General features: G+C 46.4%; 2 protein-coding genes and 1 non-coding gene across 3 annotated transcripts; 1 reads left to right on the top strand and 2 right to left on the bottom strand.

Annotated features, from left to right (window-relative positions):
* Positions 1–24,747: 24,747 nt before the first annotated feature.
* LOC138499021 (U6 spliceosomal RNA) lies at positions 24,748–24,854 on the bottom strand. The gene has a single exon (XR_011279077.1). It is a non-coding gene; the product is annotated as a U6 spliceosomal RNA (small nuclear RNA).
* Positions 24,855–25,239: 385 nt separating this feature from the next.
* PYCR3 (pyrroline-5-carboxylate reductase 3) lies at positions 25,240–208,856 on the top strand. The gene is made up of 6 exons (XM_069621766.1): positions 25,240–25,563; positions 66,661–66,725; positions 99,531–99,710; positions 120,364–120,576; positions 164,376–164,468; positions 207,182–208,856. The coding sequence occupies exons 1-6, from the start codon at positions 25,476–25,478 to the stop codon at positions 207,362–207,364; spliced, it is 822 nt and encodes a 273-aa protein (XP_069477867.1). The 5' UTR covers positions 25,240–25,475; the 3' UTR covers positions 207,365–208,856.
* A 20,224-nt stretch (positions 208,857–229,080) lies between these two features.
* Positions 229,081–232,720, bottom strand: TIGD5 (tigger transposable element derived 5). The gene has a single exon (XM_069621765.1). It carries the CDS (start codon positions 230,893–230,895, stop codon positions 229,207–229,209), a length of 1,689 nt encoding a protein of 562 aa, XP_069477866.1. The 5' UTR covers positions 230,896–232,720; the 3' UTR covers positions 229,081–229,206.
* Positions 232,721–247,776: the final 15,056 nt, after the last annotated feature.

The following is a 247,776-nucleotide window of genomic DNA, read 5'->3' as shown; positions in this document are numbered from 1 at the left end:
AGAAGAACCCCACACCATGCTACTTCTATATGTGAGGACAAGCATATGTTTTCACACGGACAGACCTTTTGGTTTGGACTTACAGACACAGACTTTCCTTAGTTTTCTTTAGGCAGGAGAAATCCCTACCTTAGTTATAGGGCAAGCTAGTCCTTACACCATCCTGACGTTTGAATAAAGTATTTGTTGAAACTTAAGTTTGTTGTCTGTGTCATCTCTCTTGATACCATGCCCGTCTCACATCCCCTGTGATCCATTCCCTGGCTGATCCACAGGGCTTTTTTTATCAATTTTCATGAAGAATAGATTACATTTTTCTGTTATCATTGTCCGCTTCTGGAAACGCATCTTGTGCCCATCTGGTAGACAAACTTAGCCATGAGCTGCCTGTGTAGGCCATGTCATCGTAACGTATGGTCAGGAAGGGAGGGCTTAGAGCAAACTGTTCTCACCTCATCCCGTCTGTAATGTTCTGAATAAATTGGGAAAGGCTGTTCAGTTCGGGTTGGTAGGACTGGGAAGAGTGTTCTCGCTTACAATCTGGACCTTGGTATGTCTGTGCATCTCTCTGTAGTGTGTGTCTCTTAATTATTTCTGACCTTGCAGAGCTAGACAGCCTGGGAAGAACCCAAACAGAACCTTTCTGGTTTCCGCACTAGTCATTCCCTTTCTTTTCAGGCCCATGCCTCCATGACAGGAACCTTCCTTCCCCACTAAAGTGTTCCACTATTCCTTCCTGGAGTTATAATACCTTCCTTCACCCACAATCCACTATTAACCATTTAATACCGTGGATCATGGGCCCTACCATCCCCCACTGGAAGAGAGAGGCAGGTTGCAAGTACTGTGACGAGGAAGAGAAGGATTAGGAATAATGAAGATTATAATGGGTATTACTGGTAAGTAATCTAGGAATTACTGATATGTCCCTTTTCTATGTCCCAGTACTTACTTTTGAGGAACACCAAAGACAGCGATTATAGGGCCTATGAAACACCACACAACACCAATGTAACACACCCAATCACCAACTTTGTTCACAGACAATAACCCATAAGTGTTTGTTTGTCCACCTTGAAGACCGTAAGCACCTTCTTCTCCAAAGAATCGCCAAACAATTTAGCACCTTCAAAAGGCAGCTTCAAGGGTGTCATCGTTTGAGACGCATCCGAGTGGCAATCTCCAAGATGCAAATGAAGCCTGCCAAAAAATACTGCTCCTGTAGCCGTAGCCCCAGCATGCTCCCCATCAAACGCCAAGTCTTAACTTGAACATGCATGTCCTCCAGTATCGGGGCATCCAAAATGGCCTTGGCTGCTCAAAACCGCTACCCAACACCTGAAAACAATCTGAGCAGTATAGGAGGCATATGCACTCGTTTTCAAAGCCAGATGCGCCACCGCATAAGACTTTTTAATGATGCATTCACCTTATGATCCACCGGGTCACACACAGCAGCTTCCTCACCAGTCATGGGCGAACACACCACCAAATTTGCCAATCTCACCACACCTAGAAGAGAAGTCTCCCCTTCCCTCAGAGGATATTGTTTGGCATTACACTTCACATATATTGGAGCGCTTGGGGATAGTGGAGGTTGTCCCCGTGCCTGTGGGCCTGCCCCTTTAGAATTCCCCCCAAGGATGGGCAGACCCTTGCTGCTTCCCTGGTGGGGAAAAATTGGGTTCTGGCCCCATTTTGCCACCGCTGTGAAGCGGCAAGGATACTAGGTCACCAGGGATATGATCTTGGGGGTGAGCCCCCTCAAGCCAATCCGCCCCCCACCCTCACCCACAGAAAATACCAACAAGATGGAAAAATGTTGTTTTGCCTTCTTTGGGGGCAAAATACTGCTATTTTGCACCCATTTGCCCCCAAGGAAGGCAGAACAGCATAGGGCAATTTTGCCAGAGGCTAAATTGGGGCCATCAGGGGGCTGGCCCTATGCCTATATGGCCAGCCCCCTCAGGAATAGACCCATGGAGGGGCAGATCGTTTCAGCTTCCCTAGGGTGTAGGCAGAATTGAGGGCCTGGTCCCATTTTGCCAACCCTGGGAAGCACGAAGGAGCACTAAACCACCAGGGAAAAGAGTTTGGGGTTGGGGGAGAGGGGTGTTTCACCCATTGCCCGTCGCAGTACGCCTCCTGGCCATTCTGGATCTCTAGCCCAGCCACGTTACAGCGTTTTCCTTCGGGGAGGGATGGGAACCCTGCTGGGGCTCCCTGGGACCACCGCTGGGCTTGGGGACTGTCGACCTACATGGGAGACAAGCACCCAGGCTGGGGGCAGTACTCCCGGCCGTCTTGGAGCTCTGGCCGTGCCGCGTTAAAGATATTTCCTCCAGGGATTGACAAGGACCCCAGCTGGGCTGGGGGGCGATCAATCCACGTGCAAGGCAGATGCCCCTTTACTGAGGCCAGCACCCGCAGCCGTCCTAGAGCTCTGGCTGGGCTACGTTGCAGCTTTTCCCTGCAGGGAAGGATGGGGACACTGCCAGGGCTCCATTAGAACGCCGATGGGCTTTGGGACGGTCAACCCACATGGGAGACAGGCGCCAAAGCCCGGTGGCAGTACCCCCAGCCATCCTGAAGCTCTGGCCATGCTGCATTACATTTTTTCCCACCAGGGAGGGATGGGAACCCTGCCGGGATGTTCCATGACGACCACTGGGATGGGGGCAGTCTATCCATGTGCGAGGCAGACGCTTAAGTCCGGGGGCAGCACTCCTGGCTGTCCAAGAGCTATGGCTGGGCTGCGTTACAGCTTTTCCTTCCGGGGAGGGATGTGGACCCTGCCGGGGCTCCCCGTGACCGCCGCTGTGCTGGGGAGGCGGTCAGCCCGTGTGCGAGACAGACACCCAAGGCCAGGGGCAGCACCCCCAGTCATCCTAGAGCTCTGGCTGGGCTGAATTACAGTTTTTCCCTCCAGAGAGGGGTGGGGACCCTGCCGGGGCTCCCTGAGACCACCACTGGGCCAGGGGACGTGCAACCCACATGGGAGACAGGTGCCCAAGTCTGGGGGCAGTACCCTCGGCTGTCCTGGAGTTCTGGCCATGCTGTGTTACAGCTTTTCCCTCTGGGAGGGACGGGGACCCTTCTGGGTCATCCGATGAGCACCGCTCGGCTGGGGGCAGTCTACCCATGTGCAAGGAAGATGCCTAAGGCTGGGGGCAGCACCCACTGCCGTCCTAGAGCTCTGGCTGGGCTGCATTACAGCTTTTCCCTCCAGGGAAGGATGGAGACCTTGCCAGTGCTCCTCAGAACCGCTGCTGGGCTTGGGGACAGTCGACTCATGTGAGAGGCAGACGCCGAAGGCTGGGGGCAGCACCGCTGGCCGTCCTGGCCATGCTGTGTTACAGCTTTTCACTCAGGGGAGGGATGGGTACCCTGCCGGGACATCCCATAACCGCCGCTGGGCTGGGGGTGGTCGATCCATGTGCGAGGCAGACGCCCAAAGTCAGGGGCATTTTGGACTTTGGACTTTGCTGGACCTCGTGGGTAAAACATTCTACTGCGATTCACTCAAGTCAGATCTCTTTGGATCCCCACAGGTGTCTTCTTTTCAGAAATGCATGGGGTTCCCTGATTTCCTTGGTGGCTGCGGCATTCCAGGCCAAAATCTGTGGGTTGTCCACAAGACCAAATACAGTAAAAATGTGGTCTTCCCAGCGCCTTTGGTGTACCAGTGGTTTAGCCTTTTTCCTTTGCACCCAGGTCACTGCACCCACACATGTGAAGTACCGTTTTCGTCAGGACACCTGTGTGAAAGTGAGAACATAGGGCATGTGCTGTTGGCAGTGTGGTTTGGTGGTTTCCCTGGTGGCAAATGTCTCATAATTGTGTTTTTATTCCCTACATTTTGGATTTGCCGGGCCTTGTGGGTAGTAAATTGTCACGCGATTCACACAAGTGAGACCTCGTTGGATTTCCACAGGTGTCTTCTTTTCAGAAATGCATGGGGTTCCCTGTTTTACTTGGTGGCTGCAAAACCCCAGTCCCAAACCTGTGGGTTGTCCACAAGGCCAAATACAGTAAAAATGTGGTTTTACTAGCGCAGGCTTGTCCAACCTTTTTGAATGTGGGGCCGAAGCATTAGCATTTTGTCACCCAGTGGGCCTGCGAGCCCAAAAATCAACAAACTCACCCAAGGCAGTATATTAAAAAGCGATATTGTGTGACCTTTGACACACTAGCATCACAGGCAGTGATGCGCCATGCAGTCCAAAAGATAGCTTTTGGTGTCAGGGGCAGTGAGTATTTAAGGAAGCCCCTCCATCAAATGATCCGAGGTCAGTTGCTTGTGATTTCTTTCAGTGTGTATGTGTTAATAGGAGCTATAAGGATCTAGGGAGGGTTTGGGGGAGGGTTCTATCGACAAGAATACTTTTTTCAAATATGGGGTCGAAATGGTGCATTTTACAGCAGAAAAGGGAACCAAAAAGCCATAAATTTACAATCAGTTCTAAAGGGGAACATCGAAATTCCATGTCACCAACAGCAGACAAGAACATTTTACAACACATTTTAAAGATTTATGTGTCCACAGTGTAAGACAACGCTGTCACTGATGTAACACATTGTCATGCTGGTTGTGCCCAAAATATGCCTCTGTAGCAACATGTCTATCCTGGCTGTTCCCAATTTAGGCCAGCATTGTCCTGTACAAAGCATGATTGGTGCTGCCTAAACATGTGCAGTGTGCCCAATACATATGCCAGCTTATCTCTGCAATACACATTCATTACTTATGTGTTAATGATTGATGCAGCCTGTGCAGTGCTGTGCCAATACATATGCCAGCCTATCTCTGTAATACACATGCATTACTTCTGTGTTAATGAGTGATGCTGCCTGTGCAGTGTGCCCAATACACATGCCAGCTTATCTCTGTAATACACATTCATTACTTCTGTGTTAATGTGTGATGCTGCCTGTGCAGTGTGCCCAATACACATGGCAGCTTATCTCTGTAATACACATTCATTACTTCTGTGTTAATGATTGATTCTGCCTGTGCAGTGTACCCAATACATATGCCATCTTATCCTTATCTCTGTAATACACATTAATTCCTTCTGTTTTAATGATTGATGCTGCTTGTGCAGTGTGCCTAATACATATGCCATCTTATCTCTGTAATACACATTCATTACTTCTGTTTTAATGATTGATGCTGCCTGTGCAGTGTGCCTAATACATATGACAGCTTATCTCTATAATACACATTCATTACTTCTGTGTTAATGATTGATTCTGCCTGTGCAGTGTGCCCAATACATATGCCATCTTATCTCTGTAATAAACATTAATTCCTTCTGTTTTAATGATTGATGCTGCTTGTGCAGTGTGCCTAATACATATGCCATCTTATCTCTGTAATACACATTAATTCCTTCTGTTTTAATGATTGATGCTGCCTGTGCAGTGTGCCCAATACATATGACAGCTTATCTCTGTAATACACATTCATTACTTCTGTGTTAATGATTGATGCTGCCTGTGCAGTGTTGTGCCCTATACATGTGGCAGCTGATCTCTGTAATACACATTAATTACTTCTGTGGTAAGGATTGATGCTGCCTGTGCAGTGCTGTGCCCAATAAATATGGCAGCTTATCTCTGTAATACACATCAATTACTTCTATAGTAATGATTGATGTTGCCTGTGCAGTGTTGTTCCCTATACATATGGCAGCTGATCCCTGTAATACACATTCATTACTTCTGTGTTTATGATTAATGCTGCCTGTGGTGTGTGCCTAATACATATGGCAGCTTATCTACTGTAATACACATTCATTACTTCTGTGTTAATGAAAGAACCATAATCCAATTCACCAGATAAAATGTAGAAACACGATCACCCAAAGGTACACCTAATTGAAGAAACGCAATGTGAGCACAATCTTAAAGTATGAAGAACCAGACATGGCCGGGTGCCCTCCTCTCCCATCGCCCAGGGGCGGCCGGTGCGCCGGTACCCGGATCACTCCAGCCGAGCTGAGGGCCATGTTGTAGGAACCGGGGAGGGAATTGACCTCCTGGTGTCTGCAATAAAGCCCACAGTGTCTTGGATCTGGTGGGCTACGGTGTTATGCGCTCTGAAAATTAACTTCCGCAGCTGGCCTTCCTCCGACAGGGGCACGGACACCTCCCAAGGGCTGTTTTGCCTCCTCCAGATTAGCACTTGTCAGTTGCCAAAGCAAAATCTGGATAGAGCCCCAGGCATTTTACACGCTGTGCTGCTTTTCCAGGTATGGATGGCGTGCTTGTGTTGCCTAGCCATTTTGGCAAGGAATTAATTCCCACATGCAGTAAAATCATGTGGAAATTCATTCCTTTTGTGATGCAATTTGAACAGTAAACAAGGTCGAGGTTTTTGTCAAAACGTGATGCAAATTGTGCCCTCCCTCCCCAGGCAGGATGTTCAAACATTAAGGCAGCCTGTACTGCTTTTGAGCCTCCGAGATACTGCTGGCCAGATACTTGTTTTTCGGTGTACTTGGCCAGCAGTATCTCGGAGGCTCAAAAGCACTGCATGCCGCAAACATACGTCAGAAAATATAGCAGGCAGTACTTCCCACTGCTGGAGGCAAGAAGAACGAGGCCTTGGTGTGCACCACACGTGGCACTGTGAACCTGGGCTGGGCTGAGCTGCTGGCTCACGCAGGCTCTGCCCTGGGCTTGGCAACGCATATGTGTGAAGGTGGCGCTGTGTGCCCGTCACTCCAACCACACACATTACGTGATTATGATTTCCATTGGCTGAGAAACAGCCAATGGAAATAGTGTTACAATGCAAGGCATTTATTTATTGTATTTATTCCCACTACTACAACGTGCCTTGCATGGTAACAGTATTTCCATTGGCTGTCTCTCAGCCAATGGAAATCGTAATGTGTGTGGACTACGATTCCTATCCTGAAACTGCAGCCACAACACTCACTGCGTATAAAATAAAAAGAAAACGTACAAAAGTAACCCTAATGCTTTGTCTGTGCTCTTGGACTTCAAGGGCCACATAAAATGGCTTGGAGGGCCACATATTGGACAACCCTGTGCCAGCGCATTTGGTGTACCAGTGGTTTAGCCTTTTCCATTTGCACGTATGTCGAAGTTACCCACTTATGTGAGCTATCGTTTTCATCAGGGCACCTGTAGGAACGTGGGAAGGTAAGACACGTGTTATCGCCCGGGTGTTTCGGTGGTTTACTGGTGGCAAATGTCTCAAAATTGTGTTTTTCCCCTACATTTTGTACTTTGCTGGGCCTTGTGGGTAATACATTTTAGAGCGATTCACGTAAATCAGACCTCTTTGGACTCCCACAGGTGTCTTCTTTTCAGAAATGCATGGGGTACCCTGTTTGTCTTGGTGGCTGCGACGTCCTAGGCCCAAATCTATGGGTGGTCCACAAGAACAAATACAGTAGAAATGTTGTCTTCCAAGGGCCTTTGGTGTACCCGTGGTTAGCCTTTTCTCTTTGCGCCCAGGTAGGTACACCCACACATGTGAATTACCGTTTTTGTCGGAACATCTGTGGGAATGTGGGAAGGTAGACCACATTATAAGTTCGATACCACACGATCTCGGAATTGAAGCTGTAGAATGGCTGTTACTCCAATCACCAGATGTGCGTGCCCAAAAAGAATTCATTTTGACACTGTTACAGTTTATTTCTGAAAACTCTTATTTCCAATATTGCAACCAGTTTTTCTTACAAACTTCAGGTACCTTCATGGGTGCCACCATGGCACCTACATATGCCAATTGTTTTATGTTTAAATTCGAGATGGATCATATATTGACCAAAGAAGAATGGAAAAAGGACATCCACATGTGGACTCGATACATAGATGATATTTTTGGTATTTGGACAGGCACAGAGCAACGATTTGATGATTTGTTCGAGTATATCAACAGCATTGACCCACGAGTGCAGTTTACCAGAGAGTCATCACGTGACAATATTACTTTTCTTGATGTACAAATAGGAATGGAAGACAATAGTTACAGTACCACCCTGTTCCGGAAACCTACTGATCGCAACAACTTGTTGCACCGCTTGAGCTTCCATCAACCGAGTTTACTCAGGAATCTTCCGTTTAGTCAACTTCTACGAGTCAAGAGGATCGTTAGTGATCCTGAAGACTGCATTGCAAAACAGCTTGTAATGAAAGAAAAATTCCTTCAACGAGGCTACCACCAAGACAAATTGGACTCGGCTGTTCAAAGAGTCAACAGCCTTGATCGGGAAACTTTACTATCCGTGTCAAAGTAACCAGTCAGGGAGTTGAAATCTCCTGTGTACGTGTCGATATTTTCCATTCAAAGCAATACAATCAAGAAGACCATCAGAAATGACACGAGAGTACAAGATCTGTTCAACGAACCACCTGTGTTTGCTTTCCAGAGAAGTAAGAATCTAAGGGATGAACTAGTACAGACGAGATTACCCTCCAAAAAATTGACCACACACCGTACTGGCACATTCCCCTGCTTGCACTGCATTAATTGCATTAATTGCAACTCTGTAGTAAAAGGGAATGTTATTTTCCACCCACGAACAGGCAAGAAGATTTTTCTTAAGACATTTGGCACCTGCGACAGCATTAACATCATTTATGGTATTAAATGCCCTTGTGGAAAATATTATTTGGGCCAATCCACCAGAGCTGCCAAGATTCGGTGGAATGAACATCGGTCCTGCATCCGGAATTCCAACCCGAACTCAGCCGTGGCCCGTCATTGGGCCTTAAATAACCACAACCTCTCACAGATGAAGTTTCTGGTTCTGGAGGTCTTAACCAGAAATAACCCTCACGAAGATTTAGGCTTGCGCCTAAACCGAAGGGAAACATTTTGGCTCGATAAGCTTTGCAGTCTGGTCCCGAATGGTTTGAATGAGGAGATTAATTACCACTGCTACATATGAATCCTGTTTGAAACATCACGTCATCTGTATTCATCCCATTACAATGTGGTTTGTTGTTGACTCTGTTCTGTTTCCATGTTAATTGACCAACGTGTTTTCCATATATTGTAACATCTTGGATCCTGTGTTACCCCAATCACAACCTCACTGCAAGTCCCGGACCTTGGTCTGGGACCCAAGGTGCCGCCTGTAATGGGCGACACCGCCCGCAACGAGGTTTTATAGTATTTTCAACCATTGCTGATTTTATGTGATTCCATGCACTATCTTCCTTTCTGATGCAAATTAACGTACCAGCTTAAGTTTATTTATCCCTCAATAGGAGTGCCACAAACGAGCCTCACGTTAATGTACGTGTTTTATTTACTCATTGTTTGTTTTTTATGTAACTTGATGTGTCAAGTTGTTTTCTTTCTATTCACAACGTACCCCATTATGGTCCCTTTAGCACTTGAGTATTTTTTCTATTTCCATGTGTTATCTCTAGTGATTTCCTTAATTTTGGGCTAGGTACATTTCATGCACAGAACATTATACTAGTATGCCCTTAAATTTGATACTTCTCTTTACTGTGCAGGTTTATACCTGCCTGACACTACATGGCTACGTGACTGCCGGCCGCCCAATGGCGCGAGTCGGTCACGTGCAGTATAAATTAGCCATAGCCCTGGCAACCGCCTAACACGGCATTCTGAGATTCAGCCCGACAACTGCACGCAGGCGCTTTCTCCCGCCCCGTGTGCTCAGAGGTATGAGACACAACTACAATATTTGCAAACCACCATTTACATTCCGGTTCGGTACGTTGTCTCACTCACACTGAACCTTTTCCTCTATTAGATTCCATTTGTGAACACGATTGTGCTTAACAATATAGCCGCTGCAACCACGGCTTATCGTTGCGACCCATGCTGCTGTGGGCATTGACAACGAACGTTCTCACCAATGCAACACTATTAAGGTAACCACAGTTTTCTTACACGTCTGTCTGTTTCTTGTTTTTGTTTTCTACCATACAATTTACTTATTATTTCTATCTGTTTTTTCTCGTTTAATCCTTCTGAAAACTCCACTGACCGGTATGTTGACATTGCTATTATTTTCACAAACATATGTAATTATTATGTTGACATTGGTGCATTATGTTGTTTATGTGCAATTGACTAGACTTGCCCTGAAGAAGGAATTATTTCCGAAATGCATTGGCTTTAGTCTGTATTACATATGAGTTGCGGCAACTGCTCCCTCACTAAGAAGATATTAGCGACAGCTTTGTTTTTTCTTCGGATAAATCACTATTTGAAAACCAACAGACTTCATTTTTATTATTTTGTATCTTTACTTTTGATACTTGAAAAAGAATTACATTTTTGAACTTTGAAAGAATATTAGCCCGTGTCTGGGCCCCATTGAGAGCGGCTGTGTGACCTGGTATTTTTACTCGGTCTCTAGCTTTTAATGTGGGAAGGTAGGACATTTGTTGTTTTTTCTTGGTTGTGATAACGTTTTTATACATTTCCTACTGCAGTTTGTTACACAACCCTTTCATTTCCCAAATGTGACCTACATTTAGTCGCTGCTTTGGGCACTGTACATTTTTGTAACCTGCGCAAGTCACCTATCCTTAAAAAGGTCTGCCTGTGCTCTTTCAACAAATGTATTCTTGTCATTCTTTACCACATTTGTTTTCGTTATTTTCAAATTCTAAGTAAGTCTGTTTAGGCTGTGAGCATAAAAATCATGTGTATCATGGCTCAGGTTTTGGCTCGTGGTAATGCTTGCGAAACATTATGAAAAATGTGTGATTTTGTAACTAGAAGAGTCGGGGGAATGTAGCGGTGCATTGCTTTTCTCAATATTCACAGACTCCATTACCTCACAAGTGCATACATATCCAGCACATTTTCTATTCTGTCACTGTTCCAATTTTTTTTCCCAAACTATGGGAAATGTACGTACATAGTTCTTGCCTGACCTGTGCTTGGACTTGGAATGTTGTCTACTTTTCAAAAATGTATACCTTTCTGTGTTCCCGTTGAGCTTTCCAACCCTCCTCTTCCATTGCGTGCAAGCATGTCCTATTTAAAAAAAAAAGGGAAATTCGCCTATTTCTCACAAAACTGATGGTAAAGTTATGAAAAACATTTCGTTTTGTTTCCATCATTTTATTGGCATTTTCTGAAAAAACACATTTTGTCACTCTTTTCTCACTCCCGCGTACAGCAAACCACGAATCCTTAGTGGCGTTATGACCCCCTACACGTGGGAAGAAAAGGTTGTAAATTTGGCTGGGATATCATTTGTAACAGAAAGGTTACAAGGGATTGAATGCTGACATACCCAAATGTCCAAAAAAGGGCTCAGCACTGGGAAGCAAGACCCTCAGCGATTAAGGGGTTAAAAGTCCCTTGTAGCCCACTCCCTTTTCACATGCAGTATTCAAATCAGTCTCGCGGGTGATGTTTGCCGTATGTGCTGCTTCCTTGCAGTTGCAATGAGGGGCGCACCATCTGTTTTGCTGAATTTTCACAGACGTTGGTCATTCCAAGTCAGAGTCTGTGCCGGCAGATTTCTTACACAGTGCGCTGGGATTTCTTGGTGCTGCGCTGCGTGCTGAGTCTTGTGGTCCTGAAACAAAGCAAACAGAACTCTGACCAGCATCACGGGGGTACACAGTGGACTATTAACAGTGGTTTTGGACTATTGACAGTGGTACCAAGCTCAACAGTCAGAGGTTCAAGTACTGGTGTACTCCCAACTCCCTCACCTGACCTCTGAGATAGGGCTGTCTCCTAGGAAGGCCACTTACCCTATGGTTGGTGAAGCCACTGACTATGTCACACAGCCCTCCTTATGGTTTTGTGTGTATGCTCTCTGGCCTCCTTCAATGCCTTCAGCACAATCCTCGATCCCTCTTTTCTGACACAGAGATCCTTCTATACTTAATATGCTTTCTCGTTGAAGGGGTCGGCCTTAAGAGACAGACTCAGAAGAGGTCTGCTCAACATGCTTTTGCTTGTTGGTCCACTTCATTCTGAACCATCCACTACAGAACAAAAAGCCCAGCCAAGAAACAAAACTCTACACAGCAGCATAGCAGAGGCATCCCCACTATGGCTGCCTCTCCCCCAGTATCCCAGGCATGGATGCATTGTTCACCATTCCACTTGCAATAACCACAGAAACAATTGTATATTTTTGGAAACAAAACATGACATTTATTGGAGCAAACAAATTGGGGTGTTCCCATCCACATAAGCAAATCAATGTCATTAACAACTTCTAATGTAGCCCAATGATTTCCCGGGCTTGCAACAAGATTATTGTCCACGGGTGACACGTGTCACTTCCGGTTTGCAATTTGCAAAGTAGCGGACGTCCGCCTCTGGTAATGAACTGCCAGGCAGTAAAAATGTGGGACCACTGTACTCAGTTGATGAGGAGTCTCGACTGTCCCTAAGGGGGGGATCAGTGCCAGTCGTCCGAGTTTGGCTCGAGTGCGGCCATCGGGATCCGCTTGCGGCTGAAACCACAGCGTCAAAGCTCCTCCCCGGCTAGGATCGCCCCATAACTGTGCCTGTAACAGAAAAATAAAAGTTAGCAACAAAATTACTAAATAAAATGAACATCATCAATAGCTAGGACCGCCCCTTTTACCCCACCATGCTTTCGGGGTGGCTTCCCCGCTGCCCCCAATGCCTCCACAACAGTAAGTCATACTCACCAATGAACCTATATGCACCCTCCCCTTCTCACCACCACCTGAATAGCTGTGAGGAAGACGCCTGTCCCTTTGTCGGATAAGTGCACCCCATCGGCCTCAAAATGGGACATGAGCGAATTCAAACAGAAATGCCTAATAAATCCCAGCGCCTCCGCTTTAGCAAATTTTTCAATGCTCCTGTTCAATCTCCTTCTGAATTTCTCCAACCCTGCGAGGGAGGAGGCTCCCTGCCACTGCTGCCTGGGTGCTATCTCGAACCAGAATATATCCATGCCTGATAATTTTTGTGCCAAGATCTGCAGTGCCACCTGTGTCTGAGCCAACAAGCAACCTCCCTCCAATGTAGCGAGATAATTCCCTCCTAAGTGTATGACCATAAATCGGGGGGGTGGCCCCCCACTGCAGCTGCCTCCGCACTGCGGCCAACAAGGAGTGCCACCTCATACCAGACGTGCCCAGCCAAACCACCTATGTATTGTGAAATCCCAAGTTGGGACCTATGCTCCATTGCTGTGCTTTCTTGTCAGCCCAAACTATAAATGAATGCCCCAAAATCCATACCGCGTTGTCTGCTGATACAAGAAAATTGTGTCACACATTTATAAAACAAGGAATATAAACCGCACATCAATTCCTCGTGTGGTGAAGCGCAGTTCGCGGAAAATTATTATTTACAATATGTGCTCATCGTCCCTCTATTCCGCTTTACAAGGGTGGACCAGATTGCCCTATAGCCTCACATATATTCGGTAGCGGTCAGACAAAATGCCAGTGCAAAGGCCACCCTAAACAACGATATCTAATAGGCAATGTAGCATATGTTTGTCAATGCTTTAAGCAGTTTCTGTAATAACTTAAAGTCAATAGGTTTTCGCACATCCTGCTTGGGCCCTTCTACTCAGCTCCAACCGTTCAATGCTGTGCGCACCAGAAAACCTCTTGTAGGGTCACCTTTCCCCAGTAACTTACTGTAGAAGGATATTGCCGCCAGGTGCCCTGCCGCCCATCTCCTAGTCTTCCCTTCCCTTTGGGCCCACACTACAAATGTGCGCACCTGCTCTTCTAGGGCACACTGTGCTTTGCAACGCATGTGACACACACAAAATCTTACCGTAGCTCTGCTGGTACCTGGACCTAATGCATGGTGTCCCCCATGTCCCAGAGCACTTTGTCGAAGACACCAGCTGCCACCACTCGCTCATGAACTGTGCCCCTTCTCCCTGGCTGCAGGATGCTTCTTCCGGAACTTGGTCAACTGAAAACGAGTGTTACTCACCACTCCGAAGTAGGCCCAAGACGTGGATGAGTGACCTTGGAGATGATGGTTGTACAGGAACCAATATTCAGCCTTCCATCCCAGCTCCCCTGAGTACAAGACTCAGGCTTCCTCAAAGAGGGGCTCTTTTCTACAATGTACCTCTCCGCTGTTTCGATTGGGACAGACAGAGGTGTCAATTGAATAAAAGAGCGGGGAGAACACACACCGCCAATACCAATGCTGCAAAGGAATACAAAGATATTATACAGTGTTGAGAATAAACCAAGCAATCAGAACAGCAGTATAGTACAGGAAAATACTAGGCAAGTATTGGAGTGGAGCTTCCCCGGGGTGAATCTACAAAATATGAATAAGCACAGTGAGTGGAAATAATTCTAAAGAGACTTCCTAAAGTATTGAACCAATGACAACCAACCTGAAATATGGGTATTTTGAGGATGGATAATAGTCCAGGAAACAGAAGACAATGATAGGAGAAAACAACAAACAGGTATGTTAGTATAGGGAAATAAACCCGAGCGGCACGAGGGTCGCACTAGTGCCGGGTTGGTGCAGAATCAGCAAAGCGTTTATATGCACTTGAAAACAAGTTCACAAGACAGTCACTCAATGTCCCAAAATCCAACACAAGGAAAAATCCAATCAAGGCCGTGGAGAAATGATTACAAATAGCAGAGATGGAGTTGCCAACTACAAATATGTACCTGAGCACACACGCATCCAGATAAAGCATAGAAGAGTTCCGGATGGTTGATAGCAAGTCACCTGCGAGGAGGGCAAAGTCGTACCGTGTCTGGCAGCAGCTAGCTGGGATGAGGTACCGCAAGAGACAGCAGGAAGCAGGAAGAATAATCCAATAACTTTCCGGGTCAAAAGCCAGGCGAGCACGACAGGAATAAAGGAGGAGGCAAGCCAATCCAGAAGCCAGGCAAGGGTCAGAACCAGGTAAGCAGATTAGGAAATCGTGTGGAGGAAACACGAAGGTGTAAATGGACGTAACCGCTGTAGCTTGTAACGCTAATTAGCAGCAACGAGCCCCTTGAAAGACGGAGGTTTTAAAGCCGTATGGGGGCGTGTTTTGCTGTACGTCTTCCACGTACAGGACGTGTCAGCTGACACGGACTCCGTCGTAGTTTGTAAAGGCGCCATGGCAACCTGTATCTGCTCCACAGAGGAGCTTGTAGAAGAGTCGTATTCTGCCAGGAAGCCCGCAAGGAACTCCCGAAGTGTAACAACGAGAAAGAGCGTCAGCAGCAATATTAGCCACACCCTGTACATGGCGAGCACTAAACACAATATTCCTATACAAGCATAACTCTACCAATTTCCTCTAGATGCTCAGCACTGCCGGACAAGATGCTGATTGTAAGTTTATGGCCTGAATTACTGCCTAATTGTCAGACCAAAAACACACCCTCCTGTTCCCCAATTCCTCTGGCCATAACATGAGGGATACCACGATAGGGAAGAGCTCCAATGCCATGATATTCTTGGTCCTACCCTTCTTGTGCCACTGGGTCGGCCATTTTTTCACACACCATTCCTGCCCCAGCATGACCCCAAAACCTTCATTCCTTGATGCATCTGAATACAGCTGTATCTCCCCACGGGGTTCTCCATAACTGCACCCCATTACACCCTAGCAGGAATGACATACACATTCTCAAGTCATCTTTCAAGCCTGATCCAAGCCGGATATGGCAGTGTTTCTGAGTAACACCTGCAGTCGCCCTCTGCATGAAAACACCTTGGCTGCGGGTGTCATGATGCCTACCCCCGGGGAACCAGACCAGGTCCAGCAACTCCGTAAGCAGGCATCAAGTTATTTTGAGCAAGCCCAAAAACCCCTGCTAGGGGCTGTTTGGGTGCGGTCCTGGCGCCTATGGCACCAGGCTCATATGGAGAGTCAGTAGAACTTACCTGATGCAGACCATGCTGCAGAGCTCCAAGCCAAATGAGGCTTGGAAGGGACTATTTTACCTAGGGACTATTTTTTACTCGGGTGGGGCTGGGGAGGAATACTTACCTGGGACTACTTTGGAGGCTATTTAAACCACGCCCGAAGAGCAGCACACGCTTCACGTTATTCTGCATCCAGGAGCGTAACGCTCACCGTGTCTGCAAGCCTGCATCTAGTCTTCTGCCACGCCCGCCTCGAGTCTGCAGCCCCTAGAAAAGAAAAAGGGAGGAACAGAAGGAGAAGAGGTTAGAATAAGAGCAAAACCTGCGATCCTTACCTGAATTCCGGATCCACCGTGCCTTCGAGCTGGAAGAAAGGAGCATTTTTCGCGCGCTGCCTCGCCTGCTACAGCGCCGCGCTGAACTCACCGGCCTTCGCAGCATCCTCACGATCCACAGCATCCTTCTACACATTTCCGCCGCACTCTGGCACCTAAGGGGAACACAAGAACAGCAAAGGTGAGCCAAGGGAATAAACAGAGGCAATAGTAACTACCCCCATAGACTTACCTCATTACCGCCGGGGGTACTATTCCTGTTCACGGGTCGGCGCAGTCTCCATTGCATCCTCGCCGTACCCCGGCCCCTAAGGGGAACAAAAGGACAACAAGGTGAGACGAAGGGACAAACAAGGGGAACTCTTCTCACCACAATAGACTTACCTAATTTTACCGCCGGAGGCATTATTCCCCGAATTCATATTTTCTCTCCACACCTCAATAAGGGATCAAGCCACAGGTTACATTCTGGCCTTATTTTATTGAACTGTGTAGGATAAGCCAAATCCTTACCTGAACTTTGTCAGCTACCACAAGGAACTCTTCGCTGGGGTCAAGCTGCAAACTGCAAGGAATCGGACAAGAGTGAAAGTCAGACATGTGAACTCTTACGAACTAAATACTTTTCGGCGTCAATATTGTTCTGGACCTCACCAATTCCTTCGAGCCATTGAAGCAACTGGTTATCAACGCGCCCCTGCGCTCAATGCAGGATGGAGAGTTCCTATTTTCAAACCATCAGGTGAGACTATAAGAGGGGACATCAAAGGTGATCTGTGGGGAGAACAGCGGGGGTGGGAGGATTTACGCTCAACCCCACGGGTGGTTAATTCCCTTTCTCCATTTACAGAAGAATATTCCCACGGGCCAAGCAAACAAAGCTAGGCATCTCGGCCCTACGCGTCACATTGGTGGAGACCGCAGCTGTCCAGTTCAGATCGACGCCTCTGTGGGAGCCAGGTGAGCGTAACAGCGGGGAGGACTTTGGAAGCAAAATTCAATTTGCCCAACAGCTGCTGGCCCTTGGATAGGTTGCTCTTTATCTCAGAAATCATTCTCTGTACCTTATACTCAGGCAATCTGCAAGTGCCCTTGCTCGTATCCATTTCTGTGCCCATAAATGTTAACTCCTGGGGGCTTGTGTTTTTTCGGGTGCCAGCGGGATGTCCATCCTGGCCATCAAGCTCTGGAAGGAAGACAGCGCACGGGCACAGTCATCCAAGCCTTCCCTGACCATGAAAAGTAAATTGTCCAGGTACTGGATGATGCTTCCCCGCCGTTCTCCCTGTGCGCCACCCATTCTATAAAAGTGCTGAATTCTTCAAATGGTGCACAGGATACCGAGCATCCCATTGGCATACATTTGTCCATGTAAAACATGCCCTCCCACTGAAGTCCTAGCAGGTGAAAGCTGTCTGGGTGCACCGGTAGTAGGCGAAATGCAGATTATATGTCTACTTTGACCAGGAGTGCTCTCCTGCCCATGCTGGCCGCCAAAACCATGGCACTCCTAAGGAGACATAGTGCAATGAGCATTGCTCAGGGTCGAGCCAATCATTGACAGAATGCCCTTTCGGATAAGACAACTGGTGGATCAGACAAAATTGGCCCTGTTCCTTCTTGGGCACAATGCTCAGTCGTGAAACTATGAAATTCTGAAGGGGGTGGGAGAAAAATGTGCCTGCCACCCTGCCAAGTTTAGCTCCTTTTTAATATTTTTGGTTACCACTCTGAGTTGTTGAAGCACAGAGGGGAGGTTTTTGGAAACACGGACCGTCAGCGGACCTCGATATGCAATCTGGAACCCATCACTGAAACCCTCAAATAATAAATCGTGCTCTTTCTTTTTTGGATTCTCATTTAAATATTCCTGCAGCACCAGGGTGTCAACTGGTGAGGGTCCTTTTTCCCAAGTGGAACTATTGGCATTCTTTGTGTTGCCCTCTCCTCCCACCTCAGATTTGTTACATCTCACGGCTGGGTGTCCACCACTACATTTCACGCATTTGTGTGTATATCGGCACTTCGGTCCCCAACTTCACTACCCCTTGTTAAATGATCTGCATGGGTATCTGTGATGAGGTCTTACCTGCCAACTCTTAGAATAGATATGTGAATAGGGAAAAGATTGCCTACGTAGCATAACAGGTGGGCATTTATAGATATGGGAGTGCAGACATCACATTCATGACACGGGTCGAGCTGGAGGAGGCAGAGAGTGACAGTATCCCAATGCTTTTTCCCCCTCTGAGGCTCTTTCCCGCTGCCCTGGCCCGGAATTCTTGTGTGCCTGCTTATTTCCCCTCTGTGCTGAGGGGCCTTGTTGAAAGGACTGCCAGTTTGTTCTGTGGTTCTGCTCGTACTTCCCGTACCATGGCTTACGTGTACCCTTCACCACCTCTCCGGTAGACTAACAGGTCCTGTCCTTACCACCCATGAAAGAAACCCAACCATCCATGTCCTTCTGATCCCAAGTCATATCAGGAACAATCTACATCTTGGATCTAAAATCCTGGTCATAATCTATCCACCCAGTAGAGCCATACTGTCTTTGCTCATTGACTATAGCATCCCTATATTTCCATAAGGCGGGCCCCTGATCTGGATATTTTTCCATCAATACTGACACCAACAAAAAGAAAGTCTTGTTCCAATTAAATATGTCCTCCACAGCCTTACTTCTTTTCTGCCTCTTCTTATCTTCCTCTTTGCTAACAGTAATGTCTGGAGTCTGGACCCACTGTTTCTACTGATAGTAATGAAAATATGTTGAAATATTCCCTTGCCCAAATTCGCTATTTCACCTGCATGGGAATATGCCATGCTAAAGTAGACATGCCCGACAGTAAGGGTGCAATGGTCACTAAAGGGGTGCCCACCACACGGGTCCCCCCTCCCTAATCACTGTGGGTCCCTGTAGCCCTGCTAATGCATCTGGCTGGTGTGGCGTGGGTACCCCTAAGGACAAAATGGAGGCTGCTACCACTTTCTCCACTCGTCCCCCCGCCATACAATTCCCCCATCCCTCTGGACCCTTGCTGCTGTACTTGTGCCGCCACCTCAATTGTGACTGCCACCCCACCTGCACCAAGAGTGGGCTGAGCCCACAAAGCCCCCACGATTGCAGCAGGTTCTGAGGGCCCTTCCCAAACTCCCCTTGCAACTTCGATGGTGGCCCCTTCCCAAGGTAACTGCCTCACAACCCGCAGCAACCTAAGCATCTCTTCCAATGCCTTACCAATTCCCACATTGTCCCAGCCATTACCCGTAGGCAGCTCCAGGGCCACACTGGATGGGCCACTGCCCAACTGGCGAACACCTGAACGGCCACTGCCCAGTCCTAATTACTAGTGCAGCAAATGGTGAATATGCAGGTGTGGCAACATCACCTCTGCTGTGGCAGCAGGCGTGCAATAACAGCATGGCGACACAGCTGCGCAGTGCCTCAGATTTAACAGGCACAGCGTCTTTCCGAGCCGAACAGAGGTGTAAGTGGATGGGTCTCGAACGGCCTCCAGCTTGAGCACCCAGATCTCTCAACTCTCACGTTTTGGCAGGTTTTACCCAGCATGGAATCAGTCCACTCACCCACCAAATCCCTAATCCACCCATACATTTCAATGGACTCTCACCCGCAAAAGATCAAATTGTCTGGGGTTACCCCCTTTGATAACAAAAAACGTTGAGCGACATGAGCTCCATAACTTGGAGGAATGTGAAGCACAATATCACAGGTAAGGGAGATGATCCCGCTTCCTACTACACTCCTTAGTTAGGCACGCAGGACGACTTCCTGTCCAGGGAGTGAAGCTCTCGACGCTGCACCGCATGCAGTTGCCTCCAACAGCACAGGCGGCAGGATGCCGCCTGGAAACCCTCAACCAAGCCCCCTTGTCCAAGCAAGGGGCTTGGGAGTCTTGCAAGGGATGGCACTACTAGGAGTCCCCCAACGTTACCCTTGAAAGTCAAGCAGCAAGAGGATCACTGCAGACAGGAAGATTTAAACTGAGGCATAATGGGTAAAGGGTTATTAAACCTCCAGGAAAAAGGTGGAACACGGAATCGTACCAAAATGTCGCTCTCACAATTATGACGGCCGAAAATGCAGACTATTTTTTTGGACCCCCCTTACACCACATGTATACATAGTTCCCAACCTTTTTTGTCACCAAGGCAGGTGAAAACACCCGATTTTCTTTTTAGCGGGTGAGAGGCCCATAGAAGTGAATGGGCGTATGAGGGACTTGGCAGGTGGGTGATTCGTCTGCTTTCAAGGCGGGTGACAGCCGCCAAAAGCGGGTGAGTTCAGAGCTATGTATATATGTGGGGGGTTGTTAGGATAGTTAGGCTTTGAAGGAAGGGAGGTTTTAAGGGTGACTCTTTGTCCTCTTGGAGTGTGTATGATGAGTGCCTGAGTAGTGATGTCATGAATGGAGTGTTTGGGTATGATTGGTTGGAATGCTGTGTGGTGAGTGTTCCACCCAGGGACAGTTGAGATGATGTAGCCTGGGTGGTGGGAGCCAGTGGGCTCCAATCTGATCCTGTAACTACTAAAGAATCTCCTGATGACACCTGATTAAAGTAACAATAAGTACTTCTGGCCTCCAACGTGTCCTTTACCCAGCTGACCCCGCCTAGGGTCATAACATATATTGGCGACGAGGCATGGTCTTGATCAAGGCGGACCCTGAGAAGAAGCTGGATAAGACAGGTACCTGCATGAATGGGGCCAGACATTGGGAGAAAAGGATGAGAGAGAGGAGAAAGGACTGCTGCGGGGGGTGCAGCACAGGATCACAGAGACTGGAAAAAAGGAGGGGGCCCACTGCCCCCCATGATGAGTCCCACCACCCAGGGGAAAAGAGGGTGTCTCCAGTGGCTTTCAAAAATGGTAACAGATAATGGCACCCGGTAACATGAGAGATGGTGTTTTAGTTTCCACGCAATGTAACCCAAGAGACTGTTCCTGTTGGCACTACAGGGTTAAAATGTTTGTGCCAGAAGTCGCTCTTGTTGTACCAGGGAGAGGCGCCAGAGACACATCTGTCACCGCTGGTGTAGAGCTGAGGTGGAGCTAGGAAGTGCAGGCTCTAAGAAGTGAAGAGTGTGTCTTGCCTGGAGAGCCGTTAAATCAATAGTATGCTGAGACTGACGATGTTATGTGAGTGAGGAGCCGTGGTACTGGGCATGACCCATGTATTGGGATTCCATACCTTAGTTTCAGCCGTCCCGTAACGCGCATGGTGACAGTTGGAGCCCTGGAGCTCCTTGCGGCCTCATCTCCCATCCTGTAGTGATGATGTCATCAACCCAGAAGGGGGACTCAGCGATTGTGTGGAATGCTGGATCATAAAGATTCTGTACTGTCAGAGAATGCTCGGTGCTCTGAAGTTCGTGGCAATCCAGTGAGCTGCGTCAGGGTTTCGAATAATGGACCTTGCAATGTCATTCAGCGTGGCCAGGAAATGAAGTTTCCTTTCCGTGTACTGGGTTTCCTGTATTAGCTGCGTCGTAGTGGAGACTGACATGAATTGTCTATCATTGCCTTTCAAAGGGATCGAAGGAGTGCTGCTTGAAATTATGGGGCAGTGTTGCGAGCCTGCCTCTCCCAGGTTGGCATTAAACTGAACTTGGTCTCGAAGCAAGCAAGGGTCTCATCGTAATTCAGCTGAGCCTCGTTATTACCGTTACTGTTTTTTTCCATGTCCCAAGCATAGTCAGTCATTGCAAAGTATTTTATGGACGAGATACTGATTTGACGGAATGTTCCACAGTGAAGAAAATGCAATGTTGGATTTTGTGAGGTTGTACATTATTGTTGGAAATACCAAAGAGGGATTGTGTTTCATTGTTGTGAAAGGAGTGTGTGGACTGTTTTGCTTGTTGCAGATTTTAAAAGATTCGACCAGAGTGATTCTGTGCGGTGAGTGCAGCAATATAGCGAGCCATTAATAGCGGTTCACTGCATATCAGAATAACAGTTTGAGGATTTGCAGGATGTTATGTTTTATCATGGAACCATGCAACGTGGACTTTAAAATGCGGCAAGGTGTTGTCTTTGCACTCCTTAGAATTTACGTTTGCATGGAGGTGGAATGGGTAGGTTAGCTTGTGTCAGTCTAACATCTATTTGAGGAATTGCAGGTTGGTTACGTTGCATTTTCAGGCAACATGGACTTTTAGTGTTCCTTTTACTAAAAAGCAAATGTTTAAAAGTGTAGACTTAGGAAATGTTAAAGTGAGCAAAGCTGTAGGAAATGTCAAGATAGTTACCTACTTCCTGAGAAATCATCTGTAGGTATGATGTGCATCCTGTTGCATATCATTAGCATGGGTCTGTGCGGCCCACTGATGAGTGTGTTGAGCATGGGTGTGTGTTGTCCATTCATGTGTGTTATGAGTATGGGTGTGTGTGGCCCATTGAAGTGTATTACAAGCATGGGTGTGTATGGCCCTTTGGAGTGTGTTTCTAGCATGAGTGTGTGTCGCACACTGGAGTTTGTTGTGAGCACGTGTGTGCGTTACTCATTAAAGTGTATTATGAGTATGGGTGCGTGTAGCCCTTTGAAGTGTATTTTAAGTATGGGTGTTTATGGCCCATTGATGTGAGTTTGTTGTGAGCACGTGTGTGCGTTACTCATTAAAGTGTATTAGGAGTATGGGTGCGTGCAGCCCTTTGAAGTGTATTTTAAGTATGGGTGTTTATGGCCCATTGATGTGAGTTACACTTGGTGTTCTCAGAGGTAACTGGTTTTAGGAATAGTTGTTTGGCAGGACGCTGCCTGCATACTGTTTGTGGCGCGAGAGTGAGGGGACGCCTTCACGACTCGCGTCTGATGGTGAGTTAAAGGGTGTGTGCGTTTCACCCTTTTGTCCAAGTTGTGAGTTGGCTTGGGTTAGTTTTCTTGTTTCTTAAATTGAGTTGCAGAGAGTGTCATTTGTCGGTGGCACTTCCCTGTAATTTAGGCTAATTCGACTTTTCCATCTAGTTGCCGGAGGTTTTCATTGTTGTTAGATGTGTTGGGTTGAGACCTGACTGCTGATGGCTCAGATTGGAACGGCCGCCAATTCTGGGATCGGTGTTTGGGTACTGGTTGTGGAATTCCTCTGGTGGGAGTGGCCTTAGTGTGTATGAGCGGTGTGTGTGAATTGCTGGCTGTCTGGTATCGGGTGTGTGTCTGAGCTGTGTGTGTGAGTTGCTGGCTGTCTGGTATCGGGCGTGTGACATATGGTATCTGGTGCCTTCCTAATATCGCCCTGTGGTCACTGTTTCATAGTGAGTTATTGGTTGCTTTGTCAGAGCAAGACCTGGTTATCCCGAGCTAGGGAGTTTGCGCGTGGGTGTGGCAGCCCCACGATTTTGCCCGTGGCAGGGGTCAAATAAAAGGAGTCATGAGTTCTTTGAGGGTCTGTGGATTTGCTTTGGTGTGTATGCCCACGGTGGGGCCGGTTTGCGCTCGTAGGTGGCAGCTGCGAGGTTCCCTGGTGGCGGTGGGGAATGGAAGGTGATCAGTGTCTTCTGATGGGTTGTGAGAGTAGTTGAGGCGGCTGGGTCTTGTTCTCGTTTGTTTTGTCATGTTGGAAACATTCCCCAGGTGCCTGGTACTGGCTTTGGTGTGCTAGTGTGTGTGGTTGGTGCTCTTCCCTGTGAGTGTTGTGCACTTTAAGGAGGTGATGTGTTGGTGTTGGCTGAAGGAAGGGAGGTGTTAGGATAGTTAGGCTTTGAAGGAAGGGAGGTTTTAAGGGTGACTCTTTGTCCTCTTGGAGTGTGTATGATGAGTGCCTGAGTAGTGATGTCATGAATGGAGTGTTTGGGTATGATTGGTTGGAATGCTGTGTGGTGAGTGTTCCACCCAGGGACAGTTGAGATGATGTAGCCTGGGTGGTGGGAGCCAGTGGGCTCCAATCTGATCCTGTAACTACTAAAGAATCTCCTGATGACACCTGATTAAAGTAACAATAAGTACTTCTGGCCTCCAACGTGTCCTTTACCCAGCTGACCCCGCCTAGGGTCATAACAGGGGTATAGAATATAATATTAATATGGGGGAGGGTGCGGGGGTCTCCCCTACATATATATGTGGTAAAGGGGTTTGTAAAAAAAAAAAGTAAGCATTTTCAGCTGTCGCAATAATCACATAGATCCGTGAATCACTACTTGGCAAGGCAGGATCCTTTCTGGAGGCGAGGGCCTCAGAAGTATGTAAGGGGACGAGGAAGTGGGAGCAATGGCGTCGCCAGGAATCAAATTTAGGAGGGGCACAGAAGGGGCCAAAGACAAAAGTATGGGGGGCACAGACAAAAGTAAGGGGAGAACATGGTCACTGCTCGTTTTAGGTAGGGAGGGCTCAAGGGGGGGGCACTGGGTTTCACACAACCCCCCTGAGTGGGAGGTGGAGGGACTAAGTACAAATCAGATTTCTTGTACATTGAAAAAACGAAAATAGTACAGGTTGGAAGAAAAAGACAGCGTTGCGCAGACTTTTAAAAAGGACACATGAAGAGTGAAATATGAGCAAGAAAGACATCCGTTTTCAAACCAGCAAAGAAATACAATCATATTGAATCAGGGCGCAAAATATGGAACGCTTCACGAATTTGCGTGTCATCCTTGCGCAGGGGCCATGCTAATCTTCTCTGTATCGTTCCAATTTTAGTATATGTGCTGCCGAAGCGAGCACAATCTAATAATGAAACGCAAGGTTATATAAAGCCCAATTTTGAAGTATCTTCAAACTAAGAGTGACATAGGTTGAAGTACAACACGAATACCACACAATTATCATTGTAGTGTTCCTACTAACAAGGCAAGCACATCATTTTAGACAAAAAAAACCCCACTTTTACAAAAGAAAATCGCGTTATCCCCACGCCACTGCACAAGGCATTATGGGTATGTAAAAATTCATGACGTGGCAAAAAGGGCCTCCCGCATTAACATCTCTGTCTATCTTCTGAATCTCTTTTCTATCGTATCTGCATCTCTTTTCTAGGTGACTGTTTGCCTGTTGTAAATTGCACTTGATCCCACAGAAATATTACAGCAAACAGCGGACACCGATGAGAACATTAAACCGCGCAATCGGGCGAGGGTAGAAGTCCGGAAAAAATGCTTCCCGGAAACCACTGCCAACGCTGCTAGACATTGAAGAAAGACTATGCAGTGACAGCACGCTGTAACCATGCCGAGAAGAAAGACTCAAGTGCGTGTGTTACCGAGACGTCACTGCCCCGGCTGCTGTTGAGCACCTGCTGAAGGGAGCCGTTCCTTGCTGCCGGGTGACGGCTGGGGGAGCGGAGAGATGGCGGAAGACGGCAGCACGTACAATGTTGGCTTCATCGGAGCAGGGAAGATGGCCTATGGAATCCTGAAGGGAATGCTTCTGGCAGGTGAACGCTGGCATTGTGTGTCTGACGGTGGTGGGCGATGCAACAGCTACGGGCTTCATGGTTTGTTGCATGTAGGCTACCTCTTTAGTAGGAGGGCTCCTCAAGGCAACCTAATCATCTCTCTTTATTATTTTATTTTCTAATCGCCACCCAATTCTGCTCTCCTATCAATACAGGTTATTGAGCACGTGGTAACCCCCATTGTTGTGAATCCCCTCCACCCCCTTTTTATTGCTGTCAAAGTTGCCATATGCTGTTAGTGGGTATCTAGTCAATTCATCTAAACCCGTTCCATCTAATACCTCCCAAAATGCCCATCTAATGCATGTTTTGGAGGGGTAAAGCGTTAATGTTTGTTCTGGTGTATTTTAAAGGGTAAAAAACGGGGGATTGGGGAGGGGACCCCCCATTTCCCCAAAAAGAAAAAAAAATGCATTAGATGGACTTTAAAAATTTCGTTCGAATGGCATTAGATGCAATGGTTTTAGATGGAATGACCATAAACCGCTGTAGTGTGCACACCTGTCTTTATTGTCTCTTCTGGCAGGGCTGCCATGCCACACGTATGAGTTGTGGTACTGTGTAGGCTAGTGCCCTTCCACCCCACTACCTGGATCCTCTGGTCGGTGCAGAACTCTCAAGTTTTCCCGTAGTCATCAGGCTTGACAATGCATTCCGATCCTGATTTCTCCCCCATTGTATTCTAACACTTGTACTTCCTCTCCGTTTGAAATTGAGGGAAACTTCAAGTCCCAGAATGCATAGTAAAAACAGGGCTGGTTGGTTTTCGTGTGCAGCCATGGAAAACTTGAGAGCTCTTTGGCTGGTTGACGTACGAGAGGTTTCTGGGTATGAATTCGTTATTTTTTAAAGTTATAATCGTGTCTATTCAGTGAATGAAGAACCAGGGGAAGTCGTGCCACGTGTCCGAGGCCCCCATCATACATAACATTATCTTCAACCTTGTCCCAGACTCCATGTCACCAGGCGGGAGGGGTGATTATTGCAGAGTACAAAGTCGAGATTTCATTAGGCATTTTCTTATTTACCCATAATGGATTTCCGCTTTGTCAGGACATTTGTGTATTGCCCAGAGACACGCAACAGTAATGAAATGCAATATTCATATGAAACAATGTACTGTTATGTGTCACCCCTGCTGGAAACATGGTAGCTCTCAGGACTCCTGTAATGGTCACATGTTGCCAACCATGTGACCAACTTAATAAAAACAGTTATCAGTCAAACTAAGAACGGACTCTGGTGTGATTCATTGTAGCACACTGCTGGTGCCACGCTGTATGTAGCAGTCCCACTGGCGGGGCCCTGCATCAGGACGGTGCCCCTGACGGGCAAGACCGTCCCCATGGAATGATTGGGCTGTGTGACCACGACTGTCAGTGCAACCCCGGCCTGGGTGCCCCCAGAGCCGGGTCGCCCCAGCCCACATGTCCTGCTCCGGTGATCCGAGGCCTGCAGGGTGACCCCTGCCGTGTCTGAGCTGCGTGGACGCAGCTCTATTGTCCATGTCGGGTGATCCCGATATCAGCGGTGGCCCGCTCCAGTGATCCGGGAGCGGGCCACACCAGGTACCAATGATATATACAATTTACTGACGGAAGACCTTGTAGATATCTATTAAATGTATAGAAGAGAGTTCACCAAGAAGTCATCCCTATCCCATTATCCTCAGCATGGTGATGAATGTTTTGACCCCCGTCACTCCCTTGATTGCGGCAAACCAGTAACGGGAGGGAGGCGACCTAGACCCCCCTGTGGAAGTGGAGAACTGGCCTACACGGGGATCTGCAAATTACTCTTTTCTTGCCCTCTTAACGGAAATTAGGGACCTTTTTGAAAGAAATAACTGATCTTGAACTAGCTGCCAGCTTTACTGAGGAAGGAGCTTGGCAACTCGTTTCAGTGTCACATCCTAACACAGCCGATATGCTCATTATAGATACCCTGAAGCAACCAAAATCCATCCACTGGGGGAGGAATATTGAGACAGAAAAAACCCTCTTGTCTTCAAGGAACTTGCAGTGTATGACCTACAGAAGGTTTGATCATCTCCAATGAAACTTCCATCCATTTGAATAAATCTGCTTCAGTGGCTTGGGCAGGGGCTTGTAATGAGAATGTCGAAAGGTTGCGGTCAAGAGTTATATAGGGGGTTGCTACACAGACCGAGCCAGAAGTAACTAAGCAATTTGATGGATATGGACTAACGTGCAAGAGTCTGTCTGGGGGGGTGTGAGACTTGAAAGGTATTACTAAATAAAGACTTGACAGCTCTGTATGACCAGCCAGAGCTGGTTTCTACTGCAGTTTGGACGAACGCAAACACTTTGGCAATATCGAGTGAGAAAATGTCTTTTGTGAGAAAATGTCTTTTGTGGTGGGTTTCTTATGTATTGTAATCAATTGTTGAAGCCCGAACAAGCTAAACTGGAACCACAATTTGTCTGTGAGGGGATGGACCTCTCGTGGGATGGGGTTGGGTTCAGGAAGGGGAAATCCTAGCAAACGGGGGTGTTGCTTACAACCCCTTTCTGAGGCTACTTGCAGTTTCTTTGAGGAGGTCCGAGTGGAGGTACATGGGACGTGGGTGGAAGATCGATTCCCCCGTAGTTCCTGGAATTCGCCTTATGCTAGAGGAACTGATGGCAGAGGGGGAGGGTGATATTGTGTGCCTGGACGCTCCAATCTTTATCCCAGGTGGTTGAAGGAAAAAGAAGGGTAAACAAACTGAGCCCGAGTCACGAAAGCCAAACTTGAAAAAGTAACAAAATAGGAAGGAGATGCGGAAGAGTACGGGCAGAGGTTCTAGAAAGATTTTGAGTACCTTAACAATTCCCCGGTCGTTCTACCCATCCCATCCTACTAATGTGGGTCAAAACAAGTCTTCACGAAAGAAAGAGGCTGACGGGAATTGTGATGAACATCTAAGTGTCTCGGATAGGACAACAAAGGACACTCGGTTCAATCGTATTGGGGATAGAGTGACTCCTGTTGCTGACCCTAACAAAGCTGGGAACCACAGCCAAACTTGAAAAAATAAAAAAAAATAGGAAAGGGATGCACAAGAATACAGACAGAGGTTCTAGAAAGTTTTTGCGTATCTTAACAATTCCCCAATCGTTCTACCCGGGTGGAGGGGGAAGACCTGGTGGTCTTTACTGGGTTGCACCATGACAATCCCACAGCAAATGCTAACCTGCCTTTCCCTTTGCCTTCTGAAAGACCTACAGCCAGCTTGAGAGAGACTGAAGACGCCTGGATGGCTCCCGTTCGGTTTGGGAATGATCGGCAGTCCTCGGAAGCTGGGTCCACTGCTAGAAACCTAGGGACCATGGGTTTGCCATTTATAACGATGGAGGAAAGGAGAAAACAGATTATGCAGAGAGATGTGGATGATTGTTTCTAGGACCGAGACCCCAGATCTTGTCCTAGAATGGTCCTTGGTGAATTGTGTGAACATCATACTAAATAGATCCTGTGTTATCATTGTCAAATATTACCTCGGCTGACCTTGTCCAGGTTACATTTTGGAATAACATAAAGCTGGACAAGATGATCTTACGTTTTGGCTCACACGTGGTTATGGATCGGGTTCTTTTGGCGGCAGCTCAACTGAATGCATTGGGTTTCTCGGTAAAACCCTGTGAAAAGAAATTGAAAAGGTCATGCTCCAGTCTGCCGATCCTCAATTTTCTTTAAATGACCAAGAGCTTGTCAACAACCCTCTCTACTTACAATAATACGTTCAACGGATGGACTGGAGGGTAGACACATTGTTGACCATTTAGTAGATAGCGTGCACTTCAAAAATGGCACATTTTGGAGTTGGGTGGCGGCCTCATTAAATGCTTGTAAACATTAGCTGCCAACACCTTTGATTGGGCTAACATCTGGCGCACTTACTTTAACCTCATGGAACTCTAGGGGATCTACAAACTTCTGATTTTGTGATAAATATTTTTTTTTTCTGGTAGCGGATATATTATGTATTCAGTAATCATGGTTTTTAGAAACCCCGATCATAGACGGATGAGTGTTTGCTCCTACAGGCCTATATGGGGGAAGGGGCAGGTCTGCACCAGGGTTGCTTTTTGCTTTTCAGAGTAACATTGCCATCGCAGTAGCAACCTTTGCACAGCCTCATTCTTTTGTACAGGCAGTGGAGTTATCAGCGGAGAGAAGGGTATATCCAGAGATGAAGTTTATTGTGAATCTTTATTGGAACTCGAGGGTAATCGCACAAGTGTCATGCTTTCAGACTCACCCAGACACGACCAGGTGATATGCAGGCGGCGGAGAGAAAACTGGATCCCTCCCGCGATCACCTCTGCTCGATCGTTAGTAAGACGCTGCACTCTGAGGCATTCCTGGCGTCGATTTCCACGCCTGCAGTGGGGATTGCCTTGGAGACTGCAGGCGTGGAGGCGATCACCACTCCATACTGCGGTCCTCCACTCGACGCGGATTGTCACGAAGAAGGGGTCATGTGACATGGTTTCCAGGAAACAGGCACCAAATGAACCAGTGGATCACGTGACCAAGTGAAAGATCACGTGACCAGGAAATAGTCCCCGATTGGACAACGAATCAGGAAACTGCAATAAAAGGGGCTTGGCCTTTGCACACATTGCTTCTCAGCTGATTTCTCGGCGTTTAGCGATTTCCTGCGTTTTGAACTTCATGTTTATCGAATTTCTTGGATTTTGGACTTCGTTTTTCTTCTGGATTACCCTCAAATTTTGACGCTTGGAATTTTCTGACCTGTACAACTGGATTATCTGAACTTTCAACTGTTTTCTTGGATTGTTTATGGACTGACCTTTGGATTTGGCGCTTGATAAACCTTCAGCTACCTTTCGTATGAACTCTTGGAACTCTGTCAAGAACTGTGCACCTACAATCAAACCCTCTCCTCTCTGCACTACTCATCTGACCCTTGGGGTAAATACACTTAGGTTCAAGTCACTCATCATTCACCTCCAGGGTAGGTCTTTCTTATTAGTTGTTGATGCTTGTTGTGAATACCGTGTAGCCATTAGCTAACCTGGTATTTTCTTTGCAGCCACCCGGGACCTGGAGTTTCCTGTTTACCCCCCACCTGTGGCTCCAATAACCGGTCAGCGAGTACTTTGCCCCTCTCTGACTGGTGCTTGGGGACGGAGGTATACTAATCCACGTGGCCCTCAGGATTTGACACAAGTGGCTTTTTTCTTTTTTTTTTTGATCGAGGAAATAATGTATGCACGGCAAATTAAGAGAAACAGCAACTACATCATTATTTTTGGAGATTTTAACTTGATCTGTCTCCCACAAATTGGGCAGTTGACCTCTGGCAAAAACAACATAGCCCTTAAGGTGCGTGATATTGCGTGGATGGAATTGATTGGCATGCAGGGTGCATCCTGTTAATGGCAGGGTCCCTGGATATACTCCAGCTAATTGCACGTGACACAGAGGAGAGTATTATTGACTATTATTTTGTGTCGGGATATGGTCTACAAGATGTATCCTCTGTCGGTAGCAACGATAACGCGAAGTGACTGCAACGTGCTCTTGCCAAAATGGTGCGTTAAAAAATCGGGAACCGATTGTGTACCTTATCCAGCAGAATAAGAGGTAAACTGTGGGAAGAACAGGCTAGCCTGGAATGGTGCATTTGTAACGTTCTATCGTGTTCTGAAAGAACTAAATCTGCCAGGGGAACTTGAAGCTATCCTGACTGAGGTACCCTATCCATTGTTTTTGGACCAAATCTATGATCTTATGCCCTGTCGACATCAAGAAACCGGCTTGTGCATAGACCATGACCCTGAGGTCCAACAAAAAAGAGGGAGTTTAGGAGACAGTTGTGCCCAAGTAGTGGCCTGAAGGGTGAGGGTGGGTAGGGGAGGAAGGTTGGTAAAATGCGCTTATTGGCAATGGTTATGGAATCATCAACATGTTATGTTGATGAAAGATGCTTGTAAAATGCTATCACTAATCGCATCACAGAACTCTGGTCTTTTCTGGCAGTTGATTAATAATACCGCTAATCCATCCTCCCATGCCCAAATTAACCCCACTGGTGAACAGGAGTGGATTGGCCACTTCAGTGCGGTTTACAAAAATGTGGCTGGGGGGCGGTGGGTTTGTGGTTTGTGCAAGGACGCAAGGAAGTACCATCAGAGCCTGGTACCTGAACTTCTCGGAGAAAGAGAACTCCGAAAGAATTGTTCAGTCAAAACTCATGATCACCCGGCCCTGGTGGTCTCTCAAACGTGGTACTGAAGCTGGATCCAACTTTATGGGCCTCGGTTTTGGGGACTATCTTTAGCAGAGTTTTAGCTCCTTTCCAAAATCCAGGTCCAAATCAATTCCGATTCCCATCCACAAGAACTTTATTGGATATCCCCTCCAAGATTTTTTCTTCCCTGATTTTGCAGGATTTGTCCTTGTGGGTGAAGAGCGCGGGTATACTGGGCCCATTTCAAATAGATTTCCGGAAGGGGACTAGCATCATGCCAGTGCCTTTTTGCTTGGTCTCCTGAAGAGGGAAGCCATGGTGAGGTCAACCTGTCTATATAGCATTTATTGACTTCAGCATGACTTTCGACAGCATAGGCGAACAACTTCTGTGGAACAAGCTACTTGCATGGGACTGCCCAGATCATCTTCTTGGGTTAATTATGACTCTGCACTCTAATAAATCAGTGAAAGTCTGTCTAAATGGCCAGGGTAACTGATCTACTATCATCGTCGTCAGCCGCGGCCTTAAGCAAAGCTGCGCTTTGGCTCCCCTACTTTTCAGTTTATCTCCGATATTAATGAAGTGTTTATTTTTTTTTTTATTTTTTTTTTTTTATTTGATTGGCTGAAGGAATTCAACCTTACAAAAAGAAACTGTTACAACATAATTTAGATAATGACAAAAGGAAAATAACATATTGTTTACAGATTTACATCAATTGCATAGAAGCATACAAAAATTCAAAAACCCCACTATTATTATTATTATTATTATTATTATCATTAAAAAACACAAAAAAGAAAAACAGAAGAAATAAAAAGATTGTTTAAAACTAAAATTTCAATTTGAACCGATGTGTGTAAATTTCATAAAAAAGATTAACAAAGCACTTTGCATTTAGTAAAATACCTATTAAAAGGAGCCTAAACCGAAATCTTGTGACAAGAAATCATGTGGCAGAATTGTTTTTATAAATTGCGTTAATGCAATGTGAATCGCAGTTAGATTGCTCATGATTAAAATCGTCCATATTTCAAAAGACGATCGATCGCAAAATAGTTGTAATAAATTGCGAAAGTAATGTTCTCGGAGCCTAGAGAGTGCAAAACATTCAACTACTAAATGAGATAGTGTTTCCACTTGTTTGCAGTTTTTACAAAATCAGCAGAAATGATGATTTTTTTGGAATTAATCCACGCCTAGCTAAAATCTGGTTTGTTGGATGAAGATTCAACCGTAATCTTAGCATTTCTGCACGGACATAATGTGGTGGACACTTTATAAGGTAATGGGCCATTTGTTTGAACTTTTTAGGGGGAAATAGGTTTAAATCAAAATCTACATAACTTGTACACAGTTGATGCGTCAAAACCCAATCATGCCAATAGATTTTTTTCTACACAATGACTGACCGTGAGCGAAGAAGTCCTAAGGACGAAAATAAGGGTCGCAAAGGGGATGTTGCTGAGCATGAACACAATGACCAAAGAGTCGAGAGAGCCAGGAGATCGCCGATATTTTCACCGGTAACACAAAACTTACATCTTGAGAAGAACGAAACGGTCTCTAAAAATATCCAAGCCGGAGCCCAATCGCACGAACTGAGAGTTGGAACTCAGAATTTTCCCTTGTTAAAGGGAAAAATCGAAATTACAATAAGTAACGAGAATCTAAATGAGATCATAAGTTTAGAACGCTCCACCAAGCAACGACAGTCACCTGCAGAAGAAGATTGGACCTGGATGGCGAATGTCCTGAACAGGAAAGAAACTAGTTAATGTTTAAAGAATGAGTTGCAACAAGACCTCACGTTTAGTTCTTGGAACACACGTGGTTTTAGTCATTTGTTGACCATTAACTGGGCCACCAATTTACATTTGATTTGCCTACAAGAGACCTGGATGAGTGAATCACCTTTAGTGGCAAATTTTGAATGCATATTAAATCCCGCTATTAAACCCGATAAAGGTCGGCCAATAGCCGGCCTATTGACGATGATAAATCGATCTTCTGGATACCGGGTAGTAAGATCAGTCAACTACTCGCCTTATATTCAAGCCACTGAGATAAGTAAATCCGCAGCTGATAACAATAAGAATGATGAGATACTTATCATTAATTTGTATTGGAACCACCAGCGAACCGGATCCTATGAATTCATCGACCAAGTTACGAAAATACTTGACAATGTATTAGAATCCGGCCATGGAACTGAGATAATAGTCTGTGGGGACTTAAACATCGACCTTTTTAATCCACAGACCGTCCTAAAAACCAAGCTAGCCCAAGCATGGAACGACGAAATGGAAGTAAGAGGCTTGTTGAGGTTAAATGGCTGCACACAAGGAGATATACCTGCCAAACCAACGTGGCGACGTGATGATCAAAGTTCCACCATTGATTATATTTTTGTGTCCAACAACATACATAAGAAAACAAAATCGATGACAATTTGTCCAATGAGCAACAGTGACCACGAAAGACTTGAATTTACATTCCAAGATTGGAATTACAATCCGAGAGAAAAATGGCAATCACGAGTTGAAGTGGCACCCAATAGGCTGCGGCTAAAACTAGTCGATAAAGAGGTCCTAGAGATTCAGAAACAGTTCATAGCATCTGAGAATGCCATCGACTATGTCCCATTTCTGTGGCAATTCAAAACAAAAGATATTGGAATGAAAAATAAATCATTTCAAAATAAGCACAATTTCGACTTACTTACAAGACAACGAAAACGTGAAATGAGAGCCGAAATTCGCAGAAATAAACAAGGTCCAGTTGGAGATATAGTGGCGAAAAACAAATCTGCAAGACAATCCTACAAAAACTGGATGAAAGGTCATCGAGCCATACTGATGCAAAACGATGCAGAAAGCATGATGAAGTCGCTCGCAAACAAAAACAGCAGAGACTTCTGGCTCATACTTAATGCCCTTGAAGCTCCGCAAGCTGCTTTGCAGATATGCCCAGTTCCTGAAAAAGAATGGGTGACTTATTTCTCAGCTCTGTACCAGAATGACTTGCCACCTCTTCAATCAGCGGCTAACACAACTGCTTGGGACTTAAATTTCGCAGAAGATGAAATATACGACACAATAATGAGAGCAAAAAATTCGCGGGCGCCTGGCCCAGATGGTCTGTCAAATGTGACGCTTAAACAGTGCCCAGACTTATGGACAACGTTATGCGCAGAGTTATTTAGACGGATCAATGAACAAAAACAAATCCCTGCATCATGGAAAACAGGAATTATAATACCTATATTCAAGAAAGGCAACCGGTTAGATCCTGCAAATTACCGGCCGGTAGCCTTACTAGATGTATTGGGAAAAATTTTTGCTGCTCTGCTCCAAAAAAAATTGACTTTTTGGGCAAACTCTGTAAACAGAGTCGACGTAAGACAGGCAGGCTTTGTAAAATCTGTTGGTTGCTCGCTGAATCTTTTGATCCTAAATTTGTTGAAAATGGACGCCCTGAGAACGAAATCGAGAGTGTTCTTAGCGTTTATAGATTTCTCCATGGCTTTTGACAGAATTGATCGTGATCTATCGTGGCAGAAGTTGGTTTCGTGGGGATGTCCCGCGGGCCTACTAGCGGCAGTAAAAGAACTACACAATGACACGTCTATTTCTGTCCGGTTGGATCAATCGGGACTGCTTACAAGACAAATAAAAACATTCAAAGGCGTTAAACAGGGATGCCCCTTGGCAGCAGCAATCTTTAGCCTCTTTATTTCTGACATTGGAGACTCTATTCAGTCGGTTAGAGCTTTCCCGCCGACACTCAACGCATCAAAGATAAGTTGGTTACTCTATGCCGATGATTTGGTGATTATAGATCTAACGCCAATCGGTCTTCAGCGTAAATTAGACGCCGTCCAAAAATATGTGGACCAGAATAACCTAAAGATAAACACTAAGAAGTCGGAAATACTTATTTTTGAAAATCTAAAAACGAAACGAATACATAATAGCCCAAGACAGGTGTGGCTGCTGAACCACGAAAAATTGAAAATTTCTAAAAGCACTAAATATCTTGGCATGCTGTTAAATTCGAGCTTATGTGACGAACCATGGGTGGCAGACTCAAAACGAAAATGTGCCCAATTAGCATGCCAAGGGCTGAAGATACATAGGAAATTTGGGAACTTTTCTGTTCAGCCTTTACGAAATTTTTATGAACAAAAAGTGGTTCCGATTCTGTCCTACAATGCAGAAAATGCCTTTGGATGCTCGTCATCACACTGGTCGTCACTGGAACATATGTTTTGGTCAAAGACCTTAAGCTTGCCTCCAGGCATTGCAACAGTATGCATAAGATACGAACTGGCCCTGATCTCTTTACATGCAAGGATAATCTGGAATCAAATCAGCTTGTATCGGAAATCAAGGCCAGAAGTTGGAATACTTCAATTTGAACTCTTACACAACGCCTCATCCAAAGGTTCAACGTTGCTCGCACAATGGGTAAAACGATGTGAAAACCTGTTAAAGAACTATAATATCACGATGGAAACTCTCCTGACAAATCCTTCAGCTGCCAAGGTTGCAATATGGCGCCTTGATTGGATACACACATGTGACGAGCGCAAGGAAGCCCACGCAATGAATCATTCACCGGGAGAAGCAAGAAGCTACGGAACCCTTCAACCTTACCTCAGGCGTTTTCCATCCACGAAATCAAGAAGAGCTTTTATGTTGTTCCGCCTCAATGCAATGAAAACAAAAGATAGAACCAGTCATTGGGCGAAAAATGTGGATAAATCGACGATGTGCCGGTTGTGTGGCAAGGACCCAGAATCTATAAAACACCTGGTGCTTTTCTGCACAACATTGAAAGACTCACGATCAATCCACTTAGGTGGTTGGTACAGTGCCCACCAGTCGGTGTGTGCTGATGAATGGTGGAAGCATATGTGGAATGGTTCAGATATGAAACTGATTCTACCTCTGACCTCCTTCCTTGCCGCTATTGAAGAAAGATTAGAAGCAAAACAGGACATGCCTTGGAACGGGAAGGAAGGAGGTAATTGATGAAAGAAGTAGTAGTCAATGTAATGATGTAATGAAGGGTTTCGTGTTACCTCAGGCAAACATTTTAAAGGTTTAATGTAAACCAATAAAAAATAAAAAAAAAATAAAAAAATAGATTTTTTTCTTAGCTTTGTCGGGATTAGTAATTAACAAATCAATTGAAATATCAGCATCAACTAATGAACTCAAGATGACTTTTAACCACTGTTTAGGAAATGCATTGTGAGATGAACAGAGATACATAGCTAGTGATCGCAAAATGTTCGTGTTATTAATTCCTAGAAAACGTTTGCGGTAAAAGTTACACATCTTCCACAAGACCAATGCAGAGAGTGAGATCAAACCCAATTCGTACCTTAATAAACAAATCGGAGTACACAACGGTAAGCAGAACACTGCTTTCCAAAATTCACCTTGCAGGTGATCACAAAAAGTTCTGGGCTGTGGTATAAAGGTCTCAGCTCCGTATGAAAGAATAGGGACAACTTTTTGGTTATAAAAGGTGACATGAGTAGATGTGAATTTTCCATATTTATGCAGTATTATCCTTGCTTGCGATGTTAAAGTCATAGTTTTCGACCTTAATGTATCTGCATAAATTTGATTTTTTTACAGACCCTGAAAAGGGAAGACCTAAATATTTGTAATTAGTTACAATTTTTAGAGGTAATTTCTGCAAGGACCATTGAAAATTAGACATTGTTGTGTTCTTTCTTTTTTGACGGATAACTATCTGCGTTTTACTCACGTTGATGGTCTGATTGTTATTACCAACATACTCATCTAATTTGTTTAATAGTTCTTGCAGTCCTTTTGGGGTTTGCGAAATGAAGACGAAATCATCGGCATACAGAAGCCATGTGATTTTTTTTTTTTTTTGTTTTTTTTTTTTTTTTGGGACCCTAACTTGGGTGCATCAGAGTGCTTCCTCAAAGGAAATTCCTATATCTAATAGGAAAAGATTAAATAATGTTGACGCTAAAATGCACCCTTGTTTTAGGCCTCTCAATTTTCGCAGATAATAAACCCTCAAGAGATAATCTGACTTGCATAGTTGTGTTTGAATGAAGCTTTTTGATTATGGTTAGTACTGATGATGGGCAGCCATCATTTTGCAATTTCTGAAAAAGCAACATTCTATCCACCGAATCAAAAGCTAAACGAAAGTCTACAAATGCCATATATAGTGGTTTATTAATCTTGGCATATTTCGACTTTAACGTGTTTAGCGTGATTAAGTTTATCGAGGTCCCTAAGCCCGCCACAAAACCAGATTGAAACGGGTCTCGTTTAAGATCAGCTAAAGTCCATCTGTTCAGTTCTTGTAATATGATGCAGCAATATAATTTTCCAGGGGCATCTAATAAGGCGTTGGGTCTGTAGTTCTCAGGTAGACTCCGGTCACCTTTTTTGTGGATAGGGACAATTAGGGAGTGTTTCCACGAGACAGGAATCTCTTGCGTGTCATTTATATGCTCAAAAATTTGATACAAAATCGATGTCCACAACTCAGGATGCTGTTTGAAAATTTTGTTGGATGGGCCATCAGGACCCAGAGCTCTGGAATGACTTATTTTGTTAATAAAATATAATATATCGGACTTGGAGATGTCAATATGAAATGGTTTATAAGGAAGTGTCCTAGAATATTGCACAGTTAGGTGGAAGAGCATAAATTTCGGAAAAGTGAATTTGACACTCTGAATTTGGGACATCGCCTGCACCGGAGATATAGCATCCGTTAAAACTTTCCAGATTTGAGCCGAGTTCCTATCTTGAGTGATTTTTAACATCAACTCGCCATCACGCTGGAAAAGTTTACTACGGTGGTGTCGCCGCCAATTTCTGTATGCAGTTTTAACTTTGTTTAGGATTTCATATCTAATGCTCAATGGGAGCTTTAACGCATTCCTTTTTTGAAGTCGAAATTCTGTTTTTTTATTTTGCGCTTCTATGTCAAACCGATGAGTCCGCCTAGGGGCCAGTGTTTTATGAGCCCTGTTGTCTGGAAAATATTGCATAAGATCATAGTAGGGAGTATCTATGGATGATGGAGCATTCCGCGAATGGCAAAAGGCAACTCGCAAAGAGTTGTCGAAGTTACTAAGACTGGTTTCATTCCAATGTAGGCGATTCAACTGGTTTGAAACGGACATTTGACTGGAGATCGCCATAGAGTTACACTTGGTATGGGAAGCAGTAGACAACCATTTGATAGAGAGAATGCAATGGTCGCTGTTTGCATTTGAGTCAATGTTAAAGGCTTGGAATTTAAAGAATAACCTATCATCTGTGTAAATATAATCAATTGTGGCTTTTCAGGAGCTCTGTTGCCACGTATGATCAAGCACACCAATGTCTAGTATGCTCACATTCAGCATCAAAACCCTCTATTTGACATACTTTTTTCCCCACATTCTTTGTCTCGAATTTTCCAACACATACTTTTCTTGTAGGCAGTGCAGATTGAGATCACCGGCAACAATAGTATGCTGAATATTCGGAACTAGTACAATAAAGTCCAGCATAGTGGACAAATCAATCAAAAACCTCCGATTTTCAATGCCTTTGGGATTCCAGTATATGTTTACTATCGCGTACAAGATTTTCTCAATTGCTATGACCGTTAATTGGGCAAAAGAATTTGGAGAATATGTAAATATTATGCTGGTGTTAGAGGTCAATTTGGAACCCGTCAAGAGGCCAGACATCGGCCGACCTTTCTCTCCCTTCATTGCTGGCAAGAAATGTATGCTGTGATTTTCCCAGGAGGGAACAGACATAAGCCAGGTTTCTTGTAAAAGAATCACATCATAGTTAATGAAGGGATCTTGCGTGTTATTGAGTAGATGGCGAACCCCCCCCCCGCGTATTCCATGAGGCAAGACTGACGGACCGTTCATTTTTAACCTTGTACGGAAGTTAACTTCTGGAGTCACAATTACAATGGCATTTGGAGGGAACATTAGTCACTGTTTTAGCTTCTCTGACACTCATAGGGTTCATGATCTCCTTCAAGGCAGATTCAATCCAGGCATCTGCACTATGGGGTCCCTCAGATAGGTTTATAGGGCCCAATAAAAGAATGAAACCTAGCGCTAGTAGTTGATCTTTGGCTTCCCATATTAGATTCCTATTAACTCGGGATGTCAGCCATATACACGCTGTGCTCACTAGGTTATCATTAAAGAACTCCACCTGAGCTATGTCTGCTGACCCAATGTCTTGTAAGAGTGGTATATCAGGAAACACCTCTAAAATGCTATGACGATTTAATACATATTGAGGATGCGGCGCTGGCCGACAACCTAGCACTAAGGCAATATGATTCTCTTTGCTCGCTTTTGTTTTTCAAGATGGACTTTGTAGCAGGATTCTTAGGAGGAACTAAGACCAAAGAGGACTCGGAATTAAGTGGCACTGGGCGTATCGATTTTAACAAGGTGGCAATTTCTGCATTGTGATTTGGCGATGAAGGTGAAGAAACTACTGGTTTCTTGTCATGGCTACTCTTAAAAGTAACCGAGCGTCTAGGCACAAGAGACTGGATTGTAGACGTTTTACACTTGACTAAATCAAGTGTTGGGGCTTTGAGTGTCGGTTGGGATACAAAGGCACTCATATAAGCATCAACTTCCTTTCTGATTTCTGATCTTCGGATCGCCAGCATATCTTGCTCATAATCATCAGATGTATTGGATTGGGAAGTTGATGCTAGACTCATTTTGGAGGTCTTGGAAGTTCGATTAACAGTTTCTCTCAGGGCAATCTTCTGCGGTTTAATACTGACCACCCGCCCGGATAGCTGAGTCTCTGAACGAGCTTTCTGCGTTCCAATATTTTTATAATCTTGGGCTGCTTGAACTAAAAGGTCTAAAGGAGCATAGAGAGTAGCTGCTGTAAGATTTTTGTTAGCGCAGTTAAGCTTCAGTTTCCGCATTTGGTTCAACTGAATGTACTTTTCTTGTGATGGCACTGGAAGTTAACTGGCTGTGTTTTTTAGGGAGGGTGAGCATGTCAAAAAAGGGTTTGGAGCTTGCCGGAGCAATTATTTCCCATTTCTTAACATTTTTGGATTTTTTTACAAGCAACCACAGAATTTTTTGTTTTGTTTGGAGTTCCCACCAGAGTCAGATTTGGTTTCTACCAAAGCGGGATTTTTACAGAATATTGTATAGGGCACTTGAGTAGGAGCATTGTTGGTCGTACCAACTGGACACTGGTTATTATCTGGCATAATTTCTCTAATAATTTGACCAATATACGGAAGGGAGCACAAAATGCCTGAGTTATCTCCAGTAATTGCTGACATTTGACTCTCAGCATGTTGGTGCAAGATTGAATTTTCGACCGCTATTGGCAGTACATTAGCAAGAGCAGGATTCGGAGCCAAAGTTAAGTCGACCACAGGTGCAAGTTTGATAGGTGATACGCACTGATCGACGGTCGTCTTTGAAGGTATAGGTATTTGATTTGTAAGAGACGTAAACTTTGCCCAGAGTATTTCTTGCTTCGCCTGCCAGGCTAAAACAGATAATAATTGGGCACTTTGAACGTCCAGTTTAGTATTCAACGTATTAAACAAAGTAGTAATTGTTTGCATAGTTAAGTTCATTGCTCCCAACGTTAATTCAACTACCTTAGAAACATTTTGTGGCAGCTGCGGTTTCTCTACCGGAGAGCATTTACGCAGAGTCGGATGTAAAAAGGAAGATGTTAAATTAGATTTTGTGCAACCTCCATTTGAGTACAACTTTGGCGAAAAGGACAGATTGCCAAGAGTTTGTTGCAACATAAAATCAGAATCCGAAGAAGGCAAATCAATCACCGCTACATCTTCAGGAATTCTCACTGACGATGAGCTGTGTTTGTTTTCAGAGTTTGGAGCCATTGAGTCCCCTCTTAACACTGTGCTGTCAGATAATGATACATGCACCGTCGTACAACACTCTTGATTATTTATAGCTATAGGCAGAGCAACCTGAGAACTGTCTTTAGGAATCTGCACCGTTGGATTTTGTGTCACACAATCTGGGTAAAAAAAAAACTGGGTAAAAAAACGTGTATCCTGTGTACTTACAGATTGTTTCTTAAGGTCAGTAGCGTGAGATGTGATACGCTTTTTTAATTTCAGGGTAGGCTGAGCTTTAGCTCCTAAGCCTACCGCACGAGGAGTCGATACACAGGGAACTGCCTTCACTTGCATGTTGCTTGAGTTCAAATTCATATTCGTGGTGAACAAAGAAGGCATTCCAGTGCGCAAAGTGTATAAATTTCATTTCATGATGCCTCAAAGGAGCGAAAGTCGCAGACACTTGACCAGTGAAGGTCAAATCCTGGAGACTTTGTCACGACTACCACTGCGAAGCACCAGGATCTCAAGGTTTCTAACCAAATGAATGGGTAAACAAGAAAGAACCCCTAGCGGTTTTTCCCAGAAACTCGCTTTGCTCGCGCCGCCGCGGCAAAGCGGGACTTCACGGGATTTCGCCGGTGTGCGCGCGCGCAAGTCCTCTTAAATAGGCACGCCCACAGAGGGAAGTACAAAGCCTACAAGTAAGTAAACACAGTAAATATATATGTATATATAATAAATATTGTCTCTTAAATGCTGGGTGTTGAATCTTCAAAGTGCTTCACCTTGTGGATGTTTGAGTCCGTAATAGTCCGTAGTAAAATCGGAGATCAGATGCAAACGTCAGTTGCAAAAAGCAGCACAGAGCAGTGGGCAAAGCGGGACTTCACGGGACTTCGCCGGTGAAGTGTTTGACAAGGTCTGTTGTTTTTTTTTCCCCCCAGTTTAGTTGCCTCCCAATTAATTTCCTCCTGTATGCAAACGATCAAGCGCTGTTCGACTTTAAACCAGTTGGACTGCAGCGCAAACTGGAGGCTTTAGATGTGTATGCACTTAAGAACAGTTAGACAGTAAATATCCAAAAATCAAAGTTTTTTTTTTGTTTTTTTGGTGAGTATGGGGATGAAGCGGAAATATAAGAGCTTCATTTGGTCAGTGGGATGAGACATTTTTGAGCCTGTGCCAAACATTTTGTATCTGGGGATTCGATTATTTGAACTTGGAAGCAAAATCGAGATGCAGAGTCATTATTACTCTAAAATGGTAGCACAAACTGCACCGGCAGTGGTTTTGGACCACAGATTTGGTCTGTACTCTTTGATACCAATGTTACCTTTTTCTAAAATCTAGGTGCTATCCTCAATAACTTACAGGCTGAGTATCTGGGGTTCCCAATTCAATTAAATTGTGATGCGTTTGGGGGTGTTCTGGCGAAAGGTATTGAAACTGCCTAATGGAGTACCAGCAGCGGTTATCCATTATGAGTTGGGCCTATCCTCGATGAGATTCTACATGGTATGGAAACATCTTTCGCTATTAAATAGGATATCGTGTGCCGAGGAGGTTTCGATTTGGTGGGAAATGAAATGTCTAATGGAGAGGAAATATTGGGCTTCTTTGAATGAATAAGTTAAATAATGTGAGAAAATGTGTGGGACCTAAACATATCTAAAGATCTGGTTCTGCAATTTTATTTATTTTAATTTTTATAACGCGCTGCTCACCCATAGGACTCAGGGCTCACATAAAAGACAAACTGGAGGAAGGAACAGAGGATCAATTATATTATGCCACTGAATTCCCTCCAAAAGCATAGACGAAACTGAGAGAAATGGATTGGGTTCAAACAATTGAAAGGGCAAGAGCTTACCATTTGTATGTAGGATGGCTAATCGATGTTAGACCCGTAGGAGCCTCCCCCGCATATCTAAATAAGTCCCAGAGTTAAACATGGCGTACGCAGGTTATGCAGCGGAGGTTGAATTTATTACCAACTGAGAAAATCATGGGTGCCAGAAACGAGACGCATGGAGAACAAAGAACTTGTAGATTCATGACTGGGTCTGGCCTTTTGGAATCGCTGTGTCCTATCTTGTTACACTGCCAGGCTCTGAACGACTGGTGTTATTACTTTGGTGACTTCATCACTACAAACTGTTGTCAATTGAAGTGGTGTGGCAGCTTAGTATGTTATCATACGGACATAATCAATGGTTAATGGCAGAAGTGCATTTTTTTGAAGGAGGTGTTAACCATGTAAAAGTTACTCTTGGAATTGATGAATTGAAGATTTATTTTTGTAAACCTGATTTGTAATGTGATGTATGAATATGGCTGTTAAGATGCTATGGTATATTTTAACTTCATAATTTTGTAATTGATTGATATTCTTTCTATGTCTGTATTTGTTAAAGGTTATTGTTAACCATGTAACAATAAATAATAAATGTCATGAGACTGTGTAGTGATTGTTTAGTTGAAACTTCATACTGCTTCGTGAGGTCATTCGTACTGGGCATTCTATGTCTGGTCGAGGAGACTGTGGGGTTCTGTACCGTCCCAGTTTCCACCCTCTGGGCTTGTCTGCGGCCTCATTGCTACTCTGGTGACAAGAGGGCAGCACTCCACGGCGAACTAAGGCCTGCGGACCACGCTGGGACCACCTAGGCCGGCTCCTTGTTGCCATAAAAAGGAGAAAACGCAAGACCTCCGGGTTCACATCCAAGGATTTACAGACAAAAGAGATACAGCGTTGTACAGAGGCAAATCTGCCCAGTGATGTAGAACCGGCCTTGAGAGTGGATTTCGGTGGAGTGTGTGCGCACATCGTGCGCAACCACTGGTAAGAAGTACTTCTCAACCACTGGTAAGAAGTACCTATCCTTGGCCTCAAGCCCAGTGGCCGCATCTCTGGTGCTGAAATCTCTCCACTGGCTCCCTGTGGCTGCAAAGATCAAGTTCAAGTCCCTCTGCATAGTACACAAGGCTTTCTGGGGTTGGGGCACGCACTACCTACAACGCTCTCTCCCTAAATACTCCCCATCTAGAGCCCTCCGTTCAGACTCTTCCAACTCTCTGGCCGTTGAGCCGTTTCACCAAACAGAGATTTGGGGGTAGAACCTTATCCTCTGCAGGTACCTCCCTCTGGAACAGCCTCCTTGCCTCTCTCCGTCTTGAGCCAGATGTCCTCAAGTTCTGGAAACTTCTCAAGACCTTCCTCTTCTCAATACCTTCCTCTTCTCTTTCTCTCTTCCCCTGCTAACCCCCTTTATCCTCTCTCCTGCTTTCCTCCCAACTCTGCTCAGTTTGGATGACTGGTCATCTGGTGCACCTCCAGAGCCACACGGGTCGCAGGCTCCCCCGCCAGTGCAACACTTGTCTCTGGGTCTCTGCACTCTGTCTTGCACTTTTGCACTCGGAACACGCTCCATGTGAGAGGCATCCTCTTCTGCACTTAACCCAGACCCCCGATGGACAAGGTGCACTTGTTCCCCCTCCCCTCCCTTGCACTTCCTGTCTGCACACTTGTATGACCTTGAATGCACTAGGTCGTTTTTGTCGGTCCTCCCTTTGTTCTTCCTTTCCTAGCTTGGCTGAGCCGGAAACACTTGTGCTTAGACGCATTATTGATGATGACCTATTCTCATTCAATATGAAGGTTGCCAGGCCTAGCAATGTAGTTTATTGTTATGTATGTACTCTTTCCCCCCTCCCCCTTTCCCCGCTACACTCCTTGTCATGCACTTACTACCTGGCAAGTCATTAGGCCTAGCACGACAGCTTATTGATTGTTTGCTCTTCCTCTCTCCCCCTACCTTCCTTCCTGTCATGCACTTGCACTAGTAGAAATGCTTCTGGCCTAGTACACTATTAATATTTGTTAGATCATTCAGTAACATCAAGGCCTAAGAATGACTACTGTTGTCCCTGTTCCCTTCCCGCCTTGAAACACTTTGAAGCACTTCACCAGTGTGTAAGCACTTTACAAATAAACAATTACAATTACGTGATGCATGGACCGATGGAGTGCGAATCCTGATACCACTTAGAGGAAAGCACCTAGTGACCTGCTGTTAAATGCACAGGGCAGTGGCAGGGTGAGCGTCGGTGTGGCTTAGCAGCATGATGGACTGCGTATACTAGAGCAAGGTGTACATGTGTGGCCACGATCACGTATGGATGATTGAAATAAAATGAATACAACGGATAACTCGTAAAATACAAATCGGCAGTCCTTAAGAAAAATTTTTAATGTTCATATTTTACGAAAGTCCGTAAATCGCAGTGATGGGGCTGAGGGAGTAAATCTGAGATCATTATTTTTTTTTTTTTGTTTGCCACTTCAACAAGCAAACATAAGGAAGGCTTCCTAGGTGTGACGGAACCAGTGCAGGCTCACTGCAATGATGCATCATTAGGGGTTTAAACTCTCTCTTTAATCTTTATGAACTCCGGCGTGATTCTTTAGGCATACCATTGTCTCTTACTAAAACTTGTAATACCATCCCCAATCATAGTGACAATATCATTGGCACCAATCTGACTGTATCCTCGGACCTAGAACGTATTGCGGTTGATACTTCATCTCTAGCTGCGATGATGATTCGTTCAATGAGTCTTATTCTTCACATGCAAACCCTGTGTGTCTGGACTCTAAGTTGGACTCTCTTGCCGCCACACTTTAATCAGTGTTTGGTCTCTGCTCTGCCCTAATGAAGGAGCATAGAGACTGTAATCTGGAATTGTAGGTATCATTTTGGATAATAGATTCATAAGTAATGCCACTGATCCAACACCCACCCCTGTTCAAATGGGCGAATGTGACAGTGATTTACAGAACAATGACTCACCGGAGGAACATGGAATTTATTCACCTACTGTGATTAGTAACACCTTTCAGTCACTAATTCTGACCCCTTTGGATAATGCTAACACTTCTGATCCTTTCGGAAGACACAAGAGAGCGCACATAAAGAGAAATAATCTGGAAAGGTGCAGGAAAACGGACCCAAATAAGACCTATTCCGAGGGCACTAAACAGAAATCAATTAAAAAGAATGGGGGTGCCCTAGCAGATACTACCGTGAAGACATATGTATTGGCACAGGAACAAAATAGGTTCTGCATGCGCTACCTATTAGTCTAAGGTACCTGTTAATCCTTTACATGACCTGCTATTAAGAGGATCCTTAGATCAATGGCTCAATAATAACCTAAATGCACCACCGTTGAGCCAGAGTGGCGAAGTGGCTACCCATGAATTTTTAAACAATGCTACCTTTTTAAAAGTTCATCCCCAAGCACTGAGAAGGAACCTAGCTCTATGGGAGCAATTGATTATGCATGCACTGACCCCGAGCTTAAAACCCGGGAGCCATTATGCCAAGTACCAAATTGGGCTACAAAGAAAGATCTGCAGCTGCGAAAGTCAATAGAAATTATGGAAATATTCCCAACTTGGATAGCCCTACCCTTAACCGCCTAGGGTGTATCCCTTAATTGTGGTACAGAGCGTAATAAGTCTCTCAGCTCATCAGACATATCATCTATAGAATTACTGGACCTGTATAGCAAGGACAATTGGTTAATCGTAGAATTTATTTCCTCTATTATTACCAAACTGGTGATTATTACCAAACGGGTGGTTTTGTCAGTAGCACCTTTGTTAAAACATGGCTTCGACATCATATGCAAAACAAAATGTGTACGAAAGAGGTAATTGTGATATGAAAGCTGAGAAAGATGGGTCCATTAATCCTAGCTAGATCACTGAAAAACGTAGCCTACTGTATGCATACAATGATACTGACAAACCAAACATTATTAATAGGCATACAGAGGTTCGGTGCACAGAAAACAGGCACTATCAAGATGAATGATGTACAGAACAGCTTTAACGTATAACACTGATTTACTGGAACTCTAAAGGTTATCGCTCCTTGCTCAGCTTAGAGGGGAGCTCTGTTATCTGACAGTGACATTTTTGCTTTACAGGAAACTTGCTTGTGTAGTAACCTTGTTTTAGAGGGTTGTAACGTTATTCAGCGATTTTGTTAGATCCACTAGGGTTGGACGCCCATCGGGAGGATTATGTATTGGAGTAAAGTCCAATCTTTCTGCCTGTGAATATAATCGATGTAATAAGTGTGGCATCTCTCCACACATCTTAGGTGCTCATAGCAAGGGCTTAGCCCACATGGGTAATATACTGGTCATGAACAAATATGATCCCCAAGGATGGACTAATGACATCATGAATTATGTCTGAAGAACGATTGAATGCTGGACTGATTATTTCCCCAAAGAGGGTATTGTTATAGACTTCAATTCCTACTGCTACCTAGCGGCTAAAGATATGGAAGGAAGGCAATGCGAAGATGATCGCTGGGAAATCACACCTCCTGAATGCAAATAATAAGACACTCCAATGTGGTATCCTCGAAAGAAAAAATTGAAGCAATTGGTTGGAGTGTTTGAGTGGTCTAGTTTAATTATTTGAACTCTCAACTCCCTGAAGCTGATGATTATTGCAGGGGGGTGTGTGTGTGTGTATATATATTTATTTCACCAGTATTAAAGCAAGGAAATATACAAATAAATTAACTCAGATTCCAACAAATCTTGGCGATCATAAGCTCTTGAAATTAAGCATAAGCGACGGAAGCCATCTACTTATGCTAGGAGCAACACAACCTTCAGGTCTGCCTGGCGGGTGGAGGGGGTAGGATCAAGTGGACAGATCGATGTATGGATAGTTTTAATCATTTACTTGGTACTTGCTCTCTGACTTTATCCGATCTATGACTGGGTTATTCAAGAAAGGAAGGAAATCTATAGAGGGGAAGTACGCTGAGTAAAAAGATCAGCCTCCCTACTCAGTTTAGAAAAACGGGAGATTCTCTCGAAACTTGGAACAAAGCATACAAATTGCCACCGCTTATATAGGCATGACGAAGGGAATGCTAATTGGAGGATGTTTAGTATGCTCTGGGAGGGAGGGGCGGGGGGTAACGACAACAAGAAGTTTTGGCCTCTTTACTGACAATACCTGTCTGAGCATGAACCAAGAGATGCCAACCTTATTGATGTAATGAGATGGGAGAAATGTGTTTGTGCAACCTTCTATGAGGAGGCTCTAGACACCCCAATGAGCAAGAGAGTAGCATGGGGCCACAGAAGTAAATTCCCATTTAATCTGGAAGATCTCACTAAAATCATCAGAAAATTAAAACCCTCCTGTGCGCGTGGGCACGACGGGATACCTAACACTGTCATCAAAGGTAATACCGTTGGGCCCTGATTCTGCTAAGCTTAGGGACACATTCTTGATAATGGCGCAAATCGATACTGGTCCCTGTCTTTAAAAGGGGATAGAACAGAGCCAGCATGCTAGCTATGATCGATTCCTGCTTGAAGATCTTTTTCGACTATGGGTAGGCAAAATGACAGGAAAAAAATCTACTTTGCCAACAAACCGGATTTAGACCCGGTTTTAGTTGAATCTAACGCCAGGACCTTCGTGGGGTGAAAATGATCTCTCTGTTAAATAGAATACTCTATGCCACATTTGATAATGTAGACCAGGCCAGGCTCTGGGGCAAAGTACAGAACTCGGGATTGTGCCCCTGTCTGTTGAATTTTATAAAAGCCATGCTTGCTGACACCGCAGTAGTGGTACATATAAACTCTGAGGGCTTGTTGATGGGACTCATCCAGACTAATGGAGGCTTAAGGCAGGGCTGCATTATGGCCCCGGTATTATTCAATCTTTACCTGGCCGACTTGGACTATGCCCTAAAGGGTGCTCCCAGCTTCCTGCCGAAGATTGGGAAGGCTGATATGTGTTGGCTTACCTACGCTGACGACATGATTGTCTTAGCCCAAACGCCCATTGGTTTGCATGCTCTTTAGGCGCCTTATTCACCTATGCCACTGAGCAAAACATGACCATCAATTAAAAAAAATAAAAAACAAGGTGATGATCATTGGAGCATCTGCAAAAATTACCCCAAAGTTCCGCTGGAAAATTAACGAGGTTCCCTTTGTGTTAGTCCCTTTTTACTCTTGGGATGCCTATTTACACAAACCCTACCCTTTTATCCTATGAAAAAGTATTGCCTAGCAAGGCTACAAGTAACTGGAATGTTATCACAACATTCTTGGCAAAGTGGGGTGACTATTCTGTAGAAGATTCTTTGCAAATTTACTGGATGAGAATAATTCCGAGCATATTGTATGGGCTTGAAGCGATACCAGAAAAATAACTACAAAGGCTGGGAAAACTTGGGAGACCAGTCCTAAAAAGTCTGTGCTCTGTCGCCATTCAAGCTATTGGATGTGAGCTGGGTCTCACATCATTTAATGCTCTACTGAAAACTCAGAAATGCAAATTATAAGTTAAATTAAAGCGCACAGAAACATCTGGTGATTTGTTGATGAATCTTATTGCTACGAATTTGCAAATAAATATGTGGAATTTTGCACTGAATAACATTTTCTCCCCTTCAGAAGTTCTCTTGCAGAGATTATGTCTGACCACTCCATTTGAACCACAAGAATTAATGACTCATTTCTTTAAAAAACTAAAAATCAAAGCTAGAGATTTGGACAGAGCAAGGAATCTGGAACACTTGGGTACAAAAAAAACCGATACAAGCAATGTTACCTAGGGATTCATCCCGGGCACCCCTTCTGCAGCAGTGATCCCAAACGCTTTATAACACACTTGAGGTTTAACATTCTACCTTGCAAAGAATACATGGGTGCTTGGGTTGGTACTCCCATAGAGGAAAGAAAAAGCCGCCATTGTGTGACCTCTAGACATCTGACGGGCTGCCCTGTCCTGTGTTATTAACTTGGTAAGTGATATTATACAGATCTCCCATGATCAATTGTGGGCTGTGCTATTCTCGGCGAGATCTTTAGTCATCACAGGGGCTCTGCCTATTACGTTTGGAAGAGAGTAACGGAATCTTAAGTAGGGGACGACTACAACCTGTTTAGTAACTACTATTTTACATCAAACAAACACTTACTAGTGTTACTTGTTTGATGTCAAATAATAGTAGTTGAATTTTTTTTATAGCAGAGGGAAATGGCAATTATTGGATCAAATTTGCTGTTTTTTAGATTGTAATTTTAGGGAACACTACCATTAATTTGTTATTGCTGCATGGTTTTATTATATGCTTTATGTATGATGTATTATGGTTATTCTATTTATATTCTACTATGTAAAGGTTTAAAGAAATGTGCAAAAGGTTTTAAAATATTTTAACCAAAAGCAGATGACAAAATAAGCACCACAAGAATCAAATCTGCAACAAACGCACAAAAAAATCCAAAACCCTACATCCTGCATCAAAGGTGTCCTCCCATCACAATCACTGTTACCACATCACCAACTACTTAAGAACAAAAATAGAAACAATCCATCAGACCATTGAAGCAAGCCACACAACAGTAAACACAAGTACAATTACGGTACTACCAACAACCAGTGTGCCATCAACTGCAGCAACACTCGACCGATTTGAACCTATAGATGAAGACGTTGTCTCCTCACTAATAAATGAAACCAACATCGCCGGATTCCCCTGTGACCCATGCCCCTCACCAGGCAAAGAAATCCACAACCAGAGCACCCCAGCATCTTGCTTCTGGCTACTGATGAAACTATCCCTAAACACAGGAATAGTACCAAATCTTTCAAATCAGCTTACATCAAGCCACTCCTAAATAAACCCCTTAACTGCCATGGGTTTTCCCTCCCAGTGCCAAGGCCTTTTTTGGTTATTTTGGTATGTCGCCATTCAATCCCTTGTAACATTTTTGTTATTTGAGATCTCTCAGGTAAATTTGGCCCCTTTTTTGTCCCCCACATGTAGGCGGTCGTAACACCATCGAGGAATCCTAGTTTGCTGTAGGGGGTGAGGGAAAATAACCAAAAAGGGAGAATATTTTGGGGTTTTTCAGCAAATGGCAATAAAATGATGCACAAAGAAGCCTGTGGTTTTTCCCTTGTAATAGCTAGGAACAAAAGGTTTGCTGTGCTGAATTCACCATTTTCCAGGCTTTCAAGAACAGGTTGAGTGGAAACCAAAAAAAACATATTTTGATATGCTAACCACCCGTTTTGTGAGAGGTAGGCTGCTATTATTATTTTTTTTGACCTTTTTGTCCAATAGGACATGCGTGGACGGAATGGAAGAGAAGGGTAGGAAAACTGAATTGATATTTTATTTCTATCGCGCTCGTACATAAGTGTTGCAGAGCGCGACAAGGCACGGGAGGGGGAACAGGGGAGAACAAAACAACGATCTTACTAGGCCCAGTAACATTGAGAACGCGCAAGTGCATGGGAGAGGGGGAGAGGAAAAGTGCATGGAAAGGGGGAGAAGTGGAAAGTGCGAAGCAGAGGAGAAACAGATAAATAACAATAAATAAATAATAAAGGCAACAAACGGTGGTAGTGCAGCCAGCAATTTGCAAGTTCTAGGTTAAAGGCAGCAGACAGGGTAGGCCTGATGAGTGCAGGAAGAAAGGGGGGGGGGGCTGTATGGGTACAGATACAGACCCTAGTGCAAGGGGTGGCCCGGAGGCAGTGCGGGTTATGGGAAGACAAAGGCATACATTGCTGAAAAGTAGACAAAATTCCAAGTTTAGAAAGGGGTGATTTGCCACAGCCTCCCAAGGCCAGGGACATCACCCACGACCATCCTGGAGTGCTGGCTGTGCTGCGTTACAGAATTTCCCTTGGGGCGGAGGGAAGGAGACCCTGCTGGGGCTCCCTGGAACTGCCGCTGTGCTTGGGGACGGCACACCCTCATGGTAAACGGATGTCCAAGGCCGGGGCATCTCCTCCAACCGTCCTGGAGTTCTGGCTGGGATGCGTTACAGCTTTTCCCCTCGGGGAGGTATTGGCACGCTGCCGGGACCCCCTGGTGGGAAACAAACTGTAACACAGGCCATCAAGAACTCGAGGACAGTTGGCGGTGATGTCCCCGACCATGGGCAGCTGTCTCCCATGTGGGTGTACTGTGCCCAAGCACAGCGGCAGAGCCAGGAATCCCCTGGCAGGGCTGGCTTCCCTCCCCAGGGGGAAATTCTGTAACACAGGCCAGCCAGAGCTCCAGGAAAGGTGGGGGTAATGTCCCTGGCCTTGGGCAGCTGTCTCCCATGTGGTTTGACCATCCCCAAGCACAGCATCGGTTCCAGGGAGCCCCGGCAGGGTCCCTGTCCTTTCCCAGAGGGAGAAGCTGTAACGCAACCCAGCCACAGCTCCACGGTGGTAGGGGGGTCATATCCCTGGCCTTGGGCTGCTGACTCCCATGTGGGTTCGAACGTCCCTAAGCCCAGCGGTGGGTCCCGGGAGGCCCGGGACATTCCCCGTCATTTCCCAGAGGGTGAAGCTGTAACGCAGGCCAGCCAGAGGTGCAACCTGGGCTTGCGGACGGTCAACCCACATGGGAGACAGCCGCTACCAGGGAAACAACAATGTTTTACTGGCATGGGGGGCAATTGATGGCCTGACCCTGCAATTGTGTCCCAGCCCACAAAATATCTCCCCAGACGTCCCACTCCTGCCCACAGTCCCACCCACCCCACTGACAATGGGGCCTAACCATAGAATAATAAAAAAACGTACTTGCATAACGTTGCAGCTGCTCGCATAGAAAAAGCTGTAAACAAAACAAAAAACATTTGTTACCTATGGTCACCCCAGAAAAACAAATCGTAACTACTACTCTCCAATCACGACCCCCCCCCCCCCTTTCAATCCATACCTGTTGGTCTACTGACCCTCAACCCCCCTCCCCCCACTAAAAACACATTTGCCCCTTTCCTAGGGGCAGAAATCTGCCCCCAGGGAGGGCTACATGAGGTGTCCCCCATCTACTTGGGAGGGGGGTGGAGAGAGGGCCACTCCCCTTTCATTGTACCCCAACCCCACCCGAAACTGGTTTTCTTTATTTTTGGCCCAAACCTGCAGTCCCATGCTTTGGGGGCCCGGGGAGGAGAGGGCCGCTTACATAGTAAGCAGCTCCCTCTTCTCTCCCCCCCCCCCAAACCCCACGTCACAAAGAGATCCCTGGTGGTCTAGTGGAATTGCTGGGAGCGGATCGAGCTCTCTGAGCCCGATCCGCCCCAAGCAATGCTTCAAAAAAGGTGTTGTTGGAAAAGGGAGAGTCTCCCCTTTCCAACGACACCTCCTGCGAACCAGGTATACAAAATCCTACTAAACAATGTAGAAACAAATGGAATACTCGACCACTCGCAAGTCGGCTTTAGACCAATGAGGGAAACGGAATCAGCACTTCTATCCATATGGGACGAACTAAAAATAAATGCGAGAACAGTACACGATCTGCCCTCCTACTACTGGACATATCGGCCGCATTCGACAGAACGGAGACACAACACTAATTGAGAGACTGGAGGAATGCAGCGTAAAAGACTGCTTTACAATGGCTAAAATCTTTCTCCGCAAACCGAACAGAAAGAACCTACCTACTGCCTTTTACCTTACATCTCCTGCGGTGCACCACAATGCTGTAGCCTCTCCCCACTCCTTTTCAACATCTACATGTTCCCCTTAATGAAAATTATTCAAAACCACGGACTGACCATCTACAACTGCACAGATGATACCCAACTCATCGTCAAGATGGCCACAACCCAAGACACAAACATCACCCTCAACAATTGCCTCACCGACATATACCGCTGGATGACGACCAGCAACCTCAAGCTAAACCCAACCAAAACAGTGATAATGATCTCATCCCCAGAGAATACGCAACAGACGCACAGCTGAACTGGCTATCTGGCATGGGTACCCAACCGGAAGCATCAGCTGTGATAAATCTGAGCCTACTCATGAACAAACTCTCACTAGAACCACAAGTCAACCCTATAGCAAAGAAATGCTTTTACCTCCTGCAACTACTTACATGGATCCTCCCCTACCTCTCCTTCCTACACAGAACCCTCACAATCATTTCCCTAGTACTAACAAGAATAGACTACGCGAACAGCCTCTACCTTGTAATGCCAGAACGGCTCACTAAAAAACTCCCAACGCATCCAAAACACTGCAGCAAGGATACTCCTGAGATTAAACGGAAGAGACCACATCACACCAGCCCTGAGAAGCCTACACTGGTTGCCAGTAAATAAATGCATCAACTTCAAAGCCATCTGCATCGCCCACAAATCACTACACTGGACAAGGAGCTGAATTCCTCCAAACAAAGATCAACCGCTACCATCCAGGAAGTAATCTAAGATCAAGCGACTACCTCAATCGAAAATAAAACCATACGAAAAAAGAAAATGTGGAGGAACCGCATTCTCACGTGTAATTGCCAATCTAAGGGACTCGATCCCAAAGGAGATGAGAACGACAGTCAGGAGTCAGAAAACGACTGAAGACCTGGCTACTCAACTCAGTGGCTAGCACAAAATGGGCGCTGTCAGCAATATCACTGTGGACCCGAGATAATGCAATGACAGAAGGAATTCTGGAAACAACTATAAAACAAATGTACCGTACCAACCACTAACCTCTGCACCTTGCTCCTCTCCAGCATTACCCACACATACCTCACCTCACACAATCCAACGGATCATTCTCGCCTCACAAACGCACTACCCACACATCCACCATAAAAACAAACTGCTGTTCACAAACACCCCAGTCACTGGATGTTGCCCTTCCGGACACAATAACCAAAGTGCGCACAATCCAAACACACCTAAAAAGCCAACTCGCACCGACTCCAGTTTCTCCTGGTTCTACACACACCAACAGAAAAGCACAACCTCTATCCTACTATCTCTCTTCCCTCACTGACCTACCCAACCCTCTTTCTTACATAATCACTTGAGCGCCTGGAGACCATGCCAATGGTAACGGTGCACGGTATAACTCAACTTAACATAACATTAAAAAAGAGGGGTACATTGATTTCATGTCCCATCTCCACAAAAAAGTCTATACAGGGAAACGGTGGATGAAAACTGGAAGTCAAGTGACTCTAAGACTGTATAGTGTATATTTTGATGCAAAATGCAGACCAATATCTTGAAGTAGGAAGAATAGCAAGATGACTCAGAAAATATGTATTGTTTCTTATTATGAAGGAGACAGAGTGGGCTTAAAAGGACTGGCAAGAGCATTTTAGTTACTGCATCTTATGAAATGATGAGAATAATAAAACAATCTGAGAACTCGTGCAATCATTTTGGAACAGATTAAAATAACAATCAGAAATATAAGTAATGAACATTCCAGAAGCAACATTTAAAAGGTATGAAATTCTGGACAAGATCTTAGCTGAATTTGCTACAGAAATAAAAAGAACAAAGAAAATGTAAAAAAGGAAAGAACAAGATTATAAAGAAGGAATTTTTACTTTTAAAAAAAGACATGATTTAAGATATGAAAGTGGAAATAATGAATTCAAAAGCCACGTCTACAGTTACTAAAATAGTAGCATCAGATTTAGCATCAACCAGTGAAAGTGAGATACATACACCAATAGCACATAATAAGCTTGCAACAACTAATACTGTAGAAATTTACTGTCCTTTTTTTTTAATAGAAGAACTGAGAAGGTATAGAAAAAGCTTCAAAAAACAAATCTGTCGACAAATAAAACAAAACCTTCATAAAAACAAAAACAGGTTAAAGAAACTACCCAACAAGAGGCAAAAGAGGAGGAAAGAAGAAAAAACAACAAATACAAGCAACAGGAATCATGGCAAGATCCATAAGGAATGCTCAGTTCAAGAAAAACTGATCCTGTACTTTATCAGATATTAGGGTGCCTTTGAAATTAGAAACCACGCTCAGCCAAAGGCCTTACATTTTGTCCAAGCAACCTTAATGACTATATGTAAATGCAAATTGATCTCAAAATATTTTGTAGAAACTTGAAACAAAACTTTTGTTTTTAAGACTCAACCATAATTGAAAACCAAGTCTATAACAAAACCAAAATTATCAGATATGTCAATCAAATTTATGGAGTATACCATTACTTCACTGATTTAGATGAACAAGACCAATAATATATTATTACCAGCTATACTGAAGAGTAAAACGCGTTACTAAAGATTAGCCGCGATAAACGGATAACGGTATCGATGGCGCACAGACAGTAATCAAATAGCTGCCTTTACCACATAGCGCAAGAGCGAGAGAGATTTCTGATTCAATAAGGTAAAAACCTATAATTCTTAAAGACAGTATATACATAATGAAATGATACTTGGAATGATGGCCTATAGTAAAAAGATTTTCCTCCTTTATTCTTTCCTACTCTTCAAAAAGGAAATAAAATTGTAACGTAAGGAAAGGATATCCAAGCAATGATGATCATAACTAAGATTAAGTAATTTCTCAAGTACAATGAAAAAGGCATCATATTCTGTATTACTCTTTAACTTTATAATTTTGATATATCAAAATCATAAGAGCCATGTTAACATACTTTTTAAAATTAATCTAGGCATGCAGTACATATAAAAAATATGCATTCATCTCCTCCTGATGACCTATGTTTATAGTGAAAGACGTGTTGAGGACTAACTGGATACATTGTGGCAATATATTTAAAATGTGATTTCTGTAAAATGGTGCATGTGACTACAAACCCACTTTGTTTGGCACACTGCTACCCAGAGGCCAGCCATATACAGTAAAACCTTTATTTGACATTTACTGCAAATAAAGTATATACGTTTCAAACGTCTCTTGCAAATGCTACTCGCCCTTCATAAAATCTACTTGACTATGTGAGTGGGCGAAAACACTTTGCGACCCATAAGGGAGTGTCTGTAAAATGTTAGCTGTATGAATGGACCCAAATAAATAGGTATGATAAAAACACTCTGAAAACAGTTTGGGCAGCTGTCTCCTGCAGGTGGTAATGTATAACATAATCATAAAGAAAAGCGAGCTCTGGAGGCTAACTACAGTATTTGGTATTACAGTAGATCTGTAGATGTACAGACTGGATGGAACTATTGATCACTACTTTGCATAAGCATTAGTTTGCTTTGTGTACTCGTTATGTAAGGGGAAAGATATAGACTAAGCAGAGTGGATTGCGTAGCAGGCAGAGAACTGGGCACAACCAGTTGGACTATTATAGTTTGTGGTCCTCTCACTTTCAGGGTACCCGGTATAAAGCAACAGGGTGATCCTATGGAATGTCGAGGAATATGGGTTTGCTCATGGTTTGAGCACCAGTTGCAAGATAAGCCAGTCCGATAGCACAGCGAATATAGCTTTCGCTTTGACATCCGTGCAGAGCCTGCTGACGCAGTTTCGGATCCCGGCAGGGCCAAACCCAGCCTTTCATCCTTCCGAGGTCGATAAATGAGCACCACACACTGTGAGTAATAATAATCAGCGCTCAGATACCTGAGGATTCGTAGCGCTATATATGTTAAATTATTATTATGTATGAAACCTGCAGGTTACAGAACTAGGTTTGCCATCAAAAGCATTTGATCATGTACATTTACACTCGCCATTATGATGCATCTTCCCCAACAAAATGAAATATAGCTGACACTATGAACTGTAGATACACTACCCTAAACTTTACAGCACAGAGATGATGCAGTGTTTTACAGTATCAATACTGTAATTATGCAAACAACTTACATTTTAGGAATGGAATTGCATGAATGTCTTTTAAAAAAAAAAAAATATATAAAGTTGACACATACTGGTCGTTGCCAGACAGGATATAGAATGATTAATACAAGTATCATTCCAATTACTTGTGGTCTGCAATTATTTGGAAAAGAAAACAAAATATGACTAGCACTCCCACACATGCCATTGGCACTTAAGAGTGGAGGAGATGGGGGGCGTGGCTTGGAGCGCCATCGATGTGGCTGCTCCCCTGAGGCCCGCCGTGCGAAGCCCGCCGCTTCTGGGCCCCTAATGCGGCTCCACACCTCGATACCGGAGCCCAGCTGATCCCAAGGACGTCGGAGGACCTGGGGCCCATGCAGGCTGAAGCGGGGACCGTGACGCCCGACGGGGACGAAGTTATCCGCTCCGGCTCCCCGAGCCTTCCTCAGCGACGACTCCCCAAGATGGCGGCCGTGCTCGTCTCTCGGCCCAGGAGGGCGGGGAGAGCTTCCTGAAGCCGCATCCAGACGCGGCTCAGCTCCACGAGCGCCCGGGGCGCGGCGGAGCGACACCAGACCCCCGGACTTCTCCTCAGGTGGTCTCCCCGAAGCGACCCTGGCGCTGCTGCGCCGCCCGCGGGGGGCCCCCGCTTCCCGCACTACCAGTCCAAACCTGCACGCGACTGCCTGACGAAGGACGGCACGGACGGTGCCCATCAGGTAGGGGCTGCTGGGGGTGAGGACCCGGGTGGGGGGCTGGCCTCCCACCCCTTCGAGGCCACACGGGAGAAGCCCTCCGGACCTGCCACAGCGTCTGGGGTGGGGGCCGCGCCATCACCACCCCCCCCTCCTCCGCCCTCCGGCGGGCTCCTGCCTCCGCCCCTCGCTGCCCAGGACCCGGAGATCCGGACCCCATACGCCGCACTCCTGGGGCGCCCCGGCCCATACCATCATCTGGGGCCACCGCTCAGGCCCGGGACCTGGAGGTCCCCTCCCACTACCATCCCAACCAGGGGATCCAAGCCTGGGTCCACGGAGGAGGAGCGGTCTAAGCCGGGCCACGTTGAGTGACCCACAGCTGCAAGCCCGGAGAAGAGCCTGATCAACGCTGCCCGCCTGGAGCCCCGGCCCGGGGCCCTCTCTGACACCCCCCAAAGCGCCTAGGCTAACCTGGCCGCATTTCCATCCCGGGCTACCCCTGACTCCGGAGGGATAGCCCCCTTTGGCCTCAGAAGCGACCCGACTGCGTATCTCCTGGGGCGCCCCGGCCCACTGCATCACCCGCTCTGCTCTCTCTGGTCTAGTCCCAAGTGGGCGCATATCAATCTATCTGCCCACCGGAACCTACGCCCCACACATTTGCCCACCACCAAGATTTGGAGAGCTCACCCCCTTATCTGAGGCCACTGTGCACCGGCCAAGCTTGGAACCAGCATTCCCTTTCCTCAATCAAGAGCCTTGACGCTCATCCACAGGGTGGGCCTTCCAAACCACCTCCCCACCCACGATTCGCCAACATGTCGAGACAGTCGAAAGCTATTAAAAACGTGGACATTGCTACCATGCTCACCGCTCCTGACAGGGGAAAGAAACCGGACTCAGTTACTCCCACCCCAATGATCTCCCAGGAGGAGGGTGACACCCCAGCTACCAGAGGTGATCTACTGGCGTTTATGGCAGACATCAAAGCCGAGTTTCGGTCCTGCATGTCGGAACTCACCTCCAAATTGGAACAAACGGACCACAGGGTGACCGAAGTGGAGCAAAGACTGAGTGAGATCGAGGACCGCTCCCAAGACCAAACAGCTGCCATGGGAGATATTCAGCAAACAGTAAGAGCCCTCCAAGACAGGTGCGAAATCCTCGAATACAAACAAGAGGACCTGGAAAACAGAGCTCGTCGGAATAACCTCCGAATCCGGGGAGTTCCCTCCTCAGTCCCCGACCAAAATCTTGCAGGCTACATAGGAGACCTCTTCCAAATCCTCCTCCCACAACTAGATAAATCCCAACTGCTGCTGGATCGGACTCACAGACTGCGTCCGCGTCGGGGAGTAGACTCCGACCAGTCCCCGGATGTCATAACGAGAGTTCACTATTTCTCCACAAAAGAAGCTATCTCCGCTATCAGTCGGTCCGGAGATGATCTCTCCTTTCAAGGTCACCCTCTTCAAATTTATCAGGATCTCTCCCTCTCAACCCTTCAGAAAAGAAGGGCTCTCCGACCTTTAACCCTCTTCCTCCAAGAGCGTAAAGTCAAATACAGATGGCTCTTCCCCACAGCACTGCAATTTTCTTATAATGGCTCCCTCCGGAGAATATCCCATTTAGAAGATGCCGCTAAAATCATGCAGACGTCCTCCTCCCCGGAGGGAACTACCGCCCCAGACTTGTAAGCCTCGGGGAGCCCTACGTCAGCCCTCCCTCCCCAACCCAGGCGTCCTCCATGGTCCAAGGCCTCCCGAAACAGGAGAAGATAACCCGAGTTCGAGCGGCCCTAGATGTCCTCCGCTCCTCCGGCGTCCCAACGCCCTTTCAGCTAAATTCAGAAACAGTAACTCCGGCCCAACACAGTCCTACGTTCGCCCGGCGCGGCGGGCTTCCTTCACGGCCTATGCCCCCCTCCAAGGTCCGCTTCATCTTAGAGTCCTTGGATGCAAACGTTACTTTGCCAGACACAATTGGCCCTGTTGGCCTGGGGTGGGGTTACACCCACAATGTTTCCCACCCCGCTAGTTAAAAAGTTGGCCTCCCGTTGGGGGCCTCTGTTAAAACTGCAAGTGCGGTACAGATCACCTCTACACCCTCTTCACGATGGCAGCTAATGGACAACCTGGAGTCCCCCCTCCATCCCCCAAGCAAGGAACCTCTGGCTCCCCGATCCCGGAACACCAGACGCTGAGATGCCTTTCCTGGAATGTTAACGGACTCAACTCTCCCCCCAAGCGCAAATCGATTCTCCAGAAGCTACAAGATGAGGAGGCCGGTGTGGTGTTCCTTCAAGAGACTTATCTCCTCCCGGCAGACTTTGGCCGGCTCCGATCTAGCATGTATCCACGCCAGTTCTTCGCCTCAGGGAACTCCAAAAAGGGGGGCACAGCAATTATGTTTCGGAAAGACCTGCGCCCCCAGATCTTGGACTCCATGATGTGCCCGGAGGGCCGCTTCGTGGCCATCAAGTGCCTCCTGCTGGGGGACCTCTACACCTTGGTATCGGCATATGCACCCAACTCGGGACAGGCAACTTTCTATGATTCCCTGGGCTCCTCCCTCTCAAGCTTTGCGGAAGGCCAGACAATAATCGGAGGGGACTTCAATGGGGTTCCGGACCCCACTAAGGACAAATCCAACCCCCCTGCTCTTGGCGAGTTCGGTCAGGCCCTCAGTCTGCTGCGGCTCTTCAGAACCCTGGAGGTGGTGGATACATGGCGGGTGCTTCACCCCACCGAGAAAGACTACTCTTTCTTCTCGGGCGTTCACCGAACTTATTCCAGAATCGACCTCCTTCTATCTTCCCCCCAAACTCTCGCCCTCGCTAATGAGGTGTCGATAGGCCAGCGAATTCTATCGGACCATGCTCCGATAATAATGGAACTAAGCATTCAGAACACCCACGCCAAGGCGACACGCAGATGGGCGCTCTATGACCCAATCCTCAATGATATGTCAATCAGAGACAATATAACCACCACCATCAAGAACTTCTTTGAGGAGAACCCAGCCGCAGACACCTCCCTAGCCAATAACTGGGATACAATGAAAGCTGTAGTTAGGGGATCCTTGATAGCCCAAGGCGTAGCTTACCATCGAAACCGGAAACAAGTCTGTCTATCCCTGGAGGAGGACTTGCGAGCAGCTGAGGAAGCCCAGAAAAAGAGTGGCTGGTCTCCCAAGACACAGAGAGCGCTTCGCTCGGCCAGGAAGAAACTGGAGGCCCACTATGCAGAACACACTGCGCAACTTTTGGCGAAGACCAAACAATTTTACTATGCCAAAAGCAACAAGGCCAACAAGTTGCTGGTGGCCAAGCTAGCTAAAACGAGACGGACCAACACAATTATAGGGCTCCGGGACCCACAGGGGGTGATACATCACTCCGAACAGACGAAACTACAACTAGCTTCGGACCACTTAACCCAGGTCATGACAGCACCCCCCCGAGATCGGTCAAAGCAGGAGGCATACCTGCGGAACGCAGCCCTGACGCGTCTCCCGGACTCCACACGAGAGCAGTTGGAAGCCCCAATAACAGATGAAGAAGTTGACGGAGCCATCAAGGCCCTCAAATCGCGGGCCCCGGGCCCAGACGGATTCTCCCCGAGGTTCTATAAGATATTTAAGCTCCAGCTTATCCCCCACATGGTGGCCCTTTTCAACTCTTTCCAGGTCTCGGGATCTGTAACCCCACAATGCAAGAGTCGGTGACGGTCCTCCTTCCTAAGCCGGGGAAAGACCCGAGAGATCCGGCGTCATACAGACCCATCGCCTTACTGAATATCGACGCCAACTTGTACTCGAAGATTTTGGCCAACCGCCTGGCACTTATCCTCCCGGAAATAATCCACCCCGACCAAACAGGCTTCATTCTTCACCGAGCAGCAGGGGACAACATCCGGCGGACTCTGAACCTAGTGAACATCGCCCACCGCGACTCCCAAGGCCTTGCCTTAATGGCCCTGGACGCAACCAAAGCCTTTGACAGAGTCGATTGGTCCTATCTGGAATGCACCCTGGAAGCATTTGGGTTCGGCCCCACAGCCCGAGCCATGATCCTGGCGAACTACAAGCAGCCTAAAACCATCCTCAGGATCAATGGCGCCCACTCAGCCCCGATACCTCTGTCTTGTGGGACAAGGCAGGGCTGCCCGCTGTCACCCCTACTCTTCGCCCTCACAATGGAGCCCTTCGCCCAGAAGATCAGGCGGAATGAATCCATTAAGGGACTTCAGGTGGGCCCGTCCCACCACAAAATCGCTCTTTACGTGGACGATGTACTATTGACACTCACGGAAGCCAGTACCTCAGCGAAACACGCCCTGGCCGAAATAAAGGAATTGGGGGAGGTCACCGGCTTTACTGTCAACTTCGCCAAATCAGTGGCCCTAGGAATCGGCCTCCGCCCAGAGGAAAAAGAGGCGTTAACGGGTCTGTGCCCGATTGAATGGCGGGACCACTCGATCCCCTACCTAGGAGTTCTCATCCCAGCAAACCCAAAGGAGACCTATCAGGCGAACTTTCCCAAACTGATCAAGGAGCTGGAGGGAGACCTGAAGCGCTGGACCACGCAAGAGATCTCACTAATGGGCCGGTTCACAGCTGTCAAAATGAACCTGCTCCCTAGGTTCCTCTATGCCTGCTCATCTCTATCGGTGCCCTTCCCGACCCAGACCCTCCACGACTTACAGAGGAAGATATCGAAATTCATATGGAAAGGCAAAAAGGCCAGGATCCCCCACAAGACTCTGATTGGTAACGCCAGGCTGGGAGGCCTAGGGGTCCCGGACCTGCAGGCCTATAGGGCAGCGGCGCAACTGTCACACCTACACGCCTGGCAGTCGAGCACAGCCCGCCCCAGATGGGTGGAACTAGAGCAAGCCCAGCTCCCGCTCCCCCTCCGGTTCCTCCCTCACATCCAACCCTCTCTCAGGGCGCGCTGGAAGGACATCCTACTGACAACGAAGCAGACCCTAAGCTCCTGGGACTGGGCTCTAAAGCAGAAAGGAATCCCGAGGGGCCGAGGCCCCCTTTCGCCGATCTTTCACAATCCCGACTTCTCCCCGGGATCTCTCCCCCGCAACTTCCAGAATTGGATAGACGGGGGCCTTGAAACCCTGGGGCAGATGTACTCCGAAAACAGACCCCGGACCTTCGAACAGTGCAAGGAGACTTTTCGGCTTCGAGAGAGGGACAGGTTCACATACTGCCAGCTCCGCCACTGGTGTTCACACCCCCAGACCCTCCAGGCGGCAACTCGCCCCCCGACTCCACTGGAGCTAACCCTCGCGGATCTGCCGGCTAGAGGAAGAACTTCAGCCATATATAGATGCTTCTCGGGGGACTTTCTGGCGGCAAAAACTCGATCCATGGCTCAGTGGGAGGCGGACCTAGGCCATCCGTTCGATGACCAAACTTGGGTAGACATATGGTCCCGCACCCACTCCTCCTGCGTCACCAACAAAGAATGTGCATACAAACTCACCCTGCGCTGGTATTACCCCCCTCTCAGACTCCACCACATGAATCCACAAGTGGACCCCGCCTGCTGGAGAGGCTGCAGTCAACCAGGCTCTTACTTTCACATGTGGTGGACATGCCCCAAGATCCAGCAATTCTGGACCAGGTGTCTCTCAACCATTGAACAAGTCACCGGCTCCGCCCTCCCACTGGACCCTGAGACAATTCTACTGGGGATCCCGGTCCCCGGAATCTACCCCCGCTCCGGCAACAGGGCTAAGCTCCTCACACAATGCCTCTTGGCGGGCAAGACAGTTCTGGCCCGTTTCTGGAAGTCGCAAGACGGCCCCTGCCTAGCCCACTGGTGGGGAAAATTGTGGGACATTTTAATAGCGGAAAAGGTCACCGCTGCGAGAGCGGGGACTCTGCACCGCTTCCAGAATGTATGGGCTCCAGTGCTGGACTATGATCAGCGATTTCCTGCAATGACGTTCAAGCCAATCAACGCCCGTTGGGCCCTGGGGGACCTGGAGAGTACGCACCAGGCGGGGGTGATAGACTGAATCTTTGGCCCGGGAAAACCGGAATGATGGGGGGGGAAAGGGACACAAAGCCAGAATCTTTTCTTTGCAATGTTATACTGCCACCCGATACTGTTTGTAACCTATACTGCCTTGCTATAAATAAACATATTTAAAAAAAAAAAAAAAAGAGTGGAGGAGATGATTACTGCTGCATCTTTTCTCCATTAGCACTTGTAGCTAAGAGAGCACAGAGAGCAAGAGGAATGCAGGGCGAGCTGTGCTTTCATTGAAGAGGGCAACTTAAATAGCTAACTTTGCTACAGTGTCCATTTGATTAGCAAACCTACAGAATTGCGCAGCAAATTGCTATGCGACACTACTTATTTTATGCATTGCCCTCATAGCAATAGGGGAAAGATAGGCATTTGTCTTCTAATTTAATCAATAAGCAGTGCAGGTGTGAACGCTATGTCCGTGTCCTCCTTCTGGCCTGCTGCAATAGTCAAATGTTCTCCTGAAGAATGTCCTGGCATTATTATTAGAACCTGGGATGGAAAGATGTTGAGTTACCTGTGCTTACCAATGGGAAATGTGCTTTTAAGCAGCAGTGTAAATGAATGCATATTGATTATTAGCAGACAAAAGTTCATGTGAATATAAGGTTCAGTAGATATTCTGCACTGTGAAGGTACTTGCATAATCTTGGGGAGCGGGGTGGGGCCAGGGGTCAACCGATCACGGACTGAGAGATCCGCATTGCTGGCTGGGGAAGTAGCCCACTTTCAGCCCTCTTTGCCAGATTGTAGATCACCAGAGTGTGCATTGTGAGCAATAAGGATGCCGTACCTAATAGAAATTACCTGCATAGGCTACAAAAAGCACATCTGAGGCATTCCATGGGTAGGGTGCCAGTACAATATAGGATGCTTTTAATTTTTCACTCCTGTTTCAGTCCCTACATCTTGTTTTATTTGTGGTGTGAGACAGGGAGAGCCGCATGGCATGAGAAAGCAATGTCAGCATCTAGTCCCCCTCTCCCCCCCCCCCCAATCTCTAACATCCCAGGTTCATTCTGAAATACAGGTGCACCCCGACTACCTCTGCAAGTTTGCACGTCTCGCACGTAGGTGTACGCTTAACTATGTGTATCTGACATTCTTAAAAAGATCTTGTTCTCTTCAGTGCTGGGTTGGGGTGCCAGGGTTGTAAAGGCTTCTGCGGCCCCGGAGATTGACTCTCTGTTTTACTCTGGTTCTACTTTACTTTGTAAGCATTCAAACGCTCTTGACTTGCACCAGTACTCCTGACTTATCATATCGTTCATTACAGCTACTCGCTCATGTGTGGAATGAATGTATGGGATTTATAAAGCTTGACCCTAGATGGGAAGCAATGGAGAGGTGTGCATGGCGGGCACACTTACTTGGGAATGGTTCGGGATACTTGGGAATACTCAACTGCTCATTGGATCAACATTTTGTATATCCTCCAGGGAGATCCTAGAATAAAAACTTGGAAAGTAGATTTTCTAAGGCCAGCACTCTTTATTAAAGATTTTTGTCATGATTTGATTCAAATGGTTTCTCTCCTGTTCCCATTTGTTTTAAGGTCAAATCCCAGCAGAAAATGTTTTGGTGAGCGCACCCTCTGATAGGAACCTGGGAAAATTTAAGGTGAGGGTGCTGACATGCTTTCTTTTTTTTCATGCTGCTTCACATGCTTTATCTCTTTTGTGGGCCAACCTCCTGGTCATCTGCTGTGCTTTATTGCTTGAACCCGACTTAGTGGTGTCATCTCCTAAACTGCAGGGCTCTTCAGCCCTTGTCTTTACAGATATGTGGTACTGCAACTCCCATCAGCCCTTGCCAGCAAAGACAATGGTGAGGCATCCTGGGAGTCGTAGGCCAAAATATCTAGATACCCTCTGGTTGCAGATCCCCTGTTCTATTGGTTTTACTTTCTGTTGCCCGGTGCGGTTGCATCTCCCTTTTTCTTGACACTTGTCATTCTCATCCTGCGGCAATGTGCTGTTGAGCCTCTTTCTGACGCTCTGTGTCAAGGGCAGATCACAATTCGCACTCTGGCGCAACACAGAGTTCATAAAATGCTTGTGCAAGTGCCTGTCTATTGAAATGGAAGAAGCACTCGCCCAGGGTTTCAGTGATCGAGGAAATTAGTTGTGTCTGAGAAGGAGACATGGCGGCATACCAGGTGCTGTAAAGGCAAGACACAATCCATAGCATAGCATAGCATGGTAGGGTTGGAAATTAAGAACCGATGAGCAGGAGCCAAGACCAGCTCCTGGGTTGTTAGGCATCACCCAGTAGGCAGGAGCTACCACTGGAGAACCGTAACTTCCACATGAGATGCACACTTTAATTTATTTGTCCATTATGTATGATTACCTGTGTACTAGATGTATCCTAATTCTTTTCTCCTTTATTAGGATTCCAAAATACGCAGTTAATGTCACGCATGCGTGTTTGAAAGGCACCAGTTGCCTGGAGAGCCAAAAGTAGCTTTTCATAGCTGTTGCTTTCAAGCTGACGAGGCTCTTGTAGGCTAGAAGCAGGAGCTAAACATTAGCTCACAGCTCCCCTCAATTTTGAACCCTGCATTGAGTGTTCCAACACTTGCTTAGCTGCAAAATTCTCCAGCATTGGTTTCCCCCCCCTCACCAACAGCCTTGGCAGACGGTCAACTGGTCGTCAAGAACTGTTTAACACATTACTTCTAGTCATGTTAATCTGGTCGACAAGCTGGCTCCTCGTTGGTGTGTGGATGGTTGCCCGCTCATCTCTGCTGTAGATGGTCAAAGGCTGCACACTTCTGCGGCAGGACACAGTGGCGCACGTGCTGCAGGCTGCCAGGGCACACATGAGGACGCTCGGCACAATTCGATTAGGTTTCCGCACTAGGGAACAGGTAGAAGCAGGGCAGCAGGGGCAAGAGCCTCCTGGTACAACATGGAGCCAAGCGGTTTGATGCGGTTGAGGGCTGTGTATATGTGTAGAGGGGTGTAGAGGGGGCTTGTGAGGCCAGGTAGAACATGAAGAAAGAAACAGTGGAAACACCTGCCAATTAGGATGTGGGATGGGGCATTGATCAAGGAGGAGGTGAGGGTGGTGGCAGAAGGTGCAAGTGCTTGGGGGGGGGGGGGGGGGATAGTACAGTGTAGGTGGTTTGTGGAGGAACTGGGTAGCAGTTCCTGTCGACAAGTATGTGTGGGGTGGGAAAATCTAGTGGGAAATTGGCATGCATCCAGTTCTCCCTTAGGACAAGGAGTTCTGCCCCTCTGCAGTATTCTCCAGGGCTAAATAACTAGGAGAACTGCTGAGATAGAAACGGCTCAATCAGGGATGCTACAGAACAGGATGTTCTTTCATCCAAATGGCAAAAAATACAAATGTTTTCTGAATGTAATATCTAGCCTAAATGCAAATGTCTGGGCGGTCCATACACGACAAGAGATCTGTTGTAAAGCGGAAACGCCTGGCTCTGCTTCCTCCTTAAATAGTGGCGAGCAGCAGATTGTAATTTGCTTTGATGTGGTCCAGCCTAGGAGAAATTAGCTGCTGGCCCTAGTTGGCTCTGTCCTGCAGTCAGAAGGGAGCAGTGTCTGCACCCGGCAGACGCTCCAGGGGTGAATTCTACACCGCTGTATTAGCCGCATAGTGGTATTGCACTAGTGTCCACTGATACTTTTGGGTTGAGAAATTTACCCAAGGAGGTTAGTGCATCTTTTGTGGTCTCTACCCATAATTGTGAGCTACCTTGTCGTAACAGACCTGCAGAAAGGCAGTTCTGGAGAGTGGGCTGCTATGGTCCTTGCAGATTTCCCCCTAAAATGTTGACCGTGTTTTGCCCCATTTGCTTGCGTCCCAGCCGGCTTGCTTGTGCTCTGCCTCTTTGCAGTTGATGTGCTTGCTCCACCGCCCAACCCTCCACCTAATTCTTTACTACCCCAAAATGCTTGCTTTCTTTTCTGAAAGCTTTGTCATCTCAGAAAGGGATTTCTGCAGGCAATATTTAATTTTCGGGCACAGCCTCTCAATATATCTCGTCTGAGAAACTGATCTACCCACCCATTCCGCTCTGGATCAATCATTGTAGTTGCCCTTCCTGTTCAGCAGTGTGGCCTGGCATATCCCATGTCTGATCACCTACTCCCCGACACTAGGTTTTCGCCTGTTTTTATTACTCCACGTTCATGCAATGTGCGCGTTACCTAAAATGAAAATAAACTGTGTACTGAAGATAAATGTGTAGCAAGAAAAGAGCAAGCAACCAACCCAGCTACTGATTAACTAAGGAACATGTTTTTTTTTTTTTTTTTTTAACCCGAAAATTATTTTGTATTAATATACAAAACTCCAATCCAGCATTGTCATCTTTCTAGATATGGTCCCCTTCATATCACCGGCTCTTCCCCTCCGATCCTCATACCGCCATGAACTAACCCAGCCCTTTTACCAATTAGGTTTGTCTTCTAGTACCAGCTATACGTATTCCCACCCCTCTGTTGGTGTTCATAGCAGAGTCGCACTGCTTACTACGTTCCTACTGTTGTGCCAGCGCCTCCGCCATGTTTAATGCCCGCCCTTCAGTTCAGAGCCGCCATTATTCCCTGCGCTGGTTCTATCCTTCAGGTAGTGCCTTAGTGGGGCCCAGATGTCTTTTGGCCTACTCCTAGCTGCGCTGCATATTGTGTTTCCCTTACTTCCGAGTATGCCATAGCATTCAGCCAGTGCTGTAGTGTGGGTGGCGGCCCTTTGAACCAGGATCCAGCTATCAATGATCTCGCTATTACTGACGCCATGCCCAGGAGTCTTCTCACGGTTTTCCTATCGCCTGGAAAGACGCCATGAGGCCAATTCAGGTGGCTTCGGGAAACTGGTCTCCTATCATTTCCTTGATGGTCCGTACCACCTGCTGCCAGAAGCTTAATACCCCATTACATTGCCATACCCGATGTATAAAGTCAGCGTTCTGATCTTGACATCTGGTACATTCAGTCAACCTTTCCGGTTAATAGGTGTGGAGTTGGAGGGGTGTGTAGTACACCTGGTGTAGGTATTTATAATGCGTGAGCCTGTGTTAATTAGTGTGAGCTATTTTCCTAGTTTGCATGCATGCTGTTTTCATTGGTGTTGGGTAATATTCCTAGTGACGGTTCCCTCCCCACTTTTTCTGCGCCCTGTTTTGTGTGTCTACCCTCTGTTCTTTGATCACCCTATATATGATTGACACCATTTTATAGTATCTGGGTGGCTCTAAGTGTGATGAACCTGATGGTGTCCGCACTGACTTCCTGGCAGAGACCTCCTCCCATGTGGCCAGGGGCCGGCAGCCGGTACATGATCCTGGGGGCGCCTATATGAGGGAGGATCACATGGAGGGGGGAGGACAATCTCCGGGGAGATGTCATGGCTTCATCGGTTGCTGCAAAGGCACGCCACACGAACGCTAGCAGCCAGCAAGCGACTCCTGGTCGTTCAAAGGTGATGCAAGCAGCCCTTTTCCTATTGGCGTCTGGACCAGAGCCGGCGTGGAGAAGACAAGCCGTGAGAGTGGAAAACCCCAGAAGGAAGCGGTCGGGAGAGAAAAGCCAATGGAGACATTTCACCGGTTGACTGCAGAGCCGCACAACCATGCCAATGAATACTGGTGATTCTGCCCAGAGGCACTGGGGACCCCAGGGCTTATCGGCGGCAATGCTGAACGAAAGTGAATGAAGCCAAAGAAACCAAAACGGAAAAAGCCTAAATAAACTGAATATAAGAAGGGACTTTAAATTGCAAACAAAACCCTTAGAGCTAGACAAATATATTTTGTGCAAATGCGAGGAACTCAAAACGGATAGTGCAGCCGAAGGACATGGTGAAAGACAAAGTGTATATGCAACTTTGGGAAAGGGGCAGCAAACCTGTATAACTACAAGTGTGGCGAAAAAGTATACAGAAGTCGCAAGTGTGTGAGAATCAGAAGCCCTGGCAGGAGAGTATACCAGGCAATCGCAAGAGTATATATTCAAGAAGAGACATATTGGAAAATCCGACAAGTTTGTGCATTTACATTGTTGTGGGTTACATTGTTGTGGGTCACAAGAGGCCTAAAGACATGTTATATGTGAAACATTAGAGGGCAAGGCAGAATCCAGGGGCAGGGAGCCACCCTCTTGAGCATAGACTTCTTATCAAAGACTTTCTGTTTTGGAACCATTTATTCTTATTTTATGAACTTATTTTCAAAACCTCCCAGAGGTTAAAGACATTTACTGTTTCACCTCAGAGTTTAGTTTTAGTGTGAGGGTCATGATTGAACTTTGCACACATGACAGTATTGTTTTGGACATTCTGACACAGAGAGCCCCTTAGTTTGAGTTTAGGCAGGGAAATCCTCTTGGGGCTAGGTCCGAGAGGCATTTTCCCACCCCCTTTTCATTTAAATAAGTCGTTAACCAAGACATGGCAAATTTGTGTCTGTTTCATTCCTGACTCCTCACGTATGTATTGAGCAATCGTCGAGGGAGGAGGTTCCTCTGGGATGCCTGGAAGTTGAGAATGTATTGCCTGCTTAAACCTGTAGTACATGAAGACCATTATACCACCCCAGTTCCCTAGCTTTTTAAGTTGTTCCACTGAGGTCCTCTTCCCTTCTACAAAGATGTCCTGCAATGTGAATATGTTCAGGCTCTGAAAGTGTATTTTGAACACCTTCTCCGTGGTTACTTCAATTCCACATATATCATAGAGTGAGAATTTTTGGGAGTATAGACTATCGTCCCTACTTCCTTGGCTATTCCATCCCAGACCAGACACATTGTGGCCACGGGTTGCACTTCCTTCCTGTTTCGATGTTGCCTACCCCATAGTACAGACTGTACATTACTGGGGTGCAATGTTACCGTTTCGATCCCAATGTGGAATATTCAGTCGGTGCTCTCGATCACCATGCAGCATATTGTACCTGTGCTGCTAAATAATATGCATATGGATCGGGATAGTCTAGCTCCCCCGCCCCCTTACATTTGATTTGATTAGTAAGTCATAAGCTATTTGGGGATATTGCATGCCCACACCAGCCACATCCATCAGGCTCTTAACTCCTCACCATTAACTCACAGGGCGTACTATCAGTACATTGTTAGACGTATAATAATTTCGGTTTCACCACCATCTTTGCCAGGGAGTTCCTTGCCGCCTGAAAAACTGGCAGGTGAATCTAAGCATCCACCGTAGCTTCCAGAGTGTTGATGTTCTCTGCATAAAGGACTGTCACGTCCTCCGCTACCACAATACCCAGGTACATAAGTCCTTCAGGGCACTACCTGATTATCAGTACGTCCTCCCTCGTGACTCCGGAGTTATTGGTAGCACCTCCGACTTATCCCAGTTGATTGTTATCCCTGACAGAACCCCATATCGCTCCACAACCGCCATTATAGCTGTGAGGTTTCTCTGTGGTTCTTTAATATAAAGCAGTATATCGTCTGCATATAATGATATGATGCTGATTCTTGAGTACAGTTTGATACCCCTTTTGACTATGAAAATCCCTCACATAGCACGCTAATGGTTCTATGGCTAGTGTGAACAACAATGTGCATCCATGTCTTGTTCAGTGCGTAGAGGTGATGACTTTGGATTGGATTCTATTTGTTAACATCATTGCTTTAGGGGAGACATGCAGTAATTGTACCAGTTTAATAAATTGATTGAGATCCTGCAGGAACAGTCATTCGACTGAGTCGAAAGCTTTTTCCGCATTAAGGGATGTGATCCCTGCTGGTACCTTACAGTGTATATTGTGTAATGGAGCAAACGATCTTTGCAAGTTACTCTGGGTTTACCGTCCTACTACAAAACCTGCCTGGTCCGATAGCACTGAGGTCTGTATATGTGGCAGCAAGCGGTTGGCTATTATCCTGTCCAGTATTTTGTTATCAGTATTTATTAGGGCTAGAGTCCAATAGTATGCACATTTCCAGAGGTCCTTGTTGTGGTTTCAGAAGGAATGTTATTGGGGCTGTCCGGTTGGTCTCCGGAAGAGTGCCTGTTTGAATCGTTTACATTCGCAGAAGATGTGGTGCTACTTCCTCCACATCCTGCTTATAAAACTCTGCCAATGTCAGGTGCTTTGTTATTGGGTAGGGTTTTTATCGCCTTTTTGATCTCTTCAACCGTTATGGGGTTTTCAAAATGTATTGCCTGTTCCGGTCTAGCCAGCCCAGTGTGACTTGATCCAGAAAGGACAATCGCCGCAATATCCACATTAGTTTGTGCCATGTACAAAGTATGGTAAAACCATAGGATGGCCTCATTAATGCCCTCATTATCTCTCACACTATTCCCTGTCTGTTTCAAATTCCAGGATGTATGTGAGCTCTTTTTCTTTCCGGATGGCCCAGGCAAGCGTTCTGCCTGGGCGGTCCCCCTCCCTGTATGCCCTAGCTTCAGCAGGCCCTGCCAGAAGCTTGATTTCGGCTGCTGCTATGTTCATCCCTGGTCTCCCGCAGCCACTGTGAGTGCATTGCTGCACCAGTTGCACCAGTCGTCTGTTTGATTTCCAAAATGTTTATTTCCCTCCTTCAAGGCCTTCAGTCGTGCCCCACCCACCCTGGTTAGGCAGCTACCCCTAATACAAACTTTAAAGGTTTCGCGTTACGTGCTTGCATTAACGCTGCCGGTATTATGCAAGATGGATTGCTCTATATCCTGCACAACTCCTTCTGTTTCCTGGATCTTCCTCCACTCTATTTTTAACCCTCCACCTAGATAGTATGGGCCTTGGCCAAGTTTAATGAACTGTGAAAGTTACTGCGTGATCAGAGAATGTTCTGGGGAGGATCTTGCATCCTGTCATGCGGGTCAGTATATCTAGTGTCGCCATTATGTAGTCTATGCAGAAGGCTTTACCCTGCACACTACCGGTGCCTAGATGTGTCAAGTTTATATTACCTTGCGATCTACTAGCTAAAAATCAACATCTGGATATCTTATTGACTAAGAAAATTAAGGAAAATATCACCAGCAAGCGTATTGTGTGTCATGACCTACAATACGCATCATAATGATATTAAGAAAATTGTTTCTAAACATTGGCACTTGCTGCAATTTAATAATCCTGATTTGGAACGCCCCATCTTTGCTTTTAAAAAAGGCAAACATCTGAAGAACTGGCTCTCGCGAGCAGATGACTATGACTAAAAGGCAGCCAACAGTTTCGGCTCTTTGGAGTCTTAAGCCCATATCTGGACATTTTCCATGTGGCTCTTGTAGCCAATGTAAATCTACGACTGCTTGCACTTCAGTTATGATGAACGGCAGGTCTTGGTATTTGAAACATCATGCCACTTGCAACACTCTTAATGTCATTTATGTTCTCATTGGTCCTTGACAAAAAACATACATTGGGAAAACATCAAGACCCGTGAAAACAAGGATAATGGAACATAAGTCAAATTCTGACCACATCGCCACTTAGCCCATTTCATGGAAAACAATCACAGCTGTGGAACGGGTAGTTGCCATAGACTCGCATAGCACAGCAGTGAGATTGGCCCAGCGTGAGCAATGGTGAATGTACAATACCTTGATTTACCAGACGGGCCTTAACCATCAAGAAGAATGGCTCCATTGTGTACTGTAGCTACATCCTCCCGTTACCACCTCACGTTACCACCTCTGTCTCCAGGCTTTCAATAGTCACCATTTCTTCAGAGGTGGCTTTATTTTCACGTGGCTTGTTTATAGTATGCCACCATTTTATGTCCTTTCTCTCATGTCTGAGACTGGGGATTTATCAATGTACAATTTTCATACTATTCTTGATATATTCTCTGGTCTCACTTCGTTACATTACGATTAGTGAGCTGGCTAAAGGAGCTGCTAGATATTTTTGCAGTCCACTTTTCATGATTATTGCCATTATTATACAAGACATTGCATGGTAGCTTTAATTCAGGCTTATTCCGTTAGCCTTAATTGAATTCTTTCATTTACAATTTGCCAGGTTCCTGGCTCGTGGGCGAATGTGAGGTCATTTATCCATGCGTGGCAGATGACCCGTTTGTCCTTTTTTCATGTTCACATCCTTTTCTTTCGGATTGTTGAACTTCGACAGTTCACTGTGAATTTGTAGTCTTGTGTTTCTGGCCATGCTGTCTTTTACTTCCGAACTCCGCCTAACGGAAGTGTATCGCCGTTATTTATATCTCTCACATGTGAGCCGTGTGAAGTCTCCCAGTCCTGTTGCAGCCACGTACTGTTTGCCGTCGGTTTACTTGAAGGTAAGCGGCTCGTTCGCTCGTAGAAACCTCACGCTTGCTCTTTCGTTTGCATTTTAGCAGTTTGTTTGTTCTGCTGCAAGCGATCTCGGCATGCTCATAAAGCCAGGTCTTGTGGTTTTGAGATTTGCTTTTAGCCTTTGTACACTGAGTGTTTTCGATTTTCGAATCGCTGGAGTTTACTTTGCCAGGTGATTTTTCTGGCTAATATGGCCATTGTTGCATTGGCGTAATAATAAGTTTAACTACATTTATATGTTCAATATATCTGCATCTATGCACGATGAGGGTGCATTTATCTGTGTAGTACGCATTTCCACTCACCATTGAGGCTCATAGGCGGACACACTTGCTGTCAAAGAACATGCCATGTTCGGGTTTATTATATATGCTATGGAGGCCCTATGGCTTCACGTGTTTTGTATTTTTGACTTTGCCAATTTAGATCGGTCAGGAGCAGGCGAGCTGTCGAGTTATATTTTGTCCTCCCCTCCTTCTCTTTCCATTATTCGTTTCACCATGGCCTTTGCTCTTAATGGTTGACCGTTCTCCTTTCTACAAAACCACTTGGTAGCTGAACTACATGAGTACATATACGAAGATAAGATGTTTCTCCCAACATACTCGTGGAGGTATGTAAAGTCTGTCATTGGTCATTCACATAGTTCTTTTGGGTGTTTAGCCATGTTGGTAGAACTAGGGATAGTTTTAATCCCAGTTCTTTTGGTGTGTCTCCACAAATATTTTCTTCATTATCTGTTCTAGTGCCGTGGTGGTTGTATCCAGCATTTATTATTCACACCCCCACTGGACGTAACAAGGTCATTACATTGTGGATCTATTGTCATTTTAAGACTAGCTGTATATATAAAAAATAATTTTTCAAACTATTCTGTGTTATCGGGCTGTTAGGCTCGGTCAGTTTTTACATGTGTTGAGGTGGACTGAAAGATGATTCGAGAGGAAGGCCACATGATTATTTAGATATGAGCAATCTTGGTTATGAATAAAATATTGTATATGTTCTTGCACATTGATTATTGAACACTAGCTTGCCGTGTTTGTGCCCTGGTGAAGACGAACATCAGTTCTCTCCTCCTTCGTTTTGTCAGATTAGTCTGAACTAGATATAAGTATTCGTCGAAACTACATAACAATTAGAGACCTTGAGATATGTACAAACAAGCATTTGTAAGGTATTTGTAGTCACATGTAAGGTATTTGTAGCCGACCTTTAGCACTTCTCCTTGTGAGCTTTCATGGATTGTTATAGCACTTTACGATAGTTTACAATTTTTATTTTGTTGGTGCCTTTATTCCTGTCCTTTGAGGCATTACGAAATGTAAATATTTAGCTCTCTTTTGCGAGGTTTCATGCATTGTTATAGTATTTTTTGCCATCATTTATGTTCATTGAGGCAATATGAAATTTTCAATTTGAGAGAAATATAGCTACTAGCCCTGATTAAAACAGGGTTAACATGGATTGGTGGCTAGCTATTACAGAGGTTATTCAGAATTGATTTCATCACAGATAGATTAGACATTTCCATCTAATGAAGTATCAAATTGAAATGCTTTTTTTTAGAATTTCTTGAATTTTTTTATAAAATATGATTAATAATTTGTCTATTTTTATACAATTGTGTGTACTTTAATAATATATGAATATAAAATTTACTAACCGAGTTTATCCCCTTTTTCACATATTTGAGTCGATTCAATTTGCTAATTTCCTAAACATTTGTTTGTACGTGTGACCACCCTCCCTGTTTTTTATATGCTCCCCAGGTCCACGATGAAGGGGATACCCATCCTTTTGCTTTAACCTTGCTATCTACTGCCATCTGGTTGCTGACCGAGGGACATGTCTTTCCGTGGTGGCAAACCTTTCGAGATCCACCGTGAGGGCCATGTTGAATTCCCCCCCCCCCCCCCCCCCCCCCAATATTAATTCATACCCTTCAAACTTATGGATATAAATAGCACAATTCTGGAACAAATCAGGGGTGTTTACATTCGGGGCATAGAAATTAAACACTACACTTGCCTGCCCAGCATCATCTCACCCGCTAGCATGAGATAACGGTCCTTCCCATCCTGTATTTGTTCATGAAGCTTATATCTCAACGATGGATGGATATGCACAGCGACTCCTATGGCATTCAAGGTATACGGGGCCCCTTCCTTGCACTGCTGGTAGTCTATCACCTCGTCCCAGGTGCGTTTCTTGCTGTTATAACACCCGTAGCTGATGCTCAGCTGCACGTCAACAGCGGACCTTTTTTTGCTAATCTTCAACCTTTGTATGTTCCAGAACATCACAATGATGCTATCCTGCATACCCGAATTTACCATAGCCAATAACTGGTCAACCGCTGCCCTCTCCACAATCCCCCCGCGGTGCTCCCCTGCTGCATTTATGCACCCTTCCTCACATTGTGGCTCATAAGTGCTTGACTCTGTTCTGGAAAATGTTTACTGTGTTTAAACATATATCTCTCCCCCATCTGCCCCTTTCCCCCCCTCTTTCCCCTTCCCTCTACTTCTCCCCCTCCCTCTACTTCTCCCCCTCCCTCTACCCCTCTACTTCTCCTTCGTCTTCTCCTTCTCCCTCGTCCTCTTCTTCTCTCTCTTCCTCAACCAAAATGTACTGGCTAGAACACCCCCCCTCCATCCCTTTACAGCCTTGAACAGTTTGAATATGCTGTTAATGCACTGGGCGACCGGATGCTGTCACTTAACTGCTGCTGAACCTATACTTGCGTGCCTCCCGGGCCAGCGATCAGTGCCGAAGCTCTTTTATTTCTTTTATTTTTTTGAGTTTTTAGAATGCGCCTATACACAATGTGTTTGAAGGCACAACGAGACGGGGGGGGGGGTGACAAAACAAACAAACTGTCCTACTAGACCTTGTGGCATTCAGGTCGTGCAAGTGCAGTAATGGATGTGCGGGGTAGAGGGAAAGGGAGATGGAGGGGGAGAGGGAGGAGGAGGCGGCCCAGGGAGAAGAGAGTGCAGGGGCAGAAAGGTCCACGTGCTAAGTGCAAGAAATGGACTGGAAGGGCCAAAGGGGTGCAGCCTAGCAAAGCTAGTGCAGAGGGAGGGAGCCCAGAAGGGCAAGTGCAGGTTGGGGGTGGGGGTGGGGGAGGGAGTGTTCAAAGGAGACCAAGTGCAGGGGTAGACTAGTAGGGGATGGCCTGATGCCCTGTAAGAATCTGAAGGAACCAGGCAGCGGAGGGAAAAGTAGCAGGGGAGAGGAAGTGGGAGATTGAGAGGGAAAGAGGGAGAGTAAAGGAGGCTCTTGAGAAGCTTCCGGCACTTAAGGAGATGCTGCTCAAGTCTGAGAGTTGCAGGGAGGCCATTCCAGAGGGAGGCACCTGCGGGCGAGCGTCTGATCTGCAGAGAGTTGGAGCTAGAAGGGCTCTAACAGGGAGGTATTTAGGGAGAGGGAGTCGAATGTAGCAGGGTCCCAGGCCACAGAAACCCTTGCCGATGATGCAGGGTTTTGTACTTGATACTAGCAGCCACTGGAGAGATTTTGCAGTGCCATGTTATAGCCATTTGTGTGGGTTTGTCTTCATAGGTTGTGTGTGTGTGTGAATGTACATATGTTCAAACCTTCAACAGTTTTGAGGCTACAACACCAAATTATGAATGTCTAACCACAGTGGTACATTTTAAGTGGATAAAGATACGGGACACTTTATTATGGGATCTCAAGATAAGACTAAAAAGGGGTTTAGACGAGGAAAAAGAATATGAACAGTACAAAGGAATAGTGCTTAACAGGATGTCCAATGTGCACCACCCAGAGTTTAACAATGTATGGTACAGTTATATGAACTCAGTGGGGAAACGGAGGTAAAAAGGGAGTTGTAATGGCTGTTCCCTCATCCCACATGCTTGGGGAGCACCCAAAATGTTAGTATCCCAGGAGACCATGCCCTTGGAGCCTGTGTTTGGTGCACTTGGTGCTGTGTAGGGTTTGAAGTCTGTTCCAGGGGGACCAAAGTACAAGATATACTAATGGACAAAGATGAAGAGAAATGTGCAAAAGACAACAGTGCTCCTAATACAAGCCCGAGCCTATGTTGAAATTGGATGGAGTATTGTTTATATCGAACTAGTGGGGTACGTTTAGCCATTTTGTAGCTGTGTGGGTTCCTCTAGTGTATGCTCTTGTGAAGACTAGTTGCTAGGGTCCCTATGTGTGATTGCATATCCTGAGCTTGTCCTCTGCCCTTATCTCATACCATTTAACATGTGGGCCAATTCCCACAACACAACCAAACTTGGGCCCAACTGTAGGCCTGCATTGAACTGTAAACAGTAAAATTGTGTGGGCCAACCAGCCAACCTGTGCCCAATACTTGGCCGAAAGGGCCATACATGGGGAAAGGGGTTGCGGATGCAAGCTCGAGGTTTGCCTCCCTTTCCCATATATGTCTTGGTAGTGCCAGGGGGTGGTAGATGCTCAGTTTAGCAAAGGTCGCTTTGCAATGCGTCTTTCTTGTCTTCTTCCCTTTAGTTGTGCAGAGATGTACCTTTCGGGGTCTGCGATAATTGGATGCAGGATGTTGTTTGGTTGCTTTCGTTGTCTGCGATAATTGGATGCAGGATGTTGTTTGGTTGCTTTCGTTATTGTTATGGGTGGCTAGTGATTCTGCTCCCGGTGTCTTCAAGCTGGGTTGTCGGGGTCTTCCGGTGCGCTTCCACCGATCTGGTGTTCCGCTCACCTGGCTCCCACAGGGGCGTCTATCGGACCAGGACAGCTGTGGTCTCCACCAACGTGATGCATAGTGCAGAGATGACACACTGGACTGGCCCGCCTAATCTCGTCTGCTTGACCCGTAGAAGTATTCTCCTGCAAGTGGAGAAAGGGATTTAGCCACCTGTGGATTTAGTGATGGCACCCCACTGCTCTCCCCACTAGTCACCTCCGATATCCCCTTACAATATTCTCACCTTATGTTTTTAAATGATGAGCTCTCCATCCTGCGTGGAATGCAGGGGTGCGTAGATACCAGTTACTTCACTGGTTTGAAGGTGTTGGAAGAGTTCCGGATGAATATTGGCTCCGAGGTTCTTGGCGAGGACCCGTAAGTATAAAGTTCAAAGAGTTCAATATGTCCGATGTTCCCTCTTGTTCCATTCCCTTTTGAATTGCAGGGGTCCAGGGGAATATTTCCTTGAGGCAACTGATGGCGTTCAGGTAAGAGTCTGTATTACCCAACACTGTCCGGTAAAAGTTGCACGTTTTTTAACTTGTTGTTTTCTCTCTTTACAGGTGCGGCATAAGAAGATGTGGAGTGTTTAAGGATAATGCCTCCGGTGGTAATCGGGTAAGTCTATGGTGGTAAAAGAGATTGCATTTGTTGGCTCTCTCGGCTCACCTTGTTATTTCTTCTGTTCCCCATGTGCTAGAGTTCGGCGAAGAAAATGGAGGCAGCGCCATATCGAAAGATGCTGTGAGGACTAGTGAGTATGGCGCGGTGCTGCCGCTGGCGATGCGACGCGTGCAGAAATAATGTCCTTTCCAGGCTCGGAGACGTGCTGGATCCTGAATCAGGTAAGGAATCAAAATCATATCCGTGATCTAACCTTTCCTCCTTCTTTCCCCTTTTTCTAGGAGCTCCGGATTCGAGGCGGGCGTGGCAGAAGACTGGATGCTGACTTGCAGGCATGGTGAGCGTTACGCTGCTGAGTGCAGAATAACGTGAAGCGTGTGCTGCTGTTCGGCCGTGGTTTAAATAGCCTCCAAAGTAGTTCCAGGTAAGAAGTTCCCCAGAACCACACCCGAGTAAAAAATAGTTCCTGTAGTAAAATAGTCCCATCCAGGCCTCACGTTGGCTTGGATTCATTTGCAGCATGGTCTGCATGAGGTAAGTAATGTCTATGAGGACTGATTTCTATTATGAGCCCGGTGCCTAAGGCGCCCGGACTGAACCCAGCTGGCCCCCAGCCTGGGCTGCTAGGGTTTTAATGTCTGGATGCCTGCTCCCGGGGCTGATGGGCTTGATCCGGATGCCCGGGGGTAGGCATCATGACATCTGGGTCCCATGCTCAAGGGCCTCTACTCGCCCTCTGCCATTTTCCTTCTGCCCTTGAGCGTTCTTGTTGGGACAAGGGGTGAAAGTCTGATCTTGTTGTTCCTGCTGTTGTTTTCTCCCAGTCAATCGTCACTAGGTTGTGTTGTTGTAGGCATCGGCATGCCGATTCCGGGTCGTCGAATGAGTGCCATTGCTTGTTCATTTTGATGCACCATGCCGCCGGAAATATTAGGTAATGTCTATATTCTGTCGTTTTGAGTACGTCAAAAATGGGGTTGAAACTTTTCTGCCGTCTCGAGACTTCGATTGAGTAATCATTGAAAATTCTTATTTCTGCTCTGCCTAGCCATACTGGGGATGCCATTCTATACACTTTCAAGATGGCCACTTTCTGTTGGAAGTTTAGTAACCTCATGGTTATGACCATTGGACGTTCGTTTGGCGCCGGATGGGGCATTGGCGCCAGGTGTATTCTTTCTATAACTAGGTCTCTGGGGTTTGTCAGGTGTAAGGTGTTCTGCAGGAGGTCGTACATGTAGTTCTCTAGGTCCGATTCCAATGATCCTGAGGTTATTTCTGCTGGATCTATTTTCTTGATCCTCCATCTTGTCTCCTAGCCTTTGTACTTCGCATATAACCCCATCCAGATCCGTTTCCTTAGTTGCTTGCTTGTCTTCTATTGCGCTGCTGCGCTTTTCATTATCTGTTCTCTCCGCTTGGGCTGTCAGGCGGCTTTGCACCTCTGGCCTGTAGTTGCGACTGGTTGTCCGTTTCGACAGTAGGACTTGGAGCCATCTTAGCACAGACGAGCGGAGCCAACGCACACCCCAGGCCCATCGTTGCCTATGCAAGCCTAGCACTATCAATCACAGAATCTGTGTATTTGCAAGCCGAATAAGAAAGCCTAGCAGCTCTATGTGCTTGTGAACACTTCCATAATTTCATCATTGGAAAGAAGTTCACATTGATCACAGACCATCAGGCACTCCTATCACTCTTTGGCAATCCTCGCACAAAAATGCCACCCAGGATGGAGATGGGGCATCAGACTGCAGGAGTAAGATCGTCCACAGGCCGGGAGGTGATCAAAATGCAGCAGACTACCTCCCCCGCCACCCGGTTGGGGCACCCAAAACCCACAGGGGTGATGCAGAATACATTAACTATGTGGCTGCCACCTGCAATCTCGCTCGAAGCTGTTGCTGCCGCATCTGCGGCCTAACCGTCCATGGCTCTGGCCATCAGCCTGACCACTAACAACAAATGTAAAGAATAACAACGCGCAATCCTAAACCACCCAAGGGTGTGCAAAGGAGTAGTAGATAGACTAGCAAGAGTACACACTGAACTGGCAGTCAAGGACCACTCCATCTTATAAAGAGGCTGCCGAATAATCATCCCTGCAACACGCCGAGCCGAGGTCATCGGGACGTCGCATGAAGGACACTGCAGTGCTGACCAAACAGTTGCAATGTCATGTTTGGTTTCCCTTCTTGGAGTCACTGGTAGACAGCTGGGTCAAGAACTGCCTGCCATGTCAATGCACAGCACGGGCAGAAGCCCCGTCCCATTACAGCCGACCCACATACCGGACCAGCCATGGGACAGAGTAGCCGTCGATTTCTACGGTCCATTGGAATTGGGCGAATACCTGCTGCTATTCATTGATGAGTACTCGGGATTCCCTATCGTCAAGAAGGTTACGACGACCGCATACCTACAAGTGGCTGTGACATTTGATGAAGTACTCGGTGAGTGGGGCATCCTGCGGTCCAACAAATTGGACAACGGTCCCCCTTCCAACAGCCATGAATTTGCGACGTTCACCAAACACATGGGTTTCACACACCAGAGGATCACCCCCAGATGGCCACAGGCCAACGGAATGGCTGAACGCTTCATGGCCTCCATTAAAAAGGCAGTCCCACGAGCAGGCATAGAAGCCACCAACCCACACTAAGCACTGTGTAGACTACTGCAAATTATCTAAACGCACCCCATGAAGCCACCAATAAGACACCCGCTAAATTGATGTTGCGATACCATGTTCGCACCCGCATCTTGACGAACTCCAGCGCACCAGAGGAAACGGGACACAGACGTAATAAGAAGGGACATCAAGCGGGAAGAACAAACAAAAATGGAATCGGACATGAGAAGAGGATCAGTGCACAAGGACTTCGAAGTTGAAGACGAGGTTCTCGTCCAACAAACAATGACAAATACAACTGATGCGAGATACTCTGAGAAACCACTGAACGTGGTCGCCGTCAAGGGGACCATGGTAACCACCCAAAACTCGAGCGGAAGTCACGAGAAACTGCTTGTAATGGGAAGGACAGGAACTACCGCCACCGTAACTGGACCCGGAACCGAGAGAGCGGCAGAATGACTTGTGGAGCCCCCATGAGCATGACCGACACCTGCTGCAGGACACACTTGGGACACCCGAACCATCGGAACCAGGTGGGATGAGTGCACGCCCCCTGCGTACGATCAGAAGACCTACACGACTGGTGGAAGAATGTGAAGTCTGTTGTTAGGACATTCATCCGGGGGTGATGTCACGGGTCTCTGCACCTTTAAGGATGAGATGCTACGGCGGGAAGCGTGAGCGAGGGAAGGAAGGGCAGGAGCCTAGGAGTTCCTCTGTGAAAGGTATTCAAGAAAGACGTGAATGATAACCCTCCGGTGTCGCGTCCTTTTTTGGTGTGCTCGACTCAGGGATAAGAGATTCAACGCGGGTGCGCCCGCTTGCCCAGAGCTCGATGGGCAGTGGCTGTGCAGCGCTGGGCAGATGGCAGCCAGCAGTCCACTGACTTCCTGTCTGGGTGCTGAGTCTTCTGTGTCAGCAGCGTCCGGCTGCTGGTCACCCATGCTCCCACAGCCCTCACCCGCTGGGTGGGTTCTGCTCACTGCTCTCCTGTGCAGCGATTTTCCGTTTCTGAGAATCTTGGAGGCGATTCGGTCACCGTTCAGCAGATCCCAGCACAGAAGATCCCCCGCACAGATGCAGCTTCTCACATCAACCTGGGGTGAGGATATTCTAAACAGGATATCAACTCGGTAGCTCCAGCTCTTTTAAGATGTTGCCGTCTTGCTATGCATGCTGCAGCGCCCCCTGTTTATGTTAAGTTACACCTGTTTTATGTTTAGCCTACATGTGGTGCAAATTATGCCTGAAAAGCAAGATTCCCTGAACTACTGAGCGATTCCAGAAAATCGGGTGTAGGTTTTGCAAAGAAGCAAGCACCCATGCACCTCTGAATTGCTTGTGGATGATCTGCTAACATATTCACAAGCGCAAGGTATATTTTAACATGCAAAGTGCCAAAGCTCTTTTTCTTGCACGCATCTACTTGCACCATCCAACCCAATCGGTTACATGCACTCGCTTCCACTTTCGCACTTCTCAAGCCACACTTGCATTATTAACTGCTAGGTGTAAGTTAAGCAACAGGAGATGGCATTTATGTTAGTGTATAGCCTGTAGCTTAAGCATTTTTAACGTTCCACAAAGCAAGGACACACCCTTTCATGTGCCCATCTTGGGTGAGTTACACCATGTTTACATTGGAGTAGGATCTGCTGTGTTCTGTGACTACAGAATATCTGCCAACAAGTACAATATGGCATGCCTGTTTCTTATTGTGAATTAGTTGTACACCTGTGCCTAAATTGGTGTAAGCATGGCTAATGTAAGTTACACCTGTATGCAGAAGTAAGTTCTACTAATGCCTGGAAAAATCTTTGCTGTCCTGCGTCTCCTGCCACCATTGTGCTGGTGGCATGAAATATCCAACGTCCACTAGACAGATGGTTGAATCCCTCTTGACCAACCCAGGAAATTCTAGCTGGCGGAATCTCCTCTGACTTTGCACCCAGGTGGTTTGGTGCTGCACAGGAATTCTTAATGACTTCACCAAGGCCAAAACATCAGGGAAATGGTGACACGCTCGTGGACAATTAGGCGGGTTGTGATGTTTCCACAGTACCCTAATATACCTTTTAGCTCAATCCCCAGAGAAACATCAGTGGGCAAGAGTTGGAGGCCTATAAAGTAGTGGTTCAATCGAAATACATAACGGCCTGCTTGCAATTTCCAGTCTGGGGTACCCTGCACCAGGGGTAAATAAATGCTTAAAACAAACCATACTGTGAAATCAAAGGACTGCTGTCTTGTTAGAATACTGCCATGTTTCATAATCCATAATGCGCATCAAGCAGCACTATGGCGAATTGGATTCTGCTCCCCAGGAGTTCAAGGATGAGCAGGAGTAAAGTGGCCCACTCATTCCTCACACTTCTACAAACCAAAACCCAATGCAATGATAAAGGTAAAACGGGGAGAGGCAGGGGATATACCTAATTCGCCTTTTGTGGTAGCGTGGGCCGGGTGAAGGCTACACTCTTAAGAGGGATGCAAATGCGTTCCAGTAGTGACTTAAACATAGTAACACCGTCCAAAATAAAGGGAATGTTCAATCAAGATTCTATACAAATCTGCATGCTGTAACTAAACGCACATATGCAACAGGATGAAATAGAAAACACTATACAGAAACCCACCCCTGTGAAGGACAGATGAAGCAACAGCCGGAAGAAAGTAGCACCCTGAGCGTGAGTGCAGGGTTGATAGTCAAGTACCAACCACAGAAAAGATATGGCTTGGTGAAAGAAGGTGCTGAGATGACCTAACCAGTTTCTAGGGGCCAGTGCACTGAGGGGGCAGTTTATGGTCAACAGTACCTGGTTTCGGTTCTTTGATGCTCATGATGTCGAGCTCGGTGTTAATGCGAGTGGATCAACCTCATTACAGACACATTGGATAATGTGGGCCCAAACAGCAAGCGAAAGTTGAGTAGGGGCGAATGTGGTCACTCTGTTGTCGAAGGGGGGGCTCTCTGCGATGCATGTTGGGGCTGTCCCAGGATCTCTTCATAGTTGGGCCAGGCCGAGTTGGGTTTAGCTGCTGGGAGGAGTCGGCGGTCGACGGTCATCGAAATGGTGAACTATGTGTGCCGATGAGCATCTCAGTGAGTCCCCGTTAGAGGGCTAGCTGGATTGATCTGTGGTAACCCATGGCCAGAGTTGGAATGTGACTCTCCACTTGCGCATTTTAAATGCCATATCATATCAGCAGTTTGGATTGGATTCCAGCATCGAGCAGTGGATCCGGGCCTAGCAAGTGACAGGCACAGCTAAGGTACCATGCAGTGTCTTGCTGGTTCAAGTACAAGCAATAGTTCGGATTGGTGGAGGAGTGCAAAATCCAGGTGCGGTGAACCCGCTGTGACTGATTTCGGTGTGGCAGAATGGAGAGCTTCAACTGGTCTGGTCCGCCGGACACTGTGAGGCATAATCGAAGAAGCTTGAGGACAGGATGGGTCCGTTCAGGGTCTGCTGTCCAAGCTAAGAGATTCTGGTGCAGAGTGGCAGGTCCTGGTCTACAGCAAAAGTTCACTCCCAATGTACCCTGGAAGGGGGTTGGGGCAGATCGGTCTTCTGCATTGGACGGCTCCTCCTTCACCTCAGATTGAGAGCTTTGGAAAGTACTCCTTTCCCAAAGGAGGCCGAGTGAGCACTTCTCAGGTGTAGTTCCAAAGCAAATCTGCTTAAGTGGTGTGAGACCCCTTCTTCTAAAGGTATGTCCCCTAGCCTGCCATTAGTAGTCCACTCCCTGTCTTTCGAAGAATGGGACTTTGCCCTGCTGACACCCAAGATGCTTTGCTCCAGAGGAAGTGGATGGGACGGGAAGGAGAGAGAAACCGAGATAAACAAAATGGTGAAAGTCTCCTTCCCATGAAAATAGCCGCACTCCTGCCTACTCTACTCCAGCCCCTTCCCACTGGGAACAAAGGTCTTTAGAGATGCAGAACCCTGGAGTGAGCATTCTCCTTTTTAAATGGGTGAGATCCTTTGAAGCCTGGGCAAAGGATAGTGACCTGCTTTGCGGCTGTCTCTGGCGGAAGGTGTTACCTGCCCTTGTAGAGATCAAGGAGGAGGCATGGCTATTCAGGTTCCTGCCCTGCCATTTGGCAATCTCAGCCTGTCTGGCCAGAAAATACATCACCTTAAACAGAAGAGCTGGCACACAGGAGACGACACATGCATGATATCAATTTGGATGTGGAGTCATGATCGTAAGTATCACCATGCACTATGCATATCTTTGATTCAGAGTTCATCCTGCCACCATCATGGGTTACTTATAATCCTCGTACGTTTGGTCCAGGGGAGGCATGTCTTAAATGCTGCCCTTGTGCTGTAGAGACTTGGCTGTTGCTGCAGCTGTTGAGGGGACACCTGTGCCCTCTGAACCTGCTCTGTGCCACTGGTAGAGCAGGCGCTGTGGATCAGGCTACTGATCAAGCAGACCACAAGCATGCCATGCTTTTGGTGTTAGGCAGAAAGCTGTGCAGTTCCCTTAGGGACCACTGCAAAAGATTTAAGACTACAGGTGTTTGGCAGTAAACCCACTTGGTAGCAGTCTGTACCACACAGATTCACTTGGTAGCTGTGGCTGAGCAGTCAGACTTCCTTCAAGAAGAGTTAGGCAGTATGCAGAGTATACACAATAGGTACAGAGACACAGTAGTACAAACAAACACTGACCAGAGCTTTGGTGTAAAAGTATATAATTATTTATTTAAAAACACACTTGTAAAAGTATATAATTATTTATTTAAAAACACACTTGTAGTTTACACTAGCAAAAACGAGGTAAGTAGGTTCAACTCACAGTCACTATCATATATGTATATACAACCCTATTCACTGATTAGACAAGTCTTAGTGAGAAACACCACTTATTTTCAGACAGAGGTGAGCGCTTAACATAAGATGACACTCTAATAAGTTGTAAAGAAAGGGAGGGAAAAAGGCAGAGTTAAAGAAGCACACAAGTTTCAATACTTTCTCAAAGAACCACAGTAAGGCAGGATAGGCAGAGTTCTACTGGAGAGCAAGGAAGTCAATTGCCAGGCCCACTCTTGGAGAGAGCAAGCAGCAAGGGGTCCAGGTTCACACAGTGGGGTTATGCCCAAAGAGTCTTGTAGATCGCACAAAAAGGATGAAATTCAAGTCAGGAAAAGTTAGCTAGGTTGTCCCAGGTTAGCCCAGGTTAGAAAGTCGAGGCTTTACTGTCACCCCGAACTATCTGTCGCAAGGGAAGCTAGGCGGGACACAGTACCTTAAGTGGGAAGGGAGCTCCAGCGGGGGCAGTTGTTCCTGGCAGCAGGTGCAAGTCGGTGTTTCGTCCAGAGGAAGAAGAGGTCTCACCGTGGAGGGAAGAAACCAGCCGCGGAGTCCTCTGGTTAAAGGGTACTACCCTTCTCTTTGCGGTAGTGGTAAACCGTGATATTCCGGTTGCCGGGGTGCTTGGCACGGGCAAGGCGGCCACGAGATGCTCCAGGAAGGTGAAAAGAAGGCAAAACTGGTTATCCCCACCAGTCAAAGGAAGAAGACTCTCCGGACTGGAGATCTCCTCTGTCGTCGGGAAAAGTGGTGAGACGGTTCAGCAGGGCTCCACCAGTGGTGTCGTTGCAGGTCGGCTCAGCTTCTCCCTCCTCGGATTCTTAGTTCCTGTGGCGATTTCTGAAGTTCCAGTCCCCAAAGCCCTGCTTTTATGCAGCACACCCCCATTCACTCAGCCTAGCTGTCAATCAAACATGCTAAGTGGCGAGCCGGCCGGCTCAACACTTGGGACAATCACACAAGAGTGTGACTTGAGTTACTCAGTCCAGGGTGCCTAAACCCCCTCCCACACCCCCTGTAGTACCCAGACAGAGTGGCACCACTTTTGGAGGCTTCTGTGGAGAAGCCTGCCAAAAAGTGGAACAAAGGGCTCGACTTGGGTTGGAGTCACAGAAGAGAACACAAACTTCATTTTAAAATCGAGTTCTGGCAGAAAATACCAACCAGTGAATTAATATTAAATAAATAAACCGGCGGTATGTTCGAGGCTATAAGAATTAAATTATTAAAGTTGGTAGCCTCGAACAATGGGAAAATCCCATAGAGATATATTCGCGGTCGAATATAAAAAGTAGTATCCACTGTTACCAGCCAAAACTTGATCAGGGGGGGCGGAGACGTGCCCCCTCGAACAACAGACCCCGGGGCAATCGAATTGCCCTGGCCACTACGTCCACAATATGATGGTTTGTACTGGTTCCTGTTCGTAATTTGGGACTAGCAAAGCCAATGGTGACTTTACATGCCCTGGGAGACAGTAGTCAGTCCCAGGGTATGGAGTCTATGTTGGGGGGCCGCTACGACACCCCTGGGTTACGGCACGGAGGGTGCTGTGTAACCCACGTAAATAAAACACATGAGACCCTATAGAGTAAAAGACCCCATAGCCCTTAAAACACATGGAAAGTGAAAGGAACACCTCAAATCATGTCTAAGAGTGGGAGCAAAATAATCTCACTCTTAGCAGGAGAGAAAAAAATAAACCCCAAAAATCCAGTAAAGCTGCTGGGGGACTCACCAGGTTTGGGAAATTAGCCTTACAGAGAATTCTCCCTAACATTTGGCATGAAGCCTACGAAAGAGGGATCTGATCAGCAGATTACCCTTTTAGAGCCACATCATTTTATTTATTAACAAATCAAAAAAAGCCAAGGCTTTGCACCCTTGCCAGATGGCAATTCCTCACAAGCACTGGTTCTTGCCATATGGCAACTTTATAGTGATTAAAACCTGCACAAACCAAAATCAACAAAATTAGATTGTAGCTCTGGTCTCTTTACTCTGGCCTTCTGGTTAACCTTGCCACCAGGCCAGCGGTCTGCACACTTCGACACTTCCTGCCACCCTCCTCCGGATTAGATGGCGGAGGGAAAACGTGCCAGGTGGTAGAGTGCATATGGCTTCCACCCAGTCCTCCTTAAATGAACGTGTATGTTAGGTTAGATGGGACAACCAGCTTTAACACTGAGAACAGGAGTGAGCTACCGGCCTGAGTTCCCAGACATAGCTAGGACCGAAATGGAACCTTGGTCCCAGGTTGTCCGGCAACAGGAGTGGAACTTGACCAGAGGCATTACACATGTCTGCCAAATCACACCCCATCCACAGAGCTTTTTTTCTCCCTCCTCCGGCCTCCATGGGGGAAGGAGGAGTGACCTATTTTAACTATGGTTTTGGTTACAACATAAGCTTACAGTGTAAGGTAAAGTTTCTCCCCTTTGGGACTGGTCTGTGTAATCTACATGCCCCACTCTATCCCAGGACTTTCAGAAGGAGCCCCAAGGGAGCACTGTTGACTGGGCTGAATGAGGCCTGTGGTAGTTTCAGTGAAAAGAATGTCAGTGTATAATGCTGTTAACCTCAAGCGACTACCTCCACCCAGATATATCTTAGGGACATGATCCGTGTTGTAGAGTTCCTGAACAATTCTATTCAAGTCGTATCTGCAAGGCGTATCTTCTGCCGGCAGTCATTTGTTACCACTCCTTAGTCATGATGTTGATAGTCGGCATCTAGTGCGCACCCCCAAGTTACACACCGAAGCTAGATGGTCCAATTCTAATCCCTCCAGCAGCATTCCCCTCTGCCGCGGGTGGCATAGCAGGTAAGTATGCAGATCCTATTGTCATGGCACAGCACACCCCTCTCCTTTTTATGCCCATTAATATCCAAGTAAATGATAGCAGGGTCTGCAGGGCCCTGCCCTCTCCATTCCCAGAGGCAGACTCCATTCCCAATATCCTGCAAGTTCACAAGGGAGCGGGCTCCTCCATGCCAAACCACACTCTTCTGCTCTTCAAGTCCCCTGCTGTGTGGATCGTTGGGCCTGTACAGTCCTTTGGCGCCATTCAGCAGTTGGGCCCCCGCCATGATGAAAATGATGGAAATGATTTCTGTGCATCCTGAGGACTTAGCCACCCATGGCTCCCTAATTCACAACAACATGGGATCCTCCAGGCATGGGCCTGGCCATCACTGCCTGCTGTCCACTGGTTTCTGTGCTTGCAGGATGGCTCTCTTGCATGGTGTCCTGCGGCACCACAGGCAAGGGACACCACCCAGTTTCAATCCCCGGAAAGGACCACCATGTGATGCAGCCCTGGGAAGAAATGGAAGGGCCCATTTCAGTTGGTGCAGAATGAAAAAAGGCACTCCCTACTGATCTCTTTGAGCTTAAAGGCTCCAAGTGGCTTCCCAAAAGGCTCTGAAATGTGTAATTTTACTGCATTATGCCACCTGATGACCTAATAGAATAGGGGATGGTGGACAAGACTGCAGGATTATTCAGCTAGTGTAAGGGGCTTAACAACACAACCTCACTTTTAGAGGAGATAAATTTAAGCCCCCTTTCCGGCACACAATTGCATTCTTGGTTCAAACCAACCGATGGCCCTGCAAGTTCTTCAGAGGCGCCATCAACACTCACCAGAATCTGAGTGTCGATCACCATATGAAAGATCATGCACGCCTAATAATTTTAGAAGTGGAAGTAGGTCAATGTTAAAAAGAGGGGTTAGTGGCGATCCCTGGGGGACTCCACACCTTACTGGACGAAACACAGGTTGAAACTACTTAGAACACAGTACACTAAAAATTATCTGAACCAATCCACCGCTAGATTGACTCCATCCCATTTAGATAACTGTAGTAAAACATTTTTTGTGATTGACTGCATCAACAGCTGCAGATGGATCTAAAGGTATAAGAGGGAGATGGTTCGTATCTGTGAGGGATTTAAAAATAAATCTCCGCAGACAACCAGATTGTCTGTGTACAATGATGGGCTGAAATCCAAAATGGAATAAGATTCCTCACTATGTTTGTGACCCTCTATTGTTTTGTTTGTTTATTTCTTTGTGCCATGGCTAAAAATCTTACTAGCTTTCCAAAAATGCATAGATGCAAGGTCAACTTTTGTAGGTCTACTCTAAGGATGTCCATTTCTGCTCCATTTTCTTTCCCTTACATTTATGTCTTGTACCTCCCATCTGTCTTCACTTATTTCTTTTTATTCCCCACCTCTGTCTCTTCGTTCTCGATCTCTTGTTTCTGTCCACAGACCACCATGCGTGCAGTCCCATTTCCATTCTTTCTTCTTGCCCCTAAATACTGTAACTCTCCTGCTTTCTATTCACTCTTTAGCCTCCATTGCTCTTTCGCTCTCACTTAGACTCATCTCCTCCCTAGTGTAACTTGTTGCCTTCTACTATTTCCATTTGTTACTGTACTATTCTATTGTTCAGCACTTAGACGTACGCACTTTATAAATACAAAACACTGAATACTAATCTGAAATGCATTTGCTGAGCATTAGTCAATCTATTATATAGATTCAATTGGCACAAATGTATAATTTGCAGAGAAAATAGTGGGGGCAGGGAGTGAAGGAAACTGTATATAGAATATTTAAGAGTCTGTATATTTGCAAAAAAGCAAAGGAAGACCTTTCTGTATTTTCAGTGGCGGTTACCATTCTGCTGGCTCTGTGACTGAGAGTCTAGAAGTTAAACGGAACAGGCTTCCTGCAGGCGGTGGAATTTGAATCCCAAAAGAATGGAAGTTACTTATGTTTTTTAAAAGAAGATTCCATTCCCTCTGTATTTAAATCCCTCCCCCCAGTCTGCTGTGTCAGTGCCATAGACCAATACAGATAGGTCTTACTTTGCTCTTCTGCAAATCTATTAACTAGCTTTTAAATAGTCTGCATAACTTTGTCTTCATCTCATCGTCCACCCCACTCCCCGTTTTCACTGCAACTCTTGTTGAATCCTTGTCATTGGTGTTGCAGCCTTCCAATCATACATTTGTGCCAATTCAACCTGTATAATACCTTCAGTACTGGAGGATTTCCTAATTTGGAACATCCTTTTCAACACAAGACTTTCAATTTGGTTAATCTGTCGCCTATTTTCATCGTATAAAGCAGCCATTATATATGTTAATAGCAGGGCTATCTTCCTTTAAGAAGGTTAAATCCATAGCGTCCACGGGTTTGTGCCAAACGTCTCTTCAGATTGTATTTTTATCTGAAGATTTTGACGCTTCTGGTTTATGCATTGCTTTCATTGAACTCTTCATGAGTTAGAAAATTACATTGCTTGAAAATGTCCCAGATCGGTCTTGAAACCAAAGGCAAACCAGTACACTAACACCACCGACATTTTTGTTCTGTGACAACACCCTCCTCTACGAATAGCTATGATTTCCGGTCTCGGGAGTATAGCTTAGCAGTGCAACACAGGTTTGATCCCCGGGTCCGCGCTTGGAAACCTCTGGGTATTAAGATTGTTATAAATAACCAATTACACCGCATGCACACAAGGTCAAGGTAGGCGGGCGATTGGGGGGGCTTATATGGTGAGCTGAACCAAGCAAGGTTTCGCCATTTTTGTGATTAATGAACTGTAGGTATAACCGTATAATCATTTACCGTGCCCCACGGTTGCATAGAATCCTCCAATGCTTTTTTTTTTTTCCTGAAGAACCCTTTTTCTTTTGCCAATAGTTTTACGGTTCCCTAAATTCACGGTCCGATTAAATGCTTTTTTCAGAATTCGTTTTTTGCCCACTATAAATGCTCTATAAATCCAGTCTTTAGCGTCGTAGGAAAGGTGCGGCTGCGGTTGGATGAGGCCAAACACGCAGAGCACGTAGATGCACTGGATTTTCTGATTCGTTGAGTCCCATACCATCTTTCCAGTAAAGTGTTGCTGTCCTAAACTCTGCTGGTGCCTTTTTACAAGCCCATCACAGATCATATGATGGGAGTTTACATTTCCACATTTTCCTGGGCGACCAGTACAGGTAATTAGTAATTCTCCATTGGGTGTATCGGAGATACAGATTGACTTGGGATTTGATTACATGTCTGCATATTTACGACCAGTCCTGTTCCACAATGGTCACGTATTCAAAGTCCAGCCATCCAGTAACCAGTGTCCAGTAAAACGACGATTGATTGTTAAGGCTGATGGCGAAGATTTCTAGGAGAGGTGATACAAATCTAGGACCATTTTATAGACCGGCATTCAGTGGCGATAAGATGGTCGAGAGTCAGCAGTATCTTGAAGTCGGCAATCATTTCTGAGTTTTATCTTTTAATTTGTTTCCAGTTAGTGTAAAACCTCTCTCCTGACAGTATCCAAAGGTATTTAAATCCGTCCTTGGTTCAGTGAAACTGATGACCAAAAAATAAGCTGCTGAAGCATGCTCCTGTAATTGTGTGGATTTGAGTTTTTGGAAAATGTACCTTGAAGTTCTACAGTTCGCCCAAGTCTTGTAATGAGCATGGAAGAGTTTTCAGACATGTGAACCACGTGTCATATGGCAATACCTTAGAAGTATAACTATGGCATGTAATTTCCTAATGTCCCTAATCTAATTGCTGCTGCCAACATTCCATGAAGAGGTGTAGAAGAGGCGATGGTGGGCCTCCATTTTGGGCACCACGATGCATTTCAAATATTGTGGATCTTTTCCCATCCGCAGGAATCGGGGCTTTTTCCCTGTATATGGTGGGGAGGAAGGATGGCTTCGGGGCAACGCATGTGTCTTGGAAGCAAGACAATTTAGCACGTTTTATAAATGAACAAATATAATTATATAGAGCATGGCACAAGTTTAAGAATTTGGGGCCAGAGTTAGGTTTTTCCAGGAAAGTGCAGAGCTATGCCCAACTTGCTCTCTCGAAGGCTTTCTCTGCAGTTTGGGCAATAGCAACCAATGGTTCAGGTCATTCTGTATGAAGATGAAAAACACTAATTATCTCGGCCCTGAATAAACTGATTTGGTTTTAATGAATCAAGTGGGTTATTATCTTGTCCAGAAGGCGTGCAAGTACCTTTGGCAGATTCTTAAAATCTTTATTTTAAAATTGAAACAGAACAGGAATATGTGGGATGCGTATGTTCTCCACTTGGCGTCCGGATCAACGTAATTAGGGCCATCTGCATCGTCTTTGGCAACTCTCCTCTTCCAATCATCTTTCCTTAGATGCCCCACAAAGCAGGTACCAGAGTTTTATTAAATGTTGGCAGAATTCCACCTGTAGCCCATCTGTACCTTGGCTCTTGATAGTCTTGAATCTCTTTTAGAGTGTCTGGTATCACCTCTCCAGTTACTGATCAGTCCAGTAACCTTGATTTCTCCCCTGCCGGGCCCTTTACATCTATGCCATCTAAGAATGCTGAGATCTTTCTTCTCTCCAGAATCCTTGACCCTATATAGTGCTTCTTAGTCCCTCCCTGAATGCCGCATTAAAGTCTTAATTAACCTGTCAAGACCATGCTGTCCTCCTCCACAGTGGAAACGTACCCTCGTCTACTCTCTAACCTTTTCAGCTTGCTGGCCAAGAATGTTCACTCTTGAGTTGAGGCTCGGCTCTTTCTATCCGCCAGTGTTCTCATTTCAGCCTGGGTCCTTTCACAATCTCCACGCTTCATTCCGACAGAGCTGTATTATAGCAATGATTATTTTATTTGTTTAATCTCCACTTCCATACTCGGCAATTTCTTATTGGATGCAAAGCTTATGATCATTCCGATTTTAATTTGTATTGGGGAAACAAAAATCTTGCACTTTGTCCCTCTTACTATTAAATAATATATCCCAGAGCAACTAATATTAAAGGTGTGCCCCAGGAGAAGTGGCCTGTTTGGGAGCCACTGTGTCTCATTGGGACTAATGCCTCCTGAGCAATACCGGTACTAAAGGGAAGGCTGCATGGTCCAAAGCTACTATTTCACCCATTTCCACCACAATAACCTGAGGTCAGTCTTTTGATATTAAGAAGTGAAGTCTATTTGTGAAACTGAGTCCTATGGTGCGGGATAAAAAGTATTGCCTGATCGATGGAGTGAGGGGTCTCCAAGTACCAGTCAAACTCTAGGTCACTACTAATAAAATAAGTGCACATTTAGCTCCTCTTTGAACTTATGTTGTACTGCCAAGTGGCTTGGCCATCTTGCTATCCATTCCCAATTTAGAATCTCTGCCTGCTATAACCCAGTCACCTTGTAAGCCCCCTTCAATATCCCTGATTGTCTCCTCTTGCCCCCCCAAAGGAAATATCTTGTGGTTTGTATTTGGAACCTAAAAGTTACAGTATCCATGGCTTACCCACCAAAGGGATCTCTGCTGCTCAGTACCCGCACTCTAGTCCATTACATTTTTGCCAACAGTAAGGCGTACATCCTTCCTAAATATAAATGTTGGACCCGCCTTGATTTTTTTGAAAAGGAACTAGATCTTGTGTTGTAGGTCTTATTTAAAATGTTTTTTTATCTTGTCCCAGGAAGTGTTTCCAGTATTTTCCTTTTGCTATTAGAAATCATTATTGCTGGTTTTTTTGTACTGATCATTCGGTTATGCTGATTTCGATACCCATATAATTGGTCTACGGAATGTTGCACACCCAAGGGAGTTAAATTGAAGATGACAGTGTCATATGTGAAGACAAATGAGTTGAGTACTTTTAGTCTTGGAAGATTTTTTTCTTTTTATCCTTCAAGCCTTTACCAAGGTATAATGGTGTTAACGCTCTCCTTTTGCATATTGGCAGATCGGGAGCACTGAAGCTTGTAATATTAGGCCTTTTATCATGTGTTCCAAGACATTGTGTTCCATTTGTGGTATCTAAAAGGTTATACTGTCTTCCTCTCCAATGTGCGTCTTTAGGGGTTACGGTGATGTGGTGGTATTTCATGATCATTGTCACCGGGTAGGTGACACTCTATAATAGAAGCAGCGGACGTCCTTTTTCTTCTGGTTCCTGGCACTTTGTTATGAAGGTAAACTGGTACTAGATGATGCTGAGTTGATTCATGCGGAAGGACTCTGTATTATCTGATTGGGGGGAAATGGCACCTGGAAGTCAATGGCTCCCTCCTATTGTCTGGCTAAAGATGCAGAAATGGTTGGAGGGTTGGTTGAAGAGAACTGTGGTTCCTGGTCTTCCGTGTGCTAGGAGTGCATCTGGCAGGGTATTGCAGTGTTCACTGGTGTGCACACGTAGACGTGTAGACTGTTGGTGAATGTGAATGCATAGCTGCACAGATAATGCAGGGTGTGATAAGAGTATACATCCATAAGTGTCAGTCAGAGCTGTGCTGGTCTGCATGAGTATGGGCTGCTGTGCATCTGCCCGCTGATGCAAACTGGAAATGAAGCTACACGTTTTCTACCTGCCTTACTAAACACACTAAAAAAGCTAGCCGTATTCCATGCAGACCTAAACTCCCATGTATCCGATCTTCGTAGTTGTACACCTGGTGGTCCTAACCATAAAGTTACACATTTAGACAAATCACATTGGAGAATTATAGTTTAATATCCAACCGAATATCGGTTCAGGATTCCTAGTGCAAGTGTGTGGGTTGGGCACACTAGTCCAGTGTTATGGATCGTTAGTTCCCCTGCGGCGCTAAAAAATCCCCACACTTGCACTGGGAATCCTTAACCGATATTCTTAGCAGAAGGACTGCGGTTGTTTTGAAGCCCGTTTTTCCTTGATTCATTGGTAATATTCGGAGACTCAGAAAAACCAGAGGGTGTTTCACAACCTAGTCCCCGCGGATCCCATACTCTGGTAGCCAGGGAAAGGCCATCGCTTTTGGATCCCGACCCTGGGGGTGGACATGCGAGGGAGGATCACCTGGGGAGGGGGTGCTCGGGGAGTGGGGGAGAAACACCCGATGGTGAGACATGGTATCGCCCTTTTCCACAACCCAGCTAACCCCTATTCCTGCTTAGTTCATTGGAAACTACAGCTCCCATAATTCCTCCCCACTTTACATTGACAACACTACTGAGCCGAGGAAGATGAGGAAAGAAAGATGACTTCTACTGACTTGCAATGGCTCTGTCAGGCCAGGCAGAGTCGGGCACGTAGTCCTAACTATACACACCTGCCACTTGTTAACACTCCCTGTCGGGGATAAAAAGGTGGCATGCACAGGTACACTCTGAGCGAGGCTGGATACGAGAAAGAACACCTCTTTCATGGGCTGATGCAAACCAGGCTATGGAAGTTGGAAGGCCAGGGGGCTGATCGGCAGTTGCGAAGAACGAGAGATCCAGTGAAGGATTGCACGCTTTCAGGAAGCCGTAAGCATTCCATGACTAAAACTGAGTGTGCAGATGAGAGAAACCTTCAAGGTACTTGGAAGCAGCCTGGGACCCTCCCGGATGAACCTCTGAGTTGGGGAGGAGCAGAGGAGGCATTTCTAAAGGCCTTGACTACTGCATGAAAGGTCTTGATGAAAGAAGACCAATTAACAAGACCAGTGAGTTATCGAAGGCAACAAAAGCCTGTTGTGTTACAAGCAAAAGTAACTGTAACCCAAAAGGTAAAGACTGCGCATGTGGTGGTAAAACGCGTAATGGGAAGGACAATTGTAAAAGGGAAGGTTACATAGTAACAGTGGTCCTGCGAGGCGATATCGCACATTTGAAAGTCTTTGTGAAATATTCTGAGTTGAATTCTACCAACCCAACCAACCAAAATACCAAATAAAGGTTTTTGAATCTTGTATCCATTGTCTGTCTACTATTGATACCATGCCTTCCTTACATAGTGAATGCCTGAATTTGGCAACTTATGCTTAAAACCAAGAGAGGATTTCTGTCATGCACGGCCTGATGAAGGCCTTCTAGAGGTCGAAACATGTGTCGGCTGGTTACCTGCAATTTCTGGACATTAAACTATGATTCTCCAATGCGATTTGTCTAAATGTGTAACTTTACGGTTAGGACCACCAGGTGTATAACTAAGAAGATGGGAGATTAGGTCCGCATGGAATACTGGTGGCTTATTCAGTGTGTTTTATTGGTCGATCTTTGGCTGAGGTTGTGAGCAAGCATCCATGCCTGTATCCTCCAAGGTAACGGATAACTATGTTTTTCTTGAATGCAACGTTTGGTAGTTAGCTCAACTTGATAACAGTCCATTTTTATTTTAGATTTTCAGGATAAACCAACCCCCTTTCCTCCTCTTGCTCCCCCTCCTCCCTGACTCCCCATTCCCTGACACATTCGAAAGTTATGTCTCAAACCAGGCTCTTCTGGTTTTGTGCAAAATGTTGCCACATTACAACGAAACTACACATATGGCCGTATTGCTACGTATAATTAATTTATCAACATGTTTTGTCTTTTGCATATAGGACCATGGCTGCAGAACAACCCATTCAAATGTCACTGTGCTGAAGGAATGTAAGGTGGTCTTTTTAGCTACAAAGCCGCATATCGTCCCTGGAGTTTTGAAAGAAATATCGCCTGCTGTCACCGGTGAGCACACAGTGATATCGCTGGCTGCCGGAATCACGCTTCAAACGCTAGAGTCGGTGAGTGTGAAAACAGCAAATGTGCACAGCATCCAATTCACATAAGAATGCAATGGAAGCATCCATCTACAGGACTACGTGTTCACCAACTCAATATAGCTTTATATCTTTATGAATCAAGAATGTTGAAGGTCTGCATAATGTAGGGTGTGTGTGTGGGTTCTCATGTTTTCCTCCCTTTTCGTGAACTGTCCGTTCTGAGAAGAAATTGAAAGAGGCATATTTTTGTCACATCAATGGCATTTGCATGGGCCAGAGAATGCCAGATGAGGACCTAATTGTAGACCATTGGTAGTGTGCAGACATATATTGTGGATCTGGGCAACATAATAAAATGTCATGCTCCCTTCTTAGAAGGCTGTGAAAACCTTACGCTGAAGATTAAAATTAGCCACATAACTGCTCTTACTTTCATCCTCCCCCTCGCGTTACTCCTCTATTTGAAGAGCAACTTCGTTTGCTTACTAACAGCACTATAAGCGTTAATGCGCACTGATTATTTTGGGAGCCTTTAACTTATGGCCGGATGACTCCAACGATTCAAGAGATTCTGCTCTTATCTTCTTTCAAGCAGTTGGGTTGACTCAACTTGTTGACCAACAAACGTACTGAAGCGGACACACGCTGCACTGGATTTTAGATAAAAATGTACCAGTATGTAATCTTTGTGTGCAAGATTGCCCATGGTTGGATCATTTTTTGATCACTGTAAATATAGGATTACCCTCAGCTCTCCCTAAACTTGGCACTAACTCCTCGGGACCTTTAAATTTCGGCACTATGGCCCTATTTAATGATCCCTCTGATTTGGCACTTCAGCTGGTCAAAGGTCTTCAGGCGTCCATCGATGTCCTCCCTGGTCACTTATAAAAAGGCAGCCCATAATTACCAAAAACTGTTCTTGAAGCAAAGGCTAAGAACTTCAATTCCCGGTTCCAGAAAGCTAAATCATAGTCTAGCGAATTATTCACAACGCTTAAGGATGAATGTAATGTAAGGTCCCCCATCTTTCCCTCCATCCTCAAAAACTCTAGTTGGTGCAAGTTGATCTAAGATGAATTCCTTGATAAAACTGCCAGCCATAGAGCTAAAAATAGTTTCTCAATTGGCCCACATCTCCCATAAGGCTAGTTCTAGATTCACGAACAGCCCTCCTCAAAATAGTTCACATGGTGCTGGATATTATTCTTAATCTTAAGCCCTCCTTAAAGGTTCTCTTGACGTTCTCACCCGCTAGATCACCAAACTGGTCTATGCCTCCTTCAATGAGGGTACTGTTCCTGCAGTTTTGAAAAGGCTTGGATTACTCCACTGTTGAAGAATACGACACTAGGTCCAGCTGTGGCAGGGAACTACCGGCGCATAACTAATGTTCCATTTTTGTTAGAGCATCAATAGAGTGGCCTACTTGCAAAGTTTTATAGAGGCCAATGAGATACTGGCCCTGTGACAGTCTTGCTTTAGAGTGCAACATGGCACTGAAACAGCCCTGTTGGACCTTAGGTCCAATGTCTCCAACATTGTTGAAAAGGGCCACCCAGCGCTTTTGATGCTGCTCGTCCTCTCTGCAGCGTTTGATCTTATTGATCACTGCCTCCTCAGGGTTCCATGTCTTAAATGCGGCACAAATGGCCGTGAATACCAAATATCGCATCAAAAATGCTGTGGTTTTGCCGCCACAATCATGTAAAGGATGCGGGGGACACCCCCGCAACCCACAGAGCCATTATACCATTTAAGGGGAGCAGGTGACACCCCTGCAACCCCTGCTCCGCTTAAATGGTATAATGGGGGTACACCTTTACCGGGTCAAACCACATCATTTTTGCCGTGATTTTGTTTTATACCAGTGACATTTTTGCTGCAATTTTATTACCTGATACCCTCCTCAGGGAGAGGATGGTCAGCAGGGTTGCTATTTGAAAGGCAGAAGCCCTTCTCGTTACTCAATCGTGCGTAGTGCAACACGGCTCCTGCCCTTTAACTTCTACATTAAACCATTCCTGGATAGGCTGGTCGCCCTGGGTGTCGCCTATGGCAACTACGCAGACGACACCCATGTGCTCATTGAGCTGACTGGCTGTTATGAGGATGCTAGGACCATTGACCACATCTATAGCAACATTCAATCCTGGATGACTCCTAATGCCCTAGTATTGAATAACAATAAAACCGAGCTGCTCATTATTGCCTCTGGCCCTCGGCTGAAGTCCATCAACCCCAACTACTCTGTTTACCCTTGGGTGCGAGTTGATTCCGGTGAGTCCTGAGGTCAAAACGCTGGGCATCATGCTTGCCTCTGAAATGTCCATGAAACCCCATGTTTCCAACATTTGCTCTTCCTGTGCTTATGTAACTAGGCTCCTCCATCAGATTAGACCTTTCCTTACAGATCCCTGCTGGCTACTGTTCTGGTCAATTCTCGATTGGGCTACTGAAATAGCTGGTACTACTCAAGCTATCCTGACCCGGCTGCAATCCTCTCAAAATGTGCCATAAGGGATGTTTTACGGATTTGCCAGAACGGAGCATGTATCCGATTTTCTTGGGTAACTCCACTGGTTGCCTGAAAATCAAAAAATGAAATGCAACATTACTGCTTTGACCTTCAAATGTTTGAATTCTGTCCCCAAATACCTTAGGGATAGGATTTTCCTCCAACACTCATCTAGAGTACTTCGATCGAACAACACAAATGTCCTATACAAACCCTCATTTCAAATCGAGGCACCCCTGGAGTGGAATGGTATTCCTGTTCTTGCTTCTAAGATCATCTACCTCTCGATAAAATGTGGCAAGTGCAAGTATATCAGACTAGCTACACCTGTGATGGGCAATGTGTGGGGACCTATTCTCTAAAAAGGCGTGAACCATTTGCTTATAGAGTTACCCAAGATCACACCTGGTGTCCTGTGGCTGGAATGAACACCTGGCACTTTGGTTTACCTGGATAAGGTGATATAGAGGCAATGGAACTACCTGTTTCTTGAATTGCCCATTCATTTGCTGAACCACCTCTATTCACAAATGGTGGCAAATGACTTTAGAGCGAGCCTAGGCTTATACGGTTTGAAGTATTCACCTGGAGGCTGTGTTCCATGATGGATGAAATATTTCCAACTGTTATAAATCGGAACATATACAGAATATTTATGCAACACTGAAGAATGATGGTTGGAAGGTTGTGAATTTGCCATAACCACTGGCATTGCTCTGGGTATCCCTCCAAACCATGCTTACTGATTGTTGTCCTCCCAGATGTTGTGGACTGCAGCTACCATGGTTCTTCTCCTTAGGCTATGCTGGAAGTGGAGTCCCAGACACCCATGTATGCCATATAATGTCAAAAACCAATCCACAAACCATTGTTTTTCAGCCGCTTGTGCCACTATTTAAGGGTAAAAACCGAACATCAAATCATGCTGCGCCCCACCCCAAAAAAAGCAATACCCATTCCTTTTGCATAAAAAACACACAACCTTAGACATGCAATGGCACATAAGGATAAACAACTATTGTTTGTGAGGTTGTCTGCTACAATGCCACTGGTAATGATTAATTCAGAACCTTCTACCCATCTATTTTTTGCTTTTAGTTTACGTATCAAGAATGATGTATATGTCACCGAAACGCAGAACGCACAGAAGAGATGAGCAATAGCTACCAAAGAGTTATGAATGAAAAGAAATCCTTTTATATGTATAAGAGGACCGAAGGATATCAAGTGTTTCCAAAAATGAGTCCACATCATGGAGGAGGTTTAGCCTACTGGTGTTTCTGCCTCTCGCCCCATTACCGCACTGCACACTACTGCATGATTCTGGAGTTCCTCACCAGTTGGAACACATCTGCATCAATAATTCCAAATTAACCAACCAGGTGGCAAAAATGTATTTTTGGGGGTGGGGGGTGGGTGGGAGGGGGGGAGACAGAGCCCCGATATACATGCAGCAGTCTTTAGCTTATATTGGGTTGCAATTTGAATAGATGGAGACAACCTTTTGGTCCTTGCTGGCAATATTCCATTCCTGGTTGCCGCCACAGCAAACATAGTCACCGTACACTCTTTTTAGCACATAGAAGCCCACACATGTCTTGGGTGAGCAGCAGTCTGGGAAGAAACTGTTTTTCGACAACAAAGAGGAGCTAGATGCCACATAAGGACCCTCTCACACAAGACCTGAGGAAGCGGTCCACATTTCCACCACGGTGTAATGAGTAATTTCTTGACAACTGCAGATCACAAGAGAAAAGTGATCCCTCCCGAGAGTCCTACTCCATATGATCTCCCACGAAACTGCTTTGTATACCTGTCTCTTAAATATGCGCCTAGGCCCAATTCATGATCTGATTATTTTCTGTTTTATTAGGAACTACTCAACATTCTCATGTTTAAAGTAATTGGGTTAGCTAAAACCTTAATCCCGCAGATACCGGACTTCAGAGTGCGGACCCAACCTCTTCAGAAATCGAAGGCGATGGAGAGAAAGATTCCACTCAAAACAAGTGTTTTTGGATGCACCAAGTAGCTGGCAACTCCTTTCAGTGTCCAAGACTGCTACAGATGTCAGTCCTGAAATAATAATAATGGCCTGTTGGATCACTGCACATGCTGCTTTACAACTGGTGCCACATGTGATGATTCACACAGCGGTTACTTAGAAACCGGTCAGTACATGTATAACACCAGGCCAACAAACATTCATCAGCAAGACTGGACCGACTCCTACTGGCTACGCACCCAACCACCCTTCATCATACTTTACTCCATTCCCTTCCTCTGAACTATGCACAACTTAATGCCACCAGCACACAATCCGATTCGATCTATGTTCCCCAGATTTCCTGGTTTCCTCCAGCAGTCTCTCTCTATCTCTCCCTCCCTCACACTCTCACTTCACAGTAATGCAGAGGGGCATCTTTTGCACATAGTGGGATCCGCTCTTCCGAGCATGCATTTCAAATAACAAGCTGTACGCTGCATCCTGTTTTTTTTTGTTTGCTCATAATCACAGCTGTAGACTGAGATTCAACTTCAAACAAGATAGTTGGAATTATTCATTGGCACTGTAAGGAAGGCATGGTATCAAGCAATAGACGCACGTTTCAAAACCTTTATTCAATGTTTTGCTTGGGATGATAGAATTCCTAACTGGCCCTAACTCTACAATGGGAGTAAAATCTCGACCATTTAAATAATGAGAAATCTGTCCAAGTCAGTCTGGTTAAAATAAAAAAGGCCTATACTAAGAAAACCTAACCTTGCCCGCCTTCTCAAAATAACAAAATGTGTTATGGAAATACGAAAGGAAAATAGTGTCTCAAAAAGAAATGTCGGAATCGCTTCAGCGCCCTCTTCCTTCCCCAGGTGCAATCCCTCAGGATCTAGAGAATCTTTTATGAAAAACAATAAAAAGATGGGTGGATGGCACAGTTCTCCCAGTCTTGCACACTTTGGCTTACTGGCACAATTCAACTGTTCAATCTTAGGCTTTCACTTTCCAATAGTTCAATCACTTTCTTTAGGTTTCACTCGCCTTGCCATTAATGCTCAGTTTATATGTTTCTCAGCTTTTCACAGTTCTGCGCAGGCTTCCCTCCGCCGGGCTCGAGCCTGCCTTTCCCTCGTGGGGTTCCCTTTTCCACGTTTTCTCTAATGTATCTTTTTCCACTGTCGAAGACGTTCGACACTGCAAGGCATTTTCACAAACCTTTGCATGACCACTTTGACCTTTTAGTTCAACAATCCTTCAATTCACAATTTTCTCTTGTAGCGCCAATTCCTCTTGGTACTTGTAGTTTGTATCCTCTTTCATTTGCTTTTCTCAAAAGTTCTGTTTTACCTTTACCTTCTTGGCATATTCACTGTTCACATATTTCCATCTTTGCCTTCTTGGTATACTCACAGTTCATATCTTTCACATTGCTCTTGCTCAAATTTCTTTCCCTTTGATCTCTGCTATAATTTCCTTATCATACTTGATTACATTTCCCAGAGACTTTCGATGTGCGATTCTCTCTCGCAGGACCACTCTGCTACTCTGTGTCTCTTTTAAAATAGTTCTTCTCATTTCAGTTTTACCAGCGCATACAAAACCTTCAACTTGCAAAAACCTTAGTCACTTCAAAAATCAACCAGACTTTTGTTCCCCTTGATAACTCACCGGCCGTGTTGATAAAATGTCTAATCTCTTGTAGCTCAAGGCTGTTTCCAACACCTTCTCTGCTCCTCCCCAACTTAGCCGTTCACCCATGAGGGTTGCGGGATGCTTCCCGGCAATCTTCAGATTTCTTTCTCCTGCTCACTTGGCTTTGCTTTTCGAACACTAATGGCTTCCCGAAAGCATGGAAATCTTGCCTGGCCTTCACTCGATCTGCTCCACTGTAGATCAGCACGTTGGCCTTCCAGCCTCCACTGCCCGGTCCGCATCAGCCTTGGGAAGAACTGTTCCTTTTCGTGTCCAGCTTCGCTCAGTGTGATTGTGTGCGCCACCTTTTATTTTCACTGGGAGTGCTAATGTGTGGCAGGTGTAAATTGTTAAAGCTGCGTGCATGGCCTCATTACAGGGACAGGGGCCAATGCAATTGGGGGGCGGTAATCTCTCTAGCGACATTTCTCATCTTCTTTGGTGCACTACTTTTGTTAAGACCAAGTGGGAAGGAATTATAAAATACGTTGAGATGGGGGTTGTGGAAAAAGGGGGATACCATGTCTCACCATTGGGTGCTGCTCCCCCCACCCCCTCACTCCCCGAGGACCCCCTACCCAGGTGGTCCTTCCTCGCTTGTCCACACCCAGGATCCAAAAGCGATGGCCTTTCCCTGGCCACCTGAGTAGGGGATCCCCGGGGACTAGATTGTGTGACACCCGTTAGTTTTCCACCGCGCATAGAAATGCCAAAGCCTTGGGATCTGTGGGTTCTTGTGCTGCACAGTGTTGCAGTGGGGAATGCATCATTTTGTTAGGTCTGCTTTATTTGTAAAGTATGTTTATGCGGAAAAGGCTACTTGGCCCCAAGGTCAGGGAAGATATTGAGACTGGTGAGCAAATGTATTGGAGGAAGAATACGATTTTCAGTGCTTGCGCAAATGAATGCTTGTACTAATTGGCGGGCAGCTCGTTCAACAGGTTTGGGGCTAAGGCAGAGAACGATCTGCCTCTGCTGTACCTGGGTGTACTTGTAATGCCTTGGATCGCCACCCTTTTGAACTTGATGGGAAGGGAGGCAGGAAAGGATCTAATGCGACATGGGACTCTGCGACATGGGAAAGCCATGCAGTACTTGGTAGGAGCATGGCTTCCTCTGCACCCTCCTTCTGTGGCCCTTTATCAGGCTAGATCAGACCACTATTCAGGAAGTCTACCTGGTTGACACATACCCCTGCGCCTGTAATCCCACACTACACATGAGACCAAAGCCCATAAAGGGAATAGCACACAAAGAAAAGGAGAAACTGTTCTCGGACACCTGGCACCTGACCCATTCTCAATGTCCGGAAGGAACCCACAGGTAACACATTATATTTGCATCAAACTGCAGGATCTTATGTGCTAGCAGGAACTGTTGCCGACTGGTCAGTGTGGTGGGAGGGCCTTGAATTGAACCAAACAAACCCTTCAGTAACTAATCCGCACCCCACGCTGGTACATGTCAGCCGAGACCCCAGTCGTCATGTCAAGAAATTTCATGATTTCCAAACTGCAGGTTATTGGATGTCATCAGGGACCCTCATGAAGAATTACCTGTGTGGAGAAGAGGTTTTTCTCTACACAGGTAATTGCCTAGTTGAGTGGCAGTGTGCGGGTTGCCGCCACTGGAACCTGTGTGCTATCTCGAATCCACAGAGCTGGATGGCAGTGGAGCAGAAACCTGACGAGAGTGACATGAGATGCCCCGAGGAGTGGCATGGGGCTCAGAGATGGTGGCCAGCTGCCACAGATCAAGAAACTGAGGGTAGGAATTCTGCCCGGAGTAAAGGTGGCTACCTGGGTTCTTATAGCCTTGGACTGAAGATCCACAGGTGACCAATGTAGCGAGTAGGTTTGACAGCCTATCTGCAAGGGCCATACAAGATCTGCAATACTGCAATGGCCTAGAACTGAGAACGTGTATATATCACGGCTTTGAAAGGCACAGAGAAATTACTGTATCTGGGCCAGTAAGGGGTTGGGGGCAGGGGCATGATATGGCGTATGGGAGCTGTGACGATCCTCCAGATAATGTCACTTCTTCCCAGAGGAGCGCCCCTTTCCATGAGGCTAGGGGGGTGAGGCTGCCAAACGATGGTCTCCCTAGGTGTGGCGATGTGCCGGAGGATCTCATGGGGAGGCACTCCCCTTTTGGGGATAAGGACGTTGTTATGCAAAGGAGTCTCAGTAACCCTCCTCATATGGTTAGGACAAAAGCCTCGGGCCACTATCAAAGTCTGAGACCATGGGCCTCATTACATTGTTGGCGGTCCGGAAACAAGGGTGCCTGTAAGCTCACCGGCACCCTCGTTTCCGGACCGGCAAACTACGTGTTTGCCTGCCGGAGCCATTGTGCCCAACAGGTCTGACCCTGCCATGTGCAGCGGTCATGGTACGCAATCCCTTCATGGAAGCACCGGCAACGTTAGAAACTGTGCCGGTGCTTCCATGTCCCCACTCCCATAGAGTCGTATAGGACTCTATGGGAATGGGGATTAACAAATATACTGGCGCCTGACTTTCTGGCTGCCGGACCCGTAATGAGCCGGTGGCACCGGGAAGTCGGGGCCGGTAAACTTTTACAGGTCCTGCGGCAACCCGCTGTTAGGTAAGAATTGGTGCCATCTGACTGTGTGAGACTACACAAAAGGTATCTGCTTGGTATTAGGTAACGCACCTTTTGGTATAGGTCTGTACTACACAAGTTGGTAGTGTGGCTTAGCAGCCAGGCCTATCTCAAGAGGGGTACATGTGAGCTGTAGAACTGTACAAATGGAATCCATAAATGCAAGTAGCCAAGTAACACTACTCAAGGTTTTAGTCATACGTAGTTCTTTATTTAACAACAATGTTTAAATAAGCATTCTTTAAAAAGGCAATTGGTGTAACAATGTAAATACACTTTAAAAATACTTTTCAGAATCAAGACAAGTTAGGGGATAATCTTTGGATATGCTTCTTAGACAATTCCTTCACGCTGAGGTGACTTCAATCACAAGGACAGTAATGGCATTTATATATCGCACTAGTTATACTTTGCAGATCCTGAGGTTGCAGAAAGGAATGGTTTAAGGAAGGAAAAAGGTTAAACAGGTTCTCAGTATGTGAGGGCACTTAAATCTTCCAATGAAATCTAGACCAGCCTTTCCCTGCAGTAAGTCTAAAACAAGTTACCACCTATGAAGGACAAACAATATCAAAGTCAATGGGCTAGAAGAGTCTGCAGGGAGCCAGGACAGCCAAAGTCCATTTGCAGTCTGTGGAGCCGAGGCACTTCTTAGATAAAAGACTTGCACAAAGAGTTTGTCGGAAAATCACTTGTAGGGTCACAAGCTGTGAGTAAGAGTTGAAATGAACTCTAAAAGTAAGCCACTGCAAATCTCAACTCAGAAAAGCACAGCTAAAACACAATGAAGTAAGTACCCCAAGTCTAAACAGTACCTCTGGTTTGAAGAAGTGGTCCAGCTGGATTCTGTCTTGCCACAGCACTGCAGACTCCGTGTTCCTGAGCCTCCGTCGTGGGGACAAGTGGTATGACGTCTGGAGGGCTCCTGCAGGGGTACGATACTGGTTGGGCTTCCTTTATTCCTTGGGTCCTGCACTCTGGTGAGGGACTCGAGCTCTGGCCGTCCTGCTTCTGGAGGATCCTTAGAAGACTACTGGAGCTTCTAGCCGGATTTCAGATGTTGCACTAGACTACTGATTACTTGACCCTTGGCACTCTGTGCTGCAATAAAGAAGTACAGCCAGTCAGGGAAGATGATCCAGTGGAGTTCCTCTCAGGGTTAGTTGGTCCCACTAACCCAAGGGCAGAAGTCGTCCCTTCTGGAGCTTCTTTGTCTAATTGTGAAAGGAGTTTCAGCATAGCAGCAGGGCTTCACCGGGCAATTCAAAGTTCCAGGAGGATGCAGCAAGCTTCGTTCACGGTTTCTTCATCTGGTATTTCTCCCGGTGGTAAACTGTCCCAAAATCCTCGCCTATTTAAGCAGGTTTCTCCCATCCACGCACAGCTTAGGCTGTCAGTCGCACAACTGGGTGGCTGTCCTGAAAGGACAGCTAGCCAGCCAATCGGGACTGGTTGCATTCAGGCATTCCTAAAGACAAAGGATGGGAGTTTCAGGACTCTCCCTCACTTCCTGACCTTCCAGACACACTGGACCAGAGGTGGGTTTCAGGGCTGAAGCCTGCCAAAGGAAAAATGAACAAAGGGCTCAAATCTTCCTGAATGCACAGAGTAAAACCCAAGAAAGACCTCCCAAACAGAAAATGGCAAAAAAAGAAGTCGGTGGCCATTTTGACAAAATGGTCACCCATGGTTGCTGTACCGCAGCTGAGGGTTCAGCCTGCGGTAGAAAAGCACAATGGTCGGAAAAATGAAGCCCTTCCACCAGCCATTTAAAGTAGTGAGGGTAACATGAGAATGTAGGATAAAGGGCTACTAGGTAACGCACTCCACATACAATGGTGTGTGCTGGACCTACAAAGAGGAAAGATAAGTAATGTCAATTTCACTTTACTATTCTTGGGAACAGTAGTTCACACAAGAAAAGAGATTTAAACCTCATGAGAAATCTAAAGGATTTTTCTGTGACACTGCACTGAACGTACTGTCACCATACAAAAAAACTCCCAAAACAGTGGAAACACGTAATCCAAATCAGGTCATGTGAACACCCTACGGTTGCACAGGCAGGATTACCGACGGACCCGTAATGAGGCCCCATGTGTCATAGTGTGTTAGACCTTCTTACTATAAGTACTAGTAGGAGGGGCACATGGACCTTGCGGGAAACATGAGAACTGTCCCCCCAACTGTTATCCATCAAACTGACGTTACACTGGGGCAGTCCCACCTACATCAACTAGACAAAGGACTGGGAGAGATGGGAGGGATAGGAAGGAGAGGAGAGAGAGAGGAATGACTGAGAAAAGAGTGACTTGATAGAGCGCACAATGGCTTTTCCCAAGATTGCCGAACGCCAAAGACAACTACTGGAGAATATGTAGTTCGAGGTGGAAGGAAGAGGAACTGGTCGAACACCAGATGGAAAAACATACAAGGGGAAAGTAAGTATTATCGTTTAAATAAACCTCTACGGGTATGAAGACCTTTCTGTAACATTAAGTCGCAGTATCACATAAAAGGGAATCAGGACTGTGGTTGTTGGTAAGAATTTCTTTTGTAGGCAATACTGATATTGTGTTACCTATTCTGACCCTGGCCAGAAAACACCCTTACCCTACAGGATGTTCTGTCCCTAGTATGAGAGTGGTGTACCGCCTATCTAAAAGCAGATAGATAAGGAGGGAGAAAGTGACCCTGACCCTACAATGGGTTATTGATCAGTATTGCCAGAGTGTTGTAAGGCTTTCCCAGAGAAAATTGCATACAAGAGGCCTAAAAAGGATGAGTGTTTGGGAGAGCATGAAACGGGGGATTTCTGGTACTTTATTCACCCTCCGTAGTGTGTGTTGTCCCCATCCATCTATGTGCTTGCATAAGGCAAGCGACAGTTATTAAACACAAGTGGTGAAAATAACAAATCTTTGTCATATTCCTGATGTCTCGGCTAAATCTATATTGCCATTCTTTTTGTCGGAAGACCTCTTTCAACCTAGTTGTGGAAAACTTTTCATAAAATTGGATCTACTGAATAGAGCCATTGTTGTATCATGTAGATCATAGGCATTAAAAATGGGTTATTCTTGGCATGTGTCTCCTATGTATTCGGGACATCCATGGGCTCTGTGGTCGACCGGTTTCGATGATGTATATCTTTCAAATCATCTTCTTCAGGACCTATTTCTTGTTCTGTGACTCGATCTTCTATCTGCCCGATATGGCGGTAGACCATATCCCACCTTAAGTACTTCGATGTTCACTTTCTTCTCTAGTTCATTTCACAGTGGTCGTAGTGATATGGCTAGGAGCCCCCAAGTTATTGTTGTAGGCTCAATTGCTGTCCACAGTGGGCTGCTGCCTCATCTCGGTCAGCGCATCGTAGTGAGGTTCCAATTCGGGTTCTCGTACCCACGATAAAGGCGAACACCAGACGGGTCAGTCAATTTGAAGACTAACATGGTGAAGTTGCAGTGAAGCAACAGCCTTGAGTGACTACAACGAATCGAGAGACGCCAGAAAAGCAGTCGGGAGTCAGCCGGCAACAATGAAGTCGAGAGGCAGTGTGTTGGTGGCATGACCTGTGGTAGGTGGACCGTGCAGTCTAAAACTATGCAGAGACTGCCAACACTCTAGCGTACTGCGTTGGCGATTGTATGGGAAGTATGAGGAACTGCGGTGGTACCATGACCTGTGGTGGGTGGACCATACGGTCTGAGAACTACACCAAGACCGAAAACAGTAACTGGCCGCAATGTCAAGCAGGCCAAAGAAGAGTAGAAAAAGAGAGAAGGAACCCACAAAACCAGTGAGAGCAGGTAATAGGAGAAGTCTGTGAGGGGGCTGGGAAACTTTGAGTAGGTGAAACAAGAAATCAAGAGAGGAGTAGATCATTTTGTGAGGCAACACCCTGTCCATAAGACTGGTATTGAAAGTCAAGAAGGACTCTGTGCACCTCTTCCTCGTCCCAGTGGGGCAGTGTGTAGACTATTTGTAAAACATTGAAGAGTCAAGGAGGGGACAATTTGAAGGAAGAGTATAAAAACCGGCGGAGAGAGCTTAATGAAGAATCTAAAGTTGAAGTAACTTAAGAAATGTTGTCAAAAACTTGATGTAGACTAGGAGAAGAGGGACATTCTTCTAGTCCTGTGAGTTTGGTTAACACTGTGAACCCTGAACTTAGAGACTTCTACCCAGGGGAAGAGTCACTATCCTGAATTTTATTTTGTTTTTTTTGTTTTAAAAAAAAAAAAAGAATTCTTCTCCTCGCCTTTGGGGAGGTGAGAACCGACAAAGCCCGATAAGCAGAGGGAGTTCTTTGAGAGCCTCGAGGTGACTAATGGATCTCAAATAACCTCGTCCAAATTAGAAGAGCATGCCAGAGACTAGAGCATTTCTGAAGGTTCGTGGTAGATAAACGCACGCCTGCTGCATTCACCAAAGAGCTGTCCGTCCAACAAGCGGTTGTCAGATCAAAAAATGACTTATTTTTATGTCAAGAATGCCACAGCAAATTCTTTGGAAGGAAAAATCCAGAGGACACATTTAAAAAAAAAAAAAAAAAGTAGAAAAGTTTGTTATTTATTTAATAAGAGTATTGAGTAAATCAAGAACAAATCAAAATACCATAATTCAATGCAGGAAAATGAAAACAATTTTTTTGTTATAGACAATTACTCACATTCAAAGTGGGAAATGTGCCTCAGTCTAAACAAGCATATCCATGTCTGCATTCACTCTATACAGACACACTTCAAAATTACTAAAATTGTAAAACCATCGCAAAATTGACAATTTTTTGAAAAGTTATATTTCCTCTTGGAATGGATATTGATTCATCTTCGTAGTCTCAATTCTAGGCATTTGAACAGGACCAAAATAAGCAACTTTTACTTGGCGTCTTTTTGTTTTTCCAACATACACTAGATCACATGGGCATTGAAAGACGTATATTACCATTCTACTATTGCAATTGGTATGTGTGTAAAGGTCCCAATGCACATTGCCATAGTTGAATGCATGTTTGGTCTCAGTGTACTGACATGTTACACTTTTCCAGTACTTATGATATCCTTTTACTGGCGGTAGTCCCCCTGTTCTCTCTAGTGATTGCTGTATCCGGGGGTCCCGATCGGTATGAACTAGATGTTCTCTCAGGTTCCTATTCTTTATTTATTTATTTTAAGGCACAAAATAGTTTCTTAGAGTACCAGTGTTCTTTATGCAGTGCAGGTGTTTGTTGATGGTACTTTTAATGTTGTTACTAATCAGGCTAAACGTGGTCACACAAACCAGTTGCTTCAGTGGTTCCTTCCATTTTTAAATAAGGCAAGCTTCTATGGGGTTGTTGGCTGCCCATTTGGTGGTGTTTTTATTTTGGATAACCTCTTTGAAGGAGACGTTGTTGCAGTACTTCTGAATGTTTTTTTTTACATTTCCTGGTCTGTGCAGTTTCTCCGGATTCTCAAGAATTGTCCATATGGAAGGTTTTGTTTGAGACCTGCCGGGTGATAGCTATCGTAATGTAAAAGTCTATTAAGTCCTGTCAAATAGAGGATCGCCGAGCATCGCTCATGTATCCGACACCTAGTGGCAGACAAACCCTGTGTGGACCACTTCAGAAAACTTAAACATTCGGATCGTGATCTGAAGTGGTTTGTCCTTCCACTAGGTTAGGTGAAGACAGTGAGAAATGGTTGGAACTGGAACAGAAATGGATTTATCGTCTGGACAGTGTCCGTCATGGTCTCATCGTAGCCATAGAATGGAATGGACTTTTGTACCGATAATCCAATAGATTCTTCAAGAACACAGGATGCCATAACTCATTTATTGAGACTAGTTTCCAATGGAGCATGTGGGGTCAGAAATATGGACGTGTACGTTAACGTGTCCTTAGAGACTGAGACAGCGATACTTTACTCTGTGTCCATGTTCGTCCGTGGCCATACGCTTCTGGAGGGAGAATGTAACTCTGAGATATAAACAAACATTTTATTTATTTTTATTTGTAATCATTTCGTTATTAATTTTACAAAATCAATGAAGTGCAAATTCAAGCCAATATTAGTAACTTCATATACAACACATGCATAGAAAATGAAAACTTAATGCATACAAATCTTAATTCATCACATACTCTAAAGTTCAGTGATACATTTTTTAAACTTTTTTTATTCTATTTTTTTTTTTTTTAAATGTGTAAAGTGCACTAGCAGCCCAGAGGCATCAAGACCCTGGTCAAAGGAAAATGTCATAGTTACATGGTACAAATATTGCTACCGGTTACAGAGCGTAGCAAATGGTACAGTTCTTTCTTTTAGTTACATGCGTTATTTTTGGATACAGTTAGCGGGCAGTAAATACCCGGTCGAAGGGGGTGGAGGCAAGTTCATATGAAAAGCATGGTTTTAATTGCTTTGCAGAAGGCTATGTGGGAGGTTATTCCTCTGAGGTGTGTTGGTAGCGTGTTCCAGTGGGATGCAGCAATGAAGGGGAAGCTGGCGCCTTCAGCACATGTTCTCAAGACCTAAGGTACTATGATTCGGTTGGTGTATGGGGTTCTGGTTGGTTTGGCAGTGTGTGGTCTTGAGATTCTTTGAGGGAGGTACAACGGGGCGCTCAAGACCTAAGGTACTATGATTCGGTTGGTGTATGGGGTTCTGGTTGGTTTGGCAGTGTGTGGTCTTGAGATTCTTTGAGGGAGGTACAACGGGGCTGCGTTGTGCAGGCATTTGTGTGATGGCCAAGGTTTTGAAGATGAGCCTTTTTTTGCTAGGGAGCCAGTGGGCTTGTTTCTTGGCGGCTGTTATGTGGTCTCTTTTGGGGATTCCGATGGCCACCATGAGCGCGCTATTTTGGATAACTATAGTTTTTCAATGTTTTTGGTTGAAGTGCCGGCAAGGAGGGTGTTTCAATAATCAAGGCGGGATCCAGTTATGGCTCTGGCTATGGTTAGGCAATTTTGCTCAGTAAGGAAGGGTCTTACAGTGGTTTGTAGTTTGGAGTGGTAGGGCGCTATATTGGTAATATAAACATTTCATTATTGCATTGATCTTTGATTTTAAAATGTATGCAATACTTTAAACATTTAAAACATTCTTGGTGGTTATGTCATATTTACCCACATCAGTATCAATATTTCATTAACAATTTGGTTGGTACTTATTCAAAATGTTTCTTAACCTGACACCATACTCTATATAGGGCTATGAGTGTTAACCCACATTCTGTGTTTAAGCAGTAGGTCCAAAATTCAGTGGGTTTTTTTATACACTCTTAATCATGTCAGGTGTCCTAACTTGGAGCATTCTGTCAAGAGATGTCTCAACGTTTCAATACATCCTGGTATTTTACAAAATCTACATAGTCTACAATCTTTGGGGATTTTCCATTGCGCACCACGGACGGATCTCACAGGAAGCTGGTTTGTGCGCTTTAACAGTATAAATCGTGTGTACCTCAGGATCCAGGCAAAACAAGAAGTATCTTTGTGGTTTGATAAACTTGTGCCACTTGACTTGAATTGTGAAGTGTCTGCAGGTGTTCGTAATTGACCCAGTCCCATTTTTTTCAAACAGCGACTAAGTGCCCCTTTCAACTACAAAAAGTTCGAGCAACGTCCGAAGTCGGGTTTCCAGTCTCGTTTATGAAACGGATCTTTTACTAATTTCAAGTACCCGTTATTTTTCTCGGGTGTATGCTCGAGACAATAGTTGGCACCTAACTTAGTAAGGAGGGGACATACAGGGGAGGTTTTTCTCCCCAACGATTTTGGAGACAATAGTCCTAATTCTAACTGTATGTGCTCAATGAGAGCTGAAGAAGGAAGCCCAAGGACGACACATTAAAAAAATCTCTCTAAAACCTGCAGCCATTCCATATTTTGCAGTTCAAGGGCATCCAGCCCGTACAATATTACGGGACAGAACCACTGTTTGTAGTGTTATTCCTCCTAAGGTGAACCCGGCATGGTGGTATGCAAATCTACGTACCATGAAAGAAATGTGTTTAGCTTTGCAGGATTTGCTTATTTCAATTTCATGGTACCCTTTTTTGTTGGACATTTCAATCCCCAGATATTTATAGTTTTGTGTGTACTCAATATGTCAGAGGTCAGTAATAAGGGGTTGCAACCTTATGTTTTGAGACGTAACGAACATGGTTTCGGTTTTTATTCAATTAATAGCCAACCCGTGACCTTTGCATAACTAGCTAGGGCGTTTAACGTAGACTTCATGCCCGAGTATGAATGGTCCCATATGACCAAATCATCAGCATAAAGCATCGCTGCTACAGTACAGTGACCAATCCTAGGTGGACACTTTGCACTAAGACATCAAAGTCGGGAGGTCTGCAATATATAGATTAAAGAACAGAGCCACCAGAATCCATCCCTGCTTAACCCCTCTACCTATTTGCATGTTACCCGACAAAAGACCGGTGTCACCTAGACGAATCTGTGCAGTGGTGTCCGTATGTAGGGCCACAGGGTTTTATAGCAGCCACTCGTCGCAGCCAAGTGCCTGCATTTTCTTCCAAAGCAGCTCACAAATAGACTTGGTCAAATGCTACCCAAAAGGCAGTATAAGTAATGTAAACTGAAGGGTTGTTCTTAGCTTTGGCACGCTCCATGACTGAGTCTAGCAATCTGATATTATGAGTGGTGCACAAGCCTTGGCGAAAACCAGTCTGGAAAGTATGCAAAATGTGATGTTTAGTGACCCATGCTTTAACACAAATGCTGCAAAAAACGTTTCCGGTGGAATCAAGCAATGAAAGCAAGCGATAGTTTTCAGTCGATTGCCAATTTTGAACACAGGCACATATATAGCTTTTTTTCCAGGACATAGGAATACATCTTTCTCTGCACACCTTCATAAACATGCTAGATAATACATTGGCCCAAAATTCTTAATCTCCTTTGAATACTACTGCTGAGAGGCCATTAGGCCCAGGTGCTCTAAAGTATTTTTTTTTTAATTTTATTTAGTCTGGTGCCTATCATCTTGGAAATGTCTAAAGTCCTAGGCCAATTTACAGATTTTGATTGGGAGACTGACTCTGTTGTATCGTGTTTCTTCATTTTTTTCTTCGATAAAGGACACCCATACACTCTTCGAAATGGGATTAATGATTAATCGATCAATGGATGGTCTGGCATAGTTTAGTATACCCAACACCTGTTTAGTGTTACTACGCAATGCCTCAGCCATCTTTTGCCAATTCACATTTCTACCCATATGTTTCAACCAGTTATAGTAAGAAGTTTTCAGCCTATGTGATTCAGTGTGAACTTCTAGTTTAGTGGTACCACCTCTTTTTAACCTTCGAATCTTCATGCACAACCTTAGTTTTCGTTTTTGGTTTTCGATTTCAAAGGCGCACACCTGCTTTTGTTTCAGCCAAAACCAACGGGTGTCTTTTTTGGTTTTTCACACTCGTAGGGAAACCCCTTGAAGCCAATCTTCCATCTCATCCCCTGTGTGCAAGCCCAGGATAGTCTCGTCAGTATGGATTGAAAGTGCCATCTCCTTACACGCTATTCAGATATTTCTCTCTGACCAGACGACACGTGTGCCGCTCTGGTTAGGAGTCAGTCTGCCATTTGCATATTGACGTGTTTCCAATTGATCTAACTCTCGGGACAGGCTGAGAGTGGCATGATCACTGGATGGATTCCGGTTAACAGTTACATTTTTAACTGTATTGATCAATGGAAGATTACCACATATTTAGTCAATATTGGCTATTTCTGACCAACAACTCCAGGTTATGCACCCTGGAATATCACCAGGTGTGCGCCCGTTAAGTGTGACTCTGTCCCATTGCTTTTAAAAAGCAAAGCCATTGTTTGCCTTTTGCATTTACTGATTTTTGTCCCATAAAGTTCCTTGCTACAATAGTAGAATAAGACTCCTCAATAGAGTATTCCCCACATCTCACATTCAGGTCTCCACCCAATAATATCATGGACAGACAAAAACAAAAGATAGATGAATTCTGTACATGTATAAGAAAGAACTGAACGTGTAACGTGTCCATGTGAATGTTACCCAGAATCCTCCTTGTTAAATACATTTTGGTTAATGTGTCGGAATCCGGGTTTACTAAAAGATAGATTAACTCTGTATATGTAGAACGACGAACATAGTGTGAAATGGTTATTTTTAAATACCGTTTTAAATTACTGTTTCAATGTGACCCAGATCCTATATTGTCATACACGTGCTGGTCGATGGGGCCTCATTAAATGCACCACCCTGGTACCAAATTGAGAGATCAATGCGGGCAACTCTCGTTGACAGTCTAACCAGAATAGATCCATACAAATATTGTATAGAGTAATAGTTTTGATAATCATGGCGCACACACATTCTAGTGTATATAGTTTCAATGAACATTGAATAAGTGCCCTGCCATACATTTCGGTCATACATTTGGCTATATCCCAGAATGAACACATATAGATATAGGTATGTATCGCACAGAGATGATTTATTAAGAGGGGCCCTAGTTACCGTCATTTCGTGTGCCTGGTTTTCCCCTGTGAGTGCCACTGCAAGATGGCCGCACTTTATGAGCAACCCTTGACGACACAGATTAGGAAGCTTCCATTATGGCCGGTTGCACATCCCAGCCGCTTTTACAATTCTGGAAACACTAGCGCGTAGACTCCGAATTCCACCACGGAGCTAGGCTAACATACACACAAAGGTAAGGTCAATCCAGGGACAGCACAAGTAACTGCACTAAAATAGTGCATTATATTTATTTATATATTTTTACATATTTACACACTCACTTTGGGGGGGGACATAGATAGCTATTAAAACAGGCGATTATATAATTAACTCTGGAATGTGTGAATTTCGATTGTGGCATTTGGACCCCAAGACATTTTACCATCCTCTCATTAGGCTTGCCGATTGGAGGAGGAGACTGGGACCACTATTGGACCAGACTCAACGTGGCGTTTGAACAAGACAAAGTTCACATGAGACTACTCATAAATGGTGTGAGTTCTCTTCACCATCCCCCAGGAGAACTCTAGGGGGCTGGGGGCATTTAGTCCAGGTGGGGAGGGGCCCCAGAGTGATGGCCTGTCTCCATTTTTAGGTTTTGACACTAATAGTACTCCAATGCCATATCCACCTAGGTTGGACCGGTATCACTGCAACATGAGGCTACAGGAATTCAGGCATGGTAAGTTCCCCTTGGGGGGACACTGTTCTAGCTACTTTCTGGGCCTATCCGAGTTATATCCCGGACATGGACCCACACTTGGCCCCTTTCAGTTATCTTTGTAGATCACAGGAGAGTTTGTCTGAGCCCAGAACGCAATTCCTTGTCCTGAAGAAGGCTGTCTTACTCAGCCATCAGAATAGGCAAAAGACTGAAATAGTTGTCAAATGTTTATACTGCACAGTGTCTGTTAAACACACAGGGTACTACTTCCTTGTTGTTTAAATCCATACCAATACAATTCCCCTCTCAATTATAACGGGATGTACTGATGAGATACTTTATACTCCAAGTGTCACCATGATTATAAATGTTTATTCAAAATGTTTTGGGTTCACTTACATGTGGTAATCACTGCCATGTATTAAATGTAATATAACGTGTTTGTTATAATTATTATTAAATCCTCGTTGGGTCCTTTTGTTCAACCGGGCTCACCCTGATCATTTGTTATAAAAAAAAGTCTGTATTACCTGGGGAGATCAGGGAATAGCCAGGCACCCCTTTTTTTTCTCACCAATATTCTGTACACACTGATGCCACAGCTAGAATGGCTGCTACCTTGAGATGTTACGTTTCATGCTCTTCTTCTTTTTCAGCTCCTTCCCCAAGGAACGAAGGTTCTGCGAGCCATGCCAAACCTACCTTGCGTGGTGCAGACTGGCGCAGTGGTGTTTGCCCGGGGCCATCAGGCTGGGGACCGGCAGACATCTCTTTTGAAGGCCCTGATGTCAAAATGCGGATTGTGTGAGGAAGTGCCAGAGTCCTACATCGATATCCACACTGGGCTGAGTGGCAGCGGTGTGGCATATGTAAGTGGTTACGAATCTGCTTATACAGTGTCTCCATCAATGCCTAGTGTGGGAATGGACCTCCGATCTCCTTACCCAAAACAGGCCCTACCTCTTAGGAAGCAGGTGCACATTTGTCTGTAAAGCAAGTTTATTGGACAGATGGCCCGGAGGGGCTAGACGACTCTTTAGAGACCAAACTAACCAGATTCTCCTCCAACCACACAACATTGTGCAACGTTTAACACACTCCAACATATTACGTTACAAAGTCGTCCCCCCTCACATGATTGGTTAGCCCTATACAAGGAAATCTAATCCCCTCATCCCCTCTACCCCCAAGTTCCCACGCCCTCATTGAATACATTAATTTAATCCCCAACCCTTTTCAACATACATTTGCATTTAGCTCCTATTCACAACACTCCCCTTTTCGGGATCTTTCCATAGTAGGCTGTTACATCATCATATGGTTACATATACACACAACAATCCTAATTTATTACAGGCTCCATCTGGTCAGGGACCTCTAACCCCGGTGGTGATGCACGTGGCTTCATAAGGACACTTCAACAATAGGAGGAGGGAGAGAAACAAACCAATTCCCTTTGAACCAATGATAGCAATCTTATTTGCCCAGACTTGCTGGCCTCCCTGGGATCAAATTTCACACTAATCTATATATATAGCCACTACCATTTCAGCACGCATGGCCTCTGGCCACATCCTGGTAATTACTGAGAAACTGATTGAACCCCATAAACCATTTGTCAAATCTGCCCTTACGCGCCACTTGCACCAGGTTTATTACCTGGTCCCAAGTCGACCCAAACAGGTGGCCGGACTTCCCTGTTTATTGAATAACATCTCTCATGTACTTAGTGCTATTGTGGAAAGGAGAGGTAATCTTTCTAACTGACCATATTGATTTCCTTGCAGTTACCCAAATGCAGTTAGCTGCCTTCCCCCAGCTTTCGTACTCTATCAACCAGCTTCCCAGGCCGCACAAAGTTTATCTTGCCACTCCAGGTTTCTGCGACCTACACAAACCCCAACTGTGAGGGGACCCACAGTATACAGATTTGTGTATTCGCCATGCACCACTTGTTCCCCAACTGTTCAAACACATTTCCTTGAAAACCCCTGTGTATGTATGTCTGCATGTATGTTCAAGAATATTGCGTCCCCTCGCAGTGGCTTCTCCATCCGCAAATCACATTTCTCGCGTGTGCATATGAAGCTCCTTACTTCCCATCTTTAGGCGCTATGTAGCATGTCGCACAACTACATTGCGTCCATATTGTATCGGCAGATTTGTCATTATGTTGCTACGCGCGTGCAAATCTAAAATGCATCAACTATGCACAAAGTAACACTAATAGTAACACTTGTCCCATTCTCATTAACTCAACAAGATGTATACTAAATCGCACCAACATCGCCGTCACCACAGTCACCAATATGGCGCCGCAATCAGAACCCCTCTTTCCCACTGAAACCTTTATCAACCACCCTAACACTAGCAAGGATGCATAGCAGCTGTGAATAAGCACCAGCCGGAGGGTAGTTTGCCATCTGTCTTTAACAGAATACCAAGGTGGTGTTCTCATTTTCTGCTTGGAGGTGCGGGGGGTTGAATCTGCTGCGTTTCCAACTGTTAAGAAACAGAACACGTTTGATCTGTTTCCTCCCAGTCTCTATTCTATGCCTTTTTGAGAACCAAGGATTTTCGAAAAAGTATCTTCTGTAGAGACCGGTGTGGAGTGGCGGTTAGCTCCATGATGGAGCATGGCCGTAAGGAGGTGGTGATGGTGACGGGAGGAGAGCACCCGGTTAGACTGTATATTTTCAAGTTATTTATTGGTCTAAGGCTCAACTTTGTGTTACCCAAAAACATACAAAACTGGACCCATAGAGCAAAAGCACGGATGGGGCCAAAACAATAATACAACTTATATTGTCGGTGACGAGGACGGAGGATCCTACACTTGAAATGTGCTTTTCTGTGATCTGGCTTGTGCTCTCACTTTCATTCCCTTATTGGGTGGTACATCAAGAATACATGTCTCGGGAGCATAGGAGGGGCAACGCGCTCGCCTTGGAAGCAAGAGATGTGGACCAACACAGGTTTGATCCCCGGATTCTTGCTTGGAAACCTCTGGGTATTAAGCGGTTATAAATAAACCATTATAATTATATAAGGTTTAGGCATGGCCGACGAAGCACATGTTCATCTGTGATCAAGTCGCATGTATTCCCTGCTTTTTGCAGATTAAAACAAACTGACCTTTTTGTGTGCCTGGGGTGCTCACAATGTTCATAAATGGCAACAGGCTGTGTTGCGGCTATCAATTCTTTGCTTTCTCCTATGCCTGCACTCTCTTCTTAGCCCCATCCCATGAATGGATCCAACAGATTAACCCAAGTCTCTGTCCCTTTAGGCAACGTTTAATATGCCTTTTAAAGAAAATGCGTTGCTCCATTGCTTTTAATGCCAATGTTGTGTTATTTGGCCTGCTCTGTTTGGGCGACTCTGGGTGGATGCTAAGGGAGGGGGTGGTGGCGGTGGCATGGGTATCCAGTCAAATATCTCAATCATTACAGAGTGATACAGTTCCCCACTACCCTTTATTTAATGTTCCCAGTGTTTTTCGGAGTTATGGTCCAAAGGGGTTAAAATGGGTCAGGATGGTTCTATTTGGGTTGGAGGAATCGGAGGGCCATTGGTCACGTCTCCCGCACATGCCACATTTCCTACTACTGGCTGCAAGAGTGTGCCTCACGATGGGGAGGAAATCGCTGACTCTCCCGTCTGAAAGAGCTTGGGCCCAAAATTACGAGATGGAAAATATCAAAGGGGCCCTCCATGACCTCTCGACTGGAAGAGAAATGTAATGGTTGTCGTTCCTCAACGCATACAAATAAATCCATCCTATGTGTCGCTACAGGCATATCTCCGGCCCAACCGGATTCCACAACCCTGAACTGGTAACATTCGAACCATCTCGTCTGTTGAGGGCTGGGGGGATAAGGGGTTACATACTAAAAGTTGATGGGAGAGAAATCTGTTGTGGTTCGATAAAAGTTCACACTCGTGCATAGGCGAGGGGAGAGGGTTCGACATGTTTGATATGTTAACCTCAGAAAGCTGAATAAATAAAGGAATTAAAAACGAAATTGGGTATGGATGATGTTGGGGTGGCATTTTAAGGTTTAAAAAACAGGGTGTTTGGGGGGGGGCAAAATAAAAAAAATAACAACCAGTGTTTTTCAGTATTTTGTCTGCGATTAAATTTACCACTCTGTAATTGTGGTTGGTAAAATCACATATAACCATTGGCATGCTCCCCATATTCACGAGCACCTATGGCGATGGCACAGCCACCAGTGCTCCGTGGTTCACAATGAAAATGGACACAAGCACTGGAAAGGCACATTTGCTAAAGGAACTTCCCAGTGCGGATTGCTTAGGGCAAACTCTGATCACACAGGATCAGGCTAGTAGTGCTTTCAAACGCCCCCAAAATGTGGCTTTTATGTGTACATACAGGGTGATTGTGTGACTCAAGAATCTAGGTATTTTAGTAGACACGCTAACCTTGCCGTCAGTCAAGTAGCTTGATAGCTTAACGCATTCAGCGCTCGTTGCTAAAAGTGCGATATAAATAACAAGTTGTTATTATTATAATAATTATAATTGGCTTCCTTTACAAAATCTTTTTCTTTTTGAGGACATATCATCCCACTCCTTCCCTGCCTTCATCAGGTTCTCGTAACGAACTCGCTGGTCTTATGTAAGTTTGATTTTAACAATAGCATATATCTAAGAACCCCTAACCATTTGATTACATGTCTGCAGAAAGTGCAACATACTGCAGCTAAAACCTTAATTAAAGTTACGTATGACCACGTCACCCCATCATAAACCGGCGCTACATTGTCTCCCTATGAGAAACCAGATTCTATTTAAGAGCATGTGTCTAGTGTTCAAATGTCTTCAACAGCCAGGCTCCGATGCACCTGCATCTAAAATTAGACTATATAATCCGTCTTGAAATTTAAGATCTAACTCGGATAGGAAGCGGATTACTCCTAGGTATCCGAAGGAAAGACCTGGTGGCCATGTTTTTGTGGTCCTCGTATCCGGACTTTTCAATGCTCACAACCCTTCTTCGAAGAGGGACAAACCTTTTGCGCTTTCGGAAACCTCTCAAAACCTTTCTTTTCAATAAACCATAGCATTGGACTCCTATACTTCAATTCTTCTCTCTTCGCTTTGATGCAAACCTAAGAACTCCAGTGCCTTATTCTGGTTCCTATAGCGCTTTGACACCTTCTGGTATTTGCTGCGCTCTAAAAACCACACTAAAATAACTCAGGAAAGCTAAAAGGAAACTATGTTTAGCACTTGCTCACTGACACTGCAGTTTCTAGTCCACTTGAGGCCCAGGGCAAAATACCAGAATGCGCCCTCACCCCCCCCCCCAAACTGGCACACGTCCCTTGCAAACTACGCCTCTGTGTCGCACGACAAAGCCCCTCCTCAATATCAATATATCATTGCTATACGAATTAAGCTGGTTTAATTACATTGTAATTTAAGTACCCAATGAAATGGTTCTTCTGTCACCTGGTCTTAGGAAAGGCCTTGCCTGAATGCAGTTTCAAACTGTCTGTACTGGCAGTCTGCGGTGTGACGATCCTGCCCGGCCTGAGGGCCCACTGACCACTGGCCCTGTGTTGCAGGAGGTTTGTTCATACCACCTCACTTGTATTTCGCAAGGGGCAATACTAGACTAACCATATGAATTATTTTTTGATAGAAGGTTATCATTCTAAGATGGATAGTCTAGTACACTCGTATTGTACTCCTTCAAAATGCCTCTATGGGAGTGGGAAAGGGGACAAATGGCACCAATGAGTGTTCCGGTCTGCTTTGCATTAAATCACAGAGCATTTCAGGAATATAATGGTGATCTCTATATTTGATTTAAAAAGTCTGTAAAAAAAAAAAAAAAAATTGTATATGTGAATCTCCAAATGGACAAGCCGCATGGCTTGGTGCTCAAATCACTGTTTACAGCACTCACCCCTACATTAGAATGGGCAATTCGAAGCTGAGTAACATTGCATTGTGCTATCTTCCAGGTGCTGGATTGGTGTTTTATTTCAATAGACTGCTTGGGAATTGGGATATAAAACCCAAGTTGGGAATGGGTTTTATACAGGGGAGTTACTGGGCTGGAACAAGACAGAGCTGCGCTCTGGCAAAAGGTGTCTGGCTGGAGCACCGTTCCATGTAGATCCAAAGCCCTAACTAATTCCGTGTTTTAATATTCTGGCACATTCAAACCCAATGCTGTGCACTGCATATTCTCCTGGCTCAATATTAAAACTAGTTTAATTTCCACTAGCGTCCGAAGTATTAGAATTTTTAATGTGTTTCCAACAGAATTGGCTGTTGTATAAATGCATGATTTTTACCTCCTCTGGGCCACTGTAAACTACTTTGTCTGTGTCAATCAATTTGGGAAAAGTAGACACACTGCTCTTTTTTTTTTTAAAACCCCCCACCACACCCTCCACTTTTGTCTGTGGCCCCCTCTGTGCCATCTAAATTTGATTCCTGGATACGCCACTGACAAGAACTGAATGAATGAAGACCCATTTAATTGCCTGCTGGTGAAAGCGATCCAAAGACCCAGTCTAGGAAGGACTGGAGTCATTTCAGTTGGAGGATGCAAAGCGCAGGCTCTGAATACAACAATTATGTGGAAAGACTGCGAGATGGTATCAGGGAGACAGATGACCACTGGACCTCTTGGATACCCAAAGAAAATGCTGCAAAAGAGACAAGAAGAGAAGTCAGCAGGAGGCTTATGGAGGTCCTCTCTTTATATTGGACCCCAATGACCTGACCTGAACTGTGGCGCACAAAAGAAAGAGAAAAATGTCTACTTTAATATAAGAAAATACTTTCTTCTGTACGGAATGAAGTAAATTTATGTTCACAAGAATGCGCCCCACTCCCCAGACTCTGCACATGCTCATGAAAGGCAGTGCCCCTGTATCAAGGTGCTGGGCCCTGTAGCTAGCTAAGCAACTCTGAGTGATCCCAAGGAAGAGAATCACATGAGAAAGAAAAGACCCCAAAAAAGAGAGAGAACAAATATACAGGTACTCTGGGGGTGCTAAATTGAAGACTACGACAGTGACTAGTAAGAAACATATGCCTACCCTGTGCCGAGGGCTCATCTTTTGAACCTGTAGAGCTCATTGAATGGTCAGACAAGGGGGATGTTGAAAACAGCACTCCAAGAATACCTCCAACCCGGCATGAAGGAAAACCTAAAGGGTGCATTGGATGTCTGACCGACAGCAAGAAGGGAATGCAATCACCTAGAAGGGAAGATTAGAACACAATGAAAAGTCCCTTACTGAGCTTGTGGAGTAAATGCCCCACATTGCCAAATATGTCACAGGACTCAAGACCCAGGTTTTCCAACTTACCGAAAAATTTGATTATCGCAAACTGGACCCAAATAAGCAGTCTCTGCGTGACATTTTTGAGAGGGCTCTGAAAATGACAAAATTAATGACTATCTCCAGGAATTATTTCAGTACACGCTCTTTCCAGATTAACACAGTCCCATAGAGTTGGGCTCTCGTTCGGCATCCACAGAGCCACTCTTGAAACATAATAGTAAAACTCCAGAATTACTAGACAAAAGTATTAATTCTGGGACCAGGGAGACAAAATCAATACAGTACTTGAACAGGTATGTTCAAGTTTTTCTTAGAAGACCACTCCCTGGTAACTTTGGCTAAATAAAAAAGTGACCTCTAGCCCTTTGTGGCTGATCTTGCAGAAAATATTTCCATGGCTCTTCCGGTTTGCGATGCAGTTCAGCCTCAATGACCAAAACAATTTGAATGCGTTTCTGGAGTAAGAAAAGATTGGCTGAGCTTGGAAAACATTTATTTTCACACAGCTCATGTGGAGTTCACTAGCTGCTTGAATATAGGCATGGAAGACTATGGCCTGGAGACTCTGCAAGTACCAGTAGTGCACAGTATAACCACAGTACAGTTTAGAAGCCCTCATCTTTATGGTGATGGACATTAAACTTTCAGTCATTCAGCTGCCACGCAGTCTGGGATGGCGCTACATTCAAAACTTCCTGTGCTTGGTCCCAGTAAAACACTTTGGCTTCGGGTCCTTTAGTGCATCCCAGACAACTCTTCAAATCTGGCTATGGCTCCTCTGAGCCCCCACATTAGAATCTCAGGAAGGGTATGGCCATGTAGTCCTTTCAATGCTTGTAGTGTAAGCACAACTATATTGTGGAATCTCACTGGACTTCAGTGACCAGGTTGCTGTTTTAGTTGGGGCCTGCAGGGAACAAGCCATTGTTTTCAAAAGCTGAAATGGCTGCTGCAGAGGAAAATCTCCTAAAATGACGAGCAAAACGAGTGGCATGACCAAGTTTGCTGAGTTAGTGGAGCTGGCGAGGAGCTGTCTGTGCACAGAAATGGCTGATGCGTTGGAGGTTTTAGGGCTGCAAGGTGGCAGATGCATTCGGTGTACGGAGCCTGGCCTCAGAATCTAATGGTGATTTGTTGAGGTGTAAACTTGGTGTCTTGGAGAGACAGGGGGACTTCAGAAGCAGATATAGCCTGCCTAGTGATGCCACAGGGGGACTACATACGGGGAAAAGAGCGGGTGTAGCCCTACTATTTCATAAGCGCCATCCCTTTACATTAAAGTATTCTGAGAGTGAGACAGACAGCAAAATTCGGGGTACAAAGGGTGTGTGCTCCTTTTGCTAGACCAGACCAGATGCAGGAATTTGATGAGGGGTAGGTGGTCCTCATAGTTGACATTCATTTCCTCATGGTCATAACAATATACACTTTCTAAAACCTCTGGGCCAGACTAAGCTTACACTTCACTTGGGATTTTGAAGCATACATTTAAGCTTGGTGATGCATGGGGATCCCCCTTCCCTCTTCTACACCTTTCCCAGTTGAAGTATACACATTTCTCACATGTTCACTACAAGGCTGGAGAAAGTTGGTACCCAAAGGTGGGTAATGGACCTCTTTGTGCTTAAAGATGTCATGCTATAGAGGGACTGAAGGATGGAATTGGGGAATGTTTAACTCTCGACAATTGCAGGTTTGTCAGTAGGTCTTCATTGGGATACCATTGTAGTGGTTGAGAATGGAATCTTGTTGGCTTTAGAGATGATGCTAAGGAGTTCTCAAAGATTGAGAATACTTAAACTGAGAAGTTCATGTTGGGATCGGAGCTTCTCAAACAACGTAGGTTAAAGATTAATACTGCAGCAAGGCTACTGCTGAAATCAAAGCAAAACCTTTGGGAGTATGGTCAGCAGGGACAGAGAGCTCCCCAGTAGGCTTAATGCTAGAGTGCAGGGCTTTCATCAAGACTATCTCTGACAGGCAGAAGAGAATGCGAACAAAAACGAGTGTTTATGGAGTTCTAGCAGACTTTTATTTTTTTATCTGGGCTTTTAAATCAAATGGCACAGACACACTATTTAGCAAGCATAACTCGTTCCTCCTTGACTGTGGTGCAGAGGGCATAATTAAAGATCCTATAGAAACATTATTTAGTCAAGAAATTAAAATTGAATAAAACCCCAGGCCTGTATAGGTTTGTGACCCATTTTATAAAATATTAGCTCCAATCTTAGCTGACCTGTTAAAGCGTTATAACTCCCTGAGGGGTGGGGTGGACTTCCCTTGATTCCATGTCTAAAGGTGCAAATACAGTTAAATACAGACCACTAACGACCACTGCCACCTTCCCATTCCCTTGACTCTTCCCCACTTGCCCACTCTGCTTGTACATAATCTGTATATTCGCTATTGGACACCACCGCAATGCTACCCAGCTCCTAACTCTTGGCTTGCACATACCTTGCCTACTCTGTATATGCTTGCACAGTATTTTTTCTTAGTTGACTGCATAGCATCGCTATTTCTAGCCTAAACCTTTCCTGATTGTACATACTCTGCATTATTATTCTATTCTTGTAGTACTGTATTTTGCATTTTGTGTTTTTTGTATATATTTGCACAGCAATGTAACCAAAGCTGAAAATCTTCTTGCTGCCTTCTGTGGCCTGATACCCTTGGGTCTGGCGCGCATTATAAATATTAAAACAAACAAAGCAAAACCAGGTTAAGACCACAAAAAATGCTCTTCTTCCAGACCAACTGTGCTAATTTAGTCAGTCAGCTAGTATGCAGGTTGTTTCAATATTAAATATATCATGCCAGATTTGACAGACCTGGATCAATCTGGCTTTCTTGTAAAAATAGATGTTTTGTTCCACTCATCTGATATTACACTTGGTCGATAAAGGCCACAGAACCCCAGATGGAAAACTGTTGGACTGGGGCTTCCTTTGTCACCATTCATAAATTTAAATTTGTCCTGAAACTCATAGCTGTGATATTCTCTAATTCCCAAAAAACGGATGTTAAGGACTGGCAAGACCAGAGCAAAAAGAACCGAGGTGAGACATGTGACTGGGATGCCCCTGTTGCCTATCTTGTTCATGCGGACATTGGAGCCATTGATTGGACGGATAAGAGCCAATAACAATATTAGGGGCATTATCTTAGGCATGACTTCTCCCAAAATCAGCCTCTTTGTTGTTGACGTCACTTACTTTCTCACAACCGGCATACTCCTTAAAACTAAAACACAGGAATTTAAAATATATGGCGGTGTGTGGATTTCAACTTAATAGCACAAAGTCAAACAAAATTCAGTTCCTGCTTTAGAATGGAGGTTAATTGAGAGCCAGATGCCTTATTTCAATGTGCTAAAAAATGGTTAGTTAGGTTTATTCCACACCTTGACCAGCTGCCGAAAACCAATCTGCGACTTAATAGACCATATCCAAAAATATAGGTTAAGCAGATGATGGCAGACTGTGCTTTTGCTAGGTATGTATGATCTCTGCAATCGAAATGAATGTTCTACCGGGGCTCCTTTGTCTTCAGACGATCCAGTTATCCTTCCCCAAGCCAATACTTAAGGAATGAAGCCAACTGATTTTGAACTTTGTATAGCCCATTAAGATGCCCTCTGTAGAGAAATGTTTGCTCCAAAAACTAAAGGAGACCTTGCCCTCCCAAACCTATATCTGTACTATATAGCTGCTCCGTTTAGTTCTCTCAGGAAGGGTCCAGTTTACTTCTGAGAAGCATTGCCTCTTCACGGAACAGTCAATTGCTGGGCAATATATTTGGACGTAACTTTGCTGAAACAGCAGCGACCACCATATCTATATATAAAGCCGATTTTTTTTTTTTTTTTTTTTTTTTTCTCAACTCTGAAGCCTGTGATGAGGTGATCAATATTTGCTATCCTGGCCATCCCGGTTTACCCCATTGGGGCAATAGCGACATCATGGCAGCCTTAATAGATAAACGGTTTGTTTCTGGAAGGAAGTCTGGTTATATTGGGTGGCAGATCTATTCACGAATTTGTGCAATGCAAACAGATCAGGAAGGAGCGATTCCCTTCTAATCGGGTAAGACATTGGATTCTGTAGACCTGGACCTACCAGGCAGCCGTTATACTTGAAACTTGGAGTGCAGACTCAATCAAAGGTTGAATTTCTAGAATATATGCACTTCTTATTGAAAGACCTGCTCCTATTGCCAAACCATATCAAACCAAAAGGGGGTTAGAATCTTAGGGTGTGCATTCATGAGGGCATCTGGGAGGGTATATACATTAGATTGGCAAAGACATCTACATAAATGAAGTTGGTAGAGGCTCCAATAAAGATAGCACACTGATGCAATTGAATTGTATCAACTCTGAAATTCAACCGTAAGCCTGAATAGCCGCTTACAATCTCCGTTCCAACACCAGGGTTTTTTTAACATTGGCATACAATCACAGATCAGGTAACCTTCAAACCTGCTTGTCAAGTTTCATAAGGGACTTTATTGCTTTGCCTGATGTCGGGCACCTACTGTATGGCAGAAGCCGACCGCTTGTCAAGGGTCTGGGGCTATGGAGGGAGAAATGGGACAGCCAGATGCAGCCGGAAAACATCTTAACGAGTTGGGCTGGTGTGGCATTGTTGAAAAACAGCCAAATCCTCCCCTTCTTCGAACAACGCCAATTTAAATGCGAGTGTTATCTGCGTAACACTGATCGCCAATGGCCAAGTAATTTAGCAACTTATTACAGATTCAAATAAACATTTGAGAGTAACAGTGATAGAGGGGAGTCTTATAGCACCCCACGGCAAACTGGAGAAATGGAAAGGTTATGAGCAGCAAGTTTAACTCTTTGGGTTATCCCTTTCGGAAAAGACCAAAAACAGCTGTAAGTGATGCTGGAAATGTGAATCACTGATAGTGTGTCAATCACGATGGAGTGATCGCCCTTTCTGCAATCTTTGACATGGCCGAACCGGACTAGCAGCATGTCATATATTTGTAACTGTATTTATGTTATTTCATGGTGCATCTGTTTGCTACCGAAATAATAGAAAAATGCAGAATAATAGAAAAATGTTAAGAGGTTTCAGTTTGGTCTGTTTGTAATGCCATCTGAGCCTGTGCTCGAATTACTACAGGTTTGTAATTATTTTACTGCACCCTTCACCATAAGCTTAGCAATGATAGGCAAATTGGTAATGTCCCTAAAATTGGCCATGACTGTGGGGTTCTAAGCCAGATATTAAAGCAGATGGCTAATAACCTTTGGTTCCTGCACTCCTTTGTGAAAGCTAAGATTGACCGGATGGGAGTTGCATCTGGCAAAGGACTAGGATGTGGGTCCAGGGGTCCCCCAGGGTCAGGCTATGCTTCAACGTTGGGTTTAAATTTTCCAAACGTTTCTGCAACCATCAGGCACTCTCCTGACTGCAGGAAAAATTGAGGTAATTGGGGGGTGGGGGGGTTTCCGTAACAGAGACTTCATCAGTCAAATCTAGTTGGATGGTACAAATATTCTCCTTAACTTAGATAATTGGGTTACTCAGCTGTAAATAGGGGGCATAGAAGGGATGCAGGCCCTATAATTTGGCAACTAAACTAAATTGAGGTCTTAGATTTGTTGGCTGCGGACTCAATTTTTGCGCCGTGTTGGTTTTTTATTAACCCTGCAGATTGCTTCTTTTATAAGCCATTAAATGGACAGAGTAGGTATACTTTCCTCTTCTCCTCTTAGTTTCATCCATTGGTGTTCCACTTGCATTTGTATTTGTAATTTGCTGTTCCCTTTTTCAGTTCTAAATTAAAGCAGGGGGAAACAAGGGGTTTGCCTCTGAGAGGAGGCAGAGGGGGTGTAGTGTAAACCTTTATCGATTAGGGAGCCATTTGCATACCTGGGAAAAGGCTTTTAGACCAGTGTCTGGTGGCTCATAGAGGAGCCTACCAGTGGTAATCACCTTGCTAATCACTGGGCTAATCAATTTGTCCAAAATAGGGGTTCCAGCTGTCATAGCAGATGAGGCTTGAGCTGGATCCTACTGTAATGTGTAGGGTCCGCCAATGACGAATATACAGAGAAATGGTCAGACCAAGGCACTGGGATTGGTGCACAGATTCGCAGTGTCCCTCGGGTGGAGCAAATTGCATCCAGCGTGTGTCCCTTAAGGGTGGGAATTGTGGCCAATGAATGAAAGTCCAAGCCCACCAGAGAGTGGCTTGAAAAAAATATTGGCTAGTGTTAACCCATAGGTTCAGGTTTTTGTTGTATAGTGAATGAGACCTTGAATAGGAAGGCCTTCAAATGCCTCCAGAAACATCTGGATGCAAATGGAATTCTGGCCATGAGGTCTACAACACCAGCCATCCTAAAGTACTAATGGATGTGAGAGGGGGGTATAAGGCAGCATAATATTAACCCCCCAGCTAGATGAAAGGGTAAGGGGTGCAGAAGGCATCTCTCCATGTCTGTTTAAAAATTGGATATGACATCTAAGAGGGAAGAGGGGCATGGCCTGCACACGCTATGTGAGGACGCATCAGGATTGAGCTCCCTGTCCTGGTCCTACATAGATCCTCTGAAATACGGCGAAATCAAGCCACGCAATATCAGAACGGACGTTACAGCAGGGCAAGCGATGCCGCACACTCGATGCCAAGAATGATGGAAAATTGCTGCTTTTAAACCCTCACAGTGAGCGACCGAAGTGGGGCCTCCCGGGCTGGCCAAGATGGCGGACGATGCCACCGCCTAGGACAAGCGGCGAGGCGCTCTCATTGCGCATCAACTGGAAACTGAACGGAGCGAGGAAGGCGAGCGCCGCTGCGGTGGGACTCCTCGCCGCACAGAAGTATCAGACATTGGTGGGGATTGTGACGGCAGAGACCGGGGCCGCCAGAGGAAGTCCAAGCAACATGGAAAGCGGTGGAGCAGAAGGGAGGAGGTGGTGGCCCGCAACTAGGACGGAACGAAATACTGCAACAGAGTTGCCCAGAAGCAGCTGCCCGAACGGCGGTCCTGACTGGGACCTGGTTGAGAGGACACAAGCCGCGCTGGTGCCAGAGGCGAGCCACCCAGCCCCAGAGGTGGGCCGCCACTGATGTGAGGTGAGCCAGGGGAAGGTGGGAACGGGCCTGGATAGAACCCCAGCGGGGACGAACTGTAATCCTCCCAGAACACGCAGAGGGCGGTCGGCTGTTGGCGCACCACACCCACCGCCCACGGGACACCCAGCGAGAAGGGCAACTTGGCAAGGAGGTACACCGGACGGGGCCCCCACGTGAAGGGCGGTGATAGCCTTGAGCAAAAACAGAGCGGAGCCATGCTAGGCACATTGGCTGCACCCCACCAGATATACGAAGGACATAAAAAGTGAAGCACAAACTGGTACGGAGGTGCTGCCAAGCACGAACGCAACCTCCATAAAGGAAGCGTGGGGGTCGGACAACGCCACGCCACAGCCCTTCATATCAACAGGAGCTGGCGTATTGCGGGCCTGAGAGAGGAAAGCGCCCGCACCAGTAAACCTGAGACACGCCAGTACCGCCACCCATCAAGCAGTGAAAAACAAACAGGGGACCGCATAACCCCGCTGGAGCAGGCCGACATCTGGCGAGATCAGCTGTGGGGGCAATGGGACTAGACGCCACAGCAACATAAGAAGTGAGCCACTGCACCGGCTCACAACCACACTACACGAACGCCGCAGAATCCCAAATCAAACTGTGCTGCTTTAAACATCAATAGCTGCCTGCCACCATCAATCCGTCGCCTAGAAGACACCACCTAATTAAGTGGCTCACAACTGCCCAAGAGTGCAAAAAGAGGGCAAACCAGACACAAGCTGGGCCGCAATTATAGAACTACACATACACGCAGGCCCGAGGCACGGGAGGACTAGCACCGCATAGCAATCATTTTAGAGCCCAATTAGCAGGGCGAGGCATACCCCCATTTCCCGCCCCAAAAGGAAAGTCCAAGGCTAGCACCATGGAATCCTACGTGGTGGCCCGCCCTAAGGAACAAGGGCTGGAAACCAAAGCATCTGAACCGACCCAAAGAGCCCCGGAGGAGCTTACTAAGGATGAGCAGATACTAGAAGCAATATCAGGGCTCCGCTCATTTATTAACACCAAGATCGAGGAAGTGAAATTGGACATGCAATTAATGCTCCAAGATATGCGCAACCTTGCAGAACGGGTGACGACTACGGAATCGAACCAACAGGAGATGACCACAGCACTGAAAGAGGTCCGGACCAAAGTGGAGGAGTTAGAAAAGTGCAACAGGATACTAGAAGGATCTGAGGGAAGATATAGGTGCAACAATGTACACCTACTGGGGGTGCTGGAGGGACTCTAGGGCCGCAACCCCACGACCTTCGTAGCGACACTACTGCAGCAGGAAGTAGGTGCCGGCAAACTCTCCGAGGAGTTCGCCATTGAAAGAGCACACAGAGCACTCCAGAAAAAAACACCACCAGGATCATACCCTTGCCCGATTATAGCCAGAATTCTGAACGTCCAAGACAGAGAGGTAATGCTATGATACTCGCGCAATAAACGGGGGCAATGCAAAGATCACAATAAACCCGGACTATACCCCGGCGGTCCAAAGGGCGAGAAACTCCTATATCACGATTAAAGCCATGCTGAGACAACTGGACCTCAAATAATTTGCTCTCCCCTTCCAGACTCAAGATCATACATAAAGGACGAGCCATCTTCCTAGAGACTCCAGGAGCGGCAAACATGTGGTTTGAATAGAAGAACATGGCTGATGATGATGAGACGACAATATGATCACAATACTGATGCAACAGGGCCCAATAAGAAAATTGTACTCATGAGACGCAATCACTTTCGCCAGAACCTGTGCCAATAAGGACAGGAAAGCCACCATGCTGACTGACCCGTGCAAAATGACACGACCCCCTGAAAAGACCGATGCAGGCCCGTTGCCATTACATCGCAACCCGCCACGGATGACTTGGAAAGGCCAAGAGATGGCGGGGGCACCCGAGCACCGCCCGCAAGGCACACCTGCTGGGTGCAGTTAGTTGAGTTTGTTACGTTACTGTTTAAAATGTTTTTTATTCCTTGCCACGATCTATTTGAAGAAACTGAAAACATCGGAGACACAGATGTTAGGCGGAATCCTGTGCAGTTCCCTCTGGGACCACTGCAAAAGATTTAGGACTACAGGTGTTTGGCAGTAAACCCACTTGGTAGCAGTCTGTACCACACAGATTCAGTATGTGGAGTATACAATATAGGGCAATCTACACAGTAGAACAAGCAAACACGGAACAAGGCTTCGGTGTAAAGATATAAGGGTATTTATTTATAACAACACATCTATAAAAAACACTCTGGCACTATTACGGCAAACAACTTCAATCACAATACTATATGAAAAAATAGATCAATCCCCCTAACAATAGTTCGACAAGTCTAGGTTCACCGGCATCACTTATTTGCAGACAGAGGTGTATGCGTTAACCTAGATGGCACTCTAGTATTCATTAGGACGGGAGAGAAAAATAAGGCAGGTTATGAAATCAACTTGGTACCAATACTTTACGGACAAATGCAAGGCAAGTAAGGCAGGGTCTACTGCAGATCACAAAGTTCAGAGGCCAGGCCCACTCGGAGAGAGGCAAGGCGATCTGTCCCAAAAGTGTCTCAGTGGAAATGCGCTTCGAGTCTTTATCGCAAATTGTTATGGAAAGGTTGGACCAGTTCTTTAACTTTTCTGTTCTGAACGCTTGGAGGCGACCCAATGGAAAGGCGAGGATTCAGACACCTCACTCTATCCGGCAGAAAGGGAAGCCAGGCGGGTACGGTACCTTGTTTGTGGAGAGACCGCTCCGACAGGGGGCAGTTGTTCCTGGTGGTGAATGCACGTCGGGTCTTTGCCAAGAGTAGAGAGGATCTTGTTGTCGAAGAAAAGTGAAGTCCGGTGCACCACCAGGGAAGAGACCAGCCGCGGAGTGCTCCGTCACAAGGCACCACCTTTTGGTCGCGGTACAGGGGTAGTGGCTATCCGGTTGCCGCTATGCTCTGCACGGGCAATTCGACCACTGCGTCCTGGGCGAAGAAAAAGCAAAGGTGACTGGTTGTTCCCACCAGCCAGGGGAAGAGACTCTCCGGCAGGGAGATCTCCTCTGTCGTCGGGAAGTGGTGAGTCGGTTCAGCAGGGCTCCACCGGAGGTGTCGTCGTTGCAGGTCGGCTCAGCTTTACCCTCGTTGGATTCTTAGGTCCTGTGGTGACTTCTGAAGATCCAGTCCCAAAAGCCCTGCTTTTATTCAGAAAACCCCCATTCATTCAGCCTAGCTGTCAATCAACACATGCTAAGTGGTGAGCGGGGATGCTCACCACTTGGGCCAATCACTCCAGAGTGCGACCGGGGTTGGCAAGGCAACTCGGTCCAGGGTGCCTAAACCCCCTCCCACACCCCTGTGGTAACCCAGACAGATTGGCACCACTTTGGAGGGTCTCTGTACAGAAGCCCGCCAAAAGTGGAACAAAGGGCTCAACCTTTGGTTTAGGAGTCACAGAGACGAACACAGACGCCATTTTACAAAACCGAGTTCTGACAGAAAATACCATCCGATAGACTTATTTAAGATAAGTAAACCGGTGGTATGTTAGAGATTAACAGGAAAAAGGTAACGATCTCGAACAATGGGAAGAATCCCATAGGGTTATACTCGGGGTCGAATATAACAAGTAGTTCCCACTGCCACCAGCCAAAACTCGACGAGGGGGGATGGGACAGTGCCCCCTCGAATAACAGACCCAGGAGTAATCGAATTACCCCTACTAGTACGTCCACAATAGGATGGTTTGTACTAGTTCTGTTAGTAAATTTAGGTCTAGTAAAGCCAATGGTGACTTTACATGCCCGGGGAGACAGTAGTCAGTCCCCGGGTATGGAGTCTATGATGGAGGTCCGCTAGGACGCCCCAGTGTTACGGCACGTAAGGTGCGGTGTAACACACATAGAAAAACATATGAGACCCTATGGAGTAAAAGACCCCATAGAACACATTGGCATTTAAAGGAATTACACACATTCATGTCCAAGAGTGGGAGAAAGAGTCTCACTCTTGGCAGGATGGAAAAAAACGAACTCCAGAAATCCAGCAAAGCTGCTGGGGGACTCACTAGGTTAGGAAATTCAGCCTAAACAGAGAATTCTCCCTAACAACAGATTGGGATAAAGCGACACAAAGATGGTGGCTAACATCAAGGTGATGACGTGGAATGTCAGGGGAATGGGCTCATACATGCGTAGGAACAGAATCAAATCATACTTGAAAAGGTAACATGTCTCTATTGCACTATTGAAAGAAACACATCTGACAGCTGAAGACAACGCAAAAATGTCTGAATGGTGGGGGGGACAGGGCTTTGGTGCCCTGACTCTAAATACGCACGTGGAGTCTACACCTGGATTGATAACTCAGTGCACTTCAAGCTACACTCGAAGGAAGCAGACACGGAAGGAAGGTATTTGATACTGAAAGGTAGCATTGAACAACAGGGAGTATGCTTTGTCAACACTTATCTCCCCAACAACGGCATTCTGGCGTACCTGTCCAAGATGAGTGGCAAATTAACACCCTATCAAGATGTTTTTTTTATGTGGGGTGGGGGGTGATTTCAACAGTACACGAGACTGCACGTTAGATAGGTCTAAACCCTTAACACCAGCAACCGCCCCTCCCCGGTCTCCAATGAACAATGTACTAGAGAATCTTGACCTAGCTGAGGTGTGGAGGGAACTCCACCCAAATGATAGAGCATACTCCTACTACTCGGCTCCCCACACACTATAAACCAGGATGGACTATCTGCTGATCGACAAACCACACCTATCTCAGGTGGAGTCAATATCCTACCTAGGGAGATCGATATCGGACCACTTCCCACTCCTTATGGAGTGGAAAACAAGAGGGCCCAGACCACCCATCCCAATGTGGCAAATGCCGGCAGAAGCCCTCACTGATGGGGCTTTCAAGGAGGATCTCGAGGGCAAAATACAAGGATACATGGACATTAATGTAGGATCCGTGAAGGGTTGGGACACAATATGGGCAGCCCTAAAAGTAGTGGTCAGGGGGGAGGTCATCGCCAGCACTGGGGGTATAAGGAAAATCCTACAAAAAGAATTGGAATCTGGGGAGGAGAGAATCAACCGGCTCGAAAACTTGGCGCCCAAAACTAGGAAGACAGAGGAGGAACTTGCCACAGTCAGGAATGACTGCCATGATGCATGGGCCAGGCTAGCCAAATTTCGATTACATAACCAGGGCCACTAGAGCGCACGCTGAAGGCGATAAACCAAGCAAACTCTTGTTGTGGTTATGCAAAAAAGAACACCCGAAACACCCGATCACTGAAATGAAAACTTCTAACGGTGAGATTCACAAATCACAACTGGAAATTAACGAGGCATTTAGCTGATTCTATGCCCAGCTCTATAGCCATGCAACACTGATACCGCAAAGGGACATCTTGGACACACTTGAAGAGATAGGCCTCCCAACACTGAACCAAGCTCAGGCAGCCACCCTAAACGAAGACCTATCGCTATAGGATATAACTGAGGCAATGAAATCACTGTACACCTGCAAGACCCCGGGCAGTGATGGGCTACCCCCAGAGTTTTATAAAACTTACAACGCAACACTGGCCCCGGCCCTTCTGGAGGTCTTCAAAGAAGCTTATGAAAGAGGGACCTTGCCCAAGAGCATGAGAGAGTCGATGATAGTGCTGATCCCCAAACCCGGGAAGCCCCGAGAAGACTGCAGCTCATATAGGCCACTAGCCATGCTTAATTACGACATAAAAATACTGACAACTGTCTTAGCCCAGAGACTCGCGAAGGTGATTGGCACATTAATACACGAAGATCAGAACGGGTTTATACCAGGCCGAAACACGGCAGTGAACCTGCGTCGACTACAACATATAGTGGCACAAACTACAGACTCACGCGAATCATATGCAGTGGTCTCCTTGGATGCCACAAAAGCATTTGACTCCATATACTGGGAGTGGTTGTGGGAGGTCCTGGGACAGTTTGGGTTGGGGGCTTCCTTCATTAGATGGATAAAGATACTATATCAGTCACCAGTGGCCAGAGTCAAGACTGGGAGGACGTTGTCGGGATTATGGGACATCCAAAGGGGCACCAGGCAGGGCTGCCCACTATCACCTATGCTATACATCCTGGGACTGGAACCTCTAGCTATATTCATGAGAAAGCAATTCTTTGATGCTGGCATTAGAATAGGGGGCGAACATCATATCATCTCACTATATGCAGACGATGTTCTATTATACCTGAGAGACCCCCACCTCAACCTACCAACAATCTTAGAGGTATTAGAGAACTTTGCCCGGGTGTCGGGGATATTCTTTAATAAGGAGAAATCTAGCATATTCCCTCTTGCTGGCCTAACCACATGAACCAAAACTGATCTCCCAATGGTGGGAATCCAATGGAAGCCACACACCTTTAGATACCTGGCATACACCAGAACAAACACACAGTGGCAATACGCGAGTAACGGTACACAGGCTCAGAAAATCGATTAAATTCTGGTCGAAACTACCATTATCAATGATAGGCAGAGCTGCAGTGGTTAAAATGGTAGTACTACCAAGATTCCTATACTACTTCCACAATATACACTACCTTATCCCCCTTACCTTTTTCCGAGTTCTGGAGAAACTACTGAGAGAGCTACTGTGGAATAACACTAGACATAAAATATCCCTAAACATACTGACTCTACAATACACAGCAGGCGGAATCCAGCTTCCAGACCTGGATAAATACTACCTGGCTGCACAACTAAGCCATGTGACTTAATAGATGGCCGATGAAGGTACCCCCTAAACCAGGTTGCTTAGACAACATGTAGCCCCAGCGAACTTGAAGGAGACGTTACGGGTCCCGTCAGATTGCCTGGTAGAGACTCTGATGCTAGTAGAGCTGGGCAAGAGGGTCTGGACCAGAACCCTGAGGCACAAAAGAGGGGCACACCCCTACTCTCCAGACATGCCGATAGGAGCAGGAGTATGCAAAGTGAAAACAGACCTAGCCCAAATGAGACAGTGGGAGGGATACAGCATTTACACCTGGGGAGACATGTATGAAGATGGAACCTTCAGAGAATTCGAAACCATGGTGGCCAATGAGGGCTGTTAGGGAGAATTCTCATTATATGGCTAATTTCCCTCATCTAGTGAGTCCCCCAGCAGCTTTGCTGGATTTCTGGAGTTTATTTCTTTCACTTGGTAAGAGTGTGAGCTTTTCCCTCACTCTTACCCCTGTTTTGCCATGTGTATTTGCTCTGTTTTTGTGATTGTGGACTCTGGAGTACACCACTTCAGTAGCCCCTTTCTTTTGTGTGTTACACAGCACCTTCAGTGCAGTAACACAGGGTTGTCTTTTAGACTTCCCACCGACTCCATTTCTGAGGCTGACTACTGTCCTCCAGAAAAGGGTAAAGTTGCCATTAACTTTACATAGTCATTTAACCACAGATCCAGTACACCTCATCTTACATGGAGTACTGGAAAGGGTTCATCCTTAGCCCTTTTTATCTGTAACTCCTAGAGCATTGTTTCTCTCTTTTAACATTTAGACTTGGCTGGTGGCAGTGGCATCTACCCTAACTTTTCTACCGCGATACTATATAAATGTGGTATTGTTTTAGGCTATTATATTAGCCTCGAACTTAAACCCGCTTGACCAAATAATTTTTCTTTCGGCTCCGGTCGGGTTTATTCGCCATTTCTTTTTTTAAAGTCGTCCTTGTGTTTTACTTTGTGCGGCAAACCAGGTTTGCCTTCTTTGTTCACTGTCTTTTGGAGGGCTTCTGGCAAGAAGCCCTCCTCTAGGCGCCTGGGTGTCTAGGTGGGCTGAATGTGAGGGAGGGGTGTAGTCACCCCCCCCTGCACAGGGTATCCTAGGAAACCCAAGTCGCATTTTGCCATGATTGGCTGAGGTGGTTGTCCGGGCTGGACAACCTCCCTGCTGCGTGATTGACAGCCAGGCTGTGGGAATGGGGGATTTTCGCATAAAAGGCAGGACTCTTGGGCTGGAAGTTAGTCGCCACTGGAACTACAAGGAACCGAAGAGAAGCGGAGAGGAAGTCAGCTGAAGTCAGCTGCTGCAACTATCCGTCCCGGTGAAGCACTGCTGCAGTCTTAGGCTATCTACCCTTCGACGACCAGAGAAGATCCAGTCCGGAGTCTTCGTCCCTTGAGCCTGGTGGGGATAACCAGCTCATCTTCTACAGCCAGAGGATCCTCTTCGTGGTCGAAATCGCTGCACACCGATGTAGTGGTCCGGATAGCCACCTGAAGAGCGCCTCCTGTTTTTAAGGAGTGCACCTTTTTATTCACCGTCGCTGCCTACCGGCTTCAGCCCTGTGTAGTGCAGACCCCTCCAGACGTCCTCCTTCGTACCGAAGCTCCAGGAACCGTGGGTCTGCAGGAAACTACCAGGAACTGCCGTGGCACCAGCTTCTTCATTGAATAAGGTACTGTTCTGCTTGAGGAATTAGGGTGAATCCTTTTTCTTCGCCTCCAAGGCTTACCCTTGTCTTCCCTCCTTCTTATAACTTTTGCTTCCTCTGTTGACAATATCTAAGTACTCCTGGCTACGTTGAATCTTGAACTGTCCGACTGTGTGATCCTCGACAACAAGAACCCAGTTTCACTTGACACTGGCTCCGGCCTATTGACTCTTGAATTTCTGTCCACGAGTGTTCTCTGATTCTGTCTGCCTTGACAAAAGTATTGCCTATGATTTTTGCCCCCAACTCTCTCTGGTTAACTCAGGTGCTAAGTGTGTTCTTGCCCCGGTAACATTTCTTGTCACGGATACGCGTATCTTTAGTGAGACCGAACTGTCATTACTGTCAAAAAGTGATTGCATACGTATTCCCGGTAACGTCTTTTGTTTCACAACACCGGTCCGTTAAAACATAGGGTACTTACCTTAAGTTAGAGGGTACCAAAGTGAATTGGTTGGTTGTAGTGTATTTTATGTGTGATTTTGAATTAATAGAAGTGTTGTGTTTAAAACAAACGGTTTAAAAATAAATGTACTTTTATTTTTTACCTGAAACCTTGAGTCACATTAATTGTGGTCCCTTTGTGTAATCTCTGCTACTGCTCATATACTCTTGAGATACGCCTGGCTGCTCCGCTACTGCTACCACTTTAACATAGTACAGGCTTGTACCAAAAGGTAAAACTTGCATTACCACCTGTAGTCTAAATTGTGTGTAGTGGTCCCTAAGGGCACTGCACAGGATTCTGCCTAACAAGGGCCTGCCCACCGGCCAATTTCTATGGTACAGAAAAGTCTGAGAACGCGCCAAGACACAATGGCAAGAGTGGCCAGACGAACCAGAGATAGACCCCCTAATCACACTGCTATCCAACCTTGGGGATGGCTGGAAACCAATATCTAGGCTCTGCGCCCAACTGTCGGATAGACCCAAGCCCAAAAGCGAGACTCTGAAGACAAGGTGGGGGGATGGACCTGAGGAAAGAAATCACCGAAAAGGAATGGGAAAGAATCCTAACATACCCCTGAGAGGTGTTGAGAAATGCCTCATTCAGGCTAATCCAACTACAAGTATTATACAGAACGTACATGACACCAGAGAAAATAGCCAAAATCAACAAGACTAGCAACCCACTATGTCCTAGATGGAAATTAGAGGGAGCGGGGATGATGCATATGTTTTGGGGATGCCGGAAGATCCAGACTTTCTGGTCCCGAATAGAACAGACCTGCAGGGGGGCAGGAGTGACGCAATACAAATGGTCCCCGAAGGAATGCCTATTTGGCGCGTACCCAAGAATATGTAAATTTCGACACATGGTGAAACTTATGGACATGGTGTGTGTGCTAGCTAAGAGAGCCATTGAGCCATTGCAATGACATGGAAATCCCAGAGGGGCCCACACTTCGAGAGATGGTACCGAGAGCTGGAGCACTGATCAGGGGCCGAGACAAAGGTGTGGGGAGATGGAGTAGACACAGCGGGAGGAGAGGCGAGCCCAACATTTGAAGACTGGAAAGCACCAATATGAGACGTGTTTCACCCGTCGGATGACAAACCCCGCTGAACTGTTCCCTGTACACCGAAGCGTTATTGAACCAGACTTGAAGCTAATGATATGATAGGTTATTTATAACGCGCTTAATACCCAGAGGTTTCTAAGCGCGGACCCAGGGATCGAACCTGTGTTGCTCCGTGTCATTTTGTTTCCAAGTCGAGCACGCTGCCGCTGAGCTATCCTGCTGGGACAAACGAAGCACACGCAGAACTATTAAACTTGGCACCACTCCGCCAACCCAATATTCGACGAACTCCGATGATCGGCGACTAAATGAACCAGGCTGACCACCGTCCCCCCCCCGCCCCGCCCCCCGTCGCACTTAAAAATGGCAAGAAGACCAGTTGTTTAGTTTGTTTATTCACTGTTTGGTGTATTACATTTGTTTTCCTCTCCCCCCCTTCTTTCCTATTTCTTTAGATATTCCCCTTTCCCCTCCCCCCCCTTATACGAATTAAGCCTTAACAGATTGTTGTGTAAATGTTTACAAAAGTTAAATGCCAATAAAATACTTTCAAAAAAAGACATCTAGGAGGAAATGGGTCAGCAATCTGTGTATGAAGCAGATGTGAATCTTGATTTCATGATCCAAAGTATGTCCAGCTCTGCTACACAATTTTATCGGAAACCTTGTTATTATTGTGGTTCATGGATGTCCGAGTATTCCATACGCCTCACGTTTGCATGCTCTCCCACTCACTTTCCTCCCGCTTTGCTTTCCCCCTTTGTTTTGGCACCCTAATTTTGCCCTCAAGTCTGTTATAACGTCTCATGGGGCTCAGTTCATAAGTACACAGACCAGCTGTGGAGCAATAGAGGTAGGTCCAGGAAGCTTTATTGTACATATGTATAATTGTACAGTTCCAATTACTTGCAGGTATATCACAGGATACATGGACAGGTAGAGCCGGGTAGATCTCAAGAGGCACCCACCGGCCATCCTCAAGTCCAGCTCAGGCCTCCAACTGACATTCATAGAACACTCCCACACAACACTCACTCACCAGTCTCCTGAGCTGTCTATCATACAGTCACCAACATTCTATCAGCGTGCACTTGTCAATCTGGAAAAGTGAATACCCTTCATTTGAATGACAGACGTAACTTGATGGCCGTAGGCCAACCGTCTTATGCACCGAATTATAGAAATATAGACTGCTGTGCTTGACCAACAAGAGGCCATTTTAAACGTAGCAAGAATCGCCATTTTGCTTGTTAACCATTGCTCATTGCTTTCTGTCTAAAATTGCTTTGCAGCTTGCAGTTCTTGCGGATTCTGCTTACTCTGCTCAACTGTTAACATTGTTGTCTGAATATGAAAGGGCAAGGTCGCGGGACTGAGGAGTTTGTTGAAAACTCCTCATGAGTAGCCCAGAAAGGAATGCCCACGCTTCCTCTCTGTAGCCTTGAGGGAGAGCTGCAGGGCATTTAATCACTTCACAGCTTGTACGATGGTAGAATGTTAGAATAAAACAGCTAAAGGCTTGAATTATGCTCTTCCTACAGCCCCCCTTCGCAAAACCCTGTAGAGCGTGTCGGCTCCCAGGACACGAATAGCACCTCATAGATAGCAAAGCATGGAATGTGGCTCTTCCCCCGTGTGCAGTTTGCTTCCAAGAACAGAACCACCGTGTTCTGTTCAACAACTAAAAGATGCCTCCGCACTTTCTAAATTGCACATTGTTACTAGAATAGACATCGAAAGTGTCATAATTGTCATACCCGTCGGAAATATCCATCGTCATCCCGAGTTCAAAGAAACTTAATAAAGGAGGGTGTTAAACATGACATAACTGATTGTATGATATGCATTTTGCATATATGTAATTCGCTCTCTTGCGTCCCTCGAGGTCTAGGAAACTCGCGTCGCGGGGCGTGAGACCAGAATTGGCCAATTGGGACTATTTTTGCTTGCAATAAACCCTAGCATTGGGAATTTGAACCTCGTGTCTGGCGCATCTTTTCGTGTATGGTTATTGCCTTGTTTCCATATCACGAGGGACCCCTAGGGGCCCCTTTCAAGATGGCGCCCTAATAGGGACCCTCCCCCACTTGCCCCATCGTATACGTTGTAACGGAGTAAAGGCGGAAGAACGGCGAGGACGGGACGATCGAGCCGGGATCAAGAGGTGTACGGGGCGCCCTGTAGAAGTGAGGAGAGATTCCTTCCGCAGATCTGCACACATCTGATCCCTGATCGACGTACCGGGCCAGAGGGCAAAGGAGGCGAGGGTCCCGAGACGAGGCAGAAGCCAGAGAAGCGCAGACACGACGTTGGGAGAGGTTGCGTTAGGACAGGCGACTTGTTTTATCAGGTGAGTCATTCCCCGATTCAAATAAAAACCTGATTTTTGGTAGTGTTGATTTTGCAAATTCAAACGTCCAGGTAAAGGTTAGCTAACCAAAGGGGAAGGTTAAAAAACATGCCTGGAGTACTGTCCACTTTAGCGGGGCTTTTCAGCTGCGGTAGACAGTCCTTGGAATATGGCCAAAGTGCACCGCCTGGGGGAACGTCGGCTTATGACATGTATGCAAAATATGGTGTGGGTGTGATATTTTGTGAAATTTGGCATAGGCAAACTAGAAAGCAACCCGACCATCTGTGGCCGATTAATGTTAGCTTTGAGATTGCGAGGATAGACAACCTAGAAAGGGTGCTGATTAGGAAAAAAGCGCGACCCGCAACTTTTGAGACTGTCAAAGATTGGAGGAGGGAAGCAATGCTCCGACTTAGGAGTAGAGAGAAGCATGCGCGTAGGCACAAATCGAAGCTTGAGGTAGCAGAAGAAAAGGAGGAGGAGGAGTGGACGGCAAGTCTAAGACGAGAAGGGAAACGTGAGCAAATTAACATAGGAGTATACCCGCAGCGGGAACTACACATAGCAGACGAATTAATGGAACATTTGTTAACTAATACGGGTCGAGGCCCAAAACCAGAATCGAAACCAAACACGCCAGTAGTGACTGCACAGGCCCAACCAGTAGCTCTCGTACCCCCTCCCGTAGCCCAAGCACTTCCCCTCACGCAAGCATTAACCCAAGCCCCACCCACAGCTCGAGCCCTCCCACAATCGCAGACCGCAGACACACAATTTCCCAGCACCCAGGAAGGCCCTTCACAGATGCCACCTGTCACTTGTCCCATCCGCACCTCCCGCTCCAGAGACAGATTCAGCACCATCCGCCCCTCACAAAGTCGAAATTGAGACCGGAGAGGTGAGAGGTGGGGCTGAAGGAACAGGATTTGGACGGGTAACTCGAAGCGCGATCAGCAAAGGAAGAAAGATTGAATTACGGCAAGAGGCAGAAATGTACATAGAAGGAAACGATGGGACGGCAGCATTGGCCTCATCGTATGGGTACCGAAGAAGCAACGAGAGACAGGTAGTGTTGGAATGCATGGGGAAATTTTTGGTGGGAAAATGGAAAAAGTTACTTGAGAAATTACTGCCACAACGATTGTTAGATTTGAACCAATTAGCATGTTGTAGAATAAAAGATGAAGAAGTAAAGGAACATGTGAACAGACTTTTTGATCTTAAAAATGAGTTGGATAATGAGTATGCCGAAATGTTTGCTGCACCTGGATACAGGGGTTGGGATATTAGAAGAGATGGGAGAGGGACGGTAGAATTATACATACAGCGGAGACATTCAATGTCATCTGTACAGAGGGCCGACAAGCTGAAAGTGTGTATACGAGAAGCGATAAAGTGGGTGTCGAACCCTAGTATCCCAACAATGGTCATGCATGACATATTTGACGAATATTCCATGCCAATGAAAAGAAAGGCACTACAATCGAAGGCTGAACATTTGATAGAGAAGGATATAAAAAATAATAAGGCCAGCCCCCCTGAGATACTAGCGGTATACAAGAGAGCATTCGAGCGAAGTACAGGAGAAACGGGCCTATCACTGGATTTAGGAATACTATTGAACCTAAGAGAAGGGGGAGGGATCGTGAGTGGGGCATTTCCAATGAGAGAGGTTCTGCCCACGTTTGTACCAAAAGTAGAGATCCCTGCGACGGGTACAGTAGGAGCGCAGGTAACACCAGCCCATTTCACCGCCCAGTATGTGCATGTACCCGTTTCCAGGCAAGAGGTGAATACTATAAAACAGACAATTCCCGATATAAGAAGGAATCCAGCAGGTTTCTACAAGGAAGTAGTCAACCCTGAGATCAGCAGTGCTTACTATGAGCGATATAGATTTGATTTTCCCAGTCATTTTGCCAGCAGATATATGGAAACAGATGAGGACGGTAGATGATGTGGGGGCTTTTGGCGCCACATGGGCGGAGTTACTATTGGAGGACAAAAATAGAAAAGTAGGGAAAAATCCGGGAACCCGCATGGCAGATCTACCAGAACGGATAATGCGGAGATTGAGGGAAATAATTCCAGAAAAAAGGATTCAATGGGACAAATTAACTACATGTGTACAGGCCAAGGATGAGCCAGTAACGGATTATTTCAATAGATTTGAAGGGGTATTCACAGACTTCAGTGGGCAGGATGTGAGCACAGAGTCGGGGAAAAGGCCATTTGTTGATAAATATGTGAGGGGACTAATATCACCAATTCAAGATATGTTAATGACGTCGGAAAGTTCCTGGGCAGCAAAACCGGTGAGTGAGATATTACACATAGCCCAATATTACGATAACAGGGTAAATGTGGCGAAAGAAAGAGAGGTGAAGGATAGAGTAAATTTAAAAATGAGGGTGTTACTGCAGCAGGTCATTGGATACAATAGAAGTAGAGGAAATGCACAAGGCAGAGGAAATTTGAATAATATGCATGGGGTGTCATTGGGAGTAAATCAATGTGCGTACTGTAAGGAAGGACATGGGCGAGCGCAATGCCCGCACCTACAGAATAGAGGTGGGTTTGGTCAGAGAATGTCATGAGCACTACTCCCGAGGAGCCAGGACTGGCCCAGCGCCCCCGGAAGCAGACCCTTCTTCCACATCTCCGGACCCAGCAGACCCCTACAGGGGCCCTTTGGACCGTGTCCTGGCGCCTTTGGTGCCAGGCTCATAAAGGAGTTCAGGCCCGGCGCCATAGGCGCCGGGCTCATATTGATAAACGGTGTAATAATGCTTGGGTGGACTTACCTGAGGCAGACCATGCTGCATACTTACCCAGAACAATCCAGTCTGGCTGAAGTCCCCAGCCATCAGGGCTGGGAGGAACTATTTCCTCTATTCAAGAACTCTTTTCTTACCTGGGTGGGGCCGGTGGAAGAACACACACCTGAACGACTTCTCTGCTATTTAAACCACGCCCGATGGAATACACGTGCTTCGCGTTATTCTGCATCAGCAGCAGGATGCTCACCGAGTCGGCTCCTGCATCCTGGCTCCTGACACGCCCGCCAGCACCCAGAACACCTGCAAACAGACAAGAAAAGAGAAGGCGAGCATTAGAAATTATACTTACCGGAATCCGGCCTCAGCAATCCTACCTCCGACGATCCTGCAAAGGAAAGGTACAAGATTAGCAGCGCTCTCAAACGCTCGCAGCCGTGCTGCCTTGCCTTACCAATCCGTGGCCTCGCCGAACTCCAACGCGGCCACGACGCCGGCAGCCTCTCGGCACCTAAAAAACAGAAAAAGACAGTCATTAGAGGTGCCCGCTCTAAAGCGGCCACATTTACTTACGTGCCTCATCACGCGCGACAGCGGCTGTGTCGCCGGCAGCATCTCGGCACCTGTAAGCAGAAAAAGACAATCATTAGAAGTAAGCAGTCGCTTTTCTTTCACTTACCTTCCTCCACCGCGGCTACGACGCCAGCTACATCCCAGCACCTACATAAGAGGAATACATGGTGAGCACTAACTAAGCACGGAGAATAAATACTCACCAAGAGACTTACCTGCTTTAGGTTTCTGGGCCCCGGCTCCTGTGGAGAAAAGACACTCATACTTACGGCTACCGCAGGAGAGACGAAAGGACACAGTGTCCGCAACTATTTCCCATCCAGTGACGTAACTGGATTCTACGCACCCCTGTACCTGAAGCAGGATGGAGAGCTCATCTTTACAATACCTAAGGTGAGAGCTCGCAGAAACCAAGTTGGGGGTCAAGAAGATTGTGAAACAGGAGATTGGTGGGAACACATATCCACCCCAGATTGTAATCAATCCCTTTTCTTCCACATGCAGAAAACTTACTCTACAAGCCAGGCAATCCAAATTCGGAGGCCCCGTCCAGAGCATCTTCCGGGCCCTGCGCCTCACGATAGAAGAAACGGTAGCAGTCCAGTTCGGGTCAGCGTCTCTGTGGGAATCAGGTGAGCGTTACAGAGAAGGCCTCATAGAGGACATCAGGGGTCAAATGGCCCAAGCAGAAATAGCAAGCAGCAGCAGCAGGGATATACCAATGAAGGTACTCAAAACCAATCCTATGGTCAAAACCAAGCGCAACAGAACCAGGCATTGAACCAACGTGTTTCGAACCAAAATCAGGGCGGGCAGGGCCAACGGAGAAATGAGCAGAGTGGAGGACACCGAGGGGGGAAATGGGAATATTTTTGATACACAGCCAAACACGTATTATAGCAGCAGCGGTGACTACACATCGGACGATGTGTTATTTTCGCGATAGGACAGCCCACGGCAGGGGTCGGAACCATTGTCTATTCCCGTGAATCAGAGAGGACCCTACGTAGAAATGAGTCGGGAATAAGGAGCACAGTTTCCTTGTAGATACAGGGGCACAGATAGACCACCACTTGGTTCCGGAGATCCCACTGTCGGGGCAAAATAATGTTTCTGTAGGGTTCGCAGGTACACCAGTAATTAACCCCATGTCCGAAGCTGTCCCAATTACAATAGGACCATTTACTGGAAAAAAGTCAATTTCTTCTGACAGAAAATTTTGGGGAGAACTTGCTAGGATTAAATTTGTTGAGAAAATTGGGGGCAGTTATACATTGTACGGCAGATGGGGTGTTCCTCACGATGTGGCCTCACGATGCACCGGTGACGGAATTTATGTCAAAAGCGTTACCAGAAGAGCTAAGTAGAGTACCAACCTGTCTGTGGGCAATGCATGATAACGATGAAGGATGCTTGAAAATAGAGCCAGCAAAAATAACTTGGAAAGAAGGTGTTACATTACCACGAATTCCCCAGTATAACATTTCTGTTGAAGGTGAGAAGGGATTAAAAAGTATTGTTACTGACCTGGTGAGATTGGGGGCGGTTGAAGAAATTGCAGGTAGCACGTGCAACATCCCGATTCTTCCAGTTTACAAGAAAGGAGGCAATGAAGTACCCTATCGTTTCATAATTGATCTGCGCGCATTGAACAAAGTGGTAGACCCACAATTCCCTTTGGTCCCAGATGTCACAACAATACTAACAATGATACCGGCCACTGCAGAATACTTTAGTGTAGTTGATCTGAAGAACGCGTTCTTTAGCATTCCAGAGGATAAAAGCAGTAGATATCTATTCGCGTTCACTCTAGGTCGTCGATCATTCACACGCATTCCACAAGGATGCACAGAAAGCCCGAGCATTTACAGCAGAGCGCTAAAAGAGCAGCTAGACATGCTAGAATTACCCGAAGGTTGCGTACTCTTGCAGTACATAGATGACTTGTTATTAGCTGCTGACACAAGAGATCTGCAAAGAAAGTACTATATTACTATTGACACACTTGGCGACCCATGGTCACAAGGCAAGTTTGAAGAAATTCCAGTATAATCAGAAGGAGGTGTCTTATTTGGGTTACCTACTTTCGAAAGAAGGGAGATTAACACCAGAACGCATAGAAAGTATTTCTAGTATGCCTATTCCAAAAACTCAAAAAGGAGTGAGGGCTGTAATAGGCATGGCCTCTTATTGTCGGCAGTGGATCAGTAATTTTGCGTTGATTGTCAAGCCGATGATGTTAACTAAAAAGGATGCAGTTATGCCTTTACAGTGGGATGAGGAAAGTCAGAAAGCGTTTGAGCAATTGAAAGCTGCATTGTGTGCTGCGCCAGTTTTAGGCACTCCTAACTATAAAAAGATCTTTAGACTATTTGTGAGTGAGAGTGAAGGATGTGCATTGGCGGTTTTGACACAGGAACAAGGTGGAAGAAATGGGCCGTGCGGCTATTATTCTTCCGCGCTGGACCCTGCAGTGCGCGCACTACCACGATGTTTGCGATCCGTCACAGCGGCTGCTGCGTCAGTGAAACAAACGGAAGGAATGGTATTGGGGCACACCTTAATTCTGATGGTGCCACATGCTATAGACGTTCTATTAAATAGGACACAGACGCAACACCTCACCTCAGCTAGACTAACAAGATATGAGCTCATCTTGTTTGCACCCCACATCCAAATTATGAGTAGCGTATTGAATCCTGCAGAATTAATGCCACTGCCCATAGCAGAAATTGGTGACAACGAATCACCACCCCATGATTGTTTAATGGTCACTGAAGAAGAAACAAAGGGAAGAATTGACTTGAGCGGCATCCCTCAGAAAGAGCCAGATGTGGAGTTATTTTGTGACGGCTCTTGTTTTAAATTACCTGATGGCACATCAACGGCCGCATATGCAATTACTACCCTAGAGAGTGTTGTAGAAAGCAGAAGAATCCCCTACAATTCGGCACAAGCCGCAGAAATAACAGCACTGACCCGAGCCTGTGAACTCTCTGAGAATTTGAATGTGAATATTTAAACTGACAGCCAGTACGCCTTTGGTGTGGTTCATAACTTTGGCCGACTCTGGGCTGAGAGGGGTTTCTTGACATCACATGGGGCCAGGATTCAGCATGGCCCTTTGATTGTGCGATTGTTGTCTGCACTCACGTTTCCAAAGCGTCTAGCTATAGTGAAATGCGAGGCGCATAAAAAAGTAACATGTAAAGTGGGAGAGGGAAACGCATTTGCAGACAGGATTGCGAAGCAAACCGCCACAGATTTGGGAAATAAAATGATGACAGTACAAACTGAGGAGGTATCTTGTATGATAGAGAATGGAGTTGCCACAGTCAAAGAAATGCAGGCTGAGGCCACGACCGAAGAGATTCAGGGGTGGGCTGAGGGCTCTGCTGAGTTAGATTTGGAGGGATGTTGGGTGGACAAAGAGACCAAGAACTGAATGTTGCCAAATTGTTACGTAACCGCAATGGTTACAATGGCGCATAGCCCTACCCACATTTGCGCGAAGAAGATGGTACAGCATTTATCCACAGTATGGAAAAATGAGCACATAAAAAAGAATGCAGAAAGGCTAGTGCAGACTTGTATTACGTGCCTGCAACACAATGTAGGGAAAGGAACCGTGACTCCAGTAGGTAGTTTTGGCCCACCCTCTATGCCATTTGAGGTGATCCGTTTTGATTTCATAGAAATGGAAAGGTGCCAGAACTACAAATGTGTTAGTGGTGATTTGTGCATTCAGCAAGTGGGTGGAGGCATATCCTTTAAAAGACTGCACGGCCATGTCAACGGCAAAAGTAATGTTGAAGGAGTATTTCTCCCGGTTTGGGTTGCCCCGTGTCCTGTGGTCAGACAACGGCCCGCACTTTGTGGGCGCAGTAGTACTACAGATCTGTGCAGGTCTGCAGATAGAGAAACGATTCCACAGTTCCAGGCATCCCAGTTCTGCCGGGCTTGTTGAGAGACATAACGGTATCTTAAAGTCAAAGATAGCTAAAATCTGTGCTGGGAGCAAGTTGAGTTGGGTGGATGCATTACCCCTAGCGCTATTGTGCATGCGCACGTCTGTGCAGGCTAAAACTGGGCTCTCCCCCTATGAAATTATAATGGGGAGACCGGCAAATGTATGGTGCGCACCGCAGCCCAAAAGATTGTGAGGTCGAGCATCCTATGTTAAGCACGTACTGTGGCCTTTTAATCCAGAAGTTGCGTTTAATTCATCAGCAGGTGCAGGAGGCGTTACCAGTGCGATACACCGGTCCGGGGCACTCGCTGGAGCCTGGAAGTTGGGTGGTAATAAAGAACTTTGAGCGGAAGACCACATTAGCACCCAGGTGGCGCAGCCCCTACCAAGTACTTTTGGCGACGCAAACGGCCATTCGAGTGGACGGACGGAAGGCATGGATCCATGTGACACATGCCAAAAGATTCCCAGGACTGCTGACAACTTCCGACGACCAGAGAAAGGAAACTGTCTCGGAAACGAAAGAAACTGTTGCCAGTCCACTGCCACAGCATCAGCCTGAGCGAGAAGTGAAACTCGAAACAGAGCCTGAGGAGGCTGCCAGTAAGGGGAAAGGGCGAAAAGTGCCCCAACGTTGCTCAGCAGAAATAACATCACTGCTGAGCGACACAAACCCTGCATTGCAAACACGAGCAGAAACAACTCGTGTACCCCTTTGGCGCCCACCAGTTTCTGCAAACGCACCAAAGCCAAAGAAAGAAACTACATCATTGCCACGGCGCTCATCGCTACCCATCATTGTGCTGCAGGCTGACACTGAGCCTGATACTGGAAGTGCAACGGCACTATTTACAGATCAATACAATACCAGGAGTGAAACGGTATAATTTGCGGCCTCGACAGGCAAAGTAATCCACAGATCTTTGGTGCTTTTCTTTTGCCTTTGGATCCACTCACGGATGGAGTAGGAGCCAGGGGCGTAGAGGAGAGAAGTGTGAGAGTTGTGCAAGTCGGACAATTCAAGACTCACGGCTCCTCGGTGCGCTTATAAAAGTACATGTGTCCTAAGCCAGAACAGGACAAGCTGGATGCACATAGTACTCTATCAATAAAGAACTGTTCAGAAATCGTCTGAGCAGTGGGAGAAAAAGAAAACACAACTAATCTTGCTCGGAGTGGATAGGTGATCTAGGCTGTGAAAGGGCTGGCAGAATTGAACTGTGACATTTTCGTTGAACTTTTCTGGCATCAAGAACGAGAGACATTTTTGCAACAAACTTTGCCAGCAAGAAGGACGATGAAGAACAAATCAAGACCGGTTTCAGCCTCCTCCTGCACCCCTGCTGAAAAGATGATAGATTTAGAGACTGTAAATTTAGGGAAAAAGCATGGTAAAAGGAATAAGGTACTGATTTGGACATTAGTCATGTGTTTCTTAAGTATGGTAGTACCAACAATAACGGCTATTACACTATGGTTCCTGGAGTCCGTGCACCCATTAGAAACACTTTTGCCAAAAGCAGCTACTGAAAGCCCGGTTCATGTAATCACTGGTACTTTGCCCCCAATGGAAGAAAGACATAGAGAAGGATACGGCTACAATACATTGTTGCTCATCATGAACATGACCCATGCGGTTTTAAAGAAAGATTGCTGGGTTTGTGCCCATTTACCACAGCACAGTGGGAAAGGGATAGGCTGGTATGTACAACCGTTACCATTGGTTTATTCATGTGAAGTATCATTGAGTGCAATGTTCTTTGGGAAATGGAACAAGTGTAATACGGGTCAGCTAGATGAGACCAATATGAATGAATTTGAGGAAGTGATCATGAGACCTGTGGGTTGTTCCATATTCCACAAAGCTCGCGTGTTTTCACCAGATCCCATGAGGAAGAATGCACGAAAGACAACAAGACTAGATAGATTACATGGGCAGAATAGACCAACCCCGCCAGCAGAAGAAACATCAGTAATGACATTTCGAATGAGGGATTAGTGGAATAAAGATGCTGTGCCCCCTGCCTATACAGTGGATCACAGCCCCGAAACTGCTCCCCTATGAAAAAGGGTTCCTATAAAATAGGAACGTTTAGCAACTGCCTGAACACAGTGGTTTTAAAGCACGAAATAGAACCTGTGTACGTAGGGGACCCTGTTTACTTTATATGTGGGGGAAAAAAAGCATATCCATGGTTACCTAGGAACTGGGGAGGCACATGCTACCTAGGTCTACTGTTTCCAGGAGTGTTCCTCTTGGAGACGGCAGAAGTAGCCAGACGAACAAAAGGTAGAACTCAAAGGAGTAGCAAGGATGGAATGATAGCAATAGATATAGCCAAATCATTTATACCATTCTTGTCCCAAATAGAAAATTCCTACAATATAAGAAAACTGTCTAGAATATTAAACAATACAATAGATTCAACAACAGATATTTTATCGAATATGACGTTAGAAGAAAAAGGAATAAGACTAATGGCACTCCAAAACAGGATGGCTCTCGATATAATATTAGTTGATTGTGGGGGAGTTTGCAAACTCGTAAAAACTGCATGCTGTGTGTATATAGATGATTACTCCCCTACGATATTTAAAGCAATCCGGAAATTACGTGTCCTAAGTTCCACACTCTCTACTGAAGAAGGGGGCTGGGGGATAGGATCCTGGTTTTGGGGATTATTGCGGTCTTGGGGATGGAAGTTAATTTCGATACTAATGGTGGTACTTGGTATATTCATAACATGTTGCTGTTGCATACAATGCTTACCAATAGTTTGCACTGAAATAACTGATGGATGTACTAAGGGATGTATGCACATGTTGTCGAGAGGAAAACAAACGGATGGCCGGAATAACAGACACTGATTAAACACAAACAGTAAAACAATTCATGGCTATAGACATTAATGATGAAGATGATGCTCATGATAGCATGAAAGGATCAGACATAGATACCCCAGACTTATCCTCATCGGAGGAGGATATAAAGAATTAATAAGACGTTTGGCATACGGCCAAAAGGAGGGTTTGTCAATCTGGAAAAGTGAATACCCTTCATTTGAATGACAGACGTAACATGAAGGCCGTAGGCCAACCGTCTTATGCACCGAATTATAGAAATATAGACCGCTATGCTTGACCAACAAGCGGCCATTTTAAGCGTAGCAAGAATCGCCATTTTGCTTGTTAACCATTGCTCATTGCTTTCTGTCTAAAATTGCTTTGCAGCTTGCAATTCTTGCGAATTCTGCTTACTCTGCTCAACTGCTAACATTGTTGTCTGAATATGAAAGAGCAAGGTCGCGGGACTGAGGAGTTCGTTGAAAACTCCTCATGAGTAGCCCAGAAAGGAATGCCCACGCTCCCTCCCTGTAGCCTTGAGGGAGAGCTGCAGGGCATTTAATCACTTCACAGCTGCCAGCCAGTCTCGTACGATGGTAGAATATGTTAGAATAAAACGCTAAAGGCGTGAATTATGCTCTTCCTACGGCCCCCCTTCGCAAAACCCTGTAGAGCGTGTCGGCCCCCAGGACACGAATAGCACCTCATAGATAGCAAAGCATGGAATGTGGCTCTTCCCCCGTGTGCAGTTTGCTTCCAAGAACAGAACCACCGTGTTCTGTTCAACAACTAAAAGATGCCTCTGCACTTTCTAAATTGCACATTGTTACTAGAATAGACATCGAAAGTGTCATAATTGTCATACCTGTCGGAAAAGTCCATCGTCATCCCGAGTTCAAAAAAACTTAATAAAGGAGGGTGTTAAACATGACATAACTGATTGTATGATATGCATTTTGTATATATGTAACTGATGTACGTAATTCGCTCTCTTGCGTCCCTCAAGGTCTAGGAAACTCACGTCGCGGGGCGTGAGACCAGAATTGGCCAATTAGGACTATCTTTGCTTGCAATAAACCCTAGCATTGGGAATTTGAACCTCGTGCCTGGCGCATCTTTTCGTGTATGGTTATTGCCTTGTTTCCATATCACGAGGGACCCCTAGGGGCCCCTTTCACACTCCTGGCCAGTGAGACGGAACAAGCCTAACTCGCATTATCACACAGATCCCATTCCCTCTCTTTGAAGACTTGGAGATGCAAGGGAAAAGACTCTTTCTGAGAGGGCCAGGCTGTAGCTGCTAGTTGCTTGTTGGGTTTTAGATATTGTGGAATGCTATGCAAGGAGCCTTGCAGAGCTTTAAGGAAGGTCTGAGTAGGAAAGTGGGGGCGAAGCCAAAGAGTAAGGAAGTCTGTCCGTTTGGGGCTGTGGGTGTGCGCACGTAATCTTGCCCATTGCACAGGCATCTTTAGCATTTAATTTTGTTTGTATTATTTAATTACACATGTGAGCTAGGTTAAATTGCCCCTTTTGAAACAAAAAAAGACCAGGAAGTGTAAATCCTGGTTTGGCCCCGAGCTTGCTCTGTTATGGAAACAGCTTCGTCAAGCCATGAATACCTGTAGATTTTCTAAGTTAAATAACGATGCTGTTAGAGCAAAGGCAGTTTTTTTAAAAAGTAGCCCTGTTTGAGGCAAAAAGGAGCTTCTTGCATGAAGAGATTAAACAGGCTGGCAACCAGACTAGGGCTGTCTTTGAGGTGGTTTCAATATTTAGTAATCCGGTATGTGCGCTAACGACTATGGCTCCCTCCCAGGAACAAGCAAACGCATGTAATTGTTTTTTTTAAGAAAAGATTGCTATTATTCAAAAGAGTATAGGGCAGGGATGGTCCCCAAGGTTGGAGGAAAGTACAGGGGGAGAAAATGAACAAGAGGAGAGGAAGCAGGGGGAAGAAGTTTTCCACTTTTAAAAAGTGGATGAAGATGCGATTCTCGCCCCCATCGGTCAATTGAAGCCCACTAATGACCTTTCATGCGGAATGCCAGCATGTACAGCCAAACGACTGGCGAGTAATATTTCGCCCTTTATTACCACCTTTTGTGAATAAGTCACTACAAGAGTGTCAAGTCCCTAGAGCGCTAAAAAAGGATGAGTGAATCCACTGCTAAAGAAATTTAACTTGGATCCGGAAGTAATGAATTACGGGCCAGTGGCTGATTTGATATGGCCGACCAGAATTTTAGGAAAGGTCGTGTGTAATCAATTTCAGGCATTCGTGGACAGAGAGAGACTGTTGGACAACTTAGTCTGGGTTCCGTCCCTATTTTGGTACGGAGATAGCCCTCCTGGCTGTACACGACCTGCTAGAGGCTGAGGATAAGGGAGGGTCAACCATGTTGTTGATGCTGGACCTATCTGCAGCCTTTGACCCTGTGAACCACCCGATTACGTTACAACATATTGGGCATGTTGGAAAAGTGTTGAACAGGTGATAAAATGGTTCAAATCTTTCCTTAAAGACAGATTTCAGAGGGTAATACTGGATGGTTTCACCTCAGAAATGTTGGAGCTGAATGTGGGGTGCCTCAGGGCTCTGTCTTGTCCCCCCCCTGATCTTTGATCTGTACTTTTGCCCGGTCTTTAAGATATTTGAGAAGTATGGCCTGAGATTCCATTCATACGCAGACGATACGCAGTTATACATCTATTTATTACATTTGTTACACGCCCAGACCCTTAGGTATCACGGCGAGGTTACAGAGCAAAATTAGCATATTACACACAATAATTCTCACATTGCACAATGCAGTCATTCAAAAACATGATTACATTAAGTTACACACAAGTAGACGATACAGGTTGCATTCAGCATATTTACACCCGTTCCAAACCGTTGTCCTTTCTTCTATTTAAAGAGCCAAGTTTTGAGTGATTTTATTTATTTATTTTGTTTTTTAAAATCCAGAGAGGGAACCTTCTTCTTTGATGCTATTGGGGAGGGAATTCCAATGTTTAGGGGCTAAATATTGGAAGCTGCTGCCCCCTGCTTTAGTATTCTTGTATCGGGGTGTCTCTAAATGTCGGAGGTTGTTAGACCTTAGTATTCTTGCGAATACTTTTTTTTTTAATGACTTTGTATAAGTACTTAGGATCTGTGTCCTGTTGGCATTTCTAGGTTATGCAGAGTGATTTAAATATGATTCTTTCTGCAACAGGTAGCCAGTGGTGATCTTTCCTGATATTAGATATATGGTCGGATGTCCCGATGCCTAGAGCTGCTCTTAGGGCTTTGTTTTGTATCAGTTGTCATTTTTTTAAAATTAGATTTTGAGGTACTTAAACACTACAATAGTTGAGTCGTGAGAGAATCGGTGCTCTGGCCAAAGTGACGCAGTTAGTAGGGGTGAGGAATTGTATGAAATGAATTTCGCTGTGTATGCTGTGGTGGACAAGAGGCTGCTGATGTGTTTAGTCATGGAAAGATTGCCATCCAAGAAAACTCCTAGGGTTTTTACTTGTTTCAAGACTGGTATGGTAGTACCATCAATGTTGATGGATGCATAGTCAGGGTGGAGGGTACTAATGTTAGATTTGGAATCCACTATCAAAATTTCGGTCTTCTCATCGTTGAGACAAAGGCTATTTAGAGCCATCCAGTTTTGGATAATAGCATAGATTTTATTGATGAGTAAGGTGTCATGGGTGTAGTTACCTGAGAGTGGTATGAGGATCTGGGCGTCATCCGCAAAGTTGGTGTAGATGACACCCATATCATCTAAGGCTGAGAATAGGAGCTTAGTTTATGCATTGTAAAGTGTGTGTGAAAGACAGGAGCCTTGTGGCACTCCAATGGGGGCGTGGGTGGGGTCAGCTGCTTCCTTCGCTATAGTGACTCTAGAAGTTCGGTCAGCTAGGAAGGATTTAATCCCCATAGTTGCATCCGTGGAGAAGTTAGTCATTAGCTAGGGTAGCACAGAGTTTATCATGATCCACTAAATGGAACGCAGCAGAAAGGTCTAATAGCAGGAGGATACATAGTTTACCTGAGTCTCTAATAGTGTCCATTTGGATATTGAGGTCCTGTAGAGCCGTTTCGGTGCTGTGGTTTGGCCTAAATCCAGATTGTCTTAAGCCAAGAAGTTGGTTATTTTCTAAATGGGTTTGTACTTGATTATAGGCTATTTTATCAATGATTTTGAGTAGAAAGGGGACTGTCGTTATTGGCCTGTTATTTGTAGGTACAGTTGGGTCTAGAGAAGGCTTCTTAAGTAGAGGGCCGCCCAAGGCTTCTTTGATACTAGCTGGTATCAGATAAGCTTTAAATGAGGCATTAACGAAGTTCGTAATAATGGGTGTGAGTGCATGGGCGCAGGATTTAACTATGTGAGCTAGGACAGCGTCTCCTTTGCAATTTGAAGCTTTAAGTTTGGAGATGGTGTTACAAACTAATTCTTGGGAGACTGGAGTGAAGGCGAATAGTGGGCTGGTATTAGTAATGGGGTTAAGAGGGTGTTTGTCATTGGTAGATTTACTTGCTAACAGTTCCTTTTTGGTGGTAATTTTAGTTCACAACAATTTAATTTTGGTTGCTAGAGCATCTTGTATGGTGGTGCACCATTCTTTGCTCGGTATAGTAGGGTTGGTAATGGGGATTGGGTTTTCCAATTCTCTCAGGATGGAAAATAAGTCTTTGGAATCAGAGGCTGCGTTGTTGATCCGTGTATTATAGGCATTCGCGTTGGTTGAAATTATTGCTGACTTGTAGTTTTTGTTAGACAATAAGAATGCGTTTTTTGATTCTGGTGTTGGATTTTTTCTGAAGGCATGTTCCAAAGCGCGTTTCTTTCTTCTAAGATGGACTAAGTCATCAATAAACCAGAAACATGACCGTTTGTCGGTGCATTTCGTTTTGGTAGTTAGGGGTGCTATTGCATTGATGGTAGAAGTAAGACAGTTTTTGTAAATGTCCGCTAGGAGACATGGGTTATCACTGGTGATTGACAGTGCGTCTAGGGCTGTGCTCAGTATAGTGCTAAGATTTCTGGCTTCATAGGTGTGAGTAGATTTTTGTTCAGTGGGGAGGGGTTCATCAGTGATAATGGTGAACTGAATGTTAAAATGATCAGTCCAACTGAGTGGAAATATGGAATCAATAGCAGCGGTGGAGTTGTGCGTAAGGATCCAATCTAGGGTTCTGCCCTTGATGTGAGTAGGGGTGTTAATATGTTGTGTAAAGCTCATATCCTTAAAAGCTGAATGAAGGGCTTCAGCTTTGATGTCGCGACTATCATTGAATCCTAGATGTATGTCTCTGAGGATGATACATTTGGTATTGGGTTTGATAAGTGGGGAGAGCAGGAGAGGGATATCTATTTCTGGATGGCTATTTGAGTTGAGCGTTCTGTAGATGACAACAAAGTTAATAGTGGATTTATCATTGATAGCTAGTTTGGTTAAAAGTAATTCGTAACCATCAACACTTTCAATGGGGCATGATCTCAGTTGGAGATTAGTCTTGGCTATAATAGCGACTCCGCCTCCCTGGGAATGAGTCCTATCCGCTCTGAATATGGTATATTCATCTGGGATAGCAGAGGGCCTGAGGCTTGGTGCAACCAGGATTCGGTAATGACAAGGAGATCAAGATGAGAATCAAGTATAAGATCGTGAATTTCTGTTGCGTCCGCTCCTAGGGAGCGGGCATTGATGAGTGCCCCTTTGCGGTTGGTAATGGGTTTTTGTTTAGGGACAGTTGATTCGGTGGCTTGCTTGGGGCACGAGGTGGGGTGGGGTTGTTTGGGTGTGATTTTAGGCAAATGGAGGTAGGGGGAGCCTGAGGTTTGGGTCTGTCTATATGCAAAAGGGTGTGCTCCATGACCATGCCAATGAGTGCGGGATCTTAGACGTAGGCATCTGGTCTCTCCCAAAATGGGGTGGGAAGGATGGTTTCCAGTGATAGGAAGGATTTGCGTGATCTCTGATGCGGGTGGCTTGGTGTGAGAGGTGCTAGAGTAAATAGGGTTATTAGGCTAGTGGTGTGTGGTGACTGCTGGAAATGGTGGTATTGTAGGTAAGAATGGCGTAGGAGATGTGATTGGAAAGTGCCGAGGACAGGCTGCTTTAGACAAACCATTCTTATAAGCTACAAAAAGATTCCCAAGACAAGGTACTCTATTTTGAACAATACAGAAAGGAAACATGATTGCAGTTGACCAAAATTGCATGTTGAGTATAAGTTGCAGTATCAATACGATGACTAGCATAATATAGCTAACTCTACAACAGCGAGCTAGAGTAGTCACTTTGCATAGCTTGCGCTTAGAAGAGGTGGGCTGGAATCAATTTAACATCGAGATCCAGAACCTTGAGGATGTCTTTGAGAGAATGAATCTGTGTATGGAAGAGCTTAATAAGTGCATGGCCGTTGAATGCTGCCAAGACGGAGATTATACTGTTCGGCCCAAAGGACAAAATGTTGTTAGAGAGACAAAGCCCCCTCCCCCATTGATTTTGGGGGAACAACTGCTGTACTCTTTTTTAAAAAAAAAAAAAAAAAAAACACCTGGGCTGTATGTGGCACGAGAACCTGAGCAGTGAGACCCTGGTGGGGTGGAAGGTGAAAGTCTTTTATGCACTGCGATCACTAGAAAATGTCCTCCCGTTCATTTCAAAGGAGGACTGGGCAATGTCCAACCCCCACCTGGACTACTGTAACAGCTACCTAGCAGAACAAGTGGCTAGACTCCAGAGAGCTCAGAACGCGGCAGTCAGAGTAATAGGACAGCTCAGGAAACGGGACCATATGTCATCAATGCGGAGATCCCTCCACTGGTTGAGGGTGGAAGAGAGAATTAAATTTAAAATGGCCTGTCCAGTTTTTAAATGCCTGAGAGGGCTTGCACCCGACTACCTCGCCGAAAAGATCAGGCTATACCACCCAAGAAGAAATTTGCGTTCGGAAGATAAACTCTTGACATGTGTTCCACAAACCAAATGTGTCTCCAGAGGAGATGGAAGATTTGGTGTCTTTGGACCCAAGGTCTGGAACCAACTTCTGGAGATTAGAATGTGAGAGACACTCGACCTCTTTAGGAAGAGGTTAAAAACATTTGTGTTTAAATAACTTCTCACCGAATGATACTCCTGCTTTTCTTTATGCTCTCATGGTTAGTGGTCATCTGCGCCTGAATACGGTTTACTCTGTCTGGTGCGCGTAATAAATTAATCAAAATCAAATTAAAGAAACCTTCCAAATCTAATACAAAAGAAATACATCTGTATACATTAATCTAGTTACATCATTTTCACAATAGGAACTTTTATAATCTAAAGACCTACATTATATCAAGTGCATTATAGGATTATTAAGAATGGTTTGATTATCCAAATGTATCATTTAATAGATACAGAATAGTCTTGAGGGAGTCGACATTTAGTTAAATATATTCAGACATATAGCAAGTCAACAATCAAGTCTAAATGTAGTAATCTCGTTCTATTAGGTTGACTTTTCAACATGAAACTGTGGCTGCTGCTTCTGTCTGTAGATTGTGATCCCCTCCTTCCTGTATTAGTGAAATGAAACATTCCTTGCTTTTAATGAATGCTGGGCAATGTATATGTGATGCACACTTGTCAGAATATTGCCATGCACACGTCTCCTTTTTCTGTCCCTCCCCCTCCAGGTGTATATGTTTGCTGAAGCGCTAATGGATGGCGCTGTGAAAATGGGCATGACAAGTGACCTGGCCAATAGAATTGCAGCGCAGACGCTGATGGTATGTTTATCTTTTCAAAGTATTCAACTGAACCTAATGGAATAAAACAAACAAGATACGGCTGTTAAATTTTGAAAGATCTACTATATAGTTCAAGACTTAAGGCCACTCATGTTTTATAACTTTAAGTTGTAAAAAACACAATGCATGGGTACTTTTATACTGTATTGAGTGCTTTTGCATTTACAAAATGTGCAAATATTTGTTTTGAATATCCTCGTTTGTAAACCTATACATATGTAAAATCACGCCATTGTATAACTGCCATACACCCACTACACTGCTTATATTACAAGCCAAACGCAATATTACACTTTGAATTAATTGAACAGAAAGGATGTAATTTCTAACCGAAATAGACTGCAAAATGTTACATTCGAGGTGTCCGAGGCGGTGGTGGACTGGCTTATAGGGTACTTTGGAGATTTTCCGGTGGGCCTTGACTCATGGGCCTCTGGTGTGGGCACCCCCTCGCTCACAGATGCTGCCAACAAATCCAAAAGTACCAACAGACAATAACCTCCCCCATCATCCAAAACCTGAACACGTCATCTATAATGTGCAGGATTACTGTCCTATACTGCACCCAGCTCGTAAGCCAGATTGAAAGACTGCCAATAAGTTGTCATTTTTGTTTTCTTATTCAAACATTTAATCGTTCTGTGACCCCCTTTCTCTAAAGATTTGCCCAAAAAGAGAAGTCAAAGGTTGGATAAGCATTCCACATCTAGGTTGTTTTTTTAGTGATAGGCGCACGTGTCCCATTTTCAACTAATATGGGAAACCGCCCTTTTTCAGTGAAAGGTGAAAAAAGGGGCAACATTTGGAGGAAAAAAACTCTTTAATTTCTGAAGCTGGACAAGCATCATGAGCAAAATAAGTTGGTTTTGTCATTAACGAATAGTGTTTCCAAATCCGCAGGAAATTCTCAGACATTTGACTTTACAAGTTGGATGAGCAATATTCCATAACACCGAAGATATCTCTGCGTATAGTAGAGAGCCTCTCCTTTGTCTTGTGTATTGCATCCTCATTCCTCCTTGCTAGTGCTAATACAATCTAGGGATCTGCCTTTGCTTCTTGCCATTGTAGCTGGTTGGACTGACTGGCCTTTCTGAACTTTTCCTTGCCTGCAGTTGCTGGATCCCTGGTACCATATTTCTGGCCTAGGTACTTAAGGTTAGGGGTGTCCATCCTAGTCTTCCTTATTAGGAAATCCAAGTGGTTTGCTGCTTTTCTGCCTCAGATGCCTTTTGGGAAAGTTCTCCTCCGGCCATTGCCTCCGTCATGGGACTGTTTCCGTAGTGGCTGACTGTACATCCGACCTATGATGTCTTGCTGGATTCTGCTGGGCTCCTGTTGCTGTCTTTACTGGTGCTGAGTTATTCACCTCATGATTTGGGTTTCCTGGTGTCTTCTTTGTTGGACCTTCCTCACCTAGGTCCTTGCTAAGTTGCCGGTTGACGTGACACCTACCTTGAACCCCCAGCTACTACGAACTATACCTAAACCAAACAATCAAACTTGCTTGCGCATCTACTATTCCTCGGGCTAATTCGGAGAACTTAGCACCGTGGGTACTTATCCCCGGGTACTGGGTCTTGAGCACAATGTATTGATCTCATTCGCTAGTGTCCCCTGTGTGTGGGATTAGTTTAAAAGACCCCCCTTCTACCGTATATCTTCATTGTCTGAATTGGGGTTGTACTCCCTCTGTAACCAGTTATTCCTGTCCTGTTGGTTCTTGAACGCTAGCATGGAATCTTTCATGTGTCCTTTTGAGTCCTTGGGCTTGCCTCGTATGGTGTATAAGCAGATCTTACACAACTTTTCCCCATGGCCAGCAGTTACTCTGCCCGTCATACACCAGGTATGATACAAGGCATTTATAACACGCCTGTACACAAGTGTTTCTAGGCGCGACAAGACAAGGAAGGGGAGACAAAGGGGCGCAAAACAAATGATTTTACTAGGCCTTGTCATTCAGACGATTGAAGGGGAAGGGGAAAGGAGAAGTGCCAGGGGTAGGGAAGGGGAGAGTGCAATAAGCAAAGCTCAAGTAAGTGCCGACGAGGTGGCCAGCGCTAAGTAAGTAGTGCAAGGAGGCAGGGAACTGTAGGGTTGCCGATACAGTCCCTAGTGTGCGGTAGGCACGGAGGCAGTGCAATGGGAAACTGGTCATAAAAGAGCCTGGTCCCCATAAGGTTCAGAGGGTGGCCAAGTAACTAGTTGGTGAGCAGACAAGAACCAATACGTTAAAAACCAAGCATTTGCAAAGCCAGCAGGTTTGGCTTGTGTATAAGTATTAGGCATTTACCAGGCATTGATATAAGATGTCCAGGTACTTGCACCATTTTGCACCTGTTACCATCTATGAACAATTACTACCACTCCGGCAGTGCTTGGCAAGTGTCTTTCCCATGCCTACACGAAAGCCCAAACTGTTGGCATTGCCAGTGCTTGTTGAAACTTCCAGACAAGTTTAATCTGCTTAATTGATGGTTGAGCTGGGAGATTACATGGGGAGTTTCAGGGAATTGGAGAGTAGGCTGGCAATAAACAAAGGAAGTTGCAACTCATTCATGTGAGTGAACACTCTGCTGGTACTTAACCAAAGCCCAGAATGTAGAAAGGAAATTGTACTGAAATGTCGCCCTCATTTGTGCGCCCTCGCAGTTACTGTGACTTTTGGGGCACACAAAATGAGGGTGACATTTACTGCGCCCAAGCAGAGCGGGAGTTGCGGGGGGTGTCCCCCGCTCTACTTGGGCGCCGTAATGGGAGTCCGGGGTTGTGGGGGACACGAAAGGAAAAAAAGCACCCTGCGGCGTCGGCTCTAACCCACGTTAGTGGGAGGAGCTGATGCCGCAGGGATGGCAGGGTGCAGGCGGCACACAGTGTGTCGCCGCCATGACAGGTAAGTTGGGGGTTGCGGGTGGGGGTAGGAAGGGAAAAGCAGGCCGGGGAAGCGGGCACAGTGATCTATATGATCGCTGCGCCGTAACTGGCGTCAGCATTTCAGCCAGCGCAGTTATGGGCGGCGCAGTGATCACATAGATCCTGTATAAAGGACTACTATGCTTCAGGCTGCTCATCGCATAGAGTACAAAGTGGCCAAACCCTTTCTTTGGCCGGATGTCCTGGGCAGGAGCTGTGATAGGACACATTTTGCCGAATGAGACCACACCAAAGAGTAGTAGGACATACTGGCACGCAAGTGAAAATTTAAAGACATTGGTGGACAGCAGACTTTGAGCAGTCTTTCTAAATGAACTGTCACACTACGGAATGCACATCAGTTAGGAGCTGACGGGCTCGCCCGGGCTGGCAGAGGGAAGCTGTGGATGTTCCAGGTAAGCCTGTGTCTGTGTTGGAAAGGAGGGAGGATGTTTGTAGTGGGGTAGGGAATTGGAAGGGCTCGGCAAGCATGTAGATGTGTGTGCGTTTGCTATATTATTGTCACAGCCTGTTATCATAGGTCGCTGTAAAGACGGGCAGCACCATCATACGTGCCAGTATGAAATAATATCACAGTGATCTCTGTAAAAATATTAAAGCAGCACTTCTTGTAAAATGGTGTAATACCAAAGGCTGCTACTAAATGTCCCTGCAAAGCAAGCACATGCATTCAAAATAGACTGCACTACTGAAAGTCATTCGGAGAGGTCCTTCCTGCAATTCCTAGGATGGTTCAATGAAAGAACCATGAAAACATATGTGACCCCCATGATCAACACGTCGAAAAATAACTCGGAAATGGATATAGCAACCGCAGAATTACAATAAAACCTTTGGCAGCAGAAATATCAATGGGCAATCTTAACATAAAAAATATAATATCACAGATTTTATTAGTGTTCTTTGTAAAATTATTGAAGCAGCACTTCTTGTTCTGGGGTAGACCTTCGCAGGTGTTTCCTGTCGCCACGACCCATTCCCATCCTCTCCATGGATCGCGCAGCCCTGCACAGCTACCCATATGAACCTGATCCCCCACCCCCCCGTAGAACCCTGCAGCTTTCACCTACTATTGGCATCCACCCACTTATGATTAGCGCCTGCTCAGCGGTCGCACTCATCGCTGATGGCATAATCAACAATGATCACTATGCCATTTTGATTATGGAAACGTAGTTGACACCCTCCTCGCCCTGCCTCTGAATGTCCTCCTACCCCACTGCTGCAATAACCAACATACTGACTACTGCAAAGACTGGAGGTGGGGTGGGAGTCATGGCCCTGCACAGCTTCTTTGAATCCCTCTCATGCCAGTTCCCATCTCAAGCAAATACTCCATAACATTCCACCTTATTTATACTACCTCAAGGGAGTGGTAGCTTCATCAATGATCTTAACCACTTTTTGTCTTAGGCAACAAGTCTCCTACTCTAATAACATCCTCCTTGGGGACTTCAACGTCCCAGAGTCCCAACCAGTAAAAGATCTACGTGACTCCTTATTCTCTCTGATGAACTCCATGGACCTTACACAGATTCCCCATGCATGTCAAAGGCCGCAAGCTTGACCTAGTACTCGCCTTCTCTTCCCCCATGTTTGAATCCTGTCCTACATGACTTGATCTACCATGCCGCAATCACTTTCTCATATCACAAAGCTCCCTCACCAAGGCAAGGCTATGATTGAATGCCATGCCTTCAGTAATTTCCCTCTAGGTTCACAAGAGGAATGTTCACATTGTTTCCCACCACAGGGAATGCCTCAACCATCCTGGATATATTTAACCTCTTCGCCCAAGAACTAGTGGATATCCACGCGTCTCAAGTCTAGTCGCACCCTGATACACATCCGAGCTCAACGCCAACAAACGCTCGATAAGATCCCTTGAAAAGTGGTGGCGCAGGTATCGCAGTCCAGAGGATGTCTCCTGCCTCAACCCAAGCAGACCCATGATCTCCAGTCGGCTTACTACATCTCCACCATTGAGGCAGTTTCTAACGGGAGCAATGGAATTTCATCCGATGCAATTCACATTGAATTTTCCTGTTAAAAATGAGGTAAATGTTAAAACTGTGGTGTTGGCCGATTGTGATCTGAAAGCAACTGCAAATATAAATCACTTTTGATAAGTTACTATATCTTGTCCCAATTTCTTTAATCAAAGTGTGAGTGCTTCTGATTCACGATAGCTGGATTCACTTTGTTGTGTTAGTCTGCAACAGGTGCAGCGGCAGATGCTCTAAAATCCTGGAAATTTATTTGCCGTTTCCCATGAACAGGATAACATCTTTACATCTAAAGTCCAGGGCTCAGGAGCATCGCTCATCTGCCACCCACCTGTGCCTTTTGTTTCCTTGAAGCTGTAGAATGAGCACCTGTTCCTGGGTTTCCAGTGTTGAATGTAAGACTTATGGAATGGTCAGGTTTGCATCCTTTAGTGGTGTAATGCTGTAATCCAGGCACACTTCAAATGGAGGTCCAATGGAAAATCCATGAAATTTATCAAGGCCAATATAGACCGCTTAATACAGAGGTATCCAGTAAAAATGTTGCCAACTAATAGTGTATTCAGTGAACAAAGTGTGGTGAAAATACCTTTGCAGTGAAACAATCGCCCAAAAAGTAGTACAAAATGCTTCTGCAAATTAGCCAAAAATGCAGTGCAGTTAGGGTATGCATTAGGATTGTGGGGTCTGGGGGCAGTAGATGGGGAAAGGTTAGGGTTAGAGTAAAGATTTCACTTAGAATTAGGGTAAGGGTTGAGGTTGGATGGTTGTGGAGGGCTGGTGACGTTAGTTTGTTTAGGGGTTGAGGAAGAGTAAGTGTTGAGATGGGGTTAGGGTAAGGCTAAGGTTAACAAAGTAAGTGTGGGTTACAGTTAAAGAAAGGGAAATGGAGGGCTGATTTCAGAGTATGATGGGGCGATCAGGATGTGGTAAGGCTAAATGTAGCATTGGAGCAAGGGTTTGGGTTAAGGTAAGGTCTATGGAATTTGTGGAGGACTAGTGATGGAGTTTGAGTTAGGGTCTCCATTTTCTATTTATTCATATGGTGTTTTTTATTGCGGCACATGTAAAGAAGGTACTTTGGAGTGTCGAATGGTTATGGGAAGTACAGGATGGGAGTAGAATAATGGTTGCAGTTAGTGTTGGGAATAGGTTCATTGTTGCGGGCTGGCGATTGACTGGTTTTATAGGAGGTTTGGGTCATTTTGGGGTTACAGCCTTGTACTTGTTTAAAATGAGCTTTTTTGACAACATTACTGGTGGCATTTTCACACTGTATATTACTTGTATATTTTGACAACATTTTGTAACCTAATTTTTCACATGACTATTTTCCTGGCGACATTTTCACATAGCACCAATGCGGCGCACAAGTCTTTAAAAAAAACAAAAGTGGGGAACTCCTAAACATATGCAGTCGGAAGTAACCTCAAAGAACGTTTAACATTACTTAAAGTGAAATATGCAATGTTCATTCCTTTGGCCTTTCCTAATAGATGAAAGTACACAGGATAAATTAGCATTTGTCTTTTGAGAAAACAAAGGATCAATAACCTTCCTGGTGTGATTATCCTGCAACAAGGCTGTATGAAGGCGTACCCCGTTCAAACCCAAGAATCTGTTAATTTGTGAAGTGCCTTTTTAGAATTTTTATTTTTTGGATCAGATTGTACATTGCATTTTTTTCTTAGTGCAGCACCCTCAAATAACAGGATGTAGGTTACCCAGAAGATGCTCAGATGAGTAGTTCGAGGGGATTGGGTCCTCTGACGTATTCCATATCTATGACATGTAATCACCACAGCTGTGCTGCTTCGGAAACTTTTCCGGCGTCGGCGTCCTGCGTCGATGACGTCGATGCGCCGACGTCGAGGACCTCGTCCGACGTCATCCGATGTGATAAGTAGGACGCACGACGCCCGTAGCCTCAGTTCCGTTTTTTCTGCGAACGTGTTGCTTCGTGTTTCTCGGTTCTAAGCCTCGACTCTTTGGAGTTCTGTTCTTTCTGGTTCTTCGAACCTGTTCGTTTGTGAATTTCCTTCGGCGATGTCTTCCACTTCGTCTTCAACCCCGCGTCCGGGCTTTAAGAAGTGCGGGGAGTGTGGGTCCAAGATGTCGGTGACTGACTCGCACGACGCCTGCCTCTAGTGCCTCGGGGAGGCCCACGACACGGATGACTGTATCGACTGCCAGTCGCTCACGTCCAAAGCCTTACGCGAACGTAAGAAGTTGTTGTCGGTAGGTCGGGTGTCCAAGCCCCGGAAGTCGAAGTCGGCGGGGCTTTCGACGGATGATTCGAGGGGTGACTCTCCGCGTCATCGTCGGAAGTCTCGTCGGTCTTCTTCTAGGAGTGGGTCTTGCCACTCCTCAGCCTCTTCGAGGCATTCTCGGAAGCGCCGTCACCGGTCGCCTTCCAGGTCCTCTTCCGAGGATTCTGCACGGCACGTCGGTTACCCCACCAGCCGTGCGACGCCGGAGGAATGGGCTTCCTTCGGGAAGAAAATGTTGGCGATTCTTGAGTCGCAGGGTACTCAGCCGTCCGCGCCCCCGAGTGGGGTCGGCCGTGAGAGGTCGAGAGACACCGCTCGCAAGAGTGGTCGGCACGAGTCACGGGAGCGGTCCCGTTCGGACAAGGAGGCTCGTTCTCGCCGTACCCGTTCCAGGTCCCGGTCCTCGACGCGTTCAAGACCGTGTGCTCCTGTGAAGTCTTCGAGGAAGACATCGACGTCTGAGGCGTCAACAGGCTTTCTCGAGACTCCGGCTTCGAGGAAGTCGTCGAAGCCATCGACGATCAGGTCGTCGAGGGACACGCTCGGGGCTCCGGCTTCGAGGGCTGTGTCGACGCTGCCGATACTGGAGGCGCTGCATCTGTCTTCGACGCCGATTTCGTCGACGCCAATCCTCTCGGCGCCGTTGCCGGTTTTCTCGACGTCGGCGCCGATTCGCTCGATGCCATCGACGCCTTTCGTGTCGGAGGTGCCCCGTGTCACGGGTGTACCCCCTAGGAAGGCTCTGGTTAAGAGCAAGCACTCTCGGGTGCCTTTTCGCCACCTGGAATATATTTCAGAGGCGGATGAGGATTCTGATGGCCTGGTTCCTAGTCAGGTGCCAGATGACATTGTCTCGGGCCATAGTCAGTTTGACGATTTGAGGCAGTCACTGCATGATGCCAGTGGACTGGACACCTCTCCGGAGGTGGAATTTTGTAGGCCTGAGCCTGGCTCCCATGCCGATTCCTCGTACCGGCGCCTTATGGCTAGGGTGTCTGAGTATCTGGGATGGTCTGCTCCCCCAGGGGAGTTTGTGCAGGATGATCTGACGGACATCCTTGATGTTGGTCCCCCATCTGACCCGGTACTGCCGTTCCATATGGCTTTACAGAGAAGGGTGGCGGTGGCTTGGACTGCTCCGGAGAGTCTCCCGGCGGTGGGCAGATCCTTGTCGCGTAAATACCGTCCAGCCAGTAGCGACCCCTGCTACTTGACCAGGCACCCCACTCCGGAAAGTTTGGTGGTGCAGGCGGCCCCGGCAAAGCAGGCGTCGTACCCTACCATCCCTCCTGATAGGGACGACAAACGTTTTGATGGCTGGGCGAAGAAAGTGTTTTCTTCTGGTGGTATGGCGCTTCAGGCGGCCAACTCCATTTGTGCCTTGTCACGTTTCACGCACACTCTGTGGAACTGTGTTGCGTTAGCGGCTGAACATATTCCCGAAGGGGATGAACGGGATGGTTTCCTTGCTATGGTCCAGGATGGTAAGGATGCCATGTGTGAGTCCGTTCAGTCGGGTCTGGACTTGGCTGAATGCGTCAGTAGGTCCATGGCGGCGAGCACCGTGATACGCAGGTTTGCGTGGTTGCGGAAGTCGGGGTTTGCTCCTGATGTGCAGTCCCGGCTCCTCAACATGCCCTTTGACGGTGAACACCTTTTTGGCAGCAAGGCTGACGAGAGCCTTGAGAGGTTGCAGACCTCAAAAGCTGCAGCGAAGTCGTTGGGCGCTGCAGTTCGCCAACCTCCGCCTTTTCGTCCTAGGGGACAGCAGTGGAGGGGTGGTTCCTTTCGCTATTACTCGACCTTCAGTAAAGCGAGAGGAGCTGGCAGTCAAAGAGGCCAACGCAGGGGTACCAGAGGTGGACGACAGGGTACCCGTGGTGCCAAGGCCGCTCGGGCAGTTGCCTCTTTGCCCTCAGGTAACGCCGCAGCCGCTCCTACTCAGTCATGAGGCCAGGTCCCATGGTTCGCCGGTTGGGGGAAGGCTGGCGCAGCATCTTGTAGAGTGGCAAGCCATTACTTCGGATGTGTGGGTTCTGGAGATCATAACCCACGGCTACTGTCTTCCCTTTCGGCACAGGCCTCGCGACAATCCACCGGGGAACCTCTCTTTGAAGTGTCCGGATCCGCTCTTTGCGCAGGAAATTCAAGCCCTGCTGGAGGAGGGCGCTATAGAACTGGTGCCTGTAGCGGAGAGGAACAAGGGATGGTATTCCCCTTATTTTTTGATTTCCAAGAAAGACGGGGGATTGAGACCCATCATGGACTTGCGCGGTTTGAACAAACTCCTCAGGAAGGACAAGTTCAAGATGGTTACTCTCGCTCAAGTCCTCCAGGCCCTTCAGCTTCAGGACTGGTTGGTGTCACTCGACCTCAAGGATGCTTACTTCCATGTGCCGATCCATCCCAAGCACAAGAAGTACCTGAGGTTCGCGGTTGGCGACTCGCACTTTCAGTTTCGGGTCCTGCCGTTCGGATTGCACTCCGCCCCGAGGGTTTTCACCAAGCTCATGGTGGTGGTGGCAGCGCATCTCAGGCAAGGGGGGATTCACGTCTACCCCTACCTGGACGATTGGTTGATCAGGGGGAGCTCTCCCGAGCAAGTCCTGGATCATCTGTCCGTCACCTGCCACTCCCTTCACAGGCTGGGCTTCTCCCTCAATTTAAAGAAGTCCCATTTGACGCCAACACAGAGGCTCCAGTACATCGGAGCAGTGCTCGACACTTCCCTGGGGCAGTGTTTTCCTCCCCAGGGGAGGGCTCTTCACATTCAGCAGATGGTGCACAAGTTTCAGCAGGCCCAGACGCTCCCAGCGTTCGAGTTCTTGAGGTTGCTCGGCCTCATGGCATCCTGCATTCTTCTGGTGCCAGAGGCTCGCCTGCGAATGAGATCTTTGCAGTGGGCACTCAAGACGCAATGGTCGCAGTCCTCCGGCAGGATGTCGGACCCGGTTCAGGTGCCGCCCTCGGTCGCCCAGGACCTTCTGTGGTGGGCCGTCGAAGGCAACTTGATAAAGGGGGCTCTATTTTGGCTTCCCTGGCCGGAGGTGACAATCGTGACGGATGCATCCCTCACGGGATGGGGAGCTCATGCCAACGGGCTGACAGTCAGCGGTCGTTGGTCTCCGTCGGAGTCCAGACTCCATATCAATCTGTTGGAGCTGAGGGCCGTCAGGCTAGCCCTGAAGGCTTTTCTGCCGACTACGAGAGGAAAGAATGTCCTGATCCTGACGGACAACACAGTGGCCATGCACTACCTCAACAAAAAGGGGGGGGCAGGGTCACTTCCTCTGTGTAGGGAGGCGATGCAGCTCGGGTTCTGGGCCATCCAGCAGGAAGTTTCGATCTCGGCAGTTCATCTGGCCGGAGACGAAAACGTGACGGCAGACGCTCTGAGCAGGCAGAGCGCGATCTCTCACGAGTGGGAGTTGGCTCAGGAGATTCTCTTGGAGATCTTCGCCCTTTGGGGGACCCCTCAAGTGGATCTCTTCGCCTCCAGTGTCAACCGGAAGTGCGAAAGGTTTTGCTCGCGGGAATTTCCTCCGAAAGGAGCCTTGGGAGACGCGTTCGTGGTGGAGTGGTCATTCCCGCTGCTGTACGCGTTTCCTCCAGTCCCCGTCATCCCGCAAGTGCTGCGGAGGTTACGGAAGTTCGGTTCCCGGATGATCCTCATTGCTCCGGTGTGGGCTCGGAGGACGTGGTACCCGGACCTTCTCGACTTGTCCATCTGCCCTCCACGTCGTCTTCCCTACCGAGACGATCTGCTCTCACGGGAGGGGGGTCAGGTTCTCCATCCAGAGGTCGGATCCCTCAACCTTCACGCTTGGCTTCTGAAAGGTTGAGGTATATGGATTGGGACCTCCCTGAAGACGTGATGGAGGTGTTGCTTTCGGCCCGTAGGCCAGCAACGAAGTCTCTGTACCGTTGCCGTTGGCGTAAGTTCTGCGACTGGTGCAGAGTTCGGAATGTGGATCCTTTTGCATGTGACATCCCCATGGTTCTGTCCTTTTTGCTTTCTCTGGCCCACAGGGGCTTGCAAGTGGGTACCATTAAAGGTTACCTGGCGGCGCTGTCCATCTTTAAGCTCTCGTCTGAAGAGTGTTCTTACTTTAAAATCCCTTTAATTTCACAGTTTCTGAAAGGGCTCACTAATGTGTTCCCTCCGTCACCTTTCCTGGTGCCCGGTTGGGATTTAAACCTTGTTCTTAGGTTTCTTATGGGTGCTCCATTTGAGCCTTTACATTCTTGCCCTTTGAGGCTGTTAACTCTGAAAACTGTGTTTTTAGTTGCGGTTACTTCCGCTCGCAGAGTGAGTGAGTTACGGGCACTTTCAGTTAAGCCACCCTTCACTGTTTTTCACAAGGACAGGGGTGTCCTTCGAGTTGGTCCTTCTTTTCTTCCGAAGGTAGTGACGGAATTTCATTTAGCCCAGAAGGTTGTTCTTCCGGCATTCTATCCTCCTCCGAATCCTGGTAAGGAAGAGGAGAGGCTCCATAGGCTTGATCCTAGGAGAGCTTTAAGCTTTTATGTTTCACGCATGTTCCGGGTCAGAGTGGACGATCAACTCTTTATTGGTTACGCTGGAAAGCGTTTGGGGCAAGCTGTGACGAAACAGACTTTGTCCCGCTGGATTATTTTGGCCATCTCGGAGTGTTACCGCTTGGCGGGTAAGGACCCACCGGCTGGCTTGCGGGCCCATTCTACCAGGGGTGTGGCTGCATCTACTGCCCTGCAGAGGGGTGTTCCTATTCGCAACATCTGTGATGCAGCCACCTGGGCTTCAGTACATACATTTGTACGGCATTATTCCCTCGATTCCATCAGAGGGCAGGATCTGGCCTTTGGCAAGGCGGTCCTTTGCTCGGCTATTTGATTGGCTATTCTAAAATTTTGCTTCTAAATTCTTTCCCTCCTCCTTGTTTTGGTACTGCTTTGGGAGTCTGTCATAGATATGGAATACGTCGGAGGACCCAATCCCCTCGAAGAACAAGTTACTTTCTTACCTGGTAACGTTCTTTCGATGGGATGGTCCGACGACGTATTCCATATCGCTCCCGCCCTGCCTTCCCCGCTGCAGAATTTCTTTTGCGATTGCAGCTTACGTTCAGCAAGGCTTTGTGTCTGACTGGCAGTTGACTTATGTCACACGTTCTGGGGGGAAAAAACTACAACTGAGGCTACGGGCGTCGTGCGTCCTACTTATCACATCGGATGACGTCGGACGTCGGAGGAGGTCCTCGACGTCGGCGCATCGACGTCATCGACGCAGGACGCAGACGCCGGAAAAGTTTCCGAAGCAGCACAGCTGTGGTGATTACATGTCATAGATATGGAATACGTCGTCGGACCATCCCATCGAAAGAACGTTACCAGGTAAGAAAGTAACTTGTTCTACTAACTGTAAGATGCAATACACGTTTTAACTGGAAAAGGAAGTCCTTGTGCACGCCAAGGAATTAAGGGTTTCTTTAACTAGATGTCAAAATAATGAAACCTTTGCATTTAACAACTTTGAATTCTGTTTTCCTACATGTGAAAAGACCCCAAATCCACTGGGAAAAAGTAAAGGCACATTTTTTAACTACTATTTTATTGAAAGTAGGGATAGAAGTCTATAAGCTTACATTATTTTATAGAGTTTAACTGAGACAATGGGCACAATGAGGAGAATGTATGGAGGCAATTAAGGCAGTAGCAACAAGGGATTGTTGACGCAAGCAACCTAGTTATTGAGGTAGGGAGCAAAGAGTACAAAGAACGGAGCCAGAGGCGGTGGTTTCCCCCAACTATCAAACTTGCTGTAGAAGTCTGTGCCAGTCAATGGGTCCAATGAGAGGTACTAGTAGCTGTCTGGCAGCGATTGGGTTCCTTGATCAGGCTAAGCTTGGCGGGTCAGAGTTGTTGTCCAAAGGATGTCTTGAAGTGGGTTCTAAGGCATCACCTTAAGAGAATGTGATTTTCAATTATTGGCTTAACAAGAAGACATTTCAATGCAGGGAATGCCATTAAAGCATGTATGGCCCCTTTAAAAGTCACACTCTCACACTCGCACTCCAATTTGCAGGGACCCAAACTGGTCTGACAGCTATGGACAAATAGGAAGTGTGTTGGGTTAGTGGACAGAGAGGGCAAAAAGCAAGATAGCTTAGCGGCTGGATTTATTTATTTGCATTTTTAAAGCGCTCACACAGCCCGCAGGCATCGAGGCACAGTTACAGGGATGTGCTTTTTTTATTTATTTTTTTAGTTGCGTATTTATAACACGTTTAAATACCCAGAGGTCACTAAGCGCGGACCCAGGGATCGAACCTGTGTTGCTTCGTGTCGTCTTGCTTCCGGGATGCATGTAGACCAGAACCAAAACAAGCTCTGCACGCCTGTCTAGTCCTATGTGTTCTTTGTTGGGAGCACATCTACATTTTATCTCCAGAGACGAGACTTGTTTGTACATGGTGCTAGGTTGCATTGGCTGTGGGGTGTTTTATGTAAGTGTATTGTAGGGAGCAGGATTCTGTTGTTGAAAGGATAACAATTTCAAAATATAACAGAACATCGCTTGCAAACCTATAATGTTTTCATTTGAACTACCTTAGGGGGCTGTTAGGGAGAATTCTCAATACTTTGCTAATTCTCTTCACCTTAGAGACCCCTAGCAACTTTGCAGGATTTTGAAAACTTGATTTTCTTACTTGGAGAGAGAGTGTGACTCTTTTGTTTCCCACTCTCATGTAGAGAACTTGCCTCCAAGCACTTTTGCAGTGGGAACTTTGGCAACTTGCAGGCCTATTCAGCTTGTGACCCAACATATGAATCTTTCTTTTACAAACTGCTTCTGAGAACTTTGGGAAAGACTTTTCCGTTTAACTGCCAGAACTGCTTTATCCTATACAAGACTATAGCCCATTGACTTTGGCCTAACCTGTTGCATTGAATCGGCTCCTCTGGTGAACTCAAACTGTTTGCACTGTCTAAAGAGTAACTATCTTCTTTTCGTTAACCTATGCCTTTTTGCTCTTACTTCAAAGTACTCTGAAGGAGGAGCAAAATGGCATTCAAAGTAGTTTAAATGCCTCAGACCCGTACTGTGTGAAGTAGTGAAGTATATTGTTGTGTGATATAGATTGCCTCTTTCTAGTGAATGTTTTATAACTGATTGTTGAATAAATTAATAAGTGTTTAACCAAGAAACCTTGAGTGTAAGAGTTTATTTGAATACTTGTGATTGTAGACCTCTGTTTAACATCCTTACAGCTAACATTCCCTCTTGACATAAGCCTGGCTGCTCAGCTCCGCTTCCAAAAACTGTAGTACAGACTTCTACCAAAGGTTGGTTTTGCTTACACCTGTAGTCGTAGTTCTCCAGCATGGGGTCTGGCATGGATTCACATGCTCATGAGTATTCCCCGTCGTCAGGCTGGGAATCCTCGGTAAAGAAAAAATCAGTATCCGTTTCGTTTCTGATCTGTCTTTCTTAGTAGTAACCAATCACTGATCTCTGGGTTATACTGCCCCCAGCCAATGACTGCCCTCTCCCTAAGCCCCACCTCCGGCAGCCATCCTCAGATCTTTACCGCACGCTCAAGTGTTGGGAGTCCTCGTGTTTAGCGCTCGAGTTTTTTACTGTGTTTTCACGCTTTTTCAGGAGATTTTCTCATTTTTTAGGTTTAATCGAGCATCAAGCTCCACCGTTTCTACTTCCGATAACGGGGACCCGTTTCGGAATTCTTCTACGTCCCTCAAGGGTGAAGTTTTCGTCGAGTTTACACTTCTTGGAGGATTCCGGAAGATCTGCGGCCTACCTCAACGGACATGGCCCAGGACAAAGGAAGCTCGACGCCCGGATCCAAGCTGTTCAGGAACTGCCCTGGATGCGGATTATATAACGTTTTCAAGGAGGACGAGCATTTGCGATGTCTCTACTGCCTCTATGGAGACAAGACGCACGTGGAGAAGGACTGTGCGTTCTGCAAGAACCTTTTCGGAACGGACCAAACAAGATCGTTGTTCCTGCCTCGCCTCCTGACTGGAGAAGGGCACAGCAAGTGAGAAGGCGAAGAAGAAGGTTGAGCGGGCTTCTAAGTCCTTTGAGGGCGCCCCAGCGACGGGGGGCCCAGCAGAAGGCCAAGCACCGCGAGTCTGCGGGCTCCGGGAGCGCCGATAGGTCGGGCAATTCGGTTGCCCAGCAGGGCGCTACTTCCCCGGCACGTTCGACCACGAGCCAGCGCTCTGGTTCGGGGAAGAAGTCCGAGAACCCGGGTAGGCCGCTGGAGCGAACCCGGTCGATCTCGAAGGGTGAGCGAGGCATTGACCCTCCCCTCAAGGCGAAGGCCCAGGACGCACCTAAGGTGGTGAGGGCCTTGATCCACCCGGCTACCGGAGTGGTCTCTGCAATCCCTGGCGGAGCCGGCTGAGACTACGCCAATGGAAACGGCCTCTGGGCCCAGAGTATCCCTGCTGCCGCGGAGGGAATCCTATTTCCAGCCCACCGCTAAGACCCCCGTGAAGCCCCCGGCTGAAAAAGAGGGGGGGGCCTGTAGCCGCTACAGACTCGGAATCAGCCTCTGGGGAGGAACTGGTGGAGACTGAGAGGGGCCTCAACGAAAGGTCCATAGGCCTCAACGAGAGGTTCGAGAAGGTTCGATCCCAGGGGATGGTCCCTGCTGACGTGATCGAAGATAGCGACGGGGAGGACGAACAGGGCCCAGTGGAACAGCCTTCCCGTCCGTCGTAGCCATTGCCCGAGCCCCAGGATAGCTCGGCGGCCATTTTGTTGGCAATCCAATCCTTCTGTAGCGAGATAAGGACGAGATTACCACGGACCCCGACGGAGGATCCAGAACCAGGCCCGTCAGGAAACCCTCCGAACAAGCGGAGAAGAGTCCACCCCTCTCCGCCCTTTGTGCCCGCGAGGCCGGTGGACCCCTCATCCCCCTCGCCGTGAGAAGACGGCGACGGATGACGACGGCGGCGATGACACAGCAGACATCCCGTCGCCACCACCCGCGGGCATCCCAGCCGACGAGGTTGGCTCTTTCCACACCATGATAACCAGGGCATCAGAGCTCTTCCAGCTCTGCCCTGAAGAACAGAAAAAGGATGGGTTTCTGTACCAACGACGAGAGGCTAAGAGGAAGACGGTCCTCGCGGTGCCTTTACTCGACATCTGGGACGAGGGGCTTACCGTCCTCAAGAACCCTGCCATGACACCCGCCAAGAGGGACAGGTACGAGAAGAAGTACCGAGTCCCCGATGCCGCCCCCTTGTGCCTCAAGGCCCAGCCCACGCCGGACTCGGTCGTCTCGGCGCGGCTAAGAAGAAGGCAGCGGGCGTGACGTCTTCAACTTCCACTTCCCCGCCGGACAGCGAGGGCAAGAAGTTGGACTCTATGGGACGATGGGTCATCTCGTCAGCGGCGACGACAATTAAGGCGGCCAATGCCTTAGCGATCGTGGCCCGCTACGACAGGGAGCTCTGGTTCAAGATAGCTCCCCTGCTAGATTTCCTGCCTGATGAAAAAAGGGCAGAGGCCCTAGGAATTCTGCAGGAGGGCGAGGTGGCGTTGGATCACGCCATTACGGTGGCAACGGACATTGCCGATACCGGATTTCGCCAACTGGGCAACAGAGTTTGCCTCCGACGACGAGGATGGCTCAAGGCAACAGTCTTTCGCCAGGACGTCCAGGCCAGAGTGTTGGACATGCCGTTCGACGGCAACAACCTCTTTGGTAAGGCGGTGGATGAGTCTCTACAGGCCATCAAGACCGACTCGGAGACGGCCCGGGCCCTTGGAGTGCTTCAGCAGCGACGGCCCTTTCGGAGTGCTGGAGGCAGACAGGGTGCCTCCAAAGGATCCAGCGGTGGCTCCTCCTCCTACCGCCAGGCGGCCCGCTCCTCTTCCCAGGAGGCCTACAGAGGTTGCGGCAAGCAAGGGGGTTCCCGCTGTCGGCGACAAGGCCGCGTCCAAGCAAGACTGACCCGGCCGGGTGGTCGGGCCCCCACCGAAGCACCCCAGCTGGGGATCTCCACGCAAGAGGCCTTTGGCTCCCGGTGACGAAGTTCATCAGGGTGTGGGAGTCCTTCCCCACCGATCGTTGGGTGTTGGACACCCTGGCCAACGGGCACTCACTAGAATTCCTAAAGAAGTGCCCTCGCATTCCTCCCGTGGCCAGGAAGGAGAATAGCGTCCCTCAACTGCTGTTGGAGGTAAAGGCGATGCTGAAGAAAGGTGCCATCGAGCTCGTCCCCAGGAGGCTCCCGAGTGTACTCAAGGTACTTCCTCGTCAGGAAGAAGACAGGCGGTTGGCCCCCTCCTACACCTGCATCGGTTAAACAAATACATCAAGGCGCAGAAATTCAGGATGGTCACCCTCCAGCACGTACTGGGACAGCTGGAGGAAGGCGACTTCCTATCGTCGCTGGACCTGGAGGATGCCTACTTCCACATCCCCATTCTAGAAAGGCACAGGAAGTTCCTCAGGTTCGTGGTTCAAGGACGCCACTACCAATTCAGAGCCCTACCGTTCGGTTTAAAGTCGGCACCCAGGGTTTTCACCAAGTGCCTGGCACCAGTGGCGGCGCGGCTGTGCCTGCAGGGGATCCATGTCTACCCCTACCTGTACGACTGGCTAATCCGGGCAAGGTCAAGGGAACTCGCCATCCATCATACGGCGAGGACCGTCCGGTTGCTCACGGAGCTGGGGTTCTCCATCAACTACCCCAAATCCCACCTGGTTTCGTTACAAGTAGCACTGTTTTTGGGGGCGAAGCTCGATACAGTGGAGCAATTGGCCTCCCCTTCAGAGGAGAGAACCAAAACCATCCTGGGCAAGGCCCATCCTAGGCAAGGTTTAGCCACAGATGTGGCCAGGGTGAGGTCCCTCAAGTCCCTTCTCGGGATGATGTCCTCATGCATCTACCTTGTACCCCTTTGCAGACTTCGGATGCGTCCGCTACAGGAGTTCCTCGACGCCCGCTGGGTTCAGGCGGGGGGCTGCTTCGAGGACAGGATCCCCCTCGACGAGGAGTTCCGTCAGGCGATCCTATGGTGGGGCACCCGGGCTCACATCACGACGGGCACGGACTTTCAAACCCCAGCGTTTCAGGAGACGGTAACTACGGACGCCTCTCTGGAGGGTTGGGGGGCCCACACCAGAGATCTCCACGCAAGAGGCCTTTGGCTCCCGGAGGAGAGGTCTCTTCACATCAACATCTTGGAGCTCCGTGCAGTGTTCTGGGCGCTCAAGTCGTTCCTCCCGTCCCTCAAGGACAAGGTGGTGAGGATCTTCACCGACAACACCACCACGATGTTCTACATATGGAAGCAGGGAGGCACCAGATCCCCAGCCCTATCCAAGGAGGCCCAGGATCTGTGACACTGGGCTGTCGCCCAGGGGATGTTTCTGGTTCCCTTCCACCTGGCAGGAATAAAAAACACCATCGCCGACTCACTCAGCCAGTCAGGCTGCCGGCGGACGCGGATCTTCTCTCCAGAGAAGGAGGCGCCATTCTACACCACGACCCACAGTTGCTGAACTTGCAGGCCTGGCTCCTGCAGCGCTAGAGTTTGGGGCGTATGATATCCCGGCTGATTGCAGAGAGGTTCTTGCAAAGGCCAGGGCGTCCTCAACTCTCAAATGTTACGGTCATAAATGGAAGAGGTTCTCTGTCTGGTGCCGTGCACAGAAGATTAACCCTTTGCAGATTACGGCCCCTCAAGTGCTGCCGTACTTACTGTCGCTGGCCAAAGCTGGACTGGCTCACGCCTCCATAAAAATACATCTGGCTGCCATCTCCTGATATACCAGGACTACGGGACGGGCTTCCTTGTGGTCTCATCGCCTGGTAAAGGAATTTATGAAGGGACTATTCCGTTCATTCCCGCCGGTGAAGGCTCCTGCCCCGGCGTGGGAACTTAATGCGGTGCTGACCAGGCTCATGGGAGCCCCATTCGAGCCTATGCACTTGGCGCCCTTGAAGTTCCTGTCATGGAAGACCGCATTCCTCGTGGCAATCACCTCTGCACGACGAGTGGGAGAGATTCAGGCCCTATCTTGCAAGCCTCCATACTTGACTTTTCATGACACAAGGGTAGTGCTTAGGACGCACCCCTCCTTCATGCCCAAGGTGCCGTCGGACTTCCACCTCAACGAGCCCTTGGTGTTACCAGTTTTCTTCCCGTTGCATTCGATGCCGGCTGAGAGGACTTTGCACTCGCTGGATGTAGCCAGAGCGCTGAAGTTCTACGTGGACTGCACGAAGAGTTTTCGGAAGACGTCACAGCTATTTGTGAACTTTGGGTCTGTGAATCAAGGGAAGGATATCTCGAAGACTTCCATTTCCAGATGGCTCTCCGACTGCATCATGCATTATCACTGGTTGGCAAACCGACCGCTGCCCGGCCGTCCGAGAGCCCATTCGACCAGAGCGATCACTGCTACCACAGCGTTCCTGTCTGGTGTACCCCTGCTGGACATCTGCAGGGCTGCTACGTGGAGGTCGACGCACACCTTCACAAGATTCGACTGCGTCGATCGGGACTCCAGGGAGGAGTCCAGGGTCGGCCAAGCAGAGCTGCGCGACCTGTTCGCCTAAGGTGAGCCTGGTGAGGAGGTAAGAGATGCTTAATGTTGACTTGTTGTATTGCTTAATGTTGAGCCTGTTGCCACCTCCCGTGGTTGTGCATGTGTATACTGCTATGTATTCTTTTATTCATGAGCATGTGAATCCATGCCAGACCCCATGCTGGAGAAGGAACAAGTTACTTACCTGTAACTGTTGTTCTCCAGCATAGGTCTGGCATGGATTCACATGCGAACCCTCACACCTACCCCTCTGCGGCTCTTCACTTGGTCATACTGCCACTTGGCGTGCTACCAAATCTGAGGATGGCTGCCGGAGGCGGGGTTTAGGGGGAGGGCAGTCATTGCTGGGGGCAGTATGACCCAGAGATCAGTGATTGGTTACTACTAAGAAAGACAGATCAGAAACGAAACTGATACTGATTTTTTTCTTTACCGAGGATTCCCAGCCCGACGACGGGGAATATTCATGAGAATGTGAATCCATGCCAGACCCATGCTGGAGAACAGTTACAGGTAAGTAACTTGTTCCTTGTTTGTAGTGGTCCCAGAGGGTACTGCATACAAACTCTGCCTAATAGGGGCTGTGTTTGCTTATATTTTACCTGTATTCAACATAGTTCAGCAGATGTTCTCGTAACCAAATCCTTTTCTTTTCATTACCTGCAGACACCAACTCTCAGTTCCTTATGTTACTATTAATATTACTTGTGTAGGTGCCTTTCCCTGTCTTACTACGTGTGAGAGAAAAAATAAAATGGCAAACACAACCCCTTGTCGGGGAAAGGGGCACTTAGAGCCAGCTGCAAGAGTTTAAAGGATGGTTTATTTCTCCAGCTAGGAAATAACCCAAAAAACACTCCCATTTACATCAGTGCCAGTATTTATATCAGTTAAAGTAACTCTAACAAAAAATGCTAAATGGACCCGATTGGCCAGACGGTGTGGTGCTATAGGTGTGGGTAGCATCTCTTCCTCCTGGTTGGCTGAGTAGCTGACGGACGTAAAACATATTGTGCTCCATGCAGGTCAGGGTCCGGTCACTACCTAAGCTAATATGTTACACGCTAAATAACAAATTATTTAAAACATTTTATGCTACTTGTCACATGTCTACATAAGTCGCACACAATGATTATCAGTACAATTGGGTAATTCGTGGCTTTATTTGGAGGCCTTGACCTTATTGTGCATGTAGAAGAATCAAGCTGTTTTTCGCATATCTGCTAGGTTTCAAACTCATTAGTACAAGTAAAAACATATATAGTAGTAAAAATGCTTAAGGTTAGTAGTGGGTGTGTTGGGTGGGTTTCGCAGCACAGGCGAGGGTCTGGCACTTGAAGGAAATACCTTACAGGGGGTGCAGGCTCAGGATGGCAATAAATTGTTCTAATGGGGGTGGGTGGCTTGCACATTTATGAGGACGAATCGAGCAGAAAGTGCTTAGCTCATTCTGGTTCAAATGCCGGTTCTCAGGCGAACAGTGATCTCAGAGGAAGAAAACTGTAGCATATTGATTGTTGCAACTTTCTCCGGCTTCAGCGTGAGAATGGAAGCGCAGAGCTTTCCTTCGCAGGAGGAGTGCAAGGGTGAGGGCCAGCCAGCTTCCTGGGCGCCTTATGTGTGTGTCTCTGTCCTTGGCTGCTGTTGTGGAAGGGGAGCTGAGCATTGCTGTACTATCGCAGTGAGGCCTGTTTAACCAAGATGGAGTTGAAAGGGGGCACAAAAGATGGATGCCCCGTGTCCTGCTCAGTAGTCCCATCTATGTAGCAGTCAACCGTGGTTAACTTCACATAAGGGCAAGGGGCAATCCCACTACCGGAGGCACGTGGTCCAAGCCTTGTACTGAGGAGCGTACGGCGCGAGGGGGCCTGAGGACCCCTCGCTCCCATACACTCCCCCCTTTCGTTACATCTAAAGTAACGAACTACTTTATGCCGTTCTTTCCGTTCTCCCTTCGGTAGCGCTCAGCTTCAGCCACAGCCTCATCCCAAGCAGGTATACCCTTTATTGGCATCCATGCTTTGCACACACTTCTTAAGCTGTTACCTCTTCTTGCGTATTCTTCTGGGGTGACCATTAAGTATATCCCACCATCCCCATCTAAATCTATCCAAACCTAGTTTACCACAGCAAGTTTTTTTGGTTCTCTAATGGTAGTGTAATGTAGATTATCAATCACATCCCCATACTGTCTATAGATGGCAGTCATCCAATACTGTGGTGTGGTGTATTCTCCGGTTTGTACTTGGGCATCTATCATGGTAGCCATCATTGTCTGTCGGCCCACTGTTACCATCATCATTGCTGAATTAGACATATTATTTTCACAGCATCTTAGTCTCAGTTGGCACACACATAATATTAGGAGAAGAAAGACTATGATGGGAATGAGTATCTTTGCTGCGATGTTTACCCATGATGGTATCCAGCTGAACAGATAGTCGAACTACGTGTTGTTGTCTACTCCACCGTCTGCTCTCATTCTTTCTCCTAAATTATGCACTGCTGTTATCACATGTGACAGTGTCCCGTTATCAGCATCGGAAGTTGGTACGAACGTGCAACACGCCCCCCCCCATTTTTTTTGCAAACACCACCGTCCATCGCCGTGATAAGATCTAAGACATATCTGTTTTGCATCGTCATCAGGCGCAATGCTCAGAGCTCTATTTTTATGATGTTGAATCCTTCTTCAGTGTCGTTGGCCAGCTCGATAAGCTCCCAGCGTGTTATCTGCAGCCATTTCGCGTTTGCCCTTGCTTGAACGCCTGGTGCTAGAAATGATGCGAAGAATGTTTCTGCAGATGAGAAAAGCTTATACTGTTGTGGGATTTCAGCAAGGAGTTCTGATGATTTGGACGAAATATAATTGGATCTTTTACTGCGTGACAACTTGGTTTTCAAAGTTTCTTCTGACAATAGTTTGTATGCTGGGGGCTCTGTGATTGTCTCATCGGCGCTGTCTATGGTTCAGCCGATTGCCCTGCTGTCGATGTGTCAGCCGAAGGCCTTGCTGTAAACTGGACGTGGCTCTCTGGTATCACCATTAGTGCTGAGTGAAGTGTGGCTAGGGCACAAGTGCCCCTCCAGGATGCTGGGAGATGCAGGTAAGCTTGTTTGCCACAGATCCAGTATATGTCCATTAATGCAGCAGTGCCTTTTTTCATAACTGGCATTATTAAAGTCTTATTGCACTGGCGCACGGTTCCCATGTTCACCTTCCCTTCTCCATGGAAGCAAAGTTTGTGCGGTATTTCCTTTTGAATCTTTATGGGTCTCTCCAGGGGTGTGACCCATGTCAGCTTGGTGATATGCTGTGACCAGATGGGGATGCACGTTTCTTTTGCCCATTCATATGTTTCATCTGGCAGCCCTCGAAGACCCTCAGCTTTGCATTCAATCGTTTCATCATGCCACTTGTCATCTGCATATCTTGTCCCTTTTATAACGAAAAATGGCTCCTTGGGGCAGATTACTCCTTGTCGTCTGCTGGTGCAAGTTTGTTCGTTTTCCAATTTTTCCATAGTGACTGTGTGTGCTTGAAATGTCTTTTATTCTACACAGCATCAGATAAATCAAACATTGGACCTCAGACAAGGGTACTTCCTGTGGGATTAACATTTTTGGGGTTACAGTTGCGTGAGGAATAAGTGAGCACACATAACTTTCATTGCTTGCTTTGCTGCGGCGCTCATGTCTGAATACCATTTGTTTGATTGGTCAGGGTGTCGGGGGTCCTCTATTTCATCTAACCCCAGGGCATGATAAATATCGTATCTGTTTTTTCCCACCCCCCTTTTTCTCCTCCTTTTGTTTTTTAATTGGGTACCAACTCGTGGATATTGCAGCGGGAATATTCTAGACCATGCTTCATCTATGTTGTTCATGGTGACGTGTGTATTCAGTAGTGGTTTCTGGTGCAGTGTGTACGCATGCTTGTATTTTTGGAATTAGTTGACCAATAGTAATCATTATTTACATTCCATCCAAGCTCTATTTCCTTGGCTCCAGTATTATTCAACAATGGAATAGCAGTTTTGTTTACGTGCAATTGTTCAAGGGGCAACGTTATATTTTTACTATTCAATTCAATGTTATAAGTGTCCTTCAAAATAGCCGTTGCTTCAGTCCATATTAATTTAGGCCCTGGTTTTGTCATATCAGTTCCACTCCCCCCCTTTGTTCATTTCATTTGCCGCATATAAAACAACATTATACCAAATAAGTTAAAACATCATTATTGCAAATGGTATGGCAGCATATTTTATAACACATTCCAAATTATTTAATCTACTGGCCCTAGTGGCATCCCTATTTCTATCTAACATTTCAGCCTGCTCAGCCATCTAGTCGCATTGGCTCATGTTGAACCTATGTGGGCGAGACAAATTCGTTAAGTCATATGAAAAGAAACATAATTGCACTTGTTCATTCTTTTTCATTTCTTTACTCAGTTAGGCATTTAATAATTCCTTTTCATTTCATCATGGAAATAATGAGGAAAACATAGAAAAAACACGATTTATATGAGGAAAAAAAGAGAGACAAAATATGTAAAACCTTTGCTTTTCCCCTATACTTTCCCTGTCTAAGTTGCAATTTTCATCATGTCAACTTGTGCCAGTTATGGCGTGCACACAGTCGGTTTCATTTTGGGGCGGTGTAACACTGTGTGCCCTTCTCACGTCTGAGAGGTGCACCCAGTACTTTAACCCCGTAACTTTAACTGCAGTTGGGGTGCTGTACACCACTGTGTATGGACCATGAAATCTTGGTGAATTCCACCTTCTTACAAAATTTCTAACAAGAATCTGCTCCCCTGGCATTAAAGGCCCCTCCGGGCTGACTGCTATCGGCATGGAGGTGTCTGTTGCTACATTTTCAGTAAATGGTGAAACAATTTGTTTTGCTATGCTGCGTACTGCGTGCGTTAGCTGTGTTGGGTATTCCTTAAACTCTTCTCCCAGCACTGTGGCAGCTCTGTGCGCATCAGACACCCTCTTAACAGGGGAGAGCGGTGTGTGCATTCTCCTTCCCGTTACGATTTCGTGCAGGCTGATGATCCTTGCATGGTTGGTTTCTGAGTTGGAACAGTGCTAGGGGCAGACAATATACCCAATTTATTTTCAGCGTGCTGCATAAGTTCGATAAATTGCTTTTGAGCAGCCCGTTGATCCTCTCCACAACTCCATTGGCCATTGGATGATAAATCGAACATAGTTTGTGTTTCACCCCCAGAAGGGAGGTTACTTCTTTGAAGAGGTCATTCACAAAGTGTGTGCCATTGTCTGAACTGATCACGTCACATATTCCCCACCACGAGAATACTTCTCGCACAAAGAACTTGGCAGCACATTTTGCATCAGGATGGGGACAGGGGCCCGCTTCTACCCACCGTGAAAAAGAGCATACCACCACAATCAAGCATTTTGCTCCATTACATCTTTCTCCCATATCGGCGTAATCGATATGTAGTTCTCTAAATGGACCTGTAGGGCGTGGCAAAGTGCCACGCAGGGTTCGTAATGTCATTCCTGAATTGTAAGTTTGGTATGTAGTACATTCAATCACAAATTTAGACAAATTGGTGTAGATTAGGAACAAACCAATTCTCTTGAATATCTGAAGCAATGTGGTGTTTTGCAACGTGAGCTGGGAAATGCAGTTGTTGGAATGCTACTTCTAATAATTCTACGGGCATCACTACCTTGCCTGTCGTTTCCTGTCTCCAAATGAGATCTGTGGCTGATTGCTTACACCCTCGTTTGCCCCACAACTCCTGCTCTTCCGGTGGGGCCCTTCTCTGGAGTTCTATCAACTGTGCTGTGGGCGTGTTATTGTATGCTTCTGCTGTGGTTGTTTTCACAATATACTCTGATGTTGGTGTCTTATTGAAGTACGAGGCCTCCTTCGCTGCTGCGTCAGCTGCCGCGTTACCCATTGAGACGGCGTCTGTGTTATGGGTATGGGCTTGGCATTTAACCACCGCTAATATCGATGGCTCTGCTAAAGCTTCTATTAGTTCATTTAGCAACGTGGCATGTTGTACAGGGGACCCATCTGCTCTTCTGAACCCTCTCCTTCGCCAACGTGATAGTCCTGAGTGAACTGTGGTGGTGACATAAGCTGAGTCTGAATATATTGTCACGGCACAATCTTTGGCTGTGTGTAACACACTGATTAGTGCAGTCAGTTTGGCTGCTTGTGCAGAGTAGTGTGAGGGGAGGCGTTTTTGAACAATCACTTTGTATGTGTCCTCTTCTATGCACACTACCGCCATCCCCACATGTTTCTCTCCTGTCTGAGTTTATGGATGCTGACCCGTCTATGAAATAAATTTCTCCTTCTGTAAGGGCGTTTTCGCTTGCTTTGGGAATGTCATCGCCCTCTCCCTCATATGTGCTACAATCGTGTTCCTGTAAATCCTCAGTTGTGCATGGCTCTGTAATGAAGGTAGCTGGGTTCACTGTCTTGCATCTGACCACATGTACATTTGGACTTGATATTATTATTTCATAAGCAGAGGCTCTCTGTGTTGTGAGAGTAGATTTTGATCTTTCCAAGATAGCAAATAATGAGTGTTCCGCATATAGCGTCACTGAACATCCCATTACGATTGTGGCACTTTTCTCAATAGCGAAGGCTGCTGCAGCGAGGGCCTGTTCACAAGCGAAATGTCCCTGCATTACTGGGTCTAATATTCCACTGTAGTATGCCAATGGTTTGTGGCCTAGTGATGTCTTTTGTGTCAATATTGCTGTCATTAATGTTCCATTGCTGTGTGAAAACAGGAAAAATTCCCTTTCATAATCTGGATTTGCAAGGACTGGGGCGTCTGAAATAAGGTCTTTTAATCGAGAGAATTGGGCAATTGTCTCCTGTGTCCATTTTATTGGGGCTCTGTTCTTTTGGGCTTCTTTCAGTGCTTGTAGTATTGGCCGTGTGTATGCTGCGTAATCGAGGATCCACGCTCAGCAATAGTTACATATGCCAAGAAATTTCTGCATGTCCTTCACTGTTTTTGGTATGATAATGTGTCGAATGGCTGGTGCTCTGTCTGGTAGTATTCTTTTTCCATCTTTAGATATTTGCTGGCCAAGATACACAACGTCAGCAAGGCAGTATTGTAACTTTCCTTTGTCCACCTTGTATCCTTTGGCAGCCAATACGTTAAGCGGTGTTATTGAGTCTTCTCTACACTCTTCTTCTGTTTTGCTGCAGACGAGTAAATCGTCTACGTACTTCATAATGGTGCTCCCTACATCTATGTTGCCAATGTCTTCTCGTAGTACTCTGTTAAAAATGCTTGGGCTCTCGCAAGACCCCTGTGGGAGACTGCAATGTTCATATCTGTTTCCTAATGTAAAAGCTGTAAGGTACTGCGACTCTGGTGCAAGTGGCACAGAGAAAAAGGCATTTTTCAGATCAATGACAGTGAAGCAAGTTGCCTCTTTTGGTATACTGCACAATATTGATGACGGGTTAGGCACTAAAGGGAACTCTTTTTGGATGACGTCATTGAGTGGGCGGAGGTCCTGGACCATTCTCCACGCCCCTCCTTTTGCTTTCTTAATCGGAAAAATCGCTGTGTTGCATGGGGAAGTTGATGGCACTAAGATACCTTGGCTTAGGAGTGCATTCACTGTTTCTCGAATACCTTCCTCTGCTTCTTTGGATATGGGGTATTGTTTCACTCTGGATGGGAGGGCACCTGGTTTCAGTTTTGTTTTTATGGGAGTTACCTCGTGCAACAATCCTACATCGTGTGGTCCTGTAGTCCAAATTTCAGGTGCTACCCTGGCCATGTCTTCTTCAAATATTGTCAGTGGGGCCTTTATGTTAGCCATGAGTGGGTTGTGTATTTCTCTGTATTGAATCATAATGTCACATGGTATGCTTATTTCCATTATTATTTCTCCATCCCTTTCGTAATCAGTAAACATTACTGATGAAGAATTATCTTTTAGCATTATGTTTGGCTCTATACATAGCACACTTCTCCACTCGCGTCCTTGCATGTCCAGGCCTATGACCACAATGCGTTTGTTGGAAACTTGAACTGCCTCAATGTCTATAGACATAATTGTGCCTGGTACTACATCTGTTGGTGTGATTGGGCGGAATATAAAGTCGGATGGTATTCTCCACTCTTTTTGTCTTATTTCAGGCACTACTTGGGCTAATACCTCCATTCCATAGACGAACATGTCCATGTCAATGGGAATCCCTATTACTGCAACTTCCTTTGTAATTGTGCTTATTATAAAGAGTGCTCGTACGGGGCATACTCCTGGCGTCGAGCACACTATTCCTCTTTCAGTAAAGGCTATGGTCATGTTTGACTTACTGAGTAGGTCTCGTCCCATCAAATTGATTGGCGCGTCTTCGTAATACAATAAGGGTGCACGCACTGTTTTTCCCCCCACTGTTACATCAAGATCTTTTGTATAAGGAACTTTTAAAATAGCCCCAGAGAACCCCTGCGTCTCCAGATTTCTTCCCGAGAGCTGAAACCGCCCTTCTGTGAGGCATGGTTTTTCTGCTCCAGAGTCTACCATAAAGATAAACTGCTTGTTTCCTATCTATGCCGCCACTAGTGGTTCCTCATTTGCACTTTGTGTGGTGGATAGGACTGGACACGCAAGTGCTCCCTGTGGGCTGTCCTAGTCTTGGTATCTTTGCTGACCTGGCATTGAAAAAACGTGATCACCCACGACCGTTACGCCGCGAAATGGTGCAGGGGCACCGTTTGCGGCCGCTGCAAAAGGGTTATTGTTTATGTTCCCAACTGGGTTTTGTCTCGCCATAGGCTGTAGTGCGTTTTGCTGTTGCTGCTGCTGTTGTGGGGCTGGCTGTCTGTTGCATTTAGAGGTCATAGCAGTATTGATCCTGTTGTCCCCCCATCCCCATTGGAGCTCCACAAAGGCTACCTGGGTGTGGGCAGCCCCACCCCTGTTCATTGTTCATGGGCTGTTGTTGTTGCTGTTGAAAATACCCTGATGGTCGCATTCTACAATCTCGTGAATAATGTCCCCATCTGCCACAATTCCAACACGACCCCTGTTGTCCTCCCCTTGGTCCTTGCCCACCATACCCTCTGTTTCCCATTCCTCCGTATCCTCCCCTTTGCCCGCGGTACCCACCTCTTCCTTGGCCCGGCCTGTTCTGCCACTGCGATCCTTGGCATGGCTATTCCTCTCCGTTCCACTGTCCTTAGTCCTCTCCAACACACTGCGCTGCTATCCCAACGGGCCTTCCTTCTGCGTTTTCCTCTCCTTCGTTTCCTCTGTCTGCTGTTGCACTGGCAGTAATGGTGGCGACCTTCACTAATTTCGTCTGTACCAATTTTGCTTCGTCAGCCAGTCTCTTTTGCGTGACCTCCTTTTCCTTCTATTTGATCCTCCTCCAGTGGTGTACAATTATGCTCTGAATTTCAGGCCACCCTTTGGCTTCGATCCCAGCTATTTTGTCCAAGGCCTTCTGTACCTCTTTCGGCAACCCCTTTTTAATGATAAAATAGAATAAAGCTGTTGGTTCCATGCCGTACCAGTTTCGCTTCTCCATAAGTCTTGCACTCGCAAAATGAATTGCGCAGGATCCTCGTTCTCCTCCATCGTGCACTGCATTACTGCATGTAAATCTGGAACGTCTGGAAATGCATGCCGCAACGCATCCCACACTTGTGCTCGAACATTGTTGAATGGTGATCCATCGTGTCTGTCACAGCTCATCGTTACTCCCGGGAACTCTGCCCTTTCCCAGATTGTGTCTGCTTGGTCCCCGATTGCTGAAACTAATAGACTTTTTACATCACCTATAGCTAACGGCACACCTGCCGTGTTCTTCTCAAATACATGTATCCACTTACCTGCCCCTCCCGTAAGCGGGGGGAGGAGTTTTAACAAGTTGGTTTTGCCCTTTTGGGCCCACGGAATGTAGTTTGGCCTACCTGCTCCTTTATGTATCAGTGGCATATTTAGTTTTTGTTTCTTTCCCGTTCTGCTTGTCTTCCCTTTTTTCGTTTTACTTACCAATATGTTTCCTATCCTCCCTATTCGTTGCCTTAATCTACCTTTCCATAATGGTGGCGATAGTGTGTCTGGGTAACGGCGGTTTGGCAGTGGGGAACCCTCTGCGGCAGCTGCCTCTTCGTATTCATCTAAATCATCCCATATTTCTTCTATTTCTGACTCTAGCTCGTTATTATCCTCCCAGTTTTCCTTGGGTTCACTTCCTTGTCTTTCACCCTAGTCTCCACTTTGTTGACTCTCTGGTGTATCTGGGTGTATAATTCTTACTGGCTTGTTATTCAATTGGAACAGGAACTGTCCTTACTGCCACTCTTGTTCTTGCCTCTGCTGCAATGACGTCCCTTGTGATACTATAGACTTCCCTGATACAGAGGCTGCTGGGGTTGCATTGCTTGCTGCTCCGATCAGATGTGTGAGATCTGCCAGTGACTGTGGGGGGGTACCTCCCCTCCCCCTGGCAGCATTTGCCCTTTGTCACATAAAGCTCTTAACCGTGTTATTTACATTTGTGCGTGTGCTAGCTGACAGTTCAAATCACCTGTTAAACGTGCTATGTCCACAGGAGGCGCGCTCTTGGGGCCGTACAGGCCTCCTTTGTCATATGGTGGAGGTTTGGGGGCTGTTGCCCCGCCTTGGGTAGTGGCGGTGGGTGGTATATACAGGGGTTCACTAAACCCTACCGCTGGCCTAGTCATTAAGGGATAGATTTTTGTTACTTTGTTTTCGGTTGTAGTTGTTGAGCATTCCCCTTTTGGTGTCCCGCCTACTTCTTCAGGGTTTTTCTGCTTTTCTGTCATTCGGCTTGTACCTACCTCTGCTGTGGGGGCAACTTCCTCAAACATTCGCCATAGATCTAACACTTCTCTCCGTTTCTGTAACTGTTTCCCTTTGTATCGCGCTAACAAATGTGTTGATACTAGGTCCAACACTCTTTTGTCAAATGATCCCTCCTTCTGGCCAAATTGGTGTGACCCCGTCTCCCTTTATCTCAGTGATCCACTGATCGTGATACTTCTGTATCCTGTCGCTACAAGTGGAAGGTGCTGGCAAATATGTGCTAGTGGTGTTACTCCCCTCCCCCCCACCCCATGGTAATGTTGCTTTTCCTTTCTTGTGTATTCTAGTACCTTTGAATCTCTTCCCACCTCTCACTTGGTATGTCAGTTACAATATGTGGAAATAATACGTTCTTTATCAATGCTCACAATTACCATATATCGCATTAGCTTTCTGAGAGGTGTTACCTAGTCACCTCTCACAATTTATTTATTTGCCTTACCTTATATCAATCACAAATTATTTATACTAAAATACTTTAGCGTGTTCAACAAGACACAGAAGCAGACCGACAGACATATAATCATGCAACATACAAATGCACTGTCTGCGCGCGTTTGTTCTTTCCCTATTCCCGTTACTGTCCCTGTTTTTCTTCTTCCCTATTCTACCTACTATTTCGCATTCACTCGCCACCTCTTTCACCTTTATTATGTCTCAAGATTTCTTACTTCCACGGAAAAAGAATATTCTAAAAACGACTCCGAGCCTACACGAGACCCCTACTATTTTTCTCTTTATCTTTATTCTGCACTTGGTCGGGACAAATGCTACGCGGCGCCGCCTTCTACCCCCTACGGGCTAGGATACCACTTCTCTTCTTCTTCTCACAACACCTAATGGCCATATAAAGGATAGATCGGAAAAGCCTCACCGTCACTCACGCAGACCCTATTCTTGGCTACCTTCCCTTTGTTGCTAATTCCCTTCTTCCCGTATTTCCCCTTACCTTCCTTTGGGGTCTTTGCAACCGGGACTCCGTGTTCAGTCAGGTACTCAGAGGGACGCCGCTCACGGCCGGACCTCGCTCAGGTCCGTCCCCCAACCAAAGTATGGGCTGCCTTGGTGAGCAGCTTTTTCGATCGGGTATTCGTCAACCGGGAACCCTTGACCCTTTCTTCTTGGTGTGCACAGTCTGGTGAACCGCGGATGCGATGGTTCTGCTGGGGAGTGCCTTGGATCTCGCTGCCGGGCGGCGCAGGCCTCAAGGCACCTCTCTAAATCACGTCAGGGTCACCAGAAATGTAGGTGCCTTTCCCCGTCTTACTACGCGTGAGAGAAAAAATAAAATGGCAAACGCAACCCAATGTCGGGGAAAGAGGCACTGAGAGCCTGCTGCAAGAGTTCAAAGGATGGTTTATTTCACCAGCTAGGAAATAACCCAAAAAACTCTCCCTCCATTTACATCAGTGCCAGTATTTATATCAGTTAAAGTAACTCTAACAAAAAATGCTAAATGGACCCGATTGGCCAGACGGTGTGGTGCTGTAGGTGTGGGTAGCATCTCTTCCTCCTGGTTGGCTGAGTATTTGACGGATGTCAAACATCTTGTGCTCCATGCAGGTCAGGGTCCGGTCACTGTGGTCACTACCTAAGCTAATATGTTACACACTAAATAACAAATTATTTAAAACATTTTATGCTACTTGTCACATTTCTACATAAGTCACACACAATGATTATTATCAGTACAATTGGATAATTCGTGGCTTTATTTGGAGGCCTTGACCTTATTGTGCATGTAGAAGAATCAAGCTGTGTTTCGCATATCTGCTAGGTTTCAAACTCATTAGTACAAGTAAAAACATATATAGTAGTAAAAATGCTTAAGGTTAGTGGGTGTGTTGGGTGGGTTTCGCAGCGCAGGCCAGGGTCTGGCACTTGAAAGAAATACCTTACAGGGGGTGCAGGGTCAGGATGGCAATAAATTGTTCTAATGGGGGTGGGTGGCTTGCACATTTATGAGGACGAATCGAGCAGAAAGTGCTTAGCTCATTCTGGTTCACATGCCGGTTCTCAGGCGAACAGTGATCTCAGAGGAAGAAAACTGTAGCATATTGATTGTTGCAACTTTCTCTGGCTTCAGCGTGAGAATGGAAGCGCAGAGCTTTCCTTCGCAGGGGGAGTGCAAGGGTGGGGGCCAGCCAGGTGCCTGCGCGCCTTGTGTGTCTCTGTCCTTGGCTGCTGTTGTGGAAGGGGAGCTGAGCATTGCTGTACTATCGCAGTGAGGCCTGTTTACCCAAGATGGAGTTGAAAGGGGGGCACAAAAGATGGATGCCCCGTCTCCTGCTCAGTAGTCCCATCTATGTAGCAGTCAACCGTGGTTAACTTCACATAAGAGCAAGGGGCAATCCCACTACCGGAGGCACGTGGTCCAAGCCTTGTACTGAGGAGCGTACGACGCGAGGTGGCCTAAGGACTCCTCGCTTCCATACACTTGTTATGAGGTGATTGCAGTTTTGCGATTTCAATATTGGTTGACTAACGACCTCATCTCCTTGGCTACAACTGGATTAACCTCTGTATGGGAGTGTTTTGGCTTACCCAATTGACCAGAGGGGCAGAGAGTATGCCGAATCCAAGGAGCTTGTCACCTCTCCCCAAGGGTGAGCCACCACCTTTTGGACTAGGAAGGTGAGCCCACTATGCTTAACACCTCCTAGGGGACAGGGTAAGCTGGATCCCTATGGAAGTGACTGACCCTTTGGGGACAGTCAAACCCTATAGCGGTTCTTAGGTCACTATCCTCCTTTATCCCTCCTACGCTAACACCTTTAGGGGGTATCTAGGAGCCAAGTTGTATGAGGCCCCTTTTTACAGTGGCTGACAGCTTCTGACTCAAATCTTACCCGGTGCTCACGGAAGACAGCAGAGCGCCCAGAAAACCAGACTCCAGGGGGAGCTTCTTTGAAGAGCCAATCAGGAACGAGATTCTATGGTGTGGCCGGTAAGAGATTGAACACCAAATGCGGCATACTGGCCGCATGCACAAGAGTGCAACCAGGCTCCATGGATGCCTAACCGGAACCGTCCAGTGCGGCCACGAGAACAAAGTAACTCTGGAGGCTGAAGTAAAGCCCAGAAGAAAAGCCACCTAATTGGCACGCACTGACCTAACTGGAAAAGAACACCAGAGTGGGGAGAGAATAGAGAAGCCCCATGGTGGGGACTTAAAGGGAGAGCATACTCTCAGCGGGGAGAGAAACGTAACAGTCCCTGAGTGGGAAGTAAGAGAGAGAGAAAACCCTGCAATGAAGAAAGAACTGAAGATCCCTGAAGAAGGGTGAAAGACCGAAACAAACCCTGGAGTGGGGAGACTAAGAGAAAACCCTGAGGCTGAGAGCAGAAATACCCACTCCAGTGCTGGTCTCTTTTCTTTGCCCCACTCTGGGGCTAAGAACAGAGAAGCCTCGGAAGGGGGAGAAAGGAAGAGGCAAAACAGCAGAGCTCCAGAGTGGGGAGAGGAGGAAAGAGACAGAGTGGGGATTGGGTAGGGGGCAGAAATATGCAAGAAAGACGAAGGTCTCCCAAAAGGATGAAGGACTGTAAGAGGGCATACGAGATGAGGCCTGCTGGGAGCCCCGGGACAATATGAACGATATAACCTGGAACTGTTGACATAAGCAAGTGCATAAGGTAAAGAGGTAAGAGGTGGTGCTCAGAAGCCATCAGCCATCCCATTCAGTATGCAATGTCCCCAATGGTATTGCTTGTATTTGTGCGTTTTATTTTTAGATGTAGGGAGAGAAACTAGGTTAGAATAGGATTCTGGACTGAGGACTTCATCTATGTAAAATCACCCTTTTATTTGTTTCGAGTAGGAGTTGGTCTTCGGGAAAGGTTAGGCCTTTTACGGCAAAGAAAGATGCCTCCTTGTTCGTCTCCGAATTCTGTACTATTATGAGAGAGAAGGAGACCCAGACAGACCGAGACCTGACCCATAATGCAAGCCACATGTTTTATCTCATCAGTCAGTTGTACTTTTTCAGTTAGGACAGTCACTTTTACCATGTTTTATCCAGAGACGAGAAGTTTCTTTCGAACCAGACACAAGCTCTAGAAAAAACATGCCAAATATGGAACACTCAAATGCCTAAACCTCAGTTGTCTGCATACTGGTTGCCAATTGGAAGCATCTGGCATAACTATTAAATAATTCGAAGGAATATAAAGAGCAGCATATCGGCTGCAATCCAAGCAGGCCCTTGTGTTCACTCGCATACATGTGCCCAGAAGAAGGAAAATAAAAGTGCTATTCTCAATCATAGGGCTTTGGACATGAAACCATTCAAAAAATTAAACTAACTTGTGAGTCCAGTGGGTGAGCATTTTTCAGAATCTAATCATGCCCTTAATGATCTCAAGATTGCTGTACTCTGGGGTAATTTCAGGACTGACAAAGCCAGAAAGACCTACGAATTCAAATGCATACACGCTTTCAATATACTGGCAGGACGCTTGAACAGACATCGCGGTTTCATGAGCCACTATTCCAACTAACAGACTTTCACCTTTTTCACTCCTAGAGCTACAGGCATCACAACATCCAGACCTGACACATTCCATCTCTTTTTCCAAAGCCATTCACAGACATTCAACTGGCACTGCACCAGCCCTACCAGGCTCTCTAAGGTAATGAATGGTTATCAAACTCCCTCCAACCCAACCCCATCTGCCAATAGCTTTCCATGGCCCTTGTCCCTAGTCAAGCCACACCCTTTCCTCTTGATTGGGATGTAACACAATACCGATGTGGTATTTGACAGTCACCACACTGGGCTCCACGGGTTACAGGCCTAACACATAAACTGGCTGTATAGCCCCTCTTTCAGACTTCTAGAGGCACAACCCTGATATGTTGATGACTGTGCTACCACTGATCTTGTAAAGGGACTGGCCTTACATATCTAGCTTCAACTGGACTGTACATACAATGACTGACACCAAACCAACACCTCCTGCCTTCCTGAAAGCACTCTTAACAGGGTGGGCTGTTTTTTAATTCCTTTTCCCTGCTCTCCACTTTGTCCCATTTAATAGTGTATTTAGGCCTTTATAGATTGCAATGTGTGGGGGAGTTGAACATCACATTCCTTTCTGACCAAAACTACAAATATGGTACAGATAATTGGGTATCTGCAGGAGGGGCTATGAAAGCTGTAATGCTGTGATGTTTTCGAAATGCATAATTTAATCTCTGCCTGAGGAAGTGGAGACATTTGCAAATATATAAAATAAAGGACTTTGTTAGCCTAATTAAGGTATTGACGTGGTGTTTTCTTCCTGATCAACATTATATATATATATATATATATATATATATATATATATATATATATATATATATATATATACACATTTCTGAGGCTTGTGGAATCTGCTTAGATCATATGCTATGCATAGGCTATCATCTAGTGGAGGCTGCAGAGCATTACAGTTTTCGAAACTCGAAAAGGGACATCGACAGGGCATGCCAGTAATACTATCCCTAGTGTGACGTCCACTGTACCCATGGACCTTCACGCGTCGAGGTCCCTCAGATTGTTTTTTCCTGCCATTGTGAGCATTTGCTTATTGCGGAGTTCAATTTCGGCATAACGCCATTTTGCTTATGACCAGTTTAAAAATAGTTTACTCTTTCTGTCCTTTCCTTCCGAATTCAACCAATTCATCGACACAATGGAAAACAATTCAAGATTCGACGGTCCCTTTCGGCCTTGGAAGGCCCACCGGGCCTAGGCCCTTACAGTAGGGAGAGTGGGGGGCGGTCATTGTACAATGCATTTACCCACCCTTTCCCTTTCTCGCCTGGCTGCCTTTCCCAAACATGGATATAATACCTTTTAAATTCTGCCCCATGTATAATAAAAAATGTCTGTGGATCGACAAACACACAGTGTGCAACCTGTGTTTAGACCGCGATGAAGGGCTTTGTCCAGCCTGCAAGCTCTTCAAACCTAAAACTCTTAAAGATCGCAAAAGCAAGCGCTGGGGCAATCACGCAATGCAGGCCGAGGCCGCCATTGACGTGGAGGGAGCTTCCAGTGACGACAGTGTTGCCGTCTTTTCGGATGGCGAGGGCAACGGGGTACAGCCAAGTTCCCAAGTGCAAGCCCCTGACCCTAAGAGACACACCAGCAGCTCTGTTACGGGGACGACACCCAGCGGCAAGAGCACTTCCACTACACACGCGACTAAACGTACATCCCTGGGCGATGAATCGGCACCGTCGACCAAACGCACTGATAGTGTCTAGGGGGAGATCTGTAGATTCCTGGTCCTCTGGGCACTCGAGGTCCTGATCACCCCACGACAGGCCCTGGAAACCGAAAGACGTTGCCCATTAAACATGGTCTGAATGCTGAACATCGGCAGAGGATGCAGAGGTCCATCCCAATACCGAGAGTCGACCTCATTTGTCGAAATCGACTGTAAAGTCAAAAAATACTGGCTTGTCTCACCTGGTTGAGAAACATGTCCCTGAGAGCCTGCTAAAGGCTACTCGTACCAAAAGGTCTTCCTCGAAGAGTTCTAATCATAAAGACAAGTCTCATAAGGGCAAGTCTACCCCTTCTAAGGAAGCATTACCTGTCCCACAAGAGGAGGGTTCTTTGGCTGAGGCCTTACAGAATAAGGACCTATCCACACCTACGCTCTTAGTAAAAGTCCCTACCCCTCATTACCCTGGAGTTATCCCCAGTTCAGCCCAATGGACATAGATAGGTGATGCCAAGAATGACCTTTTTTGCCAATTTATTTGAAAAAAAATCTCAGGCTATCGAACTTTCTAATCACACCTCCTACTACTCAGGGTTCCAGCTCTCAGCCTCAGGGTTCCAGCTCTCAGACCCTGACTTAGTTCTCAGCCCCTGGCTTCATCCCAGCCACCAGCAAGAAGGTCTCGTACAGCAGCTGAGCTTTGTGTTAATACAGACACTGAAGGGGATAATGAGGACTACCAACTTTCTGATCATTACTATGATGATGATGATGATGAGGCAGAGGTGTATACGCTGGCCTCACCAATTCAACTAGATTCCCCAGTGCCTGATTCTCCAGTAGATAAGCAGCCCCTCTACAACGACATATTAATCAAAGCAGCTGAGCACTTTGGCATTCAGACACATGAGACTCAGCAAGACGAGGACTTTGTCGAAGATATTTTGGGAGACAAGAAGGCTTCCACCCAATTCATCCCAATTTTAAAATCTTTCCACAGAAGAATCCAACCTTCACTAGAGACACCTAACCAACACGGGCAGTGAACCCGCGAGTAGAGAACCTTTTCCGCCCGGCGCCATCTGACCCTCTCTATATCGGGGGCCAGCTTAAGTCTGATTCGTTTGTGGTGACAACTACCTGTAAAAGGGCAGGGACATCACTAGCCTCTTTGGAGGCTCCCCCAGACAAAGAGAGCAAGAAGCTCTATACCAGGGGAAGGAAGGTAGCGACTTTGGCAGCGTTTCAAGCTAGAATCGCCAACAATTCTACACTGTTAGCAAGTTATGATTGCCATAAATGGGATTAAATAACCACCCCAATAGCTTCTGCTCCCTAACCCTTAAAGTCTCAACTTGCATTAGTAGCAGCTGAAGGCAAAGCTACTGCCAGCGGCATTCTCAAGAATAATCTCGATGCTGCAGATAATGCAGGCTGAATAATCGCTGAAGGAACCATAATCAAGCGCCAGGCTTGGCTTCGCCAGTCTGGCTTTAAGCTAGAGACCCAGGCGACATTACTTAACATGCCAGTGTAACCAAGAGTCTTATTCTGCAAAACAGTAGAGGATGCCCTGAAGTCCGCCAAGGAGGAATAAGACACCCTCATGTCCCTCTGGCAACTAACTAATAAACTTCCTGGCCAGAGAGGCGTGAATAATTTTTGGCACTTTTGTGGCCAAAATTCCCAAAGAGGCTACGGATATGTACAAAGTCATATTTCTTCCTGGAATAACAACCAAGGTCAGGAGTTGCAGGGTTGCCAGACAGGCCAGCCCAGATCCCACGGCTGGGGGGGTCCTCCACATCTAGAAGTGGAGGAACACCTCCCAAGCAAAGACCACTACAGGTCCCATGTCTCCCCAGTAGGGGGACGGATTTCACTCTTCACCCATGCATGGGAGGGAATAACCACAAACAAGTGGGTGCTATCAACAGTAGTGGGAGGTGATTGTGTGGAAAGGAACACAACAAGAGAAGAACAGCTCATCCTTCTCGAGCGGGCAACACGTTGCTTCTCAAGGACACCAGATATTGTGCCATCCAACGAGGTAAACCAGGGTATTTATTCAACCTACTTCCTTGGGCCAAAGAAAGGTCTAACTATGCACCCAGTGTTAGACTTACGCCCTGAAAACACCTATGTAAAGCCACAAAAATTCTGCATGACAACGCTACAAGAAGTAATCCCCCTGCTAAAACGGGGAGATTACATGGCAACACCGGATATGAAAGATGCCTATTTTCATATTTCAATGTTCACAGTGCACACAAAACTCTTGCGTTTTAAAATAGCAAGCCGGCACTACCAATTCAAGGTGTTACCCATTCGGGATCGCTTCAGCTTCAAAGGTATTCACCAATGTACTGGTGGTAGTGCACCTGCGCAGGGAGGCAATCCCAGTGTACCCCTACCTGAACTATGGGCTGATAACAGGGGAATCACCCCGTCTTTGCAAACTAAACCTGAAACGAACCATAAACTTTCTCTTCCAATTTGGTTTCTCCTTAAACGAGAAAGCCAAGTCTTCTACCAAACACAGCAAAACGGCTCCCAGGCTGTCTTAGACACAAGAGCAGGCTTGCCCTTTCCATCCATGGAAAGAGTTCAAAACATGCTTCGGCAAATACCCCAGTATCAATCCGGTCGCCAGATGAGTGTACGCAAAGCAATGCGTTTACTAGGCATGATGGCATTGTGCATATACCTGGTCCCACACGCATGTCTGTGCATGCACCCCATGCAGGAGTGGTTGGCGAAACAGTGGTCTCAGGCAAGCGGTCAGTGGGACGATCGAGTGGTCGTTTCGCCAACACTAGTTCCAAACATACGCTGGTGAACAAGGGAAAATCTGTTAACGGGAAAACCCTTCCACGATCCGGAGGTGCAATCGATCGTTATAACAGACGCATCACTCTCCAGGTGGGGGGGTTCACTACCTTCACCACACAGCACATGGTCTGTGGACTCGCATCACAGCTCAGAACTACATCAACCTGTTGAAACTACAAAGCTCTTCAAACATTCGAAGCGCAGCTGACGAACCAGAAGGTTCAAATGTTAACATACGGCACCACTGCAATGTTCTATATAAACAAACGGGGGGCACACTCTCCAAATCTGTCCAAGCTGGCACAGAAAATATGGAGGTGGGCACTCAAACAGGGGATGTTTCCTATCATCCCAACACGTTCCAGGGCAACTCACCCTAGCAGACTCTCTGAGCAGAGATCTCCTACCAGAAGAACACAAGTGACTACTAGAACCAGGTGTATTAGACCACATCTTCTTCCAGTGGGGTTACCCCATGCTAGACTTGTTCGCTACAGGAAAAAACAAGCAATGCCCAGACTTTGTATCCAGGTTCCCCAAACCAGGCTTCAAGGGGAACGCCCTATGGATGAACTGGTCCGGGAAATTTGCTTACGCTCCCCCCCCACCCCCCAAACCCCCACCCAACTCCCTTAATGAGCAGGGTAGTCAATGAGATTCACAGGGAACAAATGACGCTCATCCTAGTTGCTTCCATGTAGGCAAGACAGCCATGGTATCCACATCTGCGCAAACTGGCGATGTGCGATTCCGTCAATCTCCCATGTCAGACGAACCTATTGACCCAACAGAGGGGAATGACAGTACACACTCAACCACAATCAATGAACCTGGCAGCTTGGCTCCTAAGGTCCTAAGTGTTCGGACACCTTAATCTGCCACAACGGTGTATGGATATCCTCAAACCTAACACTAGACACTGTTATTTCTGCAAGTGGAGAAGATTTGTAATCTGGTGCCAGTCTAAACAAATAAACCCCATAGAATGTACTCCATCCCATATTTAAACTATATTCTCCACTTGTTAGACTCTGGGTTAGTATTCAACTCCATAAAGGTCCCCCTGGCGGCTTTATCAGCGTACACCACCTCTCAGAGTAAGATATCATGGTGGAAAATTTCAGTCATTAAGCTTTCATGGAAGGGGTAAAAAAACTCCACCCTCCAATTTCTAGTCCACAGCCAGGGTGGGATCTCAATGTTGTACTCGCTAAGCTCCTGGGGGCCCCCATTCAAGCCTATGCACAAGTCAAGTCTTAAACACCTGACATACAAGACTGCCTTCTTAGTGGCTATTACTTCCATACGAAGAGTTGGTGAATTACAAGCATTGTCAGTGCAGGATACTTTCTTTATCATTCATAAGGACAAACTGGTTTTACGTACCCATCTGAGGTTCTCTCCTAAATTCATAACCAAATTCCACGTAAACCAATCCATTGAGCTACCGGCCTTCTTTCAGAATCCAACTAGCTCAGCTGAGGTAAAACTCCACACATTAGATGTAAGCAGGGTGGTCCTTTACTATGTAAATAAGACCAGACGGCTAAGGAGAACAGACCAGCTGTTTGTCTCCGTAGTACCAGGCAGAGAAGGAGATCGCATTTCTAAGAATGCCATCTCCAGATGGATAGTCGGATGCATGCAACTGCTATTCATTATCAAACAAAACGCTGCCTTTTACACCAAGAGCTCACTCCATTAGAAGCTCAGGAGCTACCTTGGCCTTTATCGCAAATGTCCCCTTAGACAGCATTTGCAAAGCAGCTACATGGAGCTCAGTACATACCTTCATCAGCACTACTGCATTGACACCCATTCCAAAGCAGATGCACGGGTGGGACAAGTGGTTCTAAAACATCTGTTTGTAGACGTTTTGCAAATAATACTATTTAAATTGTATAGTGGGTAAAAGGCACTTTATCTGGAATGCAAATGAAACAAGGTGGGTTTTTTGCAATGATACTTGGATCCTTAAAAATGCAAGTGTGGCACTCTATTCCCCCCCTGATGATGATATGCCACTGGTGTATTATCAATTCCATAAAAACACTTGCCTGATCATCTGAATGGCAACATTTTGCGTACTTTAGAACCTGCCTATAGACACTAGGGTAGAATGTTCATAGGGTATTACGATAGTCCAAGCATGTTAATATAGTGGCTTGGAGTGGTAATCTGGAGCAAATAAGATTGGCACATGGCCCTAGGCATACCTGGGAAGAAATAAGTCTTCACTGCTATGGCTGTGTCTTCACCATGTGAAGAGTACTGGGTCATCTCCCAGTTTCAAGAAAAGTGGATGTACACCGCCAATACCCAATAACTTACACACGGTCACCCTCCAGTTCTGTCTTTGTGGATTTGAAGCCTCAAGCAATTAAGGCTACATCACGGTTTTTATTTCTGCAAGTTGTATGTCGGGGCTACTTAGAACCAAAATGTAAAACTCTGTGCCGTCAACATAATGGTGACACTGCAGGCCATCTCTCATTATCCAGTAACCAAGCATATATATTGAAAAACTGGGACAAATGTTTTAAATCCAGTAGGACATCAAAAGGGCCAGGGCCTAGAATTAATTGGGAATTGATGCTGCTCTATGCTTTCAATATACTAGTATGACGCCCCTGTACTACAAAATATTTGGAACCTCTTTTGAAAACTTGTTTGAAAAAAACAAATGGAGGGTCACGAAATTTGATGTATGCTTACGTTAAGCCATCTAGTTTTTTTTTTCTTTCAGTTGTCAAGGTCTAGTAGCAGATGTAGGATTATTTGCATTCATTATATTTATATGCTGGAAGCTGGGCTGGTCACTGACTATCTGTGTTTACAAGAGCTCTCGGATGCATGTAATTGGGACCATTAGTAAAGTGCAGCTGTAACTCCTTTAGGCCATGTTTTTTCATGTGCTTTTGAGATGCAATATCTATCAATCATCTTGTCAATAAGCTCTTAACCATTGTTTTCTTTCAGGGGGCAGCCAAAATGATCCAAGAAACTGGAGACCACCCGGCCAAACTGCGGAATGATGTTTGTACCCCCGGCGGGACCACGATCTACGCCCTCCATGAGCTGGAGAAGGGTGGCTTGAGAGCCACCGTTATGAATGCAGTGGAGGCTGCGACGACCCGGGCTCGAGAGATGGGCAAGCAATGAGAGCCACTCCCTTTCGCCGGTCGTTCGGATGGCAGTTTCCAGGCCCGCCTTGACCTTGTGATTATGAAGGCGAAAGAGTGGGATCTGGCCCACAATTGCTGTTCAAGATGATTCCATAGCTAGTGGTGGTGTTTCCAAGCAAAGTATTGCTGTCCACCAAGAACATCTCGGATGTGAAGTTGATTTATTCCTTCTTGTTCTTCACGTCACACTTCCAAGGGTTGCATAACCATATCCTTGCGATTTGAGGCATTTCACATTCCAGACAACATGGAACTGTGCAGGGTTTTTTGTGCTGGAGGCGCAACGTGGTTCTGTTTGAAACAGTAGGCCTGTGAGTTACCACATCCATTGCAGCGATAGGTGGCTCTTCCAGCCCACTTCCTAGATTGGTTTGGTGTTTCTGATCCGAAGTGAACATGGTGCTATGCTTTCTGCACTTACAAGGCAGCCAGGGGAAATGCTTAATTCTTCAATACAATTTGCCTTCAGGGAAACCGGGCATGTTGGATACAATGTGTAGTATTTATGGTACACAAAGATCATTTTGTGGCAAATCATTGGGTTTCTCAGAAGGCCGCATGAACCACCTACCTCCTGGTGTTTTTGTTTATTTGAGTTTAGGGTGGTTGGTGTATGATGATGCGTTACCACTTTAAGTTGAGCTTGAGGCCTTCTAATTGGAATGTTCAAAATCCTGATCTAAAACTGTTTATTAAGCAGTCCTGATTGTCTATGCTGCAAATGGGCCTTTGCGGCTGTCCACGGCTGATTTTGGCTGGCGTGTTGTGCGTGCTGTTGGTTCAGCATGAATGACTTCCTGAAAGTAGGCCAGCCCTTTGTGCAAGTGGGTTTTGGTGTGGGATTCTGACAAAACAAGCTGCTGCAAGCCCCTAGTCTCGAGACTTCTTTATCTGAGAACCTTTGTGATCCGCTACTGCCAGTATGTTGGGAAGGTCCATAAGCCACCCTAAGCTGGTTCCCCATATTACACACATCACCAAGCCTACTGTGTTGGCACCCTTCATATTGGAGATTGTCATTGTATCAATATGTTATGGATAGGCAAGGTCCCAACAACCTTTTTGTCAGGTGGCCACTCGAAAGACCATTGGCAAGAGTTGATGTTCCATTGTTGCTGGTAAATTACCTTTATTAAGGTTCGCTATTTCTGTGCAAAACAGGTCTTTAATTGTAACATGAGAATGTGTTTGGGGGATACTTTCCATAGTTTGAGCTCAATGTCTCATTTTAAATGTATCTTCTTTATTGGGCTTACTAATTTGATTTTTGCATTTTCACTGGGATGTACACAAAAATATTGGAATGTTTCATGAAATACCCCAGAAAAGGTAAGCGCTGAAGTGGACATGAGAAACATAAACAATGGAGTGACTGTAGTTTTTTCATAAGCCAATATTGTTTGTTATATAAATTAAACCCTTTACTTGTGCCAACATCCAAATTCCTGTAATAAAGCTGTGAGACATTACTAGCTTGGGCGTAAGTTTATCTGTCTGCTGTAAAACAAATGTGTGCACAGAGCCAAAACTCTGTTCTCTGTTCTCGTACATCCTTCTTCCCTGTTGACTTTCTTTACTAGGGGCCTGCACTTGCGTACAGAAGGAACACTCTGCCTCCAACTCAAGTCCACTACCTGCCTTTGCTCCTCCCCCACTTCTCTCTTGCTGCGCTCTCCAATCCTTCGTTTCTCTCCTCTCCCTAATATTGATCCCCTATCTGTGCCTCTGTGTCCTGATCTTATTACACTCTGTCTATATGTCAACTACCTCCCTCCCTCCTGCTTCACTCTGCATTCACCACTACTCCTGCAATCACCTTGCACTCTGCACCCACTCCTACCATACACCCCCTATGACTTCCATTCACTGTCTTTCACAAACCCCTCCTCACATTACACTCGACTGGTTCTCTCTCTCTCTCTCTCTCTCTCTCTCACACACTCTACCTTGCCTGCACTCTCCCTGCCTTAGTCTCCTGAACAGTCTGTTGGTCCACCACCACTCCACTTAATCTCACCAGAATACCTTCCAATATCCTCTATGCTGGCTGGGCTTTTGTAGGACACCCTGTCCCTACAACGCTCTTCCTGGCCCCATTGGACTGCCTGGTCACATGTTCTCCATGGCCAATCTCTGGCTAAGCTATCTTTGGAAGTGGTCTAGCTCTCCTCAATTTGAGTTCTCTATTTGTAGGGTGCAAGCCATGTGCTCTTGCTGCATGTCTTCCTTGTGGCTTTCTCCATGCTCTGGTGAGCTGCACTTCCAGTTGCATTTGGGTGGGATGTCTGTCTCCCCTTAGGCTCTTCTCCTTCAGTCAGTTTTCAGTTCCTCCATCATTCCCCTGGTGTCCATCTGGTTTTGGTGGGTTGAGTATTGGGTATCTCATCCCTGTTGGGCTGTGTGAGGAACCAGGAATGAGACAGGGACACAGAGTGCACAAATGTTCAAGTTCAACAAAAAGGTATAAATCCAACAAATCTCCAATGGATAGTGTTCACAGTTCCAGGGAATGACTCCCTTCCCCAGGTTTCTTTCCATCAAAGCACAGCTTCAAAAAGAATAACAAAGTTCCTGTAGCCCAAGAGGATAAGCTCCTCCTCTTGCCATTGCAATTAACTCCCGGGGAAATGACTCCCTTCCCCAGGTCTTCGTCACACACAGTGCAGTTCAAAATCCTAAGGCAATGAATCGTCCTTTGGATTGCCCTTTTAAAGTGCCACAACTTGGCTGTGGGTCCTAGAATTATAAAGCACCTGGTGTACTCCCCAACCAGATCTTTTGTATAGTTGCACTCAAGAAGGGGTATTGCTCTTCCTTCCAGACTTGTCTCAATTCTCCAGCTAGCCGACTATACTAGGACTTTCAATTCAACTTTAATGAGTGCGAGTCCCACACTCGCCGTTCGCCTGGTGTACTCTCCTGCCAGGCCTTTCAACACAACAGTCAGCAGCTTTGACACCAAGGGGGTATTTTAGCTTCCCCAAGTTCCTTTTTTCATTTGGGTGCTTGTATTTGCCTTCTTCCCCAAGTTCTGTGACTAAAATAAATTAGCCATGTTGCAAGCCGTAGGGATTACCTCCTTACTGGTGCTTGGGAGTGCTTTCTCCCAACCGGTGCCCCAACCTTCTACTGCAGGCTCGCTGATGCTTGAATGGCTTCCATAGCTTCTCCGACCCCCCCTGTTTGTGTCCTGCTTTCTCTTCGGTTTGGATGGCTCAGCTTTGAAGCAGATAGCGGTCTGCGTGTCACCCAGTCCGAGCTAGGACGAATCCCCCACGGTTCTGTCGTGTCTCCATGCTCGCATGTCCACCTGACAGCTTGGCTTCCCCGGAAATGGCTAGCTGGTTGGATCTCCCCGTGTTGCTCAGCTGTTCCATCTTTGAACTCCTGCTCCGAGGAAGGGAGTTGTTCAGAGCCAATCATGGTTCTCCAACTGATAGACTGCTCGCTTTGCTTCAGTTGAGCAATCTTCATTCGGGGTGCCCTCTTCCTTGTTTCAGTTTTTGTCATTGGGTTTTTATTTATTGGACATTTGTATACCGCCTATACACAGGTGTTTCCAGTTGGTTACAAAATATTGAAGGATATTGTCAGCAGGCCTTGTGGGTTGACGACGGGGATTACATTATGTCAACAAGGCATGAGGAAGGAGGGGATATCACTGAAAGGGGGATACCATGTCTCTGACAATGTCTTGCTCCCCTGTGAGTCGCCTCTCCCTCCCCCCCTCCCCGCTCCCATGTGATCCTCCGTTGCATAGACACTTCCATCCACTTCCATCCCTCCCCCCAGGGTCAGGATCAGGTAACGGCTACTGACCTCTGGCCACATGGGGAGATGCTGCCTCTGGGAAAGGAGTGAGGACCTCATCAGATTCATCATAGCTGAAAAAATCTCAGTCATTCAATGTTGGGTCTCGATTGCCTTCCTCTGGTTCCAGTCAAGGTTCCTTTTGTTTTGGTTGCTCCCAAGTACATTCTGAGAGTTGTGGTTCTGAAAAAGGCAAAAGAGAACTCTGGGCAGAAGTGAGGCCGACTGGCATTGTGGGATGGATAGTGGTAACAGCAGCCATACACAGTGCACACCTGGGGGTGGCCAAAGACAGCCCCCTGCCTCCCTCTTTTGGCTCCCACACCACTGCTCTGCTGTGTCCTGCTTAAATACGGCTGGGATCAGCTATGGGAGAGCAAGAGTGTTTGTTGATTGGGTAAGGCCTGGGAAAAGTACCAATTCCATAGGTGACTTGTGTTGGTTAGTGGATCGCCCTGTGGCTTTGCTAGCCAGGATTACAAAGCATCTGCCCCCTATCTTTGAACCAGTCTCCCAGCCGCCCTCACTCTGGCAAGTCTCCCTGATGGCAGCTGGTCCATTTGTTTAGAATCTTTACATGGCATCCTCTCTGACTTCATTCAGACATTCGCAGGACTCCACATACTAGTAGTAGCAGGAATGGGGCATAATCTGCAAGGACCGCTTGTGAATTTCTTGCATTTGGACAACCAGTAATCCCTAGGGACACCACACTTCTCTGGATGAATTGCTGAAATACTTGTCAACATGTGTGTGCTTCCCGTGGGGGAACAGTGGGTTTGATGTGGGGAAGGGCTGCATTATACCACATAGCTTGTTTCCCTAATGAGTTGGGGAGAATTGACTGCACACACGTTTGGATCATGCACCCATGAGCAAATTAACTAACAAACCACAAAATGTGTTACTTTCTCAGTAGATCGATGGTGTACGTGCTGTCGCTAGACCACCTCCCTGAAAGCCTAACACATAAAAGGCTGAGTCACACCTTGTATATCTGGTTTCAGCGAAGGTGGCTGGAAGAGGCAGAGGGGACCAGTACAGGTACGTGGTGGGGGAATATGGCAAAGGGGCCCCTGCAGAAGAAGATGGGGGTGTGGGGGTGGCCCCACCCTCCCTCCTCTGCAAATTGTCAGTGGGATGGAGCAGCATAAGACTGATCTTGCAGCACGCACTGCCTTCTGCAAGGTCGGTCATTTGTTTGTGGGGTTCAGATCCCCCAAACCGTTTTGTTATTTATACTGAATTTTGCAAACTTTCCTGGCTTGGCTGATAATGCTTTAATTATACAAGGAAGCATTGTAAAAGTAACGGTGCAGATGAAGCATGATAAAAACTGGATAGTGTGTGGCATGGCACACATCTGGTGTAGGATGGGAATTTTTGGTAGTGTGTGAAGTATGTAAGGCAATTGACATTCCCACTCCCATGTAGGTGACAGTGCAAACCCCCTCAAAGGTTGTCTCCTGACAGCACAGAGGCAGAGAACAACAAATGTGGCACACATCCTAAGAAGGAATACAGATTTTCCATACTAACGTTAAGGAAAGTCATGATTCTATTAAAGATACAGAGGCAAAGGATTATGCTTTTTTTCTACTCATTGAGCAGCAATTTAACAACTACACAATTTAAATTGCAAAAACAGAGAAATCAACTACAAATCCAATCGAAAATAGTCTTCATCATAGTTGTTCAACTCAAATGCTCTCAATCACCTAAACATGTGACTCTCCCTCTGCCACTCATTGTCCTGCCTACTCTTTAAGCTCTCATGCCCATCTCAGCTACGCTTCCTTCCGCTGCTCTGCGTCCAGAAATGAACGCTGCGTTGCAACCGGTTAACGCTCCTCTCTGTTTTCCTGTGTGGACTGTCTACTCTCCATCCAGGTGGCTTGGATTCTGTGTCTGCAGAGGGGACGTAAGACAGTCCAAAACATGTCACGCACCCAGTTCGGTAGTCACATCCTGACCAGCTTCCGTGCGCCTTTTCTGCTGCTGCTTGCTTAACATCGCTTATCCACTCGCTTCCTCTACTGATAGTGTTTACGCGGGTGGGATAATCCTCCAGCCGTGCGTGGCATAGAATTAACTCAGGCAAACTTTTGGAGTACTGAGGATAAGATTGCGTTGCCCAAATGTCATGGGGGAGACCTTATGTATGTGCCTGAGCATGTTTGCCGCATCATAAGTGTCGGCTGCATACTACACAACCTTGTGATTTGCAGAAAGGTGCAATTAACAGATGGCTTTGTCACTGCAGTACCAGGTCCAGATGAGTGTGCCTGTGAAGACGTTTGGAAAGGGCGCAGCGTAGCCGAGTGTGTGATCAGAAATGTCTGCATGAGTACATCAAACTTGCTTACCAGAGCTTCAGGTAGTAGTTGCTGTGCATGTTAGTGTACTCCAAGATCGTCCACTGAACATGTGTGTAGAAAATGTACGAGACTTCAAAGGATGCTGTTTGGAGCATAGACCTATTTTCCAAGCCAAACTACACAGTGAAGCTTGTATGATATGGTCAAGAAAAGAAATAAAAAAAGCCCCTTCAGAATAATTTTACACTGGTGTTTGATGCTCTTTGGAATGTTAAACCAGTTTCTCCCGATTATTCGTAAATCATAACCCGCTTCTTCTCTACGAAACAGCATTTGTAAGGTAAGATGTAAATTACATATCACAGATGCGAAACACTGTACTGAAGACGCACCTTTAGTAATTCTCAAATGGAGTGGCACTTAATTCCTCTACAGTGTTTATCCTAATCTTCTCTAGGCTGTCCTTGAATGGCCATGTGACCCACAATGCCCTCTTCCACAGTAGTGCATGACTGCACAATGCTCTCTTCCACAGTAGTGCATGACTGCACAATGCTCTCTTCATCCACGACCTGCAGCTGCACCATCTCACACGATGATTTAGTCGCTTGCTTAGGTGTGGACACACATTCCACGTGTGTCTCGTCTTCAACAGTGGGAAGTGGGATAGCAGGGCATGCATGTTGGTGTACTGTAATGAGAAATGACAGTCCTCTGCTACTTTTAGTGATTGCCCAGCATCCCACATGCAAAATGCTTCGCTATACATTAATTGCTACGTAAACTTTCTGTAACGTGCATGGCAATAGACCGTGTCCCTGTGTGCATTTCTCCTTACACAGCATGAGCCCAGTGTCAATTTTCTAAAGAACGTTGCAGTCATAAAACTTCTTCTCGGAAGCATCTTTCATGGTGTCCATTCCGCTAATGCTGTCCAAAATTCTCAAATCCACGATAGCCAACACCACCTCCTCTGACTTGCTGGAGCATGGCTGGCTTGGGAGTGCCCCACCTACCCTTCTGGTGTGCTCTTTCCACTGCAGGTATTTCTCGCCCACTCAATGGTGGTAGTGCCATCTTTTGTCATGCCTTCATCAGTCCTCCTTTTGCTTCCAATGGCATTGACTTGATTTGCCAAGCCCTCACATATGGTTTCCTTTACTGCATAATGTGTGTGGTGGGGAGTGCCATTGGCGAAAGATTCTGGCAGGAATACTTCATTCATTGGAGCCACAAGCGGTGGCACCTGACCTGCAGACAACCCGACTTAAACATTTAGGAGTGGTTTGCCAAAAGGAAATGACAGAACTGGCAGCTTCTCAACCTAGCGCAGGCACTTGCGTTCCAGGACCAGGAAAGATTGCAAGCACCAGCGCGACGCTGACATTGAAGGCTCTGAAGGCTCAGGCCACACTCCACTTGAGCTTCAGGACATGAGGGTCTCAATGCCCCACGCTATAGAACTTCCCCGATGATTTATGCTTTTTCTTTTAAATAATTGGTCCACAGAGCGACAAAACTCCCAGATGACAAATGGGGCTCAGGCTGAGCAAACCTCTCTCGGGTAATTCTAATAAAGAGCTGAACTTGGCACCTCAATTATTGATGGAACAGGCGCGCGTGCTAAAGTAGAATGTGCACAGCTCACAGGGCGAAGTGTGGGAGTTAGAGACTGGAGGCTTGGGGGTTGCAGGAGGAAACGGTTGTCCAAAAGGAAGGACTGCTCGTGTGGAGGCATGCACATGAGAGAAAGCAAAAGGGGATAAAGCATCAAGAGGGGGAGGCCAAAATAAAAAAGGACAGTAGATATGAGGGAAGACATCAGGAGAGAAAGGAAAGTGTGAAGGAGATGCTGACCGCAACGAGGTAGAGGAGGAAATCCCAAACTTGACAGAGTGGAGGAAAGCTAACAGAGAAGGCAACATGTAGTGTGTTGTGAGTCCAGTAGGAAAAACAAGAGTAAGCATCGAAAATAAGACACTGATCAGGAGGAGGCTGGGCACGAGAGAAGGAGCAAAGGCTGAGGGACGACTGATAATGGAACAAGGGGGACCAGCCTAAGATCACGCGAGCTTGGAGGGACCAGCCCATGATTCAAGGGCCTTTGAGTCCAGAGGTAGTAGAATGTTCTGCAGAGGAAAGGGACATCCTGACGAAAGACACAGATGAACATTTACCAGAGTCTGGAAAGAAGGGTCTTATCATTTAAACTCTACAGACTGTTTGACCATTGGCTGGTGATGGCCAACGGGGAGAGCGAAGGACAGACGGAGTACATTTCTCAGCAACATTTTCTTGTAAGTGTACCATTGCTTGGCGACTGGAAACACCCTCCACAGAGCAGTAAGAAGCGCGCACCTGGCAAATTACCGAGTTAGAGCTTCACCAGCTCTTAATAAATGTAGCCACCTTTAACGTTAGCGTATTCAGCCTACTTCCTTTACACTCCCAGCTAATCTCAGTCGGTTTTTCCCACAGGGTTTCGAGATTCAAAGAGGCCAACCCCTGATTGACATACTGGAACCAAGGTAACGCCTGACCTCCCTCCGGTGTCAAAATATGCAGGAGGGCTTCCCTGTACTTGACTAACCATGGTGTTCCCCAAATTCTGTCCCAATACAAGAGTGCCTTTAATAGGTCTTACATTGGGCTCAATGTGTAATATAGCATTCAGGGTGCACATGGGAAGCAACAGTAGTGACTTTAGGAATTGGTTTTCCACTGTTGCCAATCCCTGGTGGTTGGCAAATCTCTGCTCCGTAGAGGGCAGACGCTATGGCTTTCATTTGATACATTTCAAGAGCTGGAGTGATGGCCCCTCTTTACCCAATGATGGGCTGCAAACTTCCTAATGCCACCACTATTCTTATCCAACACTGCACAAGCTGTAGTTACCGAGCCGACCATGAACCGTTTTTTGTGAACCTAAAACATCATAAAAGGTACAGGGACAGAGTGTGGAGTCACGATTATCACTAATAAGTTTATAAAACATATCCTCAAATGAGAAAGAAGTGTTAGCAGCAATCCAATGCCCACCAACCAATCCACACAGGCTGGTACTAAATTAACAGTTATATGGCAAAGAAGGGTAGGATTGCGCTTGACACCATTACAATGCAACAATCAACAATAAAGGTACAGTATTTTAATAAGGTAGATTGAGAAATAGCCGACACTTGTTTCGACACTCGGGTCATTTTCAAGGCCTTCAAAATTGTAAATAACAGCTCAATAGCGGTACCTATTAAGTACTAGTTAATCAATTCCCATCAGTCTGGGTATTTAGTGAATAAGTGAAACAATGTCAAGGGCCACAAATGGCCGGCGTAGATATATTACTCGACTAATCGAGAGAGATACGAGTAGATCTGGACAATTCCATTCCAACAGTCTTCGTGACAACCTGGGTATCACTGATCAGGCCCTGGTTTGGCTGACCTCTTTCCTCTCTGACCCTCCCACGTACAACTTGGGTCCTTCCTTTCATCTATCTCCCTCTCTTCCTGTGGTGTTCCCAAGGGGTCTAACCTCTCGCCCTGGCTTTTTAACCAATACCTGGCAACTCTCGCCTACTGCATCTCCGTTTTTCTTCTGGTGTACAGTGCTCTGTTGCTTCCTTAAGCTAGCTGTGCTCTCCATAAATAACCAAAATAAATCCATTGCATATTATACGCTGGATTACTTTATTAGCGGATGTGTGGATGAGATTATACACCATTTTGATAGCTTGTCCCTTGCATCGACCGCCAAAGCTGTACAGAGTACTTGGAGGAGGTTTTACCACATGCATCACCTATCTTTGTTATTAGGCTTCCTTTTCAGGTGGTAACACCTCCCACTTTCAGCCCGAAGCTCCCAGCCCTCCACTCAACGTTATCACATTTGTTTGCTCGGCTGCCTGGACTGTAATTGCTGGAAGCTATTTAGAACTTGCTTGTAGCTTAGATGAGCCCGGCACAACAGACTACTTAGAATTCCCAAACCAATCAGTGCCAAACGTACCAGGACCAGAAAACAAGCCTTCTCTGCCTACGCTCCAAGATTATGGAACCTCCTCCCCATCAGCATCAGACTCGCCCCCTAAGCGCATTCAATTCATAAAATAACTCAAGACCCACCTCTTCAAGCAGTCTCTCCTCCACAACAGCTAGGTCATCACGTCTCCCCCGCAGCCCCTGACTTGACATATGCAATCAGCCCCCCTCCTACCCGCACAGCTGTACCACTACTCTGTATCCTACCCTGCTGTATATAACTATAATTGTTCTTTTATAACTCGCTTAATACCAGAGACCAATTTCTAAGCCTGAGACTGGGATTTGAACTGGTGTTGCTATGCGTTGTCTTGCTTCAAAGACAAACGCGTTGCCCCTGAGCTATCCTCCCAGCCTATCTGTTCTGCTACCGCTGAAAAGCGCCCCGTTACGCAATTATATTGTTGTATACCTCTGTAAAGCGTTCCGTTGCTCCTCAAAGCTAGGTCAGTGCTCAATAAATGCCATAATAACCATGCTTGTGTGACATTACCGCTGAGTGTTTGGGAATGTGCATTTTGGGGGCACTTAAAGAAGAATGCGTCATGTATAAATCAACAAAACGATATAGTTGCAGCATTCAGTGTGTTAGCTCTGGTTCCCCAGATGCTTTCTGGGACATCCAGATACCTAGGATTGGTTTTTAGCTCCTGCTTATCAAAACCTTTAGTTCGATCATTGCACCATCACAAAAATAACTGTTTCCTAATATCTGCGGGGGAAAGAATGGCGAATAACTGCTCCACTTTTATTCACAGAATGTCAGCAAATAAAAGTGAAATATGTTCAAATGCATGTCTTGCAAAATGGGAGCGGTGTTTCTTTACTTTTGCAAATACTTGTGGCACAATATCCATGCCTGTTATTCTATGAAAAACCCTGGTGCCAAACGTTTTGAAGAAAATAGGGTAGTTTCTACTGCAAAGATCAGGCTTTTCTAACAAAAACGCTCTGGGATGCTGGAATGGCCGGACAGCTTCTGTAACATAAGAAAATGGCTCTTCACAGAATGAAGTAAATATGTAGAACAATCCGATATTTGGAGTATAGTTCAAAAGCAGTAAATGGCCTTGAGAAACCGCCTGAAAAATCCACAGGGCAAAAGCCGTGCTGGAATGGATAGGGAGAGGAAAAGCTATTAGTAAGCATCTGTATATTCGAGTGAGCAGGGAAATAAGCAGTCCGGATGGGACCTGAAGTCCATGTCGGTCTGCAAAATGTATTTCTATGCTGTGGCTTTGTGGTGATCTCGTCACAATGCCAGTGTGGGCTGGTGAATCTTTTAACTTGAGGGGCATAAATATTAGTCCCAGATATGCCACTCCAACCAAGCATAGCGACAGAGCCAGCACCAATCAAAGGGGGTTGGTGGGGTTCTCCCACCGCCCCCCGAGAATTCTTTTTAAATAATGGATTAAAATGGTACATTTTAGAGCACACATTTTCGTTTGCAATTGGTTTTGCAGGGTAACTCGTGAAGAAGAAAATAAAACCACTAGATGCATGTCGCTAACAGTGCACAGGAGCATTTCTCCAACACATTTTCATGCTGCTTTTCCCACAGTATGTGCCAGTATAAAACATTTTCACACTGGCTGTGCCCGTACATTTCCATGCTGACTGCACAATTATACCCTATTATTCCCATATAAAAACATACTCATATTTGCTTTGTACATAATGCCAGTAATGATACTACAAGTAAACATGTCCATGTTTCTTCTGCCAATAAATAGCAGTAGCCCCACGTAAGAACATACTCCAGTTGGCTTTACCATTAAAAATGCATGCCAAAGTATGAAAACATGTCCAACTGGCTGTACTAAAATGCCAGTCAAGCTACACAATAACACGTATGGTTGTTTTATCAAAGATGCCAAATGCAAAATGTCATACCACAATAAGAAATGGCTAGACTGGTTGCATAAAAAAAGGCCAGTCTTACTTAGTAATAACACTTATCGTGCTTGCTTTATCAAAGATGCCCAATACAACATTTCATGCCACAGAAAGAATAATACCAATGATCATGCTTGCTTTATCAAAGCTGTTGAATATAAAATTGTCATACCACAATAAGAAATGGCTAGACTGGCTGCATTAAAATGGCAGTCTAGCTACATAATAACACTTATCATGCTTGCTTGATCAACCATGTTCAATAAGAAAAATGCCATGCCTGCTCCATGGTGCGCCAGACAGAATCACATTAATGGTGAATGTGATTATGTGTGAATGCAGGGTACAGGGGGCAGATGCCTGTAAGGAGCTGGTGTCCCAGGGTACAGCCATCCAATGTGTTTACTGGGCATAGATGCCCATTACTAAATGGAATTCATTCCCCCCATTTCCTCACATGCACATATAATTATGTGTACATGTGAGGCGCTGGTGGGGTTTAGGGGTCAGGCATGACATTGCATGTGAGGCGCTAAGAATCCCTGTAGACCGAGCCGGCATTCTTTACTGGGCATACCAGTGCAAAATGCCATGCCTGCCCCCTGGGCCCCAGTGCCTCACACAATCAATGTGATTGTGTGTATGCAATGTGCTAGGGGGCTAAAGAGACAGGTATATTTTTTACTAGAAGGTCCACTAAAATAATACCATCCCTGTCCTTGGGCTCTAAAGCACCTAACACACACGGTGTGGTATTACTAGACATCTATCATAGATGTACAGTACAAAAATACCATCCCACAGCCTCAAACGCACACACAATCAAATTGATTGTATGTGTATGCAAGGTGTTGGGGATCCCCGTGGTGCGGGAGGGAGGGGCAGAAATGTATGATATTTATTACTAGACATCTATCATAGATGTCCGCTGGGCCCCACACCGCCTCAGAAGAGCTTATTATATGTCTTTGTTGTAACCCCCCCCCCTTTCGCCTAAATCAGCTCCATGGGCCAGTAGAAACACACACTTTGTGTTTGTGCTGATACACATACACACACATTAACATAGCATTCACACAAGCACTCATCATCATGCACACACTCATTACACAAGCATCCATGCACATATTTAAATAAGTAATAAATGAACATGCACACAGCAAGCACTCTCATTCACACCAGCATCCATCATCATACATTCCCCTAACAACACAAACATGCATGCATGCATCCATACACATAATTTAAATTAAAAAATGAACAAATGTACCTTCTGCCGCAGGTCCCCTGCTAGCATGAACAAGAAGCTTCCTGGTTCCTGCATAAGCATGTAGGGGCCTGAGCATGGGTGAGCAGACGCCCCACTTCAGCCTGCTCCGTCTGTATGTGGAGGAGGCGCAGGGTCACTGCCTTGACCATACAGACATGCATTTCCCCAGCCAGCATCTCCAATGAGCTATGCAAGGTTGGGGAAGCAAAACACCCACAGCCTTGCATGGTCCATTGAGCTTGAGTAGCTGGGGAACTGTTAACTGTCAAAGGGAAATGATTTTTCACCTTGACACTTCAGAGTGCTCCCTCAGCTGACAAAAACAGCTGAGGGAGCGCTCAGTGTTTCACTGGGCTGGCTATTCCATAATGGGAAAGAGGGGGCCAAGACCCAGTGGGTGGGATGACACCCCCTTGCCCATTATGGACGAGCCGCCGCTGCACAGTGCACCCAGAATGCTGTGAGACTGCCAAACAGCGAGAGCAGCAGTTGGGCCCGCCTGCCAAGAAGATGATTTTCAATTTTGCCTTATTATTTAGTTACTTATTTGCTAGTCCCTTGGGAGCTTAGCAGTAAATGAATGGCTTCATATTTGGGCATTTTAATAGCAAAGAACCTCCCTTAATAATGTTTTTTTCAATGAGACTCCAAACTTACCAAACTTCTCTGGTTATATTGGATGGCCTATGTGTGTAAAAAGCACTTTAACTGGCTATGTAGCCCCATTCCCATAGCAACTACAGCAAACATCTGTCAGTGAAGCAGCATAGCCTTCTAAACTACTAGGAAATACGTTATGCTTGATTTTCTGGGAGCTGTTGCAAAACTGGCACATTCAGATTTCTGACATACAACCCCTCCCAAATGTTCTTTGGGTGCCTAAGGAAAGTAAGTAGGAGGGCTTTGCTGCCTGTGTTTTCTTGGGCATGATTTCAACATGCCCAAGCTCCACATACAGGGAGTATATTCCAGACATACCCCCTGGTAAAGTGCACACCTCTTCTCCAGCTATCGCTTCTTTCGGCGATGCGCCCCATAGGATACAGATGAGTCCCACAATAAATTCAGTCTAATTGTACACATAGCTCTTCCACCTTTTCCTTCTTATGCCTTCCTCAGCGCCTACATCTATCCCTCACCCCAACTATCTACCCAGCCTTTCTCCTCCTTACCACTACTGAATATTCTATCATACGCCTCCTTTCCCTCTGTGACAAAAACATGTCGCCATGAACTATGGCAATAGGCACTGTACAAATGCAAGATAACAGAACAAGCAAGCAGATTTTCACTACTCAGGTCTTAGACATGTTGGCCCAAGTGGAAGAAAGTAGCCCTTTTGAAGGGGAACCTACAGAAGTATAGCGGACCACAGAATGTCAATAAATACTTAAAACAGTTGCTGGGTGTAGCACGCTAGAACAGAAACTGAGTCACACTTGCGAGGACACAGAACCATTCAAGCAAAGACTGAAAAGTGACCCAACTGCAGATGGGCAGCTTGAGCTGCTCTGATATCAAGAGCCTGTCCATGAGAAAACGGGAGGAAGACCATGAACAAACTTGTGAAAAAATTAAGAGGAATGAATGAGAGGAATAAACTGAGCAACATGTACTTAACCAAATGGTAAACAGCAGCAATGCAGTGAAAAGTGTGAGGGGCCAAGAGAGCTCACCAGACTGCAACTTTGACCGGGCAGCAGAGAAAGGCGTCTTGCAATCCAAGCAGAGGCATAGCCAGGATTGTCTAGCAAGTAGGGCCTGAAGCTAATGTAGTTGGGACCACCGCAGTGACGTTGACATCTGTAAAAGCCCACACAGTGCTACTCAGTGGGCATGTACATATTTTGGGTGGGCCATGCCCGCTCAGGTCCTACCCTGTACACGTCTCTGAATCCAAGCCAAATCAGACTGAGTACAGGCCGAAGTGCAAATATTCTAATGGATTCTGGGAAAGATAACTCCCCAAGCATGATTGAAAAAATTACTAATGTATATTAAGAGCTGGGAAGTAAGGTGTAAAGTCACAGAATTCGAACCATAAAGTTGAATAGCGATGGGAGATGTGGCTCTCTAAAAACTGAGAAGTCTCGGGTGGTTACCAGACATTTGGTCGAAAAAAAATGGTCGACAGGACATTTGGTCGAAAACCAAATGGTCGAATTTTTTTTTTTTTTGGGGGGGGGATCCCCCCAACCCCTTTTTTTCTTAAAAAAAAACCCTTTTTTTCCCTAAACTAAAACCTAAAAAATATATATATAAATTTTAAAAAAAATTCGACCATTTGGTTTTCGACCAAATTCCGTCGACCAAATGTCTTTCGACGAAACGTCCGGACACCGTCTCGGGTATTACGGGTGGGAATGGACAGTAACAACTTTCTAGCCTGAGCCATTCACTTAGCGATAAGAGCCGGTTTGGGGGCGAGCTTGGCCACTAATGCTATTTGCACCCTGGGGCATGAATACATATTTCTTTTCTCAAAGGCAATTGGGAGCACGCCAATGACACAAGCCCAATTATCTTAAAAAACAGAAAAGATGGCTGTCACATTACATAGAACAACGCCTGTTTGTACATTTTGGTTGGCGGTCGGAGTGGGCAACACGTAAGTGAGGTTGGGGCGGGGTGTATGGGGACACCAAAGGGGGTTGGTGGACTGCATGCATGGGGGGGGGAGATTTTCCAGCACTGCAGAGTCCAGCCAATGGCATTGCGCAGTGCCTCTTCCCAGGGTGCTAATGAATCGTAGGACCTAGCAAATGATGAGTTAATTATTTATTGTGAATTTGTAAGGCGCTTGTACATCAAGTAAATTGTGTTTCAAAGCGCCCACGGGCAACAGAGACGGAACATGGAAGTGAAAGACAATTATAATAACAGTGAAGAAAGAGAGAGGTGGTCCTACAAGACCTTGTGAGCATTCAGAGCGTGCAAGTGCACCCCCGGCCTAGACAGACTGTCAGAAGAAAGTGGATGCATATGGGAAAGTTAGTTTCTCTACAAGATGAGACTTGATCATATGTTCCAAGCTGGGGAATGTGAAGCAGGTTTCTTGGCCAAGCGTTAAAGGGCATGCAAAAATACAATCGAGGAGTCCATTATGATGCAAGTTGGCAAATTAAGTATTTTTGATCCCAAGAGAACAAGTTGATAACCCAACGGGTGCCAGACAGGAAAAAAAGCATGGGAAACAATTGCCCTGTAGATATGAGCTTTAGCAGGAGGGACAAAGTGGGCCAAATCAAATCGATGTATATTGGGAAAATGGGCCTTATCAAATGAGGCATTGCCATTGAGTCTTAAGAAAAGCGTACTTTATATAGTGGGAGATGATGTCCGGTCTGTACCAAGAGACATTATTAGAGCCTAAATCTACTTCAAAGCGAAGGGGCTAGGGTAACAAACCCAGAGCACAAATGCATGCTTGCATAAGCGCATGATGATGGTGGAGGGGCCTGAACAGCAAACGGAAACGGATGAAAAGCGAAGCGTCGCAGAGGCTCAGGGCCAGCTATGGAACCAGGCTTTTTAACGTACCTATAAAAGGTTAATGGGGCTTTGGAGAAAAATCTGCAGAGCTCCTACATGCATAGATTGTCAAGTTTAAAAAACTAAAAGAAGCCCCCGCACTCCCATTCCCTTTAAAGGAGGATTCATCTGTGATTCTCCTCCACTACAGAAAGGGCTCTGATGTGTGCTATCACCATACATATGCTTTATTTGTGGGTAATCATAAAAACTAAAACTTTAGAGTCTAGCAATGGGAAGCAAACCCACCCCTCAGTCCAAGCACGTGACTGGCTATTCAAAGTAGATCCTCGTGTGCCAGCCACTCCTGCAATTATGAGTTACACAACGCACAACATGCTTTATGGTACCGGTCTCATACACTTTGGCATATACAATTGTTAAATACAGCTCAAGCTCTTAGATTAGAGGTCAAGGAGGGGCTTGTGCAACTTGAGATTGGCAGTTGTGCTTTGTGACAGCATTCTTATTTCAGGGTCCTTGAATTGTCTAATTGACTGCAGGTTGAGGGTAATGAAAAGCAAATCCATGGTGCTCAATTCCTTTATCGCTTTCGCCAGGGGTCTGCAACCTGCGCTCTGGATTTTTTGGACTGTGATTCCCATGATCCCTCTTCATAGCCCATACTGGCTAGAACAGATGACTTGTCCTTCAAAATAATTGCAGACCCAAACGTTGCAGCCCCCTGACTTACCCGATGCTATGTTCTCTCCACGCTGTTCTCTCAATTACAATTAAGCAATGTACTCTTGAGTAACTTGAAGGCAAGATCACTGCAGAGCCATAAACTCCCATTGTCAGGAAGTGAGAAGCATGGGCATCATTAAGGGTACCAGCTGCAACCTCCTTGGTATCCCTGGCCTAGTAGTCCCCTCACTTAGAAGCCAGAGCGTGATTTACAAAAGGCACCACTGCTACAAGGAATTCCTGAAGGAGTGTAAGCTTTCTCCATTTGCATAAGGATACTGTACATTTTCCACAAAAAGATCTTGCCATGGCATCTTCAGAATGATTTTTATGTAGGGAGCTGTATTGATCTATATATATTTTCTGTGTCTGTCATGTGTGCTTAAGTGTAATGTTTTGTTTCTTATGTGTTATACTTCATTGTAAACTGAACATTTGTACATTTAGAAGTTAACTATATTATGTGGTATGCAGAAATGGTTAGGGCTAGCTCAGTATATAAACTGCTTACTACTAGTTCGTGTTTTTCTCCTGCATCCTACCACAATAAATCTTACTTGTTTTTACCACAGTGGTTTCAATAAAGATGTCATAGATATTTTCAGATTGAGTAAGAAAGTAGTTTGGAGCTTTGCACTCCTGTTTAAATACGCACAGACAATTGTTTCTGTTCAGGAAAGAACAATGCATAAACCATAGTATGTTGGTTTAAAATTACAGATGGGATGGTAGAAGTGGCTAGCTGGGTGAATTGGAGAAAGTGAACGCAGTTTCTCCAACTTGACCAACATGTGTGATCCTGGAGGAAAAAAAAATCACGACCTCATAGGGCCTCATTTTCCGTAACTTCTAAACTGAGATCATCAAAGGGGGTTTTGTTTACTTTGCACGATACAGAAAGCAAACGTGCCGAACCGTTTAACCGGCATGTCAGGCTTTATCTGGCATAAGGTGACCGTACTTGGGTGATTCAGGCTCCAATTGCCAATGGTCACAGCACTTGGGCTTGTGAAGCTGTAGCTAGCAAATGACTATGTGCAACAGATGAGGATTACCCTACTCTAGGAGGGCCCAATTAGGTTGCACTTAGCATATTAGAGTGAGGCCTGGCATTTGAGGGGTAAACAGACATAAGATGGCATCAACTGACCGCATAAGACAACACTGGCATAAGAAAGCAGTGCTCGTGGCTTATGAGCAGGAGGCAAACACTAGGAGCAGGTGTCCTTTGCCATCACTTCCTGTAACGTTAAAAGATCAGATCATGCCCTGTGATGTCATTGGGTATTTGATGTCATTTCTGCTACCCCGGGCATTTTGGTAAATGTTTGCTTCTAGTGAAAAAAGCACAGCGTTTCAAATGTCAACAGGCTAGGTCATGAATATGGAGTCCAAACACTCCCCACTCACACATTGGCAAGAACCAATTCACACCACACCTGCGTGACCAAGTCTTCTACTACGTCTGTCTTGCATCATATTCCTTATTATCCCGACATTAAATAAAATAATAATCCGTTCGCTCTGCCATCTCAAAAAGGCAGATTGACCTGCCCTCTAGAAGCTCGCCAAACCACCGAACCTCTAAAACCTTTTCACTCCGCTAGGAATTCGGATGCGCGATCGGAGTCAAATAAGCACATTTTCATATCGGGCTACTGTCGCCAGTCTTTTTCTCACTTGATTGGTACACCTGTTGGAAAAGCTATGCTCTTTTTACTTGACAAAAGTAGGAAGGGTTTTAGCTTCAAAAGTCAACAATCACAATTATTCTTTCATATAGAATAATAAAATACTTATTCTGCAACACTAGGCTGCCCCCAACACATGCAGCGTGGCTGCTGTGCAAGTCACCCACAATTTGGGTCATATTGTTAGCAGCAGAAGTAAAAACTAGCAATACAACAAATCTTTGATTGTAAAACGAGTATGATGTCTTGCAAAGTCTGTCACCACAGAGCTAGACATTCAGCTCAACGTATGATATGTATACCTGTTCGGGCAGAGGGCATCAGCCCTGTAAAGTGGTTTTACCGTTTCACTCCATCTCTGTCGGCCATCTTCAGTGTTTCCAATTTACTGCAATGTTGGTGCCTAGCCGTTGCTTACAGTGTCCTCACTCCAGCCAGGTAAAGTACACCGCCTCTAGTGAGCAAAACTATCCTAGCAACAACAAAAGCACATCATCCCTTCTTGCAGGAAACACAAACCGTAGGTGTTCATGTTATTTTACTACTCTTGATCAATCCTTCTAAATAAACATTCTGTTTTAACTGGTGCTTCGTGCCCTAAATCATAAACCGTGGGTGTTCATGTTATTTTACTACTCTTGATCAATCCTTCTAAATAAACATTCTGTTTTAACTGGCGCTTCGTGCCCTAAATCATACGTTTTAAGCTATTTTAATTCCAGTGCTAGCGTGAAGGACATATTTTTCATAAATCTACTCAAAGATCTTCTTGCAGAACAGAGCAACAGCTGCTGCATTGTAAATCTGTTCCATTCCTGGAGTCATACCCAGAGGCCAGCAGTGACATTCAGGGTTGTCCAACTCCAGGCCCAGGATCCTGACAGGTTTTAGGGATATCCCTCATTAATATTCATGGTGAAAAATGTGCACACATTAGAACCATTGTATGCAAATGTCTCATGAATATTAATGAGTGGTATCCAGAAAACCCGATATGGGTCCGGCCGTCGAGGCCTGTAGCTTGACAACCCTTTTGTTGGTCAAAAGCAAGTGGCATACTACTTCCCACCCCTGCAAAAAACGTGTTTAGATTCCAATGCATTTTTGATGAGCTCCGACCATAGAGTACAAACCCGTTTCAGGTTTTGGAACATTGGTATTTTAGTGACGCCTAGTGAAACGAAATCTACTGGTATGGATAGTTGTAGATTGCAAAAGTGTATGACTATACATCTACCTGCCTTAGTGATGCGTCATTATTCCCTTTGTTCTGGCCATGCGATTTCTTCAAAGAGGAGCATTATATGTGTGACTTGCAATGGGTTGCCTTTGAACACTTTAGAGTCACAGATGTCTCAAGCTTGACAGAACATTGTTTGTTTTGCTCTTCATTTTAAGGGTGTGCGTTAAATTCTTGAATGAGTCCCATAATTTGAATTGGCTATCCTTTTGTCATACATAGCATGAGGACATGTGAGAACGTTGCCTTGAGTGAAAATTCCATAAGGCGAAACATACTCCTGAACATGATGTGATCATGGATAATAATCTCAGGCAAATTATCAATTGACCAAATTAAAGATCATTTTCAAAATCAGTTGTATACTTATGACCGTATCTCCCAATAGTGTGTGGGGATGATGGGGTGCACAGATGCCATCTTCTCACAGTGTCCTGGTTTGGAGAACGGCCTTGAATTACACTCACCTATGCTTCTACAGAGGCCAAATTGTTTCTGAACCACGTTCACGCCCATCTCCATAAAGACTACCCCTTGGCCAAAATGATCACAAATAAAACAAAAAATAAAAGAAATCAGCCCCCTACAAAAAGACATTGACACATACAGTTTGTATTGTTTAACGTGAGACTGATGCAACAGCAGTCGTGGACTTTTTAGGATCATACATGTTTAGAATACCTGCAGGTCCCACTTAAGAGATACTCAATGAACAGGAAACAAAATGGGACATCCCGTTCCCGGCTACCCAAAAGACTGGTCTAGTGTACGACATGTTGTTGCCTTTAGTGTTAACCACAAATATCACTGGCAGCCTTGCTTCTCAGGAGAAAACACACACTAATCACCAAACTACTTTGATTACATGATTTAACAAAATGACCCATTTTGTTTGGCTGAAGACAATTTTACTGATATTATTATGCCCTACTAATAGTTTTTTTTAAGTGATTAGCTTAATTTGTAGCTCTGATACTTGCAACCATTGTTTTCTTGCTAAAATATTCTTGCCGACAAAACTAACCCAATAGCTCAGGCTTAGCCAAAGGAAAGTGTGGTCTGTCTGTTATTGATGCTTAAGACAGTGATGTTAATAGCTAAGCACCTAGTTTACATCAACACAAGCAGTCATATGGGTGCATTGAAACTAATGGTGCCAAAGACAAATCAGAACACCCAAGTTACCTTTCCAAAATGCAACGAGTCAATATCAGTGAAGAAAACAGATTTAATTGGCAGAACATGGTATACTGAGAGAGGGGTATTTGTCCTTGATAATGAATCTGCACGGGTGGGCTGCGATAACTGACATCTAGTGCAGTCACTAGCAAAGCTCTTAGGGGGAGTTACTGAAGTCTGATGCTCTGGCTGCTGGCTGGGACGCCAGTTTGAGGCGTTGAGCAGTAGTAATAAGGGAACGAAGTTGCACAAGTTTTAGGGGCCCAACTTCACGGGGGTCCTGTGTCTCCAGCCAGCGCAGAGCAGTTTCCAGTCCTTTTATTGCTTCACTTGCAGAAGGCACCAGAGCACCATCCCCCTCACTTTCACTCCCTTCGTCCTCACCAGGCGTATCACCAGTGATGACAACATTGATCATAGACTCATCCATTGTTTCACCTAGAGGGTCTTCAACAACTGGGATCAAGTCATCCAAGTGCACCCACTCTGCCACATCCTCGAGGGCGAGTCGCTTATATGCTAGGGCAGCGAGGTTAGCCAGATCAGAAAACACTTTGCCATACTCTTCCCCGTCCGTCTCTGCAGTTGGACTGGATTCAAATGCCGCCCTCAAGCCAAAAAGCCAACACTTCTCGATGCTCCCTGCCTGAATCATATTCCATGACTGCCCTGCAAGGTAAATCATATCCTTCAGCATAAATGACTTAACGAAATCACATGGGGTGCTGTCACAGGAGACAACCAGTTTCAGGAGCTCTCGTTTATAAAGTTGTTTGAAGGAAGAAATGACCCCTTGATCCATAGAAGGGATACGGTTTCTGGTGTTTTTAGAGAGAAATAAAACACGGATATTGCCATCTGGAGTCTGGAGATCTTCATCAGTCGATTGTGCTGGACACTGGTTGACAAGTAGGACAGCTTTCTGGGCTAGGCAGCACCTTCTCAGGTAACGCTTAACCCCTGGGACAAATTCGTCAAAGAACCACTCCCGTAAGAGCTCGGGGGTCATCCAAGCATTTTTGCTGTATCTGTATGCTGCAGGGAATTTATCTTGGTTGTGGTGTCGAAGGCTGGGTGGATCCTGCAGCTTTCCCACCACCAACGGCTTCAGTTTATGGCTACCTGTGAGGTTGGCAGCTAGCAAGATCGTGACCCTATCTTTTACCTTCTTAAATCCTCCCACTTGCTTGGCATGCTTCATCTCTTGTGTCTGGTCAGGCAGCAATTTCCAATAGAGTCCAGTTACATTGGCATTATAAATCTGTTCATCCCCATAACCCCCATCGCTCATGGGAAGCTTGGGCTGTTCTGGATAGACCATAACCGGTTCAAGTTCTGCTGGCCTTACTTCAGCCTCCCCATAAATCCGCTGACTTGATATCCCGTGTCTCTTCTGCCAACGCCAAAACCAACCATGACTTGCTTTGAACGTACAGTCTTCTCCATAAATTTGTCTAGCAAAGGCTTCAGCCTGTGCTTGTATGATTGGACCAGATAACGGAATGCCCTGTTGGCGAAGAGCAATGAACCAGGTGTACACAGCCCTGTCAATCTCCTCCTCGTTTGCTAGCCGCATCTTCTTTCGATGCGTTCCAACTTCTCCTCCCAACTGGTCAAGAAACCATCGCAGCTTCTGCTCGTCTTTAAGCCAGCCCCTCAAAGTGCCACCAGGCACACCAAAATCACGAGACACGCTGGCCTGCCTCTCTCCATTCTTCACTCTTTCAATGGCCTGCAACTTGTCCTTGATGGAATATGCTTTGCGAAAGGCCATCTTTACCATTGTCGGGGTGCAATCTGAATCATTCAGCGAGGACTCCAGTACCTGCCCCCCCTCACATGCCATTGCGTGCAAATGATATGAAAGTGCTACAAAAATATGAACAGAAGCGGAGGTTGGCAAAGTTAAACTAGCTTATGAAGACTAAAAGAAAAACCATTAACTGGTAGACCATGTTTTCTTGATTCTAACTGTAAAAGTGTGATTTTCCCTGAAGAAAATAAGAGAAGGTTCATGTGAAATGTATCGTTTTTCCAACCATTCATAAGCGTGTCCTCAAAAGAAAAGATGGTGTTTACAAGTCTAACGCTCTACCATATGTTTACATTGGGTTGGGGAAACTGTATGCTTTATAATGTTGCACAGGATGCTTGAGTGGCAGAGTCATATGTATGGAGATTAGGTCTAATATAAATAATGGGCAACAGCAACTCAATCGCTGGATGGGTTATGCAAAAACGTGTGGGGGTGGGTGAGCACAACGTGTTGCCTCCGCCTTGCAAAAAGACCCACAGTTGTGACAGCTTCTCACTCTCTAAAGCAGTGATGGTTGCAATGAATAGCACAGCAGAAAACTTCACATTCTGGAGGTTGGTGGAATGCAGCCTTGGGCTAAGGCCAGGCAACTGTTAAGTTGGATCTCCGTGCACAAAAATGGTTCACATTCTCGCCATTCGTAAGGCCAGGTATTTATTTACAACAGGAAGGAAACCACATTGTGTGCTGCTGATATGAACCCACGTTATGTGTTAAAACAGGTGGCGCCTCGTACCACTGCGAGTAGTGCAAGAATCGACATGCTCCAAAGGAAACGGTAATCGCTCAAGAAGGTGCAGACGTACCAAATGTTATTTCACGGTACTCGGGGCCTGGTGCCAATATTGACAGAATACGTTCCCAAAAAGGACAAGCACAACTTCTACGGAGAGGATGCATTGATGTCATCTATTGATTGCAAAGAGGCCCCGTTCCCAACAGGCAGTCGATGGATTTTCGTGGGGGGTCGTCCATGTCGCATTGCTGGCGGAGACCGGAGAGGCAATATCAGCTCTACTTCTGAGGAATATACAAGTACCGGTCCTAGCACACGTTCTTTGTTTCATTTCTGAAGGGTGCAAGTGCCATCTTTCCACGGTTGGGAGCAATGTCAGCAACAGAAGTGGACGTCAGTCCTCCATCTAAACCCAATATTGATATTCTGGGGGGTGCTACAACTCAAATTCTGCGAATGAGTATTCCGGCCCAAGTGGCCCCGAGTTGAGTTCCTGCGGATGGGGGATGCTGACCTCCAGTTTCAGGAATATTTTATATTCACATTTTTCGACATAGATCAGGAGTGAAACCTATCTCCTGTACCATGAGCCAGTGAGTATTCCCAATGCAGACAGGCAGGTCTACCTTCTGGGGAGGGCCGTGCACAACTGGTTGCTGTGTACAGTTCTTGAGAGAGGCCATGTATTGACGTTGGAGGATAGCTGTATTCCCATTGGGAAACTGACGCAGTAGAGGCGGTGTAGACTGTGTGCGGTGTGGCATCACACCCAACTGTGCGGCATCGGTGGTTTAACACGCTCTTAGAAGGCCTGGCCTTAAGTTTCTTAATGCATGACTGTAAGCAGCAACCATTCCTCCTGGCAAGCGCAGAGGTGCACAGCAGCCCCAGGCAGTAGGCAGGGCCCCGTGAAGGCTCACCCACCAGGCGCTGAACACAGGTACTTCAAACCTTGCCCACGGCCGCCTACATGGAGCCCCTGGGCCCGAGCGCGGTATATCCGGGGTGCGGCGGGCCCGGGGCCGCCGGGGTCACGGGTGAGATGTTTGTTTTCCTTTCTCCTCTTTTGTTCTTCGCTTTCTCTGATTCCTATAGGGCGGATAACCGCACAGAGCGCAGGCGCCGCCCTCAGGGGGAGGCGGCTAGGCTCCAATTAATGGAAGTAGAGAGAGGACAGAAGCGAAGCGGCAAGCGAGCTATCAACGCGTCGGGTGAAAACAGGCCGCTAAATAAAAATATTATGGAATAGGCGCCATACCATTATGTCATTTTTATGTTCTCGTTTTGATGATACAATTATCACAAACGCGCCGATAAAATAGCTGCATTCATCACTATCACTTTATGGCTAAAGAAAAAGGAGTATCATTCCAGTGAATTGGATAACATGTTACATTTGAAGGAATCAAATCTTTCTTCAGTATTTACTGTCAGTGGTACGTGATGTACGTCTTCCCTCCGTCACTCTGGCGCCATGTTGGATTGGAGTACATTTCGTGAATTACAAAGAGAAGGACGGGAAGACCGGGCCAAATTAGTATATGCGGATACTGCTCTGATTACTTTCCGGTAATCTGCATTACTCCCAGTCTTACTATTCCTCGACACGGTACCTGCTTGGAGGCTCCCCACCTTCATCACAGGAATCCATACCATCTTTTTTTTACTAACACGTCACCCAGACCTGGCCGTGCAATACTCCACCACCCTTACAACATGTTAGTTCCAGAATACCACCTAAGACGTCATGGATTGTTCTTCACAGTGCACCAGGGTGTGGAGGGACATACGTACTGTGACGAGGAAGAGTAGGATTAGGAATAGTGAAGAATTGTAGTTGCCAGATCATTAACCCCCCTCCCTCTTCCTCGTCCTCTGACCCCCAGCGATTCCCGTAAGCCCCCCAGCGCACAAGGACTCACACCACACATGTCCTTCTGGCTCGGGCTTCCCGGTCGCACCGCCGCGGCTGGGAACGCCCCGTTTATGCTGCACGCGGCGGCGTGCAACGTCATGCCGCCACATGCGCGCCCCGTCATCGGGCAGCGCCACACTCCTCCTTTTTCGGGAGGACAACAACAAACACTTAAAGACTACACACTGCAAACTAAATATCAATACAACTAGAACCACATCTAATACCCAGTTCCAAAACACCCCTTTATTAACATCCACCCGGGTCCCCTTACTTAACAGTTCTCACCCTCAGGATGATCAGACAAATGTCCCAACACGTAGTCGCTGAGGTGTGCGGGTTTCCCTCGCCCAGCCCTATGTGGGTACCTCCCGCTCACCTTCGGCACGGGTGATCTGTCCATAGGCGTCGTCTGGGCCGGGGACTCAGGGAGGCAGGGTGTCTCTCCTTCGTCCTCAGGAACCACCCTTAAGTCCAGATCAGGGGGCGGGTCAGTTCTCGGATCCCCTAGCTTCTTGAAGAAACTCACATTGCGGGTTACCGCAGACCTTCCGTCCGAGACAGTCACAATGGATCCCTTGACTGCAATGACGTCTAGCGGCTCCAGCTCATACGGAAGGGAGAGCTTTCCATGGGGGTGTCTATTTCGAATGAGGACCTCAACGCCCGGCTCCAGCCGCTGCGGGCGAAGCCCTCGCCGGATGTTTTTCTGCTCGATCCTCACTCGCCGGTCTGCCTCGACCTGTTGGTTGTCGATTACCCCCGGTTCTTTCTCCCCCACCTCCGGTAACAGCCTCAGAGGGCACAGTTTGAATAACGCCTCTGCCGGGGCCACTCCAGCGGAGGCATGTGGTGTGGTGTGGTACACCCTCAGGAACTGATAGAGAGCTCTTTGGAGGGACTGCCCCTGGCCCTGGGCGATTCTAAAGGTCTTGTTCAGAGTCCTCATCAGCCGGTCGGCTTCGCCGTTTGCCCTTGGCCATAGGGGGGGTGATCTTCCTGTGTAGCACCCCGCAGCTCTCCATTAGCTCTGAGAACCGCTCGCTCTGGAACGGCGCCCCGTTGTCCGAGCACAGTGTGTGGGGGAAACCATGGGCCGCAAACACCTTTTCCATGGCCACCACCACATGCTCAAACGCCACCGACTCCACAAATTCCACTTCGGGGTACCTTGAGTATTTGTCGACCAGCACCAGGAAGTGGGTGCCCATCGTGGTGAAGCCAAAGTCCGCATGAACAACTTCCCAGGGTCGCGTCCCTCGAGGCATCGCTTCTATGACAGGCTCACGCTGCAGGGGAGAGGCAGCCTGACACCAGACGCAGACCGCCACGAAGTCGTCCACTTTGCGTTCCAGTTCCGGGAACCACACTTTCAGTCTTAGGCGGGCCTTGGTCTTGGCGCCCTGGTGACCATGGTGGGCAAGGGTGATTACCTCCCTCACCTTGGATTGGGGCACGACAATGCGATCTCCCCTGAGCAGAAGGCCGGATGCTGAAAAGGATAGCTCCTCCCGGACCTTCCAGAGCTGCTCCAGTCCGGTTCTGGCCTCCTGAGTGCACCCGTCAGGGCCTCCAGCACCGACTTCCAGGAGCCCTGCTGCATGGAGTGCCTTAGGATTTTGAAACACTCATCTTCCGCTGCAGCTACCTCGAGCTCCTCCAGGGGCATTGCATTCGGCATGGCCGCCTCCACCACCTCATCGGCTTCTTCCGCACATGTGTCATGGTCTTCCTCTCCAGGGGCGCCCGGGTGTCTAGAGAGATAGTCCGCCGCATTGTTCGCCCCCAGCCGATATACCAGGGTGACTCTGTATTCCAGGAGAGCGAGCATCCACCGCTCAATCCTTGCCGGCGGCTTGGATGACGACCCAGCCAAGATAGGAAGCAACGGCTTGTGGTCTGTCACTACCGTCAGCGGGCGCCCGAGGACGTAGAGCCGGAAGTGCCTGCAGCCGGAGAGCACCGCCAGCGCCTCGCGCTCAATCTGCGAATACCGTTGCTCCGCATCCGACAGCGCTTTGCTGGCGTAAGCCACCGGGCGGACACCCCCATCATGGTCAATCTGTGTCAGCACGGCGCCCAGGCCGAACGGGCTGGCATCGAAAATGATCTCCGACGGCAACGCAGGGTCAAAGAATGCCATGGTGTCATCTGCTGCAAGGGCACCCTTGAGGTCGTCAAAGGCCGCCTGCTCAAGCGGGCCCCAGTTCCAGGTGGTATCTTTCCTTGTCCTTGTCAGTGCCCTGAGCGGTTCCTACCTGGAGGCAAGATTCTGGACGAACCGTCCACAGTACGTAACCATACACAGGAAGCTCCGCACATCGGACACAGATTCTGGAGACTGCGCCTTTTTAATGTCCTGGACCTTCTTGGGATCTGGTGACCCCCCCCCCCTCTTTAAACACAAAGCCAAAGAACTCTATCAATGGTCGCAGAAATTTGCATTTCTCCTTGTGGAGGGTGAGGCCCAGGGACTGCAACCTCTCAAATGTTTTCGCCAGCCGACTCAGGTGGTCCACCTCCATCCTGGCAAACACCAGGATATCATCACTGATATTCAAGACACCCTCCAGATCTGCTAGGGCGCCCCAGATGATATTTTGAAAAACCTCCGCCGCCGAAGACACACAAAAGCTTAGTCTTTTGTAGTGGTATAGCCATCAGTGTGTAGTAAAGGTGGTGATATACCTCGACTCAGGGTGGAGACTACCTGGTGGTAGCCCGCTCGGAGGTCCAGCTTTGAAAAGAATCGAGCGCCCTGTACCTCGGCAATGATGTCGTCAATCGTCAGGGTGAGGTGCCTCTCTTGACAGCTTTATTCGGCAGCCTCATGTCGACACAGATTCTGATGGCATCTGGTTGTTTGGGTTTCCGTGCCACTACAATTGGGGACACCCAGGGAGTCAGACCCTCCACCTTCTCAATTATGTCGAGAATGACCAAGTTATCCAGCTCCTTGTCGATGTGTTCACGAAGGTGAAAGGGTATCCTGCGATGTTTCAGGGCGATGGGCTGCACAGATTCATCAATATGCAGCCTCACTGGGTCACCAGCCATCTGTCCAATCCCATTGAACAGTGTGGCATACTTCTCAAGCAAGTCATTGATGTCCTCCAGATTGACAGAGTTTGCAAAACTGGCGATGCCGAGGGCCTCCGCCGCTGCACAGCTTAACAAGGTATTAGTGCTCACCGGTGTCACGTAGAAGCGTGCAGTGATTTGCGAGCCGTCGTGCTCCACCTCCAAAAGCACCGTCCAGTGTTATAGGGTCCAGACCACCAAAAGCGAAGATGCAGGCTTTCGGTGCTACCAACTTGGGAGGCATGTCCATCGCGTCATAGTGTCCCCGGGCCATCACATTGACGGACGCCCCTGTGTCCACCGGGACTGGAGACCGATTGACCTCCACCACGCACCTTGGCTGCCTCCTGTTCTTTCCTTTCAGGACCCCCACGCTGGAGACAAAGAAAATGTTCTCTTCCTCCTCTTCGTCTGCTTCTTCCACTTGGGCATTCTCTTCACTCTGGTCCACCTGAGCAACGTTAGGCGGTCGACCCTGGCAAAGGAAACCGGACCGGGCCGGGCCTCAGGGCACCATCACAGGCATGGCCGCCTTGCACACCCTCGAGAAGTGATCTGGCAGCCCACACCTTCCGCATGTCCTTCCGGCCGTGGGGCATTCCGTTAAGTGGGGTAGGTCGTACCCACACTTTTGGCAGGACTCCCCTACCCTCCAGGTTCTGTCCCGGGGTCCACCGCCAGGTCTTCTGGTGCCTCTGCCACCGCGCCACATTGCACACACCTCCTCGGTCTTGATGGAGCTTGACCCAGCCTCCATTCTAACTGCCCTTGCCTCAGACACCTCATGGCATCTCCCCAGTTCTAGGATGCGTGGCAGCATGATTCCGGGCTCCCTTAATACTTGGTGCCTGAACTTGCCCGAGGAGCACGCCTGGATGAGCATGGTCCTGATCATGTCGTCTGCATCGCCTCAGGCACAGGCCAGCGACCGGCGCCTCAGGCACCCATAGAAGGTGTCCAAAGTCTCGTCCTCTTTCTGTTTGGCGGACATCACGAAGCATTCATAGTCCACGTTAGCAAGAGGCAGAAAATGAGCTTGAAGCGCTGTCTTTGCCTGACCGTAGGATCCATCCCCTGGCGGAAGCAATTCAAAGATCTCCTGGACTGAGGGCCCTGCCGAGTACAACATAGTTGCCAGCCTGCTGTCATCATCAACCACTTGAGCGGCTCGAAAGTACATGTCCAGGTGGTCAACCCACCTCTTCCATCTGGGCCCCAAGCTGGAAGGCGGGCCCGAGACATCAAACTCTGGGATGGGCTGCGAGGCCGCGTGTGCACGTGCCTGGGCCATGGCAGGAAGTATTGGCTGGGCAACAGGTGCTACCGCCGGCTGCACTGGCGGCAATGGGCCTGGAGGCCCTGCTTGAGCAATTGGAGGCTGCTGCACCGGCTGCACTGGAGGCAATGGGCCTGGAGGCCCTGCTTGAGCAAGTGGAGGTTGCTGCACCGCTACTGGTTGTGCACCGTCCTGATCCTCAGTATCATTCATGAGTTCGAGCGCACAGGCACCCCCAGCATGGTAAATGGGGGCCGCAACTCAAACTCTGAGCCACACCCAGGCAAAGGAAAGTTCACCCTGGGAGCTAAGATGGCAAAAGTACACTGTCCCCCTCCACGGGCAACCATTGACAGCCTAGTTCCAGCCACCAGGCCTGATGATTCCAGGACGCAGAATGAAGAAAACCACTGCAACACACCTCCGTGATGATGAAGAGGATGAAAAAGCAGTAGGGCCACCAGTCTGATGATGAAGAGGATGAAGAAGGCCCCAGCCTTCATCTGTTCCAAAAATTGAGTCAAGAAAGAATTATGGGCTATGCAGGCCCAGCCAATGCAGCCCTCCTCCTTGCTTGCACTCGACGTAGGAGACCCAAAATTTAAAGAAAAATCAAAAATCGGGCACAGGCACGCAGATAAAACTGCCTACTTGCATTGTGTCCAAAAATTAGGCCTAGATGCCACTCACCGCCCAAACCAGAGCTCTGTGAAGTCCACGGCCTGATATTCAAAATGGCCACATGCCACGTGGGTGAAACACGGCCTACGGCATGAAATGAAACATCAGCAAGATACTGTTTCAGGAAGAAAAATTGCAGATTGGTCACCGCCGGGCCCAGGCATCATATCCCACCTTCGTCGCCACTGTTGGGGGTGTGTCCTGACCCCCAGCAATTCCCGTAAGCCCACCAGCGCACAAGGACTCACACCACACACCTCCTTCTGGCTCGGGCTTCCCGGTCGCACTGCCGCAGCCGGGAACGCCCCCTTTATTTATGCTGCATGCGGCGGCGTGCAACGTCACGCCGCCGTGTGTGCGCCCCGTCATCGGGCAGCACCATACTTACTTGTGAGGTATACCCAGAGATGCCCAACTTCCCTATTTAGGCAGGAAACTCCCAATTTTTTGGTGAAAAATATTGCTATTTTTCATGGTCTCCTGCTTAAAATAACTGTAACCCAAATGTATTGCTAAGGTGGAAATGTACGTCTCCCGATTTCCCTGTGGAAAAATCCCTCCCAGGTGCTTCTAACTGTTTGCATGTATGCATATCTGTCAAAACCAGACAGTCTTTGTCACAACCCCCTCTGTGCCTGAAGCAAATTTGCAACCAAACTTTCCTCACAAGAGCACAGTCTGTAGGAGTATGAGAAAGCACCTAACAGACTAGGGGCTTGAGTGAAACGGCAGGAGCAGCAGCAACAGAGCTAGAGGAAACAACAATAACAGCTGTTTACTACTTTGATCGAAAGTACCAACCGATTCCAACACCACCCCCTATTTCCCACTCTTACCTTCTCCGTGAAGAACAAGACCCGAAACCTACTTGGCCACAACGGAGGAAATGGAATGAAGAACCAAATAAAGAAGGTCCAGGAGAAGTCCCGTAATCCTAACAGGAAAGGATTGACAACAGTTTGTGTCGTACTGCAAAGCGTCCAGGTATTTAGTGAAAAGGAGTGACTAAAGAAGAAAACAGGAGAGCGTCCACAACAGTCACTCTTGTGTCCAAATGAAATCCTAGTGGTTCAGCAGAGCATCCCAGAGTGCAGGTAAATGAGTCCGTGTATGGAGGCATGGAGGAGGGGGCAAAATAAACAAGGATAGAAGAAGTAAAGGAATGGAAATAAAAGGGAGGAAAATACAGGTAAGGAGCGGGTCCAAGTGGGAGCGGGAGGTACTTGACCAGGTTTCAGAAGCGATAACGCTGAGTTGCAGAGTTCCGGGGTAGCGGCGTAACAGAACAGTAGGCAGTGGGAGTCCACGTAACGTATGCCGGGTCAGGGGTAACAGGAATCAATCCGAAGGAGCCGAATACCAGAAATCAGGGGCAGTTCAAAATGGGAAATCCGTAATAACAGGCCAAAGAGTCAAAACAGGTTCAAGAAACAAGATTGCAGGAAACGGACACTACAAAACTGGCTGTAGAACTCGGTTAAGGAGCACCATTCCGTGTGCGCAACAAGAATAAGTAGTACTCGCATACAGACGTGAATGATGTTCCGTGCGTAGCACATGACCGTAACGCCTGACTCTGAGTACTAACACGGAATGGTGGATGCTGCAGTCCACACGGAAACGCCATGTTTTCGACGTTGAGCCAGACGCCAAGGAATCTTCCACGTGATTGGAGGGGCCATTGCAAGTCTTCGTGACTTTAGATAAGGTCGATTCACGACAATACAAAAGACATAACTCTCAACTCACACGCTTTTGGCGTGTGTTACCCGCCTTGTAAAGGGCGGACTCACCTGCCAAGCCTCCTGGACACCTATTCATTCCAATGGGAAAGGAGGAAGACCTGTGCAAGTGCAAATTGAGGCGATAATGTCTGGTAAACGTGTTTTGGTCGGCCCAGGTAGCCACCCTGCAGAGTTACTGAATTGGCACTCCCCTCACCTCCACCCAAGATGCTACCATGCCTCTTGTAGAGCGACCTTGAACATAAGCTGACAAAGAGACCTGGGCCCCAGAATAGGGTAAGGCAATGGACTGCCTAATCCAACATGTAATGGTATTGACTGATGCCTTCAGGCCAGGCTTCAAACCACCAAATGTCACAAACAGACTGTTTAGAGTGTCGAATAGACACCGTTCTGTCTTGCTAGGCCAACACAGCTCGTTTCACATCCAATGTATGCCACCGCTCCTCTTCAGGCAAAGTGGGACTGGGAATAATGGATTGCAGCACAATATCCTGTGACTGATGGAACTTTGAAAGGCCTTTGGGAAGTAAACTCTGATCACATCGAGGAACCAGAGAATCCAGGAGAACTCGCAGGAATGGAGCCATGCACAACAAAGATCAAATTTCACCCAGCCTGCTTGCCAAGGTAATGGCTACCAAAAAGACAGTTTTCCATGTGACAAAATGTTATATCAGCTGACTCCACTAGTTCAAAGGGAGAACCATGTAAAGCATGCCAAACCAATGGAAGCTCCCAAGGAGGGCCGAGAGAAGAGAACTTTTTTTTTCAAATTTAGTTTATTGGTGACACCGTGTAGTTACAACATATTAATGCAATATCAAGTACATAGCTACATCAGAGCACCATGCTGGTGTTTAAAAGATTTTCACCCTCCCACCCCCAACAAGAAATGTAAACTCCCCCAACTTACCAGCCCACTTCCCCAAACAGTCTGTAAAGGTTCCAGAACTGCCATACAGTCACTCACTTTGGGTCTAAAGTCCTTATTTCACCAGATGCACTAGGTGCGCCATTGGTCATTTCCATGGGTCTTTCCTGGGGCACACCTCTGTACTCCATTGTCTCTCCCTCCATCGCTGGTGTGGTTTTCCCCCTGTGGTTCTGCACAGTTCGCGGGCGCGGGGGATTTTGATTAGACCACGTCCCACCTGTCCCTCTTCTCCCGTGTCTTTTTCCCATTGTGGTCTCTCTGGGTCATATTTGGTCAGAAATGCAGCCCACTCTGTGGCCCATGTTGATGTTTTGATATGGAGGCGTCTAGTGAGGTCTTTCATTCTATATAGGTCCAACGCTTTATGGGACCATTCTTTCTCAGAGGGGAGATTTTCCCTCTTCCAACCCCCCACCAGGCATGCTCTAGCTGGCAAGAGGAGTAGTGAGGCATGTGTGGGAGTTTCACCCATTCTCCTTCTATTGTTTCCATTCCAAACAGTACAAGCACGGGTTCCAGCTCCCTGTCAATCCCCTCTAGTCCCTTGATCCATCCCAGGACCTCCTTCCAATACTGTTGCTCATTCTCACAGCCCCACCACATGTGCCAGTAATCAGCTATTTGTCCACATTTCCTCCCGCAGTGAGGATCCGCCTGTTACACCTTACCAGCGATGGTCATGGTGGCAAAACCAGAGATTAGGAAGAACGGTACAGAATATCGTAGTGCAGGCTCCCGTAGCGGCAGAACGTTTTAAGGATGACCGCGGTCTAGTTGATTCACTCACTTCTGACGTTTCTGCATCTGTTCACGTGACTCCTGATAAGGAAGGAAGTGCAACCAGTGTTCGCGTTGCTACTGTATTTACCGACGCTCCGTAAGTTCGCCTCTAGGAATCTCCTATTCTGACATTCTAAAAATTGCATCCTCCTTTGCATTCTAACCCTCATCTTTCCTTCTGCTTCTCAAACCCACAGGCTCACTCTTAGGCCGTATCCCATCTCTTCCGTCACTTACGAGACAGAAGTTCCACCTTTGTTAGTAAGTCTATTCAATCTCAGCTCCCCCGGCTTTATCCTAATTCCTGATATATCTCAAACATTCATCCCTTTGTCTTTTCATTCCGCTCAGTTCCACAGATCTAGGTCAGGTACCCCTCCTCAGTCTTCCGGATGTACCCGTGAACCTCCTCACCCCGTAGAGAATCAGATTCTGATAAACACGTACGTGTCTTCTCTTATCCGTGCCTTCCTTTTTTCTCTACCTTCTTACCTGGCACTTACCTGTTTATTCTTGTGGAAAGGAATCCAATCCTCGTCCTTCTACAGCTCGACTAGAGGAGACCGCCCAGGCTGCTGCCTTCCGATCAGAAGAACCACCGCGACTCAGGGTTTTATTCCCCAGGAGGGTTTCCCTGGGGGTCCTGCCTTCCTCCTCGCTGTTTTCCAATTCGGAGAGAGAAGGAGAGCAGGACGTCCACGGGGGATTCCTCAATCTCTGCCAAGTTGCCTCCGTTTCGGACCGCGGCCTGCCCAGGTTAGTGATATTAAACTTTAAAACAGCTGACAAATAACAGATAACAACCCCATTTTTTGGTATCAGTATACCTGAGTAGCCCGCGATTCGCGATGGAAGAACAGATGCAACAACTCATGGCCGCCATGCAGTCCATGTCGTTGGAAATGCAGAATCTTAGACAGGACAATGCACAATTAAAACAGCAGATTGGTCGTGCCTTTTCCGAAACTCCGTCAACTTTTTATACTGAAAAATGTGATGGGACCCCACTTAAGTTAAATGAGTTTCTGGATAGCTGTACCATACAGTTTACCTTTAGGCCCAGATTCTTCCCCACAGAGAAAGACAAGGTGGGGTTTGTAATATCCCATTTATCAGGACCAGCATTAGCTTGGGCTACCCCTTTGGTTACTTCAGGAAACTTTCTCCTTGATTCATATCCTGCCTTCATTAACAGCTTGAAAACCATGTTTGGCCGAAAACAGATTTCGGTATCTTTACAAGAACGACCCCTTGATTTAAGGCAAGGATCTAAAGACCTTATTTCTTATATCACGCTCTTTAAACAATTGTCCTCTGAGACTGGGTGGCCAGGTGATGGTCTTATCACTTTATTTAGGAGAGGATTGTCCGAAGAGCTCAAGGATGAGGTTTCAAAGATTCCTAGACCAGCAAATTTGGCAGAGATGATATCTATTACCATGCAGATAGACTACCGGGTTCAAGAACGCCATAATGAGAAGAAAAAGAGTAAAGGTCCTCAAGCTCATTTGGAGTTTCTCCCCAGAAACACTAAACCCATAGCTACGGAAGAGCCCATGCAAATTGCCACTATGAAGGGTCCTTTATCCAGCTCCGAAAGAGAGAGGAGAAAGAATTTAGGGTTGTGCATGTATTGTGGGTCATCGGTAAACATTCTCAGAGATTGTCCCATAGTACCACCTCGTAGAAAGCAACCCCAGGTTCTGGGAAACGCCAAAACCCTACTGTAGGGGGAACCACGGTAGGAGTTTTCAAACAAGGTTCCCCTACTAGCAAGGAATCCTCCCCTGACATCGGGGTCGTTGACCAACGCATGGTCGTGATATCTTTGACCATATCCTTCCCGAAATCAATTCTGCACAATGTCCCTGCACTTAACGATTGTGGAGCAGGAGGGAACTTCTTGGATGATGAACGGGCATCCAGTAAGGGGATTCCTAGAGTAGCTAAACCTCTTGTTACTCCTATTCAAGGAGTAGACGGTTCTCCTTTGAGTTCAGGCCCCATTAGAGAACACACTGTACCTTTGAATGTACAGGTTAGAACTCACCAGGAATCTATGGAATTCGACCTCATAAAGACGGCCCATTATCCAGTTATCCTGGGTCTCCCTTGGTTGAGACTTCATAATCCTTTCATCAATTGGTCAGCCAGTACTCTTTTTTTGGGATCTGAATACTGTATCTCCCACTGTCTATCCTGCTCCTCGGTGGGAGTACATCTCCCATCAGAAATGGAAGGATGCCAAAGAGTTCAGACCATCAGCAAGATCAGTAGGATTCCTGAATGTCATCAACACGACCTTTCTGTCTTTGCTACTCCTGAATTCCCGACTCTTCCATCACATCGCAGGGATGACTGTCATATCGATCTTATTCCCGATCAACCAATCCCCTTTGGCCGCATGTATGTACTTTCCCAGAAAGAAAAGACAGCTCTGAAAGAGTACCTACAGCAAAATATCCAAAATGGACTAATATCTGAATCCAATTCTCCTGCTGGAGCTTCGTTGTTTTTCATCCCAAAGAAAGATTCCGAAGAACTACGACCGTGCATCGATTACCGCAGGTTAAACAGGATTACCATTCCAGACAAATATCCCATGCCCTTGATTCCTGACATACTGGAGGCAGTTCGAGGAGCCTCATTCTATACCAAGCTGGATCTCAGAGGGGCATATCATCTCATTAGAATCACCCCAGGAGATGAGTGGAAAACAGCATTTCGTACTCCTTTTGGACATTACCAATATCATGTTATGCCTTTCGGCCTGGTTAACGCACCAGCGATTTTTCAAAGATATATGGACCACCTCTTTGCAGACATTCTTCTTCACTTTGGCATAATATATCTCAATGACATCCTGATTTTTTCTAAGGACAGAGAAGAACACATCCATCATGTCAATATCGTGTTAGCTCGCCTTCGGGAGAATCAACTGTACTGCAAGCCTGAAAAATGTGAATTTCACCAAAAGCAAGTGACTTATTTAGGATTTGTCTTATGTCCGCAAGGAATTTCCATGGATCCTAGAAAAGTTTCTTCAGTTTTGGATTCGCCCCTCCAACCTCCATCAAAGAGATCCAGAGATTTCTGGGTTTCACAAACTTCTATCGCAAATCTATACCCAGTTTCTCTGAAACTGTTCGACCCATAACTAGACTGTTAAAGAAGGGGATAACCTTCAATTGGGATACAGAGGCGCAAAAAGCCCCTGAAAGGCTAAAACACCTTTTTACTTCTGCAGAGATATTGGCTACCCCGGATCAAGAACGACCTTTTATTGTCGAGACGGATGCTTCAGATCATGCTTTGGGGGCGGTATTACTGCAAAAGAACGACCAAGGAGAGGAGAAACCAGTAGCATATTTATCCAAGACATTTAATTCTTCGGAAGAGAATTACTCTGTCATTGAAAAAGGGCTACTGGCTATCAAAAGAGCTTTTGAAGAATGGAGGCATTTGTTGTTGGGAACAAGATACCCGGTTGAAGTTCGCACAGACCACCAGAACCTCAAAGTTCTGCAACAAGCTTATACGACCAACAGCAGAGAAGCGAGATGAACAAGTTACTTCTTACCATGTAACGTTCTTTCGACGGGATGTTCCTCCGACGTATTCCTCATCTTAGATATATCCTTCCAGCTCTGCTGGCCTCGGAAAATTTTTTCTCTCTAGAGGGCGCTGCGCGTCGACGTCCTCCAAGTCGATGTCCCTCGACAGCCGCCGTATCGACGTCGACGTCATCCTGCCTATAAAGGCCGCGCGCAGCGTCCGTTGCTCAGTTCCGTTTTGTAGCCCACAATAATACTTTCTGGACTAAACTAATCACCCTGAAGGAGCGTAAGCTGCAACAACAAGGGAAGTAGAACTGCGGGGATAGATGGGAGGGTCAATGAGGAATACGTCGGAGGAACATCCCGTTAAAAGAACGTTACAAGGTAAGAAGTAACTTGTTGTTCGAAGGGATTGTGTCCTCCGACGTATTCCTCATCTTAGATAGGCTCCCATAGCAGTATTCTATTATTGGAGGAGGGAGTACTGACTTCACGCTGTCTTCTATTGATGAATAGAATGCAGTACAGCCCTTCCAAACCTAGTCTCTTGACTGGAGGAGGAATCCAAATTGTAAAAACGTGTAAAGGTATGGACAGATGACCATGTAGCGGCCGCACATATGTCTTTTACCGGCACTCCTCTTTTGAGGGCCGATGAAGCTGCAATACCTCTGGTCGAATGAGCCCTAAGGTTTTGAGGGGGCTCTTTACCTGCCAGTTTATAACATTCCTAAATGGCTAGAATGATCCATCTGGAAATGGTCTGCTTAGTTATTGGTAACCCCAGCTTGTGACCTGGGTAACCTACAAACAGCTGGTCTGCCTGTCTTATCCTGGCTAGTCTACTGATGTAAAAACTTAAAGCCCTCCTAGGGTCTAGCCTGTGTAACCTCTCTTCCTCTTTCCCCGGGTGAGGAGGAGGATAGAAAGATGGTAGGGTAATCTTCTGAGTGATATGGAATTCAGAAACCACCTTTAGGAGGAAATTAGGCTTCACTTGCAGGACAACTTTGTCTTTATGAAATATTGTGTGAGGGGGTTTACAAGAAAGAGCTTGTAATTCGCTCACCCTTCTAGCAGATGTAAGTGCTATTAATAAAACAGTTTTAAGGGTAAGGAATCTTAACGAACAAGAATGGAGAGGTTCGAAAGGTGTACCCATCAGGAAAGTTAGTACTAAGTTTAAATCCCATAGGGGAACTTGGAATGGTCTTGGGGGATAAACATTGGTTAACCCCTTTAGAAACTGTATTACCAAGGGTAATTTGAAATAGGATGGTTCTTCCGCAGTACGCTTAAAGATGGATAGCGCTGCGAGATAGCCCTTAATGGTGCCAACTTGAAGGCCTGAATTTGCCAAATATAGTAGGAAGGACAAAACCATTGGTGTACCACATGAAAAAGGGTCGATATTCTGTTCTCTACACCAGCTGCAAAATCTGTTCCAACGGCAGCGGTATAAAGACTTTGTTGCTGGCCTCCTTGCCGAAGGCAACACCTCCATAACATCATCAGGGAGGTCCCAATCCTTGTACCTCAGCCTTTCAGAAGCCAAGCGTGAAGGTTGAGGGTTTTGATGTCTGGATGGAGAACCTGACCTCCCTTCTGCGAGAGTAGGTTCTCTCTGAGTGGAAGTCGAATTGGAGGGCAGATGGACAAGTCTAGAAGGTCCGGGTACCACGTTCTCCTGGCCCAATCCGGGGCAATTAGGATCATGGTTCGCCGGAATCTTCTCAACCTCCTGATAATTTGAGGAATGACAGGGACCGGCGGGAACACGTACAGAAGCGGAAACTCCCAGTCCACTATGAACGCGTCTCCCAGAGCTCCTCTCGGGGGAAATTCCCTTGAGCAGAACAGGTCGCATTTCCTGTTTAGGCTGGTGGCGAACAGATCTACCTGAGGGGTTCCCCAAAGGGCGAAGATCTCTTGAAGGACTTCCTGAGCTAGCTCCCACTCGTGGGAGACTGTGTTCTGCCTGCTCAGAGCGTCCGCTGTCAAGTTCTTCTCTCCGGCTAGGTGAACTGCCGATAGAGAGATTCCTTCTTGGATTGCCCAAAACCAGAGCTGCATCGCCTCTCTGCACAGGGGTAGTGATCCTACGCCTCCTCTTTTGTTGAGGTAATGCATGGCCACCGTATTGTCCGTCATTATCAGGACGTTCTTCCCTTGTACAGCTGGCAGGAACGCCTTCAGCGCAAGT

This window comes from Ambystoma mexicanum, chromosome 5q, assembly GCF_040938575.1.
Source record: "Ambystoma mexicanum isolate Mex_15411 chromosome 5q, UKY_AmexF1_1, whole genome shotgun sequence".
NCBI classification, from domain to species: Eukaryota; Metazoa; Chordata; class Amphibia; order Caudata; family Ambystomatidae; genus Ambystoma; species Ambystoma mexicanum.
This window is presented reverse-complemented; position numbering and strand designations above follow the sequence as displayed.

Bases quoted from the DNA above. Each gene is read 5' to 3' on its own strand.
- PYCR3 (XM_069621766.1), top strand. From the start codon at position 25,476: ATGGCGGAAGACGGCAGCACGTACAATGTTGGCTTCATCGGAGCAGGG. The intron at 66,726-99,530 runs GTGAGGGTGCTG...TTTTGCATATAG, and splicing joins GGAACCTGGGAAAATTTAAG to GACCATGGCTGCAGAACAAC. The intron at 99,711-120,363 runs GTGAGTGTGAAA...CTTCTTTTTCAG, and splicing joins CGCTTCAAACGCTAGAGTCG to CTCCTTCCCCAAGGAACGAA.
- TIGD5 (XM_069621765.1), bottom strand. From the start codon at position 230,895: ATGGCATGTGAGGGGGGGCAGGTACTGGAGTCCTCGCTGAATGATTCA.